Source organism: Aquila chrysaetos, chromosome 17 (assembly GCF_900496995.4).
Source record: "Aquila chrysaetos chrysaetos chromosome 17, bAquChr1.4, whole genome shotgun sequence".
Lineage (NCBI taxonomy): Eukaryota > Metazoa > Chordata > Aves > Accipitriformes > Accipitridae > Aquila > Aquila chrysaetos.
The window spans coordinates 11,441,814-11,728,857 of NC_044020.1; the positions used below are offsets into that span (position 1 = coordinate 11,441,814).

At 42.3% G+C, this 287,044-nt stretch overlaps 4 protein-coding genes and 2 long non-coding RNA genes across 22 annotated transcripts in view; all 6 read left to right on the forward strand.

The window, feature by feature from the left end:
- Positions 1-3,315: 3,315 nt before the first annotated feature.
- On the forward strand, positions 3,316-123,080 carry DENND5B (DENN domain containing 5B). 6 transcript variants are annotated; one of them, XM_030040812.1, is made up of 23 exons: positions 3,316-3,482; positions 52,709-52,774; positions 59,483-59,592; positions 64,803-65,469; positions 77,898-78,085; positions 81,508-82,044; positions 83,444-83,675; positions 85,803-85,953; positions 96,478-96,616; positions 97,578-97,688; positions 99,976-100,107; positions 101,000-101,152; positions 101,680-101,758; positions 103,578-103,659; positions 108,696-108,824; positions 110,181-110,302; positions 111,956-112,101; positions 113,743-113,861; positions 115,033-115,220; positions 116,875-116,957; positions 117,121-117,247; positions 118,056-118,230; positions 119,103-123,080. In XM_030040812.1, exons 1-23 carry the CDS (start codon positions 3,371-3,373, stop codon positions 119,284-119,286), a joined length of 4,032 nt encoding a protein of 1,343 aa, XP_029896672.1. In that variant the 5' UTR covers positions 3,316-3,370; the 3' UTR covers positions 119,287-123,080. The 6 variants fall into 6 exon arrangements, with proteins under 6 accessions (XP_029896672.1, XP_029896673.1, XP_029896676.1 ...); XM_030040813.1 differs by having other exon boundaries at positions 96,478-96,571; XM_030040816.1 differs by lacking the exon at positions 97,578-97,688 and having other exon boundaries at positions 96,478-96,571.
- Positions 123,081-138,848: 15,768 nt separating this feature from the next.
- LOC115352744 lies at positions 138,849-164,923 on the forward strand. Its single transcript, XR_003927249.1, has 4 exons — positions 138,849-138,947; positions 149,356-149,360; positions 159,891-159,898; positions 164,912-164,923. It is a non-coding gene; the product is annotated as an uncharacterized LOC115352744 (long non-coding RNA).
- On the forward strand, positions 140,338-159,339 carry SINHCAF (SIN3-HDAC complex associated factor). Its single transcript, XM_030041364.1, has 6 exons — positions 140,338-140,467; positions 151,022-151,169; positions 153,200-153,299; positions 154,261-154,387; positions 155,795-155,945; positions 156,872-159,339. The coding sequence occupies exons 2-6, from the start codon at positions 151,042-151,044 to the stop codon at positions 157,032-157,034; spliced, it is 669 nt and encodes a 222-aa protein (XP_029897224.1). The 5' UTR covers positions 140,338-140,467; positions 151,022-151,041; the 3' UTR covers positions 157,035-159,339.
- Positions 164,924-185,994: 21,071 nt separating the features above from the next.
- On the forward strand, positions 185,995-222,018 carry CAPRIN2 (caprin family member 2). Of its 9 annotated transcripts, none has more exons than XM_030041242.2 (20): positions 185,995-186,076; positions 187,369-187,608; positions 189,602-189,664; positions 193,363-193,449; positions 195,989-196,227; positions 197,598-197,680; positions 199,639-199,803; positions 200,326-200,369; positions 201,716-202,561; positions 207,860-207,991; positions 208,186-208,273; positions 208,999-209,054; positions 209,686-209,796; positions 211,524-211,634; positions 212,262-212,414; positions 215,415-215,598; positions 217,221-217,406; positions 218,680-218,780; positions 219,540-219,606; positions 221,101-222,018. In XM_030041242.2, exons 2-20 carry the CDS (start codon positions 187,438-187,440, stop codon positions 221,667-221,669), a joined length of 3,456 nt encoding a protein of 1,151 aa, XP_029897102.1. In that variant the 5' UTR covers positions 185,995-186,076; positions 187,369-187,437; the 3' UTR covers positions 221,670-222,018. The 9 variants fall into 9 exon arrangements, with proteins under 9 accessions (XP_029897102.1, XP_040974116.1, XP_029897099.1 ...); XM_041118182.1 differs by having other exon boundaries at positions 186,031-186,076; positions 187,346-187,608; positions 217,224-217,406; XM_030041239.2 differs by having other exon boundaries at positions 186,036-186,076; positions 187,346-187,608.
- Positions 222,019-230,426: 8,408 nt separating this feature from the next.
- IPO8 (importin 8) lies at positions 230,427-278,555 on the forward strand. Of its 4 annotated transcripts, none has more exons than XM_030041299.2 (25): positions 230,427-230,535; positions 239,131-239,212; positions 241,348-241,504; positions 243,742-243,900; positions 244,870-245,026; positions 246,081-246,170; positions 246,977-247,071; positions 247,637-247,721; positions 250,300-250,434; positions 251,289-251,388; positions 253,061-253,137; positions 254,421-254,537; positions 256,819-256,908; positions 257,594-257,759; positions 258,359-258,519; positions 258,966-259,091; positions 260,889-260,955; positions 261,658-261,783; positions 262,281-262,378; positions 263,399-263,494; positions 264,965-265,185; positions 272,229-272,434; positions 273,909-274,151; positions 274,831-274,947; positions 275,652-278,555. In XM_030041299.2, exons 1-25 carry the CDS (start codon positions 230,452-230,454, stop codon positions 275,747-275,749), a joined length of 3,153 nt encoding a protein of 1,050 aa, XP_029897159.1. In that variant the 5' UTR covers positions 230,427-230,451; the 3' UTR covers positions 275,750-278,555. The 4 variants fall into 4 exon arrangements, with proteins under 4 accessions (XP_029897159.1, XP_029897161.1, XP_029897160.1 ...); XM_030041300.2 differs by lacking the exon at positions 230,427-230,535 and adding an exon at positions 230,903-234,735; XM_030041301.2 differs by lacking the exons at positions 274,831-274,947; positions 275,652-278,555 and having other exon boundaries at positions 272,229-272,488; positions 273,909-274,059.
- A 7,340-nt stretch (positions 278,556-285,895) lies between these two features.
- Positions 285,896-287,044, forward strand: part of LOC115352720 — a 2,775-nt gene continuing 1,626 nt past the window's right edge. The window contains exons 1-2 of the long non-coding RNA XR_003927243.1: positions 285,896-286,137; positions 286,585-286,653. This is a non-coding gene — a long non-coding RNA (uncharacterized LOC115352720). The remainder of the gene's footprint in view (positions 286,138-286,584; positions 286,654-287,044) is intronic.

Consider the following 287,044-nt stretch of genomic DNA (forward strand, 5'->3'; position numbering starts at 1 on the left):
CGTGGCATTTGGCTGATTAGTGAGTGTGTGCAGCAGCTCATGATGCTTTGGGGTCTCATCTTCTTTATCCTCTCACTCTTGCAAGAAGCTCCACAGCCCCTTTGTGGACCTGCCTGTGACCACTGTGAAATTTAAGCAATTGATGTTGCAAGTAGAGCAGAAGCATTTGGCCTGTCTCTAAAGCAGGGAAGCCCCTCTAGAGAGGCACTGGTGACCAGTGCAGGGTGGGTTTGGATGGTGAAAAGACAACCAAAATGCCTAGATTCTGGAAAAAAGTAGTTCAGAAAATCTCAGTATGGAGAAAAGGCAATTTTGCACACTGAGGGAACACCTTGATGCTTTCCTGTGCTGTACATCATAAGATAGTGGGCATCAGGCAACAGCCTGTGATAGAGAGAGGTGCCATTGCACTTTACTCATACACCTGATGCGGGAAGACTTCATGGCACAACAAAGCATGGGGTGGGCACAAAGTGCTCCTGCGTGCTGCAAGCCAGCGCAACTCAGCCAACTCCGCTCTGCTGTGTAGGCTTGCTCCAGCCAAAGGCAAAGGCCTCTGCTGCCTTTTCCTGGGAGCAGTTGTTTATACCTGGATAGAAGAAGGAAGCAGCTTACAACGGACTTGATTGTGTTCCTGTGAGAGTGAAAGAAGGCAAGTGAAAAATTAGCTGTAAATGGGTATCCAGTCCACCTCCTCGAGCGGAGGAAAGTATTGCCACTAGGCAGGAACAAAAGGGTCTTGATATAACTAAAATCCTGCAGTCGGGCTCTGAAATTTTTTATTATAATCGATGTTGTTGTCCAGTGAGCTAACTTTCAAGCCTACTTGCACTGTTAAAATCTCCTAAAAGTTACTGATTCCTGGGGATTAAGAGCCAGGATGGAGGAAGAAAACATGAGTGAAGAAGAGCTACCCAACGGCACCATGCAGCGTCTAAAGCCAGACCAGCTTGGAGGGAAAGACTGGAACAACTTAGATGGAGAGGTTTAGATGAGAAAAATCCAGGCCCAGGGACATAACGTGACTCATCAGAGCCCAGACACACTTGGCACAGCCAGGTCTGCTGGCACTGCAAAGGAGCTGAGTGGCCTCATTGGGATGACGTTTGTGCCCCAGAAGATCAGTTGTCTTAGAAGAAGAAATCACTGCCCCCATGAAACTCCAACAAGTGTTTGTGGGAGCTGTATGTACAGGAGTGGGAGCTCAACCTCACAGCTGTTCCAGGAAGAGGAGTGAGTTTATTAGATTTTATACCTGCAATCTCACGTGTTGTGCTTTATCCCCTTGTTTAACGCTATATGTATTACTGATTTTATTGAGATTGAAGTGTCTGTACACTGAACTTTATTCAACCAAAAAAATGCTATCCTGTACAGAAAAGAGCTAAACCAAAACAATCTAGAATTGCCTGCTGCCCGAGGGGAAAAAAGGTCAGGACTGTTGTGCTAATTTTGGGGTTAATCTTAGAAGCAGTCCTAACTTGTACATCCTTTAGAGAGGCTGGTGAAGCCTCTATCTTGGACTGCCTGGAGCCACCCATGCCATTGGGCCTCCAAAAGAGAAACCTACAATATGAGAATAAGATGGTACTTCTCCACAGTAAGAGCAATTAGGTTTGAATGAGAGTCAGAGGCTGACTTAACTCTTATCATCTGACCTAGAGCTGAATAAGCAAATACATACAAGTTAATAAACAAACCAAACCAAACTAAATAAAATAACCTAGCTCTCAGTGCAAAGTCGAGAAAATAACTGGTGTCCTGGCAAATTCCTACGTGGATCTACCAAGGTTCACTTTGTTACAGCGAGTGCTGCAACCACCAGACTCAGTGATTGTGATAGAGGACTCAGCTGCTTCTTTCTTGGATATTGGGAAGTGAGGAAATTGGTTTAGCTCTTGTCTGCTTTCAGTAGAGCACTACAGGAAGCTGAGAAGTAAAAGGGCATAAAACTTATTAATTCAAAGGGAAGAAGAGAGAGAGAGATGCTGACCTAGGTTGCCTCCAGGTAGGAAGGCACAGTTGTTCCAGATACCTCCATAAAATGACCCATGCTGGATGAAATATCAGGTTCCTTGCAGGCATTTCCTTATCAAAGGCGCTTGTTGAATAAGAACAAATGTAAATCACAGAAAGAAAAAAATGTGGCTCATGCTGCAGAGAAGGAAGTGAGAGAGGTCATAAGAGTCCACAGAAAGCAAAGGATGAGACTAATTATCACAGACTGCATGGACCAAGACTAGTAAACAGATAAACACAAAAGGATGAAAGTGCAGATTGAATTCTGCAGACAGCCTCCTTAAAAATATACAGGCGGCAGAATTATCTGACGTAAGCGGGGATCTCATCAGTTTGGAGAAGAAAATCTCAGAACTTCAGAAGAATCATCTTTGCCCCTTTAAAAGTAGGTGCCGCTCCCGAGCGGATCTGCCAGTACTTTGGCATCGGGTAATAATAATGGGAGGGGTTTTAGCAACGGGGACTAAATAATACTGACTTCTTCCTGGACGTGGCAGAATGGTTAGTAAATCTGAAATAGACTGGGAACGAAGCAGCGTTTTAGATGTTTGCTTTGAAACAGAGCGCATGTAGCGAAGAAATAGTTGTCCCTCCTAGAAGTTAACGTGCTACCAGTGACAGCAGTCACGGCGCAGGGATGGAGACGACACAAAAGCCATCCGTCAGACTCTCCCTGGGGTGGGTGTGGTGATGTTGTTTCGATATTCGGGTCGGGAGACGAAAAAGCCGTTTCCCCCCCGGAGGATTCCCGCAGAAAACGCTCAGCGCTGCCCGGTGCTCGGCCCGTTCCGGTGGGGGCCCTTCGGGTGCTCCCTCCTGGCTGTGGAACGGACACATCCCCGGTAGGAAGTGGCACCGTCCCCTTTTCCATTTAAATAACCGCCACCCTGCCCTACTCACACCTCGGGGGTGATATCGGGGGGAGGAAACTTTGGGCGCCTATCGTGAGGAGGCCGCGTGCCAAAGCGGAGGCCCGGGGGGGGACGGACACACGCACAATCCCGCACCCCTCACACCCAAAACCCCGGTAAGGGCCGGAAACGTCCCGCTAAGGCGCCGGAGCGGGGCGGGGGGGAGGCGCCGCCGCGGCCGCCCGGGGTTTAAATGCCCCGCGGGGGCGGGCCGCCACCGCCCGCCCCGCCCCGCTCCCCCCCCCGCCCCGCTCAGCTGACAGCGGGGCCGCCGCTCGGTGCCCGCCCGCCCGCCGGAGCCGCCGCTCGGTGCCCGCCCGCCGCGCCTGCGCGCCCCCGCCGGGGATGGGGGGCGGCGCGCCGTTGACCGGGCCGCGGGCGCGCCCCCGCCGCCGCGCAGAGCCGCGCTGCCGCAGGGAGCCGCCGCCGCCGCCGGCGGGATGAGCGGGAGCGGCGCCCCCGGGCCCGGCGCGGCACCCTGCCGCTTCGCCCACTACTTCGTGCTGTGCGGCATCGACGCGGAGAGCGGGCTGGAGCCCGACGAGCTGGCAGGTGAGCGGCGCCGCCGGGAGCGGGAGCGGGAGCGGGTGGGGCGCGGAGGCCTCGCCCGCACCCGCGCCGCTGCGGCTCGCCGCGGCCCGGCGGGCGTTTGGGATCCGCTGCTTCAAAATGTCTGCTCCCCCCCGAGGAGGGGGCGAAGGGAGGAGGGGGGGGGCCGTCGCCGGGCCGGCAGAAGCCGCGGGGAGGGAGCAACTTTGAAGGACGAAGCGTCCGTCCCCCCGCCGGGGGGCTGGCGGAGCATCCCCCGGCGGGCAGCTCCCGCCTGGCGGCGGGGGGGGGGGGGGGGGGCGTTTTGTCTGCCGGCCGCCGGGATGCGCCCTCCCCCGCAGGCCGGGCCCCGCCGACCCGCCGTTGGCCCTGGTCCCTAATGGTGGAAGGGGAAAGGCAGCAGTCCTGGCCAGCCCTCGGCGGGTGGGTGCAGCGGCTCGGCCGCGGCCAGCGGGGTGCGACTGATGGGAGAGGGGTACGGAATTGAAGGGAGCCGAATGACTGAGCTTTCTGTCGGGGGAGATGCGTTTTCTTCCCTGTTTGCCCTGGAAAGGTGGCGGTGGTGGGGGATCTGGGGAGAACTGAATAAATTAATGGAATCGCATCTTTAATTATGCTGCTTTATTCACATCTTATGTCTATTCAGAAATAGCCTTCCTGCATCCTTCCTTTCCCCTCCACCCCCAAAAATGTTACGGAATTAAAGAACAAAATCATTAGTGTGGGATCTAACGCTTTCTCTAAAATGTTTATTTTTGGAGCGTTCATGACTGGATGTGAGCTGATTATGTTGGGAAAAGGCTAAATGTCACTTTTGTTTATTCAAAAGGAACTGTTTAAGTCAGGTTTTTACACATAAAATTAGATCGCCTGCAAGCTTAATAACGGGGCTTCATTGCATGGAAGCTAAACATTTCCTCACTGAGTTACGAGTTTGAAAGCACTGAAGTGCATACGTTTGACCGTTGTTCTATGCGTTCGCACTGCAGGCGACTGAGCTGTATGTGACTGAAGTTGAAGGCAGCTGTAGCTGTCACGGTGGGCACCTCTGCCTGGTGACGGGATCCTGGCGAGGTCTCCGCTGCTATTGCATCAGGAAGTACCTCTCCTTCTGGTTGTGCAGGAGAAAGACTTCATCTATATCACTGATCAATGTACCCTGGCTGAAGTTCATATTTTTGTCACCTGTAAAAGGGTTGGATACACGCACCTGACATTCCAAGGAGCTTCATCTTAACTCGGGGTACCTAAAGCTTTTCCTTCTGCAGTGAGCACACGCTGGAAGTAGCCCTAGGATCTTCAAGTTGAAGCATTAGCCACGTGTGCTTTAATCTCTGCTTTTTCACATGTACTAGTGACCGCAATTGTATGTTTTCAGTTTTGCTGCTTTTAGTAGAAAACTCCTGGCTCGTGAGCCATCTCCCAGCTGATGGCGTACAGGGTTTGATTTGCATAATATGACCTATTGGGGTTTCAGCTACTTAAACTTTGAGTCATCGCTAACTCTTCTATCTGCAAAAAACTATTTTTAAAGCAGTGTTGGCTGGCAGACTGTGCCTTCCCTGATGAGTACCCACAGACTTTAGAACTTGTCTTCTGCTGATTTCTGCTCCATTTCCCAGTGAGATGTGCAGGTGTGTTCTCGGGGAGCGCTGCTCAAGGACAGGCTGAAGGCGGTGGGTTCGTGCAGGGCAGCGGCTCGGCTACAGGGCTCATCCTTTATGGTCATTCAGTAGGTTTAGCTGAACTGCTCCAGCAACACTAAGCAGATTTAAAAGCTAAAGAAAGTCTCCCTCTTCATTTTTCAGTAAAAGACAGACATTTTGGCACATCTGGGATATGCCCATTTATAAAATACAATGCAACCATGAATGAATTCAAAGAGAAATTACCACAAGTAGTTGTTTTTAAAGCAAGTGGGGCTTTTTTTTTTTCCATTTTCTCCCTTCCCCCAATAGGAAATAACAAGTAGAAATGTCTTTGTAACTGGTTTAAACTAGGCAAGGTCTAACAGTATGGTTGGAGCATCCAAAAATTTTTGGTAATGCTAATTTGGGAGGCATTCTTAATACCTAGGAGGGTTGGGATATGTTAGAGGAAGAAGTGGAGTAACAGAAATATGATGGCACTTAATATTGCCACTGAGCAATGTTATATTTTTAGGGACTCGTGACAAGAGCTTTCTGCTATCAGCTGGGAGCGCAGCAGTTGGAAATGTTAGGGAGGAACAGGGAGTGCTGTGAGCCACAAATATAATGCAGCCATGGAAAAATTAACTCTGGTTTTAGATGTAGCTGAGAAAACATTTCTGCTAAAGCTTGGGGAGCATTAATGCCGCCATAGGCAGGCAGTAGTGAGATCCCATCTAGAAACCTGTTACAGGTTTCAAAGAGCGAGCTACTAGGATTGAATTGTTACTGGAATAGGTGGGGAGAAAGATGCTTGAGGGAACAGAAAGTCTGTTGTATCACAGGAAACCCACAAATGAAGACTATTTCTTTCTAAAAATGCTCTTACAACATTTTGTAGAAAGAAATGATCCTGTTCTTTCAGTATTGAATTATGTAGCTGTGATAGCTTTCCGTCTTGCTATCCTTGTGCTTAAAGAGCTTGTTGAGGTAAGTCACGGCGTCAATGAAAAGTTGCTGAGACTTAAGCCGCTGCACAGATCATCCCCAGTTTAGCAAAAAAAGTAATCAAGAACCTGCTTATCTCCAAACCTGTGAATCCCTTAGCAGCCAGCATACACCAAGTGCCTTGCTCAAGCCAGGTCTGGCTGACTGGAGCTGCGCTAGGGCTGGGCAAAGGAGGACGAGAGGAGGACGGGAGGAGCTCTTCTGCGGCCCCGGGGCCTCTCGTGTGAACAGAGAAGCAGAAGTTAGAAAATCCTCGAGGGATTCTCAGCTTCCAGATGGGCTTGCTGGTGATCAGCTGAGGCACAGACACCTCACGGGGGTATGTGGTGTGCTAAGGAGCTGCCGGTGAGCCAGTTCTGGCGTCATCTGGAGCCCCCTGACCTGCACCCTCCCTTCGCTGGGGACAGCCCCGGACCCAGCCCTGTGTGAAGGCTTTCCTTGCCTGATGGCTTAAGCCCAAAATCTCTTTCCACGCAAACCCTCTGCAGTAAAAAACAAACAAACAAACAAAAAAACCCCAAAACAAACAAACAAAAAAAACCCACACCAAAAAACCCTCATCTGCTGCATCAGGCGTGAAGTGAAATGTTTCAATGATGGTCTTGGAGGCAGGGTGAGGAACTCCCTTTTTAATTCTTATTGTAGGGTTGTTAGGTCTGTTCACAAAATGATATAAAATCAAGGTTTTAAAGTTGTATAAGGTCTTGACATGCTTTTAGGGAAGAGTGACTTGCTTTATAGTTCTTGATCCTGTGGATGCTCAGTGCTTAAAATAAATGTGGTACATGAGAATTTTCCACCATGCAAATGGTTCATTTTGCTTAGATTTTTTTTTTTTTCTTTTGCATTTATGCTATTTTCTGGTACAGATTTTCCTTTTTTTTTTCTTTCTTTTTTTAATAGGAAAATGCTCCACAGCTGGCTTTTGAAATGGATTAATTTTGTTTTTTTAAGTAAATTAATTTTGAAAAGTAAAAAGCTGTTGCACCTATTGCTCAGCTTGGTAGTGTATCCAGGCATGCAGCAAAGTAGTGTATGGATTATAATGCTGTCAAAACACTTGTGGCACTATCACCAAGCTCTCAGTCAAGGATGGAAGAAAAAAAAATCTTTCTAGGGACTTGAGGGAGGAAAGGAAACTATCTACTTAATAGTTGGAGAGGTCAGAAAAGAAAAGCAGGGTATTTGATGTGAAATATCTTGAAAAGCATGAAAATTTCAGTATTGGTTTCTGTGCCCTGTTGAACTCCACTAAAATAGGATGAAGGGAGCTTTTCTCTCATGTTCAGGGCTGATGGAAAATATGTTTCGGTTGACTTTCATCTTCATGCCTACTTCTTTCAGGTAAAGCTATTTTGAGACTATCAGCCTTGGAATTGCGTATGCTTGAATGAACTTGTTATAGTAAATATTTAACATTGCCTTAAACAAAAAGACCTAATTGTTCATTAAATTGTTTCTATTCCATATTTTGTTCATACTATATGAGCCTCATAAGCGTATGTGCAAGGCACGAGATTTTTCTGGCTGTAGCAGCTTTTACATTTTGCTTTGAGAGCTTATTAAATTTTGCAGTATCTTGTTACAGTGTCGCAAACTACAGTTTATAAAAATCCAGAATACATATGACTCAACTAAAAAGAACATGGAGTTTCTTTTATTAGGGGAAGTAATTTAGTGCTCTGGAGGAAATCAGAGAGAGAATTAGGGATGGGTGTTTTGTTCCAAAGTGGAAGGACTGGTCTGTGCTCCATGGAGGATGCTGTTGCCAGAGCAGTTTGGAGGGAGGAGGATGCGGTAAGCCAGCACGGGAACTGGGGCCTGAAGGACCGTGTTGGATGGTGCCTTCTGCATCTCGGAACGTGAATGTTGGTGGAGTTGTGGTAGCCCTCTTGCTGTGTGAAATGAAAAGTTTTATAGCTTTTTTCCACACTTAAACCGTAAAATATTACCTCAAGACTATGCTTATTAGTGAGGAGACATTCTAGTTATTGTATCTTGTCTAGCAACATATTTTGCACTGTCTAGTTTTGGCCATTGTGTAAAGATTCGCTATCTTATTGTCCTGGTTCAATGTATACTTTAAAGCTTTAGAGAGCTTCATTACTCTACTTTTAAGATAGATTTTTTTTTTTTTCCTTTCTTTATGATCAGCAAAGCTGAGAGTGCTTACTGGTCATGCTCATTGGAAATGTTCAGTATCTTGGGGAAAATGAACACTACTTCTACCTCATGCTGTTTCCCTACAAATATCCAGATACTGGTTATTAATTTCCCCCCAGTGAAATGTTACTTCAGTTCATAACGTTGAAAACCAAACAGAGCGTGTTGCAGTCTGGCTAACTGTGCTTCTTATCTAGTAGGCTCTTATTTTTAGAAAGCTAAAAGACTTTTTCATCCTTGTGTGGGCTTGGCACCTGCGTGCTCACGCCTTGCAGAGTCTCCCCGCAGCCTGCACAGTTCTCCATCGCACTTCCTTCATGCCAAGTCACCCTGCAGTGCCAGAAAACTTGGTGGCATTACTACAGTGATACAACTTCTCGTGTATACGGCTTTTCTGAAAATAAGTAATTGGGTTTTTTCCTAGTTTACTGGAAATAGACTGAGAAATTTCCCTTGACCAAGGAATATCTAAACAGTTGCGATTCCTGTTCGTGACTTACTCAGTTGCCACAAAGGAAAAGCGGGCTATGGGAGTTTTGCTTTTAATTTTTAGGTACAGTCCAGAGTTGCACAAAGCATTTTTGGAGGGATTGTCCAGGTTAAGTAACCTGGATGTGGATGAGAGTGGTGCGGGTAGAGGAGAAGATGGCTTATGCTGTACAACTTAACAAAACTTCACCTGCTCCTCAGAAGCAGTTGTAGTAGATTGCTTAGGATTTCTGATCGTTATAGGGCTTGTGAGAGGGATGGGACCCAAGTGTTTCTCCTGCCACCCTTAAGAAGCGATGCTGAAATGCAGCAATAAATCTTCTGACTTTATGGCTGGAATAAGCAAGTCTCATGGATGAGAGATTGGATGGAGTAGCTGGCTTATTGAACTAACTGTTGTTTTTTGTGAATTGTCATAATAAACAATGAAACACTGGGTATACATTTAGGAAAACTGTTTGATAAAAATCTAAGCTGGGTTAATATTTTGTTCATGTGAAAACAAATTTTTTGATCTTAGTCTGCATAAGTAAAGTGTTGTGTTTCTAGTTAGAGGGAGTATGGAGATAATCCCTGCTTCTGTGCAAACCTCGACTCGAAGCTGAAACAGAAATAATGTTTCTGCTCTCTTCTACACCTTCAAAGGTGGTGGCATGGATAGTTGCTGTAATGGTTTATTCTTAAACATGTTTTTGGTTGGTTTTTTTTTTTTTTTTGCTACTGGGGAAAAACAGAATTCAATTGTAACACTACAGAGATTTTTATTTTTTTTTAAAAATAGATTTCTGAATTATACATTGAAGACTTAGCTCCTGTAGCAGGATTTCTGCAGCCAAAGGAAACAGTGCTTTTTATAAAGAATTGTCAATATTATTGACAAGTATTATCTCCAGTTAGAATAACCTTTAATAAGGAGTAACTCTCTTGCATACTTGGATAACAGACCATTTGTGGAATTGCTAATGGCTGTGACATATTATTATGCTTTAGTAATAGTGCTTTCATTCTCTATCTTTATATATGCCAGACAGACACTGGATTTAAATGCTCCCCCAACCCTGGTGTGACTATTCTGTTATACATTTGCCTTCATCTAAGTTCTTTGTACTGTATTCCTTTGAAAATAAGGTATTGATTGAGTTGGAAAAACATCATTATTCCTATCAATAGCACTAACTCACTAATGCTAAACCAAAGAGAATTTCTTGTACTTTTTTTGCCAGATAAGCTGCTGTTTTAATTTCCACTTAGAAGGACTAAACCCCCTTGCACTCTGGGAGGCTGTTTTGCTGCCAGCGGCTCTTGCGGTAGCACAGGAGAAGAAGGTGTGGCATGTACGTGAGGGGTTTTTTTTAGTAAAAATCCTTGTAACTGGTACGTTAATATTGCAGTAGGTAGCCTTTTTCCTTCACATAGTGTAAACCACAGTAGTAATCAAAGTGCTGGCAGGCAGAATGGCTGAGCTGCTGTCCTTTATAAGAACGACCTAAATCCAACGCTAATCTTGTTCCTGCACATCAGCTTGAAGTCACCACTGGCCCCATCCTGGCGGCTTAGTGGTGCGGTGGCTGGGGAGAGCTGGGGTGCCTGGGACCGCAGCTGCCCGCTTCGAGCGAAGAGCGCTGAAAGGCAAACGTCCGCGCGTCCTGAAGAGCGTGGCAGTGCCGGATCAGGCCTCGTCGCGGCTGGGTGTTGGTGGGGAGCGTGAGGAGAGATGGTGGTTTTGAGCCTACGGTGAAGGTGAAGGTCCCCGCTGCCAGCGGAGAGGCTCCCGTGTCGATGTCCGCCTCCGCGGTGGTCCTCACGGCACTGGAGGGTGGCGGCATCTGGGGGAAGGCGATACCCCCCCCTCTGAAAAGGGGAGAGCAGAAACCGTAAATATGTCAGAACTGCTCCGGGCGGTGCGTGACTGTAGTATTGATTTCTCTGCTCAGCTGTTTGCCCATGAAGCCTTTCTGCCCTCTCCGGAGCAATGTCCCAGCGCTGCAGGAGCTGTGCCCGTGCCCTGACACCCTGCCCACAGCTCTCCTGTGCCAGTGCGGAGCTCACAGTAGCAATACCTCCAAAATGAGCTGCTTCAGGAGAGGCTGAGATGCATGCAAGCCAGCAGGACAAGAGTGTCAGGGCTCTCTCGCCTGCCTTCTTTCACCAGCTTGTCATGGACTAATCAAGTTGTCCTTAATGCCAGCTCGTCCCTGAAACGTGCTGGCAAGTGTACAGCCCGCAAAGCCTCTGCGTGGGCTGACGCTGGATACGTGGCTGGCACGCTGCTCCCTGCTGCAGTTGCTGATCTGTGGCAATGAAGGTTGGAGTCAATGAGAAATGTGAATGAAGGAAAAAAAAAAAAAAAAAGAAAAAACCAGCATGTGCACTTTGATCCAGTTAATGGTGGGTGTTTGGCTGGTGCTATTTGAAATCATGCAGGATCGCTTACATATATGGGAAGAAGATTACAAGTAGCTTGTTCAGCCATCTCTTCTGCATATGGAGAGGAACCTACATAAAGTTCGTGAGTGTAAATAACCTACAAATTTTATTTTTTTTTTCCCCTATTATCTACCTCTTGACCAGGAAATAGCAAAAAACATGTATGGTAGGAAAAGTTACATTGGGGAAAAACAAATTTGGTCAGGAAACAGCAGGCCTTCACTGTGGTATTTTGGTCGCATTAGCCATATTGATAATCTCAAAAGTAATTAGGGAAGAAACGGTGATGGGTCATCACAATAAAAAGACACATACTAGGGAGATGACTAATGTGTGACAGACTGCTGAGGTGTCAGATACTGGCATGGCTGGAAGAAGCTTCTGTTACATTACCAGTATGAAAATATAAACAACTCAATTTGTGCTCCTTGCTTGGAGTCAAAGATAGTTTTACTCAGCTGTCTGATCATTGTATCTTAGCAGAGAGCTTTCTCATTAGGGTGTCCTAGGCTTGATAAAGGTGCCTGGCTGGAGACGTGGAGCCATGCTCCTTCAAGGTGTGAGGTTTTTCTTCTTCCTCCTTCCTCCACTTACCAACCCAATCCATGAAAAATAACATCAAAACATCCAAACAGATGCTTAAAGAGTGAAACAGAAAGAGTATTCACTTGCTAATATATATTCCGTGTAGAGTTGCTTTGAAGGACTTTGCTAGATCTCAGTGACCTGCTTCGAGTTATAGTATAAAAATTAACTCTTAGTAGAATATAATATTGGGGGAAAGGGTCTGGTTTTGGTGGATCTGTAAAGAAAACTTGTTCCTTGTTGGAGAACAACCTTCACGATTTCATACAAAAATGTCAGCAGTTCTTGGTTTGTGTTCAGAGGCCATGTTTAAATATGTCAGTCTTGGAGAGTGAGTGTCATTGTCCCCTGCCTTGGAGCATGAACTTGGCTTTGCTTTACAGTAATATTATTCATCAAATTGCAATAATAATTCTGGGACCTAGTAGCAAGGTTTTTTTTAAAAACAAGCTTTATATCAAATGGAGTTAAATTGTGCTTTGAAGCTGTGTGAGTGTTAGGTTGCACAGCATGAAAGCTAGAAGAATCCTCTGTCCACCCCCGTCCTTCTTGGTATTCTCTTGTCATGTTAAAGACTAACATGTGGAAGGGTAAGGGGGCTTAATCTGAAACACCATTCTGTGTAAACAATGACAGGATTAAAAAAAAAAAAAAGCAAAGCTCAACTGTCATGGGTGTGCAGTGGCTGCTGCTTTTCATGGATGACTGAAATTATTTGTATAAATTTGCATTTTCCCCTTAGCATCTATATAAACCTATGCTCATTTCCATGCATAGCTATTTTCACGCACAAACTGACTGGCGTGTGGTGGCATGCGATGCAATGCAGTGTTACCTGTGCTAGCACTAACTATAGTTACAAGGAAAAAGCAAGTGTCAGCATGGATGCTCCTTACACGGGGCTGCCCAGGTGTAAGAGGTGCTTCGAGTCTCTTGTGATCGAAAGACAAGAGGGCTGAGCTCTTTGTAATGAAACGATGAAACCAAGCGCTCACTTAACGGGTAATTTCTCAATGAAATATTGATCAAACGGGCCAAGCAGTCTGCTTTGGACTGAGTGATGTTCGGGATGCAGCTGGAGCCTGCTGGGAGAGGATCCTGCTTTCAAGGTCCAAATAGGTATTGCTTACACTGACGTTAGATGTCTGACAGGTTCTGGAGCCCAGGTTCTTGCTGGCCTGGAGACTGTCTGGAGGGTGCAAACCCCTGATTTAGGAGCCACTTCTGCTATTTCACCAGGTTGCTGCTGAGATAAATCCAGTCAGATGGTGTAAATACCTTCTGCTGAGCCCTCTGGTCTCCCGTGAGATGCTCAGGAAAGAGAATCAAGATTTATTTTTTTTAATTCAAGCTATGAAGTATTTGAGCAAAGAATGCAATATACAATTGAGTAAATATTTGGCTTTTCATTGTTGAGGGAGGGGAGGATTTGCTGATTAGTTAGTTATTCACATAATACTATTTTCCATCAGTATTCCCACTTGGTATTCTTGTTTGTTCTATGCTGTGCAATACTCTGGCATGAATTTGAAATTAAGAATTTTTATGCTTAAAAACAAGACAACAGCTCTGTTAACACAGACTTTCTCTTGGCTGTGATACTGGCTGGTGTGGGAGAGATGAAGGGATGTTGCACAGTTTCTAGAATGGGGCTTTTTGTAATGTGGATGTTGTGCTTTCTCGCTTTATTCTTCTGGTATAACAACTTGAAAATACACCGCATCAACTATTTGGGGCAGAATTCTCCTATTTTATTTAAAAAAAAAAAAAAATCCAAACAAAACACCAAAAACACCCAACCCATAAAATTTTGTGTAATTGTATGAAGATGAAATGGCTGGTTGTGACTCACAATGCTTCAAAGCTGCCAGGTGCTTTGTAAAATGACTGATGGTGGATGTATGCTCTGTCACAGAGCTTTGAAGGGTGTATTCTGCTATACGTTTGGCCTTGTAAACACTTGAAGAACGTCAAGGCCAGGAAGAATGGCACTACCGTGTCTCTAATGCACCCCTTTTTGGGTTGTCAACCTTTGTCTCTAATGACTGTTGTTATAAATCTATTACGGGAGAATATTTATCTCTGGAAATCAGCATAGCAGCCATTCAGCACAGATGAATTAGGTGTCCAGCCTTTTCCCCGAGATGATACTATTCAAGATAGGTCTGTCTTACTAGCATTTGCAAATATGTTGACTCTTTCTGGCTTTAGCAAGTGTGATAGCAGATGTTGTTTGACTCTCTTAATTCAAGCAGGGATGTGTAGTCTAGTGTTTCTTTCTCAAACTGAGGAATGATTAAGAGCTAAAGAATCCCGGTGTAAGGAATGCTATTAAGTAATCATTTTTTCCTGTATAAATATGAACATCTGCATAGGGTGAGGCAGCTGCAGCAGTGGTCTGCTGTCATATCTAGCAAAAGGGGGAATGGTGATGGGAGATGTTAACTTTCACAATAGCAGTTCTGGTTAATAACTTACTGTTGTTTCTATGCCCATGTCTTTGTTTTCTTTCTTCTTGGAGCCGCCCACAGGGTGGTGAGTTGGGAGGGGAAAGAAAGAGCCTTGTTGAAAATTGCTCAGTCTAACACACTGTTAAAAAAAAAACCACCAACAACAAAAAAACCCCTCTAGCTTAATGGGGGCTGAACTTCCCATGAAAACTCTGCCTTAATGAGCTCAGACCCCTCAGCCCTGCTTTGTCCCTGTCAGCAGGTGAGAAAGAGCTGAGGTCCCTGGCGCGGGTGCCCTGGCTGTGACCCAGGGGCTCGGGGCCCTGATTAGTTCAGCTCTTGTGCTTTCGGCGGGAATAAGAATGAGAAAACATCTTGTCTTGGGGCCTGGATGTATTCATGCTCCTTGCCTGCAGGTCTGTGCTACCGCTGGAAGAGGCATTTGTCCAGGAGCGGGGGAGAAAAGGCACAGATTTAGATCTGTCCCGGAGCTGAGAATGAATGGCTCAGAGCAACTATCGGAGTGGAGTGTCCAAGATATCTCATATTTGATAGTGGTGAAGAACTGAAAACTATTTGCAGTTCAAAATCTGTCTTGGGTTTCAGTTAGTGGTTAATATTTTGTCAGCACTTCGTGGCAATGACTTCTGACTGTGTCCCAGCATTGCTCGTGGTGCACTGAATAGCTCAAAAGGGAAGCTGATGCTAAGCGGGAGACCATCTGTGTTGTTAATAGTGTAGTGTTGTCACACTGAAAACTCAGCTTGTGTGATTGATAACATGATCACACTAGACCCGTTTCCTTTTTTTTTTTTTTTTTAAAGTCAAAAAAACAACCCCCCAAAACCGTCTGTATCCTTATCTACCAACTTCTGAGCCCATAGGTCAATTTAATTTTGTCAGAGGTGAAATTGAAAAGATACGGGATTTTTTTTGGTGAAGTCCCTGCAGCTAGAGCAGAGATCCTAATTAACCTTCCAATAATACAAAGGCTGCAGGAAAAGCAACAGCACTCTATAAAGCAAGAGAGGCCCCTCCACGTGGGTATCCTGGCAGACTAATTGGCAGCCGCATAGCTGGGATCTGAGCAGAGTGTGCATTGCCTCCTGCCCATCTGATGGATAGGAAAATAAAGGGTAACTTGTGGTATTGAGGGGGAAAGAGGGAAGATCAGAGCTAACAGGCTTGTGTGAGCAAAAGGAGCTACAGATGAGAGGACCATGGTTTCTGACCTGGTGTCCTGTCGCGTAACTCCTAGTGCCCTTCACCCATACCTGTGAAACCATACAACTGTGTTAATGCCAGCTTTCTTAGTCTTTCCTTCTCAGTCTCAAATGAAGAGTATTTGTTAGGGGAGCAATTCTGCTACAGCTCCTACAATGTGATAACAGGTGGTGGGAGCAAAGCTACGTTTGGCAATAAATAGCAATGCAAGGATGGCTGTTTGCTGCATCCAAGTCCTTCCTCAAGCTCGATGAAAGGATGTAGGAACTTGGCTGTGTTGGTGCTATTGCATCCAAGACATGTGTCTATGGAAAAGCACTTTTTTTTTTTTAATGCACCGAATGGGAGGTACAGCAGCAGAATGTGTTGGGGAAGTGGGTTCTCTACTTTCTTATTCCTTCTTTATCTTCCCCCTTCCCACATTTAAAGACAAACCAGCTCATCCTCATGCTTTATTGTTTTAAAAAGCTATTCTGACCTTTCTGATAATATTGTGAAGAACCAAGAACTGCATTCTGATGTATTAAAATGCTAATGATGCATAAGGAGTCATAAAACTGTATTAAGTGCATTAAATTTTGAGTAACTCCAGTAAAAGGCACTGCAAGGGATGGCTAATCACTCTGCATTTATGAGTTGTCTTGGAGGTAAATGGCAGTATTTAGCTGAATCTGACCACGGAAACAGCATAGAAAGAGATGGCATTGCATTGCAGTGCAGTGGGAGCTTGGCAATCCACGCTTGATTAATCTGCTCATACCAAAGTGGCATCGCTTCATGCTTCCAGCAAGCTTGTAATAGATGAGTGCATTAATGAGCCCCTGGGTAACCGAGACTACATTCAGGGGCCAGGGGGGGAAATCAGAAAGGATAAACATTGCTGACTCAGTTTCTCTTTCTTACGTTACCTCTACATATTTTTTCCAAGCAGTGCTTAAGTGATTCCATGTTAAAGTGAGCATTTTAAAATGCCTCTCTGTGTCACTAACAGTAGCAGAGCTGTTTTGTGTGGGTTTGACCAGCTGGGTTATTTAAGCCTTTTTGTTTCCTTGGACTTTCTCTACCTGAAAAAAGTTGCAATCTTCAGATGTGAAAGACTGACTCCTGGTTAGTTGCTGCTAGACTATGCTGAGTCTTAGTACCTTAGAGACAGGTTGGGGCCAAACCTCCCTCGGGGCCGGCCAAGCGGTCCGCTGAGCCATCTTCTTTTGAGCAGATTCAATTAACTGGTTGGTAAAAGTGTGTAGAAGTCTCTGAGGACTGACAATAATTTGCAGTCCAGAAAGTTTGGAAATTATTCTAGCCTTACAAGATACCATTTCAGGAGGCTACTTAGCTTTTGCAGGGTTGATTGTCTTTTATTTTCACTTTCTGAATATGTTTAATAAAAAAGGGATTGCAGTGAAATTTAAGCAGACTCTTGCATTCAGGACTTAAATTTCTGTTTTCCTTCCTTGCAGTGGCTTACTGATAATTGTCTTGCTAATGCATTTAAATTCTACTTCTTAAAAATGTATTATCTGGTTTATTTTGTAGGAGGTCATCGGTTTCACAATATTGTATAAAACTGAAACCAAATCCTCCTGTCTGCAGCTGCAGTGTTAAATAGAGCATCATTGTCATGTGGTGAGCATGGCTGTCAAAACACTTCGGGCAAAGTGGGTAACATGAACAGTTCTTCTACGTTAAATATTTATAGAAGAAAATGCAAACTTAGAAGGCTGCCAGCAGACAGACGTACTGCTTAAATACATTGTTGTGTTGGTGAGGGCATGAATCTTCGCTGTGCAGCTTTAGGAAGAAGACAGCGAGTTGTTTCTCCTTGCGCACAGGCTCAACGATGTACTTTGCACATAAATATATATGAAAAGGAACTGGAAGTTTAAAACTTCAGAAGAAAAACAATAGCTCTATGTAAGTGATTTGCCTGCCAGCTGCCCCCAAAACGGTCCATTCTCTTTGCCCACTGGTCTTCTGCTACAACAGTTACAGCAAAAGCTCCACACAAGCCCTCTCTTGCATGCCTAGCCTCAAGGGCCGGCACGTCTTTATTTCAGGTCCTCTGGTGCAAACAGGTGGTGAACTACAAGCGGCGAGATACTGAGGAGAAAGCCATGTAATTAAATCTGGCACTGTAGTATAATAAATCTCCGTTGTATTCTTTAGCTTTCTAGACGCCTTTCGAGCAATACACAATGGCTGTGATTAATGACTATTGTATTGTCTTAAATAATAAGCTTGAGCCTTCAGATAGGTGACATAATTTAGCCGTAATGAGCATCAGCTTCATGTGTTTGATCTCAACGCTTTGAATTTCAGCGTCGTCGTTGCCATGTCCTTGAGAGATTGTTTTACGCCGAAGAAAACCAGTAAAGGGGGATGGGAGGCAATTTCTATGAGAGTGTGAAGAATCCAGTCAATCTGTTGCTCTGAGGAAATTTGACTTTTTTGTTGTATCTCATTTTTAAATATGCAAGATGAAAGCCGTTGGATCGTTCATAAACCTGACCCACTGTTATTGAGATTGATTTTCTCCTTGACAAAAGTATTCCTTGCTGGGAGGTGTCTGCTGACAGTACCAGTGATGGGTGTTTCCTTTTGTGTGTCAAGATGCACCAAATACCCATAGCAGGGGAAAGGCTTTTCGATCCCTTCCACACCATCGCCCCATCCGTCACCTCCTCAGCAGGCTTCTCTGTTGTTTCCTCCCTTGACTGAAGGCAGCAGCTCTTTGATATCAGCTTCTATTTCTTCACATTTCTCTTTCCATTGCCTGCGTTCAGCTGACACAGGAGAAAAAACATTATATTCTCTTCCCCTGCAGCTACCTGTGAAGAGCTTTCCCGTCTCTCTGCTGTGTATCTGCACAGCACTTTGGCAGAGCTGGGAAGGGAGGGCTGAGAAACTACAAAGCACATCAGACCTAATTATTCAGCTGGCATAAGGGCCTTTCTTTCCTGCTCGGGATATTCGCTCTTGACTGTGCAGGTAGTTTTACTAACATAGAGTGCCGTCTTCAAAGCCATTGCGCAGCGCCGCATAAATGCTTCAAACCCAAATCCATCCTCCTTCAGGCAGCCTGGCCCAAACGGGCAGCCCTAACGGCAGGGTTTGGCGGGGCTCGTAAGTGAAGGGTCAACGCAGACTCTCCCCCTTGTCATTATTTTTGTCAGGATGGGAGGGAAAGGGATTTGAAATCCCTCACCCTTTCCTATTAAGTCTGACTCATTTTGTCTGGTTTAGCATTGTGGTAGAAAGAAACATAATGGATTTGTTAGGGTCAGTGCTTCACAATGTGACGGTTGACTTTGATGGGCAATAGGGCCTAGTTTGCCACTCCAGACAAAGGATTTGTAGGTCTTGCAGGCTGCCATCTGTTTCTAAAAGCAAGTTTTTGTGGAGAAGGGATGCAGCTTGCATGCTGAAAAAGTTGGGGTTTTTTTCTTGAGAACTGCTGAGACTTTGTATTTGAGCTTTTAATTTCAAAACTAAGCACAGTTTATTAATAGGAGGACTCCCCTTTTTCCCTCCCGCAGGCAAGCTGGACATCCAGATATCATTAGTGATGGGCTGATGTCTTCTAAAATACAAGTATTTTAGAATACACTTACTCATCCCCCAAGTGTGTTCTATTCTTCTCTCCAGGCCCCACCCAAGCTTTCTGAAATGCAATGTCTGGCTGCATTCAGGTTGTTTGCATTTATTCTAATACATAAGCATATGAGGAGATTGGAGAAGAAATAATGTTCAGTCTTCATTTGATTTTTCACTTGTGCTGAAGTTTTGTCTTGTGCTCTCTTAAAAACATCTGAAAAAACTGTTGATCATACTCTGCCCCTATAATCCAGACTGGAAAGTCCTACTTTCCTGCAGTGACTGCAACTGCAGAGTCTCTTAAATAAAATGGCCAGCCAACCTGTAGGGCTTAGACGTGCTGACAAGTACGATCTATTTAAGTGCCATGTGTTAACTTGACTGTTAATGGATTGTTTCTATGTATAACTACTGGAGGTAGCACAGACCTGCACAATCCAGGTCTGGAGGGCAGGAAAACATCCTGCTGCAGGACTTAGCAAAAATAATGAGTAAAGCCTCTGCAGTTTTCTTCTTTCCAGCTGGAGGTGAACAGGACTGGCAGCACTGATAAAGAGGTCCTGGCTCACAATCCTGTCCTGCCCATTTATTTAGCCAGTTGCTCTCCTGATGCAATGTGTGGGGGGTTGATCCGGTCCTTTCTAACACTCTTGTGGTGCATTTTTTCTTTTTCATTAAGGGGTGGGACTGGTGTGGCTGCTGTAGCTGTGCAGGTACACATGTGCATCACTGAATATGGGGCTGGAAGTGCAATGCTCCCCTCGTCGTGGCAAGCGAGTTAATGCGCTGCCGATGAATGTCACATTAAGACTGTGGTGGCAGCCAAAAGAAACTGGCACCTTCCACTCGCCTCCAAACACAACAGCCCGTACACTGTGCCAGAAAGGCCTGCGTCTGTGGCCAACCCGACCATCTCGGCACCCTCCTGCAAACCAGCGTTTGCCACCGACACTTTTTCTTTGTTTCTGCCGGTTGCCAGCCACTAGCAGAAAGCTGGCAAGCGGCACGGGCACTCGCGCTCTCGTTGCCGGACTGCCGTATTTCTGGCCGTTCCCGGGATTAACCTTTTCTCCAAACTCGCTCCCAGCCCTGGTGAGCGGCGTGGTGCTGGGGGGGGGCTGCTGCCCTGCCTGCCCGCCCGCCGCCGGGCAGATGGGAACGCGGCCATCAGCTGGCGAGCAGCACGACCAGCTCTGGTTCTCTGCCCTGGCTCTCCCCGCAGCTCTGCGCCTCAGCCAGCACTGCTTCAGCAAGGAGGGCTTTTCTGCCATGCAGGCAGCTGGGAGGAGAGGAAGATTTTTTTTTTTTTTTTTTTTGAGGGAATTAAATGAGTAAAATGACAGCCTTTGATGTGGCGGCCTGTTTCTGTACCAAGCTTTCTGCCGCAGGAGGTGATAGCCTGTCCCTCTGCCAAATTTTCCTCCGAAGTCTGTTAATGGCTCCCGCAGAGCAGGCCCTGACTGCCTGTGGAAACCACGCCAGTGGTGTGTGGCGTTGCCTAGCTCAATTCCTCCACCTCTTCCCAGCCCCCATGCTTATTCCTCAAGGGTGGGACTCTTCAGGCTTCATCTTGAGAGGCGAAGACACCATCCATATTCCTTGGAGATCCCATCCTCAAACATGTCAGGCATGTTTTTGTCAGAGGTGGTTCTGCAGCTGGCGTGGAGCACCGGTGCTGGGAGAAGGCCGCTTGCAGCAGAAGTCCCTGTCTCGCTTCTGAGGAGCTGAGGTCTTCAAAGTCCAAAGGGCGGCACAACAAGCCTGGAAAACACTCCAGGTAAATACCTGAGGCCTGGAGAAGCGTCGTTCCTGGTCAATGGGGTTGACTTAAACGAGGGTGTACCCAGCTCTTGCATGAAGACCAGAGCTGTTACATAGTAGGCAGTCTGATCACAGGCTGCTTCTACTAATACAGGCTCCTAGGCGCTCCACATGGCCGTTTTGTGGAATTTAAATATTTTGCCAAGGAGCGGCTTGTCAGGTCCTGCCATGTAATCTAGCCATCTCAGGATAGCTGACGCTGGTGATTTTCTTTGGAGACACATGATGGTTCAGCCATCGAATGTATGCCTCAGGAGTGAGCCCATCCAGCTTCCTCTAACTCCTTTCAAGCAGCAGAAATACTTTGTGTCTCCTTTTAGGTGCAACAATGCCATGGTGTCCAGTCCTAACACCTGTATGGGACCCTTGGAAATATGCTTGAGGAAGCCCAACGTTTTCATGCAGTTAACTTTAAATTACCAAAGCTGAGAATCTCTTGGCTCTCTTCCACTAAAATACAGGGTGACACAACAAGCTTCACAGAAGTGTCTTCATTAGCTTAAGAGGAGCAGATTAAAATTTAAAAGGTTTAGTTTAAGAAGAATTTTTGTAATGGGATGCAGAAGTCGATGATGCATCAAGTACTTCTAGGTGGTTGTGTTATCACTATATTTAAAATGAGTGTTGAGTTTAAGAAGCCAACATGCTCTTTTGGTCCATTTGTGGTCTCCAGGCTTTTGGCAACGTGTGTATATACTGCTCCGTGGGAGCTATTGAACTTGCTCCAGTGGTAGCCGTATGATCCTCTGTATCGTCTATTTTTGTGTGGTCTTTGTATCTTCTAATCTTCTACACCTTAAAAAAAAAAAAAAAAAAAGAAAAGAAAAAAGGAGGGGGGGCAGGGGATGAAATACTTAAGAGTGAGGACAGAACTGGTGGAAACATCATTCGCAGAAACAACAGTTGATTTAGTCGGTTTAGCCAAAGAAGTTTTGGCTCTATCAGAGGAGAACTTTTCTGCTGTACTTAATTGAATTTGCCAAGCTGGAACAAGCCCTGGCATAGCAGTTTCAACCCCTGCCTTTGCTAGTCAGCAGCATTCAAAGCTGCAGAGAGGTGATGAAAAATGCTGAGCAAATGCTGTGTGAACCGGAGAGTCAGCACTGAAATGCCTTCTTGACCTGGTGGTGATGGTGGGTCATTTCCTTCTTCTGAGTCAGTTTGGGACATTTGGGCACGTGTCCAGTGCACAAAAATGAATTGCTTACTGCAGGCAGCACAGGTTGCCACCACAGGGATTTTCTTCCTTGCAGGGGACTGTGTGTGCGCTCAGCGCCATCCGGGCGGGTGTCTGCACAAGCTGTGCTCTGGACAATGCACCTGATCTGATCAAGCCTTTATGGAGAAGGAAAACTGAGATTACTTGGGAGCTGTGAGAGGAAACCAAGAGTTTTCGCATCCCATTACATAGGAGTGTTATTTGTGTCTGGAAGAATAAGGTATAGCAGAGGAGTCTAAATCCTAAATTTTAATCCTGATGTGGCATTGACTGTAGGTCCAGAGGAGCTTTATGTTCTGTCTTTCCTGCAGTCTTCTGTAAAAAACGTGTTATTTGTACAGGACAATGAAAGTGTTGGCTATGAAAGCTGCAATTATTTACAGGTACAGTTGGACGGTTCTGAACCAGTTCAGCACTGAGTGGTTTCAGCCTGCCTAGTGCGATGGCTGGGGACTAACATCCTACCAAATTAGTTTTTGCTTTAATTGGGAAGGGAAGGAGTGGTGTGCAAATGAATGCCTTCCATTTGAGTTCATTTGGAGCTGTGGATGTAGGAGCTGCTGGTTTTGTTTGATAAGCTTGATAAACCTCATCTGCTGTAACAGTGATTTCAATTGGAGGAAGATAAATTGAGGTGGAGAAGGAAATTGGAGGGCACAGGCTCAAGCCTGAGCAGGAAGGTTGTTTTAATAACCTTGTAAAATGCATGTTGCTTTGGTTCGGGATGAATGCCAACTCTTCAAAGCTTTTAAGGTAAAAAAGCAGGGACCTCAAGTTGTTCAGGTATATTTGACTATAAAATTTGAATATGTTTGAGATGCCTCTGAGAAGGAAGCCAAATTTCAGGCAACAGAGCAAGACAGAAGACTATGTAACTTTCTTGTGAAAACAGGCAGGCAGGCTCTCTGCTGGGTTTGTATTCTCAGTCCTAGAATGAGAGCTTTCTGTTTGTGCTGATTAGTAAGATGTTCGGACAAAAAGAAGGAATTTAATGCAGTCAGGGGAAGAGTGATGTAGTTTATCTGTGGGCACGGGTGTGCCTCCGTGGGTGTGAGATTCCTGTGCTGGATTAAGGGAGATGGTGTGTGCTTCTGTTGGACCCAGAGGAAATTACTTTAAGTGCAATGAATAGTGTTTGGGACAGGGGTTGAAGAATAAGAGGCAATGAACAGAAGTCTCATTCTAACTTAAGGTTACCTATTAGGTTTGTTTTTTGTTTGGTGCACCACATTAAAATAGCCCAGATACAAAGCTCAAGGTTAAAAAGCACACCAACACTGGAATACAGACTGCTGTTTGGAGCAGTGAACTTGCAGAAATTTGTAGAGGAGAAGCAGCCTGTAGCCTAAGAAATAGGCAAAACCAATAAGAGACCTGATAGTTTTTCCAGGTTATAAGGGAAAAAAGATTATCAAACAGAAGAGTGATGAGTTGATGATACTGAAAGTCATAGTTTTACAACACTGTCAAATGTCCTTAAAGCAAAGATGCACAATGCCTGGGAGGCTGAGGGTGGTGGTAGCTGTTCTTTCTCCGGATCCGTGGGGGAGTGTGTGTATACAGATGCATGTGCAGATCAAGTCCCTCTCTTCTATCACAGCTGAAGGGACCCCAAATAACCTGGGTTGTTAGAAAACAGAGTTTCTGCAGGCTCACAACTGTCTGTGACCCTTTTCCTGTCACTAGATGAGAATTCAGCAGAGTTTTCTGATAGTCCTAAATGAGAGACGATGACCTTGATGGCCAACAGGTACAGCTTCTAGAAGAATCAAGGAAACTTAATGGCTTCTTATGTGTGGTTTTTTTCTGCACCAGATCTGAGAATTAAATAACTATAATAATCTTTTGGATGGGGTGTCCAGCCAGTGATCTGAGCAAAGAAGCCTACTTCATTTGATGCCAGGACCCTTGCAGATGTAGAATGTGCAGTGGCATTTTTTGGTGGTACATGACAACTGATTCCAATGCTTGTTCAAGAGCCTCATTATTCCACAAGTCCTATTATTCCACTAGGAGTGATCCTTTAAATCTCTCCAAACTTTTCACTTACGTTAACGGTAGAAATTTTGACACCTGGTTCCCTCACTTTGTCCCTCAGTTCACTAGCAGAAAGTTGTGGAAACATGAAATAAGAAATCATTCTTTTGGGTTTTGGGGTGTTGTGTGTGTGTGTGTGTGTATGTGTGTGTGTTCATGATAAGTCAAGGTAATGTTCTTAACTTCCTTAGGATTCTGAATATAAAATCTGTATTTCAAAATCTGTGAGGTAAGAAGTAAAAAGACATAAATGGGAGTGCTTTTGATAAATGTTTCTAAGAGGATTTGTTGAGATAAGTGACGTATAGGGATTACCCCTTATATATATATATATTTGTACTACAAGATGAACTGATGTTAAACCTCTGACAGACCAAATCACAGTATTTCTTAAATGGGTACAACATTTACATTTTTCTTGTGATATGGCTGTGATATAGAGTCATTTACCACAAGCTTATCCAGAAGGCTTGGTTTGTGCTGTGAAGGCACAAGCTCAGTTACATCCACGTTCACCAAGATGTTCAGTGGTCTTGTGGTCTTAGAAGTGACTAATGCCTTACAGCTGTCTTCTTTTTTTTCCCTTTTGAAGCTAGCAGGCAGTGTGTCATCAGCCAAGGTGGTGCTTTTCAGTGCTGCATGGTCTTTGTCCCTACAGTGCAGGTACCACATAGTTCTGCAAGGTGATGGGTGGCTTCTGAAATAGGCTGCAAAAGTTGTCCTGCTATTGGAGCAGTGAGTGAGGACCAAGTTAGCCCTTTTCATGCGGTGGTGATGGTTACTGCAGCACTGGCAAAGCAGTGGCTGGAGGAAGAGGAGAGTTGCAACTGTTCATGACAAATTTTACGGAGATGTGTGACTTGATCGGGACTGGCCTGTCTGGTGACACTTAACTGCACAAAAAGACTTAGATGAACTACCATGCTAAAAAACACATGGATGGGAGCATGGTACAGATTTTGACAGTTTTCAGAGACTTAAGTCCATTCACTGATATCGGAAATTCTTTCCTTCAAAAACAATTTTCAAAACAAGTTTTCTTATTCTTCAATCTTTGACTCTTGGATTGGAGTATTAACAAAAAGGAGAGGGTTATCTGAGGGCCTGTAAGCTTTTATTTGCAAGTGGGAGTGTGGTGGAAGAGGCCTCAGGGGACTTGCTCTGTCAGCAGTAGATGCCCTTCAGAAGAGTCCTCTGCTCTGCAAGCTTCATCTTTCTCCATAATTCTTAACCTGTCTAGTTGGAAAAAGGTCTTACAACTCTCTTTGCCTTCTGTCTTACCTTGCTACATGTCCAAAGAAAAGTAGTTTCCTTTTTGAAACATGCCAGTTTAATGTAAGATGATTAATCGTAGTTGTTGCATTATGTTGCATTACTGGGTTAAATTTAGTTGGAAGGCTGAATTAAAACCTGGGTTGTCTCATTCAGGCAATCCCACGTGTTGATTAAGTAGCTTGAGCTGCAAATGCTGTTCTGTGCTGCATATCCGTGTCTGCCTAGATCACCAAAGGGTCAACCTAATGCCAAAGAGGATTCAGAGTGCTTCCTATCACCCAGTAATGGTGAATAACTCATATGGCAATTCCTGTCCTGGTCAGATATACTGTCCATCTTGTCTAATAGCTGGTATGTGCTGTTGCTATGGAGTATGGTTCCTCAACAATGTTATAAAATAACTCTCCCTAAGGGAGCACATCTTTATGGTTGCCCTTTGGAAAGGCTCATTTACGTACTGCAGTAGTAGGGAGCCTGTGTGTGTGCACGTGCATGCTTCTGCTGAGACCAATGTGCTGGGATGGGCGGACATGGGCAATGGCCAGTCAGCTTTTCATCCTCTACTGATATCAAAGGGAGTTTTTGTTTTGCTGTCTCCGATGTACCCAGAGTTCTTTTCTTCATGAGCATCCCCAGCCTGTGAAATAATTCAAGTGATGCCTGTGTAACTTTGTTCAGTTTGTTTGATGGATGGGATTTATCCCTGTCACTGTATTACATTTCTATTGCAACTTTTAACTTTATTTTGGAAAGTGGTTTAGTCAGTTGGTGCAGGGGGGAGTTTTAGCTTGTTGAGACATGATGGTATTTTTGGAAGTGAGAGAGAGGAGGATGTAGCTATTTGGATTGCTTCCTTGAGGCTGCCAGACTGACTTTCTGAAAACTGTACAGTGCAGGCAGATTTGGCATTTTTGAAGAATATGCTTACTGCTCTTTTATACAATATTAGGAAACTATTCCAGCTCAGGAAGATGCTGGGCCCCTCCAGTAGTCTAAGAAACTGCAATAGCAGTGCGTGCATTGCCCCTGAAAGGGGGCTGGTGCACCCTGCTGTTTGGGAAACCTGTCTCAAATGGTACAGCAGCCTCTTGGTGCATGGTTACTCATGCTCAACAAGCCATGGTCCTTCAAACAGAGGCAAGAATATGAAGAAATAAAATATTAAGCAGATTGAAGTTCAATGTAATCACTGCGTTAATCAAAACTGCCCTGCTTTTTAGCACAAAACCAGCTGAAACAAAGTAATGGACTCATCAATATGGATTTCATTATAATTTGCAAATGATTCCATCAATACTTTGCTCTTTGGTGTATTCATTTTATCCAGTTCATTTGTTATGTAGCTATTATTTCTCACCAGATGGTCTCAGCCCTCCATAGGAGGCAGCTATGGCAAGACTCAGTTTATCAGCGTATTTGCTCACTGCAGGTCTGCCAATGAAGTATACAGCTAGTTGTTTATAGGCCTCAAGTTTGGGCTTGCCTATAGAAAATTCCTGGGAGAGCCCCCAGAATCCTTGTAGGAAGAGCAAAAGAGAGCTTCTAGGTCCCATTTTAATTTGTGTTTTTATGTTGTGGTTGGCTGTTCAGCGGATCTGCACCTCCGAGCACCTGGGAAGCAGTGGCACAGGCTGATAGGAAAGGTTTGGGGGTACTCCCCTCCAGAGTCCTGTGCTCAGGCTGCACACTCTTCCCTGCCATTCCCTTCTCCCCCCTCCTTTCTAGACAGTATCCCTGAGGTGTCCCTCAAGAGGAGTAGTGATACTAAAAACTTGTCTTCTGATGAGAATTGGTACACAGCACCTGTGGGGTTGAGGAACATCCTCACAAAGTACTTTGACTATTTAAGGAAAATGTGGGAGGGGGGGAGTGTACTGCCACAAGGTCCCACCATTTATCGTGGTTGCCTACAACAAAACTCTCATGGAAGAAGAAAAGGGTGTGGGGGGGGAATCTCATTGAAAGTTGTGTGAGGCACCTGAAATGAGTAGGACTGAATGCTGTTTGACTTCTGATTAGCTGCTCCTGCACTAGTCATCGCTGATGAGAAGATTAAATACCCTTATGGTATAAAACATGAGATCTTTTCAATGTCATCGTGTAGTTCATATTCCAAGGTCCTACCACAGCTTTGGTTTACAAGGACAAAGCTTTAGGTTGTATTGCAAGGCTAGTAGCAGCTGTAAGGATTTGTGTGAAGGAGTGCATTCTCCTAGGGCAGAGCACAGGTCACTGCTTTGCTGTGTCTTGGAGAACTGCACTACCTGGCTGAATAAAAAGCTTTTGCACGTTGCATAAACTATTTGGTACGGCATCGCACAAGGTAATGCAGCACATTGTGAAATATTAATGTAGAACTTAAAATCTTGCTTGAAAAACTTTTTAAACTTTAATTACAACAAGCATGGTTTAGACACCTCATTAAAATGTTAGAACTTGGTGTTCAGTGTGTGAGTTCAAGCAGGAGAAGATTACCCTGAAATATGCATGCAAACAGGATTTCCCCTGCCCTTCTCCATCAGAATAGTAGGGAGGAAGCATCAGAAAGTAAAGCATGACATTAGCAGTGCCAGTTACAGGAATCTGCATGGATTTAAGTCACTAGGTTCGTATCCATAAAACAGCTTGCCCCAGGAAGTAAAAAGCAATTGTTCATCATCTTCTACTTAATGAGGCCCATAAATCTCTCTGACCTAATGAAAGCTGCAGAGCACAAGAGGAACTTTGATTCTGTAACGCAGTTACAAAGTTCAGCATAAGATTGAGGAAGTCCCTGTCCACACTCCCAGGATTTGTCCCTGTATTTTATCCAGCTGAGGATCAGTCAGGTATTTTACCTGACGACATTGAGCTCATCCCAGTCAGATGACTGATGTCACCAGGGAACTATGGAGTTAGTCACCTTATGGGTCTTGTCTGTGGTCATTTTAGAAGCTTCTTGGCTTAGCCAGGCATGACGTTTTCCTTTACTAAAGTGTTGTCAATGGCATGGCACCATTTGAAGTAATGCATAATCCTTAATGTGCGCTCTGAAGGATTGTATGTAGTGGTTGACTTGGCAATGCTTTGGAGCACCCCATTTGCAGCTAGGTGGTCTGTGTCTCCGATACGGAGATCTCAGGCGCTGTTGCATACATCTCTAAGAGGGCCTTTTGTTCTTGGTTTTAGCAGTTATGGGTCAGTGGTTCTGTAAAACTGGTAGTTCTCTTCATTTGATCCTTTATTTAAAAATAGCAAATACATTAAAAAAATAAAAAATATCCCTAGCTCATTGCAGGGATGACTATTCCAAAGCAGTGAACAGCCTCAGGCTCTTCAGGTGCAGGCTTCTCTCACTGCAGTAGTTGTCTTGGTGTAAATTATAAATGCAGTCATGTCGAATAGCAGCATATTATTGGACTGCCTTGCAGTAGCGTGTGTGTGGGAAAGAGTGGGAGGGAGGGCAGAAACGAGCAGTATCCTCCTAAGATGAAGTTGCTGGCTACACATTTGGAAAACCCTGCGATTACCCCTTCGTAAGCCACCTTTTGGTAAGGTAGCTATGGGAAACTTCTTTCAAAAAGAGGTAATTAAATATTTTTCATCATCCTACATTTCAGGTTGGTTTTCACGTATTGCGTTCTTCCCCTCCTTTCTTCTGTGTTGTAACAGTTTCCTTTTGCAAGTTTGGGGTCTCAAATGCTAGAGAGAATGTCTGTCTTCTATTGTCATGTTTTCAATCAGTGAACATTAAAATCTTTCTTCCTTTAAATAAAAATTTCCACTCTTCAGAAATTTAAAACTTCTTTTGCCTGTGAAACCAGAGGCGGTTTCCCTGAACTGCTGAAAGCTGCTGCTGCTAGCTTCCTTTTCCCCATATACTCCCCATCCTCCAGGTGTCTTTTTAACAGAAGAGACTGAAACCATCTCCGAGGCATCGCTAGCCTACCATGCAATGCACTGGAGCTTGTGAAGACTTTTATATCATAATAAACTTGCAGATGCTTAACATGAAAATTTTATGTGTGGATCTGAATGTAGCATCATTTACCATCTGTAAATAAAACAAGGACAGGGCTTTGCAATAATAATGAGACTTGTTAGTGAAAAGAAATGCGAAAATCTGAAACGGAGATGTCCAAGATCCTTTTGTGGCACTCGTAGCAGAGTAAATTGACTCAGCTGCACAGGTGCTTAGAACAACAAGGGCACAGGAAATAGAAAACTTTGATTTCTCTCTTAAAATAAAGCCAAAATTAACTACAAGCACAGTATTTCTGTCTATTTCTAGCCAGTACAAACCTTCTTGGTAGAGCACCTCTAGTTTCCTCCTGACAACAGTCCAGCAGTAAAGGCTGCTGGCTCTGGGTTAGATGTGAAGATCTTGAAGTGACACAAGCCTACTTTTCTTTGGTTTCTCTAACATTACAAAGATCATAATTCTGAAGCTCTGATGGCAGCTCTGAGGCAGTTAGAGGTGACCAACATTGTACAGAGCATTAAAGTACTGATGTTTTTCCACATTACTTACCACATCAGCTGTACTTTTGCAGGGACCTGTGGGGTCGCAAGCACTCCTGAAAATCTGATTACTACAGGCAAAGCAGATAGTGGCCTGTGGGGACAAAGCCTCAGTGTTAGTTAAAAGTGAATGTAAGACAGACCGGAGAGTGTCTTTGAGCAGTAGCAATAGACAGAAAATCATAAACGGGCCAGCCAAATGGTAATGATTAAAATTATAAGAAAAAGAATATGGATGTGTCTGATCCTTGCTAAATACTCGACAAGTGATGCTAATGCAGCTTGGAGAACAGAGTATTTATCTCTTCCTGCCTCCTCCTCAGCCGGAGCCTGCAGGGCAGGGACACAGAATGAGAAATTAAGCAGAAGATTGCAGCCACTTTAAGGACAGCAAATCCTGTTCCCTAAAATGTATGTAGATCGTTACTGAAGCTTTATTTTATATTCTGCTTCATCTTTGATGTCGGCTCGCAGAGATCCCGTAATTTTTTAACTGCTTGAAATATTTGAACACTCCTTCTGAATTAAGGCAGCAAGTTGTACAGATAAGTACTGAAACATTATTTACTTTCCCTTTAGATTGTGGACATAGTAATTGCTTAAAAGTTATTGTATTCGCTAATTTATAAAAAAAGGGACATTATGCTTTCTTATTATGTACAGGCCTGTCTCTTGTAATGAATGCAACGTGAACACGTTCCCATCTTTTTCTTGTCCAGTTGTTTATTGTAGTACAGTGTTTTAAATAGCTGTTACTGAATAATTGAACATGTCTCCAAATATGCTTTCAAATGAATCTTACTGCTAATGTGTGAAAAGTAACAGATGCTTTAGGGCAGCGGCTATCTTAATGTTCTTTAGGAGAAAGGTATAAGTCCATAGGTACAGGGCACCTAGGTACACCTTTTTGATCCATAATTTTTTATTTCACTTGCTCCTGAGTGCTTCCTTTAACATTCCAAGTCTATTTGGGCTATATATTTGGTTGGCTTTGTTCCTGTGACTGGATTTCTTTTAAGATAGCTGACTTGTGTTTGTTCATATTTCTTGAAAGAAAGATGATGAACCAGAACTAAGTCATTTTATACTTTGAAGGATTAAGTAAAATTTGGGATATTAAATTTACTGGTTTGGGTGAATGTTGCAGTGAAGTTGTCGTATTACTGAGGACCGTCACTGTTCATCCAGTCGTCCTGCTGCAGTCCGTTAAACAAAACCACAGCTACAGGAAACATATGGTTTCAGTTTTAGCGGCACAGTGTGTTAAGCAATTCATGATTTGTCTTCTTAACCTGTTTATTGAGCCCGATTTTTAGTAACCTCCGTCAGTAGAGTTTGTTTGTTCTAGGTGGCTTGTGTCAGGCTTCCCCTTGCCAATTTATTGGCAGGGCACTGCGTCTGTTCACAACACAGATGTCTGTCTCCTACAATACAGTTATACAGCTCCCATTCAAACTGAGTTTTTTTTAGAGCCATTTGAATGTTTTTAATATTCAAGCCCACTGCAGTCTCATAACTTAACCTACCAGCTGAAGTGAAGGCTTTTAAATGAGACTCTTCACTGCTGTTCCTATGGTTACACTGGAATAGAAACCAGCTAAGTAGGAGCCAGAAGGGCACAGAAAATCTAGTAGCAGTTACTATCATTATTGAAACTCTACAATTTCCAATTTATTTTTTCATTTTCTTTGCACTATTATTTCCTCTTTAAGTGGAAGTGTATCTTTCTGAGTTATTAGTGGCTGGTACTGTTGGAAAACAGTAGCTAGAAGATGATGGAGACAGACCCCCTGGAAACAGGTTTTTGTTCTGCTTGCAAGTGGATTTATTTTTTTTCCTCCCTTCTATCAGAGTTAACTTAAATTGCAAAGCGCTCTTTATGTGCAATTCTAAGAGATAGTTCCTGGGTCAGCTGTAGGTGACTTGCATGCAAACTACAAACCAGCATTAACGTACACCTTCCTATCAGATGGCGGGAGTAATAAGTGGTATGTTAACTGCTATCGTGGGGAAATAATACATATTTAAAGCAAACAACCAGCAGTTCCTTGAGCGCTGGAACAAATGGAGCCCAGGTCTCCTGTGGATTTGCCTTGTGCATGGTTGATCTTTACCGTCTGAGAACGAGCACAAGCCTTTCCTCACAGCTGGGGCATTTTGTGGTGTTTCCCTCACGTCGCGTCTCCAGGGGGAAAGCGCACACGGCAGTGCTGGTGGGAGCGATAGTGTCCTCCTCCCTCTCATCCCCACCCTATGCCCACCTTTAGGTGGGAGCAGAGAGGTCTCCCCACCTAGCCGGTGTCACCATCTACTTTTGCTAGGACAAGAGCGTATCGGGTCACCGCTGCAGTCTCTGGGTGCTCACCCTTTGGGCTCCCTGGCGAGGCGTGTGGGGAGGTTAGGGCAGCGGGCTGCTCTTGCCTGGAGGTTGGAGAGGACATGGCAGGGCCCGGGTGGCCACTGGAGGGGTGCAAGGGAGAGGACGCTTGGCGGTAAGCAGTGGGAGTGCCCCATGTTCCTCTTGAACCCTCCCCACGTTAGTAAGGAGCTGGGACAGCCCCTCTGCCTCCCTCCAGGGTGGTGCCAAGCAGGCGGCCGGCTGCTCCTGCGGTGTCTGCCGGGTTTGGGTCTGCCTTGAGCTGCCTCTCCCAGAGACCCCCTTCCTCTGCCTAACTTTCCTTGGGCAGCAGATTGAGATGTCGCTTCTGTTATCTCACTGAGGCTGGTGAACACAGAGTTTCCGCTGGAGAGCAGGGTGAACAGGAGCTGTGGGAAGGCATGTTATCTGATTGGGAACTGACCTCTTGGGGCTTGTTCTGGTTCCTGTTTTAAAAGCATTGCCCTTGCAAAAACATCCTCAAGCCCTGTGGCATGACAGCAGGCTGAAGTTAGCTTTTGTACTGCAAAAAGCCCAGGGTAATTAGACATCAATATAAATAACACCTGAGGACACATTAAAACAGAAGAATGTTTATTCTAGCTGCTCTGGATATGTGAGTTTGCCTTGCTTTTCAGATTATTGTAAAGGGTGGATAGACATCATTGTAAAAGAGGAGCAAAGAAAATGGGACCTTAATGACATAATATTAGAAGCTTTCCTTCTCTTATAATACTGTTTGCAACTCAAGTCAGGTGCAATTTCTAAGAGTTGTCAAACCAAAGAAAAAATTAGAGTAAAGACGTATGGAGTTGTAACAGAGATGGTTTGGGAGGGACTGAAGGGAAAGTGGCAGGACTACAAATTGTGAATTAGGGGTGTGCTTCCTGCTGTGAATAATTTCAAGCTGTGTTACATAGCATGGTGCCTACTGGAGCAATCCTTGCTGGTATGTCAGTGGTAAAGTGTCAAGAATACCTGGGGCCAGTGGGATTAGAAATAGCAATAAGCTGTTGGGCCACTGGGAAGGAAAGCAGCAAAGCAACAAACTGTAGCAATACCTACCTATTTTTCAATCACACTTTGTGATACATAAATTAATTGCTTTTAGTGCTGGACTGTGCCCTTTGAGTCAACAGCTTGGCTCTGGCCTGTGGATGTTACCTGCCACCGGGGTTGGGGCTCCCTGGGGGTTGGAGTGCTCTCACCCCCTGTCCTGCTGCTGCCAGGGAGCCAGCCTGGCTGTGTCCTGCCACGCACAGCCCGGGAACAGCCACCGCCTCAGCGCTGCGCTGTTTTCTCCAGAATATCCAGGGGATAGAGGGTTTGGCATAGTGATGGTGCTCTGGTGCCTTCATTTCTGGGATAGCCACCCTGAAGAAAGGGAGTATCTTGTGTCCATCACTTGGCCTGTGTCTCAAAATGGAGTGGTTTGGACTGCTTAAAGAATCACCTCCAATGGTATTGGTAAAAAAATTATTTAATAGGAATGTATATAAAAGCGCGACTTCACAGAATTTGATGGCAAGGTTCACTCTATTACTTAATACATGGATGAAATGCACAAAGGAAAATTAAGTTGGAATCAAACTAAAATTATGTATACAGACACCGAAGATGCAATAGGGTGAAAGAGAAACATACAAAGGAAAATCAAGTTAGAATTGATTTTTGGTGATTGGTACAGAGATCAGGTATGTAAAAAGGTAGGGGAGACCCTCCTGTTGAGTCATGAGGTTCAGAGAAGACCCCCTTGGTTTCTAAATTCCTGTCAGAGTCTAGGGGCAGCTGGATCAACTCCTAGTCTCAGACTTGGTCAACGGTTTATATCTAAAGAGATTAAGAGTATAATGGCAGCTTGAGATTCATTCACAGATGAATAAAGTTCATGACAGTAATTTAAGTATAGATTTGAAAAGCAATAACTTGTAATATACTTGCTATAGAATATTCAGGTTAGTACACGCACATGCATAAAGACACTAAAAGATACACGTAAGCGAGTAAAAGAGGTATACCTGTTAAAACTTCCACTCAAGTTCAGTGAAAATACTCACATCAAATGCTTCGGCATCTTTCTCAATGAGTGAAGGGTTGAGCCTCAAGGAGCGAAGAATATCAGCCCAAGTCTTGTTGGCTTTCGGCAATGGACCTCCGATCTTTGCAAACTGAAGATTTTGCGAGCTCTGAGAGGGAGGTGCTGATCGCAGCCCGCTGCGGTCCAGGATTGCTCAAAGGGTCTCACTTAGTACCACTGTTTATACGCTTGTGCGATGATTGGCTTTAGTCATCAGCAAATTACTGGGATGCCAGCTGCGCTGGTACCATTTCACATGAGTTACGATTCAGATAAGGAAGGCTCCAAGGCTGTCGGAGAATGAGTTAAAATTCAGATACGGGATGCTCCAAGGCTGTCAGGAGAGGACTGAGATATGTCCCAAGGTTGTCAGGAAATGACTATCCCTGCTCCCGTCCCCCGCTTCCACTGGGCAACAGGAGTCCTTGGTACAGTCAGTGCAGGTCCCTGTCTTAGCCATGCAAGAGTTCCTGGTGTGGTCAAGGGATGCTTAACTGTCCAACTCATTACACTCATGCTAAGGCCTAGCGAGACGTCCCAAGTTCATAGATCAGGCCCGAGAGGGGGAAGAAATGCACCACCACAGCCTGAAATCTTCTCTATTGTGAAGCAGCTTGAGGTAAACATAAGAGATTTTGGGGTTTTTTTATTATTATTAATTAAACCACAAGATTGAAATGCAGATAACTGTTGCAAAGTTGAGAAAAACAGGTGAACAGGGGTGAAAAGAAAACTAGAGCTATTGTTTCTTGGACTACCTCCTGCCACCCAAACAGCTGGCTGTCCTTTCCTGCTTTGGAGATCCTTGTATCCCTCTAACCCCCCTACCTTCCCAGGAACCAGCCAGATGCGTGCTGGTCTGGAACCTGGCTAAGCCTTATGTGCTAGAGGGCTGATGGCAAATCACTAGAGTTTTCCATATGAACCTTATAAAAGTATATGGGGTGTAACCATGATCAATGCACCTTTTATGCTATGAAGTTTCACTTGAGACCAGCGATGACAGTAGTCAGTCACTTGGGTTGAAGGTAACTTGTGCAACTTAGTCATAGGGAATAGTGTAGCAAAGTGATTAACAGAAACTCATTTGGGTGCCTGTTCTCTGAGGGATGATGGAACGACGAACACACTGCTTGTCCTGTGCTGGATCTGAGACTTCTGCTAAGCTTTATCTGTAATAATGTTTTAGTGGAGGTGAACTTCCAGCACTGGTGCTGTAAATAACTCTGCCATGGTAGATTTACTGAACCGTTTACTGAAGGTTGCTAACTGCTAAGAGACTGGCCTTTCTCCCCAGTCTGCTGTTTCCAGGGAAGTGAAATTTTTGTTCTAGAAGCTAGTGGTTTATTTGTGTTCATCTTGAGATACTTAAAATCTCCTTCAGTCTTTGATACGGTTACCTTTATGTAAACGCAGTAAGTCTTGGAGATAAAATGGGGAACTTCAGAAAAGCTGTTAACTGCATGAATAAATTCTGAATTTAAAATTAGTAACACTTCTGTCTTGTCAATATATAGACATATGAAAGTTCACTGTGTACTTCCCCCTCCCCTTCTGTGTCCATTTTTGTCTTTTAACAAAGTTTCTTTTTTTCGTCTTGGCATCATCAGTAAGACTGGCTTTTTCTTTTCCCTGTGGGTAAAAGCTGTCTATGGAATGGCTGATGAGGGAAGGGTGTTTAGATTGTGACCTGAGACTGGTTTCTGCATGGCCAGGTCCTTCTGCACTGAAGTTCCCCAAATGGCTTTAAATGTGAAGTTCCTTTGGTCTATATCTATGCACTGAGAACTACTGAGAAATACCAATTCCTTCTGTTTTCCTACTGGGCAAGATTTCAGTCTAAAACAGGCCAGCAAAGAGTTTAGTGAAATTCCTTCTTTTGGCAGGATTTTGATAGAAGTTGCTTGTGGGGATGATGAAGCAGCAGCTAGTAGCTCTGGGAACCTTATGATATTGAGAGCTCTACTCTGCCCTGAGAAGGGTGACATGCTGCCTTCTTCTGCGGGTACCCAGATAATTGGAAGATACTGTTTATTGCCAAAGATAGCTGCCAAAGTCCTTCAGGCATGTGCTTTGTTTGTTCTTAAAAAAGTAGAGAAAGGCGCTACCTTTTTAGTCAAGGTGCTACAGTTGTCCTAGAACTTGGGTGCCATGAGTAGGATGTAAGAAAATAGATTGATTAAGCTTTGTGGTTTTACTCACGGTTACTATATGTGAAGCAGAACTTCTGTAGCCACTAATAAACTTGTAAGAAAAGTTAATTGATGCATTTCGTTTTTACTCTTTCAAAGACACAATTTCCTTTCCCCTACCTCAGCCCTCCTTTTGGTGGTCTTGAACAAAATGAACTGAAGAGATGAATTTTTTCTTCCCTTGCTCTTTCTGCTGTTCAGGAACATATGGGACCCAAATCCTGTTAACAGGAAAAAAAGTTGTTGTTGGTTCTTTTTTTCCAAATGGACTTTATAATTAAGATGGCATATTGCTCTTTTGGAGTGTCGTAGGTGACATATGAAGTAAACCTAAAATAAGGAATGTCTTTCTTTAGATGCCTTTAGTTGCTGGGATCTCCTTTGTTAGCTAGACATCACCTGGGAGATACCACCAAGAGTCTTCTCCACAGCTGTCTGGGTGCCAGTCCCTGCTCTCGCAGTTATTTAAGGGTTGGTTAGGAGGATCCCCATGCACATAAAGCTGGGCAGGGAGCAGACCAGGAGTGTTCATGGCACTGACTGAAAATCCGGACCACTGGGTTACGTTCGAGATCCTTCTTGCATGTCTCCTTCCAACGTATTAATGGTGCCCTTCTTTTTTTGTGCAGTAAGCCATTTTTGGTTGATATCACCTCTTCTGGGAGGTGGGAGAGGGAAATTTAGACCCAGTCTCTCCCCACTCCAGCAAGCAAAAAAACCTCAAATTGAACAAATTTTTCATGCCTGAAGGCAAGTGTCCTACTTCTTCTGCCATGTTAAAGCAGACCCTTGCTATTCCCTTAGAAAGGTGCTATAGCTGCATTTTGTGAAGATCCTATGCTTGTAAAACACTTGAAGCTTGCTTGCTTGCTGGATCAGGCCATGCAGGGACTGGAAACCAGGCAAAGTGGTGCCTGAAGTGTAGCAGACATGGGCAGGAGCTTTGTCTCTGGTAGCTGAGGGAGGAAACGTGATGGGAAGCAGCATCTTGCAAAGCTGGAGGTGCCCAAGGAATTTTCAGGCCAAAGGAGGAGTTACTTAATGAATCCGTAAACCCCCATCGGTGAGCAACTAACCCTGCAAGTGCCAAAAGCCAGGCTTTTCATATATACAGAAGGAAAATCCTATGGTGCTGTATCCACTTTTGGATATGGGTTTAAAGTTTTTCAAAGACCAGAGAGTTCAGCAGTGTTACTTTTCCATTAAATCCATTTTGTAAGAGCCTGAGTAATATCAGCCTTGCTGACGATCAGTTTGTGAAAGCAGTTCACATGCAAGTATTGCCTCTGTGCAGGTGCTACCTCTGGGAAGGTGATGGATTCTGTAATTCATGTCAAGAGTGCATCATTCTGCAAACAGAGGTGATGCTTCAGATCAAATCAATAGATCACTCCTGAGCAGCAAACCTTCCAAACAGGATACCCGCTGTATTTTAAAAACAAGTATTGTAGCTAATACTGGTATACAAGTACTGTATGTATGACAGCATGCTGATAAGGGCATCTTATTTTAGAAACTTTCGTAGCTTTGTAGATGCTCTTTAAAGCATCTCTGAGGTTGGTATGTTTTACATGTGGAGAGCGAGGCCATAGTAGCCCAAGGTGCTCTCCAAGGAGGGGAACAAGGAAGTGTATGCTTAACTGATGATGGAGATTTCCCTTCAGACTACACCAACAAACAAAAAGCATTCCCTTAAGCTTTTGCTATTCAGGCAGCTTCCGCAGCTATGCATAATGCAGTTTTAGTCAAACTAGAGAACAGGTGAATGAGTAAGATATAAGCACCTTGTCAAAAAATAACTTGGTTGTTTCTCTTCAGATTGAATCTTTCTCGACTCTTCCTTCTTTCCCTATTTGCCTGTCACTAAACCAAGAGCAGCAATCATCTAAATGAGTACTTATACTGCTTTTCTCAATCTTGATGTGTCCTAATTTTAGTTATGTTCTGTGGTCTGAACAGTATATTGTCAGTATATTAATGGTTTTGCACCTGAAGACCATCTGTCCTTAAATATATATCAGAATTACTTTAGAAAGCATGTTGAGTTTTACTTTGGCAACAGTCTGGAGATGCCTGTGTGCCCGATAAGCTTTATAGTGCTGTCCAATACCATAATACAAGCATCTTAAGTTAGCTGGATAAATGCAGATTGATTCCAGTCTTTCAGCATACAAGAAAATCAGAACAGGAGGAAAAAGTAGTAGTGAGATTAGGGCCTGCCACTGCCTTAAGGGCAGTGGGGGCATGGAGAGCTTATGGAGGCTGGAGGCTTCTCTCTTCCTAGAGCTGGAGGGAAAAGAGATGGGTAAAAATATGCTCTAAGTAAAGTATGCACTGACTATCTCTCTGGTTCTGAAAAAAACCTGAGGGTATTCTGCTTGTAGTTCCCCCCCTGCCCAGAATACTTTCTTTTTAAAACTCTAGCTCTTACCTGGGATGGGGGGTTCACTTTACACAAAACTTACACTTCCCCCGTGGCTTATTTGAGCCCAGGCGACAGGGCCTGACCAAGTCGCATCTCACACCTTCAGAGCCAGGTTGGCATTGCTGGCTTTTAGGATTTGCTCTGTCCTTCTGTCTCATGCTGGGCTAATTTAGCCTCATCTTGGTAAACAAGAAAAGGGTCCTTATTCAACAGATTTGAGCTGGAGTGACTGCAGCTGTCGTCTGGTCTGTGCGCAAACCAATTTTGTTCATTCCCTTGCCTGGCAGGAAGCCTGCACCAGAATTGTGTCAGGACTAATCAGCATTGAACTGATGTCAGGAGGGCTGCGGCAGGCTGCCCTGTAGCCAGGCAAGAGCAACAAGGCTGTTCAGGAGGGATTAGCATAAGTCCTGCCCGGGATGCAGCTGTGCTAGGAAAGGCACCGAAACTGTACGGACTATTTTTCTTGGGCCTTGTTGTTGTGAAAGTCCTTAGCCAACTGCCAAAAAAAGTGGCTTCACAGTGAGAAAGCGGCATGATTTGCTGTACGTGACCATAAATATGAAAGCCAGGAGAAGGTGCAGTGTCCATGGAGCTGTAATATCCAGGAGATACAAGTGGTGCCTTTGAGCATGCTGGGCTTTCTTCTCCTGGAGAAGCAAGGTGGCGGGGAATGAGTAAGTTCAGTGTGTGGTCTCCCGCCAAAAGGTGATGTTAGTGATGCTGCTGCTGGTCTTATACTGTAATAGATGTGTTGGTACTAAACAACATGAAGGCTGGAAGGTGGAGATATTTCTGAGAGAAGACCTGAGGCTTGGCAAGGGTTGATTCATAGCTCTAATACCTCACAGTCTCTGTTTTCCTGCCTGGTATTTACACGGCAGGTTCAAGAGTGCCTCTTGGTTTGCACTGATAGCATTAAATCAGAGAGATCCCAACTTATGCTTTTTGCTCCAAAGGTACTGAAATGTTGACATCTTACTTTCCTCTCCTTTCCCTACAGCTATTGAATTGTCTTTGCTGTTTTTCATCTCAAAAATTATTTTTTTGTCTTGCTTCTGAGCACCATGATTTGGCTTTGAAGTCAGCTCTGCTTTGAATGGGGGCATGGACCAGATGACCTCCAGAGGTCCTTTCCAACCTGATTATTCTGATCCCCTCAATCCTGATCCCCCTGCTTTCACAGGTACATGTTTTGAATGATCCTACACCGAAAATTCTCCAGCTTCTTCTCTGAGTCTTAGGGGTCTGTCTGTTTGTGTATCTGCTCAGCATTAGTCATCCCTTCTCTGACTGTAGCTGTAACAGTTCATTGTATAACTACATAAAATGGGTATGCTCTTGCATTATTCACAGCAGGCACAGCCATGTGCTCTAAATGCCTTTTAGGCCTCCTAAACCTCTAGGTAAATCTGTGTCTGCCTAAATTTAATGTCAAAACTGTTTTCTAGTACAAAGCTAAGCCCAAATGAACTTTTGAACCGTGTCCCTGCCACATGTTGAGCGTGTTTTTGTTGTTTAGGAAGCTCATTTAGGGTGAGCAAGCAGACCTTCTGGTCTAAGATGCCCCAATTAATTATAAGCTATGCAATGTAAGAAACCCTCCTTACTAAAAAAAATCCTTAGCAACAAACCTGTTGGAGTCAACTGAGACCCAAGAACGGAGCAGCTTTCTGAGCGCTCTCATCACTAGAAAAATCCTTCAGGCCTCAGTGAAGAAGGGACCGAAGTCCCCAGCCTTGTGTTGTGCTTACTCATACATGAGACAGCACCGGTGGGGATCTTGGCAAGACTCTGGCTGCTTTGAGTGTGGGGCTGTGACAAGATACAGCACTGTGTTACTAAAGCTCATGTAAAGCCTGAACACCTCTCCGCCAAGGTCTTCTTGGGCAGTGTCTGACCGTGTGGAGCATTTAGTGGGTGTGAGGTTATTAATTAGGCAGAAGAGTATCGGCTACCAGCAGTACTTTCTGAAACACCGCTTTCCTAAAAGGAGATGAAATGGTTTGGGGGATAATCCTAAGTGGGAGTAAAAGGTTAAAAAAAACAACCAAACAAAAAAAACCCTAATTTTTTGAAAACTTGGTATCCAGCTAGGCACTAACAGAAATGGATGGGCTTTCAAAGGAGCCTCCAATACACATCCTTGAACAGTCACTGAAATAGTTGGTCCCCACATGTGCGTGTGGAAAATATATATGAACCTTTCCAACTCTGGTATGATTTTTTTTTTTTTTTTCTTTCCCCTGGTCCTTTGGTGAGAGAAACCTGGCTGGTGTGGGAGCTCTGCCCATGCTGCAGGTGGGCAGGGCAGATGGGGATGGCTGGGCAGGATCTGGTCCTTCATCGCTTTTACCTCCCACACTGCAGGGCAAACTGGACCATGCCATGCCAAGCATGCTTCCGCTCAGGTTTCTCCTTTTCCCTAGTCATCTTCCAGCAATATCTTACCTGCTGTGTTCATGCTAATGATATCTCTAATTCTTTCCCTGACAAAAGTGATTGAAAACAGCTGTTTAAAAGAGGGAGGGCCAGTAACAGAAACTAGATTTACTGTAACCCAAACCCCCTTTTATCTTCTATCCTTAAAGACTGGTATTTTTTCCTAAATAAGTTACTGCTTTTTCAGAGTCTCTCTGTTAGTCTCTGAATCTTCAAAAATTACTTTCCCCAATGCAGTTGTTACACTTGGGTTCTGGGGACCTATTTTTCACGCTTAATCACACGCAGTGTGCTCTGCTGACGGCCAGTGGCTTCAGGCTGTTACCCTGAAATTGCCACCTCTTGCCATTTCTAATGCAAGAGGTTGTTTTTTTAATTCAAGGCATTTGACAAGTTTGAGCCCCCTCCCTGTGGGAGCGCAGATGGCAGCTAAAGGGATGCTGGAACGGTTTCACTCCTACCTTGGTGATGACAAACAGGGTTTAGGAGAGAGCGGCTAGACTGTGTGTATCTGTTCAAACAGATCCCATGTCCCTGACAAACGTGGAAGGGATTTGATGCTCCCTGTGACAGCTAGCGCTGTGGTCTGAGGTCCTACCTGTTTACCTGTGCTCTCCTGCTTGATCATTATCAGTTTGTTGATTTCTAATGCTCTTATGGAGCTTGCACATGTAATGTTCTTAGTTTTGTGAGGTTTTGGTTTTCTCTCTTCCCACCCCCTTGTACAAAACTCCAAATGTCATGATTGTCTACTGAAAGGGGATTTTGGCATTTGGTGACCTTTTTGAAATTGTGAGAAGATGGGAGAAGAAACAACAGGTAGCATTTCTAAGACAGGAAAAGGTCTGCCTTATAGACCAGAAAGGCAGCTTGATATTCTAGAGTTGAGGCTGTAAAGACACCATTAACTAAAACAAGGCTGAAGTCCTGTTGAGCCTGTCTGCATGATGTCCTAGCTGGAAACTCCCTTTTTCACAGTGCAGGTTTACCCTGCAGCAAGTCCCAAGCTGGTCCTCGAGGAGCTGAAGCAGCCTGCAGTGCATCGCTGCCGCTTCTGCCTCAGGGCATCCTGTGAGAAGTGCAGAGCTGCTCTGGTTGTCAGGGAATTAGTTATTCATCTTCGAGGAGAAGAGCTCTTCAGCAAAATTCGACCTGGTGCAGGTCCTTTCTCCATCTTAAGGCCCACGTGTGGGTATCAAGTTTTGTATGTGTCCAGCTCGCATAGACCAGGGATTTGAAGGAAGGGACAGCTTGGACTTGAAATGTCTGGAGGTGCAGCAATTTCCAAGTTCATGATCTGACTTGGGAGTTTTGCTTTCTGAATAATGCTGGGAAAATAAGTCGCAGTCAAAAGCTTTTCTTCTGCTTAAAATTGCATAAATTGTATAATATATATAAAAAAAATACATACACATGCACATTTATGCTTCTTGCTGTAGTGCACTAATATTGTATTGCCTAGCTTTCCCTGTACTCTTTGTGAGCTAGATGGGCTGGTGCTTATAAGTTCATTTTGTAGATGTGCAGCTTGTTTTTTCAGTTTTTGAGGCATTGTGGTTTTTGTTAGACTTTGAATGTATTCTCTTGTTCTGGGTAGTAGTGCCAGCATGTGCAGTCCTCCTTCCTCTTGCTCTCCTTCACTTACTATTTCCCACCCTCCTACAGTTTTTGTGCAGATGTGATGAACTGGATGGAAAGACGAGTCCAGCTGGGGGGTGGAAAGCAGCACCTTCCCCTCTGTTCTTCATCCCTCCATCCCTCCCCCAGGTATCTTTCAGCTGGCTCAGGTCATCCGTGTGGTTCCCCAATGGAGATGCCCAAGCTGGTGAACCAAAAGCTTGGATGCAGGCCTGGGAATAAGAAGAGGTGAGAGGAGGAGCCGGGAGCTGCTTGCGGTTCCTGAAGCATCACTGCTGCTGCTGGGTGTCTGCGGCTTTGCAGAGCATCTGCCCCGCAGGCTGCCAGCCTGCGGCTCGCCAAAGGACATGCGGCAGATGAGTAGCAACAACCAAGTTACAGCCTGGGAACTGTGTGGGGCTGAGGTGACACAGGCTTGATTTTAAGAAATAATCCACTGCAGCTTTTCTCTGTTGTAGCCTCTGAGGTTTAAAGCTGCAGAGGAACTCAGGCAATTGTCTCCCTGCTTTTTCTGCTCGTTACAGGTGTAGATTGTTCTTAGAAGCCACTGCAGAAGTTTTCTGTTGGGGGCCTTTGCAAAGCTTTGTGTTATTTTGTGACTGGAATACGCTTCTGCTGTAGCTTGCTTACTGAACTACAATCGCATAGGATACGATCTTTCTCAAAAGAGCACAATTTCCCAAATTTCCAAAAAGTAAAAGAAAGGTTAGGGAAAGGGAAAAACTGACCTTCTGTGAGGACAGAACACATATTGAAATAAGTGCTTTTGCTTTTACAGGTTGACACAAGATTGTGATTAAATGCATTTTCAAAGCAGAAACTAAAAAGGCTTAGGAAACATAAGTTATTTTATTTTATATTGTCTAAATGTTGATTGTATGGCTTCTTCGACGTGCCCTGACAGTTCAGGGAGATGAAGCAATGTTGTCGCTTCCCTAAGAAAGTGCAAACCTCTGTCAGAGAGTCCATCTGGATGACTATTGCGGAGTCATGTGAGTCTGTGTGTGTTATCATTTGGGTAGGGCGACTGCACTTTGATCTAAACTGGAGAAGGAGCCGTACCAGTACAGGGCTTGGGTTTTGCTGCCGTTAAGTCAGCTGCTCAAGATCTACCCCTGTGGGCTGCATCAAAATCCATTGTCTCCTTAGACATGAAGGAAGCGATGGAGAGGTGGGAAGGTGATGCGGGACAGTGCTGTTGCAGGATTGTTAAAAGTGCATCCTCCACCCTCACTGCAAAGTGGAAATTGTTACTGACCTGAATGAAATGGGGCTCCGTGCTAACCTGCAGCCTAAACCAGCTTTGTTGGAAAACACCAGTATAAGAAAGGGAGCAGGAAAGGTGAGAGAGATACCTAGATAAACACACCAAAGAGTTCAGATCTTTGGGACAGGTACCAAAAGGATGTTCTTTGGGGAAAGATTAATTTGGGAAGGGGTTAACCAGAAGCACTACCAGAACAAACAGTTCCTCAGGCTGTTTATAAATTGGTACTCTGATGCCACAAAATACAGATTCAGGTTGAAGTTTCATATTTCTGTATTAAAATAAGTCACATTCAGGCTGTCATATTGGTATAAACAGAGAATAAACCTTGCTGAATTCAAAGCCTGGGGTGATAGTCCTACTTTAACAAGCAGCTTTTTTCAGAGGCAAAAGGAGTGTCTTTTGGAAGCTTTTTTTGTTTTGACTTATAAATAAGCTTAGCTAGAAGTTTGAATGTTTTGTAATTCTTTCATGACCCTTGAATTTGCAGCTGTAAGATGTGTGTGAGTGCTCAGACTCCTTTAATGTCATGTACATACAGGTTTTTTATCTCAAAGGGTAATTCTGTTCCCCACGTGCACCGCCTGTTCTTGTGACAACTCAGAGACCAGCCCTGTTGGACTGATTTGCTGTATATGTGTGAAGCCCTTGAAATATTCATTATAGTCTGTGGTAATCTAATACTAGTGAATCATCTTACAGTCTTTTACAAGAAGGTATTTTGTTCAGCCTGATAATAAAACTGCAGACTTTATTTAAGCAAATATCCAATAATACTTGTGCTCAGCTATCCTCTGCTTAAGTTTATTGCTAACAGCTGTGTAACTGCTGAGATCTGCATCATTTGTTGTCACAAATATTTATAGTTTGGGTTTTTCCTCTTGTGTGTGTAACAAACAAAAAAAATTGCTTCCTTAATGTAAATATTTAATCCAATGCACACAGACCTGTTAACGTTTGCATTGAGGAGGTATCCATCGGGGATGCTCTCAGTGCATTTGCATGTTGCAGAATAAATCACCAGAAACCTGTCAAACCCCAAAGAGATATGCAGATGCCTGCGTCTCTTTAATCTGGCATGTGTGTATCCTGTCTGATTTGAGATGGGAATTCTAATCCTGTGGGAGCAATGCAGGAACTCCTGATGCTACTGCAGTGCTGTGAGGAATTGTGAGCCAGCTGGTGTCCAGGTTTGAGGACTGTCTCTGTTGCCGCTCAGGCGATTTTGTGGAGCTGGGAAGAGCCCCAGATGCAGGGGGCAGCTTTTGAACCTGTAATGGAGCGTTCCTGCCAGTCCCCTTTCTTTGGGAGAGAGGGAGCGTGCACATGTACGTGGTTGTGAATACATTGTATGTGTGCTCTCTCTTACATAGATTAATGCTCTTTAGTTGGTAGGCTTGTTTTGTAGGGCATGTGAGTGAAACCCATCCTTACGCACCATAAACTACTCTCTCCTGTCTTGATTTGAAGGAATAACAACTTTCTCCAAGCAAAATGATTATGCTCTTGTTTTCTGTAATAGGGTGCTCAGATTTAGCTGTCCCACATTGTCATACCAAGATGCCATCGTTTTCAGAGTTGTGTTGTTATGCCAATATGTTTTGTTAATTCTGTTTCCTTTTGCATGCACTTCCCTGCATTTATTAGACCTTCCAAACCTTTGTACGCTCACAGACACCGTAGGTATTAAAGTGTGTTCAGCTATGGTGCGGTCTGTGCCTAATAGAGGCTTGATCTGCTCAGTATGAAATACTCCGTTTCTAATGTATGCTCAAACATGGTATGGCTTGCTCCATTACGTGAAGCATTCTATTTAACTCCATGAAATTCCCTTTTATGTGAAAGGAAAGTGTAAAATACTGTAACATATCTCATGCAGAAATAACAGGAGTTGTGTGCAATGGCCAGGAGGGCTCTTGTGTCTGTTTGGGGTGGCTCTAAATGCCTTGGTTTTGAAGTAGCCTCTCTGTAGTCGGTGACAACTCACGCTTATTTAAAAATTAGAGCAGCAATTACATGCCTTCTACCTATGTATTTTTAGTATGCCAATCAACCTGGTATCCAGGCATTAAAAGATTAGTGGATTAGTGGTAAAGAGGAAATATTTGCTTAAATGCCAAGTAATTTTAGGGTTATTTAGATCTCTGTTCTCTGCTGCTTCCATCTCTACCAGCAGGGCACTAACATAATAGGCAAAATATGCACTTTGGGTGAAAGTGGACTTCAGTTTCATACTCTCCTTTTTGTGCATCTCTCCAGCTCCTCTTTCAGAGTCCCACTGGCTCTTTTCAACCTTGTTTCAGGCCAGGAAATGTTTCCTGTTCCCTTTTGTGACTCTCCACAGTCTTGTTACCTTTAGGGTCTAAAAATATCTCTGAAACATGCACTGTTTTTACATGGCTATGTACTGCTCTACAGAGGGATTTTTACTGGAGTGGCAGTGGAAATTTGAGGGGAGGGGGGCAAGACACTGGTTTTCATTGCTGGGCTTTGGCAAAGGAGGGACTTCTAAGATACAGAAAAAGCCTTTGCGCTGACCCCTTTTGATTGTTTAGTGGGACCTTACCTGTGTTCTTTAAGAGATCTTGTTGATGACGGTGGAAGGTGTATCCTGGGGTTTAAGGTTGGGCTGTTCGGAGGGCAGGCAACCCCACAATACGCCAGAGGGGAAATTTGATAGAAGCCTTGAAGTGGTATTTTGGGAGCACGAAGGTTAGGACTGCACCTGCAGAATTGCCTCCATTTCCAGACATCTGTGGGACAAGGGAAGAAAGGGTCTGGGGTACAGGGGCATTTGTGAGCTGAACCCAGAGACAATTATTTTTCTGGCCTTCTCAATGGAGATCCACCTATTCAGAGTTGCTTTGGCACCTAATACCCCCCAAGGCGTTAAAGGAAGACGAAGGATTTCATTTCTCGGCTCCCCTTTGTAGGGATCTGAATTAAATCTAGAGGCGTGGTAGAAATGCTGCTGTTCTTTGAGTTTTCCATCTGCAGTCTAGTTTGGATCCAGAAATCAGTATTGGTCCATGCCTTTGGATTTGAATCCCGACACTTTACTGTGGCATGGTGATTGAGTCCTGGTTTCAGCTTTCTGCATTTTCAGTAGACTTGGAAACTGGCCACAAAATGGTCAGCAGTGATAAAGCATAAATCTGGTTGTTTATGCTTTGTCTGAAATATATAGAGCTCTGCTGCAATGAAAAACTAAAGCTGTATCTAACTAGTCATGGTTTACTTAACGTTTACTTAAGCATAGAGTATATTTTTCATGTGGTTTAGATGTGCAATTACTGTGCACTGATAGCTTCTTAATGATCCCTTGTGTAAACTCACTGGCAGCAGCCTGTTCTTCAAACAGTTTCTAAATGCAGGTGGTGTTGACCAATACATGTAGGTTCTTGCAAAGATGTTTGTGGCAGAAGAAGTATTTTAATTGAATAGTTATAAGAACTGATCTTTCTTTCAATATGATGATATTTTTGCCTCTTAACAATGTTCTAACACTTCTAGTTGACAAAACCCCACTGTTGTTTTTTCAAACCTAGTAAGAACTGCATCATCCAGCAGCATGTTGCATAAATGTCTTGTTCCTTTGGTAGCAGGTTTGTCCACATTTACAGCCATATAGTGATCTCCGATTATTGTAGTACAGCTGGGTTGAAGCAGCTGAGAGCAATCTCCAAATCGAAATGGTTTCTTGGGTAGCTTTTAAGTGGAAGTATCAGCTCTAAGGACCAATATGGCTGTGTGGGCAGCAGATCCTCATCTGCCCACATCTTCATTCCTGTTCACCACCCTTCGCCATCTGGGAGCTCTGGTAACTTCAAGCCTTGCCTGCGGGTTCTTATGACTTTTCAGCATGCAGAAAGTTTTTGTCTTTTCTTCTTGTAAAAGGATTCAGTTGTTGAAAACTGGCGGAAGACTGGCTCTTGGAGACTGTCATAAGGACAATTCTTTATTGGCAGCAGCTTAAACAGCAGTTTCTCAAAAACCCCTGAACAAAATCAGTTTGTGCTACACAAGGGAGTGTTTCTACTTCATGCTGATGAAAGAGCTTTCTTAACTACAAGAAGCAAAGTTCATTCTTTGCCAGACCCTTTTCCCATCAAAACCACATGTAACTAAGTTTTCATAAAGCTTATCAACTGCAGCCTTTGACAGGCAAGAATTGCCTTGCTGTAACCCTTTGCTTGTAAAGGGTATGCAAAAAACCTAACTCAGAACAGTGATGAGCTAATTCTGGGTCCGCCCTCTCTAAATCCACCTCTTGCCCCACTGATAAAACCAGTTGTCTAAACCTTGCAGGTTTGGGCTGGCTCTTCAAGGAGTGTTAAGAGGCTGTCCCCGCTCAGGGTGTTTTAAGTAGCCAGCTTGAGTGCCACTGTTGGGTTGTGGATTGTGCTGTTTGAAGAAGAAAAACCTTCAGAAACTGGGGATAGCTTCCTTCTGGTCACCACAGCCTGTGCTTCTGGAGAGTGCTGATTAAAAACCAGCCACAAGTCCTTTGGATCCTCTTTGTGGCTCAGCACACCAAAGGACAGCTCTTGGGGACATCAGAAAACAAGGGCTTCCTTTAAACTAGAGAAGTCTATTGCCCAGCTTAACAGTGCTAAGTCCAGGGAGCCGAGGCCTCATGCCTGTGTGAGACAGGTAAAAAAGCCGCTAAAAAGCAAAACCCCATATCGGGCATGGCTGACTATTCAAGCTGCAGTACGGGCATCTTCATGCTCTGTTTACGTCAAAGTTGATTAGTGCTGAAAATGGCCCAGGCCAAATTAAGCTTCTTTCTTTTCTTGTACTGATTTGCAAGCCGAGCTTAATTACAGTGGCAGAAGGTGTTATCAGTGAATTTATTCACACTCTGCTGTTGTATAAACACAGCTTTGGTGAAACTGCTTCTAATTTCAAGTATCAAAACACCTGAAATTTGCCATCCTGATGAGTCAAGGGAGACTAATATTGGTGCATGATATTATGTGCATTGGAGAGTGGTTTAAAAAAATCTATCTTAATACAGCCTGCTTTAAAAGATAACTGAATGCACTGTAATTGTAAAAATAAAGCTGCTTGTTCTTGTACTAAAAAAATCCCAAAGCAAAATTGACTGAAAAATTCCCCTTTCTTTCCTGCATTCTTGCACACAAACCTAAACACTAATAGTACAGGGATTTTTAGGGTGACAAATTCTGGTTGTTTGTGAGTTGGGTTTTGTTTTTCCCTTTTCTCATCTCCAGAAATGCCAACTGTAATAAAGCAGATCTTGAGACAAGACTGTTGTACTACCTCTGTCCCGGTGGACTAGAGGACAAAACTTGCTTTAAGATTCATTTGAATTGAAAATTATTTTTGTGAGTGCCTGTTTCGAAAACCAGTCTGAGAATGTGGCATCATGTTTTAACACAGACATCAGGTATATTTGAATGTGATCCTGCCCTTGTAAATGAGTAGAAAGCACAAGCGTGAAAGGGATCCTGTGCAAAAGGCACGACTGGATACCTCATTTTGCGTTAAGTCCACAGAGGGAGGTTGAACCTGTGAAATGCAGAGTGGGAAAGGGGTGTTGCAATGAGCAGGAAGCTCTCCAAACTTTGCAGAGGATGTGATGGCATCTAAAATGCCTTCACTTCCTCGGCAGTTCAGCCCAAGGCTGCAGTCAGGTGCCTGTTGCTCGGAAGCCAGGGATCCCCTTGCCAGACGGGCTTTGGCATCCTGCTGTGTTTAAGGACCTGAGCTGGTGTCTTGCTCTTGCTTGAATATTTTTTTTCTCTGCCATCGTTAAAGTTGTTCTGGAAACTGAGAGATGGATTTTAAACCCTTCAGTTTCATATGGTTATGTACATTGCTCATTTGCTATGTAACTAACCAAAAGGTTAGCAGGCGATTTAAGAATAATGATGTATGAAACTTAAATTTAAATGAACTTTTAATTATTGCTCAGATTGTTTTCTCTATTAGTAATTGAATGAAAGCTCATTTATTGCATATCAAGTATTCAAAATGAACAGCAGATTTGAATATAAAAATGCAATAAAAAAGAAAACATGCCACTTCCTGTATATAAACAGGATAGACCAAGGATTTCTGGGGGACACTTTCTGTATACCGCCTAGCAGTGGATTGGGAGCCCATGCTTGGAAAGGCAGTGTGGCAGCACAAACAGAATGAGTGAATTCCATACACCTTGATTTCTAGAGAAAATAAACGCTGAGGTGTAACTAATTCCCTATATTTGTAAGTACAGGTCCAGTTTTATACCTGCTCCACTGTTTCCTGCTAATACGTTCCAGCCTTTGGGGACAGACTCCAAGATAATAGTGTAGAAGCAGTGTGCCTTGCGTACCTGTTTATTAAACTCCCCCCACCCCACTGCAAAAAATCACCCAAACTGACATAATTTAAGTCATGACTTTTTGGATTTGTCAAGATTATGATGCAATTTTATGTGACAGGGATGGTGTAATTCATACTTGTTTGCTAGTGTAGTGGGATGTCTGTGGTTTTTTTGGCAGCTGGGACCTGGGGCTATTTTAAGAAGCTGACAGTGTTGGTGCTGTATAATGTTACTCTGTAGGCAGATAGTTAAGTATTTTAATCAAGGTCAAAAGGAAAGGATGATGGCAAACTAAACTGCTCATGTTAGAGCCTTTTTCTCTTTATTTATACTTGTACAATAACTCTTTTAGGTGAACAAATATCCTTTTTAAAAGGATTTTTGAAATACTGAGCCTTTTCTAAGTGTAATTAGTTTGTGGCAATAGTTGTATTCCATTACATTGTGTTTGTATAAAAAATTAGGCTGTACAATAGTGTTCATAGCTCTGTATTTATATCACTGTTGTCAATGATCTTCTGTCATTTGACTTCTCGTGCAGGAGTTTTTACGTAACTTCTGTGACTGTTTAGCCATATGATTGATGATGATAAATGGTCAATATACTGAAATAGGTAGTAAAACCAGAACCTGTCCCAGTGCATCTGGCTATGCATCCCTTCACGAGTTGTTACATCCTTCCTTTTCGCTCTTCCTATTGCAGAGGTGGTGGCTAAGTCCGTGGAAGCTTAGTGCCAAATTCCCTTTGAATGATAATATTGTAAAGGACTTTTGGAGAGAGCTGTGAGGACAGCCTGGCAGACAGTCTTGTAAAGGCAGCGTGGGTATGGGCCATTAGCAAGGGGAGTCTCCAGCTCTGGCAATTGTTTGTTTTGTTTCCTTGAATTTAAAGATTTGTGCAACTTTTTAGTTCAAACAGCTCAAAGGTAGAATGAAATAGCTTAAGACGCCTGGAGTGGAAAAACATCCTGCACATTTGAATGTGGGTTATCTTCAGGTGCCTCCTAAAGAAATGAGAACATTATCCTGAAATACAAATTCACATCTAAAAATCTTTATTGAAAGAACTCCTGTGCCCTCTGCCGAGGGCTGCCTTCCCAGAAAATATAGCCTTGGCAGAATTATCTGGGTCCTCTAACTGGTGCCTGGATTAACAGCTCAAGTAGGACGTCGGGGTGGAAATACTTTGAATTCACACCTAGAAACTGAATGACCAGAGAGGTCAATGGCATTGCAGCTTTAATATACGCTCTGGGTTTATAAAAATAGATTTAACTTGAGGAGGATTGCATAATGCCTTTGCATAGCTTACAAATGGGACTTCTTTGGCGAAGGAATGCCATGGTGTCTGTGAAAACATTTTTGTTTTTCTGCAGGAGATGAGCAAACCAGTTGGAACAAACCTCAGTCAGACATGCTAGCGGGAAGCTCTTCCATTAGAAGTGCCTACTGGGGTAGCTGTTACTGGAAGAGATTAAAATTGTTCATCCAAGTTCTAAACATAGCTTATTTATTCAAATTTTAGTCTAAAAACACCCTATTATGAGACAGAAATGATGAATAGAGCTATTAGGTAACTTCAGTAAGTCCTGAAAATGGCATGCAGTACAGTACTGAAGGTATAACAACATAGCAAACAGTATTATACTAAAGAAAACTTCTTGGGTTTAGTTCAACACCAGTTAAAGAACTGGTGTTTTTTCCCCCTGAGTTTCACAAGCTCTGGAATGGCTCAATATATGAACAAAGATGTCTTTCATAATAGGGAAGCTGTACAGCAGCATGGTGTTTGAAGTACTGAGAATTTAATCTCCTGTTACTAATTTTGACAAGTATTTCTACAATGTCTATCATTGCATTCAACACCTTTATAGTAATACAGTCGTGGCTGGTTGTATCATGTGGTTCTAACCTTTGCCAGTAGTGGGGGGAAGAGAGGTTGCAAGGGGGAGTGTTTAATGTCTGCTTCCCATGTTTTCCCTTCCCCAGTACATTTGTATATCTTTTCATTTTGTTCATACTTGCTTTTTTTTATCTCTGTTTGTTATGTTGTGTAGTCTTGTACAAATGGCTAGAAGCAGATCTCCATGGCAAGAGCTCAGATACTGCAGACAAAACCTCAGGTAAAGAGGGGCTAAGGACAAAACAAATCACCAGGCCCTCCCTCTCTCTCTCTCTATTTTCAGTCTTCCAACTCCCATTGAATCAAATTAAGGGTCAGAGTTCAAAAACAAACCAAGACCCCTGGACTTTTTCATTCTTTTACTTAATTTAAATCAATATCTGGTAAATTTTATTCTATTTCTTGAAGCTCTCTTGGCAGATGTGCTTCCCTTCTCCAATGGATGCCACTAGTGGTGTCAGGTATATTGGTGGATATACAATATGCTAGATCTTTGTGTGCTTGATAAAGACTGAACAGTATCTTGCATGAGGCCATATTAGAGGATACTTATCCAGAAATCCAACTAGGCTTAGTTCTGTGGATTTGTGAACAAAGGGTACTGGAAGGTCCAGTTCCACCAATTTCTGCTACAGAGACCCAAAGGTTCCTGACACCTCAAGGAACCATGTTTTGCAGTCTAGATTTAAATAGCAATGTTAGTGAGGTCCACACAGACACACACCCCCCCCGCCCCAAAGCCAAGTCATTTACATGTATCGGTAGGGTACACAACCCACTATGGCTTCCTGCTTAAATATGATCCCTCAATTCCTTTACATATTAACATGCAAGAGGTAGGTTAGACCCTGCTCCCTCTTCCCTGGCCCCCCCAAAAAGCCACTTCCTACAGACAACTCAGCTTTTAAAATTTTGGAATCAAAACTGTTTGGTCTGCCGTGTCCCAGTCTTCCCTTTCATAAAATTTCCCTTCTCCACTATAAGATTATGAGAATATGTGGTCAGAAATAATGCCTTTGAATTAATGTCCTTGAACTCCAACTAGCCTGCCACTGCCACCTTGGTGTCATGGTGAGGCACAGAAGAAAAGCAGCAGAGCACAGTTTCTGCACTACTTACACTAACCGGTTCCTGAACCCAACAATTAACAGCTTAGTTGCTCCCCAGCCAAGCACTATTATTCCTGTCCCCACGTTGTTTTCTCACTTGCATGTTGTATGTTACTTGCTTCTCATGCAGGGTCATCCAGTTATCCAATGCTTAACAAAGTTCAGTCTACAGGGAAACAACATAGCTGGATGTGTTGAACACTTTTAATTAGAAATAGATATCAAAGAGGTTGTCACTGCGCATAGTTGTGCTCCCAGTATGTTCCTCTAAGGGAATAAAAGGTATTTTTATTTCTGTGGTCACAAGCATTCTTGTCTACGTTCCAGAGCTTGGAAGGAGTGACAGATAGCTCGCATTCCCTGGACCAGAGGGAGTGGGTACAGGATGCCTCTGCCTATTTGGTACATATTTTTCTATGCCGTTATAGCTGTGATAATTAATTAAAACAGATCTGCTTAAACCTTAAGATCGCTAAATTTTTTAAATATGATCACTCATATGAAAGCCATCATGACTGACAACCTCACAAGTGTAGCTGCATTTCCCTAGTAATTATATCCTTCATCCAAAACACATATCAGGCTTATTTTCTAATTTTGAGAAATCTTTTCATTTTGAAATGAAATTAGCACAGTTTTTCTTGGTCTAGCATCCATCACTTCACCATTTGCTTTTAATTTGAAACTAAATGTCCTTTTAAAAGTAAATGTCTTAAAGGGAAGTCACAAGTTGTTTAAAAGTACTGTTATGTAGGATGTAGTATCCAACTGAAATAGAACTTGAGTCTGACATATTTTACACAATTTTGAAAAGTATGTGAATGATTTTTTTTTTAAATATCCTGAAAGCAAAAGGATTCCATTCAAAACCAAATTTTTAATTTGCCTCTGAGAGACAGCTTACCCTATGAGATTTGCTGTTTGCATGAATGGGTACCACACATCAAATACGATGTTTCTGTCTGTATTAATAGTACTGTTATCTGGCCATTAATATTTTAGAATATGGATTCAATTCGCATTTGATACTCGCTTCATTTTTAATGTGCCTTGCTAATCCTGTTTGGGAAGTTAGCAAGCAAGGACTTAAAAGCACATAGTAGATTTAATGAAAATTCACTGTTTGCCTAGAATAACAGCTAAATAAATTTATTTGCCGTGTGTGACTCAGCAGTTCAGAACTACCAAGGCTGAGAGCTGATACCAAGTACCCTTCGGTGCAGATCCCTTCTCTCACGTTTGCCAAGAAGGTTTTGCTCCCTGTGGTTCTCTTCCAGGTGCTTGTCAGTGTGGAGCTGGCTGTTGCGGTCCACGTCTCTCACTTTGGTGAGAGTCGGGGTGTTTCCTGCTGGTTTGGCCAAATGATGACATTTCACCCTGACATGCAGGCTGCTTTCTGTCGTATCCTTGTACTGTTTGTTTCCTAAATTATGTATCTTCTCTAAAAGCTTACTCTGCCTGGCTTCCTAGGAGGCAGCTTTGTATGGAGGGTGTGATGTCGTGTCCTTTTGAGCTAATGACAGATTGATTCACTCCAGTGTGGCTTCTTGGCTCTTCTCTTTTGTCTCGTGATCACTGATTGAGAAAATTGTCTTTTCTCTGTGTGTGTTTTACCTTTAATTTATATCTTTTTAAAACCACCGGAGTAGTAAAATGCAAACCCTGCAGAGACCCTGCAAAGGTAAGTTATTTGTGCCATTTACTTTTCTGGATAAAATGAATCCAGGTTGTCAGCCTACTAGGGCATTGTTACTGCTGGTTTTGGAAAGCTGGATTTCTTAAAGCAATGCTTGTGCTTCATAAACAAAACTTTTTAGACGTGTGTGTGTGTGTCTAAACAACTGCACGAGTATTTGTGGCAGCATACAAATCATTGGTCATTTCCAAAAGCTGATTGAAACCCTCAGTTTTTCATTATTACAGTGGTTTATTGGCAAATACGCCTTGTTCTTCTCCAGTGGTTCCAGATGCTGCCAGAGTATTGGCCATCAAAATGGGGGGGGGTGGTTTATAGGGAAAATGAGACGAAGGATATTCAATAACAAGACCAGCAAAAAAACAAGGCCTTCCCCACTCTTCTATGCCCAGTGATGTAATTTTTGGTCTAACTTGGAAATAAGTCAACTTTATCTGGGGGGTTAGTTAGTAATTGAGCCACCAAACTAGGAGAGGAGGATATTTTCCCATGGAGAAGCCTTCAAGGGCTGCTTTCCAAATCTCTCTGAGCAGTCTGACATGCTTCCAGAGTCTGCCAGTGCTGCTGTAAGGCCAGAGGACAGGTTAAAGGCAAGGCAGCACCTAGCACCATGCAGCAGCTGCCCTCTCTGCCCCACCACAAGCTTAGGCTGTGCTACCAGAACAGGTGGGTAAAGCTACTGGGTATGTAACCCTCCACCTCTGGGTGCACGTGGAAGTTATTGAGATGAAAGCTGGGCGGTTTGCTGTCCCATTCAATCTAAGCGCACAGAGCCACATCCCCTGAGATGACACATCTTAGGTGTGCTGGAAGCGGCGCTGTCCCGAGCACAGCCAACACACGGGGCAAAGCCTGCCCCAGTTTCTTTGGTGCCTCTAAGTGAGCACAGGTGTTAGAAGCAGTAAATGATGTGATTAATGTGCATTGCTACTGGAGTCCCATTTACAGTTGTGTGTTAATATCAGATGATTAATCAATTTAGTTGTTGACTGTCATCACTGGGAGCTATTTTTCAAGCAAAAGGTGTTTTTACAACACCTATACGATGCAGAGTGGAAAACTGGCCCCCAAAGAACCTGTGAAGGGCTCAACTGGTGAACTGCAGAGGTGATGAGTGCCTCTGAACCACACAAATTACCCAGTTAGCATCCATCACAGTAACTAGTTTTTCTCATGAAAAAGGAAACCTTTAAAGAAATTTGGACTCCAGCAATCACTTGCTGTTAGTAGTGGAGAACTTCATTAAGTCATCCAGATGCTCTTCAAACTTTTAGTAGAAGCAAGCAAACAAATTTAGCATCAAATATCTGCCTTTCTGCTAATTCACAGTTGTAAGGTAAACTGTGTCAGATGTGAGAAAAATTGAAGATCTAATTAGGAAATAACCTCATGCATATTTATTTGATTATGCAAGCACATTAATTACAGTTTGATACTCAGAATTAAAAATGTTGCCAATTATGTTTAAGTGCATACCTAGAGAGAATTTTTGCTGGCTTTGCTGTTGGGATTTTTATTTTGTGAAACTTCAGGAATCAGTGGATGACATTATATCTTTATCTCTAATGCCTCTGCAAAGAACTTCTGGTCCAAAATAAGACGTTATTCTACTGCCATGTTCTGTAATAGAGTAATGGTCTCTGTTTTTGTGTACTTCAGTCTGAGCTTTGTAACTGAGCATGGAGAGGTTCCTTCACTGAGCTTGTGCTCTGGACTGCCATAGCAGCTAGTGGCAAGTCTGGTCCAACTTGGCAGATGTGATGAGCTCATCAGCTAAACCCCAACATGTCTTTTAATTTGATCCAATTTAGCTGATACCTTCAGTTTTCTTTATTTCTATGATGCATACACTTTTGCTGGATTTCTGGTTTGCCTTGAGCAATTCCAGAAGCAGGCTGGATTCCCCTGCCAAAGCTCCTCACATCTTACCATATCCATTTATTCCTGCCCCGGGAAATATGGCTGCAGCGTTGCATCATCTCGGACTTTTTCTCCTCCCAAGCACAAAATAACCTTGCAGAAGCTTATTTGCTTTTCTCCCCCATGGTTACCCACCTAAATCAAGTGAGACAGACCTAGTGTTAGAGAAAAAAATAATGATGTTGCATGTGTTGAAATGCTGTGTTAAAAATAAGCCACTGAATAAAAATGCCCGTATCTTTAAAATCTCAGAGATGTCTTGGGAAGGAGAAGATTTTAAACCCTTTCTCTGAATGCATTTGAAAGCAAGTGCTGTTGGAAGAGCTGGTTAGCTCTCCTCCACCTGGCTCCCGAGCTCACTTGGTGCAGCGGCTCTTACAGCGGAGCGAGGTGCAGTCCCAGCACAGCCGAGTCACGCATCTCGAGGAATTTCCGCCTGCCTACATGTGTCCTTGTGGAGGGGAGCTCCGGCATAAGCTTCCACCTCCCCTTCCTGACCAAGCAGGCAGCTGGCATTGGTGTAAGAAAAGCCTGACCTTCGCCTCCTCTTCCTCCGCCTGCCTGTGTTGTGATGGCCCTGGCACTGCAGCCCCTGAGAGACAGTGCAGGTTCTGCCCTCTGCGTTGAAGATGTATTAAGGATTTCATACAAGAAATGGTTTTCAACCCTTCTAAAACTTTGCCTGGATAATTTTTACCTTGTGAACTGCCACTGTGTTTTTCTCTGTTATCTTGTGTTCCCTGCAATTATCTGCAGATTCTAAGCTCTGCCAGGCAAAGACTGAGAATCTCAGCTTTCAATTATCAGTTTGTAAAGAAATTGCCATGGATTAATTCACTCTGAGCCAAATGATTGTGTAGACTGTGCTTCGCAAGGAGCAAAGAGCGTGTGCCAAATGGCTGTGGCCTCAGAAACTTTTGGGTAACTGCTGAACTGTGAATTTTGCAACATCACGCAAAGGCTGCTAGCTGCGCAAAGGTTGAGTTGTCATATGTAACTCAGCAAGCATCAATTGTACTCCTGCAGTCCATGTTGCCTTCAGAGAGGGGTTAGTGAGGTTAGTGACTTGTAGTTTAACTGTTCTGCAGGAACAGTGAATGGCCTTTAGAGCTTGCCAAAAGATTGAGTATTTTTTCATCCAAAATAACCTCTCATTAAAAGCGTTAATGGAATATTGGTTCTGTCTTTAAGTATAAAGAGAAATAATGGTGGTTTTTTTAAATAAAAGAAATCCAGTTCTATTTCAGTAATGTATTTTTAAAAGTATCTAGGTAACACCAAGAAGTCCCAAAGGAAGCCTCTGAGTGCAAAGTAAGGTTTGGTGAACAACATTTCACATTGTGAACTTAAGGCTTTCATCCCATTCAGCTCTCTCAGGTGAGAAAGGAACTGAACAGGAAAGACCCACCTGTAGTCTTTAAAGCAAGAAGCCTGAAATTCTAACCTGATACCTGAGAAAAGTGTAGTAGATGGTAATATAATTAATAGATTTTAAGAACTTATTTTGATTAATGTGTTGCATACTGCAGACTGCCTAGTGGTGAAAACTCCATTAAGAATATCACTGTGAAATACGCTTTTTGTATGCTGATAACTGGATGCATTTCTGTTTGAAGTCTAATTTCAGTGTTGCTCTTTGCACTTGCTGGATTCTTTGTGTGGAAAAAGTCTGTCCTTGAAATTTGATGTAGAAAAAATAAATGTTTAATCTTCACACAGGACTTGTGGTATAAAAAAGATCTGTAATGAATCCTTGAATAATTTATAATAGCTGAGAGGTGCTCATACTTTTTATTGACCATAAGACAGTTTCTAACAAACTTGGGGGAAAGTGCTCTTTCAATGTCTAAGTAAAGCCATCTCTAGATATTCAAGCTGTAGGGGAGGGTGGAGAATTCAGCTGATTGCAGGGTCTTTTTCTATAAAACTCCAGCAGTAATTTTTCTCTTAAAAATAAATTTCCATGCCATAAGTACTAAGCTGGAAGCTGTGTTGCAACTGTAGTAAGATTTTGTCGGAAGGAGGGTAAGATCAGACTGAATGTGCATTTTTTCTGTTTCTCTTTTAGAAGTAATACATCTGCTGGGAGTGAAAATGCCCCTCAGATTTCAGAAAAAAAAAAAAAGTGAAAGAAAGCTGCCCAGGCCAGGTTTCTCTGAAGCCTCACTGCTGTGACAAGTCATTATTTCTTCATTTGTTGCAGGAGAGAATTTCGACCAGAGTCCCTTAAGGAGAACCTTCAAGTCCAAAGTTTTGGCTCATTATCCTCAGAACATAGAGTGGAACCCCTTTGACCAGGATGCCGTCAACATGGTAGGTAGAGAAACTCCCTCCCCAAACTGTTTTCTGACAACTTCAACTCTCAAGTGGTTCCTGAATTGTTTAGAACCGGCCCTTGTGATGTGATGAACAAGGTTGCACCCACTAGGCATGCTGGTTGAAAAGCTGTAGAGGAAGAGGTACCGTGAAAATACAGAATACTTTCAGGCACAACAAAAGTAAAATGCTGCGTTTCCCTCATTAGTTCTAGTTAAGTCTACTGCGTGATTAAACGAGTCTAACCACCATCTCAGTGGCTGGCTGAGAGGGGGTGTAGTCACCCAGGATACGTATCCACAGGTGGGAAGGAGGCAAACCAAGGAGTTTTTAAGATACTAATATCCACGTGAAATTTCTGAGTACAAAAAACCTTGATGCTGCATATAGCAAGGGAAAGAGGAATCTTTACGCAGAAGCTGGAACTTACCTAAACTACAGCTTTTGTTGGGCAGTCACTTTTAATGGCACCTGTGCACCAATGCATCGTCTGTACATCTCTTTCCTCTCAGCTAAATTTGATGTGAGTGTCTGTGTGGCTAAGTCCCATGAATAGGGGAGGGAGGAGAAAACAGTTTCTGGGGTGGGGGCAGTGACAACTGAAAGACCGATGATCCACTGGAAATTTTCCCAAAGAGTTGATATTCAAAGGATGTTTCCAAAATCACCAAAGCACTTGTTAAGAACATATCCTGACAAAGACAACAGATTACTGGTATTTGAGCTTCCCATTGCAGAAAATGCTATTCGTTTTATAACTTAAAAGTAACCAGTTGTTGTTATAATAACATTAAACAATATTACTGCTTCCAGCTGTTTCCAAAAATGTGTATTGGGTCTAACTCAAAATTGGAAAATTAGGGAACCCCTTCACCCCAGTCTAGTTGAGATGTGCTTCTTATTTGAGGAGGGTAGGACGACATGCTATCTACTTCAAAACAGAACGAACCTCATTGTATGGTGTAGGTATGAAGTCAAGAGAATCTCCTGGCCCTCGCCCAGAAGATGGAGAGATGGGGAACACATAAAACCCACAATAAAATGGCTTTTGCAAATGCAAAAAGGCATTTGGAACTTCTCTGCAATCGTGAAGATGTAGAAATCTGAAGTTCATCTCAATTTCCGCTGAATTTTATTTTTTAGCTCTGTGCCAAATATTTAACACGAAAACACAGGAGCTGGAAGTAGCAGTGACACAAAGAGCTGGTACTGTGGCACTGCACATGCATAGAAAGGCAGAGATGAGCCTGATCACTCCCTCTGCCTGCTGGCAGCTGGGGATTTCTGTCCTCTCCTTCCAAATGCGCACTGATGGAGATGGTGCGGTATTTGGGCAGGTCTCCACATAACTTTGCTAATACAGAAGGCATGAAGGACTCAGAATGATGCTTCGTCAGCACAGTTGAGATGGTAATAACTCAACTACCAAGGCCACTTATGCCTTTTAGTTCTGCCTTTGAATTGTGGGTGTTCAGAGGAGAAGGGATGGGGGATGTGCAGCAGGAATATGGCAGCAAAAGGTAATGGCTGGAATTGCTGCATTATTTGTCTCTCACATTACAGTTGAAAATGTCTAGTATTCATCAAGTGTGATCATATCATTGGACAAAAATGGAATACTAAAACCAGCAAGAGACCTATTAAAATAAAATAATCGAACTGAGCTGCATTCAGCTGAAATCAAATAGCTGAAGAACACATCTTTCATTTGCAATGTGTCTTGGAGGAAAAAAAAGCATTTACTAGCAGCAGCAGTATTTAATAGTCTTTTAAATCATCTTTTGGAAAACTTCTTTATTGTTTTGATCTGAAACATTACTTAAAGTAATATCCACCTCCACAGAATCCCTTGAGGCCATTATTGGCCTTTCTGATCTTGCCTTGCTGTATTAGTTCTGCCTATGTGTTTGCTTTATGTGAGCTTCCAGAAGCGACTTTCCTCAGAGAAGAAAATGCATAAATCCTTGAAGGTTAACTTGTGAGAACTCTGGCTTTGCTGGATGCCTAAGGAATTTCAATTGCCTTCTGAAACCATCCTATCGCTTTAAAAATAACCCCCTGAAGTCCCAAGCAATCACTCTGCCTACAAGTCATGTTTTCTCTCCCTTTCAAAGTATATATCAAAGTACAGGGTTCTCTTTAATAGGGAAGTATTTCTTTCCCCCCACTGCTTTTTGTGATTATCCCTGCCTAACGTCGCATACTATCTTCTGTGGCCATTCTGCAAGTAATATGTTGTACCAAACTGGAGTTCTCAGTAGAGAGGAAAATGAAATTTTTAGGAAATAAACCTCCTATTTTAGCCCTCTGGTTCGTCAAGGTATATAAATCTTTGCCTGTGTTTCTGAAGTTCAAGGCAGCATTGTCCGTTTAACATCTCATGTACTAAAATAAAAGCATTAAAGGTTCCCCAGTGTAATTTGAAGGAGCAGGCTTTAGGCTTTAATACAAACAAAAGCATCTTCCTCTCCATCCCCTCACCCACAGTGCAATTTGTGTATGGAGCTTCCTGCTGCAGCATGCTGTGGACATGAAAAATATGCAAGGGCTTAAAAAGTGAAATAGAGGATCTAATGCAGAAGAGGTGAACCAATGCTAATGAGCAGTGGTCCAGAGGGGACCTTTGGTTCAGAAATATCTGCAACTGATGATGGCTGGGAGGAAGGAGGGAGGGATTACAATGTGTGTGTGTGTGTATCTGTGTCCTGCCTCCGTGTTTAGGAAAAGGGTGTCTCCTACCCATCACTTCTAGAGATGGGGTACAGATTAGCTCGTATCTTTTTGTCTGTGTTTGTGCAGCTTCCTTTTGTTTTTCCAAACTGTGTTGATTATAAGCCTTATTGCAAGTATGATTTAATTCCACATTTTTCTGCTGATGGATATGTTTAAATATAAATAGTAAAGTGCTCTGAAAACCAAAATCCTGTCCTTTGATCAGTAATCTTGGATAGTTTTCTGTGTTTGTACAAAGATGCAATAAAGGTGACTGGCTGCCTTCTTGCCGTTAGTCAGCCAGCTTCACCAGCAGGCAAAGCTTTCAACCGCCTTAGCACGTCCCAAGCCGCTCTTCCCCAACACTCTCCTGTGGCACATGTGACAAACACAGACAAGATGGGAAGTGATTGATGTCTAAGGCGCTAAGATGAAAGTTTTCATGCATTAACTGCAAATTTGAAGCTTTCTGTATTGCTGGAAAATGAGCACAGGCCCTTCCTTTTGATCTTAGCTTCTTAAGTGACTCTTGGTCATTCTTCCCTGCCTCAATGCTTTCCCATCTTCTTTCTTTCTCTGCCTTTTTCTGTGTCCTCTTGTAGGTGTAACAGTGGCAGTCTCTGTGCCAGGGTTTGCAGCTAGGGTCTTAAAATGTCAATATTCTGCATATGCCGGGCCGTGGCTGAAGCTTAATAGATGGGTGTCCCTTTGTGTGTGTATACTCGGTATATAAAGGACGAGGGAATAATAATTAAGACTTGGAGGCAATTTATTTAAAAGAGCCTTCTGAAACTGTCTTAGCCAGTCTGAATTTCCCTGATGCTTATCTGTTCTTGATTGTACCAGTACATATAATTTGCTTATCCAGATATTCTTCTGTAAAGTGAGGAAAATATAATCTTTGATAGTGTTGAGATTAAAACCTATTATTTTGGCCTGATTGGATTTGATAAAGCTATAGCTGCTATTGAATGCCCACATTCTAGAAATAAATTTTTATTAAGCAAGCCTGCCAAAAAATGAGGATAAGAGATATTGTGCAGAATAAATTTAAATAAAGTGTGAAACAAGGATTTTTTTTACTACTACTTTATTGGAGAAGCCATAACCACGGCACTGCTGTTAATGCCTTGATAAAAACTATAAACCTTTTGAATGGAAATGTGGCTGCTGTTCAAAAATGGTTCAAGCTGCAATTTCATGGTTGATGTCAGCAAAGCCCATCAATTGAATTAAATTCTTCTACCAACTCCAGGCTACTTATTTCCCTGTACGTGACCTTTTAGAGCAATACAGAAGAGCTGCCCTAGATAACTTAGGGGCTTGCTAGCATGTTGTGAAGTGAATCTGGACCACTTGCCTAAATCCTAGCTGGGCTTGTAGCAGCTTTATCAGGCTGTCGAATGGTCTCCTGCAAGGTGCACTGGTGAAGTTCAGGGTAGGATGTGCCTGAAAATATACAATTATTTCTCTTGACCTCTTCCACCATCACAAGAATTTACTCCTGGTCAAGGCGAGACATTAGGGGATGCACTCAGTCACGTGCAGGCTCACATCCCTTGGGAAAGTTGGCTTCTTTGGAAGTTGCCTTTTGGAACAGGAGGAGCACTTTGAAGGCTCTCCCTTTCTTCTTTCCTTTTATTTCTTCAGATGGAAGGAAGGTACAATGGAAGCTTTAGTTCTTCGTTTATAAACATACTGATTTAGCTAGAACATAAGGAGTTTCATGCTGATGCACATTCAAAACAAGTTTTGCTGGATGTTTGTTATTTTGTATTAGATGGCTGATAGAATTCCTGAGGAATGCCTGGAAAAATGCCTCAAGTTATCACTAGGGCTGTGTTTCAGAGAAACACCCAGTGTAGTAGAATCACTGCAAAAGATTTTGCTGAGTGGTAAATAAAAAACAAGGCTTTCATAGATTTGGGGTGTTTCCCTCCCTCCCCTCCCACCCCCTTCTTCCAATCTAAGCTATTTTGTAGCATTTAAGGAAGAAAGTAAGTGTAATAGTTGTCAGTCAATTGTTTTGTTTTTTCTTTTAAGAAAATTAGGGAAGATCAAAGAATTTCAAGAAGTCTATGTAATTTGAATTCAGTGGTATAAGATGCTTCCTTGGCTCTGATTTGAGAGTACTGTGGGCACAATATATGCGAATGAGAACAGAACTGGGTGTTTTTACATGATGCTTAAGTAAATGAGACAAAGACTATTCAGTAGTGAAAATAATTTCACAAAGTAATGAAAATGAGTCGTAACCACTTAATAGATAGGTCATTTTGGAGGGTGTTTTCCTTTCTTCAGTCATGTCTACCTCTTTTTTTAAGTAGCATCAGTTTTAGGCTGTTTGTTCTTGGGCTTCTTTTCAGGGGCATTGTGTTTAATGATAAATGGCTTGTTATGATGCAGTGGATAAAAAGAATGTGCCTGTAAAGCAAAAGTAACAAAATAAAATTGTAGCGTAGATAACTAAATCTATTTGTTTTCTCTTTTCTTAGCTGTGTATGCCCAAAGGGCTGTCTTTCAGGACGCAGGCAGATAACAGAGATCCACAGCTCCATTCATTCATCATCACCAGAGAAGATGGCTCTCGTACGTATGGGTTTGTGCTCACGTTCTACGAGGAGGTCACGAGCAAGCAGATCTGCACGGCCATGCAAACGCTCTACCAGATGCACAATGCAGAGCAATACAGCAGCGTCTGCGCCTCCTCCTCGTGCAGCATGGACTCCCTGGCCAGCAGCATCGACGAGGGTGACGCCACGTCCCTTGCCAAGCTCCAGCGGTACAACTCCTACGACATCAGCAGAGACACGCTGTACGTCTCCAAATGCATATGCCTCATCACCCCTCTGCCCTTCATGCAAGCCTGCAAGAAGTTCCTGGTCCAGCTCTATAAGGCGGTGACCTCCCAGCAGCCGCCACCTCTGCCCCTGGAGAGCTACATCCACAACATCCTCTACGAGGTGCCCCTGCCGCCCCCCGGGAGGTCGCTGAAGTTTTACGGGGTTTACGAGCCCATCATTTGCCAGAGACCTGGGCCCAACGAGCTGCCGCTGTCTGACTACCCGCTGCGGGAGGTCTTCGAGCTGCTGGGCCTGGAGAACCTGGTCCAGGTGTTCACCTGCGTTCTTCTGGAGATGCAGATCCTTCTGTACTCACAAGGTGGGCACTTGTCCGGTGATGCACGTTGGGTCTGTTCCCAGCAGGCAGTTCCTGGGCAGCTGCAGCCACAGGAGCTAATACAAAGCTGATGATTTTCAGCGGATTTGTTAAATGTGAGAATGTAATGAAAAAATGTGAGAGAAACGAGTCTGTCCTAATGAAAGCACTAAATAATTGTTTCCTCCAGGCAGTCTAGGTGCTGCTTGTTTAATTATGCATTATATTTATCACTTGTGACAGCTAGCAATAGAACTCACTTAATTATTATCCTTACATTGCCCTTGATCATGCTGCAAGACAGCATGAAACTAATCCTATCTTCCACAAAAATACCAGCAGAAAGTAATACATCTTGCAGAAGACACTCTTGCTACTTTCTTTTTAAAATTTCAGCAGCATATTGAAGTTCGCTGAGATCCCCCCCCCCCCCCCCAATATGGATACATTCTGGTTAAAGCACTGAGAGTTTTTTAGCACTTAGAGGCTGAAGTTTTAATGCTGGGTTGGAACTGAGTGGAGTTACAGGGCATCCCTTTGTAGTCTTACTTGAGATATTTGGGAACTTTTCTGGCAAGGATGCTGGTGCTTCTTTTTGAGACACTTAAGATTGCAACTGGCAAAGGCTAGCTACATCGGCAGAAGCTGCTTGCGCAGAGCCTGTCCATGTTGAAGTCTGCCAGCAAGCTCTTGAACATCTGGTGTGTACCTTTTCTCTTTTGGTTGTGTCTTTCTGTAATAGTGCAATACTCCGCTACAAGTTTTGGGAATCTTGACTTAACGCTGGGCGTGCTCTGAGGTTTTACACCCCTGATACTCTTTCCCGTATGATGTTGGTTGCTGTGAGTCTGGCCCTGGTGATACTTTGTTACCAAAAGTTATGTGTTGCAACTGTTGCGATGCACCAGAGTGCTCGAACAAGTCGAGTTCAAGTTCCTGCTGACTTTAAAGGGGTTGTCCAGACCTTTTGGAGGTTCCTCGAAGGCTCACTGGATGCCTGTCTATATTATCTGGGTTCCCAAGTGGCCTCTGTGATGCTGACGCTAAATTAGGAAATTGTGCATCAGGGAAAAAGTTTGGGGGGGTTGTTTCATCAGACTAGAATGAACAACATGAAGCCAGAAGGTATGTGTACCTTTTAACGAAAAGAAGAAAAGATGCTGAATACCTAGACTTCTCAAGAGATGTGGTTCAAGCAACAGACAGCTGGAAGTGGAGAGGAGAGAGGGGATGGGAAATAGTCTAAAATGAGTACGGGTAACGAACTTCAGGCTCCAAAAGTGAATGCTTGGGTTTGTTATATAAAAGAAAAGGTCAGCAAGTGTGTAATAGTAATACTAATGACTAAATGACTGAGAATGGGGAAAAATGTTCAGGGAGGTGGAAGAAGGGTAGTTCTTCTGCAAATGACTGAATTCAAAGAATTGCTAGTTCTTTGCAGAGCACTTCTCCATATGGACTCCAGGGGTTTGCTTTCAGGAACTGAAAATGAAGGGCTTTATCTGCTCTCGGTTTGAAGTGTGAGCAGAAATCCTGCTGTTAGTTTTGATTAGGCTGCTTTTCCCCTCCCTTCTGCTTCTGTGTGTGTGTGCTTACTCCTTTCTTCCTCAGTTTGAATCATGCTGCCTTTGCCACTTGACACTGGGGTTTGACATTAAGCAGCAACACCACTGCAATGCCTCCCCATCCCTGCTCATCATTCCAACCCTCGTCCCTGCTTATGAACTGACTGAAAACTGAGATTTTTTTTTTTTTTTTACTGTACAGTAGTAGCATTAGGAAAAATCTGCTTCTCAGATTACATCTTAGTAATATATTGTGCAGATGGATAGCAACCTGCATATGCATTACTTTTGTAATAGTCCTTGAGACAGATACAAAATATCCACTAAATAATTTTGACTCGATTTTCAGTGCCACCAGAAGTTAGATAAATAAGTGTTTTTCTTCCAATTAATGGCTATAATTTAAGGGTTTGCACTGTGGGTTTTTTTTAAAGAAAAATGAGATAGTGAGAATTAATCCTTTCTACACTCCAAAATTCAGATATTTCCCCCCCGCCCTCCCACCCCCTGCCACTCTTCCGCTATTATTGGTGACTCTAGGGATGTCCTTGACGTGACCATTACTTCCCTATCTAATATAAACACAACTTGATGGTGCATGGGGAAAAGCATAGAATTGTATTAGGGAAATACTGTGATTATGTAAATAGCATCGTAATGCTGGTTCCCAGAGGTGAGGAATGTGGAGTGGAGGTCAAGTGCAAAGCCTCGCTTTTGGCATATCCTGATAGCTGGGTGCTTGGCTAATTGTGCACTGCGGCTTCTTTTAAATGTCAGTCTTGCAATTCCTGAAAGAGGAAAACAAAGCAGCTCTTCTCCTATTTGAGTTATAACTAGGCTAGATACCACTGAAGTCTCCTCTCTAAGCTTTGAGATCCATCAGGGGGAAACACTTTCTTAACTCCCAAGTTCTTTCAAGGCAAAAGATGAAGAGAAGTTTTTGGCTTATGTATCTGTTGTTCCAAAGTAACAAATGAAAGAGTGATTTTGCAAATTTGTCCTTCCTTCCCCTTCTGCTTTAAAGAGGGTGGACTCGCTGGACTGTGTTTCCAGTGGCCTGGCCTTCCTGCAACTTTCCCAAATTCAACGAGAGATTAGCAGAAGATGGTCTTGCATCCACAAGGTGCAATTTCAAGCAAGACAGCATTATGAACCCAAAGTCAGAATTCACTGAAATGCTACCATACTCAAGAAATCAGAGCACTAGACCAAAACCTACTTCAGTTCACCAAACTATTTCAGTGAGAGCGCTGCTAATAACACATGTGGGAAATGTAAGCTGACTTTTTTTGTGGTTCTCCTAGCCTTGTTGGAAGGAAGCTTTTAATTCAAGTTTGCCAAAATAATTGTTCCTCTTTTTAAAGAATAAAGACTTCTTTTGGAAAGTTGAGTGAAAAATACAAATTGTTGCACAACCCTGAACATACAATGAGCCTGCTGGCCGTCTGCAGAGAACCTGAAACTTCTCACTAAACATCTGTCCACTAAAGGCAGATTACTTTTCGCGGCCAAGAAAGAGCAGGACGGATATGAAGACTGCAAACACTGGGAACAACTGGCCGAACAGCTTTAGTTCTAAACTTTATAGGCAAGCGTGGGCAGTGGGCTGCCTGGTGAAAAGATTGTAGTCAGGTGGAGTTGCACCTAGCTGGTGGAAACAGCAGCGAAGGGCTGGCAGGGAGGTTGCACAGAGACTGTACTGGCTTTTCTGGAGTGGTTTTTCTCTAGTGAACTAGTAGTTGATGATGAAAAAGTTTATTTTTAACCCTGCAGCTGAGGCATAATGTTACCAGCAGCCTGAAGAAAGGCATCCAACTAAATGAAGAGGTGAGGGTGTCGGGTGACTTTACCCAGCTTGCCCTGGACACGTTCCCAGCATGACACAAGAGTGTCTGGCTCAGCTCTGCGGTGGAGACAGGACCAATTGGTAGCTGTTTGTGCCATGGCTGCTACTGTCAACTTTGGATATCTAGTTGCTCTGTTCATGGTGTTTTACGGGTGAGTGGTATCCCATCACTTTGGGAGAGTGAAGGGATTGCAGTGGACTGTAACTTCACTTTGCAGCTGTGGTGGTCAAGCACAGTGGTGGAGACACTGATGTAGAGGAATGATGAGCTCATTTTTTGAGCTCACTTTTTAAGCTTTTTTGTTTCCAAACGTTTTGGACTGCAGGCAACTACCTTGATCCTCAATTTGCCTCAAGTTTATGGTTTAAACTTTGAAGCAGCCGGGTGCTAAGGAGCTATTATCATGGCTTTACAAATCAGAGTTTGGGAACCACCGGTGTGGATAATTAATTATGTCCTTCTGGTGCAAAAGCATTTCAGTCTGGAGCTGTGAAACGTCTGTGGAGCTTGGGAGCAGCAAACGGTGCTGTGGCAGTGTTAGGGCAAAACGCGGAACAAGGCAAGGATAGCCTGGGAACTGGCAGAGACCTGTGCTTGCGTCCTAAATGGCAAGACTGAAAAGGCAAGTCCTTACTGTTAATGGAGACGGTGTGGACTTCCAGGGAGTTAATCAAAATCACTGTTGGTGGGTAGATGTAATAGACTGCTGTAAGTGCCGGCTTTGGCCTGCAAGGGTGATACAGAAAGCTGTACCTGAAAGTAGTAGAAGCAGAACTCCTGTGGCTTCAGGTTACATCTTCCTGCCTATAGAGAATACTTTTAACTTTAAATAGGGCCAAATTTTAACAATGGGGCTTTGAAAACCAAGGGAGGGGATTAGATATTTTTCCCCTGCAATTCTTCAGGGTGCAGTCTTTGGATTGCAGCCTTATAAACTTCATCCTCTAAAAATCAAAGCTTGGATTATGATGTGTTCCTGTGACTTTCAAAGGAAGGGCATGAGAACTACTAGACTCCCAATAAAGCAGAAAAAACTGATACAGAGTCATATTTGTTATCACTAAACAAGGCACACGGTGTAGCACACATCTAACGTTGTGTAAGCTTGGGGCTTACAGACTTTCATTTATGAAACAGACTTGCTGTTGTAGTTTTATTATCGTTTATTCAATCGTAGAAATTAATACTCTTGCAAGTGCCCTTTATTTTATTCAGAGCACAGGTCTCCCATGCAACCGTGGAGATGTAAGAGTATTGTGAATGTCCAGGTTCCCAGCAGTGTCCAAGCTAATAACACTCTGCAATAGCTGCTACAATTTCCCAAGGATCGGTAACAAAATGCCACTGGCATGAGATGTCTGCTGGAGAGAGATGAATTAAACTGTGGGCTCTGTGGAAACCTTGGCAATCCATTTTGTATGTCTGCCTTTCTAGGGATTTAAACATGAGAGAGAACGTGTGGAAGAGACAAAGATAAACTTCTTAGAGCTTAGGCTGTTTCTATTCATTATAATTTTGAGCTTTCCCCAAGTTGTTTTTCAAAGGGCTTGAGTAATTGCTCCTTAAAGATTGAAATATTATTTGCATTTTTTTTTCAATCTTAGAAATTATAATACAAATGACTATGCATATATATAGTCATCACCTAGAAAAAGGTGGTGTCTGAAAGATGTTTCTTACAAAGTCTGTTTTGGGGGAGATTTTTTAAAATGAATACACACATGATGTGTTTGCCTTTTAAAGCATTTTTACACCAAATAGTTATGTAGAAAGCCTGTGTTCTTCCACTCATTTAAATAGTTGCACTCCACACTGGTATTCATCAAAACTAATGGGAAGCTGTTGCAGAGAACAATTTACATAGGGACAAAATGTGTCTATGCTGTGAAAGAGACCTGGGTTTAGGGCTTCAGCAGCACCAGAGTCAGAGGAGACTGCAGTGCGTGTTCCCCTGGAAAGGAGACAAGTAATTGGATAGAATAATCAGAGAATCAAATATACTCTTCATTTTTAACTTAGGTGAAAAGACAAAACTGTTCTTTAATTAAAAGTTGCTCAGTTTTGTTGGCTGAAGTCAATATGGCCTGAAAAGTCAAGTTTTTAAAGCATCTGGAAACAAGGAGATAGTACAGGTCTGTACCACCACCCTACTCCTGTTTGTATTCAAAATCAGCTGCAGAGGAAGATGGGGCAACTGCTTTTAACACTATGCACACACCCACAAACACTCCACCACCTCTCCACTTTTTTTAATTGGGTCTTATTATTTTCCATTATAAAACATCTTTACCTTTTAAGAATGGGGCGGGTTGGAAGAAAGTTAAATTAGGCCTTTACATTCCAACTATGGCAAACGCTAGTTATAAATAACACGGCAGTCTTGAGCAAAGTTGTTACCTGCTGGGGTGTGTGCCCTCCCCACCACCCTGCTGCCCTGGCGCAGAGCTGCTGCCCGCCAGGGAGGCTGCTCTGCCCCAGCGGCCGCAGGGACAAGCAAGGGGCTCCCTGTGTCACCGGGAGCATCTTCACGTGTCCTGCTGTTGTCTTGTCAGCTTTGTCACAGACTTTTGCCCTGCTCTTGGAGGCTTAACCATGCCGGCAATGGGAGCCAATTCAAGTTTTCCTGTGAATTAATTCTTAAGGCGGCTCTTAATCATAAACTAATTTATGCTGAACCACCGATGGCAGGCTGTGACATGGATAAATCATATAAATGGAAATTTATTGAAGTGATTTTTTTTTCCATTAAGCATTTGCCAATGAGGGAAAATGGGAAGAATTGGCCTTGGTGAATATCAGCCTCGGGATGTTTCCCTTGGGGCAGAGCTGACCCCCAGTCTGAGAGGCCAATTCTTAGTTCAGGCAATTAGATGCAGACTCGTCTTGATCGTCCTGTTTAAGAAAATATGTATTTTCAGTTTTGCATAAATTGCCACTCTGCTTTTATTTTGTAACTCGTGCTGTATCACTCACTGGTAAATCCACTCTTCTGTTGGGCATAAAGGGCGTTGAGATGCTGTGGGTTATTTCCCCAGGACGGTCTGCTGGTTACAACCCCGTGTCACCGACCTGTCCGAGTTCCCTGAAGGCAGCATTGGTGCAAGGTGATTTCTATGGTGAATAAACATTTCCTGAAGTGTTTTTTGTGCGTTTTATCTGAACATCTCTTGAAAATCACCTGGTCTGGCTTGTCAGTCATCGCAGCTGCCGGTATACAAACCAGATGAAAGGTGGAAGCTTCCAAGGTGCTTTGAAGTCTGTGACACTTATATGCGTTGCTTCTGTGGAGCTATTGAGATCTGATTTGAAAACCTTTGCTTTCATAAACAATTTTTGTTTCAGATGTGAATTTCAGATTTTCTTTTTCATCTGCAGTATGCTATATATAAACATTACAGATCTGAAGGTACCAAGCCCCTAGACAGGTTTCATGACTGTTGTGCACCGTGCCTGACTCATGCTCAGACCTCAAAGCAAAATATTACTTTTTATTTTCCAGTTTTTCCAATATACCTCGTTCAGCTAATCCATCCCTTGTTACAGAAAGCAGTAGTTGAACAGCAATTGCTTATAATACTTTGACTGAAGAGGTAGCATGTGAAAAAACTATTAGTCAGGAGAATGTTTTAAAGCTGGTTCAGGTGTTTCCCTCTGAAGAATTAGCTCTTATTCATTAAGGTTCATTGATTTATTTTTTTGCCCTCTGTTGTTGGCTTTGTTTTGTGTAAAACTATTGCTTAGAATTGTTTTGTTCCTTTTGATAAGATGCTCTTTGAGAACATCATCTGATTATCATCTTCCAGGCCACATATTTAAATACGTGGCTTTGCAAAGCTGCAGTTATACTTTATGCATGTTCAAAAAGCAGTAGAGGAAAGCAAGTGGTGTCCAGGTAACCCATCTTTTCAAATGCTTCCAAGTGCTTTCAAATTGTATGTAAAGCGGGACTTAAAAAGGAAAAGAAAGAGAAAGCACAGTCTATTTTTAAAGCATCGTACTGGATTTAGAAGATCCAGGCTGAGACTCCAGCTCTGCTTTCTACCTTAGCTTTGGTAGGTTACTGGAACAGAGAGTTGGAAAACTGCCAAGCTGTTCTTTCATCAGGAAGGCTGGGTGTGTTGAAACTGGAATAACAGTGTACTGATCACAGCAAGAACGCTGTTTCTGGTTTGAGCGTGTGTATGCTCTTACACGTGTCTTATACTCAAAAATCCTGTGGTTGGGCATTTGCTGAGAAGGTTCCAGGTGAAATTCTCTTCTGTTTGATTACGACCAAAGATTCAGGTAGCACCTGAATGAGGGAGGCCTTAGCTGTTCTGGGCAGTGGTAACATTGGTGTCCCTCTCCCCTCTCAAAGGATCTTGGTTTTGCTTTGCTGCAGCATAGGAGGTTTTTGAGATATCAGACTCCTTTGTAGCAGGAAAAGTAATTTTTATGTTGAGGTTTGTGAATTGCTTAACATCTCAGAGCTTCTATACCCAATCTGTAAAATGAAAAGAGAAGGATTATTTTGTTTTGTTTTCTCAGTCACTGCCTGTGTTTGGACTTTAAGCTTTTTGGGATAGGTATTTCTGCGTGCACAGTATCTGTTGTAATACTGTGCGGATTGGTTGTTGTCCTGTTATTGTATTTTGGAGAATCAACATCAATACAAGTATTTGTCAAATTTTGTCCTCTTTTAGAAAAACATTTATAGTGAATTCATGTTCAAATGCTGAAACCATTTCCATCTCCAGCACAAAATAGTGATTTGTAATTATCTAGGAATCTCTCGGGGTTTGCATTTTAAGCATTACGTTGTATCTTGTGAGCCATGTGAACGTTACCAGACCTTTGCAAAGCATGGCTGAAACATGGCACTCGCATAGCAGAACTGCCGACCTGCGGCAGAGCGGGTCCCCGCTGCGGTTACTTGTCCTGCGCAGGGCAGTCAGATGCAGGGACTTGGCCAAGGGCCCCCGCAGATGCTGCCAGAAAAAGAGGTTGGATCCAGAGTCTTTGAACTTGACTCTGTTGCTCTCTTCTTCACTTAGGGAGAAGGTTAAGTGTGAGAGACAGACCTGTGCCAAATCCAGCTAAGCGGTTGTTAGGAGGCAGGAGTTGCAATAGAAGCCATAGGGGCCACTTTGTTCTGGGATTATGCTCCTTGAGCAGTTTCTCCTGGAAAATGTTGTGTGTACAAATTAGAGATTTAACTGCGAACACGAAGAACTTGCTGTAGGGGCTGTGCTTGGTGGTGTTCCCTGTGCTGGAGAACACAGGATAGTTCCCTGTCCCAAGAAGGCAGGCTGAGGGCTGCAGGTGTAGCTCCCAAGCAAAATAAATACTGTAGTACAAGCTGCCATCGCTTTGGGAGTGGGGAGAAATCAAAACGGAAAGTAAGAGAGTGATACGGCAATGCATGTAAGAGAGATGGAGCAATCAGATGGAAAGGAGATCCAGGGTAAGAGAAATTTAAAGCTAAAAGCCCATCTGCATGCTGCAGAGAAACACATCTGGTGTTTGGGACATTCAGTAAGTCTCCAGATCTTCTGGGTCCTTTCTCCACTGTCCCGGGCTGCACAGCAAAGAGAAGGGGAGGCAGCACCCTAGGCTTAGGTCTCCACTGTCTGCTACTAATTTCTGTACCTGGGGATGATTTTGCACAGGTCACATCTTTGCTCTGTTGGCACCAGCTGCTGCTGTGGGCCATCACCGTGGGCTGTGACCTTCTGCTCGTGCATTTAAAGCAGTCAGTAGTAGCCTTGTTGGCATCGCAGGACCTTTCACTGCTTTCAGCGTGGCATATGCCACATGAGGTGGGTGAGCCCTGAGAGGAGGAAGGGATTTATTTCACAGGTCTCAGGAAATTGCCTTGGTTTGAGGCATTCATCACTCTGAGTTTGTGACCTTCTGTGGATGTCACCCAGGCAGTGTTTTTACTTTTTGTATCTTTTTCCGGATGTTTCTTGATGTCAGATGGATTGGAAACAGGACTGTCGTGTCCTCGCTCTGCTCAACAGACAGGCCTTTCTCAAAAGACACTCCCTAAACTAGCAAATACTATCTAATCCCCTATTCTAGCTCTAAAGGTTAGAGTAGGATCAGAGAATAGTTTTCCTACCTGGGCCTGTCATTCATAAAATAACAGGCAAAACTTGGCTTGCAGTTGGAGGTTGTTATCTAAGTCTAGTAGTGATGGCGGGATAGGATCTGGAAATGCTCTCCCCCTTGATGCAAGCACACAGAATCTATACAAACCCTGTTTTTTCCATCCGCTTCCATTCTTTCCCTCCTTCCTTTTTTTCTGTTCTGCCTCCCCTTTTTCTCTCTCTGGTTTGGGGAAATGGAGGAATCCTTTGTTTCTAGGTTGTCCTCAGTAACCACTTAAGCTTCTGTCAGATGCTGATAGGTACAAGAATCTCTCCATCAAAAAAGACTTTGTGCCTTATAGGATAGGTGCCTAACCTTGTACAGGCTTGAAAGTAAATACAAAGTAACTAGAGTTTCTTACATCATTAAACAAATATCAGAAGAACTATTTCCAGGTTTTTTAGTATGATTTTGATGGAGGAACCTGGGAACTTCCTTCTCTTCAGCGAAAGATGCTGGGTACATAAATGTCTTTTATCTCTGCTAATTGCTAACAAGCATTGCTAGATGGTAACAATTAGCCTAATAATTTGGTCAGTGCTAGTTTTTTGTGTTTTTTTTTTTTTTAAAAACAGCTTTCCTTATAGCAAATTGCTTACAAAACTTGTGCTAGTGACCATGTTAAATATTATCAGTAGCATCAAAGAAAAGTGAGCATGCATTTCCAGAGTTGAATGCCCTTATCCAAAAAGATACTTGCAGCTTTGCTCTGAAGACCTGTTATTTCACATGGCTATGTAGATCAGAACAGACTTTGAAATCGTCTCATGCATACTAAGACATGCTACTTTCTGTATTTGATTTTTTTTTTTAACCTTACGAAATGTTATGAGATGCCTAAGCTTCACCAGTAGGTGTTGTAAGTTGAGTTTGTATAAGTGCTCCTCAACAAGACAGCCAATAGACATGTATAATTATAGACCATTGCATAGGGAGGGATTCATAAATGACTGATCTGTAGCTGGGAATGGTTTTGAGGTGTAACCTTGCAACTGACTTGCATGAGTGAAAATAATTTTGAAGATTGAGTGACTAGCTATTAGTAAGACAAGATGAAAAATGTTTTTGCCCTGCCAGCTGACCTTCTGCAGATCGAGGCTGGTTTTCCACAGAGAGGTGCTAGCAAGAAGGAGAATGGGTTATGTAATTTGTTGTTTCAATTTGCATATTTATTCAAGTGCATCTTCCCAGTGACCTCCTAATAGCTGAGTAGTGTCAGATGACAGTGCTTTTGCTGTTGCTGATGTCTGCCAGGGTATCAGGCTGGCTTGTTCAGGAAACAGCAAGGGCCAGGCTGGGTTCCTATCCAGGCAGAAGCAGTCAGTGGGGCTGTAGGAAAAAAGCCTTCTTACCCCACTCAAACCCAGAGTGTTCATACCTGTATCTTTAATTTCATGGAGTGGGGCAGAAGGGCTAGGAGAGATGGGCAACAACCCAAGTGTTTCCAAGGATCTGCGTCTGGCCTTGGTGAGAGTGAAGGTCTTTTGGTTGCTCAAGGCAAAGCTTGTGACGCTTGCCTGGCACTGATAACTGGTTTTGGATACAGCCATGGAAGAGATATCCCTTCTGCCACTTTTGCTGGTTTCTGACGATGTACCCATGCGGCGAAGCTGGGGGGAACAACTCCTTTTGCAAATAGTGAAGAGCAGCTTTCACATGTGGCGGAGGCCCAGGACAGGAATCGGAACTGACTCCCCCTCTTGTCTGTGCCATGCACCTCATCCAAGTTCAGAGTCACTTACAAACCTGCACTTTGGTGTTCCTGTCTTTAACCACTACTGTTAAATGAGATGTGCTGCTGCTTCATGATAAGTTAAGATTCCTAAGGAATTGTGGTTTAAGTACTTTCATTTCTTAGAAATTTGGGGGAAGTTGTAATTAATGCAGCAGCTGCTGTAATATGGAGTAGAGGCAATCATCTGGTTTCATATTCACCAGCAGCTTACAAGACCCAGGGGTCTTTACCTGTTTCCTGATGGATTGTCTGCAGTTTGAGGTTCTCTGTAAGGATGACCACCACTTTAATACCAACGTGTGGGTTTGGTTTGTTTTTTTTTTAAACTGTGTTCTCAAATTTAGATTCCCTCATTTATATTAATAAATAGGTTGTGGTATTGCATCATGCCAGCTGGATATTTGAGAAATAATGTGCTCTTATCCAAACTCTGAAATATTCTTGCAGCTCAGCTGGATCAAATTAAATTTTAATTTAAAAAATAATGCACCATGTGTTTACTTGAACCAAAACATTGCAAAGCAGTGAACTAGTGGATTAAATACAAATTTGGGAAAGTAATGCAATATAAATATGCTAGCTATACAGAATGTTTTTGAGAACTAAATTTCTGTTAGGCTTCTGTTTGGGCTTTACTTAAAAGCAGTGCTTTTAAATACGTAGGGAGTGTAAACTTCTGCTGGTATGTGGCCAAGGCAAGTCTTCTGGAAAGTACACTCAGCCTTAGAAGTAGTAGCAAGTGGAGCAGAAGCAGACAGGCAGGAGCAAGTGAGAAACCACAATGTTTCCTTGAAGTTCATTTCTTTCTCCTCCTTTTCCCTTGTAAAAAGGGAAAATTTTTGTAGAATTAGAGTATTATTATCTTGTACTATAGAGGGAACTTTTGGTATCCTTTTAATAAATGAATTTAATGATGGAATAGATCTAGATAAGATATGAATATTTATGCTCAGCAGTTTCTTCCTGGGGGTAATGAGTTTTGATGAATTAAACAATGTTTAAGGTTTTTAAGTACTGTCTTCTTTTCAAAAGAACATCTTACCACATAAACATGGTTTCTGTCTTGTTTTGTCGCTGATGTCCTTGCCAACCAGATTTCAAAAGTGAAACAGAAAGATAATTCAGTGTCTGTCTCTCTCTCTCCCTGTCTAGATTATCAGCGTTTGATGACAGTGGCAGAGGGGATCACAACGCTGCTGTTCCCGTTTCAGTGGCAGCACGTGTATGTCCCCATCCTTCCTGCCTCTCTCCTGCATTTTCTGGACGCTCCCGTTCCCTACCTGATGGGGCTGCAGTCCAAGGAGGGAACTGACCGCTCCAAGCTGGAGCTGCCTCAGGAGGTCAGTCTCCGCCTTTGGGGTTGCTACTCTGAAACGTGTTATTAATATTTGTGTGAATCCCTGTTGGAAAATGCCATGCCTGGTGTTAGGAGGCTTCTCTGGCACAGCAAAGACTGTTTGCGAGCAGGAGTGAGGTAGTGGGGGAAGTCTCCGCAGCCCTTCTTCGGTCCATTTCTGAGTTTAATGAGTGCTGCTAATTGCATTGACTTCTAAATGCTTCTCTTTCTGCTTCCTGCTGTGACACTGAAAGTTTCTCTGCTTTCCCCACATCACACACTTCACCAGGTTTTGTTACTCTTTGTCAGTGTCAACAGTCCTATTGACACGACAGAGGGCTAAAGAACATTTCATTTGGGGATGGTCCTTGTGAAACTGGGTCTTGGGTGTGGTTGCTGGATGGTATAAACCTGTCCCTGTCTCCCCACTGCTGAGGAGAAGCGTGCCCCGTCCTGCCAGCCTTGTTCCACCTACGGGTGAGCCCACGTCTTCTTGGCTGGGTTGAGGTCTGTTAACTAAACCAGTGTCCTGGCCTCAAACGAGCCAGGCTTGCATTAATACCGTGCCCGTGAACCACTTGGAGGCATACATACGTACTTTTAAAATATTGACTCACTCCAATGATGGTCTTTTGCGCTGAAGACCTTCTGTCCTGCTGTGCAATGGGAAGTGAAAACTTCGCCTGGTCTGTCACGTTTTCCCCAGAGAAAAAAAGGAAGGAAAGGTGTTCCTCTTAGTCTAGGTGTTAAAATCACTGGTGGTAGAGAGTGAAATGGACATTTTTCTACTCGGAATTTGACCAAGATAATTAAAACTTCTTCACATTTTAACCTGGCCACTGATCACTCTCCATATGTCTTTGGTGACGGGACCCATCTCTTGAGCATGCCATGCATTTTAACTTGGGTTTCTTCTTAAAATCAGTGGAACCCTAAGAATAACTGTTCATAAAGCTGTAACATCTCATGACAGTGGCACCGCTGTGCCCAGGTCCATGTGGGGACCTCTCCTGGGGGCAGAGGCCCTAAGGCTTGCAAATAGGTGCTCTTACCAAGAAGGCAGGTGGGAGCAGCAGCAGAGGAGAATATGCAGGAGGGGGAGTTTGTGTGTGGAAGTGGAGGAATAAACACAGGGCAAGAGTAATATGGTTTTCAATAAAGATTTATTTTAGGTATTAGGTGAAGGTGACTGATTCTTAGCCTAGGTGGCATGTAACAGTGCAAATCAAGTCTTACCTCGTGGGTACAATGGCTCAATCACATGAAATTTGCACTGGTGTGGAAATGAAGCTGGTATCTAGCTGTGCTTTTCAGTAAAACCATGCTAATATTGCATAATTACTGCGATTTTTAAAATTATTAGTCATATGGTTTTAGTTAGCAGATTAAGCTGTCATTTTCCTTAAATTAAAATTTTAATGTGATGGGCTTGCAGTATCGCTGGAATAACAAATTAAATATTGCCAGTGAGGGAAGAGTAATAGTGGAGTGGAACACCCCCCCCCCCCCCCCCCCCCCCCCCCACCGTTACAATGTTTAAGAAATGAGTGAAAAATATCAGCACAGCATTTATGAACACCACAGGTCCAGTAACTGTGGGAAAGGGAAAGAAAGAAAGGGTATTGAACAGGGAAGATCTTGAATCCCAAATTCCTCTAGACAATAAAAAGATAGAAAATCCTTCAACATGCAAGCAGTGATGAAGCGCTGTTCACTTTAGCATTCCTTTATTGTTCAGGCCAGGGGCTAGCTTTTCAAGCTTTTGCTCTAAATATAAACCATTTGTTTGTTAGAGATAAAAATTCTAACAACTGGCCATCATGCTGTCTTAAGGTTACTAATCTCTCTGCATTAACTTTAATCATCAGATGTTTTTGAAGAGAGAAGTGAGACCAATTCCCCAAGGGTTTTCTGAATCCAAATCTCATTTTTCAAATTTTGTAAATGATATGCAGAGCTGAAATTAAAAAGCCTTTGAAATGAAATATTGATAGATAAGAAGACAGTCCCTGAGCTAAAGAACTGTACCGATGCATACCACAACTCTTTAATAGCTGTATAGTTAAGTAAAGCAAATTGTTTTCTATGAAGAAATGCTTTTCTTTGTACAGTCCAAATTTATTATGAAGAAGTGAGCTGAAGTGACACTTCTGCTTTACCAAATGAATCCTAATACCCTTTAAAGTATCTATGTGGAAGGTGATTAATGTCAAACATGTCCCTGAAATATCCAATATATTACAGTCATGTCTGCTGTGGAATGTGTTGTCCTGCTGAAAAGTCGCCTTTTCAGGAAAGGAGGAAAATAAGTCCTTTCTGTCCACGTAATCTGAATATTAGTCTACTGTGTTTGGTGAGAAGTAAAGAACAGTAAAAGTGCCGTGGAGAAGGCGGAGGAGCTGTGCTAATGGCCAAGTCAGGCTAACAAAGACCTGCTGCTGCCCTGTGGGTTTCCGCATCTCCCGTTCTGCAGCTTTATGCCAGGGTAAAACCCATCAGAGCTCAGCACCTTGGGAATCTGACCTGGTTTAAGATATTATTCAGCACGGTGCACTTAGACAGAGAATTTCAGATGTAAGCCGCAGTTCAGAAGATCAATTACTGGTTTTCATTCTGCTGTTATTCCTGAGGGTGCATTTGCAATGTAATTAATTTTTACGTAGGGTTCTTCCATCCCCCCACTGACACTTTCCTAGTAAAAGTATCTGGTCTGCTAGATTCATGTCTTCACTTAGCTTTAATCTTATGGGCTGAGATCCATCTCCATGTGTAGCAAAGCTGTCGAAGAGCACTCTGTTTAAATCTCAGGCAGAGGAATTGCCAAGATTAAAAGCCTCCATGGAAACAGGGGGTGGGGGGGAGTGGGGAAATAGGGCTTGACCTCCAGTGTGGACAAGCTATGCTCAGACATGATCCTGAAGGATTTGCATGGGACTCTCTTTTGTAGCTTTGCTTATAGCAGCAGCATCTTTCTCACTGAACATCTCATTCCTTGGTAGCACAGCTACAGAGGCTTCCTGTGGTTGGCTCCTGGTAAAATAAATGTGCCCTTGAGATGTGGTAATTCACACAGATAGTATTTACATGGGCTGAGAAGTGGTGCTGTGCATCCTGTTTGCAGGTGTGTCCTTGGCTGGTCTGGGAGGGGATATCAAATCTGTGTAGTGAGAAGTTTGGGATTTGCAAGTCCCAGGAGAACAGGAGAGGGCAGGAAGCTTTATTTATTCATTAAATCATTGCCATTCAGTTGCCCCCTAACTTTACTGAAATGTGAAATGTCACAAGCTAGATGACACAGCTTAAGTCTCCTGCATATGTATGTTTCTTACCTTTTTGTCTGGAAGCACCCTGGGAAAATAGGGCTACTTAGCAGAGGAGCCAATTCAGCGCTGAGTGTCCATTTTGAAACTTTTCTTTGTATTTCAGGCAAACTTGTGCTTTGTAGACATCGATAACCATTTCATTGAACTGCCAGAGGAATTCCCTCAGTTCCCCAACAAGCTGGAGTTTATCCAGGAAATCTCGGAGGTTCTCCTGCAGTTTGGGATCCCGCCAGAGGGTAACCTGCACTGCAGTGACAGTGCCACCAAACTCAAGAACCTGGTTCTTAGTGACTTGGTGAATGATAAGAAGAACGGGAACATCCCCAGCAATGCCCTCAACATGTACGAGCTGCTGAAAGGCAACGAGACGATCGCCCGCCTGCAAGCCCTTGCCAAGAGAACAGGCGTGACGATGGAAAAAATGACCATCACAGCTCCCCTCGCAGAAAAGGAGAAGGATGGGAAATTGCCGTGTGAGGAGGTGGAGCTGAGGGACTACAAACTGAACGTGCAGCTTCGCGAGGTTTTTGCCAACCGCTTCACGCAGATGTTCGCGGACTACGAGGCTTTCGTCATTCAGGCTGCCCCCGACATGGAGTCGTGGTTGACGAACAGGGAACAAATGCAAAATTTTGACAAAGTAAAGATAGCTGTGTATTCATTTTTCCATCTGAAAGTGCTTTTGGGAGGTGGGGGAGAATAGCTATATTATGTATATATAGCCTAGGTACTCTTTAATCCGCCATTCTTCATCTGCCTGACTGAGAGATTTGTCCATTTTGATTACACAGGGCCAGATCGCCTGCCAAAGTAGATCCGTGCAGATCCACTGAGCCAGTCAGAGCTGTCCTGGCTTGTACAAACTGTGCTGGCAGGCGTCTGCCCAGCTGATGGGGCTTCTCCTGTGGGTTTGGTGGAAGGGTAGCAATGGAAAGTGACTTTTTCTTTCTTTCTTTCTTTTTTCTTTGCTGAGAGGAGAGGTGCACACATGAGACAAAACCCAAATCCAGTGTTTCTTGTTTCATAATCTCTCAGTAGGGCTTTTTGTTAATGAGTAGCGTTGTTCTGGAGAAGGTTATCACATCGTTATGGCAGAAGAGTACTGTTATGACTCCCTTGTAGTCTGTATACATGAGTGAAAAGGAAGCTGAAATTGGAAATGGGGAAATAAATAGACTGTAGGCCAGCAAAAGGAGTGAGAAGTGTTTGGAAGCTTGCACAGTTATTATTTCCAAGTGACTTTGCAAAGTATATAGCGCTCTTAGCCATCAGCTTTTTCAGATAGAAGTCCTTCTCCAAGGAGAATGTTACAGGGTTAAACAGTCAGGAACAGACTAAATATTGATTTGAGTCAGTTTATGATCAAAAAAAAATGCTGCCATGCCTTTTATTGGTCTTGTTTGTATTCAGGCATTGAACAGTGCAGCATTCAAAAGGAGGGGGTCGTTTGGGCAATCTCTGCTAGTACTTCTGCAGTAAAACAGGCTGTTAAGGTCAGTATTTTCAAAGCTCAGTTAGAGGCTTAGGCACACACTCAATTTTAATTGGAATTTCGTGATTTATTGTCCTGCTTAGCTTCACAAAAGAGCATTAGCTGAAGAGCATTGTACACCCCTTGATATGTATGACAGTAAGTGATTGGGTCCCAAGCAGGGATGTGCAGACCAGAGGTCCCGAGTGGGCACACACGGCAGCGGTCTGCTGCGGGTTGCACAGGGCTCATTCTTGTGGGTGGTAGCTGCTAGGCTCCTTTGAAAAAGCTGGCAGCACAGTCACTACTGCAGTAGCTCAACGCTCCTTTTACTCTAGCTGTCACGAAGCCTCCCTGACTGCTTATTTCTCACAGTCATGACCAAAGTGGTGACCCGTGAGCCAAACCCCTTCGTAGCTGGATCCTGTCCTCCGAGAGGTGTTTTTGTGGTGGGGAAGCCTTGTCCAAGCCTTCCCATTGACTGCTGCATCGGTTCTCTGCTGTGGGATGGCTCATTGTGTCAATGCTGGGCGGGAACATGGCACTAACAAGCTTTTCTGTATTTCAGGCTTCCTTCCTTTCGGACCAACCCGAGCCTTACCTCCCATTCCTTTCACACTTCATTGAAACACAGATGTTTGCAACCTTCATAGACAATAAGATAATCTCCCAGTGGGAAGAGAAGGACCCTTTTCTGCGAGTTTTTGACTCCCGAATTGAGAAAATAAGGCTATATAACGTAAGGGCCCCTGCACTGCGGACATCCAACTATCAGAAATGCGGCACTTTGAAAGAAGCAGGTATGTTCAGACAGGCTAGTAAAATATTCAAAAGTACAATGTCAGCCACAAAGAAATATAGGTCCTCGGTCATCTGAGTGTTGCAGCTGATGAGGAAGCCCTAGAGCTTCCTGAGGAGTACTCAGCGGTGTCCTTATTTTCCCTAGGCAAAAACTTCAGCATGCTTTTAAACACCAAAACCAGCAGGAGCCTTTACCTTCCTTTTGAGCTCTCCTAGGCTGGTGCCTTTAATAAACACAAACCAAACCACATTGCTGGGCTCGCTGTTTCTCATTTCAGGCAGTTCCTGTTCCATTGCCAGGAGAGCTTTCCTTCACCGTGGTGATAGGACCAGTGCCAGCCACACCGACAAGCTGAGCCCCGGTGTTTGCTCCACTGGCCTCCTCTCCCCCTTCCCAAAAAAACACCTTTTTTTACCTTACACCATTTGGTTAGAGCAGCAGGAGATGCCAGGGACATAATCCTGTGTGGCATATTTAGTAGCTCCAGCAATAGATGCTCAGTGTTAATGAACAATACGCTGTGTACTAAAGACTTGGATTTTTTGCCATTACAGTCAGAGGTTGCATTTTTGAGTTATACTTGAGTTTCTTACTGTGCAAGTATTTATTTCATTTCCAAGTAATACAGGAAAATTATACTCTTAAATTTGTTGGGACACATATTAATGAACTGGGGCAAACACATTTCTCATGTGGGGTTTTTTTGTCTGTTTAATTCCTTCAGAGTGTTTTACTTGTTACAAATGTGGCAGAAATAGAAATCCTGTGTCTGCTTAACTTCTTCTGTCTAAAACCAATTCTAATTTACAGGTCACCTGTCTATTCAGCGTCTAGTTTTGGTAGATATTGTAGCACCGGAACCTCATTTTCTGTCTTGTGAAAAGCAGCAAACTGATAGTAATACCAACTTTCCTTCATATCTTCATATTTACTATTCACAATATATGTGACTATGTGACCCTAGCACCGATCCAGCACCTGTTTGTTTAACCTACTATTTTTGGGACCCTTCAAACCCTCTGACCCCACACTACCCAGTCCTTTTCTCCAAAATAAAACTATATGAAGCAATTATTATTTTTTTTTTAGAGGGGAAAAAAAAAAGCTGCTGAGTTTCTAATGATAATGTATGTAAATCTTATGACAGTTTCTCTCCCATCACAGTTTTGTAAAATAGGAAACGAGTTCTGTGTTGTTCTTGACAAATGGAAAATGGATTTAGCTTCCACATTTTGCATATTTATTCACTAGTCGTGATATGCTGAAAAGAACGGGCCTGCCCGTTAATGGATGGGCTATGAAGAGTTGAATATTAAAGTTGCTAATTAAATGCTGATTTCCCCCATACACCTCCTTTCCCCTCTCCTTCACAGTGCATCTGACTCAATGTTGAGAGGGTGACAGATTTTATTTTCATCCTGCTCAAGATTTGAGATGAAATCCTCAAGTCCTTGAAGCAAACGACTGGACCGCATTAGTCTCAGCGGAGCCGAGATTCCCAGGGAGCCCTCTCTGGTCTTGCCGTAGCCTCCCTTGTTTCCAAGCATCTGTTCATCTTCTTGATGCTGCTTAGGCCTTGCTACAGTTAGCTATGCTTTTTGAAGGCCTGTTATCCAGTAATGGCATATCTGATTTCAGGAGGAGGATCATTATAGGTGCCAGATGTTTGCAAAACTTGGGTATCACCCCCGCCATGTGTCTGCCCAGGGAGACATGTTTGGGGCAAAGCAAGGTACCCAACCCTGCAGAGAGTTGCAGCTGGCCTCAGAGGTCTCCATCCTGTCGAAGGAGCATTAAAGCCAAACACCAAATTTTGGGGAAAGATTGCACTGCTCTTGCCAATTCATAACCCATCTTGTAGGCTCCCATAAATACCTGCTTGCTTAACAGCTAACTCGTTTGTGCCAATACTAGTTGTGTTGGGTGAAGAAACTAAAAGCAAAATAACAAAATAACAGCGCAGATGTTTCCTCACTTCTGTAAGTGGCAGATTTCTGGGTCTAAAGTCACTATTTAACTTTTTAGAGCGTTTTCAGGAATTGGAGCATGACCACTTCTGTTGTCGTAGCATGTGTCTTCAGGTGGTTTGCTGACGTGGTTGTTCACCTGTGACTGTAACTTGCAGCCCAATCCATTGAGCAGCGGCTGATGAAGATTGATCACACAGCTATCCACCCACACTTACTTGATATGAAGATCGGCCAAGGGAAATACGAACAAGGTTTTTTCCCGAAGTTGCAATCAGATGTCTTGGCAACAGGACCCACCAATAACAAGTAAGCACTGGTTTTATTTTCTGGATTTGAAAGCAGGTTTCTCATATAAAAGAATCACATCATTGGACAGAATTCCTGATTTTGGATGGCTTCTGACCGGTCTAATGAGCCCTAGCAACTCTTTCCATTTCTGGTTTGTATGGGCTGCGAGTTTTGAAGTTATAGCCATGGTTTGGGTTATGTTAGAAAGTGTTAGCTCTGGTTTTGGGAAGATTCCTCAATACTGTTTTATGTTGAGTAGTAAGTACTGTGTCTTCTTATACATATTTTTAGTTTTATCATCGCATAATAAATTTAAAATTCATTTCTTCGCTGTTTTGCACCAAATAGTATAATTTGGAAACCCAAACCAAAATTCAGATTCTGAAAGAAATTTTGGTATTGAAACCTCCACACCATCCTGCAGAATGAAATTAATGCCCACTCTGTTCCTCTCTTTTCTTAGCTGTTATTACATGACCCAAAGATTTTTATAGCTCGCTTTCAGTTTCTGTGTTGGAATAACCTAGAAGAATAACTTGGTGAGGGTGGCAAGTATGTGGTTCTGTACCTGGGTTTCTCTTCCAAGTCTGATAAGGTTCTGTACTGCACTTTGCTATGAAGGTTGGGGTGCCTATAGCTGTGGAATTGAGCGTGTCATTACATAATTAATTTACCTAATGTAAAATGAGAACCTGGAGTACTGATACCCTTTACATTTATACAGTTATAATATAAAGTAAGTGCTGTAAATTTGAGTGTTGGGTTTTTTTGTTGGGTTTTTGTTTTTTCCTTCCCTCAAACCCAAGGAACAAGGGGGAGTTTCTCCCCCTTCAAAAATGAAAGATTTGTGCATCAATGATTGCTACTTCATGAAATTATTTATTAGCTCAAGACCTCACTTCCAGTTTCTGTGGTAGGTCAAAATGTGGGAGCACCAATAAATCTGAGAGCTCCAAAAGCTACGACTGTCCAAATATTAAAGCTAGTTCTTGTTTTAGACATGTGCATGCACACACGCTGCTCTGAGCTCCTGTATGAGGTGCCCACTCAATTCTATTTATACACCTTTTGTGCACCCCAGTGCTAGCTGATCCCTTTTTAATAACCTACTAGGAATAAGACTTGCAAATGATAAAATAAGATACCCTTAAGCATTGAATATTTAAAGAATCGCAATTCTTTAAAACAAATAAAAATAATTTACAAAAAAAAAAAAAGGAGGAATGTGTATTTCAAAGTTCCTTTGTTTGCAGTCTTCTTGCAAACCGAGACAAAAGTTTACAGGTAATGCTCCCTTGAGGAATGGAGGACTTCTTCATCTTGTGAGTTGCTGTGTTTAGCAGTCTGCCTCTTATCCTTATGGTGGGTTTCAGTTTTACAGTGTCAGCAACAGTGTGAGCGTGCCCAGCTTGCTCAAAGTGGCTTATATCTCCTGGCTCTGTTGCAGAATCTTAGTGAATGTATGAATAAGCATCAATTAAAAATAGTTTTCCTTATGCCTTTTGAGATGCTTCTGTTACATTGGTACCTATTCTAAAATGTGACTTTAACTCCTTGAGTTTTGATTTAGATAGCTGGTTTTGGTCTTCAAATTGCAGCATGTTTCAGAATTTGTAAGTACCCAAATCCCATTACTTACCGCAAAGCGGTGTCAAAGTGACAAATGTTTGGAATTCCTCCAGTTGTATATTGCCAAAAAGGTTTGTAATTGGAAAATCTCAAGACCATCTGTTTATATCTTTCTGCTTCCTGGCTTTTTATGCGAGCAGCTGAGAGGACTCTCTCTCATTTAAGATGTGTAATTCTGCTGAATTTACACCCACGTATAAAACAGATAGCCTTTTCATGCTCTCTGCAAATACAGCATAATTCTATTGACCACAAAATCAGTTGAAGTATAGCCTTCTGTTAATCTGAATTTCCTAGTGTATGCTTCTTGGAAATAGGTTATACTTGCATACAGGACTGGGCCATTGCACATGGGGATGGGGGAACGGAATGTTTCAGCTACATTCCCAGGCACTTCAGATGTAGCTATTGTGTGTGTTCATAAAGTTAATGTAGATGAGAATAATTTTTGCAGACTTCAGTTCTACATAGCAAATTTTGTCCCGAATGTTGTAAGGAAGTGTATTTGCAGGGGAGAGAGGGGAATCATTCCCATGGTACAGTCAATTGTTGCTGGACAGTAGCAAATAAACCAATTCAAAGCTGTGTTACTGAAAACCCATCCTCACTGGCCAGCAATCAGATTTTTATTGCTTCCCTTTCTGGGCAGATAAACTAACAAATAAGTAACTAGAACTCATAATGTTATCTAGCTGTTCCCTTCCTGTAACCAGGCAGGGCACTGAAGATACCTCTGTCAGTTACTGGGCTGTTCTATGTATAATATATCTAAATGAGAAATATAATGCAAAGAACAAACACTTTTAGTTTTAGTTCTAGATCCTATATGTGATCCCTGAAAACCACATTGCCTAGACAGGCAGAAATTGTGTTTGGGAGAGGAGGTGTCTGGCTCTTGCTTGCTGGGCATGGAAAGCAGGGCTTGGGGACAGAGGGAGGGCTAACAGTCGTATTGGATCACTTCCACCTAAGCACAGCTGGAAACAAACATTGATCACATTACCATCTGTAAGTGTTAAAACACCAAAGTCTGTCATGCAAGTGCAGTCTAATAATATTTCATCTGTCAGCCCACGGCCATGCTCAGCAGCATGCTTTGCCCCACTTCTGTCACTCTGCTGCCTCCCGCTTCCCCTCAGGATGTCCTTTAAAAGAGTGGACAAGGGGGTGAACCTGCGCTCCTCCGGCTGCTTGCTGCTTTCTCTCAACCTGCTTGGTCATTTGTGGGTAGGGAGAGCAACTCCTCTTACATTTTCTCCTATTCTTACCAGCATTCAGACTGCAGGTGCATGCTTGGTGTCATTAGGGTGGTCTTCACCTCTTCCCCTGTGGTGGTCAGGAAATGTTGTCTTGCTCAGCTAAGCAATAACTTCACTGACAAGAACTCCAAACTTCAATTTACTGAAAAGAAATGAAAAGTTTAAAAACAAGCAAATAAAAAAAAAACCCAAAACCAAACACCAAAAATACCAACCAACCAAAAGACCGCACCCCAAACCCCCACCTCCATAAAATTGGATAATAGGGTCCCAGGTATACAGTTTCCCTAATCATCTTTTTGATCAAAACTGCCAGATCATGGAAAGACATTAAATACAGAATATGCAGATCTAAACTTAAACAAAAGATGATAACTGTATCCAAATTATTTCTGTAAGTTAAAAAAAAAAGATTATTTTTCTGTAAAGAAAAGAGCAATTCATCCCAGCTAATAGCAATTAAAAAAAAACCAAACCGAATAAAGTCCCACCCAGTTCTGTCCTCTTTCCCATCAGGCAGCAATGTTCCATTTGAGGGATTCCCTCTGCACTCATCACCTTTGATACATCCCCCAAGTCATGGGAAAACCTTCTGAATCTACAGACGGCAGCTGCAGCTTCCTCTGGGTTCAAATGTGGCCCATCCGTGCTGCTCTAACCTTGTAAAATAGTGGCTTCTGCAGAAGTCCTTGTAGAAAGCATCCCGGGGGAAACAGGCTGCAGTCCTTTAGGCAGTTTGTCTATTTATCTGGAAATGAGCAGCAGTTTCCAGAGCCCTCCTTTCCTTTTTCAAATCCCAGCACCGCTCTGTGGTTTCTACATGTTCCTCTCTGCCTTCCCTGCATGTGTTTTCTGCCAGGCTTTTAAAATTGTAGCTGGGACTCCACTGGCTGATGCATTTGCAATGATCCAGGAGAGGAATTTGAATGACAAAAAGCCAAGCTACATAAACACTTCATGGTTTTTGATTAGCTAATTGTTAAATTAGGGTGAATATGCTTACAGTGCAAAATTAAAACAATGAAACAAGCTGTGTTTTCAATCTAATTGATTACCTTGTAACTTAATTTGTACTAAGAAGCTTGATAAATGAGATTAAATATTGCAGAGGGAAACATTGATTGCACACCAAGCATGGGAATATATTTGCAGTCTGGCAATTTATAGTGAATGCCTGCAAAGAACAACTGAACTCATACTTTTTTCCATAATTTCTTTCGGTTTTCAAAGGAAGATTTTGCTTTGTTACACATTTACAAAATGGCTTAAATTATCCTTTTTTGCTTTTCTCTTTGTTTAGCCCTGCTTTTCCCACCTTCTTTACCTGAGTCACGCTTTCCTCCTTGCTTCCTTCCCTGACCAGCCTGTTTCCTCTTTCCTGCCCTGGCCGCTTCTCTCTCCCGAGCCCTCTCACTTGTATCCCAGCTTCCTGTGAGCTTCGTGCTTTTGTCTGTCCTCTGTGTCCTACCTGACCTGCAGTGATCCCCAAAGGAGGGTGCAGTCCAAGTCTTCAAGCACAGATCCCGCTATACTCGGCCTCCTAACCTCAGGCTTTAGCTAAGTGATGTGTTGCTTTTACCCATGAAGCAGATTTCAAAAGTATTTGTTTGCTTTCTCCAGGCATTTGTTCCTGTGCTGTGTTTTGCTGACCTCACCACTGTGTCAGTATTTATTTGTAAAATTCATGCATTAGGAGCGTATGAAATTGGTTCATTTTTGTGTTCCAGTTTATGGCACGACTTGCGTGGGCACTGTCCTGTGGCCTCCATCACCGGCCCCCACTTCCAGTTGTGAACTGCCCAGGGTTTATCTGCCTGGTGTTCTGGTTCTCCTAATTTTTAAATAGAACTACTGTTTTCTGATTCACTAACATTAACATCGGTTAATGTTTTTAAAGAAAATATGTTATATATAATGCAAAGTGGTTGCTGAATCTCTATATGATGATAGAATTCATACTGGTTTTAACTAAATTGTTTTTTGTATGGGAAGTGGTCTGTCTCTTGTACTGAGTGCTTCATATTATATGGGCTTTTTCTACCTTCCTATTTGTTGGGTACTGTTTTAAGGCTGTCTGTCTTCAAAGAAGCTTTCTTTTCTTTTTCTTTTTTTTTTTTTTTAATCAAGCCAAACAATTGCATTTTCAAGTAGTATAGAGTAACATCTCTGCAGCGCATCTAAATGAGCAAGAAATGAGTCAGCAATGAGCCATCCACACACAACACTGATGTTATTTAAACTCTGCAAGTAGTAAAAGCTCACCTTTTACTTACGACAATCTGAAACAAGCAGTTACAATACATTAGGTAACCTAATATAGCAAACCACTGACAGGTGCAATGAACATATTAACCACTTGTGTTCAAATACATTCATTTTCAAGAGTAAAGTGTAACTGAAAATCTGCTTAAAAATGTTTTCTGAAATAGGAGCTATGTGCTATGGGGTCTTGGAACCTGATGGGCAATCCTCTGCTCAACTGGTGCGAAGTGGTAAAAGGGCAATTAACTTCTTTCAGTTAATTCTGCACAGCTATTTTAAAATGATATATTAAAGTTCACAGGGAAGAATGTGTGTCGAATTCTTGCACCATCTTTGCTGTTAACTCTCCCCTGAACAGTGTTACTGTCTCAAGGGAGTTTGCAAATTAAATACCACTTAGGACAGTGGTTTGTCAGGGCTTAAGGGGTGATGCTAGCAAATAGCTACTGCCGTTCCTTGCAGAGGATGGCGGTTGTGGGTACCACCCTTTTAAATCACTTGTTTTTATGTAATCTGATGAGACAGCCTGTCAGTGCAAGATCATTCTCTGCAAGGCATTTTGCTCATTTTTGTCCACCCAATCAGCAGTTTAAAAGCTTTCCTGTTCAGCCCTACAGCAGAGATGGAAAAGGTGCATTAGTCTCTAACTGAGCCTTCATCCTCCTTACCACAGAGCAGTGTGTGCAGAGCAGATTCACAGTGCAGAACCCTTCCCCTGGCAGCCCATCCATGATCAGGTGGAGCTTGGTTTCAACCTTCCTTTTAATTTGTTTGGTCCGACGTGTATTTGACTTGGAATCTCTGTGTAGTCCCATGCAAACTACTCCTGAACCCAGGCAGATTACATGTGCAGTCTGTGTGTATTTAATGTGTGCAGGCTGCATGCATGCTTTAGGGGGATTTGGTGGAGGGTGTAGTGCAGCTATGTGCTAATTTGTGAATACAGAAACGCAGTCAGATAACTCCTTTGATGGAATTATATAGGTAAAAGGGATATTGTCATGATTTGCAGACCTAAATAGCAGTCTGCCTCAGGAGATGGTCTATGTGAGGAGATTTAGGTTCTGTCCTATAGGCAAGTGCATTTGTCTCCTTCCTTCTCTGTGTTATCACTGTAAATAGACTGTAAATTATGACAGTGATTTTCGTGGTGATGGCAATATTGGTTAAATCCCTCTGTGAATGAAGTTCTCTAGCAGTGTGTTGCATTTATTGCAGTATATATCCTGCCTGTTACACCCATGTCTGGTTTGGGTAGACATCATTTCTTCATTTCTCTATGGAGCTTTTAAAAGGGGGGCAGGGGCTAAAGGTAGGGAGAGAGAGAGAGAGATGTACACATGGTTGCAGTACCGCATGGCCAGTCCCTGGTGTGAGGCTGCTGTTTTGCTAGATTGGTTTCTGACAGTTCGGCTTTGATACTGACTACCTCACCATTTTTATTACAGAAATTAAGCATCACAGGTTAGGTATGATCTTTTCCAAGTGTCACCTTTACATTTCCTCCAACCTCTGCAAACCTAATTTGATACTAAACAATACTGACTTCACCGTCTTCAGTTGGAGGTGCCTTCATTTCATTTCTCTGTACTGAACAAAGCACAGTCTTCCCTGGTCCCTCCTCTGAAATATCACTGCTTTTTCGCAGTCCCTGGGGGTGAAGAGCATTCATCTTTAGACATGGGAGTTAGAACGGGCAGACTACCGAAATGAGCCTTTTCTCACTTCTCCACGCAGGCAGCTTGTCCCTGGGCTCTCTGCAACACAGTGCCCGAGCTGCGGCTGCTTCGTCCCCAGAGACTTGGTGCTTGTAGCAATGCGTCCGCTGTGAGGAATAAATGAAACATGCCAGTAGTCCATGCTCATGGCTCTACAGGCAAAAAATAAAGGGGATAAGGCACTTTGGGGGTCAGGGAGTACTCGGGCAGCATCTAGGCTGGGCAGCAGTGCTGTGTGCCCTCCCAGGTGCCGGGCAGCTCGGGGCTCATCCCCCAAGGCAGGGACCAGCCAGGAGGGCTTTGTCTCCTCTGGCATCCTCTCCACAGGGACACGGGCAGTAGTGGTTTAGCTGAAAAGCCCAAGACTAAGGGCTGACAGCAAGCAGGCATCTGCTGCGTGAGTACAGCTTTCCTCGCTGCTTCAGCAGCGCCAGGGCTGAGGCGCAAATAAGGCAGCAGCTGACGGCAGGTCCAGGAGAGGCACCTGCGTGGGATTTTGGCAACCCAAGGGAGGTGGTGTGGCCACCGGAGAGGGCTTTTACCCTTATTAAAATCACTTCAAGTGACTGAAGGGAGAGGAGGAGTAATTTAAAATGCAATCTCGGCTGATGAGAGGGGAGGGAATGGTTACTGTAATATTGAAGCATTATTTTGGGAAAATTCTATGTGGCCCAGTAAAGAAAAGGCTTTAAAAGATTTAGCTGCTTAATCCCGCTTATCTGCTGTTAGATCTTCGCAAAATCTCCCGGAGAGATTCAGAGTGGCATCTGAATGCACAGACCTCACCCAGCGCCCCAGCAGCTCCTCTTCCTCAGCTTAGAGGTTGGGGAAGAGGGAGTGCGCAGCTCGCTGCATGTGTAATTGCTCCAGCTAATGAGGAGCAATCTTTTTTTCATAAATGCCCAATGATCTTTATGTTTGCATGCTTCAAGTGTTCAAATAGTTCTGATTAATAATCTGGAGAATGGTCTGTGCCTTCTCCCAGATGGAGTACAAGGCTGGAATTAACTGAAAATGCTTTAATGATGGTGTATTACTTGTAATTATTCTGTGGCTTTCATTCTGCTTTCACCTTCAGTGAGACGTGCTCCCTCAAAGGACACTTCTAGCAATTCTTATGTCTTCCAGTAACTGCAGAAATGCAGGTGGAGAGGGATCCAAACTTTGTCTAAATTCAGAAAATACCATATAAATTGGCCAGAAAAATATGATATAGGTAATATTTGATCTATAACTTAACTTTCCAATGTATCATTGGCATTCTATGGTGTGAAGTGTAAGCATGGTACTAATTTGCAATAAATGGAAGGTCTCCAGAGCTGGGTAGCTAAATTCACTTATATGTCTGCTATCCTCTGTTCGAGGGGGTGTTTTTTCTGCTGCATTTCTACTTGTTGAGATTATTAAAATGTAGGGTTTTATTTCCCCCCTCTTAGTCATCTAATGAGGCGTTGGTTGTTGCTTCTGGAAAAAAAAAAAAGAAGTGGTGACTTACTAAACTCACAGGCTGTATATTTTTAAGACTTCTGAGAAGGTGCAAAGACACTTATGTCAGTAACGTACTCCTCTGAGAAGGTATCAGCATTTTCTGTGCAGACGCCTATTGTCCTGTTCTGTTTAGTTACCAGAGACTTGAGGCTATATTGCTTTAAAAATAAATTTCTTGTCATATGGGATGGTGAGGTCCTGAACCATAATTACATGCAGACCCAGATGTTTATTTCTTTGTACTTGTTTTCTTGACATTATTTGGGAGGTAGGAAGGGACTTCGACTATAAAAACTATAGTTCCTGTGACTCTTTTCCCTTTTTATCTGTGTGGCTAGCCAAAATTTGGTCTTCGGTTGACCCACTGGAGGAATTGGTGGAGATAGTTAGTTAGGTACATCTATGCAAAGTCCTCCATAGAAACAGGAGGGTTTACCAGAGGTCACATCCCTGCACCTCTCTTGGGTCAAGTTCTCCTCCCTACGCATCCCCAACAGCTTGCTGGACATGTCAGGACCCACGTCCAGCTCCCTGCAAAGGTTCCCTTCTCCAGGCATGCAGCTGCTTACATGTAGCCAGCTGAAACTCCTTGCCCAAATAATTCAGATCCCAGATCCTATTTGTATATGCTCCTGTTTGGGGTGCACGCAGAAATAGATGGGTTTGGAATCTGGAGACTGTTGTCCTCGCCAATACCACCTGTGTGGAGAAGCTCACCAAGCACACACTTCTGTCTTTGACATGGGCTTCTCTAGGTTTCCTTCTGTATAGATCTATCAAAGTCAGAGAACCCAAATCTCTCAGTTTGGGGCTCTGCCTGTTGATCACACCTCCTATAGAAGAAGCCATCTCAGAGCAGTCGTTCTGGCATGGTGCCCAGTATAGACAATTCAGCCCGGAGTAGAGGGGCCAGGATGGCCACAGGTTTTGAAGGGTCCCTTTGATTCAAGTACTGAGGTTGGGGAGTGTGGGGTGTTGTTTTCTTGGTGGTTTTTTTCTTTTTCTTTCTTTTTTTTTCTTCCAGATTTAGTTTATCCCTTCAAATTCTTCCAGGCAGTTTCCTCCCAAGCCTTATTCATACATCCCGCCAGGCACCGGAGCTGGAGTGCTGCCCTGGGCAGGCTTTATGTTCTGCTTCGCCTTGGTTTTGCTCTTTAACTTCTGAGTGCAGGGGAGAGGCAGAACAGATGACTTCATGAAGCGACTGAAAAGCTAGGCACTTAAAGGCTTTTTTTTTTTTTTTTTTTTTACTGTATTTGAAAGATATTTTTAATTTTAATAAACACAACCACAGTAATTAAGTAATATTCTGAAGATATAGACTTCATGTGCATTAAGATACTTATTTTTAATGCTTGATAGGTTGCTTTATACAGTGTTATTTCAACTTTCTTTTATAAATAATGTATTAACTTCTTTATTCTCTGCACCAGTTGAGCATTTTTGTTTTCAAGGATTTGACAGAAGGCTATGGTATTATTAGAAACCCTACAATCAGACTAGAAATTCCTTGGGACAGAATTATCTTGTTTTGTGGGTTTTTATAGTATCCGGCATAAAGGAGTTTGGACACTTGGGAGCTTTAAGGTTGCTCGGTTTCAAACCCGGTTTCCAAGTGGCTGCTTTCAGGCAACAGCTTCAGATGAGGAAAAAATTCAACTGGACATATATGAACATGTAGAAAAAATACAGGCTTTCTGTGGTATTTAGAAACCTGATGCAAAAAAAGATATGATGAAAATAGCAACATGATTAATCCCAGGAACATCAATATTGTTTATAGCCTTTAGACTTAGGTGCAGCCCATATCACAGTAGTTACTATTGCAATGGGAAGTTTCTCTGAAGTAATTCCTGGAAGTACCACAGAAAGTGGAGAAAGGAGAAGTACCACCTCTCACAAAAGAGGAAGGTCTTAGAAGTTGCTTCTCAAAATACATCATTGTATTTTGTTTGTTCCTACAGACACCATTTTTATCAAACTTCAGCAAACACAGCAAACTAGTGGTGGTGTTGGGTAACTAAGTACGATTTACATAGTGGTGGCATCAATGTTGTGGCATGAGCTGCATTTTGGGTAACACAGGAGCTCCCACTGGAGACCCTGGCAGGCAGTGGGCACATTTCCATCAGGAAACATGATTTTTTTTCCACTCACTTGTGCCTCCTCTCTCTCTGATTTCCCAGCCGCTGGGCCAGTCGCAGCACCACCACACAGCGGAGGAAAGACCGCCTGCGGCAGCACTCGGAGCACATTGGGCTGGACAACGATTTGAGGGAGGTAGGTGGCATCATCTGCGGGCGGCACGAGCTTGTGATCCAGGAGGTGAGGTTTAGACAAATGATGTGTTATTACTTGGGGCAGTTTTGTGGCTACCGTAAGGTTTGTGTGGGTCTTTGTAGCCATTTAGACGCTGCTTGTCGCAGATGCTTATATATGTTATAAAACTTCAAAGCACATAATGTAAATAAAATGCTTTTATTATTTTGGAATAAGACAGCCCCTTTGTTGTCAGGAAAATGGCTTATTTGCTGATTTAGACCCTGGTCGCGTTACTGCATGCAGAGAGCAGAGCCCTGGTGCCTGCCTGGGTGCAGCTGCCGAGCTCTGGCCAGGGTGAAGGTCTCTGAAAAAGTCAAGTCCTTGAATAAATGTCAGCACTGTAGAGGCAAATGAGGCAAGGTTCTTTCTTTTTTAAAAGGAATTTTTTTTTCTCTCTCTCTTATGTTGATTCCTGACATGAGTAAGCTTATTTGAAAGGTTAAGACTTTGGGGCCTTTTTATGCCTAAAGCTTGGAAACTCCCGTGCATCTTGTAAATGTCAGTCACGTACACACATTTCTTTCCCATCTTTTCAGTTTCTTGTCCTTCATTAAATATTTTCTGCCATGTTTTTCCATTGATGTCCATGTGCTTCTTTTGTGTGTCACTAGCAAAAATAAAACACTCATGCTGTTTTGTGGTAAATCTTGCTGAATAATGTTGGCATTTGCCTTCTGAAAGAACCAGAATGGATGAGTGGACTCTTGAACTACAGCTTCAAATGATGTTTCATGGAAACACAGCAAAACAGCACTTGTACGTGTTTGTTGCTATTTTTGCTAACATGGCTTTGCAAGTATATTTTAAACATTGCCGCGTGTGTATATCTTAGCAGAGCCTTTTCAATACTTTGTCATGTATTTACTTTCTTCTTTTTTTGGCTGTGGATCATATGCATGCTTCTTTTGCTTTGTCTCCTCTTTCCTCTGGCTATTCTGCCATTGGGGCATCTGCCTCCTCTTAGCCATCGGAGGAGCTTTTGCTTCGTCAGAACTCAATGGCCTTCTGGGAGTGGGATCAGGGACCACCCCCTCCTGCACGGCCTCCTAAAAAATCCTTCTCTGAATGCTGCCTGGTATGTTTTAGTTTTTCTTGTTGAAAGCTGCTTTTGAGATGTTGTTAGCGTGAGGAACTGCTGTCTTCACTGCGTCTCGAACCTCTCCCTTTCTCGTGGAGTATGAGCACGTCCCTGTAGCGCTTGGAAGTGTGGTTATAATCAGAAAAGTAGCTGGAAATCGGCTCTAGGCTTCCACGCCAGCTCCCTGGCAAACATGATGGCTCCAAGGCTGAAAGACAAGAATTTTGTTTTGCTTCATTTTTTCCCATGTTGCTCGCCTGGCAATTCAGCTTAGAGTGTCATATCCCAAAACCATTGTTTTCTGACGGCTGGATTGTCACATCCCAGTGTGGAAGAGGGTTGTGGTGTGTGGATGCTGATGAACAGGCAAAGGGCAATCAATTGGTTCTCTCATCCCACCCTTACTTTTCTCTTGAACTTACAAGTGTTAATATTTTTTTCTTTTTTCTTTTAATATAATAACAAGACATACAATGAATAAAGTAAGGTTATCCATGTTTGTACTCTTCAGAATATAACCGCACTTTGCATTTTATTTATCCCTTTACATTTAAAAAGAAATACTAGATTTCCTAATTATATATTCCCTGTATTACTCTTTCACTGTTTTCATTGCTAATTTTTGCACTGAGTTAGATGGAAGTCACTTGTGAGATTGCTTGCTGAACAACACGCTTTCATCATCTGTGGGTTTTTTTTTTTGCTTCTTATTCCCACATGTAGTTTTTCAACTATTTTTAAGTCCTTACAGTATTGGTGAACCTGTAATTACCTAGCGGAGCACTTCTGTTGAATATAGCTTTTCATGGCAGAACACTACATTCTTGTCTGACCTGTTGGACTAATGTTAAGTGGTTCTTGTCCAAATTTTGAATTGAAAAAATCCGATTGTGTCAGAAAAACTGTACTCCCCCATAAAAAAAAAAAGGAGCTATTTCAATTAACTTCAATGTGTTTGGATTTTGCTTTTGCTTTTCCTGGTCTAGTGGAATGTGTCCCTGCCCATGGCAGGGGGGTTGGAACTAGATGATCTTTAAGGTCCCTTCTAAACCAAACCATTCTATGATTCTGTGAAATAAATTATTTTCTCCCCAGACAAAAAGGTCTAAGGATGCAGCAGCCGTAATGACCTCTCAGTCCCCCAGAAAACTCAGCCAGCAGCAGCACTAAGTCACTGGAGGGATCTGATCCGCTCCTTTTGCAGGAAGAGCGGTCACTGTCACATACCGTCCCCCAAAGAGGCAGCATTAACTGGATAAAAACACGCTATGGAAATGGAGCATTCCCTCACCAGGCTATGAGCGCTATGCTTCAAGGCTGTTTTATTTGGCAACATTCTATTATTTTACTCTTTTTAACAAAAACTTTATGAATAATGCTTGGGCAACTTTTTGATAGGCCTCATATTTGCACACCTAAATGTGTTCAACATCTTAGCTTTGCTCAGCATGTAGCCCTCTCACTGATGTTGGGGGCAGAGGATGCTTTGTTGATTGGTTTGGGTTTTTTTGCTTAACAAAAAAACCAAACAATAAAAAAACCCTGAACAATAAGGCAATGGAGCAGGAAGGTTTAAAAGTCCTTTATTATAGCTTGGATCCTTTTTTTAAAGAGCACGCCATTTTTTTCCATACTTCTCAATTACCACCCCACAGTAAAAACATGAATGATCCTAAACGTCAGTTTCGTTTAAAATGAGCTTTGCTTGTAATTAAGAAGGTAATTGCGAATAAAATCAAGTCTGCTTTTCCACCCTCCCCACCCCCCACATAAACTGTCCAGATAAAAAGTAGTGGGTGAAGTCTTTCTCCTTCACTAGGTGTATTTTTTTTTCTTGTGATTTCTTTTCAGAGGATTTCTTCCATTCATGTACAGTCTGCAACAAATTAGACAAATGGCTTTGAATTTTTTTTCATTTTCTTTTTAAGTGAAAACCGAGTAACAATGGAAGGAAACTTTACTTGGTATTTTGATTTTACTGCTGAATTAAGGTATTGCACTTTTATGCACTTGCTGTGGCTGACTTTGTGCTAGTGGTTAACAGCACAGTTCACTAGCTAATGTTGACTGTTTCAGTTCCACGCAGGAAAATACCTTGTTTTTTCTGTTGTCAAAAGGGAGCATTCCACTTCTCCAGCCCAACACCTAAGCATCAGACAAATCATGGTGGTGTTCCTAGATTAACACTAGCTTATTCCTTTTCACCAGCATTTGCTTGCCTAGGATTAGGGTGAAGAGAGTCCCTCTGATTTGCAATATCTAAAATTATTCTGTTTATTTTTAGAAATACATGCAGGAGGCAAGGAGTTTAGGAAAAAATTTAAGGCAGCCCAAACTCTCAGACCTCTCTCCAGCTGTGATTGCACAGACCAACTGGAAATTTGTGGAAGGGTTACTGAAGGAATGTCGCATGAAGGTAGGTCCTCCCCTTCCCACCGCCTGCTCTCCCTTGCTTAAACTGAGCCTAAACACCATCTGCAGATGATGTGCTGGAAGTCCTTCACAGCTGGAATGCCGTTGGTCTGTTGGTGTACCAGGCTATTGCAGGGTGGATGTCCCTTTAGTGTTATATTTTTCAACTGCTAGGAAATAAAGGAACGTCTTATCACTTTTCTCTTTATGCAGTGAAAGTTGGTGAAATGAGTAAAAAGGACAGGAATGAGAACCAGCATGATCAGACATCTTAGGGAGTTTTTCCTTTAATTGTTCACATGTAAATGTAGCCTAAACATAATGGGCTCGAGACCCACGGTCAAGAAAGGAAGTGTTCAGTACATGCGACTGTTGTGCATATTGTTTATGCAGAGCAAATGAAGTATAGTAATTTCTAATATTGAAGAATATGTATATTTATATAAATATATTTTATATATATATATATATATATATTTATAGCCATGGAAATATAATTTCTTTGTGTCTTTGTCTCAGTTGCAGCTGGTGGTATACTGTATTACCTGAGTTTTAAACTTTAGTAGCTGTAACAAGAAGAAAAACAGATACTGAGTAAGACCAAAAATGTATCTAGCTCTGTACTCTTGTTTTTGATACTGGTTGGTAATAGATCAACAGTGTAGGAATAGGACAATAGATAAAGGGTATGGAAATAGGACAGTATGGAGTAATTGTGTAAATTTTTTTAATTATTCTTTTTAATTTACAATCTCTGTAAAGAGATTTGAAGTTTCTCTGGTCAGGCCATTAGTGATGGTCTCTAGATTAAGCATATTTAAGTAAACTCATCTATAAATTCCGTCCCTTGTTGGATAACATTCTTAGAAACCTTTGGGGATTTTTTTTTTTTATAGACTAAACGCATGTTGGTAGAGAAGATGGGCCATGAAGCAGTTGAGCTGGGACATGGAGAAGCCAACATAACAGGTCTGGAGGAAAATACTTTGATTGCTAGTCTCTGTGATCTGCTAGAAAGAATCTGGAGCCATGGTCTGCAGGTCAAGCAGGTTGGTAACTGGAAACTCAGGACTTTGTGCATACAGTACTCTAGCAAATACTGAATGTCATCTGTACCTTTTAAGCTGCTACTCAGTGGTGTCATTCCAACTTAAAGTGGGAGGTATCTTTGGGCTCAGAGTCCCTGGTTCATATCTTGTGAGGGCTTGGGGAGTTTGGGGGGATTGATTTTTGGGGGGGGGGGGGGGGGTTTGTTGGGCTTGGGGTTTTTTTATTTGAGAGGTACCTCTGGAAATTGCAATGATGTTGTCAAATAGGTGTTCGGTTTCTTGTCTTTCAACCTTCAGAAGGGAAACCCAGGGAGAGGACAAAGAAGCAAGGCGGGTGGTGTGACTGCTAGGTCAGTGAGATGGTCCTCTCCTCTTCCTGATGCTTCATGGCCCAAGAGAGAAGGATTGATTCTCACTTCTGAACATTTGGCCCACTGAAATGCCATCCCATAATTTTGCCATGTTCACTGGCCTCTTTTCTTTTGCCTGATTTATTTAAAGCTATGTACTACATATTCAATTTTCAGGGGAAGTCTGCTTTGTGGTCCCATTTACTTCAGTACCAGGAGAGAGAGGAGAAGCAAGAGCATAGTGCAGAGTCCCCAGGTGAGTACTTGGCAGTTGACTCCATGCAGGGTCCATCACAGTGAATGAACTTGGGCCTGGGAGGAACAGTGCAGCCACATGAAACCACACAGGATTTTTGGTGTATTTGCTTGCTAGTATCACATTTATGTTTTGAGACCTTTCATAATCATTATGAGGATGCCTTGGTGTCTGGACAAAATAGATTGACATCGTTAGAGGCAAATGAACATGCTTATCCCTTGTGCTGGGTTTTGGCTGGGATAGAGTTAATTTTCTTCATAGTTGCTAGTATGGAGCTATGTTTTGGATTTGAGCTGCAAACAGTGTTGATAACACAGGGATGTTTTTGTAACTGCTGAGCAGTGCTTACACCGAGCCAAGGCCTTTTCTGCTCCTCACCCCACCCCACCAGCGAGGAGGCTGGGGGGGCACAAGGAGTTGGGAGGGGACACAGCCGGGACAGCTGACCCCAACTGACCCAAGGGATATTCCAGACCATAGGACATCATGCCCAGCATATAAAGCTGGGGAAGAAGGAGGAAGCGGGGGGACGTTCGGAGCGATGGCGTTTGTCTTCCCAAGTAACCATGCTGGAGCCCTGCTCTCCTGGAGATGGCTGAACACCTGCCTGCCCATGGGAAGTGGGGAATGAATTCCTTGGTTTGCTTTGTTTGTGTGCGCAGCTTTTGCTTTCCTTGTTAAACTGTCTTTATCTCAACCCACGAGTTCTCTCACTTTTACTCTTCCAATTCTCTCCCCCATCCCACCAGGGGGGAGTGAGCAAGCGGCTGTGTGGGGCTTAGTTGCCAGCTGGGCTTAAACCATGACATCCCTGTCTGGAAGATCACTCAATGTATATTCACTGCCTTCGTTCCTTTTTAACCAGCATTGAGTGAGGTGTGAGAAGCAGTGCTTCTGCAAGAGGTGATTTCTGAAGGAGCTGAAGGTGTGGAGCTGTGGCTAAGACAGCTGACATTTTTCTTTCAATCCGTCTCTCAAATCCCAATGTGAATAACTCCATGTTCAATAAATCTTTATACTGGTGGACAGTACAGTTCAGAAGTTGTGTAATTAATCTCTATCCATCAGTCTAGGTGCTCAGTTTATGCTTTGGCTTGGCCCTTTACAATCACTAAATCACTTCTGTGTTGTGAGAGACGTTGGTTTTCTGATGACCTTGAGATCTCCCTGCCTACAGGCTTCTGCTGGGTATTGTAGTAAAAATCTCTGAACTTTAGTGGGTCATCTTCCAAAGACTCTCCAGTCCTCCAGATCATGCAGATGATAACTTGTATGATCAGTCCTCAAAGACACATCTATGGGCAAACTAGTCTTGCTCATGAAAAGATATTTTAATAATCTTCAATGAGTAATGCACTAAGCAATCTGGCTGGCAGGCACAAATTCCTGAGAGCAAAATGTGTCACCACAAAGCAGTTTGATCAGGGTAGCAGAGCACAGAAATGCTTGGCATTCTTAGCATCGAATATGCTACTGTAGCTTAATTTTATCTCGTCCTTCTCAGTTGTGAGCTTTCCATAAAAACATATTACTAATAAAGCTCATCACCATACAGATTTATGTTAATGCATTTCACATACGTAAAAGGAAGTTTTTAAATCTCCAAGTTCAGTGCTGGATTAAGGAAGGAATAGGTAATGTATTAAGCATTTTTCATTTTGTCTGCTTCTACATTTCCAGGATAGAGTTAATGGTAATGCACAGAAACATTGCAGTTACCAGCCACTTAAGATTGTTTTCAGCTATATGTAAAACAAATGCATTGCAGACCATTACTGTAATTTTGTATTAACTTCGTATATTTTCTCCATTGTAGTTGCTGTTGGAACAGAAAGACGGAAGTCTGATACAGGAATTACTCTGCCTAGTCTGAGGGTTTCCCTGATACAAGATATGAGGTACACAGTTTCCTAAAGGTTTAATTGTGGTTTTAATTGTGTAGCATAAGGTAAAGATCCTTACTAGCTTTGGGTTTACAAAGGCTAAGGAGAATTAAACCTTCCCCTTAGACCACATTCAAATCTACAAAGTCTTGCCTTTTTATTTTACAAAACTTTTTTTCATGTTTACTACATTTATTTTAGCTAATAGACAATGAAAAACACACAAGTTTTACTGGGGTTTTTGTTTTCCCCGGGGAGTTCTTCTAGCAATAAAACCAACTTCTACAATTAACAGCAGATATGTTTAATTCCTTGGTACTTCAAGTTTGTTTCTTTTTGCTTGTTTTAAATTACTGACACAGCAAATACAGTTGATACACAAAGCAAAGGGATATAAAAACACGCTTGCAATGCCTGAGCAATATTCTTTCTTTTCAATTAACATTTTATGACAAATAGTAATAAATGTATGAATTCAGAAATTTAGTCAAACCTAGCATTTGGGTGAGTTTAAAGTTGGAATGTGAAGTAAGGGCAGGTGCTCTGTAGGAGATCATAGCCTGGCTCTGGAGTGCTTTTTTAGAAAGTGCTGGTTGGAAATTGGAAGGATGAGAGAGTAAGAAGAGGTGGAGGCTGATGTGACAGCACCAGGCATCTCTTCAGGGCATCTCTTCCACCAAGCCACTGCCAGGTCAAGCCACTGTTTTGACACTTCACTTGCTATGGCTAAGCGTTGCAGTGGGGTAAAAGTGCCATGAAAAGAGTGGAGGAATAATGCCATAATGCTCATCTGTAGAGAACTGCTAGCAATTGCTAGCAATTTAATGTGTGAGGCAACATGAGTATTGTTTCTTGTAATACCATGTCCTTCTTCCACGTAAAAATATGGCAAAAAAATCTAATAGTAGAAATAAGATTAATTGTAGTTAATTCACAAAAACATGATTACAGTGATGTGATTTTTACCATGTGTGTTTTTACAGATTTTTTTTTTTCTGATGTGAGATCCTACAGATTAGTCAGGCTTTTCCGAAAGAAAATGACTGTGCTTCCCACCTGCAGTGTGCAACCTTTTTGTCTGATGCTATGTAGTTTAAGTCTTGTGCTCTGATTTCGAAGAATATGACATGCCACATAAGGCTAAAACAACACACGAAAGAGGGAGGGAGAATATATACAGCGTAATTAGGAGTATAATGCCAAGAGGTCATTTTGAACATGTGTCTGTCATTTTAGCATCCCTCTCATGGGATGTGGCAGCTATTTACTTAATTCAGTCCTGTGAGGCTGACAGGCATGTAGAGGGTCAGTCTGAGGAAGGGACGAACGAGGATCTAGAGCGGAAACTCGTGTGCGGGAAGGGGATTGCTGACAGAGGAGGCTGCGTGCGCTCACTGCTGCGTGCATGGGTTTCATCTTCCGTCTATTTCCACTTGAGCCATGAAAGCCCAGCATGGATCTGAGCTGTCTTGCTTGAATCACAAGAGTGTTTCAGCTGCTTTTCAGAGAAAAAGTACAGAAGCAGAACATTGCCATTTGTAGTATCTTGGGTATTCGTGATTGTCCACTAACATGTCTGGTCATAGACAATGCTGGGCAGATGGTGAGTTGAATTTGTCATCCGTAATCTCATGGCATACTTTATCCTGCTTGGAAGGAATGCTGCTTAATATTTGTTTGCACACACAGATTTATGCTGAAGTTAGAAGGATGGGTAATTGTTAAATTGCCGGGGTTGCGGTGCTAACTGAACTAATGGCTAGAGGATTAAGCATTGCCTTAAGCACAGCTTGTTTTTGATGGCTCATGCAAGGTTATGTAAACAACTTCAAAAGCAGGGCTGAATCACAGTCACGCTCTGAATGTGCGATGAGCCTGTGCTACAGGTAACGTGGTGTGTCCTCTGCCTCCCTCGCAAAGCCAGGCATCTTAGATGTGGTAAGGAAGATGCTCAAGATGTTTATTTTGGTTCTTTGCATGGAGACTCTCTGCATAAGTGTGTTTGGGGGTATGCCCTTCAGCCTTTCCCCCTGGGGTGAGGATCTGCAGTATCTCTCCCACTCCTCTTCCAGCTCCCTGGCAGACTCCTGCTGCAGCCTGCCTCCAGCATGGCCTCACCCCTTGGGCACATCGCTGCACGTCCAGCCAGACCAGTCAGTGCCAAGGCAACTCCCCGAAACCTTTGGTCCAGCTGGGTTCAAGTTTCGGGTCCTTCCCCTTCAGGCAAGCTCTTCCTTGCTACCAGCACTTGCTTTCATGCCCACGTCATGCCTCCCCTCCCGTGGGGAGCTTGCAGCGGAGGATGCAAGCCCCAGGCGCTGGGCCCACGGCAATGATGCTTAAGCTGCTGCAGTCGAAAGAAGCTGGGTTAGCAAAGACCTGCTACCTACATGGGACGAGCTAGTACAGCTCATTTCTGACTGCGCTGGGATGGGGAGCACGCACACCATCCTCGGGGGCATGGCGATACTGAGCAGCTGTAACCTCTTCTGTCAGCACAGCTATTTGCAGAGGGTATGTTTCACCATACCCCAGGCTTACATTTGACAGGGTAAATAGATTTTTCTTTATTACTAATGGGATTAAAAGCAAGTCCCAACCTAGGGAGTTGCATTGAAATTGCTGTTCAGTGCTCTGACAAGAAGTTTGCTGTGCGATGGTGAGCATACAGTGCTTATGCTTAGGTCACCGATAAAAAAAGAGCTGTTCTGACTCCCACAACTGAGAGTGAAATAAATTTGAGTTCCCGAATGCTCTGTTCTGTTACAGTCCGCTGTTGCTGACACCAAGACTGATTACTGAATCTTTTTAATGTCTCTGGCAAGCCGCGTGGTGGCAGATCCTTATTTTTCCCAAATGCACAATTAATGCCAGTCTGGTCTGAACCAGAAACAGGTAATGAAGAAGTACAGAGCATGCATGGAATAAGGTTGAGTCCATCTGTTCTTGAATCTTCTCACAGGAAAATAACATATTCTACTCAGTGTTTCATATTAGATGTAATCCAAGCCAAGCACTGGGGGGAAAGCGGAGGGAGGGAGATGATAGTCTGTGCTTTGATCTTCCCATCTCAAAAGACTTGAAATGTCTGAGGAAAGTGTCTCAACACAATGTAGTCGAGTGTAGTGCGCATCCTGTTTCTCGAGGACTCCGGATCACGCGCGCAGCTGTCTGGGCTGGAAGGTCTAACGCTGGCTGCCACGCTCTGAGCCAGGAAGGGCTTTCCAGTGCCAGGAGCAAGGCTCTCGGCACTGATTCAGCTGGTAGGCATCGCTGCTGACGGGGGGAGGCTGCTGAGTTTGCTCAGAAAGGGCAAGGACTTGTGAGCGTAATGTGCCCTCCTGGGTCTGTTTTACAGCTCACTAAGAGTTAGTACTTCTCACCTGGTCCATCAGAGAACTAACCATGTGTCACATTAGGAAACAGGAGGAAACTTCCTTTTTGGAAAAAAAAAATTCTTTTTTTCCTTTTTTTTTTTTTCTTTTTTTTTTTAAGTAACCTAGGTTTTTCCACTGGCAAGCTACTGTTACTCCTATTGATTGTTTCTTCCTGATGGTGCTTCATAGATGTACAGCACAGAGCCGTGTGATACAGACACCTCAGCTTGGATTGCAAAAGTAGACCTGTATTTTGAGAATTAGGGTAGGTCAGCGTGGCAGAGAATGGTGCTGCTGAGCTATGTCTGGTATCCACTTCATTTGTGCAGAGCGAACACGTATTTCTGGACAGCGCTAAGTTGTACTTTGCAAATTTGCCCCTAAGGTCTTAGTCCTGTTATGTTAGAAGCTCTATAAACAAGAGAGTATTTTCCTCAAATAATGCAGGATCTAAATATAACGCAAAGCACGCGCTTGGGTATAACAGATGGGGGAAAGCACAAGACAGTGAGACTGTACTAGTCAATGTAAAAAGCATCAGTCACAGCATGACTTTGTTAGATTTTCTTTGGAGTAAATATTGCTACATTCCCTAACACTCAGCAATGCGCGGAGGGCCTGCAAGGAAGATGCAGGAGCTGGAAAGTAAATCGTGAGAGAGATCAGTTCAGACTCAGCTGATGGTACTTGGAACCTGCCATGGAGGTTTGGAGGGCTGAATTGCCTGTGCACTTAACATGTAAACTGCATGAAAATTAAGAAATTGCAGCCTTTTCTTTCCCCTGCTGGAAACTGTTACTCATTTTTCTTGCTGTTTACTTAACCAAGTGGGGGGTTTTTGGAAGTGGCTTCGCCCTGCCATGGCAGTTCTCTTCCTCTTCTAAAGCTCCCTGCGCTCTAAAACTAGGGTTTCTGGCATTCTCCAAACTGAAATATGGGAAGTTTGAAAAAAAACAAAAGCAAAATCATAAAAGAAAGCTCCTATGGAACAGTTCTGCTTTCCTACAGACCAAGCATGTGGAGGGCTGTTCAGCTTATCACTTAGACGAGGGCTTCTTATATCCCTGAAAATGTGATTCTGCTTGTGATTGCCTGTCACTGGTTTTGCCCCAACAATGCTCTTTTTCTCAGGTATCACATTGCTACTGCCATCAAGGGGTTTGTTAGAGCCTTCAGAGTAGATCGTGGTTTGGAGAAACTCTTAAGATATGTATTTGTCCTCTGCCCTCCCAGACATACCCATTTGTGTCAGCAGCTTGAGGGAGTGACTGTGATATAACTGGGTCTCACAAGGTCACTGGGTTTTTTAAGTGTGTTAGCAGTGTCCATGAGGACATCTACCTCAGGCAACACAGGGATGAGCAGACCTACCCCTGCTCACCTTGGCCAAGCAAAGAGCATCAGAGCAGCTGATACGGGCTGTAGTGCGTCTAGTTTGCAACCCGCTGTGCCCGGGAAGGGCTGCCCCATGTGCCTGGGCCAGCCTAGGGCTGCTGAGGGTCTCAGTGCCACAGTGCAGGGCTCTGTGGGGCACTGCTGGGGGTATCTTTCTCTAGAAATGATGTCAGGAGACGTTTTCCAGTTCAGCTGCTGCATGACACTGGATGTTGCCATTTGAAGCATGTAGGATTTTTATGATTCATCTATTATTATTTTTTTTCCCACCCATTTCAGGCATGTTCAGAACATGAGTGAGATAAAGACTGATGTGGGGCGAGCCCGAGCCTGGATAAGACTTTCTCTGGAGAAGAAGCTTTTGTCTCAGCACCTGAAGCAGCTGCTTTCCAACCAGGCACTTGCCAAGTAAGCTGGCTCTTTTTCTCAAAGCTTCACTTTCACATCTCCCTCAGTGGTGTGTCAAGGTGCTGTGCAGGCTTGGGGTGCAGCCAGGCGCCCCATTTGGGTACTGTGGTTTCCAGCTAGAAGTGACTGAAGGGCAGAGGGTAGCTGGGGGAGGAGGTACTGCCCACCCAGCAGGGCTGAAGTCTGCTCACCTGCATGGAAAACGAATCAAAATTTTCAGGAAGGAGGCGTTAGGTTTTGGTCAGATCAGTGCATTGATCCAAGCCACTTCGAGGCCCCACAATCACTATATCTTGTGCAAATGAAGCAGCAGGGGCAAGAATGCCCCTTTTCTCACAGCAGCCCTGCATTACCTTGACTCGAGTCAAATGCAGGCCCCCATCCTGACTGCCAATAAGCTGGGTTAGAGGCCGGCCCTCCCAGCCGGTTAGCAGCTCCCCCAGCTTTGCCTCCTTTTGCAAGCGCAGGCACTTAAAGGATCTGCCCATGTAGATGTTCCCTGACTTCATTTTCCCAAAGCAATGCATTTAGGAAACAAACCCAAACCTTATGAAAAGTCCTAGTTATTGCATGCAGTTCTGGCTCTGTGATGAGTTACACACATGATTTATGCCAGAAGCTACCAAATCCTCAAATCTGCTAACAGGAAGAAAGAGGAATAGCTGGAGACAGTCACCTCTTGGGTGATCAGCTAAAGGCATGGTGGCAGACCTGTCTTTTCCTGAAGTTTCATCTACATCTGTCTACCTCAGCAGCTTTTTGGGAGTCTGATGCCTTCAGGCTACAGGCAGTGTCACAAGCTCTGTGCTTTCTCATAGCAGGGGCCAGATTAACTCCTGGTGTGCCTTTGCACTGCCTTGGGCAACTGGTGATGTACACTCGGTTCACTGAACTGAAAGAGTGGTGGGAGGATGCCTGCTGCTGCTTGGTGCCTTCCCTGGTTGGTGCCGCCTTAGTTTTGTCTGTCACAGAATGGAGCAGAAGGAAGATTAGGTTATTAGGCAAGGCTATTCCACAGTGGGAAGATACGGGGAAGAAATGAGGTTGCTGTATGTTGGTTCAGGTCTGCTGTTGTGAGTGGTGTTAGTTTATATCTGTGCTTTGCAGCAAAACCAAAACTGATCCTGTAACGAAATCAACTCCGTAGCCTTGCTATGATAGCGTGGAGCTGAGAGTGATCTGTAAAACACGTGTAGCGTAGGGGGTAAATGCTGCCTGTGGGTTTCTAGCAGCTTATGTTAGCTGGGGAATCTCCCATTAAGATCAACTCTTCATTTGGTGTTTTGAGATTCAAACACCTTTTCAGATGCATGGTGCTTTTTCAACAAAAAAAAGCAATGTATTTGTTTCTACCAGGAAACTTTACAAGCGTTACGCTTTCCTGCGCTGTGAAGAAGAACGGGAACAGTTTCTGTATCACCTGCTCTCGCTCAACGCCGTGGATTACTTCTGCTTCACAAGCGTCTTCACCACAATCAGTGAGTTGGAGAATCAATTTTTTTTGCCCCTGAATAAAAATCAGTTGCCGTCATGATTTGTAAGAGACGATGTTGCTGTTGCTGGTGCCTGAGTAGCTGAGCCCTTATCTGGAAACCTTGGTTGTTGCTGGCGGGCTCGTGGGTGCTGGGTGTTGCTCTGGGAAACCAGCTGAAGAGCCAAGGTTGTGTGGGAGTGCTCCGGGTAAGAGCGTTGCACAAAGGAGAGTAATCAGCAGAGAGTGCCACTGTAGCACTTGATTTTCCTCACCGGGTTGTATAGTCTCTTTCATCTTTCCTCCCAGATAAGTCCTCTACATCCTAATGCTTCTTTCTGGCCTTCGCTAAGTGTGCATCCTAACAGCCTGCTTTCCGCAGACTGAGGAGGAGAGGGAGGTCTTGGAGGATGAAATACAAGGCACTTTGCTGTATATTTTAAATCTCTTTTTGTCCCTCCTTAAATGCCAAAAAGATTCCCTCTCCCTTTGTCTCTTGTAAGAAGGAGAGCAGAGACTGGATCGAAATCTGAAAATGATTCTTTGTCTCTCCAGCACTGGGCAATGCGGAGAAGGCAGGACCCTGTGAGATGACCTAATTATTTGGATTCACCTTGGCAGCCCTTAGTCTTCATTATTTCCCTGCCTGTTTAGAGTGAGGCGAAGCAGGTTTTACGTGGCTGTCAAAACAGGCACTCATTCTACCTTTTCTCCTCTTAAAGCAATAAATCCCCTCCGAACTAGCACAGCGCAAAGAGATTTATTCATCCTCGATTCCCTTATTTCTGCGGGGCATCCAGCCTGACAGCTTTTCCCTGCGGGACAAGCGCTTGGAATTTCTTGAGTGCACTATATTGTATGGCCCACAAAACCAAAAAAAGGCTGGCTCATCTTACCCGGTCAAAAAGGCAGCTTGTAAAACGTTAAGGAGAGAGTCTTGCAGTGTCGGAGTCAAATCCAAATCGGGGCGGCCGGCGGGCATTCTCTTTAAGCACGTACGGGTGGTGCAGAGTTAAAACCAAAATATAAAAGAATAATAATTTTTAAGGGCGGGGGGGGGATGTCTACAGAGACACATCCATGCCAGCCTTGCTGCCCCGGCGGCGGCGGCGGCGGGCAGCGCGCGGCGGCGGCGCCGCACGGTGGTGCTGCAGCACCACCGTGCGGCGCCGCCGCCGCGCGCTGCCCGCCGCCGCCGCCGCGCGCTCCCCGCCGCCGCCGCGCGCTCCCCGCCGCCGCCGCCGCGCGCTCCCCGCCGCCGCCGCGCGCTGCCCGCCGCCGCCGCCGCGCGCTGCCCGCCGCCGCCGCGTGCCTGCCCGCCGCCGCCCCTCCGGTCGAGGTGGAGGCGCTGCAGAAGGGCTGCTGGCGCTCATGAATGGCGGCGGCAGGCTTCCCCCGCTCCCCGCCAAAAAAAAAAAAAAAAAAAAAGCCGGGCTGCGGAGCCGTTGCTTCTGGTTGGAACCGGCAAGGCGCTCCGCGGGTTTATGGTGGTGTTTTGAGGGAGAAGGGAGGAGGAGTTTTCCCTGTTCGGCTGCTGAGAGGTGGGATGAGAGCTTGTCTTCGAGGGGGAGGCGTGGTTTGCTGCAGAAAGTGCTGGGGCGGGGGGGGGGGGGGGGGGGGAGAAGTCAAGGCTAACTTACTGTTCCTTGTCTGTTCTTAGTGATCCCTTATAGGTCAGTGATAATTCCCATCAAAAAACTAAGCAATGCAATAACCACATCAAACCCCTGGATTTGTGTATCAGGAGAACTAGGAGATACAGGCGTAATGCAGATTCCTAAAAACCACCTAGAAATGACATTTGAGGTGAGTACATGCTCTTTACGTTTTGCTTTTCAGTTTGAAACGTGGTTCCAAACTAACACAAATTGGGTGAAGGTTTATTGTCTTAAGATCACAGCATTTCAGATTCTGTCCAGGTTTTCAAGGTTGCTGTACATTCAGATATGTACAGGAAAAGAGTGCTGCCTGCCCCTCCTGTGCTTGATGAAAGTTTCCTGTGAGCACATACCACTTTTCATCACAGGCTTCACTGCTTAGCAGCCCAGGGCTCCTCTTCTCACCTAGCCAATCTATTTCCACGTCTCATTCCCTTCCAAGTCTCCTTGCCTAACTTTCCCTTTCAGGGCTCATTTCTGACTCCTCATTTCCCTTCCAAGTTTCTTTTCCCTTCTTTCAATCTGTCTTCCCACTTACCACCACCCAGGCCCCTTTCAACCTCTGGCCAGTCCCAAATTTCTTCTCTTCCCACTCCAGCTCCTTGTCCAGCATTGCTGCTTTCCTTCCAACCAGCCAGTGTAACCCCTGAGCCCTTCAACTTCCTAGCTTTGGGTGCTGCTCCCGGGAAACCCTAAAGCCACCGTCCCCATCACGCTCTCTTCTCCGTGCTTGCTGTGGTTTTCTCTTTGTGTTTGACTACCTGGCTTTGCCCTCTGCTTTCCCACCCATCAATTACTGGTTGGCTTCCTGCCACCCCAAAGCAGCTGGTAGCGGGAATTGCTGGTAGCGGGAACACTGATCTTCAACAGCAATAGTAAAAAAAAAAAACCAACCAAAACCCGAAAACTCTTGCCAAATACAGGTGGATTTTGACAGAGGTAGACAGGATATTTCCATGATACAATGGCTGCCTCATTCAGATATTAGTATTTTGTAGAAAAGATCTCCAGGCTTCTAACAAGCAAAAGAACATATTTAGACATTTCTAACGACCATACTAACACTGTTCTGGATTATTCCTTTGGCTGAATCTTTTCTAAAATATCAACTTGGGTAGCCACCCACTATGGAAAATGTCAGCCCAAGCCGCTTGTTTGGCAGTATTAGAAGCAATGAAAACCAAGGTCTTGCAAGGGAAGTGTTTAGGTGACGTTAATAGATGTTGCTGCCAGCCCCACCTACAATTAACATATTGCACTGGAATTCACAGTCCCTTGTTTTCCTTGTTCTCTCTCTTTGTGGTGTTAAGAGTCTCATGTTAGTGATTTTTGTCTTGCCCAACAATAAGAAAGTCGATCTTTGAAAATAATAAAGGATCTAGGGACTGTTTCATAGTGTAGAGTAAGTCAACTGGAGGTCAGTTTGCTCAAAATGCATTTTGAAAAACTGTTTGTACTGAAGATCTATTTCTTCTACAAAAGTACACCTTTTTATCACCTTAGCTCAGAAATTTGTAATTAATACTTCTCAGAAATATTCAGAGTGAATGCTCAAAACAAAGAATGTAATCTCTTCACAAGCTTTTAATAGTTTTATTTCAAGGTCTTTATTTTCTCCTGTCTTAAAATAATTATTCTGTTTTTCAAAACACTCTGCATGTTTGGTTGAAAATACTTGTTGTATAAATCAAAGGAAAATGAATAAAAACATACATTTGAGACCATAGGTGTGCATGGGGGGGGGTGTCTATTGTTTTTTAAATTAAGTGAAAACTGTTATTCATTTCAGTGCCAGAATTTAGGGAAGCTGACGACCGTTCAGATTGGTCATGACAACTCAGGGCTACTAGCCAAGTGGCTGGTTGATTGTGTCATGGTCAGAAATGAAATAACAGGACACACGTACAAGTAAGCAACAAGTTTTAATTTTCTTTGTCTGAAATTCTTGTTAAATCTAGAGAAAGCAAGGCAGCATTCATCTTCTCCTCAGTTGATGGAGCACTGTGGGCTGATTTGGGTACCTGATAGGCTTGGGCTGGTCTCCCTCATCCCCAGTTCTCTCATTTCAGAAGCGCTAGTTGAAGTCAGATAATGTGATAAATATTAAATGAGACTTGAATGTAGGATTTTCTTTGCATCTCTGAGACATGACAGACAGTATGGATACTTTTGAAGTGATTCATATGTTTGTCTTGACTTAAAGTAGTGTGGTAAAATTGTGCACAAATGAACTCTTTAAACCCCCAAGAGCTGGAATGATAGTTCAGGGCAAATCTTTGGTTTCTTTTTCTTTTAAAAAATATTCAGATGTCTAAGTACTATAAAAAATGTACAGAAACTTGGATTACAAGAAAATAAAAGGTTCTGATGATTTCTTAATCTTCTATTGAGTACCTACCTCGCGTCAAAATTATCTCCTAACTTATCATTGGTTTTACAAAACATCTGGCTGAGCAGACTTCATTTTTTTTTTTGAATGTTGATTTGGAAAACTGTAATTCAGAGAGGTGAGCTCCAGAGCTCAGGGTTGGCCACAGTGTATGGTGGAAATAGGAGGAAATGGAGTACAAGCACCGGGGGTATGGGCATGTCCATGGATTTCGTTAGGACTGTGGATGGGGTCAAAAAGCACAGCAATAAAATCTGAGGTGAGCTTTGAGTATGAGGAGATGTCACAGCTTCAGTTGGGTGGGAACTCTGTGTGGGGATTTAATTGTTAATCACAATATTTGTAAAGACTGAATATTAGTGGTGGTTGCAAGTGAAAAATAAGCTGGCAGAAATCAAGATGTGGCCCGTGAAATATGTGTATAATACTTTCTGTTGTCCCGTGCTTTCATGCAAGCTTTGCATATTTCCCTTTTCCTAAGGATGGAGGTGAATGTAGTTTTCCAGTTTGGTCCTATCAGTTGTGGTGCAGGGGATGCTGCCTGCTGAGTTCTGGTTTGTGAAAAGTTTCTGGCTACAGAGCATTCCCTGCCCGTTAGCAGTGTTTATGGGTGCTAGCTGTCCCTCTAACTTTGAGACCAAGCTGGACTACCTGTGTGGCTGACCTGTGCTTGTGCTGGCTGCATGGCAGGTTTCCCTGCGGGCGATGGCTGGGAAAGGGTGTTGACGATGGCAGTTTGGAGCGAATACTCATTGGAGAGCTGGTGTCCTCCACGCCTGACGAAGAGCTGGGAAAGCAGTGTCGTACCCCACCCCAGCAGAAATCTCCTACCACGGCTCGACGACTGAGCATCACTTCCCTCACAGGGAAGAACACCAGTAAGTCCTTTCCTTTCTCCCCAGGGCCCTAGAGAAGGGGACAGCAACTGCTGTGAAATAAAGCTCCTGTGAACAGGAGAGCTCCTACCGAAGCAAGGCCTGGTACAGAGGAACAGCTGCGAGCTGATGAGTTTTTCCTGCCTGGTTTGTGTGTCTGCGGCTTGCTCTGTGACTATACACATTGCCTCTTTCAATGTCCCCATTTGACAGTTAAGAGATAATAATCTCTTTCCTTGGAGCGTGGAGATAGGATATGAGGGAGGAGGAGGCAGCAGAATTTGCAGTAGCTGATGCCGCTCAGCTTCCCAGCTCACTTTGTGATCAGTGGGAAGACAGTCCTCTCTGAAGGGCAGTTCAGAGCCTGATGCAGATGCTGTGAACTGCCTTCTGGAGCAGCACATCTTCAAAGGGACCCTAGGGGACATCAACTTCACGTCCCTAAAATTAGCTTTTATGAGTAACTGCACCTGGCTACAACGGGGCATGGGACTGTAAGGGCCACATGAGGCATTCTCCGCTAAAGCACACAGATGAGTACAGCATAGATACTGTTCATAAATCTGTCCAGCTCCTGTAAAATTAGAGGACATGACTGCTGAAATGTCAAGCAAGGAAAGATTAGCTTCCAGGAGTAATGCAGCAGTTAAAAACCACCACGGGACCACTGTAGCTCTTCACACGTGTGAATCCATATTACCTGGAGGAGTGGGCACCAGAACATTTCCTTAGGTCTGAGAATGCTAAGGCCCAATAATTCATTTGTCTTGTGAGCTACATGAGGCTATGTGTTAGACCTGCCAAAGAGTGTGGAGGTCATCATGTACTAATACGATACTGAATTACTCTGTGCTTCCAAAATAACAACTGTAGGACAAGCTAATAGCAACCTACATACGTCTGAAAAACTAGAAAAGACTCATAGAAAATTATGAAAGTGATTGAAGTCTGGAACATCTGCTTAAAATGAAATTTTTAAAGTTCAGTCTGTTTTAATCAGAAAGTGAATGAGGGACTAGATAATTTTCTGCAGGTACCTGCATAGGAAGATGAAATGGTAGCAGGTGGAGGCATAGCATGATTCAGTAGCAGAGGCAGCTAAACAGATTCAGAGCAGAAACATGGCATACATTTTAACACAGAAGATTCCTTACTAATGGTTCCAAGAGTAAGTTATATTCTCTGCCTGTGGCCCCTCACACTGGTACAATGACTAGACATGTGCCTAAAATAGATACTTGTTTTGACTCAACAAAACATTGTGGGTTCAAGTCAGGAATTAATGAGTGCTGGGTTTTCTGGCCTCTGTCATGTAGAAGTGAGTCAAATGACTGGGCTACAACCTTTCAGCCCATGCCTCTTCGCGTGAGGGTTGCTGTACTCTATGTGATGAGCAAGATGTGATTAACTCAAATAAAATATTTGTCAAGCCAGATCCTTGGGTTGTGCATTTTTAAGTAGGGAGATTTATTTGACTATTCCAGGGTTGCTCATCAGTTGCTTGTAATTAAGGCTCAGGTTTACCCAAACAAACCATTGCCTGAACTCTGTTAAAGATACAGAATAATTCCTGCAGTTCAAGCTATGTCATCATGAGAACTTGATGAATGTTTTGAAGTTGGTATCTTCAGCTAGTATGCTCTCCATGCTTTCACAGAGCCTAATGCGGGACAGATCCAGGAGGGAATCGGGGAAGCTGTGAACAATATTGTGAAACACTTTCACAAGCCAGAGAAAGAGGTACTTCCTACTTTTCATTACTTGTCTGGTATCTACAATGCATGTAAATATTTTTGTAAACAAATGGAACTGAAGTATCAGTAGAGACTGTTAACCTTTAGATTTGAAGCTTCTGGCCTACAAACGAGGCAAGCTGTACTTACAGACTCTCCCTTTCCCACAGAGAGGGAGCCTCACCATTCTGTTGTGTGGAGAAAACGGTCTGGTTGCAGCACTGGAGCAGGTCTTCCACCATGGATTCAAATCGTCTCGCATTTTTCATAAGAATGTCTTCATCTGGGATTTCATAGGTAAGATGGTGTGTGATTTGGAGGCAGAAGAAGCAAGATTAGGGCAAAATGACTACTCATGCACAGATCTTGGATTCTCGTCAGCTAGGGTGCCATTTGTTCCTGCCTACCACCTGCTCCAGGTTGCTTAAAGTCAATGAGAAACAAGATGGAAGATGACAAATATTAAACTCTATATAAGGGATGAGTGTGAATCTGTGTAAAAATTTAAAAGCACTTCAAATTCTAGTCATTTATTCATAGATAAATGTTCAAACAGCTGCTTTTCTACCCAGAAGGAAGGTAGGCTGGAGGTTGGGGTTGAGTAGCAATCCATGTTAAGGGGAGAGCTGGGAAAGGGCGGGGAGTGAAAGGTTTACATTGCTAGTTGCTTAGGAGAATTCTCCTAATGACTGCACTTGTCTACTGGTGCTGCTCATCTGTAGGCCTGTGTTGTGGTAATTTAAGACGTACTTACTCCTTTAAAACGTGCTCACAAGTTGAGATACTTAGCCTGAGGATAAGTGCTTACTCAGAAAAGGTGAAAAATCAAAGCTGATGGTATCACTTACAATGAAGCCATTGACAGGTACTCTGGTGAGGCTCCTTGATGTTACCGAACTGTATTAGACATCAGCCAGTCTGCTGACCACTGCTGTGTAGCAAAGGTGGAGATCACCACCTGCCTGTGGTATTCAGAGTGAGGAATCCATATATAAACTGTGCAATAGCTCTCAGCAGGTTGGGTTTTTTAAGGATTCCCTTGTGTAGTTCTATGTCACAATGAAGTACTTCTGCTCACTGGGTTCTGATTTTCTCCCTACCACAGAGAAAGCTGTTGCTTATTTTGAAACCAGTGACCAGATTGGAGACAATGAGGAGGCCCTTTTGCTTCAGAGATCTTCATGCAAAACCTTCTGTCATTATGTGAATGCCATCAATACAGCTCCAAGAAACATTGGAAAGGACGGCAAATTCCAAATTCTGGTTTGCCTGGGGACAAGGTACCTAACTGCTCTTTGTTACATGTGTCCTCTTGCATTAGACTAGAAGAATATCTTTACACTATTATTGCCTTTAGTTTTCCATTTTAAGACATCCCATACCTATCACCTATCTATTATCCAGTACCTATTTTAGGCAGCTTTAATGCTACATGAAAAATTGGAGCAAAGAAGCAGTAATGACGCATGGCTAGTGTCTAAACTGCTAAAAATGTTTTGAGCTCTTTTATAAGTGTTAGCTTGACAGTCATATGTACAAAATCTGTCTTAAAATTGTATTTTTGATGAACTGCTGGCTTTGGGAATGCAGAGTTCCTTTGCAAGAGCTGATGCATTTCTAAACCCTCTTTGAATCACTTTGCCTATGAAAATGGGATGTCTGTCATAATTTTGAGAAAACTGTTCTAGATTAATCTTTCTTTCCTAATAGGATGCTTTCTGTCTTGCGCTTGGGGGGGGGGGGGGGGGGCCTTAGTTGTATTTTGGAGGGTAAAAGTTGGTATGTCTAGAACTAAGTACCATTTTTGTCTTGTCTGTCTGGATACATGAAAAAACAGTTGGAAAACAGTCTATTGTTTTTTCCTGAGTTTTACTTTCCTTGTTCCTGATCTGAAAATGTTGCTGAATTCTTCCAAAGTCAGTTGTCCAATTCTGCTGATAGCTTTCCATCTTCCTTCCTACAGTATGTTCAGTTACCTGCATTTTACTAACAAAATCAAGGGTTGTGATTACACAGGAAACTTTTATTTGCAAACAACATGCATCACCTGCAAAAAGAGACTACACGTTTTGGGTTGTGTTCTTGGCGAAGAATTTCAGTTTGAGATCCGTTGTACTTGGTGCTAAAATAATTCCTTTCATCCCCTTTGCAGGGACCACTTGCTCTCTCAGTGGATCCCATTGCTGGCAGAGTGCCCGCCCATTACAAGGATGTATGAGGAGAATGCTCTCCTACGGGACCGCATGACTGTCAACTCCCTTATCCGAGTCCTACAGACATTGCAAGATTTCAACATCGTCCTAGAAGGATCGCTCATTAAAGGAGTGGATGTTTAGCATGGCTTTGCTGAGAACTTCATTATTCCTTTCCCAAGCAAGCAAACCACAACTGGAGACCTGTCAGGACTTGAACGCGATGGTAGTGCACCACTGTAAGGCAAAGCTGCTGGTTGAATTGGGAGTGGGAAGCCCAGTTTGTGCCCGATGGGGACTGTCCTCTAAAGCTGCAGAAAGCTAAGATGCAGTATTGTAGTTTATTTGAAACAGAAATTTAGTATAAAATAGAGTATTTTCATGTGTTAGATGTGTGTAAATATGCTATCTTCTTTAAGAAATTATATTACTCTAAGAAATTTTTCTTAGACTGAATGTTCTTGTTCTGACTATGAGTAGCTTAAACCCAGGGGAAGGACTGGGGGGAGGGAAGGACCGAGGTGGGAAGGGATGCCGCTACTTGCTTGCAAGGAAGAAGCCAATCAGTGTGTAAATACAGCGCAAACTCAGCAGGGCTTTTTTCAGGTATTGCAAATGAATACAGCAAATATCCTAATGTAGCCATTGTGATTGTCTCACTCTTGGAAATGTTGTAAGCATATGCTGTTTTACCCTACTGTACATGGTCTCTCTTAGTTTTTTGTTTGAAGACTCAACCCTTTCCATGCAAGGAAGTTGTGAGTTGTCTTTTTTCTTCTGTAAGGTCTTTTGTGTCACTTCTTTTGATCTCCAAAAGAGGAGACAAGTGTTGAAATGCTTAAACACTGGAGAGAGGGACTGCTGTCAGCCTCGGAGCCTGAGAGTATGAGACCTGTTTAAGTGGTGCTGCTGCAGCCTGAGATGGGGAACGATGGCTTGCTTGACTCACTCAGTGTGTCCCTTGCCTGTCTAGATGTTCTGATGATTCCCCCTCACCCTCAGCCAGTTTGTGTTGTGGATGACTTTTATTTTTCTCCATGTTGAGGAATTTGGTTCATACCAAATTCTTGCTATACTTGAGAAGAATCGTTGCTGTAGAGCCACAAACACCGATGTTGCTGTGCTACTGAACTGTATCAGCTGGTTTTGAAATGCTGACAGGTTATGAGTCTTCCTTTATCCCGCAGAATGAGTACTCCTGGGAAGTACAGGATCTTTGATTACTTTTTTTTTTAAATTATCCACAAAACAAATCTAAACAAAACAAAAAAGGAATGAAGCAAAAGGAGAAAAAAAAAAAAAAGAATCTACTTTGGTATTTTGAGGCTCCTCTCCTACACTCTTTCCAGTTAATGTGTTAGTAATACAGCGTGTGTATATAGGTACAGCTCTTGAAGAGGAACTGGGAGCAACTAAAATCCTGTACGCTAAAAATTTAACAAGAGATTACCTTAAAATCATCTTGTGGATACCATGCAGCAAATACAGAGTGTATTTTCCATTTTTGTGGATGGGAGTTGGAAGGATCTGAGGGCATAATTAGCTTCATATGGTTTTAGTTTTTGGAGGTTAGTTTAAATATAGGTGTTTGTTTTCACTTGTTTATTCCCTATGATCTTGGCCATGTCGTCAATGGATTTCTGTGGATGTCTCACTGTCAGCTGTGGCTTGGGAAAGGCCCCTAACTGGTACTGTAAGTGTATTGCCTTGCACTGTGCTCTCAAGTGGCATTAGGAGGGACTTGGGAATGGTGGGCAGTAGCAGGTCTAGTATAGTGTGCGTGTGGTGGAGAGAGGGATGAGAGCTAAGGAAAAGGAAAGAGGATGAAAATTAGGGTTTGCTTTCTCACCTGCCTTTTGTCAAGCTTCTCTACTTTCCTGTGGTTCCTCTGCTGTCCAGTTCTTATACCAGCACTCACTTTAGTGTCAAAGTTTCATGTCATATTCCATATTCCCAGCCAGAAGAAAACTCTTCATGTGACTTTGTTTCATTAGAAGGAAGAGTTTTATGTTATAGAAGAATTTTGGTTTTAAGAAGTAAAATAAAACTGTCAGGGAGTCATTGACTTTAATGAGGGTTCCAGCTTTTAATAACCGTTCTTTCCTCCTGGGCTTGTACTTCCTTAAACTGATGAAACTCATCCCAAATACTGTAGGCAGCGCTGCCATGTCACTGCTGTGAGTAACTAACATAAAGGCTGTGAATGGTGGCATGAGTTAGTAGCCAGAGCCCACAGCTGTGTGACATCTCCCTTATGTTTCCAGAAATTTGAAATTTGGGGTGTTAGGGTTTTCTGTGTGACCAGGCAACTCTGCTTAAAGTCAGCAGAAGATGCATGACAACCCTTCAGCAGCAATTGAAAATGTGTCCCTAGTACTTAACTCTATCAAGAAATTATACATTTAGCAAAAGAAACCATGTGGCAGCATTATTTGGTAATGACTGCTTAGGATGTTTTGATTTCTATTACAACTCAGGCCTTTTATGTCTAATGACTGCTATACATGATTTTTTCACGCCCAGCCCAGTCTAAGTGACTTTCATTTTACTGAAATAATAACCTCTTTAGTCCTTGGATTTCTTTGCAGCATCATCTGCATTTGCTAGCTGGATATTTCTCAAAAGTATACTGCTACATACTTCTCCAAAGACTATTTATGACTTAAGCGGTTGTAACATTCACCCAACATGACACAGGTTAAGTGCAAGCAAGATAAAGTAGAAATGTGGGCACCTCTAAAGGTCAAGCATAGATGAATAAACCACACACAGAGAAAAGGGCAATAACTACATAAAGTCTTTCATAAGTTAAAGTAAGTCAAAACCTAAGTAATTTTAAAATTCAAAACAGGGCTTTCCCCATTTCAAACTCCATTAAGGAACCTTTAGCACTTAACTTTAACACAACTTCACGTCACCTTTTTCAGCAAGCGTTGACTCGTTTGGTTTTGTCAGGTTTCACATCATATTAGTAATAATACAGTAAAAATTGTGTATGTCTAATATTTCCTTGTAGGCAATAAAACACCCTAAGATATGTTGAAAGGGGCACACCTGAGTGCCTCAGATTCCTAGAAGACTAGTTATTTGACAACCTTGGGAGTACGGTTCTTTGTAGTGAATTTTTATTCTACCATATATGAATATTTTTTTTTAGTAGACTACTTTTGTTTATTGGAAACTGTGAGGTTTTTTTCTGTAAGGTTTACAGAAATCATTCTACCCACTAGAATGGTGAGAAACCCATCAGGATTCTTCTAAGCTAACACAGTTTTTACTTCAGTGTTAAAGCACCTTCTTTGGTTGAGAAAGGGAATCTTGCAAAAGACCAAAGCTCTCTGGTATCTGCTTTTAAACAACAACAAAAAATCCTATCTAGTACCCGTCTGCAGATGTCTGAGTTTGCATAGTCCTGTTATACTAACATCCAGCATGGTAACTTGAGGGAGTCAGAGAATCAAATGCCTCGCTATGTACAAAATATGTATTTATAATTCTCTGAAACAAGTTAAATTCTACTGTTTAGTGAAAAACCTACTCATGTTTATTCCAAGTTGGTTTGTGTAATTAGATATCATTGTTCAAAAATGTCTTTTTAGAATAGTTGCGCAACGGCATATTTCAGAAAATTCCTTCTTTCAATCAAATGAAGGTGCGCATCTTAAGGGGAAATACTGTATGTTACACTTGAAATGTACAAATGTGCCCTGTATAGCTTAAGATGATCCTTAAATGTCTCCATTAAGTATATTTTGTCTTTACATTATTACTAACTGAATAAGAACTGGATTATTTTCAAGACGACATTAGTAAAAGTATTGTTATATCAAGCACTTTAACATACATACCACAAACTGACATGGGTTTTTCAGGTTTTGAAGTACATTGAAATACAGCTTTTCATGCTATGTCCTTTACAAATAAAACTGTGAGAATAATGGTTGGTGTCGCTTTCTCCTTGCAGAGGAACCGAGAGATTCGTGTCTCAAGCCAAAGAGCCGATCTGAACCTGGAGGGCATGTTTCGTAAAGGGAACAGTCAAACAAAATGATTCAGCTGATAGTGACTCCTGGTACTGGGAACTTGCTGAAGCAAAGAGGGGGAGAGAGGGTGTGAGGGTCCGCTCTCAAAACCTGCCCTTCTGCCTCCCCAACACAAAAGTCTTGACTGTGCCGAGCCCGACCAGTGCTTCATTTTCAAGGCTTAGGGAGAAAGCATGGCTGATTGAAGGGAAGAAATGGGATTGCAGTGAAGTTTAGCTCTTACCAGGGTGGTGTTTGCTAGGCAGCCTGGGTTGCTCTCCCTTAGTATCTGGAGTGCATGAGGAGGAGTCGGAAGAAGCCGGGGGGATCCTGTTGGCAGCAAAATGGGAAGCGTGGGATTAACTGCAGCTGAGGGTCTCTCTCCTCTCTTGACATGGTTGCTCTGATATTTGAACTCAGGGTTAAAAAGCTGGAATGAAACTCATGCCCTCCAGTCTGTCAGTTCGAATGTCCCGTAAGAAGAGAGGTTGATAGAGAAGAGAGAGATGGGTGCCTGCAACAAAAAAAGGTGCAAAAGAATGATAGTGAAATGCCCTGCTTAATAATTAAAGGCCTTTCTAATTTGGACTGGATTTTCAGAAATTCCCCCCACCCTGTCCCTCCCAGCTCTAGTTCTGCTGGAATTGGCAAAAATAGAATTTTTGAAAACTGCGTAGTTGAAATGCTGTTCCTTGCATGTGTGTGTGAGGTGGGGCGTGTCTGTTCATTCATTTTAACTCTTGATTTTGAAAAGGCAGAGAGTCTCAGGAGAGGACTGAAAGTCTCCAAACCTGGGACCATATATGTGGGAATCCTGAAATACATCGTTTGATGATACTGATGTTTATCAATAGTGTAGCAGCAAAATTTTAGAATCCCATAAATGTGAATAAAATCCATAGAGCTGCTTGTGGTCAAATTTCACTAGGAGGAGTGGTCATACTTAATGCACCTCCTTACTAAATGTGTTGGGCTTAAGTATGTAAATTAGAGATAGTGGGATCTGACATCTTAAAGGCAGTAAGTACTTGAAGTAAAGCAGGACTAAACTTGTCCAGATGAGGAAGTGCAAATAACTTCCTCTCCACTGCACTGTCATTGATGCAGTCTGGGAACACTAGAATGTTTTCTGCAAAGGGTAAGTAGAAGAAAACTGTCTGAGAAAACTTGCATGGGTACGAGTTGAAATAACTCACTGATCTAGTTTGTTCCTTTCCAGCATTTCAGGTAAGCTTGTTGGAACAAATTGTGCTCAAGTTAAGAGCGAAGCTGCTTCCCCGTCTGTCACACCATCACCTCAGAGGTTGAGGCGCCTGTCACTGCAGTCAGGGAGCATTTCATTGCTGACATTCCTGTTTTCTCTCCTGCTCTTCCATCAGACATGTATAAGCTGGTTTGAGCTCAGCACAGGATGTGAAGGGAATGGGAAAATTTCTGTACGGGTCTGCTATTCGGTGGTTGGTTAAGGTAAACGGTCTGCTGAAGCCACTGTGGAGCTGATTTGTCAGTGGAAAGCTGTAGTTCTGCAGGAAGGCTTGACGCTTTAATGGGCCCCTGCAGAGCTCGCAGGGCATCTCAGCTCCTCTGAAGGAACTTATTCTGTCAGAAGAGTATGCGACCAGACAAATTATTTTCTCCTTTAACCAAGCCCACCTTTGTCTCAAAGAGGGGAAGGGAGAAAGGGAAAAAAAAAACCCACAGTCAAAACCCCCCTGATCCTTACCCGCATCATATTTTTCAAAAGATGTTGCTGTAAAAGACCTCATTGTTGTGTGATCTAGTGACCACCTTGTTATCATTCAATAATTAATTCAGTGGGATCCATAAATGTAAAATAATTGTGGTTTATATCAGAGAGGCTCAAGTATTCATACCAGTTACTCAATATGAGTAATAATCTGTAAAATATTGTTCCTCCTGCTTGTATCCAAGAGTTGTGCAAGTCTACTTGTCTTGCACAAGGGGTAAACATAGAAGATAGACTTCACTTATAATTCTTTCTCTTTGTGGAAAATAACTTTCCTTTGCCCAGTACAGACCCTTTAGTTTTATATGACCCTTTCCCTGAATGATCCATTTACTTTTAGACCTGGCCAGAGCAGCAAGTTAAAATGGGTGAATCGTGGAGTGGTCTGTTCACGCAGCCTTGGGTGTTCCAGCCCTGCTGTAGGGTGAAGTGCTAAACAAGTGAACAACTGAGTTTTATTTGCAGAGTGCTTTTGGCGGGACTGTGCAGCAGATGTAATTCCTGAGGAACTCAAACGCTTATCACAGGGCCTCTATTCTCCCAGCAAGAGGCAGGCATGGAGAATGCAAGAGACATCCCAGCCTTCGCACAGCACGTTCAGTGCCAGATTCTCTCCTGCTCCCATGGCCAGCTGATACAAGCCTAAACTAAAATAAAATTAAACTCCTCCCTCAATAGCAGCCAGATGTTGGGTTTGGTGTTCTGCAATCCTTGCATTCTCCTGCTTTCAACGAGAGGTTTTCACAAAGGCTGGTGTTAGCCTAGGGAAGCCATTTTCCTTACCCTGCCTCTGCAGCCAGAGGGAAGAGATGGGCTCCTTCAGTAGGCCTTGCGACGAAAAACTTCACTTGGCTGCTTTTAATTATGCCTAGAGAAGTCCAGCAGAGGCAGCTTGTGGAGGCTAAGCTAGCATTAATCTTCATGAATATTCCCCTCAGCACTGTCCTCCCATACTGAGTACATTTCTTCAAAGGCATCCAAGTGATATATTAGCACGTTCTTTACACATCAAAAAATAGTTTACAAGAGGGAAATCTAAGGGTGATGGACTGAGGTAGTTGTATTTTTTACAATAGATTAATAATTCAGATACGAAGACAAATTCCTTATTTGTCTTACAGAGGCACAGGTTAGAGACCAGAAAATGTGGCTTCAATTTCTAGGTCTCACTGACTTCCATCGAGACCTTTAAGCAATTTGCTTACGGCGTATCCCATTTTGCAGCTAGGGAGCTGAGGTACGGAGTGGTGGGACTTCGCTTCAGCCAGTCTCTGCCTTGCCAATCTAGGCTGTTCAGCCTTGGGATTAGCAACTGCTCATCCAGTGTCCATCAGTGTGTGACTGAGAGCAGCTTTTTGATGCTACTGTGACAGAAGTACCCTGCCTGAGGTCTCATCTGTGGTTAATTCCATTTTAAAGGCATGGGTAAAACCTGTTGATTTGTGGTGTTGTGGGCATGTGCAAGTCTGTCTAGTTGTGTATGGTTAGAGAGTTTTGTAATCGTTAGGACAGAAGAACAGGCTTTCTTCATACTTAACTACAATACAGTGATTATGGTTAATAGCTGCAATGTGATTAAGCACTACAGAAATGCATATAAATACTTGCTTGGCTGTTGTGTGAGGATGGCAACCGATTCCCCATCAAAAGGGAGGAAAAGATGCTTTGCAACAGATGCTTTGCAAGAGCAAGTCTCCCTAGCTTTCCATCCTGAGTCCAAAGCTCTTCTAGGAGATACAGCCATCCATTAACATGAAGTTAATCTAGTCCCCTGTCTGCCCCACAACCTGCCCCTGCTCATTGCAAGCCCAAATAGATCATCACCTGTACCAGAAAATGCATGGTACAAGACACATGAAGTGCTAGCAAGAGATTTCCAATAGTAGTCAGAAATGGTCAGTACAACCGAGAATCATCTTTGTTATTGTTTGTTTTAAAAAGGCATAGAATTAATTTCAAATGAACTGGGAAGTCAGCCCAAAGACTGTGCTCCTGTACTTGAGATAGCTGTGAGCTCTTCCTTAAGTCTCCTTAGCCTGTTTCTTCTGCTCAGTGCTCTCACCTGAATTAAGTTTACCTGCTTGCACACATGCAGCTTTTGAACTGTCATTACCCCATGAGATAAATAGGATGTGCTCTAAATCCAACTGTGTAATATGAACCCACTGGCTTGGAATTTGTGTGGCTATTGGCTTGCCTGAGATCTAAACCTCTTGCAGATGGTCTGTGGTTCCTGACTGTAGAAATGGTATGAAGCTGGCTGAAAGTGGGTGTGGTGCACAGGACATTTCCCACCCCCCCCCAAAATGACTTTCAGAAAAACTGCCTTCAGGGAACGTAAGTGGAAACAGCACCCCATGGCTCTACCCAGGTTTCATGTTCTTAAACCTGTGGAAAAGGTTTCCATTCGTAGTAATAGGAACACAGGAGAACTATGAAAAACTTGCAGACCAGAGAAGCTATTTAATTTATCCTCTGCATGGACTTTGTTAGAAGAGAATTTCAGATGTCAGCAGGAATTTGTGCTAGACAGGGGTAGTGTGGGTAGCTGTGATCAGTGAGAAATAGGATAGCTGTTCTGGGCTTAGTCATTTGTGTTTAACTGGCACAATGCTGAGAAGTGAGGAATGAACTAGCTGATCTTCAATTCAAATGTGTGTCCTAGGAAGTGCAAATACAACTTGATCCACCATGGCTTGCTGAAGTCAGTGGAAGTTCCTAAAACAGATGAGTTCAGACAGGCATTCACGAGCACTGTAGTCTGCTAACCTATTAGTTTGTGCACAGAAGAGAAGCAACTCTCTTTTGGAAAATAATAAAGTGACTATTGTTGCTGCTTTCAACACACAGTATTTATTAAGCCAGTCCCACTCTCACACATAAGAGTTTTATTCTAGGTGATCTCAGCATTTTAAGTACACATGTTTATCTCTGTGAAGGGCCAGGCTTGTGCTAATGAAGATATCCAAAAGCCTTGTGTTCATCTCTTTGGTTAAGGTACCCTGGAAGAGAGTAGTGGCAATACACAGTGTCTGAGAAGCAGGAGATTGACCATGAAGACTGCCACTGTTGACTCTGGGTAGAGTTGTGAACAGCACAGTTTGTCTTATCGCTAAGTGCAGGATGTCCTGGATAGATCCCACCCAGCCCAGTAGCACCGATTATGTTTGTGGGCAAATCTGAGACCCCATTCTCCATGGTAGAGCAGGACCCAGCAGTACAAGGCAACAGTATAGGCACGTATAGCACTCCAGGCTGTAGTTACTAGAAGCACTTTGCCAGCTAAAGCCTGCATCCATCAGTCTTTTACTCGCACTTGGCCTGTAGCCGAATGAAGCTTTCCTTTGACATTGGCAGTTAAATCTGTTTGCAATGGGACCAGCTCCTGCAAGTGTCCAAAGTGTTGGGAAGTTTTCAACCAAAAAATGATGCAGGGCTACTAGCAAGTTTTCTCAAGCACTGCAAGCCTAATGCCTTGTTTGGTTCTATTGCCATCCAAGCTGGCCACGTTCCTGGCGACGTCCTAGGCTGAGCTACTGAGTGAGGTCCCTCCTCGAAGAGCTTCCTGGGCTGCCCTTCTGTCCCTTGGACCTTGATCCTTTCAGGTTTCGTAAGCAGGGGGATTCTCAGCGACTTTTACTTTTGTGCTGAGAATAAGGGTTAGGAAGGGAAGGAGATGGAAGCAGCAGCAAGATAGGGGAGGAAGGAGCCCGTAGTTCATTGAAATGGTTCTCAGCAGGCAGCATTTCCATAGAAGAACCTCCCAAAGTGTTGCTTGGAGGAGGATGGCAGGAGGGCTCGCACTCCCTTTGGTCCTCCCGAATCTAAAAGACACTTTCTGCCTCTGGCTTAGGCAATTAATCAGGTAAGGAAAAACTATTGAGGACTTCAGGCACGATACACACTGTAACATCTTCATTGATTTCCCCCTCCCTGTCTTTCAAAAAATATTTGCCTGCAAGGGCCTGTACTATTTTTTCCTTGTTTTAGCTATGTTGGCACAGTAGCCATGGGTATGGAGCTGGGAGATGATGGTAGCAGCTCTGTTTGTGTCTGTATAATCACTCATGGCTCTCTTACTCAGCTAATTAAAACCAAAACCCCTCTAGCTACCCTGAAATATGTAAATAACATTTATTAAAACATTATTCTGTGGTATAACCAGCACCCAAGTTACAGAAGGGCTGTTATGAAACAGGATTTTGCTTGCGAAGAAGTGGATGGCTGCAAATCAAGCAAATGCCAGGCTTTCTTCATGAAAGCATTGAGCTGGGGACAAACAGAAGTGTGTACGATTAAAAATGCATGAAATGTGCAAAGACAAACAGCTGGCAGGGGCCAAAGCTGTCTGAACACCTTTGCATTGTGCTTTGCCTGTCTCTAGAGTTAGCACAGATACAAAGGGTGTGGTATATGCAGCGAAACAAGATTTTTCCAAGGGCATTGTGTCCTTAGCACAGGTAGCAAGGAAATAGACAAAACACATTAAAACAGGAGAAAAAACTTGGATGAGAAAGGAGAGTATTTTTCTCGAACTTCTGGCTAAATGCATAATGCGTGTTCAAGAGCAGATTTGCCATAACGTGAAATAAAGGGACAAAATGTGAATATGAAGCCAAGAACAAAGTTGAGTCCAATATAAGGACATACAGCTCTTGTGTATTTACTTATGTCAAAACCCAAGCATGTTTTGTGCAAGCACAAGATGAACCCTTGGGCTAAAACCAAGCAAGTGAAACTTCTTGGTTACTCCCTGCACCTGATAAAGATGCTACAGAACAGGCCTGATTTAATTCTTCTCCAGTTGTGGCAATGCCAGACTGGCTCAAAAGGATTCGATCCAACTTCTGAGCCCTCTGATCTGAGTCAATAAAACCTTTAGAAGTGACTTTAAAGATGACTAAATGAAGAACTGTGTGGAACTACATGAGTGTGTAAAGCCAAGTGCATGCTTTAGCTTTGCTGAGCTGAACAGCACGGACTGGAGCGTGGCAATCCTAAACACCTCATTCCTTAAACAGAAATCACATTTAGAGAGAGGCATTTAGAGAGGTGGTTCTGCTTTTATGCAAACCTCTACAGATAAGCATGGCTCACCAACAAGATTATGAGGAAGGGCTGCAAAAGAGGCGACGTGGCCAAGCAGTTGTCAAAGCTATAAAATAAAAAATAAATTGGAAAAAAAGTGGGAAGGCAGCACAGGATCAAAATATACCATAAGAGAAGGAGAGCTGAGGACGGCACGGCTAGAGAGGACCACGCAGGCTCAGGGGGCAGCAGCTCTGGGGCCTGAGCAAAGCAGCAAATGGAGCACGAAGAATTCGCCTCCTCGTCCTCGGCTGCCGCCCTGTATACTCTGCTTCAGCCAGCCCCCAGGAGCCCGGCAGACGCCCGCGGCGGTTCCAGGGGGCCGTGACAGGGACCATGCGAACACCTGAGGGAGAGCAGAGCCGTAACCTCTTCGGGGTAGCGAGGGGGCCACGGCCTTGGTAACCCGTGGTCCCTGGGTGGAGGAGCGTGGCGTCTCCAGCCCCTGCGCCGGCCTGAAGAAACCACTGGCTGAGGCTGCAGTGAACCGCCCTGTCAAGCAGAAACAAAACCTTTCCCATCCGATACAAGGCCTTGCTATCTCATGTTACTGAGGGATATAAGAGCTATGCTGCGAACCTCACGGGGCACGGGCTGGAGACCAACACGGCCACCAGCCCCGGCGTGGACGCACGGAGGAGGCTGGGGCTTGTGGAGGGCCAGGGCTCGCAGGTGGGCGGCCACTGCTCTCCCGCAGCGTTTTTAAGGTCAAAAAGGCAAGGGGCAACGAAGCGGTGCCTGGAGAGCAGGCAAAACGCTGGTGCTCGCGCCCTGCTGCTGCGCTGGAGCGCAAGCAAAAGACTTCGATGAAGGCAGGTGCAGCTGGAGGAGAAGGCAAAGGCCTGGCCGCGGGGAAGAAGGGTCTGTATAATCAGCAGCACCAGCCCCGGTGCTGCTCGCTGCGCAGCAGTACCACCGAGAGCTGCAACGGTGCGGCACAGACCACGGCCGCGTATCGACAGAGGTGGCGGTGGCCCGGAGGAGGAGGAGAGAGCTGGCGCGAGGACGTACCTTTATATTTCTTTCCTAATGGCTGAGCAGTGGAACGGCATGTCAGTGAAACCTTTGAAATGCAAAGATAAAACCAGACTTAAAAATCCGCCAAGATGATAGGCGACCAAGCAGGAATCTCATGCGCTTTGGCTCGTTGGGAGTCTGGGTGTGTAATTCAACCTTACAGACCAGCCATGAGCTCAGCCCAGAGCAAACACATCTGCAGTCTTAGCCAGGAAGGTTATTCTATCCCCCCAAAGTCAGAGCCATACACGCCACCCTACGTTTGGACTACCTAAGCCTGCACTAGAGCTACCATCATTTCACAACTCAGCTGACCCAAGAGCACAGGAAGAAGAGGAGCCTCTAATGGAAGGAACCTCCTGGTCCTATTACCCATTTGTTTTCATTCTTCCCACCGCAATGTGACATGGTCCGTCATGATGGGCAATCAATAACATAGTCCAGATGTGTTCTCTGCTGAAAGGCCAGTGTCAAAACCCTTCAGTACAGACAGGTCACACAGGTCCTTTCTTTTACATGGTAGTCACATTATCAGTGAGGTAGGTGCTGCTCTGACACCTGCTACCAGTTGGGAAGTGAGAGAAGATGGGCAGCCCTCCAGCTGTGGGCTTCTTGAGTTAGGCTGCTGTTATTTTCCTCATAGGTTGATTCAACTTCATATAATTTATTTTGAATAGGAAGCATTTATCCACCCAAAGCACTGGAGTCTCCAAACCAGTAGCAGACAGCTAGCATCAGCCTCTGGCATTAACAAACATAAGCCTACGTGCTTATTTAAGAGGCAATTTCTGCTCTCTATGTTTTTGAACAGTCTTGCAGGATTTGGGCAGGAAGGTAAATGTGAGCCTATATACTCCTATGCTTGGTAGACTTTTAGAAACAAATAATTCATAAAGGATTTGGAAAAGCTAAACATGAGAACAGATGTTTTAAAACTCATTTTCCTTGAATCATCTAGGAGTTCATCTCATCCTATGACCTCAGTTTAGGAAGTCACTTGTCCCAAAGTATCAGATCCACAGGCACAAATATCTTACTGAGTCAATATCTTTTCCATCTTGCAATCGACCAGGGCCAAAGATATCATTGTACTCCTTTGTCAAATCAAGAATCACAGTTTCTGTCTTGTTTTAATGTTGGAAGAAGATTTTATCTCTGTGTCTAGTGAAAAACTTTGGTCCAAGATATTGCTTTTTAGTCTGAATGGAAAAATGAATAACTACTATTCTAAAAGCTCCCCTATAAAGGGACCTGGATCATTCAGAGTGGGGCTTGCCTGAAACATGACTGCATGTACCTGTTAGAGGGGAGTCTGTCTTTCTCTGTGCATTTAAAGCATTAAAAACACATGGAGCAGGAATCAGAGATAATGGTGGATTACATAAACCTAGCAGGGAGGTGTACCGTGGCAGAGCAAAAGCTGGCCGGCGTGAAAACACACCAAAATCTTTGGAAGGCAAAAAGTTGTGGAGGCATCATGGAGCCCTGCTGCCCACAGGAGGTGGGGATGGGGGTAAAAGGCAGCACAGGAGCATCACGGCCTTGAGGCAAGGGCAGTGAGAGCGTGGGACCATGAGCATGGGAGGGCACTGTCATGGCACAGAGATTACAGAGCAATACAGTATTTACCAGAGCTAAATAGTCTGCTTTTAAGGACAGGGGGACCTATGCAGCAGGCTTGAAGGAAAGTGGACTATGGCACTGACCTATTTCAGAGTCCGTCCCCAAGAAGCTGAGTCTCTGGTATGCTGTGCCTGCACAAGGTTCACACCTGACACTGTGGTCTGTCTAGGGCTAGATAGAAAGGTGCCACCAATTTGAAGGGGAGTCTTGAGTTTAGCAATTGATAGCTATCTGTCCCCCAGGCCTCCCAGCACCCTCAAAATGTTGTTTCCAGTGCTTCAATCACTGTCTACATGCTGACTCAGAGTAAGGAGCATGCTGGGAGCCCATTTGCCACAGCTTATAAAAGAGGTTTAAAGGGCTGCTGCTGCCTTAAAGAATGGCATATACAAAACCCCTTCTGTTTTGCAGGCCTCCTATGAATGGCTACTTATTCTAATTTACAGCAGGATGTGTTTTATAAGAGGGTAAACTTGGCCTGACTATTCAAGTGAGAAGCATCTGAATGCTTATACGCACACACAACTTGGAAAGACGGCCTTCACAGCACACGTGCATGTCTGCTTGATGGGCACCAACATCCTTGCACCTGAGGGTTACATTTGAGCCACTCCTCCTGCCTTTGTGCGTCTAAATGTGTTGGGCCTCTCTGTTCTGAAATAGCTTGAGGATCTAGAAGTAGGGGAAACACCAGGCTGGTCAGACCTGCAGTCTCAGGTCTGTCTGGGACCATGGCTGGTACTAGATGTCACAGAGGAAAGTGCCTGAAACCTTGAACTGTTTTGCTTACCATCAAGCAGTTAGCAATTGACCTAAGCGGGAGGGATTTAGCCCTTGCTCAAACTTTTCTTTTTTTTTTTTATTACGTGGTGTGAATTAGATGTTAATGATTCCCCAATCAACTCTGAGTGCAAGTACTCAGCCCTGGCATTCGCAGGGCAAAGCAGGATCAGCTCAAGAGGTCACCTTCATAGCTATCCAGTTTTCCCACTTCCCTCCTACAGATAACGCAAATCAACCAGTAAATATTGCTCTTGTTTTTGAAACCTTGCATTAGAACTGGTTCAGCCACTGCTAAGGGTAGTTGTCCTGACAAGAAGAGTCAGTCAGTTCAGCTATGGATAGAGATTTGTTTTGACAGCATGCTGAAAATAGCATCTCAGAAACCACACTGCTAGCTGATTTTAGAAAGGCCAGTTTTTGAAGTGTCTCTGACCGGCCAGCTCATTACTCTGTAAATGGCAATCACTTTGTTTAGCTGTTTTTCAAAAATTACCCATGCCTGAAGGACAATGCCATTCCAGGGCACCGCCTCACGGCCTGGCCATCCCTGCAGGCTGCTCTTCTTCAGCTTCCCCGGGAGCCCCTGAAGCTCCTAAGAGGAGCAGGAACTCACTTGGGAATGCCGTCACTCAAGGAGCCACCCTACACATGCTCACCTGCCTGCCTGCAGGGCGCCGGGCTCCCCCCACATTCCATACGCTTCAGGGCACTGCTGTTCAGCCGAGCCCCCAACCTGCTCAGGTGAGCTCAGTCCCAGCTGGAGGATCTCCCCTCCCACGGCACCTAATCAGCCTTAACCCCTCCCAGATAAGCCCAGTCACCCTCAGTGGGCAAGAGAAAAGCCTAACTGTGGCTCTAACCAAAGGCATTTCTTTGGAAGCTGAAAAGTATGTGGTACGAAAGCCCTAAACCCTCCTGCTTCAAAAACCGTCCCCTCCTTGCTGAGAGGCTTCATCATCCTTCCTGGAGATGGAGATAAGTTTCAGAATCCCTCCTCTGGCCCTGCAGGGCCAGTACCCGCTTGCATCCCTTCTCTCCCATACCCACACGGCACTGGTGCTAGCTTCCTTGGTGGTCTCTGCGTCACAGGGCCATTGAAGACAGAGGAACCCCGAGATGTCTATCAGATCGCTCTGTGCTTGTGTAGCACACGGCTCCCGCGGCACACTCGCTCTGTGGCTCAGGCTCTGCTGCTTCTGCCCTGGAGGCAGCATCTGGGTCCCTTGACTTCTCTGTATGCTGTAATTTGCAATATGAACAGGCAGTCCGACCTGAGGGAAGTCGCTAAGGTCAGATGTGTGTCCTGGTTTGCGTTTATTTAAGTCTCTTTCATCACCCTGTAGAGCTAATTCCTGACCATGAACATCCATTATGGGACCCGACTTGCTTTGGGGGATCCCTGTCAACGACATCTGCTCAAATTTTGCCTGAAGCTTGCCCATCCTGCTTCTGTCTTCCCCTTAATCTACATGGTTTTGTGAGTGAAGACTTCCTCCTGGAAAGTCTTTCACCTTTCCTTATCTTCTTTTCACTTTCAGAATAGGATGCCTCTGCGGTGAGGAAGGGGGACGTATCCTGCAACCTCCCCACTGCCTCTTCCCTGTGTGCTGCTTTCTCCCTGTCTGCCCTGTTCCTCTAGCTGCCCTTGGCTTGTTTTTTAGAGGATGTTAAGTGTCAAATTTAGTTGATTTGTTGCAGTCCAATTAGCTGATTCAATCCAATTAAGCTATCTGAAGTTATCTGTGTAATGTGGTGGCTTTGTTAGCGAGCTCCATTCCCTCTTACCCTTGCAAAAATTTTTGCCTCCAGCTCCTCCCTCCAGATCTTGGTGGAAGATTTCCACTTGGTTCTTGGCTGCTTGTTCAAAGCTTGTGATCAGGACTCCTTCAGGTTCTGAAGATTTCCTTCAGGGATCATCTCCACCCACCGCCTCCTTCCCCTGGTTAGCCAAGTCTGCCCACAGCTCTTCTTCCTCGCCAGAAGACCTGTAAGTACTGTGTCTGTCTTTGGCAGCTTGGCAATAAGGTCAGCGAGATGCTATCCCCTCATGAGACTAGTCACTTGTACTTGAGCTTGGTGAGGTTTGTATCACTATCCTCTGCCTTGCTTTGGCTGAGTAAAAACTCTGCCCACAGAGAGACGTGTTTTCTCCATAGTTTCTTTGGCTCCCTGCAGTCAAAGTCTTAAATCTGAAACTCCGTCACCTCCTCAAAGTGCCTTTTTCCTTTGCTAGGGCTAACTCCGTGTTAGGTTGATCTCATTCTTCAGCTGGCTCATCCTTGATCTGGGAACATCTTTTTTTTTTTTTTTTTTTTTTTTTTTCCCTTTTCTTTTCTTTTTGTCCTGAAAAGTGAACCTATGGACCTTTGTTCTGTCTGCTGGTACTGTAGATTAAAAAGCAGTGTCACTGAGAACAGACCCGTAGGCTAGAAAATCTCCAAAGAAAGAATGGTGATGGGTGAAGCTTTAATCTGGAAAGATACTGCCTCAGATGGCTTGTTTTAATTTAGCAGAGTTCTGGGTATGAGCCTAGAGCACCTACACCTGTAAGAAAATCCCTCCTGGCAGCTCCCCTTAGGAGTCCTGTTGCCCCCCATGCTGGCTGCTCCCTACCAGAGCAAGCACATCTATGGATGCTCTCCCAACTACGTACCCTTGCTTTTCATACTTGCCCAGCCAGCTATGTCTGTGTTCAGGGCCATGCAGTGCAAATGGGGTTAAGGAGATGGATGTGCTTGGTGGTCAGGAGTCTTAGGTTCAGTAAGAAGCTTCAAAGAGCAAATTCTGTCCCCTAAATGATCCCACGTGAGACCAGGCCTACACAACATTCTCCGAAGCAGTTCATAACTTTCCCTTCCCTAAAGATTACTCTGAAATCATCAGTATAAAATCTGGAACTTCTCCCCACGATGTTGGGAAAGATGGGGGTCTTGGTTCAGAGGTGAGCTCTCTTTTGGGTTTCCAAATACTTGGTCTCCATTTCCAGAACTGCCCCAAATGACAGGATAAGAGGGATAACTTTCTTGACAGGAAACAGCCTGGCAGGCAGAGAGGGCTGATCTTCTTAATAGCGTCTTCAAATCACCTTAATATAAATCCTCATAGAATAGTCTTATTGGCTTTAACAGGGATGAAAGCAATAGTGCTGCAAAGAAATGAGTAGCACTTGAGATGGTGCATTAAAGGTGTTTAAGCAGTAATAGAAAATGATCATTTTGCTATAGAATTTCAGCAATCCTTAAGAATTTAAGAGAATTATCTTCCTCTTAAGGAATTTGAAATATCAATTAAAAACTCTTCAGAAAGGTGGTTATTCTCTGTTAAGCCCTGATGGATTTCTTACTTAGGCTGGGCTATAAATGATCTGCCTTGTTCCTAGGAGTAAACCAGTTCGGGGTCCTGTCTCTCTGAGCCACATAACTTGAGTACTTCATTCTGGAAGCATGAATATCATAATATCTATTTTTACCATCATCAAACTTTGCTGTCACTGTTTATTTGTAGCCATCTGTCATTTGGCGTAAAACATAAAACAGAAGGAAAAATCACATTTATTTATTAACCTGTTTGCTTTAAACTACCAGTTGTGTAAGCATTTGAACCTTCAAAAAATTCATATGCTGTTACTCGTATGGACAAGTGGTGCAAGCAGGAGCTAAAGAACTGATCTCGTGATGATACCTTCCTCTGAAATTGTACTCCTTGGCAAAAGTCTTATTTACAACTGTAAGTCAATCAACACTTTTTTTTCCCTGAAAGAACTCCTGGTAATTTTTTCAAAATCTTTTGGCCAGGCATTTAGCCAATAAAGCAAACTTTCAAATTACTCAAGTTGTAAAAAACATTTTACAGTGAAATCTCAAAGCAGGAACAGATGCCTGGGTTTGGTTTTGACAGCTGCTCTTCACCTACCAACATGTAGCCTATTTGTGTTTACTTATTCATTAATATTGAAAAATAACACAATAGGATCAGATGTCTCAGCTGGCAAATGCCCTACTTTTCCTCTGTGTTAGCACCTCTGCCTCAGCATTCATGATACACGTATGGTTTATATTTAAAAACTCCTTGTGGTTAGCTTTATTATTGCACCATTGACATAGTTTAACTTAACTGCCCAGATAAAATAATCAAGATCCCACTCAGGAAAGGTATCAGTTTAACTGGAATGCAGCAACGGTCCCATTAGTTTTCCAGAGACCATGTTCATTCTTAAAGTAAATGTTTTTTAGAACTGACCTGGATAAGAACAAATCCTCTGGTCTAAAGCTCGTATTCTAGGTCACCTGCGATCTCCATGAAAACCCATATTCCTCCTTTATACCAAGCTCTGGGTGGAAAGGAAGATGCTTAATTTTTTAAAACAGAGCCTTGTCAAATGAGGCTTTAGCTGTAGCGTAAAGGCGTGTGCATTGTTTCAAATGTCTGCATTTTCCAAATTAAACTCCTTAGGTTTGTTCGAAGTTTGGGGCTATTTGTCATTACCCTCTTTCCACACAGTGAGGTCAGACAAGGTGCCCCTCTCATGGTGTGTGGGGAGCACGAGTGGCTTGCTCAAGTGGAAGGGGCTAGAGGAACCTTGATGAAAGCTCGTTAGCTATTTAAGTGCCTTTTATTTACCTGCAAGCTGGCTATCAGCCAAAAATTAAAACTCAAACCACTGTCAAGTTACAGGGTAGCCCTGAAACGTCGTTAGAAAACGCTTCAAGGCAACCAGAGACATTTCAGAAATGAAGGTTTTGGCCATGTTTTTAATTCATACATTGCCACTAGAACTTTGTGGATAGAAGTTGTTTTCCTCTGAGAGGGCAGGAACGGTGGAGCTGGTCGCAGGCCAGAGCAGTACAGTGTTTGGAGACCCAAATCTTCCCCGGGTTACAGCATCAACTGTTTGCATTATTGCAAGTTAGAAGCCTGTGTTCTCCACCGAGCTTTGGGGCTTGCAAGAGATTTGGAGCGTAGGGACACAAAGTTGTGAAATAAATACCCAAGCAGTTACCCTGACCCTGGTTTGTAGGCAATCAAAGTCTATCCTGAGCCGTTCTGTTGATGTTCAGCATGGTGGTGAGGGAGGGCAGCTATCGACAGGCACTAGGAGATCGGTTTTGTTCAACTGGGCACTGAGCGTCAGCACGTTGCTTGATACCTAGGAGGATTCTCCTTGAAAATGCCGTTTCATTCTCATCTGGTGATTTAAATACTATACTAGATAGCACTGGACTAAAAGGAATGTCACTGAGGGGCCTTGAGAAGTGTGGAGAAGAAAAAATGGGTAAACAATGGGGGAATATCTGGGAGAATCACTCCCTCAAACCAGAAAGAAAGAGGCAGATAAAAGCAGACACGCTATATGCAAATGAAAGTTCCCCAAAAAGCTGGTAGAGTTCCCTAGACTAGTCAAAACCAGTAAAATTATATAGGTATTTTGAGAAATTATTCAGCAATAGCTACGCTCCTGTCTCACAAGTTGAATGTGATTGGGTTTAGCTGTGTCTGGAAGGAAGCACCGGTAACAAAGGCAGCATGTTGTGATCATTTCAAAAAAACCCCAAACCACCACCTCACAGACAAACCTGGAGACTTCCTTGTGAGGAATCTGCCTGCGCTTTGTGCCCAAACTGACTGGTTTTGCATCACTGAGGAAGGAAATGGTGTAGAATTACGGAGGATTTACAAGCAAGTAGAGCTGACGTGAGGTGCTCAGGCTAACGTGGAGGAAAGCAGACTGTCCTGCTCTCCTGTGAATCCCCCAAGGTCAGCCTGTGCTGCTGCTGGAAGAAAAAGCATCATTTCAGCAGGAGTTCTCGGCGAGTTGCTGAATCTGTGCCTAAATCAGGATTAGACCGAAAAGGCCGCTATCAGGATAAAAGAATTTGTTACAGAAATACTCAAGAGCCGCTGCACACTGTGCCTGAGCTGCTGTCGATTCTGCAGGGAAGTTTTTATCTTTTCAGTAGTTGGAACGAAGGCCTTCACTCGGCATTCGGGGGCTTGGTTTGAGCACAAGTCCGGGAGGGAGCGGCGAGTTTCGCCGTAGTTGCAGGCTGCGGCGGTGCTACGTCAGAACTGCCCGAGCGTTACCTTGTGTGTCACATGTGCATCCTTCTGACATCGTTAGTTTTTAAAGGGGAGCTATTTCAACGTAACCCGCCAGCTGTTTCGTGAAGTGGCTCTTCCTAAATTGCCCAAAGCGCGTGAACCAGAGGTTGCGATGACGTGAGTTTTTAAGTCACTCATCCTGACGCAGCAGGAAAAATGACATGAGCCACCGATGATCTTCAAAGCACGCTAAAATGAACTCGACAGGGGGAAAAACCCTCCAGGACCAGCAAAAACCTGCCCCCCGTCCTCCCGCAGGCCGCGACCCGGAGCCCGCGAGCGCGCCGAGGTTCCGCGCCGGTGCCTCCGGTGCAAGCCCAGCCGCGCTCTGCACGGAGAGCCGCCGCTTGCTGCTGCCGGGCGACGAACGGCGGCCGCGCCGTTAACAGCGGCGGGGACGCGTTGCGCCACGCTCAGAGGAGCAGCACCGCCTCCCCGGCGCTGATGTTGGTTCGGTTCGGTATGGGTCGGTTCGGCTCGGTTCCGCGGGCTGTGGCGCGCCCGACGCCGCGGGGAGGCGGGGGGCGCTGGCCCCGCCCCCGCGCCGCGCGGCGCCGCCGCCGGGCAGGCAGGTGCCCGGGACGGGCGCGCGGGGAGCGGAGCTGGGGCCGGGGCCCGCCCACCGCGGGGCGGGGGAGCGGGCCGCGTGCGTGAAGTCATCTCCGTCGTCACAATGGGTAACTCCTCCCTCCTCCCAGGCTTCCCGCGCGGCCTTTCTCCTTAAAAGGACAATGGGGCGCGCAAAGCGAGAGGGCTCGATTGAGGAGAATGGAGCCGTGGGAACGGCGCACGCGCAGAGCGGCGGGCGCGGAGGGGAGGGGAGAGGAGGGGGTGCGGGCTCGCGCGCCCGCGCGGGCTGGCAGGCAGAGCGCGGAGGGACGGGGAGGGCGCGCAGCGGCGGGGCTTCGCCGCGCACCGCACGTTTGTTGGTGGGCGCAGTAGAGCGGTGAGTGATTTATTTTTCTTTCTGCTTGGGGGGGAGAGGAAAGAAAAGTACACCCGAGAGGGAACGGGAGGTTTAAACCGTGGTGGGTGGGTTTTTTTCGTTTGTTGTTTGTGTGTGTGTGTGTGTGTGTTGTTGGGGTGGGTTGGTTTTTTTTTTTTTTTTTGCAGCGGTCGGTGGTTTGTGTTAAACACAAGTTAATCCCGGAGCCTGTCTTCTCTTCTGCCGCGGCGAAAAGACTTTGCCGCCTGAAACAGTTTGACACGCATGGTTCCTGTGCGCGGCGTTTTCCCCCTTTTCTTCAATTAGCGGAGTTTAAAGGAGGTGCTGGCGGGGAGAAACGCCTCCCGCATTGTTGTAGACCCATCCCGAGAACTCTGACTTCCCCCCCCACACACACCCCAAAGTACGATTTAAAACCCCAAATCTCAAGGAGGAAGCGCAGCCGGGTTCCCGACCATTTAACTCCAGAAGTGGTCCCCAGCTGCGGGGCGGCTTAGGGAAACCGGGCTGTCTGGCGGTGACGGGCTGCCCAGCCTCGCCACGCGGGCAGCGAGGGACCGCCGGTCCCGCCGGGAAGGGCGGCGCGGCCCCGCCGGCCGTGCCTCAGCGGAGCGGAGCGGGTAGCGCAGGTGCGGCCCCCGGCGCGCCCCGCACCGCACACCTGTAGCACCGGCGCCCGCAGGTGGGTGCCGGGGGGGGGGGCACGGTGGTGCCCGCGATCCCTCTGCCCCCCCCCCCCCCCCCACTACCACCCCGTGTTTCACGGCGGGGAGAGAGGTCAGTTGTTTTGATTTTTTTTAAGGATCGTTACTATGTGCGGGAGGGGTCGGGGTCTGCACGCGCCGAGGCGGGGGAAACGCGCGGCTGTGGGCCGGCGTGACACGTGCTGCCGGTCGCACGGGTCGCGGCGTGGGGCCTTCCCCCTCCTCGGCGGGCGCCCCGCCACCGGCCCGGTGCGCGGCGTTGCCGGCGTGGGGGCACGGTGCGGCGGGCGGCGATGGCGTCCTGCCGCTCTCGCAGCACGGCGCGAGTTGCGAGTCGCTCCCCGTCAGCGTGTGCCCGCGCCCGGCGCCAACAAGTTTTAACTCCCGGTTTCCGCGGGGTTTACGCGGCGGGGTTTGCGCGGAGCGGGCGGCGTGCCCCCGGCGCCGCACGTAGGCAGCGCCCGGCTGCAAGGGAAAACAAAGGGCTCGCATGTGCTGCGGGCGCCGGGGGAAAGCGCTCGTCCGCACGGGGCGGGGGGGGGGGGGGGGGCGGAGGTGTCGGTGGGGTAAAACTTGTCCCGCGGGGGGGATGGTGTTTTTTTTTAGGGGCTGGCTGCCGGTTTTGGAGGACTTTGGAGGGGTGGTGAAACTTTGGATGCACACGCGCTCCCCGAGGTACCGCGCTGCGCGCTCGGCGTTGGTGTGCGCGGGCGGGCGGGCGAGCCCCGCCGGCCGCCCCGGGGCTGCCGCAGGGTCGGGGGTCCGGAGTGGGGGGGGAAGGAGGTCCGTCTCGCCCCCGCCGCGGCGTGCCCGCGTTGCTGGGAGGTCTGCGACGGCCCTTTGAAGTGCAACTGTTGCCATGTTTGAATTACGTCAGGGCCGAGCCATGAGGAACCAGCGCGGGGCGGGGGGACGGGACCGGGACCGGGGAGGGGGGGGGGGGGCGGGAGGAAGGCGGCCGTCAGCCTGCCGGGGCGGGGGTCGGGGTGCCCGGCGGGGCTGCAGCGGCTCGACCCCCGCTCCCCCCCCCCCCTCCGCCGGATGGGGCGGCTGCACCGCGACCGCGTGGTGGGGCGGTGTTTGCAGCGCGGGGGCCGCCTCGCAGCGCCCACCTCCGCGCTCGGGGCTTTCCTCCCCGGCGCGCCGCCTTCCCCTTCCTGTGTTTTTTTTTCATTTATTTTTAATTTTACTCGTCTTTCGGCAAGTTAAACGCTTGGCAGCCCCGGGGAAGGGGGGGGGGGCCGGGGCCGCCGGCGTGTGTGCTCCCGCGGCTCCACCTGACCGGCGGGGCCGCCCGCGAAAGTAGGTCGTCCGCCCCGGGTGGGGGGGGGTCTTTGTTCCCGGCGCTGCCGCGCCTCCGCCCGCCGCGGCCCCCAGCCGCCGAGCGAGCCCGCCGCCCCGCCGGCGGTAACGGGCGGGAGCGGGGCGCCCCGCCGGGCCCGGGGCCGGCCCCCGCGCCACGCGGTGCTCGGCGGAAAGCGGCCGCCCGCCCTGCGCCTGTCCCGGGGGCTGCGGGAGCGGCGCCACCGGACTCTTGCTTTTTGGGGCATCTTCCATCGCTTTTTTTTTTTTTTTCTTTTTTGTTAACTTGCAGTTTTGCGCCGGGGAAACGCTCCCAGTCGCGCTCTCCCTTGCACGAGATAGATAAAAGTTGCCGTCTCCTCTCGTACGCCCATCTCCGGGTGCGTGTGGCTAAAGGGATTTAAAGGGACCTGCCAAACCTGTTGTTTACTCGGCTGTGCCTCAGCGCAGCGGGCAGGGCTGAATCCTGCCTGCCCCGGGGCTCCCCCAGCTGCGCCGGCAGCTCTCTCCTGGCGGGAACGGCCCCGGCTCGTCCTACAAAGAGCCTCGTCCCCGGCAGTCTGCTGACGGGCAGTCCTTTGGACCCAAATTATTCAATGATCGTTACAATTGCAAAAAAGTTCGGAGCTGTGCCCCGACGCTGTAGTTCCCTAGGCACCCCGCGCAGGATGATGCCCCTCAACCTGCTGCCCTGCGCCTCCGGCACGTGTCTCTTGGCTGGGCTGAATGGAAGCAGGGCCCCTGCCACTGTCCCCTCACGGCTGGGGAGAGGAGAAGGCCCCGTGTCCTGAGCGGAGCCCAGAACTTCAGCAGCATTGCATTTGTGGTGGAGGCTGAGTAACAGACTTGAGCACAACCGGACTGTGTAATGCTCTCTTTTTCATTTTGAATTTTAATTCGGCGCTGGTGGAAGGTGGTAGGTTGACAGCCATGGAGACATCCGTTTAGCCCTTTTGCAAGGCGAGCCAGGAGGGTGACGGTTCCTCAGCAAAACCCTGTACTGCTGTGTGCTTGCTTCCAGAGGTGAGGTTGGTTTTGTCAGCCATGTGCAGGGTGTGTGCTGTAGAAACCCCCTTCTCCCCAGTCTGCACATATAGCCAGATTCACTGTGTTGTTTACAACCTCTTTAAATGAAGAGAGAAAGATTGCACGAACTCTGCCATGTAGGGGGCAGACGGTGAACTGGAGGCCGTTCTGCTGACACCAGTGGACGCTGAACTCCTTTGGCATCCAGGTAAATTCCAGGTTTCTTGGGATCTGTGGTCCGTGGTAGAGAGTCGGCAAGTAACAAGTCGTGGGATTTTTCAAACACACCCACAGGCATGCAGCATCCAGCTCCCGCTGAAAGTAGGTGGGATTGAGTGCCAGAGCCTCTGGGAAAAATTCCTCCTCCCCTCTCCCAGCCAGGAGATTCTCAAAGAGGAGCTAATTGCCTATGTTTGCAGTCTTTCCTTTAAAAAGAAAACATCACAGACTTCTTAGTAGAAGAAGATGTTAAAAGAGCTGATAAATTCACACAGGTTAAAAATAAACAATATTAAAACTGTGACGGTTTGTTGTCTTACTCATGCCGAACAGCTCTTTCTGTGTCACCAAACTCTCTGCTTTGCATTGATTCTTAACACCTGATGCTCTGTACCTCTTTCATAATGAGATGAATGACATGCATGGTCCTACTTGACAACCAACTTCAGACTTGCACCCCTTGTAGCACTTGCTTTTTAACAGAAAGAAGAAGCTGGTGAGCTGGGGCTTGAAAACGGAGTGGTTCAGCAGAATACATGGGCGGGACTCCATTTCATGACTCAAGCCTTTGCGTTTCTGTAGAATGTGCTCAGTCTAAAGTCCAAGTGAAATGACCAGTAATATTACTTACGGACATGAAAATGTATCCTTTTTAATGAAGTCACTGCAGCTTTTCTGCTAAACAATTGCTACTACTTCTGTTCAGATCCCCATCAGGTGTGTTACCCTCTTTAAAAAAAAAAAAACCAACCAAAAACAACCCAAAACTGTTCAGTGTCTCATGATCTCAAGTGTCTGTGATGCTTTTTCAGTAGCAGGTGGTTGCACACAGCATCGTAACAGCTGCAGTGACTGTACTCGGATAAGCATTCCAGACTGAACTCCAGCACTTGCTTGAGAACATCCCAGGTTTTCCTTGCAGGGCTCGTGATGAGGCTGAGGTGGTGTTAGTTATGCAGTAGGAGTTTCGGGGTGGGGGGGAGTCCTCTTTCAAGATGGAATGTCTGCAGGTGGGACAGGTTTGGGATTTTTTTTTTTTTTTCCCCCTATGCAAATGTTACTGATTACTGTTTTCATGCTTTGGCCTATCCCTTCTGGAGCACTAACCGCATGGCAGTTTAGAGGAACACCCAAGTGGCTTAGCCTTTCACTTCTCTTGTCTAAATGGGTTAGGTACTTAGTTCCAACTGAAGATCAGCAGGTAAGCAGGCTCCTTTGGGACTTAACTGCTTCTGAAAACTTCACTGGGAACAGCTTGTGACCTAGCCAGGATGCTGTGGAGGCTCAAACATGGGAAAGAAATGTCCAGTTTAATTTTTAATACGTGCTTGGTAGTTGCTGCCAGTTGCATCTGGTGTGCTAAGATTTCCCTGCAGCACTGAGTGCACAACGGTAGCTGTGGGTGACTACCAGCAAAAGTTACTTATTTTGGCAGAGGAAAGATTCCTGAAGATGTAGTTTTGACCTTTTACTGGTTTTGCTGAGCTCATCAAGTGCAAACTCCACGGGATGCTGTTTTGTTCAGATGCGCCTGGGCTGTAGTGGCCAAATACAGCTTTGCTCCAAGTAAAGTTGTTTTGGGTGGAGAGATGAAGGGAAGTGGAAGGAAAATCTGAGGCTATAGGGGATCAGAAGGGTGTACAGTACACACAATTCTAAGTTGATGGTTGTTGGGAGTCACTCTGAGCTGTAAGGACAGATATCGGTGTAAAAATGGTTTTGCAAATATTGAAGTTGCATTTTCAGATGACTGCAATTAGCTTGGTCTCTTACTTCCTTGGAGCATTCTGGCTTTGGACGTGTTGAAATACGGTTTTCTGGGGTCCAATTTTAACTGCTATTCCAAAGTTTCTTTTTGGAGCATGTAAACTTAGGGGGAGGTATGTTTACATTGAGTCTCTGATATAGATCAGCTCCTCTGCTGATACAGAATTCTCTATCCTACAGTTGATTTTCAGTAGAGGTATTGCAGTTTATTTCAGCAGAGGGACAGGCCCAAGAATTTATTAGCGAGACAAGCAACTCTGCTTCTGGCGCCGTAGACAGCTCTGGAAGCATTTTTCATGTGTGTGCATGTGCCTGGGTGTATGCACTTGCAGATGTAAAAGCCAGAGCACTTATATTCTTTCTATATTAAGGCATCTGTTTCTTTTCCTTTAAAAGAAAAAAAAAAAGTACCATTTTGGCTATGTTTCTTAGTTCCAATGAAATGCTGTAGAGATGAGCATTGTGACATTTTTACTGACAGGAACCGGCTGCCATCAACATATGCAAGCTAGATTGTATTTTTCTGTAGCCCAATTTCAGGGAGGCTGTGCCAAGGCTGTTTTGTACACAAGGGGAAATCAAATTATTTGCAAGGGTTCTCCTCCTGTGACAATGTACTGGCAGTTTTGGCTTGCGCAAAGGGTGCATGATCCAGAGTCAGAGTGAGGAGATGGGAAAAGAGGAAGGTATTGAGTAGTTGGACTGGCATCCCTCTGCTCTCGCATAACCCCAGGGAATGTTTCTTTCTCAGCTTTGCAAGAAGCAGGTGAGCATGTTCTTTCTGACTGGCCTGATAATTGTGTTACAAAGGGAGACATGCCTGCCTTCTAGGAATTCCTTCCTTTCTATTATAAAGGGTTTTCATTCTTCTTGGGTGATCAGAAAGAATGCAGAAGGAATCTTGAAAAGCAAATGAAAGTGGCTCAGCTTTTCTTATTTTAAAATCTGAAAGAGTTCAGAAGTTCCTCCCTAACTTGAAAACTTAATGAGCATCTGAAGCAATACCTCCTTCTAATTTAGATCATCAAATTAAATTTTGTGAAGAAAACTAAGCACCGAATTCTAGTCCTGACAGGTAATGAAAGCTCGAAACCATTTTCGCATATGTATGATGCATCCTGCTTTGTACCAGCCTTTCACAAATGTAATAAGCAGGGTGTGGGTTTTTTTATTCCCCACCTACTTTACTGTTCTCTGCTTGACTCCAAATTTTTTTTGCAAGACAAATCTCTATTTTTGATGTTTTCCAAAAGTGAGAGAGCAGAGGGATGGAGAGAACTTTTTCCTGCAGTCTTTTCTGAGTCCTTTCAAGTTGCTAAAGCAGTTGTTTAAAGCAGAACTTGGGGGAATAGCAACTTCTCCTTTTGCAGGGAGACCAGGGAGGAGGAGGACTACTTCTCCCCTGATTTGGGTGAATACTGCTCCCCTACTAGTGTAGGTAAATCTCCCTTTCTGCAGAGTGACAAATATGCTCCACTAGGATTTCTGATTCTTTGCTGGTGAGCTGTCCCTTTCACTTCTGTGCAACTGCTGATTTAAAAGATGTCCTATATTTTAATAACATGCTTAAATTTGGCAAATAATAACATGCTTAAATAACAATAACATGATTAAATTTGGCAAAATTATATTGTGTAATGCTTTTTAACTTCTATGGAAGTTACTTCGTTCCTACTTGCCATCTTATTATCTGTCCCAGATTTCACATGGTTAAACTTCTACAGCTTAGATTCAGGTGTTATGGTAGCTGGCAGTGTAACTCCCTGGTTCTAATTTGAGATCTAAATTGCAAAGCTTTCAAGTTAAACCTTTTAAAGGGCACAGTCATATGTACTTCTAAGTACACGTTAGCTATTCAGCTCTCCAGCTGACAGAATATTTAGTGTATAATGGTCAAATGGCAACTGTTTAGGATTAAATGTGTAACTGGACTGACGCCTTCCATTTATAACTGCACTTCGATGCAGTTGTCAGAGAAATCTGTTTTACTTGTGGTTTTGCTACTAGCTCTCCCCCATTCAGGCATGATATATGGTAATACCGTTGCTGACCATTCATCAAGTGGGAAACAGATGGCACTAGTTTCCCTTCTATTGAAAGATGGTGTTGAAAGGCTGCTCCTGGGAGAATGGCAGCAACGATGCAAAACAAAATATTTTCAGAGTATGTGTATGCCAGTCTTTGCCAGAACATTAATTGTAAAACACATATCTTGTTCTACTGTGGTATAAATACCAGCTAGTGACAGAGATCATCTCATCAGCATCTGGATTTCTGGAAGAAACCAGGTTAGAAAGTAAATCACATTGTTGATGCCAGTTCTGTGTCTTGCCCTGTAACAGTCAAGATGTTCTTGCTGCTTAAGTTTTGCAGCACTGATGAACCTTGTGTCTGCAGTTAGTCTTTGACTTTCTGAAGAAAAGCACCAGACCATGGACTTAACATTGGGGCAGTCAGTCAAAATCTAAAATTGCTGTTTGGTACTTGAAAATTCCCAGGTGAACATGCTGTTGGATCTCCAGAGGCTTGTTAAACAGTGTCCTCAAGAGACCATCTCTTGAAGAAGTACATCGGATGCTAAGAAACAAAATACATACTCTGAGCGTTTGCCTAGACACTCTGTTATTTGTCTTGGCAGTCGAGGGATACTAACCTGATTCTAACCTGATTCGGCCGCACATTCTTTTGCTACATGTCCCTGAAAACATCCAAGCAGAAGCAGAGAGTAGTTCTGAGTCTAACCATCCCTCAACAAGCCTATTCAGCAGGTCACTAGCTGGATACCTTCTTTTACTTACTACAGCTGCTCCTGGCCTCCAGGGCAGTGCTGTGCTAACAGAAGGAGCAGTGAATCTCCTAAGAAGCCTGGCAGTATTTGGGGTGACTTTGCTGGATATTTGCACAAGTTATCCTTGGGAGAACCTAGACCTAGGTGAGCTCCTTGTGCTGCAAATGTGCACAAAGAAGAAAGGAATACAGTGCTTCAAGCCTGTGGCAAACAGCATGAGTTGGGACAGGAGGGAAGGAAAGACCTATCCCCCTCCATCTCCCTCCTAAGCCTGGAGGATCTCCTTGGCATTCAGCTTGCTCGAGTCCCTTGCCGTCAATAGGCTCTGCAAGGGGTTTGGTCAAGACAAGCTTTTTGGAGAGTTGACTTGTGTCTTTCTACATGTTTGTGCAGTAGTAATTGCAAGGAGACACAACCTCAGAGGGCACCGAGTGGTCTTGTATTATAATATGCTAGGCTGACATGGAAACATGTACGCTTTCAGCTGGGTATGGGTTCCTTAATGGATTTTGTGGAAGACTATTAACCAACAATATTAGATAAAATTTTTGCTTCTCCTGAGGGAGCCTTGGAACCTTGTGTGTTTATTTTGCAGTGCTGCCGTGCTCTGATCTTCCCCTCTGGGTTGGGGGGATGTGTTTTTACCTCCAGGTGGAGGACTGTAACTAGGCCTGGGTGGTTCCCTAGCTTTTGCTGTGGTCCTGCAAAAATGCGCAGGATCTTTTTCCCTCGCACACAGTCTCTCTCTGTCAGTAAGGTAAGCACGATGCTAGGTACAGTCGTTTTGTGGAAGCATATTTTTGACCTCACCTGAACCTGCTTTTCAAATTATTTTATTGCTGTAACGATGTGGCAAGTCTTGACACTGTAGACTGAAGATTTCAGGTTAATTTTCTCTGTCCCTCTGAAGGATATTAGAATTGCATCCCTTACCTTCCTGCAGGTGGAAGATTTGGGGACAGATTCCTATGCCACATACATTCACCAGTAACCCAAGTTGGGTTGCTGGGACTTGGCAGTCCCTGGGACTGAGAAAGTGACTGGGAGTTCCCTCTCACCAGACTTGCCCACAAGTGATGGAGATGCTGTTCTCCCAAAAGTCCTGCCTGAGCTACTGGGTCTTTCAGTAGTATTTGTGGGGAGGAGGGGTAGTTTTCTGTTAGCTTCTGCAAGAATATAACGACTTGGCCTTTTGTTAAGGGAAGAGGGGGAAATCTTGTGTTACTTGTGTGGCTCAATCTAATTTTAATTTTTTAAAAGCAGAAGTTCTCAGCAGTGGGAACCTATTCTCAGGGAGCTTCCTGCAGCTGGTGACTTGTCCCCTCTCTGAACAGTTAGTGTGTGATAAGCAGCAGAGGTGGCCGCTGGCTCCCTGCAGCAGGTGGTTGAGGCGAACCTCGCACCGTGGTCTGTTTAAAAGAGAACGTCTTGGAACGGTCCCTGCCTGTGTTATGAGACAGATGCTGTGTGGCCTGTGAGGACTTGCTGTGTGTTCAGGCCCAGCGCCAGGAAAGCACCAGCTTTGCTCGGTTGTTGGTTTGTTTTTTTGGAGCGTTGTGGGAGCTCTGTTTGCTCTGACAGCTTCTCATGCCATGTCAGACTGTGCCTAACAGGAGTCTGCACTGGGGAGTACCTGGTGCCTGGGGAGAACTGATTTGGTGGTGGGGATGTGATGTGTTGAAGGGGTCTTTGGCATGGTGACTGCAGTAAATCCACTTGTAACTAACTTTAAAATTTTCTGCCTGGAAAACAGCTCCGCTGTATGTTACCTGCTCTGATAGCAAATCCCAGCCCAGGTGTACTGAAAAGAATAGGCAGACCTCTAGGAGCAGCGCGGCTTTTGGCTTTCTGAGCCGAGTTTGCAGAGCTGGTGGTTAAGAAGCGACTTCCATGTAAATGGAGTACCTTTTGCTCCGGCGTCGTTGGCCGGGATGTGTGGTAGACGCATGCTGAAACGCGCCCCAGGGTCCTGCTCCCCGGCCCTTTTCTAGCTAGGCTTCCTTCCCATGGAAAGCAGGGCGGGGAAGGTGGAGGGTGAGAACCGAGCCTGTGCGGACACGGAGCTGGGATGTGGCTGGGATGCTCACCCAGGCCTGAGAATCGAGAAGTGCTCCGGGGTCCCGCAGAGCAGACATGGCCATTGAGGGCTGGGTGGGACTCCACCCTGCTGTTTTTAGAGCGGCTTTTCAGGTATGTCTGCCCTACAGCCTAGAGGTATGACTGCAGCTCATTTAAGATGACTCCTACTCACTTTCAGCAGAGTTTGGCAGGGATGTTTCCAACAAACACCAGTGATGATGACGAGGTAGTTCCAGTGACCCAGGGTTCAGCTGCCAACTACTTATCCAGGGGCTCGGGCAGGTTCGCGCAGCCTGTCCTGCAGCCTGTTTTGCCACATACGTAGGGCTTTCGTTAGCCAAGTCAGCCGCATCCACACCTCTGGGTTGTGCTGTTACACATGTGCCCTTAGAGTAGAACTGTGCAGTAAATGAGCTTGTCAGGAGTCCTGCTGGGTATTGCTTAATATTCCAGCTGTTGTTAATTATAATTATTTTTTTTCTTCTAATAAGAAAGTGCATTCTAGGTGCATCTGCTGTTCTGAGCCAATGCAGGATAAAGCTATGGCCTGATCTAGCAGTTATCCATCCTGAATTATCATTTACTTTTGGTTTGCCCAGTGAACTGCCCAGGTTTTTCTTACAGTATCTAGCAGTGATAAGTAACACCAGTTCCTGTTTGTTTTCACAGGCTACAGCTGGGAGGAAAAGATGTTTGGCTTTCACAAACCGAAGATGTATCGGAGTATAGAGGGCTGCTGTATTTGCAGAGCTAAGTCTTCCAGTTCTCGTTTCACTGACAGCAAACGTTATGAAAAGGATTTCCAGAATTGTTTTGGGTAAGATTCTTTCCTTCATCAACATTGTGTGGTCAGTCGTGGTGTTGATCTCCAAGCCACGGACCTGATGTGCTGGCTGTCTTGCTCTGAAAAAGTGAAAGATGAGGTTAGCAGAGGTGGGTGGTGGGGGAAGGCTGGCTTCAGCTTCCTCACAACTTTCCTGGCCAGGCCAGGAGGGGCTGGATCCTCTGCTGCTGTGTACGGCACCATTTGGTTGTCGATCTGCTGTTGCTGCCGGTGGAGAGCTGCTGTAGTTCGTAACGGTGACGGCTCAGGCTCGTGCCTCTCCCACCTCACAGTACGTGCAGGGTTTTAGACCCCTCTCAGACTGTCCGTTTTGCACTTGTTCCTTAGACGTGTAAATTCCCACACAAGATGGTAAACAGCACGGGTCCATGGAGGTTTTCTGTGGCTCTGAAGATTCAAGAATGTTAGACAAAACTTGACGAGTAAATATTTAGCAGTTCCAGCAGCGTTTATGCAGAGTACCCTCTTTCAGGTATTGGTGCCTTTGTTCAAATAGGGTATATCAACATGTTATTAAAACTTCTCATTGGAAGCCCATTCTGATGGAAAGTGAGCATCAATTTCAATTAGGTAATGTTGCATGTTACGTGAAAGTATTGGTAAGCAAAACTATAAATATCCGTGATTTCTTGTACCAGCTGCTGTGACCTTTTAATGTTTTTGAAATACTTTCCAAGAACTCTGAAATTCTCTATAGATTTGTGTCCCTGAATTGTCAGCAAAGCAAATTCTTCTGTGATAGCTTGTAATTATTTTTTACTTTATTTAGAAATTTTTTTCTGAGGCCATAAGAATTTCTCCTGTTTATGCTGTAGTTTTCCATAAAATTATTTCCCCTGGAAAAAGTTTGTATTGTCAGTAGGTATTTTCTGCTTTTTCTTTCCAGTATTGTTGGATTACCTCTCATCAAAATCTTAAGTCCAAGTGGAACTTTCATGCATCGTATTAAAAACTATATATACGTATCAGTATTGCTACTCTTGTCTCAAGTGCTTAACTTTATGTGTGTAAATCTTTGCAATCTTTAGAAATATTTCCCTCTTCCTCCCTTTTCTAGAAACACTCCTTTCATGATACAGCTGTATATTGCTTTGTATTTACCATGGATTTTTGTACATAAATCTGGTGCTGACAATTTTCCTTATCATATTTCTTGGCTGCTGTTGTTGGCAGTGGAAAGGCTGTGTGAAGACCCATTGCTTTTTTGTTAACTGCAGTAAAGCAGCTTGCAGAATACCAGGACCTTTGGTCTTGTGCTATCTGAAATATGTTTGTCAAGGTGAAAATGCAGTCTTAACACTGAGCAAATTATGGCTTATCTGAGCCTGCCCCATTCATCTATAAATGCTTCAAAGTCTTCCCATTTAAATAGCTGAAAAATTCTACTGTGTATCCCCTTTATATTTCTTTTAGCATGGATTAGCAGTAGAGATGATTTCTGAAGAAAGCTCATTAAAGGGAGCGAGTATTGCTGTCATTCCAGTGACTGCTGTTTCTGAAACCTTATCCTACGCTTATGTGGGAGCGTGTTAGGTGGTATTTGTTACTCATCCTTGAAGCTCTGTGAGAAAGTTAAGAGCTGAATAAGCTTTTGTCAGATCTCTGAGGTCTGTTCCCAAATGTACATTCGAGGAATATGGTTATTCCTCCTCCATTCTTCTCCAATCAAACCAACTAACACACTGGAACTCGCGTTGGTTTGTTGTTTTGTTTTGTTTTTGGAAAAAAAAAAACCAAACAACTGAAGGTGACGGGACTTGTTTTTAGTGCCCCTCTGGAGGCAGCTTACAACACCTTTTATTTCTATATTGAAGAGTGCTTTCTGAAAGTGAGACGTGGTCTTTAGACAGCAATGTTTGAACACCCCAGATGAATTGTAATGCCTTAAAAACAGAACCTGAGAACCCTTCTTTTCCATCAATTTTTATGCTTCTTGCTGTTATCAAGTGGGGGGGTGTTTTTATTAACTGTTGTCAAGTGATTTTTGCTTTTGTTTTTACCAGGCTTCATGAGGCCCGCTCAGGAGATATTTGCAATGCCTGTGTCCTTTTGGTGAAAAGATGGAAAAAATTGCCAGCAGGATCCAAAAAAAACTGGAATCATGTTAGTCATTTATTTTTCCTCTACCCCAAAACTAACTCATCTCTGCCGTAGTCCATCCTGCTAGAGAGGGGAGGTGCTGGCAAGGATTTGGGGTTTGCTGTTCCCCCCCCTCTCTGTTCCCACCTTCAGCATCTCTAAATCCTTCTTGGAGTATTTCCTGTTACATGGCTCTTATCTGTCTTTGTTTGGCTTACATGCGAGTGGTGATTATGCAAGCCCAGGATGGAGTCACAGACTAACTTACCTTGTAATTCCTTGTTTTCACAAGCTCATAGCTTTGTCCAAAAGTCTCTTATTACACTCAAAACATTTCAGATTTGGACTCTATCCAAAATTGGTCGTGCTTTTTTTTTTTAATAGTTTGAACAAGCAAGGTGACTTGCTAAAGCAACACATAAATCAATGTCGTTTAGTCAGATAATTACAATGACTAATATCTCACAACTTTTCCCACTCACATATTCTGTTTTGATACATCTAATTTAGTTTGGGCCTAGGGCTGGGAAGATGATCAGGATTCTTTGTGTATGTTATAAGCTTTATTCAGGAAGCCTTGATGGTAATGGGAGCCAGAACTATGGTTATTACTACCACTAGCTTATTCAGAAGTTAAATTGATGATTTTTTTAAAAAACTTGAGGGCAAATGCTTGGCAGACACTCTTAACTGAACCTGTATTGGCCTAAATAACTGTTGCCTGCTAAACTGAATTTGTCAAAAATAGGAAGAAGGCAAAAGTTGAACTGAATGTGCTTTTTAAACTAGTTTGCTGCATTTTCCTATAGACTCAGCCTCTTACAAAACAGATTTATATGAAACATAAGAGTGTTGGTGCACAGAACTGCCTTGGTTTGACTAAATTGGTTTTGAACACCTTCAGCTAAGTCAGTACAGGTACCTTGACTAGGGCAGTATCTGGACATGACGCAGAAGTATTATGCATGCATTTTCTGTGTTCTAGGTGGTAGATGCCAGGGCTGGACCCAGTCTTAAAACAACATTGAAACCAAAGAAAATGAAAACTCTGTCTGGAAGCAGAATAAAGAGCAATCAAATCAGCAAACTACAAAAGGAATTCAAGCGGCACAGTAAGTGGATCCAAAGAGATTTTGGCAATAAACTTTGGCCTCCCCTAACACGGCGTACTGTTAACTGGCCAAGCTGAATTACCATCTAGATTCAATTGTACGCTCACACATCTGGGTGCTCCCTGTTTTCACAACCTCTCATCCTCTGAGGGCTTGGGGAGGGGGTGGAATGAGGAGGAAGAGCTCGTGTGCAGGGTGGGCTGTGAGACAGAGGAGGGGGAGTGGGGACCCTGGCTTGAAAGTGTAAGCAATTGTAGCTTATGTCCCACGCTTAAGTGACATGTCTATAGAAAGAGCTTCTTGGGCAAGACCCTCATTGAAACTGAAGTTGGAAGGGGTTTTCCCCTGCTCTCAGTAATGCACTATGGCCTTTTTCAGCTCTTTTTTTCCCAAGCACTGTTCTGTTGATACCACTATCAGTCTCTTTCTTCCATACATGTTTTCCACCCAGGCTTTCTATTTGGCCTAGATTTCCCCCCGCCTCCTTCAAATTCCTACCATGTTGCCTCTGTGTAGTTTCTTTACACCTTCCTCTGCCGGTCTCAGTGATTTCTTTCCACTAGCACTTAGACTCTTCAAATAGATGTGGATTCATAGCTTTCCAACAAAGCCATCTGCCAGCTATGCTCTAAATATATGTCAGTACTTTAGGCTTTCCCTTTAAAGCAAACCTTCCAGCTTCTTAACTGTTGCTGACTTGGTCTTCTTTCCCTTTCAATTATCCTACCTGGCCTGAAGGAAGAGCTCTCCAAAGAATCAGTAAAGGCCCTCACCCAAAGAGCTTGTCTCTCCTCATTCAACGTGCTCTAGTTAATCTCATTGTGTTTCTGTAGGTGCTAGAGATAACTAAAAGGTAGGCTAAGTAGACCCTCTGTTAAGGTGTGCATCTGCTCCGAGTCCATAGTTCATAGTCTCCATCCAGCAAAAGCTCAATACTACCTAACCCATTGCACTAATGAGAAGAGCTTTGCAAGACTTTAACTGAATGGGTAAGAAAGGAGATTTACAGTGAGAGAAAAAGTACTAGGTCTGAAGCACAGATCCCCATTGTCTTCAAGGATCTTCCAGTGATTCCAGAGCGGGAGTAGGATCTTGTCCAAAGCGTGGCCTGCACAGGCTATGTTTGAGAGCCAGGAACTGATGCCTGATCCTCAACCTCTTCCCAGTCCCCCATCTACAAGGACTCCTTCCAGTTCCGAGGTCTCTCTCCCAAATGCTGACAGATAGTCTCTCTATTGAAATCAACAGGGGCAAGTGAAAAATGGATTGTTGTTGTTAGGTTTTTCTTGTTAATTAAAAAAAGTCTGTCTCTCTGTTCCCAGTCCGCATGCAACCTTTTACAAGTCAGGAAGAGGATAAGTCATTTCATGCATGTCCTGATTCTTGCATTTATTCTTTTCCCTACAGACTCCGATGCCCACAGCACCACTTCGAGTGCTTCCCCAGCTCAGTCGCCCTGTTACAGTAACCAGTCTGACGATGGCTCTGACACGGAGATGAGCGCTGGGTCCAGCAGAACACCAGTTTTCTCCTTTTTAGATCTCACTTACTGGAAAAGGTAAAAAGCAACAGAACGTGTGCTCTGTGCGGATAGCAATTCACTTCACATACACAGTGCTTGATTCTGCTTCTTCAGGAATTTGCTGCTGACGAACTTAATTTGTTTTAAGGATGTAATTTAAGTCACAGAGTATTATACAATCTCTGTCTGTCTTTGGAAAGAAATGCCAGATGTTTAAGACATTCTCCCCTATCTCCCTCCAGTTCCCTAAATACTAATACAGTTGCTGGAAAATATTTTTACGTTTTTGGGAGTAACAGATAATATTCCTGACTGTCATTATCTTGTCTTAAAACTGTGCCCTGTAGACGTGATGTGTTACCAAGTGCTCTCAGCTTGCCAGCAAAACATAGCATTTGATTTGGTTGACCTGTGGTGGTAGTAATTTAAAAAAAAAAAAAAAAAAAAAAAAAAAAAAAAAAACCAGACAAACAAAAAAAACCCAAATAACACCCAACCAAAAAATCTGGAGTGGGAGGAAAACCACAAGATGTCTTAGGAGCTGATGAGCTTGTTATCTTTTATTGCCTGTTGTGACGCAGTAATCACTTGTTTAGCTAATTGCTCTGTTGAAATTGTTGTGACTTTGCTGCCTCCTCTCACATAGTGTTTGCAAGTATATTGTAGTCAATGTTAGTTCAGCCCAGATACTTGTGTATCTGAAACTTCTCTGGGAAGCAAAATGGGAGACTTTAGTTTTGTTTTCTTCTTTTTCTTTTTTTTTTTTTTTTTTCCCCCAAAGCAGTGTTGCAGAATTAGAGAGACACTTGTTTTCTATTTCTGAGCAGCCTTTTCCCTCCTACCCTCTGAGCTGCAGGCTCAGGAAAGTAATGTCTCTTGGGTCAAACTGATTTTTTGCATTTCTGTAAATTCTGTGTATTCTAAACCAAACTGTCTGTCTCTCTCCCTGACATTTCTTCCAGGCAAAAGGTCTGCTGTGGAATTATTTACAAAGGGCGTTTTGGGGAAGTCCTCATAGACACTCATCTCTTCAAACCTTGCTGTAGCAATAAAAAGTCTGCCACTGAAAAGCCAGAACAAGAAGGACCACAATCTCCAGCAATCTCCACCCAAGAGGAGTGGTGACTTCCTTGGATAGCTGCAGAAGGTTATACAGATCCTCTTATTCTCTGGAAAAATACTAGAAAAGTGATTGTTCACTTTGGACACCTGCTATGCTGCCAAAAGACTATTCCCTAGAACTGTTTTGGGTTTTACTGCTACAATTCCACAAACTCTTGAAGCCAGTTTGTATCCTTTCAGAAAGACTGTACATAATATTTAAGATGCTATGGAACACTTGGCAAAGCTGTATGCTGCTGCAAGGTTGTCTAATCTTCTCTCCCTTTGCCCCTACCACCACTTGCTTCACAAGTGAATATGAGGATGGGGTTTTGTATATTAAAGTATATGTAGTTCATGTTTCTGTATTGAAAGAAGCAGTGGTTGTAAGGCATTTTTTTTTAAAGTTGGTTGGTAACTTCCCTTGAATCCCCAAGAAAATATTTCATTCTTAGACATGTATGAGTCAATAAGATGAACTAATACATAGAAATGTTATAAGTCACCTCTCTAGTTATTATATAAAAATATATATTTTTTAAAGGTGTGGAGATCTCACCCTATACTACTGACGTAACAAAGACAAATATTTCATCCCTCCTATGTGACACAGACTGGTAAACTGCAGACATCTCTACTACGAGTGGTAGTTATCCAAGGCGGCCCCCAACATAAAGTGCCCTTCAGAAGGGGTGGGAGAGCTCTCCTCCTTAGTTAAGGAGGAAGATTTACCTAAGAATTGAACACAGTGAAACGGGAGGCTACTTTGTTTTAACTCAGCAGCAGACACCCTGGGCTTTATGTGGTAACTGACTGGTCATTAGAGATGGACCAAGAAAACATCTTGATGCTCAAGTTGGTGTAGGTGATGGCCAAAACTGAGTAACTGCTATCTGTTTGCCCAGTGCAGCTGAAATGTGACCACAGAGCAGAATTCCTGCTGGTTTTGGACCTGACATAGAACCAAACCCCTCGCTAAGCAAATCAGGCTCTGGTCCAGGGACGTAATCCGACTGCAGCCTGGGGTCTGGATTCGTGGTTGCTGTTTTGGAACCCTTCCCCTGCAGTGCTTCTCTCTGTTTGGTTTTGGGGTTTTTGTTTGTTTAAACAATCACCGGATCAATGCTTCTGTGAATACTGAATATGAAAAGTTCTGTTAAGAATGGTGCTGTACTGAATCGAGGCAGCTCTGTTTGCATACACGATCAAAAGATAGTATTTCTTACATGGATTCCCAGACAAACTCATGTGCAAACCATTGTGACACTCCTTCAAACTCCACTTTGCCTGTAGGGTGGAAGCAGCTTCCTGGAAGAGTGTGTTGCAGTTTTAGCTCCCAATGTTTCATGTTCCTTTTATGAAGGTTTAACTTGTGTAAGTTGGGAATTCTGCTTTTTTTGTTTGTTTCTGTTTTCGGGGGGGAGGGGGGATTTTTCTTGCTATTACTCTTTTGGGATATTCTACAATCAATTGCTACAAGCTTTCCTTTTTGTGAGAGTCATTGGCATAATACTGTGGTGGGTAGGGCTTAGGACTGGATTTCCATGTAATCCCACTTCCTGAAATGCGAATGCTTAGCAAATGAAAATACAGGTAGGGAAAGATATGCAGGTTTTAAGAGGAGCCTCTACCCTCAAAGCTTTTTTTTGTCTTTTTTTTTTTTTTTTTTCCTCTCCTTCTGCTGCATAAGCCAACCTCTGGAGAGAAGGAACATCACGGGAAACAGGGCTTTGACTTAACACAGCCTTACAGCTTAGAGCTTTCATTTGTCTTATTTTGCTTTTCCTAAACTCTCTGAGATTCTGAAAGGGAGGACAAAGCTGCCTACCTTGCTTTCATCTGCAACCAAATAGAATCAGAATCATTTAGGTTGGAAAAGACCTTTGAGATCGAGTCCAACTGTAGATACAATGGATGCTTGCTTGTATAACGGCTTAACTAGGTTGGTCATGTCTAATAAGAGCTTGAGCAAGAGTCCTAGCTGTTTTTGCAGACACCTACTTTTATCCGAAGTTTTGTTTTCAGCATCAGTAATTCTGTACACCTAAGGGTGCAGTATTGGTGGTAGGATGTGCTCTGATACGGATCATCTCTTCTGTATTTATTTATTTATTGCTAGATTTCAACCGCCAACTGCTTCCCCTACTCCCTCCCACCTCTTCCATTCCCGGTAGTAATGCAAAATGAACTGTATGTAGTCATGCACTTTGTATTAATGTATTAGAAATCTATGGAACCTGTTTTGTACTTTTATACTGTTCAGACACTTGTAATCCAAACTTTTTTTTACTAGGGTAATGAATAAATTTAGACTTATTTAGAAAATAAACAACTTCTCTGTTTATTTCAGCTCTGTTCTGTCAATTAGATGGTGTTTGAACCAGCCCTGGCAACCCATGTTTCTATTTGAACAAGACTTCAGGACTTTTTTTGGGGGGTGAGATAATTCTCTTCCTATTTAATTTGGAAAGAAGAGCAGAGCAAGGGAAGGAGATGGTGTTTATTATGATAGACAGCTGTCTCGGGGCAGAATCACAGAGCTTTCCCTTGGCACTGTGTGTGTGTCAGGCATTCCTTTACTGGGAATGGGTGGTGCTGACATTTGGTGTTCCCGGGGGGCTTGCTCTCTGTCTAGCTCACCGGCATTCAGCGAAGGCCAGCTGAAGCAACAGCGTTAAAGGGTTTGTGCTGACAGCATGTGGAAACATCCCTTTCCAGATCCAGCAGAGTCAGTGGAAGAGACTTGTGCTCCTCTACTGAAGCTGGAGCCTGGAGTGTTTCTTCCCACGACAGGCGTAGTCAGCTGGATAAGCTCCAGCAGACTGGTGGGAGCAAGGTCTCTGGCAGGAGATGGCAGTGAGTAACTGAGTTGAGAAGAAGATGAGGCTGTTCCCTAATAATGGGGAAAACATTGCAACCTTAAGCATGATGCCTTGTTGCAAGAGACTTATTTTGGACTTCAGTGGAGACACGGATTTATTCCTGCTGATATGCTGGCTATTTTCTTATAAATGGAGCATGATGATATCCAGAGATTCATGTAGAAATCATTTCAGTGAAAGCTCTGCATAGACTGGAAGACCACATGATTTTAGTACAATAGCGTCTATTTTGGACATATTTGTGTTCTCTGCTGTAGGTGCCTACATGTACCTTGGGCATGATTCGGTTCACCTAAAATGAAAAGCTCTATGTAAAGTCACTGAGGAGTAACAGGTGCACCAAAAGGTGGTTTAAGGCAGGTAACCTTGTGTCTGTCCTGCTCTTTGCAACTTCCACCTTTTTTTCAAATAAAGAATTCCTTTTCCTTATCTCTTCTACACTGGTGACTACAGGTACTGTCTGGGTAAGCTCTGGGTGCTGAGAACAACAGTGTTGATGGACAGAGGGCTTTTTTTCATGGGGCAGATAACCTAACAGAGGGCTACAGCTGCAGAGGAGAAAGCTCCTATGGGAACATTGGGGAAGCAGGGCTTGCCATCTTCACAGCAATGTGAAATGAAATCAGGAGGCAAAATCCTGGGTAAAGCCCTCCTGTGCTTCACCTGAATCAGCTGTCACAATGACAAGTGAAACATCTGCTGAAATACCTTACAGTGTAGGCATTATAAAGATGCTTTACAGAGGCTCATATTGTACTCAAAAGATGAGAAGAACAAGGCATGTGACAAGAAGGTATTTTTCTGGAGGTTACCAATGGACGGTGAGCAGATCCACAATTTCCAAAGCCTGAGCTGAGTGCCCAGTGCTGCTGCTGAAGCACGGAATGGCAGATTCTGTTTGCTTTTGTATGGTGCTGCATGAAGAGTAATTTTATTCTGATTTGTACAATGTGGAAGTTTCTTTCTCTGTGACTTCTACAACACTGAGCCTATAACCTGCTTTCTGAGCAGGTGGCTGGGTGCCATCCAGCCCCAGTGACTAAACAGTTAAAACTCTTCTGAAGTTGTATAAAAGTTTAGTTTCAATATGATGTAAGAAAAAGGGAAGCTCTTTCTAAATGGTTCTTGGAGCAGATAATGTCATTCTTAGGTTGTCCAGATGAGGGGTAAGAGCAGTCTGCTGTGCATTCTGCAGACCTGGTCCTGTGATCGCAAACATCAGAGACGCAGCTCCCTTTTGGCTCTTGTTTTCTGTTTCCTTCCCATGGGAATCTGGCCACAAGGGGGAAAGGGAGCACACGTCCAGGTCCTCCTTTTCAGACAGTGGAAGTGGCACCAGGGAGATGCTGCTGGCTTCCTCCATATAAACAGTCTACAGTAAACGAACACAAAACCTGTGCTCCCTTGCAGGATAATTATATATAGGGTTTGTAAAGCTGTTGAGGTATCTGTTCGGTTGTGATGGGCATCACGTAGCAAATCTAGCCTTTTCAGCAAACCCCGTTTTGCTGTTTGGAGGAGAGGTTGCAGCTGGTATTTCTATTGCAAAGTCCACGTTTGTGTTGACCTGCAACGGCTTTGAATTCTGTTGGTGCAGAACAGGTAAGTTACACGGTTACGGGCCTACAGAGGAGAAGCGGCATATTCTGGGAGAAAAAAATGGTATGCAAAATACTCGTGTACTTCTAAATCCTGAATATATTTGAAGGGAATGTGACACTAACTTTTCCTGCCATTTATCATAATGAGTTTAGGGTTTGTTTTTCTTTCGTATTTGTTAGTGAGAGTTATTTGGAGGATATTTTCTAACGTACCAGAGAGAGAGGTTATTGCTAAGGGAGGCCGTGACATCTGCTTTGCCCTGGCCTCCTGCCCAGTGGAAGATTGACTGGGAAGGGACAGGCTGCCCAGGTGTCCTACGCCTTCAGTGCTGGGCACGGGGAAGGACTGTTCATCACCCCGCTCGGCCCTCGCCCTCACTACTACTGGCTGTAGACTTCTCTTTACCCCAGGCTCGGCGAGAACCTGGCCCCGGCTCTCTGTGAGGCCAAGCACGGTACTGGGAGAGCTGGAAACGGACTGGGAAACGTGTGTCGTGGGTGAGACTTCCGAGAAAGAGATGTGGGAATCGGGCACGGTGGGGGCTGCAAAGAGGCGGGGTGCGGGTGGCTTTTATTGCTGAGCTCTACCACGGGTCCTGACGATACCACGGCCAACGTGGAGGTCTGCGAGGAGGTCTGGAAGCCTCCGTCCCCAAGGGCGCTGCGGGAGGCATCGGAGCACGCACCGCCGCTAACGGCTGGCCCCGCAGGAGAACGGCGCTCGCGGCTTGCCAGCGCGGCTAGGTCCTGTTCGTGCCACCGGCGATCTTCCCCTGGCAAAGCCGCCAGCGCCGCTAGCTTTCACGGCCGAGGCCGTCCACGCCGGTGCCGGCAGCCGCCTCACCCGGTGCCGGCAGCGCCAGGGACCCGGCCGCCGGCAGCTCTGACCAGACCGGGCGAGTCGCAGGTGCGCCGGCCCCGCTGCGAAAATGAGGAGGCCTGGCTGCCGGGGGGTAGAGCGGAGCGGCGCCCGAGGGGGCAGCGGGGTCCCGCAGCCGCCGGGCGCTTCGCTCGTTCGGGACGGCGGCGGGGGCGCGGGCCGCTTCTGCCTCCGCCGGCGGCCGCCGCGGCGGCGGGGCGACTCCGCGGCCTCCCCGGCGGGCCCGGCCCTCCCGGCGGCCGCGAGGTGGCGCCGGCCCCGCCCGGCGGTGGGGTGGTCCGTGAGAAGCGGGAAGCGGCGGCGCCCCGGGGCTCGGCCCCTTCGCTCTGCGGGCGCTGGCAAAGGCGGAGTCGGGCGGTGCTGCCCGGCTCTCCGCGCCGCGCCGACGCGGGCTGCCGGCTCTGCCCCGGGGCCAGAGAAAATGAGCGGGCGGATCGGCCCAGGTGGCAGGCGGGGTGGAATTGCAGAGAGCTGAGCCTGGCTGGGCCGAGCTCTTCCTTGCTGACCAGGTTAAGAAAAGCATGGGAGAGCGCATCCCGGAAAGGCCGTGTGCCAAACCCTGGCGAAGAGAAGTGGGGAAACCGAGGCAGAGCATCATGTAGGTACAAGCAGCTCTTTGCTTGGAGCGGCGTGCCTCAGCAAAGCGTTAAATCTGCCTCAGGAATTGCTTGCCTGTGAAGAATAGCTGCTTGGTGTGCCTAAAGGGAGGGCAGTTTGGGGGAGTACTGGATGTGGGGCCCCTTCCTGAGGAGGGGCGGCCAGACAGAGCTCTGGGCACACGAGGAGCGAGGGCGAGAGGCCGAGGAAGAGGCAGCACCTGAGCCTGTCTGGTTACAGGGCGTTTCGGAGCGCTTGTGTAGCCAAGAGTACCAGCCCTGCTCAGAAAGGCTCTGCTGTGGCCGTGGGTAATATTGCCAGAGTTACACGTACACCTGTGGTGGCCCTTGAGAAGGTCCGACAGCAGCTTCAAGGCTATGGGAGATGCTGCTTGCTTGCCTCCGAGAGTTTACCTGACATCGGCAGAATAAAGCAACTGTTCAGGTTCTAGTTAATTATTTGTTCGTTTGTATTCTGTTTTAATGATGGTCAGTTGTCCTTATGTGGGTTTTATTGTGAGCATCATCATGGCTCCCAGGCTCTTGAGGTAAAGAGGGAGCAGAAAGCACTATGAGCCTAGATAGTGCTCAGCACAGATCAAGGGCTGATCGCAGTTAGCCAGCATTATTTTGGACACCACAAGATGCTGACTGTTCAGTCGGGCTCAGTGCTGTATGCTCTGACTAATCGACGTGCAGGTGTTTGGAGTAGCCGTAAGCAGGTCAGAGAGCCACCATGCCTTCTCGAGCGTGCTCCTGCCGGACTGGTCTTGTCTCTGTCCTTCATCCCGCTCCTACAGCTTAAGGTCTAGAACATGGTGAGGGGGTAAGGAAAGGAGAAGTGCTTCCAGTCCGTTGGAAAAGATTGTGAAAAGCTTGTGTGGTAGGGAAGGAAGTGGCTGGATATTTTCTCTGGATAACTTCAGCTGGCCTGTGTGGTAGATATGGAGCAGCTTCTCCTCACCCCCTCTCTATCTCTCCCCACCACCTTCCCAGGGTTGCCTCCCACTTCTAGAGGGCAGCTTGAGGCAGAACGAGACAGGCTTAAAAAGACTTTAAGGTGAGGGGGTGAGTGTTTTTTTGTGGAAATGGAGATGCCTGTCATTAAATGCCTTCCTGAAGGAAGGGCTGTTAAATGATAGGTTGTTTCTCTGCTACAGAGAGCGAGAGTAAAATTCCAGACTTCACACCTTCACAGACCCTTGCTTTGCTTGGGTATCGCTTGTTGTCTTCTAAATGACCACTTAGGAACCAAGAAAAGCAAAACAGGTGAAACTCTCCCAGCACCATTTCCTGTGCCCTCCCCACCCTGCTAGGCTACCTCTCCTTCGGATATAAATTCTCCTTCTGTTTTTGTTCCCCGGACATCTGCCTGATTGCTCTTGGGTTGGCACCCTTGCCAGGCTGTTACCCTTTACAGGGCGCAAGTTGGGCAGCCTCTTCCTTCCCCTGGACACAGTTTCCTGATTGTCACCTGCCCAGAGGTAAGCTGTTGAAGAGGCTGGTGCCACCGTAGCACTCTGCCCCTAGCTACAATCTAGCTTTTGATGTGTATAAGATGATAGATAAAAGACAGAAATACACAGATTTTTATTTTTATATTTAAATTGGAGGGACCAGAGGCACTATTACAAAATAATAAAAACTCCATTATTTTTGAGAGTCATCATCCAAAATTCCTGTGCTGTACCAAACCTTCTCCCTTGGCACCTTTACATCTAACTAGGAGGGAGGTCAAAAGTAAGAACACAGAAGCATTACTATTATTATAGCAGTGCCTGGTAACACCACTTCCGTTAAGGACCTCTCACATATTTTCACATAAACTCTTACTTTCAGATTGTAAAACTCAGCCATAAAGTTCACCTCCTTCCTGACACCAGGCGCTTAAGGTTTAAGACTATCAGCACTTCAGTCAATGAAATTTCTGGTTAAAGCAAAGTCCTAAAGATCCTCCTACGTATTCTAATTCAAATTAGCTTTTTTTATAGTCTCTGCACTTTAAAGTACAGAGTGGTTGAGTGAAATTATTTATAATGTCCACACACTATAGGTTTCCAAATTAAATGCAAATGAACAACTAGCATATTTGATTTGGTACCTTTATTTTTTTCTGCCTTAAAGCAGGTCTAATCCTGATGGGTGCTGAGGACCCATCAGAAGCCCAGCCTCTTGTTTTCAAGATGATAGGAAAGCCTTTTTAGTAGGGGAAGGGGACAGAGATGGGACAGACAGCTGTACAGGGCTAGCACAAAAAAGTCATTGAGCAGCCATGAGACAAAAAGGTCACTAACAAAAAATGTTTGCAGCTAGATGAAAATCCATTGCCAAGCAGGGGTTTGCACGCTTGTTCACAGTTAGAGATAAACCTTTCCTGGCAAATTTTACTGTTTGCCTCCCTCAAAAGCTCATATAGTGAAGTATTTGCAGTATCCCAAGAGAACAAGGATTATGATGAGCATGTTTAGTTGTGCTGTAAAGAAACTGAGGATAAAATTTATTTGTTTAAAGGCAGACCTCTGCAACATGCATGTTTCCTTGTAATGCTAGACTGCATTTGCTAGCCATCTCAGTTTAGGCACTGTTATCGGAAGGAGGCACTTCTAGGAAATACACCAAAATCCCATCTTAGGAACAATTTAAGGGTGTCCAGAAATCCAGCCCTCAGTACATTTTGGAAAACCTCTGTATGGCATCAATCAGGGCCATCCTGAAAACACCCCATGCCTGCTCCCTCAGCGTAAAATACTTTGAAAGTGCCTAAATTGGTGGAGTTGTCTAGAGGACCCCGTCTGTGTTCATTTCAGTATGCTTTCAGGGTCTCACCTTGTGGAGAAATAGGCAATGCCCAGTCTGAGGACCAGTAAGGGAATGCCCAGGCCGTGGGGAGTCCAGTTTGATAACTACAAAGGGAACATTGCCTTGGAAAGCTCTAGCAAGTCCCTGCAAAAATCCCGCATATAATTTTTAACTGACTGAGCAGCACCAGAGTAGGATTCCTTTGGATGTGCACAAGGTCCCCAAACAGAGGCCACCCTGATGTCCCTCTCCAGCGTGAGATCTCTTTCAAAATCATTTCAGTGGTCTGATGGATAGACATTTACATACATTTTTTTAATTCTTTCTGTGGTATTTTGAAAATGTTTGTCCAAAAATGAAGCTGTATTGAAAACAGTCAAGAAATAACTCTGCTTTCTAAACGCCCCTTGGATCTAGCCACAAAACTGGCTTGAATGACAAGATACAAACCCTGCAACCTTCCTTCCTGACTCACAGTCACTTGTGAGAAACTGAAAACCTCCCAATGATGTGCATTTCTGAAACAGCCTCTTCAAACAGAAAGGAATAATTTTTGATTGGAAATGGCACTCTTATTAAGCCGGATAGCGTTTCCCATTTTGTTATGACAAATGAAATAAAAGTTGGATGTAGAGTAATTTGAAAACCTATAAATTGGAAGAGGACATAAAAAGCCATAATTGCAGTTTTCACTGCTCCCGGGTGTATTCCTCAGGCACCACACGGGTTTGAGAAATAGCACAGAGGACAGGTTTAAAATAGAAGCTGCTATGCTGGGAGGGACTTGAAAAGATGGTCATGGGATGTTGTCTAAATAAAAAAAGGGTCCTCTCAAAAAAATTACCAGCAGCGCTGATCGCACGTCCCAGCCCCTTCTTTGCCATCTTTTCTCACTTGGTCTGTCCCCTGGTCCCGAGGAACTGAGCTCTGAGCTGGTTTCCTCTGGGCCGGGCTGGTGCCCGCCGGCGCACACCCTGAGGCTGGCGGGGCAGCCGTCACGGGCAGCCCTGCCCGGAGGAGCACACAGCACCTCTGCCTTTCCTCACAAGGGTCTCTGTGTGGGTACTCAAATGCCGTGTGCCCTTCTGAACCCCCCCATACAAGAAAAACAGGAATAAATTGGAGCAAATTCAGCAGAGGGATAACAAGATGGTTGCTTTCCTTGTGAGGGAAGACTGAGGAAACTAGACTTGGTTAGCCTGGAGAAGACAAAGGTTAGGGGAGACCTAGCAACTGACTTCCTAAGGTTAGCAAGAAGATGGAGCCAGGCTTTTCCCAGTGGTGTGTGACAAGAGGATAAGAAACAAGAAGCATAAACTGAAGCAAGCTGGGAATAGGAAGAAACTGTTGCACCTTAAGGTCAGCTAGGCAGTCAAACAGGTTGCCCAGAGAGGCTGCGCAGTCTCCATCTCTGGAGATTTTCAAGACAAGACTGGACAAAACTTTGAATAACCTGGTCTGACCTCATATCTGACCCTGGACTAGAGATAACCTGAGATCTCTTCCAACCTGAATTATCCTGTGATCTAAAACCAGTCAGAGGAATCACATCCCAAATGTGCTTCTGCGGAACTGAAAAGGTAGTATGGGTAATTGTTAAGGTGTAGAGGTTTATATTGCCAGTATTTAAAATTATGGGTTTACTTCAGCCTGATGGACAAAATCAGCCAGGTTTTAGTCCTAGGAGTTTACTAGCATATGATGAAAAGGAAGAGAGAGAAAAAAGACAGACTCTGGTTAAGTAACTCTACGGAGGTACCTGAACTTTCAGCTGTTCTAGGCTAGTTTACAGAATTTAGGGTGTACGTTACCTGTACATTGATCTTGAGGAACCTTACACTGCCAAAGCAATACAAAGCACCCTTACTATTCTCAGGGGTAGATTCTTTATTGCTAGAAAATAATCATTACAGAAAAACTCAAACCAGTAATTCACCCTGAAGCAGAGCATGGTTTGACACACTCTAATGCTTCCAGAGTGCAGAGATGGAAGCACCACAGGGGCTGCACTCCTCCCAAATGGTACACATGCTAGTAAATGTGCTGCCCCAGCAGGCAACTAGCAAACCATCAACCCCCCAAATATGATACAGATTCAAAATACGGAAGTGATGGGCTTGGTTGTCAGCCAGAGTAAATTAGCGTCGTTGTCTCATCTAAGCCAGGTGGCACCAGTTGAAGATCTGGCTCACTAAAAGTAGTTAGAGACTATAAGAGGTGCAGAGGAATTACTGCTGGTAGGATCATTTAGCCAGGAAAGAAGCTCAGCGGGTGATGTTCACGTCTGTCTTTTCTCATCGCTGCCAGAGCGCTGTGTTGTGATGTGAGAGCCGTAGCTATGCTCACGATAATACTGGCCCCTGGTGCTATTGTTCTCAGTATGTGGCAGCCCTGCAAGGTTGTGAGAGCAGCACTCCGCTTGGCTGTCCTCCACAGCAAAATAGGCCACGGTCCCAGCGCCACTGCAAGCTGGAACATGCAGCGGGCAGTTTTCTTAGAAGCTGGGATAGAGATGCTAGACATGCTTTCCTGCTGCCAGGTCTGTTCCCAAGTATTTAAACTGTGAAACAGCATGATGCCCTAGTGATCGGCAATGCTGCATCTCATGAGCGTTTCACCTTCTGACACCTAGGAAGTAACGGCTCCCTGATGACTCTGCCTGATCTGGCATAGTTTGACCCTTGGTATTTGTCTCCAAGAGTTGATCTTTGGGCTCCCCTTCTGCGTGAAAGGGAGCTCACCAGGGACCTTGACCTCTTCCCCATCTTCTGTAACAGTGAGAGAAGCAGATCTTATACCCATCCACAGTCTTTTTTCAACTCTGCTTTAGGGAGAGTACAGATCGTGTCATAAATCAGTAGGTGGGCTTTGCTGCTAAATCAAGAGGCTCTGGCGTTCTTCATTGCCCCTAAGCTGCTGGTATACCTTCTGTGATTTTTATCTTCAAGAAGTGAAGGTGTAGGGCATGCAGGAGGCACGCATGGCATCTATTGCTTGCAGAGTCCACTAAGTATCAAGGGCCAAATCCTGCTCAAGGATGCAGGCCATTTCAGTTGAGTCAAAAAACACGGTTCTTTCATCTGAGAACAGATGCAAATTAAATGGCTGTGAGTTTTACAGCTGATTCTCAGACACCACATAACTAGGATCAACAACTTTTGTTCCACTCCAATGAGATTTCACAGCCATGTGCTGCTGCTGCTGCTTGTTAACGTTGCCTTAATTAGGCCATGGGATTCCACAGCAGTTTGGTACTGAAGCGGTTTTGATCTAGTGTGAGGACGTCTTCCACCTGCTTGAGAAACCTTTACTAAGTAATTGGAAAAACACAGTGGGTCGAATCCAGGTGAAGCATCACAGATCAGTCATTAATGTCTCCTTACAAGGATTGCTTTCATGGCAAGGTCACCTTGTGAGGAATCGGAGAGGAAACCACGGCCAGAATCCCTTACAGAAAGGCTACCACCTTGTAACAGTGGCACAGGGTGAGTTCACAAGGAGCTAATTAGAGCTATGTAAATAATTAACAATGAATGCAGCATCCTTTTTATGTCTGATTTATCAAAATCCCCACGGTCCGATCCCTTTACACTCCTGGGGGTTAGAAGACTCTGTGCCAAAGCACTACACTGGGGGACTTGGCAGGGGTTTGCAATGCGGTGCTGGACAGGATGGCTGCTGTGTGGGTGGCGGGTGTATCAGTGTGACAAGGTATACCCGTGGGAGTGTGCTATATGTGTGCACGCTTCGGGCGGGGTGCAGCAGTGCCATATGTGCCCCAAGTACCACGCAGCCAGTCCACGGGCTCCTGCTGAAGCAGCCATAGGGACAGAAATGCCAGGGGAGGAAACAAGACGGCGGAAACAATTGTTCCTGAAGCTGCTGTAGCGTAGAGGCTACTGGAGTTAACATGCTACTTTATGTCCTGAAGGGGCAGCAGATTTATTGTCCTCCTTTATGCTGGATTGAAATAAAACAGGACTATAAACCCCTTTGCTCCTTTTTCTGTTATTTTTAGTCTTCAAAAGTTACAGAGCTTCTAGAAATTTTAAAATAGTCATGAACAGAGGTCAAGGTATACTAGAAAGAAAAAACTGAGTAAAATCTAATCAAGTTACGTACTGGCTCCCCTAAGTAACATCACCTTCTTAGACTGATCACTCCCCCTTTTTCTCTTTCTCACTCAACTTTGTCTCTTTTAATGTTTCTGTCATTTCTGTCTCGCCTGTTGGACACGCTTTTGAAGTCTGAGTGATAGCTAATCATACTGGTTTTGTTGCTGACTCTGTACCTCTGGGGGTAGATGGGAGTCCGGATAGGTGTTGAATGTTGAAGACAAAGATCAAATGGAAAATGGGAACAGACAGTATCCAAGTGGATTTAAATACAGGAAGACTGAGGAAACGTGGCTTTTAAGGAAGAAACAGAAAAGAGTAAGTTTTCTAAGTGAAGAAAAAGATGAGTTTTCTAAATGTAACCTGCAGTGTTAGTATAATGCAGGTTCCTATTGCAGGTGAGGGATGTGCCTTTTAGGAAAGGTCTGAGAGAGTGTGGCAATACGTGAGAGTGTGGAATAAAAGGAATGCTGAGAAATATCGGGACCTGAACAGATTTTTGGTGGTGTTAGCATACAGTAACCATCTGTTGTCTCTTTTGCTTCTGGAAGGCCTCTGTCAGCAGACAGGAAGCAGGAGCTTCGCCTCATCTGTATTACCAGCTTTCCATGTGAGACAGGCTGTTTGCTAGGCAGGCACTTTCTCCCCTTTTGAAGGCGGGTGAGTGAAGAGCCCATCCCCTCTGCATCACCTCTCATCGTTTATACAAGCTAACCCTCAGCTATTGTTTGTGCCTATGTGAATAGTGCTCTGTGCAACACGATGTACGGCTCTGAGGCTTAGATGGGAAGCTTGTGAGCTGCAGAAGGCTGCCGGCGAAGGCATGCAGCCAGGCAGAGATCCGCTGGAGTAACAGCACAGAGATAGCTGGCTTCCCACACGTCCTCCCTTGAGCAAAATCTTCATCGATAGTGACCTGTGTAGATTCCTCAGACCCATTTTTACCTGCAAGGAAAACAGAAAAGAAACTAAAATTAAATAGGAATGATTTCGTATCCATGCAGGAAAGCGTAATTCAGACTTTTGCAGGCTTTGAGGGGCAAGGGAGAAGTTATGGAGGTAAAATTTCTGCCATGGAGTTTGGAAGATGATTCTGGCGCTCCAATATGTAGTTAGATTAGATTTGATTTCCTAATACAAAAATCTCAGGGAAGTCAAGTCTCTCCCTTTCATGTTATTTCTTTATTGTTTCCTACATCGCTTGAATTTCAGGTTAAAAGCAGCAATGTCTGCAAGCTGTGAACCATGAGGTAGATTTCTCTTTATTTTCTAACCTGGAGATTATGTACCTATGAGTTGGCCAAAATAAAAGGGCAGTGTTTATATGAGGGATTATGCTTTCTGGCTGCCTGTGGCTGCAGGGGAACCCACTCCATGACCCAGGACGGGTCCCCTCCCAGCTCTATCTTCTGTAATGAGTATGGACATGGTATTTTAAACTGTGTAAATTATTGCCTGCCTCCTTGCTTAGAGTGGTTTGGCCAGGTACTGCCAAGTTATTGGCCAAACCTAGTGAGAAGAGAGTTCAAAAATTATGCTGTCACCTCTGCTCTTGTCTCAACTGGAACAAAGTGAAAATTGTTTCTTTCTGTTTCACATTCTTCTCTCATTTTATAGTCTTTGAAGAAGAGTAGCTATTTCAAAAGTTAAGAAAGGCCAAGAATCTGATTTCTGTTTGCACCCAGGTCACAATACTCTGTATTGACAACATAAATGGCCTTTAAAGTGGCTGTAAATGTACATGTAAAATTTACAGATAGTAAATCAGTGTTTATGTGCGCAGGGCCCACTGTTGCAATGCAGCAATAGTGTAAGTTTTATGCATATGTGAACAGGATGGGGAGTTTACGCAGGGCCCTTGCTAACTTTAAAGCTGCCCCCCAACTTCAAACTTTCTCTTCTCTTTCCTCATTAGTTCCTTTGCCCTTGATTGCATCTATGTCAGAGAGCATGAGTTATTCAAGGATTAGGATAATATATCTAAAATTACAATAGAGTTATAACAATATCACATTTCCCACTGAAAGGGCATTCTTGCTGTGTTACAAGAATGAGTTATTTCAGTTTGTCTTAAACTACTTAACCATAAACAACATCCATGCAAACAAAGCCCACCATAACACAGAAAGCAGGTACTTGGTGGGTTGTCCACTATAACTCTGTCTTTTTTACTTTTACAACTTTGTTAGGGCTTAGGTGCATGTGCATTGGTGAACAGATTAATTGTTTGAGACGTTACTGTCTAGGAAGTCATTACAAGCTTATTACAAGCTATTTGTCATGGTTTATCTGCTGGAGGTGAGGCTACTGAGGCAGAAGGCTGTGGGAGAGGAAACCTGGTGATGGCAGCACACGCAGAAGGTCCCATCCTAGTTCTGACTTGGTAATCACAGGACTGACTGATGCTGTACTGTCATTTCTGCTCTGTCTTTTCCAGTGTTTTGCTTGTTACAAGAAGTACCTTCAAAGCTACCAAATTTAGAACTTGAATCTGGAAACACATCACAGACTCCATGTGTAACCATTTGGGGGATGGATCAGGCCACATACCCAGTTCTAAATATCTGCAGAATTAGAGCTGCCTAGCACGGAGCTTTAAAATATTTATGGAAATGTCTTAAAATTGACATAAGTAAAATGGTTTGTCAGTAAGGGCTATTGGCAGTAGTGTGAGATTAAATAGTAAAGGATTATCCAGTACTTGAGATCCTCTGGCACCCTTGGCACTTCCACCTAATTTCAAAATTTGTTTTTTATTTAAGGTTTTCTAAAAGCTTGGGGGTTTTTAAATTAAAAAAACCCAACCCACAACAAAACAAACATACAAATTAATTGTGGGTATTAGCTGACCACTACCACATACTTTCAGCCATAGCCCTTTTAAATACATTGGTTGTTGTGAGCAACCCAACACAAGGCAAAATGAGATTTCTGTTTTTAGGACTGTCTTTCTGTCATCTGTTGTAAGCTCTAAGTTCATCTAAATTTTCAAATTAGTTGAAAACTTATGCCCAACAGAATAAATAAAATGTTTGGCTTTAAAAAACCCCACACATTCATCATCACTTCTACCTGCCTTAGTATGTAGATAGTAATAAAAATAAAAAATGATTCAGTCTTCAGTACATTATTTTAATAATTGTAATCATTCACTGGGCTAAAAGTATTCAAAGGAAATTAAATGTGCAAGTAACAGGCCTCATGACTATGCAACAAAGTGGGAAATTTTCAAATCACGGTTTTAAAGCATGTGTGTTAGTTCACTGTTCTCTATTATCTATTTAGAAATCACTGTCACAACTCTCTTATTAAGGTATGAGGTAGAAAATAAATGTATAATAATTTCAATCAACTTCATAATTTTTTAAGACATTGCTTTTAAACTCTCCATTATCATATGCAAAATGGCAAAGTCAGTTCCACTTAATTTATTTCATATGTTATTCCAACAGCATCACAAACAGTTGTTACATATCTCTCCACATAATGAGTTCAAGACATCCTTTCCTTCGCAACACTTCAGCTGCATGCTGCACACTTCATATTGTGTAATTGTCTGATGAAGAAAGGAAGCAGGTAGCCTGAGGCTATTAGAAAGAAGAAGCGTCAATGAAAAAATGTTGGACACAGGTGTTACCCCCTAAGGACAATGGAATATTTGGAGGATGAATAGAAAAGGAAACATGATGAAACTAATCAACAGATGATTAAAAAAAAAAAAGTTTAACTTCCCTCCCTCATCAGGATGCTATCCGTCACCACAAGCGTTCTCTCCCAGGGTGGGAAACTTCCGGACAGCCATGAGATTCCCATAAAAGGTGCTGGATAAAATTAACTGAGCTCTGTCTGAATGCTGCACTTACAGGATTTGCTGGAACGATTAACATGAGCCTAACAAACCACTTATTAGATAACCAGTATACTTTAACAAACTCTAAAGAAACTAAAAATTCACAAAAAAGGTGTTTAAAATTAAATTGGAGTTATTGAATTTCTTGTGCACTTACTTAATTCCATGCTTTGCTGGACTGGCAACATAGTAATCACATAAAATGCATCTACTCAGAAATACTCCCATTTCTTCTCAATGTACCAAATGTGAATAGCTGCCCCCCTCCACACACACAGTGAAGCCCATGTTCCTCTTCTGATGATTGCAATGTAAAAGAATAGCAACTTCTTCCTCTGTATATTTGGAGGGGCAGGCTGTTTGAAAGGCTGAGAAGGCATCTGGTCAATTTGCTAAAATTCAGTCTGCTACTTTACATAATTTTTTATCCTTGATGCCAATTTTCAAGGGAAGTTCCCATGTAAAGTTCTGTTCAGCTGCACCTGCAGGCTTGAATGGTGTTCCTAATTGTAACAGTAATATCAGCTAAACATGAGGGAAAAAAAAGGTTAGAAATGTTTTGTAGCCCACTAAACTGCTATAATTTTTCTACTTGAAGATGAAGTCTGTATATAGAATTTCAGAGTAAATAATCATATCTTGATTAGCTGTGAGAAAGGTGACTTGCTGTAAGGCTGGGGCTGGGCGGGGGGGAAGTTTTGTAAAAAGATTTTCCCTAAGTTGCATTGGAAATTTAGACAACTAATTTAGTTTCCACTCTGAGGGTCATTCATAATTGTCAGGGTTTGGCATGTTGGGTTTTCTCTGCTACACCCCACCATGTAAAGCAAAGAGTAGAAGAGGAGCTGAGCAGTACTGTATTGCCCTGTGTGGAGCCCTTTTATACTTGGGGACGTGCCAGGTCTGTGGATCCCCTGTGACATTTGAGAAAAACCCCACAGCTATTAAGCAAGAGAGACTGAGACTCAGCCTGTGAGCCACTGAAGTAAGACGAATAAATAAATAAAAAAAAAGAACAGTTATAAATTATACTGGCATTTCATATGGCCATCATATCTGAGTATCTTCTTTATAAAATCCAGGTGAGTAATGCAGTTTCTAATGGATTTTTAAGATCCTCTGCGTTTTTACTGTATGTGTGTCTCTTCTGTTTCTCTGCAGAGAGCAGAAATTTCCACCTAACTGCAGTCAGACACCGTTTTAGGGACCCTTCTGTAATGGTACACGTACTTGAACTACACAGCAAAATAAACTTTTGGCAGGAGCAAACTAAAATGCAAAGCTGAAACTAGTAAACGTTTGGCAGTGTGAAACTAACAGCAGCATCATGGGTAGTGTCGTGGTTTAACCCCAGCCGGCAGCTAAGCACCACGCAGCCGCTCACTCACTCCCTGCCCCACCCCCAGTGGGATGGGGGAGAAAATCGGGAAAAGAAGTAAAACTTGTGGGTTGAGATAAGAACAGTTTAATAGAACAGAAAAGAAGAAACTAATAATGATAACACTAATAAAATGACAACAGCAATAATGAAAGGATTGGAATGTACAAATGATGCGCAGTGCAATTGCTCACCACTCGCCGATCGACGCCCAGTTAGTCCCCGAGCGGTGATTCCCCCACCCCCACTCCCCCCAGTTTATATACTGGACGTGATGTCACCTGGTATGGAATACCCTTTTGGCCAGTTTGGGCCAGCTGTCCTGGCTCTGTCCCCTCCCAACTTCTTGTGCCCCTCCAGCCTTCTTGCTGGCTGGGCATGAGAAGCTGAAAAATCCTTGACATTAGTCTAAACACTACTAGCAACAACTGAAAACATCGGTGTGTTATCAACATTCTTCTCATACGGAACCCAAAAACATAGCACTGTACCAGCTACTAGGAAGACAATTAACTCTATCCCAGCTGAAACCAGGACAGGTAGGCATTAAGGCAAGGTAAGGGGGAATGTGGAGGTTTTTAATTTAAAATCTGCCTCATAAAATTTATCCAAATATTCAGTTGGGTTTTTTTGTGAGCACATAAGTCAAATTTAGGCCTGCGCTCAATACACGAGAAGCCTAGTGGAGGTGAGGGGCAAAATACTGACGTCTAGGAAACCCATGGCAATGTTTCCAATGGCTTCAATGAAGGCTGGATGCTGTCTTGCAGGTTTACTTATGTAGTTAAAGATACACCTGTGAGCAAATATTTACAGACCATGGGGCTTTTGGTTTTACTTTCAGAGTGGTGGAGCATTTCTGGTTACCACGGACGTCAGAGGGAGCTGTAGGTGGCTCAGCATTTCTGGAAGTGGAGGCCTTTAGCTACGGAGTTGTCTGCTCGGTCTAGGGCTACCAGGAGGCCTGCCTACCCCTGGGGACTTGAAGGGTCTTAAGCCGGACTGGCCCCTGGTTCTGCGTCTGAGATCCGATCCGCTCACCAGTCACACAGCCTGTGCCGGGGTGCAGCCAGCCTCTCCCCTGGGGTGCAACTGCCTACCTCAGGCAGGACGCTCAAGCGCAAAACAGGCTAGCGTTCATCGGCTCACGTCCCTACATATAACACTGAATAATGCAAGTGCTTCCAAAGGACTCTGAGGATCCAGGCATCCAGCGTGGCCCAGGATTTTCTGCTCTCATTGACATGCTGGCGGCAAGGACATTGTGGCCATAACCTAAGCCTGTAAGACAGGGCAGCATTCAAAAGGGAAATTTTTTTTTCAATTTATGTTAACAATCCTGTGTATCATGCTATTGACTCTTGAGTCAATCTAGGTCATTTTAGTCTGTGAAATGAATGCATATTTATTTATCACTGTGTACTGGCCTTGTGTGGCGGGGTTTTGTTAGCAGGGGAAGGGCCGCAGGGGTGTCTCCTGTGAGAAGGTGCTGGAAGCTTCCCCGGCTCCAAGCCGGACCCGCCGCTGGCCCAGGCCGAGCCCCTCAGCGACGGCGGTAGCGGCTCCGGGAGAGCAGATTTCGGAAGGGGAACCTGCAGCGGAGAGGGGAGCGGGATGTGAGAGGAACCCCTCTGCAGACACCGAGGCCAGTGAGGAAGGAGGGGAGGAGGTGTGCCAGAGGAGGTTTTGATGCCCCCGCAGCCCGCGGTGAGGCGGCAGGCTGTCCCCCCAGCCCACGGAGGGGAGCGGGGGAGCAGATGCCCACCTGCAGCCCGGGGAGAGAGGAGCCCACGCTGAGCAGGGCTCAAGATGGCCCCCAAGACGGCTGTGACTCTTGGGAAAGCCCGCGCTGGAGCAGGCTGTGACTGAAGATCAGCCCGTGGAAAGGACCCGTGCCCAAGAAGTTTGTGAAGAACTGCAGCCCGTGGGAAGAACTCACGTTGGAGAAGTTCGTGGAGGACTGTCTCCCGTTGGGGGACCCCACGGTGGAGCAGGGTAAGAGTGAGGAGTCCTGCCCCTGAGGAGGAAGGAGCGGCAGAGACAGCGTGTGATGAACTGACCCTAGCTCCCATTCCCCGTCCCCCTGCGCTGCTGCAGGGGGAGGAGGTAGAGAATTTGCGAGTGAAGTTAAGCCTGGGAAGAAGAGAGGGGTGGAGGGAGCATGTTTTAAGATTTGGTTTTACTTCCCATTATCCTTGTTTTGATTTGATTGGTAGTAAATTAAATTGATTTTCTTTTTTCCCCAAGTTCAGTCTGTCTTTTGCCCACGACCATAAGTGGTGAGTGACCCCTCCCTGTCCTTGTCTCGACCCATAATTGTTTCTTTATATTTTCTCCTCATCCCACCAAGGGGGAGGAGTGAGCGAGCAGCTTCCTGGTGCTTTGTTGCCGGCTGGGCTTAAACCACAACAGACCAAAACGTGAAGATAACCACATCTGTTCATGCTGCCTTTCAGCCTTACTGTAAGAGAAGATTGCAAGATTGTGCTTTGTTGTCGTTTTTATAGTTTTCCTTCCAAGCTGTAGCATGGTCACTAAATCTCTGTCTCTCTCCCATCCTCACCCCTGGCTCTTTGTTTTCTTATCAGCAGTGGTAGTGGTGCAGGAGTATAATACTGGTCTGCTTTTCTGAGGATCTGAAAACACTCTGCTGCCATTAACTTGACTGGAGGCTGAAGGCTCTTGATTACTTCACAGGTTTTCTTCTTCAGTTGTGCTAGTGTACAGTTGGTTGAAAACCAGGAAAATTGTAAACAATTTAGAGAAACTATTCTCCTATATTCTGGCAAGCTTCAGAGCTGGTTCTGTTTTTTCTTACCAGAAAACATCCCTCATATTCCATTGGATCTAGGAGGTATAACAGTGGTATGCTTTTAACAACATTATTAATTGCTTTTTTGTAACTACATTTCTGCATGTTCAAAGTGCTGCAGAAACACTTGGGTTTTGTTTTCCTTTTTTTTCAAACAGGACCTCTGAATTGAGCAGTATTCCTAACTTTTAAAACATAATAATACATATGTATTTGAATTATATGAATAATACAGAGTAAACAATTATTCATAAACACTTTAAGTAAAGTTCTTTCATGTCACTTTTTCATTAACATACAAATACTGTACTGGAAAGCTGTCAAGATCTTTATCTCGAGGAAGCACTAACTGCTCCTCTTTAAGAAGGTGAACCCTCCCGTTAAGATCACAATTCTTGTGAGCAGGAACAACAGCAAATGCAAAAAAACCCCATGTTTTTCAATATGAATTTTTAATAAAAATGAAATTTGTAGAGTATATTGTCTGAGTATGAAGTCAGTGGGATTAGTCAAATGCTCAAAGTTAAGCATGGGCTTATGCACATGTTTAATTAGGGTCCTGAACAAAAAATAATTTGCAGGCTCAACTGCAGCTTATACTCCCTGTGGCTCCGGGCTGCCATGTTCTGACACTTGTGTGAATGGTTGCACTCATATCAACATGGCCCATATAAAAATGCAAAGTACTTAATCAAATTGTTCCAAGTGAAAACTTGCTTCTTGTGGCAAAATCTAATAAGGTAAGAGAAAAACAGATTAGTTTCTATGCAGACATTTTAAGAGCGAGTGTCTGAACTACTGTTCCTAACAAATATTGAGAGTAAATGAAAATGGGAGTTAGGTGAGGCAGATGATTAAAACAATGTCCAATATTTAATTCATTTCAATAGCATAAAAAATATTAAGACCCAAGTTGTCAGGATCCCTGGATAAATGCACCCTGTTAGCTAAGAGTTTTATGAAATTGTTGGGGTGGTTTCAGCCCTGTTTTAAATTGTCAACAATATCTCTATTTCTGATAAAAATCAATTTCTATTTTTTAAAAGATATTGATAGATTTATGAGCAATTTATTTGCTGGTGAGTCTAAGAAAATCATGGTTAAAATAGAAAAATGTAAGATCTTTTTAGAATACAAATTAATAAACAGCCTGGATTTTATTAAAAGGTAGGAAGATGAAGGACTACAATCAAAATTGGTTTTAATACTTTGAATTCTACAAGGCGTGATTGGAGGTCTTCAAGAAACAGAGGCCCTACTACCCTATAAATACTTAAACTTGTGTTTATTTGCATTCATGTGATCAGTATTGTTTTATTTTGTAAGACAATGGGCAACATAAAATTAAGCATACTCATTCATGTATGTTTTTAGAAAACACCTCTCCACTTTTTTAAAGCTATCAGAAGGCTGTTTTGGGTCTCTGCTTTGTTTTTATTTTTTTCCTATAATTTCTATTTACTGTGTATTTTAAACTTCTGTTAACATCTTCCCCACATAAATATCATATTTCATGTAAATTTTAAATTTTTACAGGAACACAGATTAATTAAATACACTAACTGATAATAAAAATCTCTACAGTCTTCAAGCTTTGTTCCCTAATCATTTTGGGTGTTTTTTTTTCTCCTGACTGAATCTCATAATAGCACTTTGTGAAGTTGCCAAATTCTGCCCTTCTTTTTATTCAATTACATACAGGTGCATAACATTTTGCATATGAAATTGCTCAGAACTTGCAGAAGAAAAAAAAATGAAGCTATACAAATTGAGTCCTGAGTTCAGGTCACAGACAGAGTTCAGGAATGCCAATTTGTCTGCCACCCATCCTTTCCTTCTAATGAGAAAAAGTCAGAAAGTGGGACCTATTTTTTTCTTTCCTCACAACATATTGGGTAATGATGCAGAGAAAGGTACCAGATTGGAGAGATAGTCTGCCGTGGTCTGAAATCAGACTTTAAAATTAATTAGTCCTAGAATGCAGCTGTGACATAGTAAGATTCAAAGGGAAACCCAAGTGAAAGTATTTTCTACAGGTCCACCTGAAAGCTTGAGATCAAAGTTGTTTAGGTGGCAATAAGACAGAATTAAATTTGTCATTGGTATTTCCCTGCGAATAATAAAAATCCATTAGCTTCTCTGGAGGAGTTAGGGTTATTGGTCATAGATGAAAGGCATGAAAGCTTCTAAGCTGTCCAAATCATTACTATCTAATACATTCCTAAGATGACCAACTGGATAAAGAAAACAACCAAGTCAGGCTGTTACCTTTTTAAGACCTATTTGACACCATGGTCATAATAGTACACCCAGCCAGAGATTCATGCTTGTGAGATTCCAGGAGATCCTCTGCTACACGGAGACTGGAGCCATTAGTGATTAAGGATCCTGCAGCTGAGTCAGTGGACAAGCAAGCAAATCAAATTCTGTGAGAAGAAAATGTGTTTGCATAAGAACTCAGAAGTCTGAAAAAGAAGGACCCCAGCTGTTTGAGAAAGGTTTTAAAAAAAATTGGGAAGCTACTTTAATGGAGATGAAAACCATAGCACAAAAGTGCTCTAACAGAGAAATACAACATAACAGAATAATATTTTAATGGACGTCTGCAGCATCGAAGGGCTCTTCAGGGCTGTGATGGAAGGACAGAGTGACTGAGCAACTTATAGATACTTCTTGGGAAGCAAAGAAGCACTGGACTACCTGGGCTCTGCCAGAGGAGCAGATGAGGGCAGCATACCTGACTCACAGTATCATGGAATTAATCCCTGTGCAGAATGGTGAGCACGTGCAGTTCTACGGTTCCTATTCGTAATAAAATCTTCCTACGACAGAACGCTCCTTTACCTTTAGGAAAAAGAAAGCATTTTTCCACAGACTACAAAAACTAAATAATAAAGGTCAGTTTTGGAAACAGCTTTGGTTTTGAATGGGGAAATACACTGGGCAGATTTTTATCAGCATTCCTGTGGATGGTGGAGGTGGGATTATCCCCCTTTTCTACAGCCAAAAGTCACAGCCGCTACTAACTTTGAGTCTGTAATTTGAGACATATAATGCCTCATTCTCCAGAATACTTCGTATGCAAAAGACTATATTATGCTCAAAGCATCTCCCCTGTTTATGCCAGTTGCAGCTGTGAATGCTCTGTATCTACAGCCAGATCCTAAGCCATCTAGAAAATGAAGATCATATCCATGTAAAGTTCTTCAGAAGTTTGTAGCAGAGATAGGGATAAATTTAGCTTAAAGGTCAGTGTTCACTTGCATTATCCATGAGAAATTTTTTTCCTGCGGCTATTTTGCTCATTCACTGTAAGTCTTCTAAATCCTACAAAAACTAGGTATGAGTCCCAGACTCATCAACTGTTTCAATGCACAATTGAGTTTTGTTCTAAGGCCACATCCATGCCAGGCACAGAACAAAAGAGGGGGAAGGGAGGGGTTTCATGGAGAAAATAACACTCTAAATGTGTTAATATATCAATTTATCAAAATGCCAACAGACACATAAAATGAACTGAATTAATATTGGTTTCAAAGGAGAATTTTCTTCTACTATTTTCTAACTTTTCAGCGCCTAATTTTACAAACTTACTAATATTTTAACATCAAATTTCCAAGGTTTCCCCAATAGTCTATCACTCAGACTACTCTTCTGTCCCATATATTATCTTTCTCCCTTTTATCTCCTCTGCATCCAAGTAAAGCATCTTCTCAGCCATGTGCTCAGTAGCAGAAACACAAAAAACGTAGAAGTATGATTCCTGTCCTGAAAATGAGGGCGGTCCTCACAGCAGAGTGCAGTGGCCATTCAAAGCCTTACAGTCTGCATGTTCTCTGCACGTAAACTCTGGAGAGAGTTTAGCTGCCAAAAAACCTAACCAGCACAGGTGTGAGTTGCAACTTCCAAGACTTATGAGTAGGCAAACTTTTTTCATAGCGTCAATGAAAGAAATGCTTCTGACATAACAAAACCACTTTCACGTGCCAGTCCCTATTAAAAAGTATTTATGGGCAAACATTCCCTTTAATCTCACCCTTGGAAATCAGTTAATTTCTTTTGAAATTTTCACTCACGCACACACACACAAAAAAAGAAATCCCATATGAAGGCCTGCTCTGCAATGTTTCCCCTTTTGCAGCTGAGGTTTGATGAGGTCCTAAGCAAGGACAGAGAAACTAACAGAAGCAGGTGCTGCTGCTTGCGCTGCTGGGACCGCAACATCTTTCTCCTCAGCTGGCCAGCCCCTCTTATTACTAAAGTTGCCCAACACTTCCCAATGCATTTTTTTAATTTGCTTTTGCTTTAACAGCTTTTTCAGTTCCAGATGAACTCTTTCATTCTAGGTGTCTGCCTCAAACTGAGTTGAGACCCACTGGGTTAGACATTTTCAAGAATGGGACTGAAAAAACAAGCAGTTCACGGGGTCCTTTCTGCATTTTCACTGAAATTCCAGAAACCTGCAGCCTGGGAACAGGAATTTCAGCTTCGCTGTCAAGGAGTGGCTTTTGTGCAGTATGCGCATACACAGGCAGTCGCACATATTCCACAGAGAACTCTTTCAGCTGAACTTGTAAATTCTCCAAAGATGCTTCTGCCAGCGAGCATAACTCTGTTCCCGCACAGATCTTATAGGTGTTAACACGCGCTTTAATTAAACATACGCTGTTTGGCCCGGAGCTACATAGGTGAAATTTGACTAAGCTTGTACTGGCTGCTCCCAGGCACAGTAACTATTTCTGCTTACTTTCATGGCTCCCTTTCCCTTGAACATTATAGAAGAATAAAATGTCTGATGAAAATGCAGAAAGGGGAGGGGGGGGGCAAAATTAGGGGAATGGAAAGGAGTCGATAGAATCAAGAATTCTGGTGAGGTGAGGACTGAGTGAGGAGATTAAAACTGGCTGGGAATTGGAAAGGGTGCCTGGCACTGGTTGCACAAGAAGAGCAGGAATGTGAGCCAGTTTGCTAGGCAGGATTGAACATGGAGGTAAAAAGGAAGGAGAAAAAGTTTCTATACAAGGAAAATGAAAGTAGGATCCTGTGAAGGAAACACAGAAGACAAGGAGCTGGAGTGTAAAGGGAGAACTATGTCTTTAAGAAGCATTTGCAAAAGTTAGTTAGAAATCATTGTGGTGTGCAGCAGCTTATGCAAGGCAATGCTGGACACTGAGTGAAGCACCCGTTCACCAGACTCCTTGGCTTTCAGTTCTGAACAGCAGACAGGTAGCCACAGGGTATGTACGTGAAAAAACTCCTTGCAGCATAGCATAGCCTTGCAGCGGTGTATTTCCTATGATCCTCCAGGTTCTTCCAATAAATTGGGTGTAATTCTGACTAATATTCCTCTTTGTGAGATCTAATGTATTCATCCCTTGTTGGTTCCAGAATTTCTCAGCCTTCCTTTCCAAGAGATGTTCCATGACTGAAGCAGGCTTCTCTAGTCCATCACTGTATAATCTTTGCAACATGTTCACTGTATGTTTTTCTCTCCTGAAGTTAACAAGCAGCTGATCTTACTCTACACATCCATTTACTTTCTGGAGTTTTACAATACAATAATAAAAGGGATGGCAGGGAATGAAAGCGGGAACCTGGTCTCAGTCTTCACCATAGCTGGCTGAGGGTTGGCCCACTGTAGCTGGAGGGAGGCAGGCTGACGCTGGATGCCACTGGGATTAGGAAGGGGTTTGGTAGGCTGGATGACGAGTCAGGTGTGGAAAACTGGAATTGGTTGGGTGAAAGGTTGGAATTGTGTGCAAAGGAGATACTGCTTCTCAGAGGAGCCTGTGACTCGGGCAACATGCAGACCTGGGTAGAAAGACTGAGCCTGGGCTTCAGGAGTGGAAATAGGAATGCAGGAAAAATGAGAGTGGGATAAACTGCTGGGACTGGGAAAAATCAGGGCAGTCCCAGTTGGAGGGGATAAGCAGAATCAGTGAAACATGAAAAAATGAACAGTGTGTTCTTCTTCAGCCATTAGAGTGCAATCCCCTTCTGATCCTGGAGTAAAAGGCACAGATCCTCAGGTTGGGAATGCTGAACATCTAGGACTCCGTGGCTATGACTGATGTGTGGCTAGACTATGATAACCTATGATCATCTACATAAAGACAATCTCACAACGGATCTGCAAAATGGCAATAAACTAATTAATTTAGGCTGCACTTAATCCCGGCATTTCCTAACTTTGGTGTGCTTGACCTTGGCACATTAATAACATTCTTTAAAGTACTCGAGACCACACATATACTATAAATGTATATAGCACCAGTCTCAAATAGTTATTATGTATTTGTTTTAAAATGAAGTTCAAACATCCTTTGATTTTAAACATGGATTTGGCTTGTATGAATCTTTTTTCAACTTCTTCCTCTTCTATACAATTTCCTAATTCTAAAAGTGCACTTTAAAGTAGTTTGTGAGCTGTAATTATGATTTATAGAATAGTCCCAGGTGTCTGCACATTAATTATGACTTATTATTAATATATGCATTAATTGATCATTTATTTTATGATTACTTTGCAAGGATCTAGCCCATCAGTGCTAGCTCTGAACAAAACCACACAAAGAACAGAAATCTACTGGAAGGACTTTCAGTGTACGTTGCTGCTCCTAGACACAAGCTGTGTCTTACTCATTAGCATTTCTTCTCAGTCATGAAAACTAGCCTCACAAAGTGACCTCATTCTAGGAGCTAGGGCTTTAAGAAAAATAAAGTATTTTGAGACTTCTGATTAAACCAGAAGTGGCAAGATCGTGGATGCTACAGGTGGTTCCATATGGCTGAATCTCTCCTTATTGTTTGAATCACTTATCGTTTGCTTGTTTTTACTTTTAAATGCAATCTTTCTTTTGTACGAGCCCTTCCTCTCCAGTTCTCACATCCATCCTGTGTACTACATAAGCACCTTTTGTGTTCCGTAAAACCTCTCTTCGCAGTCCTCCCTTACTGACTCATTTTTGTCTCTTTCAAAATGTCTCTATTTTCACAACTTTCAGAATCTCTCCGAACTTGCTGTATTATTTATTGCTTTTTGAGGTAATGGCCACAAAAAGAGAAACACAGGAAACGTAATTCCCGCTTAGTCCTCTGGTCTTTGGAAGGTCTGTATTCTCTAGTCTTCCAACCATTGATACCTTGCATAGCACTGATATCATTGTTGGAGGTTAACAGAAGTTTTTTGTTATTATTATGTATGTTCAGTGGGCTTAAGTGCTTTTACTAGCTACCAAGTGTTTACATGATTGGGTTGCATTTCTAGAGGACGTACACATCTTCTGTTACATAAGATGACCCACAGTCCTTGAAGTCTCCTCAAGGGGCTCCGTACTGGCCCAGAGGAACCCTTCTGCTGGTTTAAGCAGGCGCAGACCCACATTTCTTACTGTCCCACGGCCACCCAACCCACGCGAGTGAAAGGGTGCGACTGGGCCCCGTGTTGTGAAGAGGTGGAGGCCGGGATCCCCTCGCCCTGGGGTGACGAGACCCGTTCCTCAGGGCTGCCTGGAGAGAGAGAAGCCAGCCTGTCCCGGGCCGACCGTTCTGAGGCTGCTGTGACACCAGACAGCAGATGTGCGACTAGACAGCGGATCACGGCTTCACCGGGGACCTGCGCGAAGCCCTCCCTCACGGACAGAGCGAGGCACGGGGTGCCGTCGCGCCACTCGTCCCTTCCCCGCGAAGCCGATGGCAGGCTGCGCTCTGCCAGGACGCCCTGTTCCCCACCTCCCGCCAGGGCCGTCACTCAGGTCTCTCGCCCACGCAAGGCTCTGGAGGAGCACCAGCTCTCGCCCGGGAGCTTGACGCCTCAGCCCCCGCACCCAGGGATCCCCCAGCCCGGAGGGCGACCCCCGGGTGGGGCACCCTGACCTTCACAGGGAGACGTCCCGCCCCGCCCCGCCCCTCCGCACCCGCTGACGGGGACGGCTCCCCGCCCCGAGTAACGCTCCCCACCCCTCCCCGCGTCACGTGAGGCGCGGCGGCGCAGAGCGGGAAGGCAGACGGGCAGGTGAGGCGGCGCCGGCGATTGGGAGGCGGGCGGTGACCTCCGCGGCGGGCCCCGCCCCGCCCCGCCCCGCCCTTCCGCGGCCGCTATATTAAGCGGGGGGCGGGCGGCGGGGCGGGCCTGAGCGTGTGCGGGCACCGAGGTGAGCGGGGAGGCGGGAGCGAGGCGGTGCGGGGCCGGGCCGGCCGCGGTCCCCCGCAGCCCGGCGGCCGGAGCGGCAGCGGGAGCAGGCGCAGGAAGCGGCGGAGGTGGAGGTGAATGCCCGGGACGGTGACGCCGGCAGGAAGGAGCCCGCCGCCGCTCTCTTCTCCCTCCTCCGCCGCCGTGCTCAGGGCGAGGCGTGCGGGGTGGGGGGCCGGCGGCGGCCGTGCCCTCCCCGGGAGGTGCTTCCTCCGTGTCCCCGGCAAGGGCGTGACGAAGGGCTGACCCCGGGCTCTCCCCTCGGCGGGCCTCGGAGCCGGCGGGGTGGGCTGCGGGGGCACCTCCCTGCCCGCTGGCGGGGGCCGCGGCAGGGGCTGAGCGGGCGTCCCGGGGAAATGCGGGTTTTCTCCTCCTCGGCCCCTCGCCGTGGGCGGCCGGTGCCCGCGGGGGTCGTGTGCTGCAGGCCTCCGTGGCGGGCAGGGAGGCAGAAATGTGGTGTCATTGCTTCCCGGGAGCAGGTGTAAGTAAGTAGCTGAAGATGAGGGTGGCGGAGCATCTCTTGGAGAAATTCTCTGTTCAAGGTTAAAGCCCAGCCCCTCCCATCAAAGCTGGTGTCTTGCCGTGGCACAGGCACGGCTTTTGGATGGGTGTAGGCAGAGACCAGTTCCTCATGAAGAATGATGCTGTTGTAACTGAGTGTGCTGCTTGCTTTATTAAGCAATTTTTTTCGGTCTTTGCTTTTTCAATTGAAATCTTTTCGGTTTTAAATTCTCAGTTGGATTGCTGCAAAGGTCGTGAAGAGGTAAAACTGATTTAATGGGGCTAAGAAGAGGGGCTATACCTTCAGGCATGCCACTTCCAAATTTTCATTCAGGCTGCAGCCTGGATGCGAGGCTGGCGGCGTGATTTGCAATTGCTTGCTTGCAGTTTTTTCCCCTGTGGGTGATGTGTGCAGGAAACCTGCCTAGTTTTATATGGACGCTATATTGGGTTTCTGGAATCATCCCCTGTGCTGTCTAATTCTGCCTATGTAAAGGATTTCTGGTGTCTGGATGGGTGGGGAGACTTGAACAATACAAAGTTTGCCTTGCTTTGAAATTCCTGCTACAGATATTTTGAAAGGGCAGGGAGAAGAGTGAAAGATTGTGATAAATTCTAACCAAGGCTCGGCTTTGTGGCTACATGTTCTGAATGTGTGAGAAGAAAAGATGTAACTTTAAAAAGGGGAAGGGGGGAGAGATGGAGCTAAATAAAAGGAGTTTCTTTGCAGCTCCATCCATTTCAATGGTGCAGCTTTCCCAAGCCCCTTTCCGTTGCCCATCATCACCTTCAGGCCGGTCAGAGGAGGGTGAGGATAAGAGCATGAAGGCGGCCAAGCAGCAGGTGAACCCGTCTGGGGAGACCCAGCCTCCCTCCAGCCCCCTGCAGTCTGCGCTGAACTCGGCAGCCTCTCCTTCCCAGGCGTATGAGACTTACATCGATAATGGGCTTATCTGCCTGAAACACAAGATCAGGAACATTGAGAAAAAGAAGGTAACTTGTTTTTCTTTGGTATGGCACGGCACATACTTAAGCTGCTAATTGTAAAACTCGGTGCCTATTTTATAATATCTGGAATAAGGTTGTGTGCATATATAGGGAGTAATCATGGATTTTTTTAAAATAACCCATGGAGGGACCTAGATGTGGATTTGCTAGTGGGTTTTTGTTATCATTTATAACCCCTCTGTAGTAAAGAATGGTGTTCTTTACTCTTACTGTTCTGAAATAGGCTACTTGCATTTGATGTTGTATAAGCATAACATTATTGTTTCAGAGAATCAGGAATGCAGCTAACTAGAAGCCTGCTCTCAGCTGCTGGCTTTACTGTGCATGCCCAATAGTTAGCAAAAGTAACTGAATGTTGATCAAAACTGGGGATTGCTTCTCTAATGGACTGAATCAGTTCAGAACTAACTTGGAACTGACTTGGAGATGGTTTATAGTCTTGCAGAAATCTGCATATTTCTTCTGTTGATTACATGCATCTAATATTAGGATGTAGAAATGTATGTAAAACTGGAAATTAGAACAGTGTTTCCTCTGACTCATTGAAACTTCAAATTATATTTAATAATGAAATGCCCTTCACTTTAAAATACAGAAGTCAGATTTATGCAAATATAGACAAATGTTACTTGCTAGAAAGCTTTTATACAGAAAGTCTCCAAAGTGTGCTCTCTTGCTTTGAACTGTGCTTTTCTGGGGTGGGGGGGGGACACAGAACAGTCTTAAGAATAGCTGAGGTAATGATATACCTAAAATATTGTGGCTATAGCTAGTCAGGCTTTTTCATTCTAAGACTTTCAGTTGATTGGCAGGTGACTGAAGGCTGTGTGCATGATTTTTAACTGGGAAAATGCTATTTTCTGTAAGATAAAAGAAATAATGGTGCTGTTTGCTTTCAGTACTGGATCAGGATTACAAGTAAAGCAATTGTATGAATATGTTCTGCTTCTCTAAGTAAAAGCTTTGTGTCATGTCTTAGGGTGAGGAGAGGGAATAGATCAGACTTCTGGCCATGTGGCTAGGGGACTTAATCCTCCTGCAGGAGATGCAGTATTACTGCTGTCTCATGTCATGCATCATGCTGTAATTTTGAATAATGTCAGATAAGCATGTTTTCTTTGTGTGATTAACCAACTTCATGTTGTATTCTAATTCTGTCCAAGGAAGCTTATTGTTGTGAATTTCTCTGTATCTTTAATTTTCACATGAATGATGATATGGCCTCACCAGCAAATGAAAGTGTGACTTACTAAAATGAGTAAAAGTGTTCCTAGTTCTAGGCTCCTATACGTACTGTGCCAGAAACTCTATGTGGGTAGATACACAAATGAAATAGTACTCAACTTCATGGCAGTGAACTCCCCTTTCTTTTCCCTGTGTGCATAAGTAAGCTTGTAATACCAAATAGCTTAGTTTTGTATAGTTTACATCAGCTTTTAAAGACTGTTTCAGTATATTAGAAATAAATCTTATTTCTCCCCTAAAGACATTAGTCCACTTTCTTAGGAAATAGTGCTATAAAATCTTGATGACATAACTGAAGCCAGTTTTTTGAAAGACATGGTCTGGGAAATTAAGTAGGATTATTCAAGGATAAAATAACTAAATTGCAGCATTGGCTTGGAAAAGCTAAAAAAGCCTAATTTAAAGTAAGGACACTGGATGTATTTGGAGCCACTTAAAGATCTAGCGTCAATGCATTAGTATTTCTTCAACGAAACAAAAGTAGCAACTAAGAACTGAAAGATCAAACATAGGAAAGGGAAGTAGTCCTGGAGACTGAGATTGCCAAATCAAAGGCATAGCAAAAGTTTCTGTGTTCCCCTCTCCTGAAAATGAGAGGAAGTAGTAAAATTCCTATTCTGTTGCAGTATGTGGATGACTTAAAATACAGAAAGAATATGTAACTTCACTTGTACCCCATACTCCATGTTAGATAGAAATCAATATAAAAAGTGTACTTTGTATTTTGCTGCAGCTCAAACTAGAAGACTACAAAGATCGCCTGAAGAAGGGAGAAGCCCTCAATCAAGACCAGTTGGTAAGTTTGCTTTATGCAGGAGTGGATGGCCTCAGAACCTTCAAACATGTCAGAAGGGATAGGTTGCTGAAGAAAGTGGTGGTGTAGTTTTAAAGAAGTAATGCTTGCAGGCTTGCAATGGCATTTTTTCACAAAACCAAATGGACAAATTATTGGTAATTAAGCTGAATGGTGAGCCCACAAGCTTTGTCTCCTACTCTAACCTTCACATTGTGTACTGAAGTAATAGAAGGTCCTTGTTTATGTTTGCTCTGTAGGCTTTCAGCTTCAGTGCTCCTGCACCTTTATGTCTTGATGAGGTGTACGTATGCAGCTGACATATATGGTATTGCAGTGTTGGAACCCGAACATCAAGACTTTTGGTGTAGCTAATTAATCCTCATGATATCTTCATTAACAGGTGTTACTTGAAATTGCCTGTTTGCTGCACAGTGCTGTTGGTTACAGGTGGTATAGTATAACTGATGAACAGTCCCTGTTGGTAGAAAGGAAGATGCTGGTTTAACTTGCATGGGATCTAAAGGCTTTCCTAACACAAGAACCTAGCTATGAGTTACTTAGTTGGGAATGTTTTCTTGTCCTAGTGCTGCCGTTAGAAGGCTGAGAGTTGCCAGCACTCTCAAGTGCTGTTAGAACAATGTGGCTGTTTTGTACCTCAGGTTGCTAGAACTTGGAATGCCAGAATGCAAGATCACTAATCAACAAATGTGATCCGCTTTGTGGAGCTAGCTTAAGCTTGCCTGATGTTAAAACAGTGGTTCTGGCTTTTTTCTGTCTTGGACTAGAATGGATTCTAGAACTGAAACCAAGTTTCTGTAACATGAAAGCTATTGCTTCTTAAGCATGTCTGAGTAGCAGTGTCACATAATCCAAAGATGACTACTATTGCTGTAGTCATCTAGGAGTCACATTTTTAAAATGTACTTCACACATGCTAAAGACAGTTGTGTGACAAAGGGAGCTGACACTTCAGTGGTAGTGCTGATCCTGCTAATGAACCAGTTGGAAAAATACTTCATTGACTGTTAGGTTTATCACAGTGCAGCAGTAGGAGAATGCAAATACTATTTCCTTACTCTGAATCATTTGTAAATGAGAACTAGACATAAATGGGATAAGAGGGGAAATAACTTGCTACTTGAAAGTAGAGTAGATCTATTGGAGTGAATGATCGTTTAGCACTTAACTACAAAATCTGATGTAGTGTCTTGCCATCTCAAGAGCAGAAGTAAATGAACTAAATCTGATGGTATGAAGTAGGATGATGACCTTTTGGTTTCTCTAAACAGTCTGGAATCAGGCAGGCAAGAGTCTTTTGTGTTTAGATCATAGGTGTTACATACAGTCTATTTTCTTCTGTCACTAACAGACTATTGAACAGTATTCTGTGTTTGATTAGTCTTGAACGTGTTTTAAAGCTGTTTCTAAATTTGACTATTTATCTTTGGCATACACCCTGGACTGTGAAAAGCTGTTAGGTGGAAGTGAAATTAAGATGTGGGGAACTAAAGAGGTAAAGGATTCTGTAGGTGGTTTTTTTGCAAATGCATCTAGCAGCACTAACTTTGGAAAATGGCAATTAACTTGGTTACTGGCTTTCAGTATCCCCAGCTGAGCTTAACTTTTTAAGTATTAGTATATTTATCCCAGTTTCTGGGATATCTTGGGTTTCTAAAATGGGGAATTAAAATTCAGTCTTGCTAGTGAACTGACCAGTGGTAGTCAAACTGTTCAGATGACTGTTGCAGAAGCATGTATCAACTCATTATTTAACTAATAATCTAGTCAAGACCCTTGTTTCAGTGGTTAAGATAGAAATACTGCATTTGTGCATTTCAGATGCAAATTCCCAATGTATATACAAATACTAGGACCTGTGATTGGTGATTGAAGCTAGTGCAGAGCTTAATAGTTTGGACACTTGCCTGAAGAAACCTAACTGCCTATAATACAGTGGAGCTCTAATATAACTTGATATCATCTATATTTTTCATTTTCTCATACAGAGGAAGAAGTGCACATCTGATGATAAACTTGTTTTGCAAGCAGTTTGGATTAAACTGTAATTACTTGTGGTGCATGCCTGCTAGAGCTACTGTATATGCTAGCCTTACTTTAGGAAACATTCGTTTAAAAAATTAGGAGCTTCCAGCAAGTTAAATGGTCTCACTGGCAATATTGTGCTGCTTTGCAAGCTGAGTAGATTTTCCTCAGTACTGTTCCTCCAGCATGCTGTTAATGAATGTTAATAACAGGTGTGACAAAGGAAAGCTATTGCTTCCCTGCAGGCTGAGTTATAGCTTGTCATCAGAGCAGTGGTAACTGTTCTTGATGTTTTCAGGTAGGGAGTTTTACTCTGGGATTTGCATTGTTAAAAGCACAATTAGCACAATCTGTATAGGAAGTTGTTGGTGTTAAATTGTGAGTCTTCCACAAATGTGTGGGCATTAGAGCCTTAGAAGTCATTCTCCCAAGTGCTAAGTGAACTGGCTAATTAATTCTTAAAAGTTGCTTGATAAATTGTGTGAGGACAACTTAAACTACCAGATGAGTGCATTACAGTAAATCCTGCACTTTGTTGTGTTGAGTAGTATTTAGGCCTAGTAATGTCTAGTATACTACAAATAAGTGAATACAAGTAACTGAACAATCAAACTGATTGAACACAAGAACATGTAACTTGTTTTCCAGTTGCTTAGGAACACATACAGAATTTGCATGTCCCAGATCTTATTGGGGCAGATTAAGCTTTTGTCACTGCACTGATGAAATGCTTATCAACACTAACACTACTTTGAAAAAGCTTTATATTAGACTGATGGGCCCATTCTAGAAAAACTTCTGATATGTCATAAGCATAAACCAAACTGAGTGTAAAGCGCATGTGAACAACTGAAATTTAACTTGTTACTTCCCAAGCATGCCTTATGGTATGAAGACGTGGGCAGCATGTCTGTACTACAGCATTTTGCTATCTTCAGAGCTGTGGAGACTTAGAAAAATGAACTTACTCCTTAGTGGGGAAGAACTTGTTAAAAATAGGGTATATCAAAATGCAATTAATAATCTACTTTAGTCTTTTGAAGACTGGCTAGTAAAATATCAAAGCCATTAGTGAAGATAAGAACACTGCTTTATTTGTGGAAACTAAATTTGAAAGACTCTTTTCTGAAAGTATGACTTGCCTTCCATATTGTTTTCTTTCTAAAGTTTGTACACATTATCTGTAAAGGCATTCCACCAAGCATGAGGGTAAAAGATCTGTGCTGGGCTTGTTTGTCTCCTGTATTCCTTCCAGCTTTCATATCAGTGTCAGATTTTAAGTAGCTGCTTACCTCTGATTGTTAAGACCTATGGGAACAAAAGGAAAAATGAAATAACTGGTATCCAGGCTTTTCTGTTTCAGCAATCAAGTGCTGCACAAGATGTTGCCTGGAAAGTCTAATACAGACAAACTTGTAGGATATCTGTGTGGTGGTGTAAGTTTGCTTTGTACTGCATCTCAGACAGTCATGGGTCAATGATATTCATGACTAGATTTAAAGTACCAGTTACAGACATAGTATCTTTAAAAATTACAATTTCAGAGAATTACACACTAAATGACTAGTTCTCTTTGAGAATTTAAGCACAAGGGGATTGAGATGCAACCAGTAGTCTTAAGCATGAAAAATACATTTTTATCTATTCCTTTGTAGGAGGCAGTAGAGAAATATGATGAAGTAGTACACAACTTGGAATTTGCCAAGGAGCTTCAGAAGACTTTTTCAGGACTTAGCCAAGATGTAAGTATAAAATGCTCTTCCCTGTATTGTCAGGAGGTAACTGCAAAATTTGTGCTACTCTTCTAATGGCTACTTTTATATGCCAATATGCAGAATATTAGGAAGTTTCTGTCTTGGAACTTGGGGGAACAATGTGCTTAAACTGTCTGGACTAGTGAGTAGAGCAGAGTAAATGTTGACAATTTCATGTACCACTGACCTCCACAATATGGTTACTCACTGTGTACCCCTGTAAGAACTTGTGCTTAAGTAAATTGAATCATTGGAACTCATCTGTGTTTGAAATGACTTTGGTTTACTTAAGTTTGAAACTGTTAACCGTCTTGCTGGTAGCTTGTGCCTGAGCTGGACCCATCCCCTGCATAGGTGCAGACTGGTGGGGGAGCAGCTCCACTGGAAAGGACATGCAGGTCCTTGTGGGCAGCAGGCAAAGTAAATTAAGTGTACCCCTGGAGCAGTGAAGGCTAGATTTAGGGTGAGGACCAGTAGATTAAGGATGACTGATTATTTGGTACTTGTTAACCAGTTGTGTCTATTTCTGGTCACTTGGTACACAAAAGCTATAGCTAAACTTCAGTGAGTCCTGTGGTGGGCCTCTGAAGGGCTGGGGCCTGGAAAATGAGACCTGTGAGGAGACCCTGGACGAACTGGGCTTGTTGGCCTGGTGAAGTGAAGGCTTGGCAGGAGATGCAATATTAGCTTTCAAATACCAAAGAGATTACTGAAAGGATGGAGCCAGACTTTTTTGCTGAGAGATGTGGTAGGAGAGGGAACAATCAAAAATTGAAATAGTAGGTTCCAACTAGATAGGAGGAAAACAGTCACTCAGAATAATTGAGCACTAGAGCAGGCTGTTTAGAGAAGTAGTAAAATCTGTCTTTGGACCTTTTCAAGACCTGACTGCACAAAGCTCTAAGCAATCTGGTCTTGATTCAGTGTAGCCTTTGTTCTGGAGGCTGGGATAGGTGACATCCCAAGATCCTTTCCAAACAATGTTTTGATGTTTCCAGTGAGGGAAAGTGCTGGGGTTAAATCATTTTGGTTTCAGTGAGAAGTACAGCTCTCAGTAAAATTTTACTGAAGCTTGTGGAGTTTGCCACTTATTCTGCTGTAGTTGTCTCTAATTATGGCAAGTCACAGATTTAGTTCTTTATTTAGGCCTTTATTCAGGGTTTAAAGCACTACATAATTATTTCTATGTAAGCAAGTGTTTTATCTTTGGAGAAACTGGTCTCTTGGCTCAAGCAAATACTATCTTCATGAAAAGATCTGATCCAAGGTAGTGCTGGGGATGCTAAACATGATTAGTCACTGCTCTGGCATTATTTCTCTGCCTCTTAGAGAATGCTGAAGGACTGGTAAAATGGCTTGTCTTGGTATTGACTGAGACCCAAACAATTTTGCTAGAGAGGCTTTTCTTGTATATGTAGTAATTCCAGGTAGTGCAGTAAATCTCTCAAAGCACTGTGAGCAGAGATTGAAGAGCCTTTTCACAGTCTTGCTGCTTTGGGTTACCTCAGTAATTGTATGTTGAACATAGAAACTACTGTGCTGAATGTCAAAACTTGGATTGCTTCCTATTGCTTTTCTCTGTAGCTCCCCATAAAATACTGGAAATGAAGGTTTGTGACCCAGTGTACCTTTCTGTAGATGTTTTTAGTAATCCAGCATTAAATTCTACCAGTTCATGTTTGTTCTTGAACTTATGCTATATTTAAAGGCTAACCCACTTTATTTTTTTCCTTGGCTCTACTTCTACCTGTACGGATTCTACAGCCAATACCCATTAGTGGAACACTAGGGGCCATTCTGGCAACAACATCCTTATATCCTTTACAGTGTGTTCTAGAAAACTAAATTTTCATAGATCTTGAAAAGAAACTTAAGATACCCCATACTGAGGCATTTTAAATTCTGCAGTTACTTGGATGGCTTCTGCTGCATAAGATGACAGTTCTCAAATGCATGAGGGCTGTGTATGTTCTGTGACTTGTGTTGTTGCTTATTTAGTGAGTGCTTCAGTCTTCTGCCAACAAATAAGAGTAACTGTAGGGTTCTGCTGTATCATTTAAATTGGAGTATTCAAAAGTGAAGAGGCAGTTGTCTCACTAGGAGAAATTTGAGATAACTTCTGCATCACTACCTTCATGTGATAAATGTTAAAGGTCAGCTAGGCTTGGATTTGTGCATTGGTATCAATTCTGTATACTCAGTTGTGAATGCTGTTACAGTAAAGCAAATAGCAGGCATAATCAGGATCTAAATATCATTAAGGCATATCACATATCATTGGAGCTACCAGTATCCAGTTTGACTAAAAGCTGTATGTGTAGAGAATTAGTAGGTAAATGGGGAGCTCTTCCAGAGGAGGAGCTTGAAAGATCTTGGGTATCTAAAGAGTTAGGAGCTTGTGTTATCTAACCAAAATTAGTTATTTTGATCAATGTAGGATGGTTAATTCTAGAACTTGATGTGTTTTATCCTAGAATCCTGTTACTAAACCATTGTATTTAACTGTTGAATTCATGTATTGAAATAGCTGCTGAAAGCACAGAAGAAGGCTCAGCGAAGAGAAAGTCTATTGAAGCTTGAAGCAGAGAAGAAAAAACTGCGTACAATACTTCAAGTCCAGTATGTACTGCAGAACTTCACTCAAGAGCATGTTCAGAAAGATTTCAAAGGTGGTGTGAATGGTGCAATATACTTGCCTTCTAAAGAACTAGACTACCTCATAAGATTTGCGAAACTGACATGTCCAGAAAGAAATGAGAACTTGAGGTAAGTTCAAGATTTTTGTCTAATTGGTATGCTTCATTCATTACAGTAAATGTCCTCTTTGACACTGCCACCTCTTGAAATATTATGTTTTGGGACACTAAAATTCTATTCAGTACACTTGCTTTAATCTGAGACTAGGAATGTAGCAGATTTACCTTGCTCTGAGTGTTAAAGGAAAGCTACAGTAATTACAGCCTTGGTTGTGCAAGTTACATACAAGCCCTGCCATCTTATGTCTCCCTGTGGCATTGAGGGGTGATAGTCCAATACCATTGTAAGCAGGGAGGCTGGTGGTGTGCTGCTTCCCTGAGTTCTCACTGTTCATGAAGTAAAAAAAGTGTGGTAAACACAGGAGAACTGTTTTGTATTCCATTCGCATGATCAGATGTGCTCCTTTATTCCAAAGGAGTGTAAGGTGGTAGTCCTGAGGCTCTTGCTACTAGCTTCAAAGTAGTTTTAAAAACTTGAAGTTTTTGATACCTCTGCACTAAATGTCATACATTTTAAGGTAACAGGTTGCCAACAGATGTAATGTATGTCAGTACTAACTTGGCACCATGGTTGTACTATGATGGCTTATGCTTAGCATGACAGCCTGTCTTTAAGATAGTGTGGTAAGAATTGTATTTAAATATGGAAAAAGTAGTTATTAGGTGGTAAGTTGAAACACTTTATGGATAAGAGTTGTTTCCATATTCAAACAAGTTCCGAAAACTTCTAATCACTTGTCATATGCTAAACTTGCCTAATCTTTACTCTTAAGTTAACTTCCAAGAAACAGCTGCTTATAAAAAGCTACACAATAGGAGCCTCTCATCCCAGTGGAATAACTTTATTTCTAGCTTATTCTCATTGTATTACACTCCCACAAGAAACATAATCCTTTCCTTTGGGATACTAAATTTCATCATGGTGGACTTCAAAATCCATTGTCTGGAGGGGAGTGGGTAGATCATGGACCTATGTCAAAGTTTCTCAATAACTAGCAGAGTGGCAGGAGCTGTTGATGGTTGCCCCTGCACATGTGTATCCAATAAACAAGGTGAGCAGCTGATCAAACAGCAATTGTTTCCCTGTCTGGGAATCCTGGCTTGGAATGAAGTCCAGCCGTATGGTCTTGCGGGATAGTGCTAGGCTCTCTAATCTGTCTTAATTACCAACAAAAGAATTTGCATTTGGTAGATTCAATCAGGTACAAACAGATACAGATGAATCACTCAGTAGTGGATAATGGGCTTAGGATTCACTGTATGTATATAGCCTTTATTTGGTAGGCTAAAATTTCTCAGTGTTAAAATGAGGGGTATTGGGATACTGCAACTCTTCATCTTGGCTATGATTCTACATGGTAAAACTGTCATTTGTTTTAGTGTTGAAGACCAGATGGAACAATCATCTCTCTACTTCTGGGACCTTCTAGAAGGAAGTGAGAAACCTGTGGTTGGAACAACATGTGAGTGTCTTGTCTAGAGAAATAACTTAGAGATCTGAAATTTGTGTGCTATTGAAACATCTTAAAACCAGTGAATATACATGGAAGTCTACTAAATTAAGCACTTTCAAGTGTTGTGTGTAACTCAGTTATCCAAGGATGAACTGCTGTTTGTTCTAAGTTCTGTTGAAGTACAGATCAGTAACGATACAGCATGCTTTCTTTTTCCAGGTAAAGACTTACTCTTCGGCCAATGTACTAGCACCTTTTTGAGGAAAAATGTTAGTAATTTAAATGCTGATGCATGAATACCTTACAGAACCAGCAGTGGGAAGCGCTTTGGGTAGTTATGTGCAAATGGGTTAAGATTGGAACACTGTTTCCAGCCATGAAATTGAGTGTAGTTGAGCATACTGATGTGTTTTACAAAGCTTCATTGGCCCCAGGCTGAATGTCCTACAGCACTGAAGATTTTCTTCTTATAAGAATTCTAGGCTCGTACCTGTTGTCTGACTACAATGTAGGATACCATACTAAGGAAGGATAGTCATTAGTGGACCTTGCTGTGACCTCTAATCATGCACAGTGCAGTCATAGACCTGTTGCAAGTGTCCTCACTTTTCAAGCACACCAAAATCTGTGGGACTCTACATATTTTCTTCCATCTGTGGCTTAGTTTCAAAAACCCCTGGTTGTAAGCCAACATACACATTCTGTGTTCTTATTTAGAACTTGCTTGTGAGGAAACTGTCCTTACTTGAGTTGTAGTGTCTTTCCTACTGCAAACAGACCTCACTTGTCCTGTTTACTCCAATCTTGTAATGGCTGTGTGGCAGTAATCTTTCATTTGTCATCAAGAATGTTGTTGAAACTGTTAGACCAGAGCACTAATGTACTCTATCTAATTTCCACATACAGACAGTTGAACTGTGAACTAAGTGTTAACTCTTGTCATACAGTTCTGGACAAAGTGCAAGCTGGCCCTGTATCTGTTGGCATGAATTGATAGTTGCCTAGTTATCTTGGACTCCAAACTTTTGTAGCTTTTTGGCTATCATACAAACTTTTGTGACTATTTTGTCAGTATGTCTATCCCTTTAGTGTCAGTCTTCCATCCTTTTGTGTGCAAGCTACACTTCAGATAAAGCTGTTACAACTTATTAGCATTCGCTGCCTTGGAAGACAATTTTTTATATCTGTATGCTAGCTACTAATTCTTGTTCATATGGTTGTCACTGGTAGGGGTGATCTTTCACTGAGTATTCTTCCTGTTTTCAAGGCTGCCCTGTCTTTCTCCTCTAAAACAATTTCTAGTATCACTGCTACTTCTGAGGTCTTTCTCTCTAAGCTACTGTCTCTTTTTTTTTGCATAAAGGAGGAAACTGGACAGTGTGTCTCAGTACACAGTTAAGCTTTTCTTCAACCATATCAGCATTGACTCTTTTCCAAAACTTCAGATGATTAAGTTCAGTCTGGAACAGTATCTTGCTTTCTCCCTCCCGGCTTGTTTTTGCAGTTCGTAACTTTTTCTTCTGAGGAGGACTGAGACTTACTATCCTATCACTGGGAAGAGGGTCTTGTAGGGCAGTTCCATAGTGACTTTGTTTAGCTTTACCTATGCTACAGTCTGCACAACATGCTTTTAGTATCATTGCTGGCTAGCTTATAGATGGTAAACAAATCCCTTTCTAAGCATGTGGGAGACCAGGTGGCTTGGTGTTTAGCTTGTGTGCATTTAAACAAAAGCTGCAGTCTTACCTCTGGATTGCAAAGATGTTTTTAGCTGTAACAGATAAAGCAGTTTAACAAATACTTCCCTTTTAGTAAAACATTTTATTGCTGTAACTCAGTAAGATGTGTGAACTTGGAGAAGTTGCAATTTATATAAAGTGGAGGAAGTAAGGAGTCTTGATCTGTAACCTGAATACCCCTTACTTTCAAATTTTCATATCTTAACTTCATGGACTTTTACTCTTCAGATAAACACATGAAGGACCTGTTATCCAAACTTCTAGACTCTGGCTACTTTGAAAGTATTCCGACTCCTCGCACCACTGTGCCAGTAAAAGAATTGGAAGAAGAAGTAAATAGAAAATCTGAGAGAACAAGACAGATGTCAAAAGGAGAGTCTGTCAAAGAACCAGGTGGAATATTACAGCGTTCAATTTCTGTATCATAATGTTGGAATAAGCTTGAACTGAGCATTGATTTTTTTTTTGCATAGCTTGATGCTAAATCTGATCCTATGCTGTAGCTTATTTACAATATGGTAACTAAAATGGAACATGCAAGGCTTGCAGCCCTGTTCTGCCTAATATTGTAGAAAAAAATCTAATTCATAGTAATACAATGTTTTTGCCTTCTGAGCAAGTCTCCATGTGGAAAATATGAGAATTGTCTGGTGTAGGGAATGTTACATATTAAAATAACCAAATTATGGATACTACAAAATGTTTCTTGCTTAACTCTAAACTTCTGCAAATGTAAAACCAAACCAGAAAATAAAAGCTTGTCTAAAAAAATAGTATGTTGAATGACAAGCTGAGCTTTCAGAATATCTGGTTTAGCAATTGACACTACTATTTAAATAGAATTAAAGACTTGCTACTGTTTGGTCTGCATTTCTGCATTTGATCAGTTGAAACAAATTAACATCCTTTCTCTAGAATCCATTATGGAGCTTATGAAGTCTGAAATACAGCCACAGGAGGTAAGATACTCCACTGCTAATTGCTTTCCTTTAGTATTGTGATTTATCAGAAACATAACTGTACTTCTGCAGCCCTTTTTTTAAACTTAAAAAGGGAGTCTGAACAGCAGCTTAGGTGTTGATTTATGTAGGAAGCATTAAAGACTTGGTTGCATTTCTATTTCTAACCCCAAATTTATGGCTTCTCTGGGGTATTCTGGGATAAATGGGGCAGGATTACATGAAGCAGTATAGTACTTTAAGGCTCTGGCACTTTCTTGAATAAACCAAAGCATCAGCCTTTAGAGTGGAAACACTGATCTTTTGTGTACTATGGGATAGAGAAAACACATCTGCTAAAGCTGTCTCTAAAAGCTAAGCTTACTGCAGTAGGCTTGATAGTGGTGTGGTTGAGAATGATGTAGGTCTTGCTCTGATTTGTCAGAAGAATAGGGATCCCAAGACAGACTTGTGTGCACAGGGGTGTGTAGACCTGTTTCAACAGCCCTTCAGACTCCTGAGTTAAGTACTCAAGCTTCAGCTGGCAATAGTGTAGAAACCATTAGACTTGGTTCAAAAGGTGGGGAGGGGTATCCTTTAGTAAGTGGAAATACTGGTTCTTGAAATACTGAATCCCTGTTTCCCAGGTATCCCACTAGAGGGTGTGCTCTAGAACAAGTTTTTGTAACCTACTGGTAACACTGTTACCTGACTCTAAAGCTTTTCTGGTGACTTGTCAGAAAAAAATCTGAGCTAGTGAGCCTTGTACATTCTTCACTTCACATATTTACTTCCTGTTTATGACAAAGTGGTAACTCAGGAAAACTTCAGAGCTCATCTTCATTGAGCTCTCAGACTTACTGACAGTAAACACAGTCTGGAGTTGCAGAAGTCCAGTGGTATTAAATCTGAGAATCTGAGGGTTATACGTGGCTACTAGGTCACAGATTTTGGGTGAAATGGTGCTGCTATGCTTAGCAGAATGTCTACTAATATAGTACCACAGCATTTCAGATGCCTAGGAGAGCTACCTTTGTAAAAATCACAGTTGAACTTGATACTGTCCCTGCCTAGGAACATCAGTTAACATTTAGAGTAAGGGTAATAGATTCACTCAGCTCAAGTATGTTTCACTTGTGCTGTTCAGGACTGTTTCATGCTTGTGTGGCATGCCAAGCAAAGCTAGTCTGCAGTGTTGTAGGATAAAGCCACGGCTGTCCACATAGTTTCTATGGCTAGTGCTTAAACTGTCTAGGCTCTGCTTTTAGTCAGAAATTTTCAGTATCTGGGTGACTTAACTTAACTGACCTGAACTGTAGTAGCAAAATGTTTTCTTGGGAGCCATTAAGTTTCTCTGGTCTATATAGTTTCTCAACAGGCGTTATTTGCCTGAAGCAGAATACTCTGTCAAGAAGAAGCCAGAAGAGCCCAAATCTTGGGAAGCTGAATGTGCTAGAAGGCAAGAACCTCCAAAGTCCTGGGAAATGCTTGTTGATATTGAAGAGCAGGAACAGAAGCAGAAACAAGAGACCTTAAAGCCTTGGGAAGCTCGTGTTAGGCAGCAAGAACCAAAAAGATCAGATTCTCCAAAGCCTTGGGAAACTCATGTTAAAGAGGAGGAACAGAAGCGTGAGTCTACAAAGCCCTGGGAGACCCGTGTTGAGGAGGAAGAACAGAAGAAGCAAGAAGCTCCAAAGGCCTGGGTAGCACGTGTCCGAGAGGAGCAGGAGTCCCCCAAACCTTGGGTAGCAAAGGTTAGGGAAGAACAGGAGCAGAAGAAACAGGAATCACCTAAGCCATGGATAGCAAAAGTTAGGGAAGAGCAGGAACAGAAAAAGCAGGAGTCCCAAAAATCTTGGGTAACTAAAGTTAAGGAAGAACCAGAACAAAAGCAGGAATCTCCAAAGCCTTGGGTAACCCAAACTAGGGAGCAACCAGAACAAAAGAAGCCAGAGCCTGTGAAATCATGGGAAATGCCTGTTAGGGAAGAGCCAGAGCAAAAGAAGCAGGAGCCTGTGAAGGCTTGGGCTGCACATGTTAGGGAGGAGCCAGAACAAAAGAAGCAGGAGACTCGAGAGGCTTGGGAAAAAGCTGACAGGCAGCAGCAAGTATCATCACAGCAGTTACAGAACCCTCCGAAGTCCTGGGGAGCTGCAAATGTTGGGCCAAAGGAGCAGATGGGGCCAAAGAAGTTTGATATGGAACCCAAAGAAGTGAGTTGGCATATGTAGTATTACCTGTCATAAGCTTTTGACACTAGTATGTTGGACTAAAGCTACCTATTAGCAGAGGCTTTATAAGGTGCATTTTGTAGGCCTATATTTAGATTCCTATTTCATTCTTTCTTGGGGGAAATGATTCTGGCAGTTAAACTTTATATTTGAATAGCAAGATGGTCTGCTTTGCTTTTTACATCAACACAGTATTGCTGTGTTTGAGCCTGGAATAACTGCTTTATGCATAAGACAGAAGAATTAACTTAGTTCATCCCTAGCTATTGGCTCTGTCCACTGTTATCAGTACAAAGCAGGTATGACTCATCCAGGGATCAAATACTTTGTCTGTGGCTGCATGCAAATAGCACTTCAGTAATTTTTTAGGCTTTTGATTAAAATAGCTGCTGATTCAAGAGAGATCTAACATCTAGATCAAGCAATACAAACTGTACAGGGGCTTAAATATGTATTTCCAGATGAATGCATAAACCATACTGCTATCCTGGAGAGTCTAACAATAGCATAGTTTGTTTTAGAAATGTAAAATGAAAGCTATTGCAGGGCTTACAGCTGAGCAGGCTGCTAGCCTCTGGTTACATTACCTTCTTTCTCACCTGTGCTTGGGTAGCAACAATTCTGATAACTCTAAAAATAAATAACTGAACTCTGCTTTGTCTACCATCTTATGTCATTAAGAGCAGTGTTTAATCTAGAGTTAGACTTCAGGAAGAAAATATGGGGAATTGAGCAATTATCTTACACACAATGTCAGCACTACTATCTTGTTTCTGCAAAAAAGCAGAAATCAATTCATTCCATATTACTCATACCAAATGATTAAGCTTAAATCTTGTCAGTAAACTTGGCATAACTGAAAAATGGATGTTCTTGTGCCTAGAGGCGGGAGCGCAAACAGAAGGTTGAACACGAAATTAAAAGAGTATGTAACATGCAGCACTGGGTTACAAAATGGGATTAAGGTGTTTCAGCTTGATTCATCTTTACACTTAAGCTGAATAGAATCTTGTGTCCACTGGTGGTGGTGGTACAGGTGCAAAACCTGGTTGCCTCACTAAGTAACTCTGAGCACAAGTAGGTGTTGTGCACCCAACTATGCGTAGTATTGCTGAAACTATCTAAGTATTGGAATAGTCTCAAGCACTTTAAGATGCCTTGGAATTTCTGGTGTCAGATTACCTTAAAGCTTAAATGCAAGATGCTTCCTAATGAGATGGGGCTCTTATTTTTATATAGGACAGACAGATGGATAGCTTAAGTGGTGGACAAAACTTTGATGCAGTAAGGAAAAAGGAGGGTCTCCAGTCAGTTGGAGAAACTTGCAAACTGCCTAGGAATCTTCATAGTAATGTATAGGTGTGCATGTCAGCAAAATTAAATGTTGGAATGTGAGGTTGCTTAAGCTGGATTGCTGAATTAAGTAAACAAAGCATATTTTTAAAGTATTCAAACTTTGATTTATGTAGACTGTAGTGAAACATCAGCTGGCTTATTTTTACTTAGTAGCTATTGACAAATGCTAATATCAAAAGTATATTGAATGAGTAGAAAATAGTGTGCTGTCAACCTAGCTAGTTTCTGTAATCATTTTTTTAAAAGATATCTTTGACTTGTAAGGTGCGTGTAAAGAACAATTAAAATTAATATTAAACTTTTTGGATAATGAAATTTCTCTTGCCTTTGCTTATGTGAAGAAAGAAGAGTCAGTGCAGTGCTATAGCTGGATCCATTTCACTCACAGGGAGAATCTATAAATGACCTTGTGTGGGATCTAGGCATGGTAGATAAAAGGCCTATGTCACTGCTGCTGCTTTCTGGAGCTGAAATTAACCTTTGTTTACTCCCTGAAATAACTGTTAGAGCTCTGAGATCTTTTAATAAACTGCTAGGTTTTGAGATCTTGAAATATGCTTATTTAACTTAAGGTACCATAAGATACAATACTGAGGAAGTTGAGCCTAAGACAGCAGAGTGAGCTGATGTGCAGGCCTGTTAAACTGTTATTCTATTTAAATGTTTGTGCAATGTGTGGACCAGCAAACTTGGTTAGAGCTGGATTTGTGGCCTGCTATGTGAAAGCAAACCAGTTTGGCTTGTGCTTTCATCCAGTGCCATTTAATTCATACATGCTGTGAATGCTGCTCTGAGTAGAAAGCGAATGTTAATGGTGTATCTATATGGCGCAGTTGGAGATCACTGTTGTGATTACAGCTTAGGTATCACCATTCCAGCTCATTTAGTACTCCACAGCTAACAAACCTGAAGAGGAATTGAGGTCCTGTATTGTAGAATGGAGTTTTACTAGTATATGAGGTGGTTGAAAGTGTGTAAGATTAGTGTTAATGTGTAAGTAGACCTTCGGTCTCTATAACAATTCAAGCTTTAACAGGAGTACCTGGTATATTGGCACTCTGACTAGTAAAATTCCAAAGTGGTCAGTGTGCCTTTATGCTGGTTTATTTGCAATGGTTTAACAGGTTGTAAAACAAATTCTAGGTATTTCAACTCCATTTTTAGTCAGTTCTCTGGAGATATGTCAAAACAGTTTTTGCTGAATGTATACATAGTGTTGAAGTTAGGTTTCAGAAACATTGTTATGACAAATTAGACCCTAAAGTTATCAGTGCTGTGTAAATAAACTTATCAGTGCTGTGTAAAACTCTAACCTGAATGTTGCTTGAACCACCAATGTGAAGTGATCTCAGCATGTATAAGTTTTGATGGGAGCTGGACTAACAGGTTACTAAACTCAGAACCTGCTACCAGCTTGTAATGACTTCCAGAAATAGTATCTAGCTGTGGGCTAGAAAGAAAACTTGGCTTAAAACCATCTTAAGGATGTCAAGTACCTGCTCTTTTTCAAAACATCATTTTATAAAGGCATAAAACTGAAAATACTCTAACTTCCTGATACTTTTTTGTGTATGCTCTCTATTGCACTTGAATATTCTAGTTTTGAACACCTAAGTACCAGCAAAACAGCAAATCAATATGATGTAACTTCACTATAGCTACTTCTGGCTGGTGTATTTTAAAATATGCAGGAGCTAGAAAATAACTTCTACAGAATGGAGAGTCTCAATATTTTAATCCTGGCTTAAAGCTCTAATATCGTTTATGTAACCCTGTATGCTTGCTTTTCTAGTTGAAGTAAAGAATGCTACCAGCATAGTGCACAGAGTGTGAGCTGGGGAAGGAGATGAAGACTAACAAATTGTAAAAGCATACAGAAGATTGTATCATCTTTACAACCACAAGTGAAACACTGCAATCTCTTCTGCTTCCATGCTCTTGAGGCTGCTTTGACTTGTTTGTGTTTAATGTACAAGTCTAACTTAGGTAGCTAGTGGACAATCTTAGCTTCACACACTGCCAGACTTGACCTGGTTATGTTACTTTAAAGGTGAAAAGCTTCTGTTATCTGTTTACAAACATACAGAACCAGTTTGGTAGTGTACTTGTGTCTTAGTAAACTGTAGTGAGGGGGAAGAGGGTAACAGAAGCATTAATCAGTTTGACCCATAAAGGATTTACTGTGACAGCAAGTGTTTTAAGATTAAGTCTGCTTGTCAGTGCGGGCTAAAAGTGTACAGGAAGATTCAGATTCCTAGTAACCTAATCTATAACTTGCTGAGACTTAACTTTATTCAACTGTATCTTTTGTCCTGCACTTAGATCCTTAATAGCTTTAGTTCCTGTTCATTATTGGAAACTATACAGCAATATAAACTTGCATGGTCAGTAGTTAAAGGTAGTGCTTGTGGATCAGAAATTCTAATTAAGATAGAAGAGTGCATCTTTGTACTATGCTAGCTCTGGAATAAAGTAAAACTTCTTGGAACTCAACAAGTAGCTATTGTGTGAGCCACATAGATATTAGAAATGAAGTCCTCCAGAGTTACTGATGTGCTGCATGTACATGGATTATGCTTTGTGAAGCTCACTAAACCCTGCAAGCTTCGTCCCTGTGCATGCTATTGGAATTCCTCCAAATGCTAGTGATTAGTTTCAGATAACCATTGAAGAGGAAATGCAAGAATGTTTGGGGGCTTGTTGTCCTAAAACTGGACAAAGAGCATTTCATCAGTTTGTTTTGAATTTAGTGTGACAATTAAATGTTGACACATATACCCTTCTGCCATATAGTATCCTAATGACTTTATACAAATACTCAACTCTACTGCTATACAGTATATTTAAGTAGTAACCTCATACTAGAAAGACAAATGTTTGCACTGTAGGAAAGTAAAGACTTTCACATGTCCCTGTGTCCCAACATTTGGGCCAGTTGAAATAATGCAATTACTTTATGTCTTCAGATTTGCTTCCCTCTAGCTCTACAGACAAACATAAGAGCAGCAAAGCTTTAGAGAATCACTAAAAAATGTTTTAAAAATACTTATAACAAGCCTACCTCTTCCACAAGCTGCTTTCAAAAGACATGTTAGACTATCTAGACAGTAATATTATTGTCACTCTAAATAACAGGGCTTCTGCTATTTAAGGAGGTTACTATCATGATTTTTGATACCTTAGACTTGGCTGTTCTCTGATGAAATGTTTCCCTCTTAAAGTGAAGTGAGAACCTGTTGGGATGCGCTGTTAAGGGACCATCTGAAACAATCACGGAGTAATAAGGCCCTGCAGAAGCCCTTATTTAGCTACAAAGTTAGGCTCCCATGTGGGAGCACAGGTGTATTTTTCATGCCAAACTTTGAAAAGTTTAATGTAATACTTTCTGCAGGAGCTGGTGCATTGAGAGTATCTGGCTCGTTAGTGGAAGAACTTTGGTCTAATCCCAAGTAACCTGCTTGCAATGTATCTCTTGGGGGCAGTTTCTTCAGAATGTCTGGAAATGCCATCCTAATAAAAGATACGTACTTACTGGTATGGGCTCTACTGGGAAGAAGTATGTTTTAAACCTTGAGTGATGCAGCTTTGATTTTTAAGTTTGTTTGGGCCTTCAACTTAAATATGTGGGTTTCCTTAGATGGAGGTGCCTAATTTTGCACTAAATGCAGGCAACTTGCTGTCTTCTGTACATTTGACTGTAAGAAACTGAAGTGAATTGAGTCTGTGGCTTAAATGGTTGTGGCAACAGTAAGCTGACTTTTTTTTTTTTTAACCAAGTGAAAGCTCGATTCAGGAAATATCAATAACAGCACAGAATTCCTTGGCCCATGGTGTCTGACGCCTCTAGGTTGCTCTGGGAGTATATTGGATAAGGCAGCTTGTCTTGCTTCCAATATTAGATTTAATATCTTTTCTCCTTATTAGGTGCCTAAACCTGTACATCAGCCAGCTGCAGAATTTTGCTCTACTTCAACTCTTCCAAAAGATCCAGTATTGAGAAGGGAAAAACTTCAGGATCTGATGACTCAGATACAAGGGACTTACAACTTCATGCAAGTATGTTTTTCTCTGCTGTTGTAGAACAAAGCTCCAATTCCTACTGGTTTAGGGAAAACAGTGTTAACAATGCATGTTTGCACTGAATGAATGAATCTAGCTGTAATTAGCTAACAGCAACTTGTCAAATGAGTGTTTCATGTGTATCTAGAGTTTAATTTTTTTTCTCCCAACTGATGATCTTTTTTCAAAAGGAGTCCATTCTGGATTTTGATAAAGCTTCACCAAGTGCCATTGGTTCATCCCAACCACCTTCAGTTACTCCAGCAAGTAGTCCTGTAGGTAGGTAATACTATAAGTGTAAATTGTATGTAAGATTTTGCGAACACTGACAGGGTTTGCTTGGGCTGTAGATCAGTAGGCCTGATGAAGACAGCTTGTCAAATTATAAAGAATACCAATGATGGAAAAAAAAAAAGGCAGTCTGAGCTACTTAACTGCTTATTTGTTGCTGGAGGTGGCTTAAGTTGGTGCATCTGCCTGGAAATTGAATGCTTATATAATCACTGACTGGCATGTGCATCTGAACCCAGCTGCAGAATTGACATGCTTTATCTGTGTAACAAGCTTGTCTAGATGTGGTGTATATAGACAAAAGCTGTGAATAAGCTCAGGATAAAGAGCAGTTACCTAGCTACACTTAGAAAACTGGAACTTTCTACAATGGGCCTTCTTAAGAAACTGTTTGGGTGGCTCTTGGGCTATAAAACACAATTACCCAGTTATTAAATACTTAATTGCTTTTTTTATCTGGAAAGTGGGTATCTCTTTTGTGGTAGAAATATTTTTATCATTAAATACCTGTCCTCTTTTACAAAAAAGAAACTGAAGTTTTCAGTTGGGGTAGTTTACTGATGCTAAGTCTCAATATTTGCAGTGCATACACTAAAAAACAGTATGTGTCTTCATACACCAAATGTTTTCAAAAAGTCGAACTGCAGACTGAAACTATATGTAGTGTTTGAATTTAAAAGTAAATGTTGCTTAGTGCATTCTTTTTTTTACAGCTTCAAAAGAACAGAAACTGCCAAGTCAGAGTGATTTTCTTCAACAGCCCCTTCAAGTAAGTTGCTTAGGGATGCCCTGAAGAGGCAGAGCTGTAGCCAAGGAATGATATATAGATTATTCACTAGGATAGACTTAGTACTTTTCATTGTTCTTATTGTCAGTAGTTTTGTAACAAATTTCCTGTAACTTAGTAGCTTGCAGGTCGAAGATCACTCCAATGCTGACAAAGTTGGATGCTCTTCTGCTTGAAAAGCAGCAACAAATGTTTGAAATTTCTTGAAGTAAAAAGTATGTTGAAGACATGCTGAGATAGTTTGAATATTTAACCCATAGATTCAAATCATAGCTAATAACTGTGTGCAGAGGAATGTGCTGCTTTTTTCTTAGTGCATGTCTTCGTCTGAGATTCTGGCTTATGCCAAAGATACAGTGTCTCAAGCTTTGGCAGCCATGGTTAAGCGAACCTTAAATTCACTTACTGTGCTTGCATGTCTTGCTACTTTGGCTTTTAAATAGGTTTCCTTGCCACTAATGAGAATTCCTAAGAAACTTAAGCTAACTGTTCAAAGCACTTCAGCTCCTGCCTCATTCTGAGGCTTACTTGGAAATGCCCACAGTGTGAGTTTCAGTGAAACCAAACACTTAAGAGAAAACTGAGATAAGGTTTTGAAATCTCTTTTTGCAAGGCTGCTGCTTCATCCATGACACTGCATGGTTCAAATACTTCCCTAGCATCTGCTGATCAGACTCTTTCTGGCTCTGAAGCTGAAGACTTGGTGACACCACAGACACAACAGGTAATATACCCTGGACTTCATTGGCATTCAAAGATCTGTGTGATAACTAGCCCTAACAGAAAGCTGTGGTGGGGCCTCTCCTTAATAACTATACTTGAACAACATACAGGGACAGAATGCAAGTGACAGCAATAGTATAGCCTACATTCTTGAATATACAAAGGTGGTTGGAAGAGTCTTCCTAATACAAAGTGCAAAGTGGCCAGTCTGCCTCTTGAAATGGGAAGGGTGTGGGGTGAAGAATGCAGGCTAGAAAGTGTGGTGCATATTCTTGTGGGAACATATAAGCAGCATAAATATTTGCTTTGGTTACAGTGTAGAATACTCCCTCTAATGACAACATAGAGGATGCATAAATTGGGATGGATATTGTCATGAAATAGCAAACTTCTATGTAAGCTGAAGACTGAGATGTGTTCTCTCAAGCACTGACTGAAGAAGTACTAGGGAACTGTCTTTCTGATGTTCAGCCAAGACATCAAACTTTGCTTTCTTAACTGTGTTTATGTGCAGTTAAATCTTCAACTAGCATTCAAATATTGTTTAGAGCTGAAAATAGTGTTTCAACTTATGCAGATCATGGTCTTAGACTTCTTGCAGAGTATATTGCTGTGTTCAGAAACACAGCTGGCTCTTTCCTGTTGGAGTCTCTAATACAGTGTATGTAGCTTATAATGGGGAAATGTTCATGCTTTTTAAATGTGTTTTGCTGATGTACATGCTATTATCAGTATACTGTGCATGTAGCATTTACTCTATTCCTTAATATACTATAGAGTTGAATATAACAGCCTTGACAGGGATATTCTAGTCTTGCTGCCTCTTGAATCAGCAGTTTTGGCCTGGTTCTTGACACCTTCTCTCACTTCTGCAGTGTCATAAGACTTCTTGTGCTGACAAGGATTCAATACTTTTGCTGTTTAATATGCATCCAGAAGACTTGTGCTGTGCTATAACATAGAACATCTGATTTAGTAGAGTGTTCTGAGTTTTTTGCTAACTTATTGTTTGGAATTAGGGTTGCTCATGCCCTGCATATCTCTAGTCCCTTAGGCTTGAAGTGTGGTGTCTTTCTTTTCCAGTCCTGCTTCTCATGGAAACCAGTAGATAAGCTTTGTTTGGTCCCAGCACAGCCAGGGAATACACTCCATGGTGACAGTGCACTCTCCTGGTATGCAAGTGCATACCAGTTCTGTCTGATGCACCTGGGATGGTATACATGGCGAGAATGGGACTGGTAGTCTTTAGCCCTAGGGTATGTATCCAAGTATAAGCAATTCTTAAACTTAGCATTACAAGTGTGAGCTAACTATAGAATATGCAAGTTTTGCAAAAGCAAACCAAAGTTTGGCTCTTGTTTGACACAGCTTACCAGAAGCTTAGCATCAGACATGCTTTTGCATTTAATTCAATGAGACAGGTGTGTCAGACTTCACTGTGAATAACTGCTTGAAGCAATATACAGTTCTTAAAATTATCTGACTTTGCAGGGCTAGTTGTACAACCTGTTGTGTAAGAAGGGTAATCTAAGTCTGAATCTCTAAAGCTAATTACTTGAAGCTTTTGGTTAAGATGATTTAGTACATTTACTTTGGACTTAATGTTTGTCATGGTCTTTCAAAATCTACTTGTTTCAACTTTTGCACTGGTATTTCATAGCTCTATCAGAACTTTGTGCTTTCTGCAATACTTCTTGTAATAGCAGGTACATGTATGCCTTCTTCTAGGCATCAGCATCACTTTCTCAAGAGACTGAAAAATATACTTCCCAGCCACTGTATCAGACAAGTTCACGTATTTCTGAGCCACTGATACCTAAAAAGATTGAAATTGCCCAGGTGAGCTATCACAATACAGGTAAGGTAAATTGGTTGCTGAAATGTGTCTAGAGCCTTACATTCCTTTTTTACTTCTGATTCCTATAAATATTGGTATTCTAAATCAACACTTCATTTTGCCATCTGCACAGATGAGACTTAATGCTGGTTAATACTTTGTCTGGACAACTCAGCATTGTTTCTAATCTGAAACAATTGACTGGGAGGGGAAAAAATAAAATCCCCTAAACTTTCTGAGTTCCTTTGGAAAAGAGAAGTCCCTTTTTAATATCAGCTAAAGAATCATCTTGCAATAAATGGAACAGAAGGCATTCTGTTTCCTTAGTGGTAGGAAAAAATACCTAATGTCTCTTTATTGTCAAATTATTACAATGAGTGGTATGTATAGTAGCTCATAGGCACATTTCACTTAATCAGCAGAGACTGCAATAGAAGTACTGTTTGCTGAGGATGCACAGCAAGATTTGAAATTGTAAGCAAAAGCTATTTTGTAGCTCTACTATGTCCAAATGTCATCCTGTAGAAACTGCTGACTTCTGTCAGTCTAGGCTTTAGAACAAATTAACTGCTTCTGTTACTGCCTGATAACTATCAAGTGACCTTTCATTACATTTGTTCTTCCCTCAGGCAACTATTCCCCTCCCAAGTGAGCCACAGTCACCATTGCCTACTTCAAGCACCTCCATGTCGCCAGTACCACCAGCGCAAAGCTTTCAGTCTCCTCCAGCAAGCAGCAGTTCTGTCACAATAACAGCAGCTCCCTTTCAGGCTATGCAGACTGTAAGTATGCAACTTGAGGCCACAGAAGAATAATTGACAATTATGCTAATAACTTAGTCCTGATACTGGGGAACTGGCTCCTTTTGATATAGTACAGAACTTGATAGGTCATTTGATGTTTTAATGTTAAAAACCTAGATTGGAACTCTGCTTCTCCAATGCCTTCAGAACTTAAACCAGGTCATCTAAGAACAGAGATCCTGGTTTTGCTCTGTATGGTCCCAAAATCTAATACTGGGATATCTTAGTAGCCTCAAGGAACTAAGAGGGAGAAGTCAGACCTGAAACAAACAGGTTTATAGCTTTGCCCCCAAGGCAAAGTTGGCTGTACTTAAACTGTTTTTATGCATAGGTCTCAAATAATAAAGGCTGCAGAGAAGAGAGGGAATCCTGAAGTACATAGTTGTTAGGACTAAAAGCTTTCTGAGGCCTGAACCTGTCTTGCTACTTTTTAAACTGTTTGCTTTAGTTGGGTAAAACTCATTCCATTGGAATTGTGGAAAATGTGTCCTTGATAAAGACTGGTGTAGCTCATTATCCTGTCTTGCTAACAAGTAGTCAAAATAGATGTCTAGGGAGTAGTCCACACAGACTATGAGCGGTGTTTCTTGCAAATAGATACTATTTTTTTCAGGCCATACATCATTAGTAATGTTGGAGAACATTAGTGAACACTGCTACTGTGTGGTAATCTGCAGTGCAAGCCTAGAGGGACTCAGAGAAAGGGTATCCATTTAGTTGTTAAATGTTCCCTTCCTTGTACTTGGTCTTATTTAGTCCTCTACCTTCTTCAGCAGATGCTAGAAACCTTCATTTAATGTTCTTGCTCAAAAGCAAGCTTAGAAAGATGTCACTGAGATTCTCCAAAGGCATTCTCCATCTCAACAAATGTACCAGTGCAGTTCCAGAACTTGCTGGACAATCTGCATCTTGCAGTATTGAGACATATGTAGTAGGATTTAGTGGAAGAAGGTAGCTAATAACCTTTCAAAGCACAGGAATTAATGAGTAAAACAACTATGACATCCTGGTGTGGTCTGCAGTAAATCACTACCATGACTTTTTCTCCTTGGTTTTCTGTATTTGTAGAAGATGTTCAAGTAGAACCTTCTGCAGAGGTACAGAATTTTGATATAGATTATAAATAGGGTTAGTGGTGGTAGGGAGGTGATTCTTTCTAAGCTGGATCTATTTAAATTATGCTAAGCGGCTAGGTGGTGATTTTTCATGACAGTGGAGAAATAGTAGCATGCTATGATCAAGGAATTGAGAGTCTGGGGATCCAGTCTGTAAGATAAGCATCTGTTATGATATAATATGGAGTCTTGGTCTGTCATTCTGATTATATCTGAACCTAGTGTCTGTGTTCAGAGTGCTTTTGATCATAATGGTACTACTGAAAGTTCACTTGAATTAATGCTGTGGTGTTTTCAGAGATGTTAAATGTTCAAGATTTCTCTTGAGATTTTTGGGTTAAATTGGCAAACATCTGTCACTAAATCGCTAGGATGTTAATACCTCGTATAGTGGTAGCAGTCTAACTTTGCAGTGCAGGGTTTTCTTCTTCCCTACATTGCTTAGATTCTCATTGCTGCCAGGAAAACATAGCCATTGGATTTCAGTAGGTAGCCAGAGGTCAGATGGTTCCTTGCCAAATAGTGGTAGTACAGTGACAGTAATGGAAGCATCTGATTACATGTCCTCAGATGTCTGAACATCCTATTGCTGCCATTGTGCTTATGGAAGCTTAAAGGCAGATCCTACCTGTAGCCCTAGTCCTTTATTAGAATTCCACCTGTAGCCCTCACTGTAGGAAAAAGTAGACCACTTGCTACAAATAATTCCAGGATGAGTTGTGCCTGACTGCACAGCATCCTCAAATTTCTTAGAGGATTACTTTGATCACTTCATCTGGTAAAGTAAAAAAAAAAAACCACAAACAAACTCCCCCTCCAATAAACAAACCCAGAATTTGTGTTATTTTATAATGGTTCAAAATTTATATTCAACACTTCAGTATCATGAGGGGTTTCTGTGCTGGCTCCCTTTTAGAGGCAGTATTTGGTTTCTTGACCCTGGAAGAAGTGTTCATTTCCTATTTTAATTATAGAGGCTTCTGCAAATGACAAGAATTGTCAAGCTGTGAAGCTGTTCCTTGCATCCAGCTGTAGTTTTGCCCTGGACTGCCTTCAGACAGTTTATAGTCTTGGAAAATGGTTAGATACACCTCTAGACTCACTACCAGTACTGCTGACAGCTCTTTATGTGAAATTTAGATCCTTTTACTCAAAATAGACTTCTTTCCTATTTGATCTTGACAGCATCAATTCTGGTAATTTTGGGTTATTGGCTATAAAGCAATACAGTCACTGAGTGACTGAACTCTCGTTGATTAGATTTAACTAACAGTATTATCTGCATGCCACTCTAGTGCTGGGGCTATAACATTAAAATTTGAATTACAAGATTTACTTAGGCTACATGTTTACTCTGAGGTAACTTAAAACAGGTAGGAAAGTTGAGGTTCAATTTACCAAAGGGGTGAAGGCTGCTTAATATGGTATTTGAATGGATAGTAGCATTGCTTCAGGTTCCAAGACCCAAATTCTTCCCACATGTGAATATCTCATCTCAGTATAGGCTGTCTCAGCTTCAGGTCAAAAGCTGTAGGACAGGTAGTCAGTGAATTTAACAGTGGATTTCCCATAGAAGGAAAATAGCTTATTGTATGGTATCTGTTCTGTTGATCAAATATGGTAGCTATGGTCAATCAAGCTATGTTTCTTGGGTAGTAGCTACACAAACAGGAGTAAGTTCTGTAAGCTTACTGAGAGGGAAAAGGATGGGTTGAAGTACAGTGCTTTTGATTATTTCTAAGAAACAGTTGGTGTTCTAGAAACTGATGTAGGTGTATGGATTTAAGCCATGGCATAGCAGGGTGGTGGCATTAGGCAGAGACTTAAGCTGGTAGTGTTAAGCACTTGTTTTGAAATGTTGTAGGTATTTAAAGTGAATGCACCACTGCCTCCACGTAAAGACCAGGAAACTAAAGAGGATTCTTCATATTCAGCAGGATATAACCAGAGTTTCTCTACAGCAAGTACACAGACTCCTCCTCAATGCCAGTTGCAATCTTCTCATGTTGCAGAACAAACCTCTATTTCACAAGAATCTCTGTCTTCGGGTGAGAACTGTACTTCTATCTGTATTTCAAGTAGTCTTTAAAGATCTTCAGGTTATAGTAGTGTTTTAATTCATTACCATGTGCTGTGAGTTAGGTAAAATTCATAAACACTGTTATTTAGCACCTGTTAACATTAGGGCTACATCAACCCTAACCTAGTTGATGGTATGGTATGTAAACAATTTCAAAACTGCTAGCAGGATGAAAGGCTGCTTCAAATTAGTTTCTGTACTAGTTGCATGGACAGTGTCACATGCCTGAATTTCCCAGTAGGTGGGAAATTCAAGTATGCAGTGATACTTGCTGGTCAAACAATTGTTTCCTTGGAATTGAAGCAATGATGAAATACTCTAATTTCGAACCATTCACTTGGTCTCTGGTAGTAAGCACTAGTGCTGGGAGTTGCTGAATGCTAAATAAGAAAGCTGGGATAAGTTTTCAGTCTGACCTGAGGAATACTAAACCTCTGGTAAGTGGGGTCTTGAGCTGCCTTAACACAAAACTGACCTGCTTGATATTCAGATTCTGTACCAGGTGAATTTATATAGCTGACACTAAATATGAAATGAAACTAGCCCCTAAATATGCCTGAAACTGGTTCCAGGATGAAAGGAAGCTGACAACTAGGGATCTGGACTTATAACACTATCTAATCAAGTGACTCAAGGTCATTTAAAACTACTGTTTTTCTGCCAGAGGAATCTTCCTAGGAATTACACTATAAATAAACTGATACTCTGTAAAGTCAGTGAGACATATGAAGATTAAAATCCCCAAAGAACAATATAAGTATAGCTGTCAGGCAAGCATGTTTAGCCTGAATGCTCCTCATCACTGAGACTACAGGTGATCAGCCTTCTATACAGTTTTTTGATGGAACATCATGATTTTTTGATTAATTTTGTGCAGTGGCCCTGCACAGACTTCAGAAAGGGGTTTAGACTCACTCTGGATCAGTTTTAAGCTTTTTGGATGGATACAAAGCATGGTCCTGTGGAAACACATTCATGGTTGCAAGGTCTGTATTTAAAGCTAACTATTCAATGACCCTGTGAGTGAAAAGCATTCTTGAACACCTGTTGCTTGGGGTTGAACTGCCTAATAACATGTAGTAGGAATGTCTGTTGAAGAGACTGAACCCAAAGATCTAGCTTTCCACAGTTGTCTTATTGCTATCTAAATAAGACTGAGTTTGTCTCATTTTGAAGGATGTCAACACTGAGGTGACTTAGTTTATCAGATAGACCACTGAGGTCTGGCTAGTAGAACAGTGTTGGTTCTAAGTGAAAATTCTTAGTTGGGTGTTACTTGATTTTTATTCTGGCTTGGTTATTTTCATGATGCTGCTAGCAAGCTTGTTCTGACCTATGCAACTGAATCTTGTTGAATGCGTTAGAGGCTTACACTGGCAGCCTGGGCTGTCTACAGTGTACTTTAACAAGCATTACACTCTACAGAACAAAGGGGAGGATCCCCACTTGAAGTAATGAAGGGGCAGAAGAACAGGATATTTGGAGCAGCTTAATCAGTCTCTGAACTTCCTAATGCTGCCCTTGCTTCTAGGTGTGGTAACTTATTACACTTATAAAAGCTTTGAATTCATTTGTGCCTTCTGTTTTAAGCAGTGAATTATCAACCTGATGGAGCTGTTCCTGTTAGCAATGGTAGCCTTGCCTTTTATCCAGCACAGACTAATGTTATTCCCAGACCCCCTCAGCCTTACCTTAACAGTCGTGGGTCTGTCAGAGGATCTGCTAGAGGTGGAAGGTCACTGGCTAATTCATATCGTTCCCCTGGTGGATACAAAGGTATGTCTGTATTTACTACCACCTTAAAAAAACAAGTCTAATGTAGTAACACTACAACATGATTTAACACAACATGGTATTAAGCTTGGGTTCTATATGTGAAACTTCTTAAAACAGGACTTTAAGAGCAATGTGCAGAGAATGGGGGTCCTCCATAGAATTTAAACAAGTTCATTCTGACTTTTATTTGTAGTCCTTGTACTTTGGGTATCAGGTGAACTGGCAGAGCAATTTTGTAGCCTTTTGAATTGTGAAAGTAGAAACTTACACTAATAGGTTATTAAATTATTTAATTGTATAGACTTTTCTGCTTGCTATTTCATTTACCATTCTGAACTTTTTACCCCCTTTATTTCTCTTGGCATCTGTCTTGCTAATGTTCTGGGCAGGTATTTTCTCTTCAGATGCCACTTGCAGTATTTGCCCAAAACAAGATACTCTTTGCTTAGCACTGCTGGCTTTAGTATTACCAGCAGAAATGGGGGTGGGGGTGGAGTTCCTGGTAGGAGAGCCCTTCTGGATTAACAAACTGAAGAGTTCTAAGAGGGGGATTGTTTGGTCTCTGCAAATCAGTTGCTATCCTGCTGCTAGCTGAAGTACTATAGAAAGTTTCAGCTGACTTTAAGCAGATACCAACTTAAGGTTGTTGGAAACTGTGATCTATTCCATTTTGAAGTGAAAGGGCACTTAGTCTGTGATATTTGTTTCGGTTATTGGGCTGAGATGGCTCAATGCCTTGTAGGAACACATACCAGACAGTGAATTATATAGTTCTAACTTAACAGCAGTTAAGGGTTTGGTAGTGTCTGGTACTAAATTGCTTGCAGCTCCTCTTTGGTAGTTAGTCTAATAGCTAAAGAGGCTAAATATTATAGTAACATCTAAATGTGTAACAGTAATAGCTAAGCATTTGTAATAGCAAAAGAAAGTATTTATTAATTCTATGTTAAATCCTGTCTCTGGAACCAGCAAGTTTTTCAGCTGTTCTGTGAAGTCCCATTAGTATCAAACAGGCAATTGTTAAGGTCTGATGTTAATAGTTTTAAACATGTAGTTTTGACACATCCATAGTGAGTAGTTCTGAGTAGCTAATAAAATGCATTCTTTATAGGAGTAGTGAGAGTCTGCTCCAAATTCTGAATGAAAGAATAGATGTGTAATTGTGTAACTTAATACATGTGATAAGTGCCAAAAGGGAGGTCTACTTGTATTCTGGACTTGTACTGTAAACCAAACAATGAATGATATTGAATAATGAACTTTATTTGAACAGGTTTTGATGCTTACAGAGGCTCACCTTCAATAACTAATGGCAACTATGGCCAGCTGCAGTTCCCTGGTAGAGATTATGCTGGAATGCCATATTCTCAGAGGGTAAGTATTGACTTTTACTTCCAGTAGCCTTTTGAGCACTGTACAGGAGCCAAGTCTTCTACTACTGTAGCTTTTCATTATCTTAACGGGTGAACTATTTCTTACAAGCTAGAGGCTAGTTTTGTTTCCTAGACAGAACTTTTTTTGGAACAGTAGACAGCAGGTTGAAATAGGAAGTCAGTTCAGACAGATAACATCTCTGGATGACAGGTTGATTTTAGTCTGAAGGGAATCTCTGAAATGCAAACAGATGGCCAATAAGGTGTGGTATAATGAGTCTATTTTACTATGGATTTTAAAGTTGGTACTCAATGCCTCTCTAGTATGAAATAATTAACTCCTAAATGGGCTGACTGAGGATGCAGTTAGCCAAAAAAAAAAAAAAAAATCAAAAAACCAGTGTGTAAGAAAGCAAAGGTTCCTGCTGGGATGAGGGTCTTCAGCTTTGAAATGAAATACATTCTTCTGTACAGACTTGTGGACTTCTAACAGAACTGAGATTTAAGATATTGCTCAATGGACTGAACTGAGTGTATAGTTCAGAAGCTAACTTGCTAGAACCAGCATTGAAATAGCTCTTTAATTTCATACAAGCTATTGTAAATTTTCCATAAATAAGGCTGTTTATCCTAATTCTGAACTCCACCATTGTCTATTCTAGAGCTTGAATTAATTGTGCAATGAAAAATTACTATTTGTTAGCCCCACTTGTTTTCAGATTTTATAGCCATCTTCCTAATACTTCTGTTGTCTTTTTAGGATGTTAATTACCAGCAGTGCTATAAACGAGGTGGGATAACTAGTGGTCCTCGAGCAAATTCAAGAGGTAAGGCTAACATCAGGTTCCCAGTGGCACATATATGGGCTTGGCTGTAGCAGATGAAGTGGAGTGTTATTGTGAATAGTGAGAAAAACAGTGTACTATCACTGATTAAACAGATCAAGCCTAGTATAAATTAACCAAGCTAGATGGAAGCTTAAGTACTGTTCTTAGCATTGTGTAGCAGCAGATTTAATTTCACTATTCTCAATTTGATGTCTTAATGTGTCAAAGTTCTGACCCAATGGTACCTTACTGAACTTTCTTCACAAATAAACTGACTAGGAAAACACACACAGGGTGGTTCCAATGTTGCATGTGGCTTCTCCCCTTAATTGTGTGGTCTCCCCCGATTCTGGGTAAGCTATCAGATTCCAGAAACTTTGTATGATAAACTATTTCTCATAGAAAGAGTTGGTTGGAAATACAGCTTTACTCTGTACTTCTATGCTGGAGTACAAAACCTAAAGAAATACATAAGACTAGCTGTTTGAATCTAAGCATGAATAGCATATATTTTGAGAAGTTGTGAACAAGATGATTTAATCCTACTGTATGTGCTGGAAAAAGCTGTACTTAGTGCTATAGGTGAAAAGTGAGATAATTAGTAACTGTAGATGGCTACTTTGAAGAATAAAGTGAAATTATGGCATATCATGGGAACTTTTAGGATAAAGCAGGCCCTCTCTGTCTGAGGGAGGACTCATAGAATATACTTCAGAATAGAATTAAAAGAAATATGAGATTGTGGTGAGTTAACAGTTGAGAGATGTAATCATTAGCATTAAGACATCATAGTAACTTTACTTAGTTTATTGAATATCTCAAGGTGTTCCTTTCCAGTGGAAATAACAATGGTTTGCAACTTGAGTGTGACTGCTTTAAATTTCTTGGATCTATCTATTAATGTTTTCTAGACCCTTTTAACTTGGATACTTGAAAAGATAAAAGCTTCATTTTGGGGAGTGGGGTGCAGAACATTTAAAAGCAATTCTAGTTCTTCAGACTTAAAGTATTCTAGCCTCATAAGTTGATATGACCTACTAAGGATGCAACCCTAGAAGAATAGTATTGAGGTAACTTGAAGTGCAAATTCAGATCTTGAAGGTGACTAAATGACTACTTGGCTTTTGGTAATTTTGTCAATTTCTTTCAGAAATTACATTTTTATCTCCACTTGGAAGTTACCATATGCTTTTTTCCGCTGTTACATGTATGTGGCAAATACTAAAGCAAAACTATTACAAGCTACTACCCTCTCCTACTTAAAAGTATGAAAAGTAATTGTTCATAGTTAAATTATGGCCCATCTTGCTGAATGCAAGTGTGATGAATGTAAGCCAGCTTTAAAATTCTGTTCTCACTGGGGTCTTTTGACAACTTGCTGTAGCTGAAAGACAAATCTTTTTGCAAAGCCCATACACTTGCTGCTTAAGATTATGCCTGCAGGCATAATCTTATCCTTCTGTTATACTTATCGTTGCTAATGATCTTTAACAGCAGGGTGGAGTGATTCCTCTCAGGTGAGCAGTCCAGAACGAGACAATGAAACCTTTAACAGTGGGGACTCTGGGCAGGGAGACTCCCGCAGCATCACCCCTGTTGATATGCCAGTGACGAGCCAAGCTGCTACCATACTACCAGTGCACGTCTACCCCCTCCCGCAGCAGATGAGAGTTGCCTTCTCTGCCGCTAGAACATCTAACTTGGCCCCTGGAACTCTAGACCAGCCAATTGTGTTTGATCTGTTGCTGAACAACCTTGGAGAAACTTTTGATATCCAGCTTGGTAGGTTCAACTGTCCAGTGAATGGTACATATGTCTTCATCTTCCACATGCTGAAACTAGCTGTAAATGTTCCCCTGTATGTGAATCTCATGAAGAATGAAGAGGTCCTAGTGTCAGCCTATGCAAATGATGGGGCTCCTGATCATGAAACAGCTAGTAATCATGCAGTCCTGCAGCTGTTCCAGGGAGATCAGATCTGGTTGCGTCTGCATCGGGGAGCCATCTATGGAAGTAGCTGGAAATACTCCACCTTTTCGGGATACCTCCTTTATCAGGACTAAAATCCAGTGCGATGTTTACAAAAGATCTGCTCCAAACACCTTGGTGGAGGGGGGTGGGACTAGCTTTGCACTTACTACTGACTTTATAGAAGATATATGGTTCCATTATTGGGGGAAATGATGGTCCTGTTGTGCAAGGTGAAATCATGGAGTTGGGGTACTGAATCAGCACTAATTTGGCACTTTATCAGTTGTGATGTAGCCTTGCTAGTAAAGCTGTGAATGTATATTGTTTGCACTTACCCTAAACTGTATTAATGTCCAGCTTACTACACTATTGATTGCCTCAAGTATGGGCTATTCACAATGCCTTGTTGTGCCTCAATAAAACAAGTTAATATGCATTTTAGTATTAATCTTGCCAGTGGTCTTTATTTTTAAAATATATCAAACAGCTTATTCCTGATGTGGGGTGTACATGCATATTATTACATAGAACTGATCTTCCAAGTTTCAATAATTCAGGATAAACTGTATAGTTTAAATGGGATTACTTGTTTATTTAGTTCTTGCTTGATGCCATTCTCAAAAGTGTTCCCTTGATCAAAATGATTTCAAGATCTAGTTACATACCTGCTTCCTTTTTAACCAAAAGGTCTAGAAATTGGAAGTGAAATGCTACATACTTCATTAGGACTACTTACTTTAAATGCATATCCTGTCAAAGTCTAGCTTTGTCACATCACCTGTCCTTCAGTAGTGATGTAGTTGAAATTCTTAAATCTCAAAACAGTCAGTGAAGGGCTGGCTCACACTGTTACTCAGCTGCAATATATTTTAAAGTTAAAATTGCTTCACAAGGGTCACAAATGTGTATGGCTTCCCTCCCCTGTGAGACTTGATTCAGATTGTACTGCAAGTTATCTCCTTTCAGACAACTGCTGAGGAACTTGGTATTTGTAGTTGAAGCCTGCTGCTTGCCTTTTAAATCAAACCTTGAATACAAATGCTAGGAAGCATTTATGAAATTCCTTTCTTACAGCTAATAGGCTGTGTGACTGGTCTTCAGAAATCTCTTGTGGCCTGAGAACTGAAAAGCCATGATGTATGTCTTTGTCTAAGCTGCAGCATGTCAAATACTATAAAGCATTTCAATGTTTAAAATAAAATTATGAACTAGTAAGAAGACTGTAGGTCACTGGCTCTTTATATTTTTAAAAGCTTCAATAGTTTGTTTTAGCAGTAGGAAGTATTTTATCTGAGTGTATTAAGGTAGCTACTGCAAAAGCCTGCCTGGTATATCTAAGGGTGGACTAGAACTATGCAATGTAAAAGCAGTTCAGCTATCTGCTTATTAAAATAAAAGCAAAAATCTAAATGGAATAAACTTTGGACCTGATATAAAGCTGCTGTTTCTTGGTAACTGGTAAACAATTCTCCCCTGCTACCATGCAGATGCCAAAACAAGTTGTCTGGCATGACTTCACAATGGTTTTATTCCAAACTTAGACTTCTTCATACAGATTTTTACAGGGTGATCATACTTCATGTCTTGGTTTAATTCCTTTGGCAAGTTCTGAGATGAGAAGTTTAGGTGGGACAAAGCTTTAGAGAACCTAGTTTACCACTACAGACAAAAATATCGAGCCTTAACTATTGAATACTAAGCCTGTATTTTGTTTTTTTAAACATACTAATTCTGACTTTAGCCAATAAAGAGGCTTGTTTCTAGAACACTCTCAACAGGATAAGTGGCAGGAGTTTAACTAGCACTCTTTTCTTAGACTGTTAACTCTCCTTGTATATTAATATGGGAATATGGTAGATAGGCTTAAGTGCTAAGATAATTTTCAGCTTGCAATAGCTTTGCAGCTGTGGACAAACAGACTTCATTGCTCTTCTAACAGACCTGCAACTCTAGATTTTTTTTTTTTCACATGTAGAGCACTGACCCAGTTACCCCTCTCCCAGTCTGTCTATTTAGGGACTAGTAAGTAAGTGTGCCCTATTGTGCATGTAGCAGGGTATCCCCTTGCACTTCAGACTGCCTTAGTGCATGCCACTTCATTTAGCATGTAGCTTATCCTACTTGGTTTTATTATATGTACTTGTTCTTAAAACATACAAAATCCATCAGACAAGTTATCAGTACTAAGAATTGCTAATAAGCTCAGCCTTTGGCAACCTCAGATATGATTACTGTGAATACATGAAGCACATGTTGCTTTCTAATGCTCTAGTTCAGTCAAGTCTGGACAACTGCTTAGTGGACCCATGTTACTGCTTCTTTGAGACTAACCTTATTTCTTACTGGCATATCTAGCAAAGCTTTTATGTATCCCTAGCTTGCATATATTTAAGATATTTGAGGTAAACATCTCAATTCCAGAGCTGTTTGTCCATCAGTGTAAGATGGAGTACACACTGTCACAGCCAGAAGTGTACGGATATCATGAAATGTGAAATCTAATAGTTATATGGTTCCTTGATAGTAAACTTGGCGATAAATCATATAATGGATGGCTTTAAAAAACTTCATATTTTTATAGGCTTTATCAGCCTGAATTAAAATAATCTTTATAGTACCAGCTACTTTAAAATAAAATGTCTGGGGTTTCCCTGATACTTGTTATAAAAAAAAAAAAGTACAACTTGGACAATTCTCTTCCCATAGAATAACTGAAAATATGATGAATTTTATCTTATAGGTTTCTTGCATAGTACCTTCTTACCTAGAACTATTGGTTTTCACTGTTTCTAGTCAGAGCTGTGAACGAATCTCTAGCTTACCTCTGTTACAAAAAGGAATATAAGTACATTTGAACAGGTACTGTCATGAAGTTTCAGACTAGATGTGACTCAAAAGGCTAGTATTGAACTTAAATGCTAAGCCTGTGTTTAAAAAAATATTGCAAAAGACCAAGCAAAGCACCTTTTTTCCATACCAATAGCTGGCCAAAATTCACTGCTAGAAAATTGCTATTCTAATCTTCAAAAGACCTGAAAACATGACTTCATATGATTTGCCATAATGAGAAACACTAGGATATTGGTACCTTGTACCTCATTCTTTATGCTTCTAGATTAATACTTGTTTTTGAAAGCTTCTCAAAGCACTTCAGAGTATTTCAGTGCATTATTTACTGACAGTTTTAGTCTACCTCAGTATGTCCAGACTAAAGACCTAGATCCATATTCTACTTCTGGGCAAAGCATTTAACAGGTGAGTTTCACAACTTGAAAGTATTTGAGGTAACACTGGTATAGACTTCACGTAAATAGTGTCTGCCAATACTTTTTTCCCCCAGAAGTCGTTAAATGAAGTTGCTTGAATTGTTGCACTAGGTAACATACCTTAACTATGTAAGGATGACAATCAGGTCTAATTAAAACATATAAAGGGTCATCATAGTTCTGCTAACTTCCTATTGCTGTCTTTGCTATGGAAATTGGATACCACCTAAATTCTTTCCAGTTTAGTTATCTTGTGCAGCCTGCTGAAGATAAACTATAAGGGTAAGGAACTAATGCTAGGTTTTGATTTGGAATGAGTGAATTTCCATGTTTCCTTCTCTGAGTTCAGTGAAATACTGGAACTACCTTGAAATGGGAGGGTGTACTGGTTTTGGCTGGGATAGAGAATTTCTATCAGAGTAGCTGGTATGCTGCTGTGTTTTGGATTTGTGACCAAAGCAGTGTTGGTAACACAGGGATGCTTTAGTTATTACCGAGCAGTGCTTACGCAGTCTCGAGGCCTTCTCTGTTTCTCATGCTGCCCCGCCAGCGAGGAGGCTGGGGGGGCACAAGGAGCTGGGAGGGGGCACAGCCAGGACAGCTGACCCGAGGGATACCCCAGCCCACATGAAGTGCTCAACAATACAAGCTGGGGGAGGAAGGGGGAACACTCGAGTTACGGCCTCTGACATCCCAAGTAACTGTTACGCGTGGTGGAGCCCTGCTTTCCTGGAAACAGCTAAACACCTGCCTGCTGGTGGGAAGTAGTGAATGAATTCTTTATTTTGCTTTGCTTGCACGCACAGCTTTTGCTTTACTTATTAAACTGTCTTTATCTCAACCCACGAGTTTTCTCACTTTTGCCCTTCTGATTCTCTTCCCTATCCCACTGGGGGGGAATGAGCGAGCGGCTATGTGGTGCTGAGCTGCCTACTCATGGGGTTTAACCATGACAAAGGTTTCTTAAAATTTTCAATATACTAATGGGCTTGTGACGTTTGTGTTTTTGCCAGGCTATAGAAGTGAGAGGAGACCATGAATGATCTACCAGAATTGTCATGACTTCCTGCAGCTAAGGAAACCTCCATCCTGCAGGCTACAGTAGTGGCACAGAGAATATCACTGTTTTGTTGTACTGGTTCAGTTTACATACCTTTTCCTCCCTGACTGCTGTGAGTTATCTACAACTGCTCCGACAAAACAGTCAGCGGGGGGAGACGGTTTCAGAATTTTAACTGATCAAAGTCTTGTATCTGGAGGCCTGGCATACGTTTATCTGCTGCAGATCATCCTTGCTAGCTCTTTATCAAATCTGTACATATCTTTTGAGAAAATTAAGTTTGAGAGGCTTGTGGAGGATATGAAAAGTCTGTTTTGTGTTCTAATTGTACTGTACCATAACCAGATAAAAATAAGTTAACTCTAGTTACGCACTTGTTCACAAGTCTCTGATCAACTTAATTTTGTGTCTTGCTCCGAACTATAAACAATTCTATTAAGAATGAAAAAGCTTATAATTTTTTATCTGCTGACTGAACATTTCTAGGTGCTGTTGTACTTGGAAAAAAAAATATTGTGACATACTAATTTGGCTGGAGAGTACTAATTCATACAGCTTTTGGACTGTTTGGGTCTTAGATGAGTAAGGGCTGTGGTTGATATGGAATGAAGGCTTTATGCTAAGTACTGATCCAGTCACTTTGTCCTTAGTTTACTACAATGAAGTAAACCCTATATTGAAAACAGTGGATTACTTTTAGCTTGTAGCACATCACACAAAGGATCATTGCCTTTTCTCATAATTTCCATGAGCATCTCATTAACTACAACTTAAAACTAGCTGCTGTCCTAAAGGAACTTTGTTGGCATGATAATGAAGCAGGCGTTCTATGCCAGCAGAAAGTATGTTACACATAGCATTCAGCTAAAACACTACCTGCATTTCAAAACAACCAAGTCAAAGGACTAATTCTAAGTAACCTGCAATATGTAAGGCTTTTCTGTTTTTTCTCCACCTCCCAAAGTTCTTGAACTTAATCAAGTTATCTTGATAGCAACTCTGTCAGGAACTTGGTCTGATTTTTGTTGAGGACAAACTTGCATTGCTTTAAAAATCCTTGGTTTCAGAAACTGAGTTTCAAAATATGACTGCTGGTTCTAACTACTTCATAAAACTGTTGTTATAGTGCACTTGAAGAGTTTTGGAGTTAAAACAAATAATTAATCTTTGCTTTCTCTTATCTCCCCTCCTCCCTTCTATCCTCATCCTTTTTTTTTTTCTGTATTTGCATGCTGGTGCAACTTGGGATTTCATGTACTTGGCTTTAGTTTCTTTGTATATCACTTGTCCCTTTCACACTGGGTCTTCTCTCACCAGCAGTGTTAGATAGCTGACAAGAAAATCTCAGAATTTTACCTCAGAATCTTTATTTTGCAGAGTAGCAAAACATTAAAAAAACCCAACACGTTCTAATTCAGTTCCAGATCCATTATTTTGAAATAGATGAAGCCCAGAATATTAACAGAATCTTTGCTCTAACAAAAAGGCATACAAGTTCTTGCTTATAAGTAGTTACTTTCATCCTGAAGTTTTTGAGGTTACATAAAAATATTTAAATTAATGACTAAACTTATTTTTAGAATAACATAGCCACTGGTATCTATAGAGGTTCATGTTTTACAGAATGAAGTATCAGGCATACATCAAACCCAGCACATAGGTAGATTAAAATGCTAGCAACAATAGTTCCACAACTAAATCACTGCTGACATATTACAAAGGAAACAAGCATTGTTGAACTGGATGTTACTTGATTTAGAGACTTGATGGCATTGCCTCGTTGATGGCTGTGTGCACAAAAAGTGCGTCTTAAAAGCAAAATCTTAGGTGTAAAATCTTTTCCACTTTTTTTGTAGTGAATGTTGTGTGTTAAAAGTGACATTTTAAATACAAATGGTACCTGCAATAAAATTATGAAAAGCATTTTAGGAAGATGTTAAAATAGCTTTTAAGCATATTTTGTTCTTTATTGATATGTTTCACATCACCAGCTCCACAAGACTAAAGTTCTTCCATGAATAAATTTCCTAACTTTTAAGTTCACCTACCACAGATGAATACACAGAAATGGAATAAAACAGAACTGCTTTTAAACTGTCCATAACATACTAATTTGGGAGAAGGAAGTAGAGACATAACACTACAAATCCTTTTAATTTGGTTTTAGTATGATATATGATCCAAGATCTTTAAAATGGGCTTTTCACTGGACTACTCTTATTTACTATCTTAACCAAAATGGGAAAATGACAAAGAATTACCATAGTTAACAATATATACCTTTTACACTCACAGTGGGGGTTTTTTGTATTTTATCATTACTGAACATACTCTCGCCTGCTTCTAAGAAGTGAGAAGGTCAATGAAAGTGCCTGTAATTTCTTGCTAGATGCTGTAGAGCTGCATTACTGGAGAACAGAAAATACAGTTCTTGAGTGATAATGATCAGGTGTTCTACACCAAAAAGTGATGAAAACCACAAGAGAGTGCACGATCTCCAAATGCTAGGTAGGTGTAATTCATTTTTACAGCTGGATTATTTTTTAATTATAGGCAAACTTATTAAGGGACATTTTTTTTTGTATGAAATCATTACAGCGTTAGCTGCTTTAACGTTTTCCTTGTAAACAATTTAGGAACTGAAGTTATTTAGGGGCAGTAAAGATGTTGTGGCAAGCATTACTATATAGTCCCCTTGGTTAGAGAAGGGCATCCCTACCATAAATGGCACTCCTGTGCATTCAGCATTGTTAAGAAGAGTATATTCTTTGGTATAGATCAGGTAACATATAAGTTGAGGGAAGTACTGGTGTTTTCTTAATTGAGGAGCAGTAATGAGAAATGACGTTTTGTACTGTAATTACAATGAACAAATGACATATTGTCCAATTGTATTCTTAAGGCATCTATATAATGGGATGATCTTGTAATTGCCCTTCTGTTTGACTCTTCCAAAACACAGCAGACAGTCTTTCTGTTCTTTCGACCAGTTAATAACACATCTCTGGTTTGTAAATGTCATGTAAAATATCACCTGCAGAAGTAACTGAAGGATTTGGCTCACTAGGATCATTTTAATCATGAGTTTTTTCTGGCATGCTGTCCATCTGTGAACTGCACCTTTGACAGTCATCTTACACCTGCACAGATGTTTAAATCTTCCTTTGGTTTGCCTGCACGTTCCAGGATTTACGGGGAAAAATAGGAGGACACAGGTGGAGAATCAAAATGGGGCAGCAATCGCTTGCAGTTAGAAGGGGTGTTTGTATATTCCTGACAACTTGAGTGGTAAGCACCTTCCAGCCACTTGCACACACGAACACCATTAAGGTAAGCAAACCATTTTCAGGGTGTACTAATCTACGTAATGATGAAGACAAGTATCATGAAGAAACATGCTCAGAAGCATAGTAGGAATTATGCTGTGTGTCCCAACTGCACATTTTAGGAAGCTCCTTGCGGCAACTTTATGTCTTCCTGCATGTTGCGAGTCTTTCTTGCCCAGATGCACATACCTTAGGTACCTGGCTAACTGTATGAATAATGTCGGTTCTCCACCACGCAACTGACCTCACCACCATTCGGTCTTGGTGTTCTCACTTTAATTCTCACGCAAACAACTCGCATGGTAGCAAATACAGAACAATCAAGCCTGCTGCGCAAGCTGGAAAACTACTGGAAAAAGGAGTAAACTATTAAGAAAGAAAAACTAGGAGGGTTTTAAAGTGCAGTGAAAGTATGCGCTGGCAAAGCCGGCGGGCGCAGAGGGTCTGGAAGCATCCCGTGGGTCGGGCAACCAGATGTCTGCGGGACCGGTGTGCCCTAGCCAGCGCTGTCGCTCAGTGCAAGCTCGACACAACGGCGCCGGCGGCTGCTGTACGCTGCCAACAGTGCCGGGCCCCAGCCTCCCCTGGCCGCCGCGGCTGCCCGGGCCTGCTCCCCGCCGGCGTCCCGTGCCGCAGGGCCCGGCTTCCCCTCCATCGCCACGACAGCGACGGCTCGCTGCCGGCCGAGTCTCCTGCCGCTGTCTGCAGGGATGGGGCGCGGGGCGGGCGGCCCTGGATGCGGAGGCTGCGGAACAGCTGCCGCACACGCTCCGTCAGGACAGCGGCCTCCCCGCCCCCGGCCGCCCTCTCCCTCACGGAGAGGGGCCCGGCGGCCCACCGCAGCCGGCGTTCCGTTCCGTTCCGTACCGCGACATGGCCGCCGCCACCGGGCGGCCACGGCCTCGGAAACCGCTCCCTAACCCCGCCCGCTGCGAGCCATCCCCGCCGACTGTTATCCGTACAACAAGATGGCGGCCACCTCTCGCCGACCTCTGCGCCAAGCCAGAAGGCGGCGCTGCGGCCGTAAAGCGGCGCCCGTTTCCCGATACCCAGCTGTCGCAAACCGGTGAATGGCTCTGGAGAGGGACCGGGGGGGGTGGGGGACACGAGCCTGGGATTGTGGCACGGGGGGGGCGGCGGCGGCGCTAGCGGCGGGGGCGGCTCCTCCTCCTCCTCCTCCTGCCCCCGGGGAAGCGCTGCCCGCCGGCGAGGGAAGGGGAAGATGGATCCCAACAGGATCATCCAGGCTCTGAAGGGCACCATAGACCCCAAGCTGCGCATCGCCGCCGAGAACGAGCTCAATCAGGTGAGGGGAGCGGACGGACCCGGCCGGGACCCGCCGGCGGCCTGCCCCGCCCCCGCCCCGCCGCGCCTCGCCTCACCTCGGCCGCCGCGCGGCACGGGGCCGTCCGGCCCCGCCGGCAGGGGCGCGGGGGGCGGGCGAGGCGGGGGGGGGGGTGTCGGGGCGCGCCCCCTCCTCCGCGCCGGGAGCGCTCGCTCCGCTCCCTCCGCAGCGAGGGGCTGTGGGACGGGGGTCCCCGCGCCGCTGCCCTCCCCCTGCGCGGGATGCAGCGGAAAGCGGGGCCGGGCCGGGGGGCGGCGGCGGCATCCCTCCTCTCCCCCCCCGCCGCCGGAGCGGGCCCTTCCGCGCCGGCTGTCAGCGGCCGCCCCGCCGCGCCGCCGGCCCGGGCGCTCGGCCGCGGGACCGGGCGAGGGCGGCCTGGCAGCGCGGGAGGCAGGGCCGTCCCGGTCCGGCTGCCGGGACCCCCGCGGCGGGGTCTGCCGCTGCGAGACCTGCCGGCAGCCGGAGCCGCCGGGCGGGCGTACGGGTGGGGAGCGCGGCCCCCGGTCCGCGCCGCAGGTGCCGGGCGGCTGGGCGGGATCGCTGCCCTCAGGCGATTTTGTCCTGAATTTTGTGACCCTGCGAGCAGGGCGTACCGAAGCGAAGCGCGGCGACCTGATCCTCGGCGTGGCCTGAGCGCTGCCGCTCGGTGTGTGGCGCTGGAAGGCGTGACATTGGGCTCGGCTCTGCTCAGATCTCTCTCTCGCTCTTACAGGTGATAGGCAGCAGTGACTCTCGGGCATTCATTTTGTCCCGTTCAGCAGAATGCCAAGTAAAACTTGGAGAAAGGCGTTAGATTTTTATGGGTAGTATTTATCACAGCATCCCACAGTTAACGTAGTGGCAGCGTGCGCCGTGACCACAATCTAAAATTGGACATTTGAAAAAAGAGAAGGTTCCCTTGCATGGCACTAATGAAGCTTTAACCTTTATACTTCGATGGGACATTTGATCAGTTCTGTTGGAGGACTTGGATTTTTTTACTGTGACGGTGTGTTAACAAAACAGTCGATGAGAATTGGCTGTCAGGAATTACTGCTACTTCAGGGTTGCTCGTCCGGCTTAATTTTCTATTTAGGCAACTTAAAACTCCTTCTGAATTAGATATAGCTAATCCTTGCTTTAGCAGTTGGCAAGTTCCTTTAGTAAATCAGCGGATTAAGCGCTGCATGTTGAGAATGCTCTTGGGGGACAGTTAGATAAAAGTGCAAAACTTTTTTTCTTTATTTGGCATAGTTACTTTAAAAATCCATCAGTACCTATTTTTATCCCCACTATTAAGGAGTGAGAGGGAAATTATAAATATTTGTCAGCAGCCTGTTGCACAGGAGTCAAAACTACAGTAATAAACTGCTGCATGTTTGGCAGGCTCAGAACAAAGAGGCAGCTGTCTGGATTCCTGGGTCCTGCTCCTAGCACTGTCGTTTTAACATCACCGATAAGTACTGTGAAGCTCAGGAAAAATTTTGAAAGTGTTTTGAGATCTGTAAAATGTTTTTAAGTTCAAGTGATGGATAATGTAATTCTCATGGAGGACACAGGTTTTAGATTCAAGAGTGCAAGTATATTTCTTGAGAACAGGTTGAGATAGAGAATTTTATTTAAAATAGCTGACACATTTTCTCTTTTCTGACTTACAAAGAATGAATCTTGAAATTAAGACATACCTATTATTGTGTAGGCTTCCTGTTACTAAATGAAGCACGATGTATCTGACTGACATAATGTACTGATGCAGTGCTGGGTTTGACATGACTCTGGATGAGTGGAACAAAAGTGCTCCTGAGGAATGTCACTTAACGTGGGCCTTTGACATCTTGAAGCCTTTCAGTGCTTTTGAACCAAGACTTCAAAGCGACATGTCAGACTCCCATGTATCTAATGATAGTGTTGACATGTCACTGTGTTCCTGCAAATACTGGAATCCAGATGTTGTTCTAGCATTTATCGTGTTTTAACAAAGGAATGAATCCACCAACCAAACAGAAAACCCTCCAACAATAAGTACTTGAAGTGGTAATACAACACTTGGCCAAACAGAACAGGGGTTACCTTTATTCTGTGCAACAGTTAAAGTGATGCTGCTCCTGATACACGCTAATGGGTGCTGAGGTAAAACTTCTCGTGTTAGCTCATCTGCCGTGTACATTTGCTTTCCAGTTTAATCCAGGTGGAGACAGGAGCTTCCCAGAGAGTATAAATCCTACTAGTCTACCAATATAGCACCTCTCTGTAGGCACCTCATTGCTGGTACCAATACAGAGTCCTTTAGAACAATATCATAATAGTCCCAACTCCATAATTTGCTTACAGTGTAGAGCGTGGGGAATGGAGTTCAAATGAATGAAAGCTTGCCTGCCTGTAAAAAGTCCCAGCATGTTTGAAAATGTCTCTTTCTCTTCTGTATGTTCCTGCACCTGTGTAAAGATAGAGCTAAATCAATGAAGTTGCTGTCTGCCTTCTGGATTATCTTCTAACTGCATTCAGAAATGAAAGCAAGTTTCCTTTATTTTTTGCCCTTATTATATCTACTGGAAGGCTGTTTGTGAATTTTCTTCCTCCCGCAGCTATAAACAAGTGTTGGTTTTCAGCCAAAATTAATTTATGGTCCATTTGTCCATTTATATCCATTTGTGCCAATCTTACTTCTTAACTAGAATAGGTTTCTTGGTACCCTCTCTGACGTATTTGTCAAAGGCTGATCCCTACTGGCCTGTTTTCCTAGCCTCAACAGGCTGTATTTCCTTTCTCTTACCATAAAACTGAATTTATGAGATCATAGGAGAGCACAGCTCTTCTCCGCACTTGTTTCCCCTTTGAATTAATCTTCCTTGTGCAATCTAGTCATTTGTGTTTGCAGCATTCCAGAAAGACTCACGCTCAATGCCACTAATACCTCATTTGATACATCCTAAAACTACAATTATCTTCTTCGTGTCCAATGTCTACATATTTCTTATCACTTAATATACCAAGGTCCTTTTATCGTATGGTTGTTCCTCATTAAGAAACCTCAAGCTTTTAGTAGAAATTCCTATTATCCTTGAGTGCACGACCAGGTACTTTGTCCTATTACCCTGCTCCATTTTTGTTGGTGCAGTTCTAAAGATCATTCAGTTCTTTGTAGGATTTTTCTGATCTTTCTCCTTGGATGATGCATGCTTCTTCTGAGTCATGAACAAATTTCACTTCTGTCGGTGACCTAAACACAAATTACGTGTGGGATTTATCTGAAATGTGATTCTTGATAAGCTAGAGCAGTAATTTCCTCCCAGGTCAGTAATCTCTATCATGTAACTGCTGTCATTTCCCTTTTAGCCTGTTGATTTTCTAAGTGTACACATCTTTCCATCCCCCTCTTTTTCTTTTGTGCCCCCCCCATTTTTTGTCAGCTGTCACATCATAATCGGTGTGCATTTTATGATCATATCTATCAATCACACTGTACTTATTAGAACAGTCAATTATCATACCAAAAAAGATATGCAATTTCTATGCACCTTTGATATCTGTTCTAGGCTTTTGCTCATTAGGTTTGTCTCATGGACTTCAGGGACTTCTGTTGGTTTTGGGGTTTGTTTGTTTTTTTCTTAAGTAGCTAAATACTGCTTTCATGTGCCAGTTCTTGGAGTGTTGTGGAATGTACTGTCTGATTATGTGAACATACAAAGTCATTCTGATTCCAATTCAGATAAGATTACCAGACAGTTTTTATGCATTAATCTTCATTGGCTCAACCTGCTGTAATACATTTCTTTGGCCTGTAACAAAGGGGAAAATAACACAGTTGCAGAAATACAGCTGTTTGTTTAAATATTGAGAAGGAGTTTCAGAATTTGGCTTTGATGGGCACTAAGCAGCAGTGCTGGAAGAAGAGAAAGAAGAGTGAGAAGATTGCCCGAAAGCAGAAGAGTCCGGAATAAAGTTGGTCTTCCTTCCATATCCCCACATCTTTGAGCTGGCTGCCATAGTAGGCAGGGATCTTAAGGCCACTCTGAAAATGACAATGAGCATGTGTTGTTAACTAGCGGAATGAATCTCAGGTATTTGTTTTGAAGACCAATTTGATGAGGAGGTTGACTTGCACAATTAGAAGTTCTGTGGAAAGTGGAGTTTGAGACTGGATGAATTTGGCAGCAGAACCCACAGAGGAAAGAAGCTCAGGTAGGTTCTTACATATGCTTATTTTCACTGTGTATGAAAACACTGTGTGTTTTCCCCTCCCCAAACAATACCTTTGCATGTAGACAGGGAAAGAAGAAAGTGTCTTTTGAAGTTCTAGCTTGTTTTAACAACTGTCTGTGACTGACAGTGTAAAAAAACAGGAGAGAAAATACTATTAACAACTGCAAAAATATTCCTGAGTGTGACAAATACTGATGGAATTTCTAAGTAACACATTTTCAGTGCACAGCAAACAGAAAATAAACCTTAGTAAACTGGGTAGTTGAGCATCCAGGTCAAATGTACGTAAGCCTTAAAATAATCTTTGTCAACAGTTAATTACATATGTATTCAAGGTACAAATTTCTTCTGTATGTTTGTCTTTGCAAACAAAGATGTAGTGCCTTGATTTTTCAGCAATTTTTACGTGCGGTACTTGGATTCAGAGGTACAGAGAAAGAGATGTTTACTGCTGGTGGAGAAGGATGGTCTTGGCTTCGCTTGCAGAACCTGAGGGAAGGCTCCAGTTTTCCATATCCATTGTCCTAGATTGTCCTGTTGTTCTGCAGGGGAAGAAGCACCTTCCAGTGCCGTTCTGCACTCAGCCACTGTGGTTGCCATCAGTGTAGTGAGAAGGTTACTGACAGATGTGATTATGGAGCAGTCGCTTGCTGTGGGCTTTAAATGCGACAGCAAGCAAGACACAAGAATAATGCTTATTGAAATGAATTTAGTAGTATATAATGCATGATAACCTGGGACCCAAATCTGAATGTCAGATGTGAAAAGTATTTGCTTCAGTAGGATCCATTTGGGAAAATTTTTATATATTTTTCCTGCTTACATCTCCTTGCGTTCTAGTCCTTTACATGTGACGGTGTTCATCTTCCTGTTTTTCAGTGGCCTATCTGAGGCTTTCTTGGGTGTCATTGGTTTTATACCTAATCGAATGGAAGAGGAAATAGGCAAAAAGTGATGTATTCTCTGATCTTTTGAAGGCTGGAGCTGTGATGCTGAGGCAGGGAAGAATACATGTTAGGCCAAAGGTGAAAGGACAGAGTGCAGAAAGCTGTACAAGTGCAGTGCACAGATCCTGAGACAGTGGACAGAGATGGAGCAAGATGCATGGGGACATATGCATCTCTTCTCCATTGCTGTAAATTTACCCAATTGTATCTTACCAGTGCTGTATGCTTCTCCCAGTTTAGCTGCTAGCCTTGCACATTGCTGTATCCCGTCCTCTTAATCCTAATGGAAATTAAATGAGGGGTTATTTTTAAGCATAAACGCTCTGATCTGTGATCCATGCCAGAGCAGTCAGTATGTGTTTTACACAGCTTTAAAATAATCGTTCTTTGTAAGTACTCAGTGAAAGTTTATTTTTCAAAAACCTTTACTTTCTCCTTCAATACAAACATACACTCACATTGATCAGCACCTTCATAGAAAGTTTTACCAAATCACAACAATGTGAATTCAAGGCAATGTAATTATTCACCAACTGCACAAAGCAGTGTGCTGTGTTACGGGAGCTGCGCCGAAGGTCTTTTTCAGCCATCTGGTGCCTCCCTGCGGCTCCTGGGCACGACTCTTCAAAATCAGCAGATAGCTTTCCATTCCTTCTGTGAGACTGAGGATATTCCTGCTCTCCCTTTGTAAAAGTTTGGGTGCAGCTGTAAAAAGAAAAATAACTGTCTTACTGACCTCATCCAGCTCTGAGGTCTCTTTCTTGTCTCTTTCCATTTACACAGGGCACACCTGACAATTGCTCTGCACCTGCTGGCATGATATGTACAGCTTTACTTGGTGGTGTTCAGGAGCCTGTTGTATGGTTTCCTGAGCAAGGCAGGGAAAGGATACATCCCAAGATCACAATTAGCATGACAGCTAAACCAATGAGAATGTGCTGGTATAGGAAAAAATGTTGCTGCGTGCAGCTTTTTAAAAAGTCCTCTGTTCTAAAAACTGCAAGCGGCATGTAGTTTTCCTGAGCGGGTTTGTTGCTGCACAAGTGAACAGGATAGTATTTGAGCCTCACAAATACAACAAAATTGGGTGTCTTGTTTCTAAAACAGGCACACAATCTCTGTTGATCTCTACAGCGTTCATGTTTCTGATAATGAGTGGAAAACAAACAAAGCTATGTAAAAATGTGAATTATGGTAATGACAATAGTATGGAGTAGAAGGATTTAGTGGGAGCTCGATACTGTGTCCCTGAGATCTGTTTAGAGGTGTCATTATGTAAAGTGTAAAGAAACCCTCATAGCAGTGTGCTGGTGGGGATGGGGCCCCCTCTGAGACACTGCACGTACCTTCTGCGTAACACGTCTTTTGTCACTCCAGGCGCTTGCTGAGAGGATTTGCTGTGCAGGCCAAATAACCGTATTTGTATGTATCCTGGCAAAACTTCAGGGATAGCAGTTGTATGCCAGCACAAGTGGTACCAATAAAGCTTCCTGGAGTAGCAGTGACTTTCATGTAGATTCAGTAAAAGCTGTTTGCACAGAGAAAGGGAAATAATTTATACTGTTATCACTGTGTCCACCCTAAATGTGATACTGGTAGGATTACTGCAGGAAAACAACAACAACAAAACAAGCCCCCAAAAGGTTGCATTCTTAATCAGTGTGTTTATAGTAGTAAAAGCTGTGTGTAGATTGGGTCTGAGAACAGCATATTGACACTGTTTAGAAGAAAGAAGACAATTAGAGTTCGCACGCATTTTTGGTTTTCCGTGCTGCTGGGATTCCTTATGCTTTCCCTGTCTCCCTCGGAGTTGGGTGCTGAGTGCTGGCGGATGCTGCAGCCTACTGCAGCCCCCATAAGAACCCACCAACACTGTACAGATTCTGTCCAATAGTGGCTGAAGGGCAAGCTTTGGACTCCAGGATACTTGATTAAAAGGTGATCTTTGGAATCCAGTATGCTTCAACCAGTTGATATTGAAAGCTGGTATTTCAGCATGTCTGTAGATAAATGGAGTTCCTGTGCTGTCTGTTACAGCTTTTACTCTATTTGGAGCATTACTTATGGGTAATTAAAGTTTATAGAGAAGGGAATTGCAGGAGAGTATGCTTTTGATTTGCCATTACTGCTTTTATCTGAGATCTCAGATTACTCTGTAAACATCAAATGAGTCTCTGAGCACAGAATAGGTTAGAAATACACTATCATTATAATGAGTAAAATGAGGGCCAGAAAGTTAAGTGATTTGGTAAAATTATTGAATGATAGTGTTGTGATGCAGCTGTTACACTTAGGCATCATGAAAGCAATGTAGTTTTACCTCATTACGGAAATGTTAGCTCAAGGAACTGGGTACATGAAGAGCAGAATGTACCGCTTATTTCACAGCTTTAGAATGAGGTAAAGTTTATGGGACTATGTAGTATACTTGTACTTGAAGCACAGCTCTGAACACAACCACAGAACTGCCAGGCATAATCTGGTTGGAAAGAAATACTATAAAAGGTGAAATAAAGAAAACTTCTGCCATCTAGCCCCAAGAAACATCTCTCTTTGAACATAAAGCACATGTATCTAAGTGATGAAAGATCTGACCTACTAGTAACTACTGATGCTGCCAAGGCTTAGCGGTAACTGCACCATGCTGAGTCAACGATTCTTCACATTGGAGGACCCCTGTTGAATGACAGCAGCATAATGCTATCAGATTTTCACATCTTTTAAATCTGGCGTGCTTTGCTCAGAAGTTCAGTGAGCATTGTTTTCTCTTTGAAATTCTTCAGCTGCATGGCTCATGTAGTGTTTGAAAAGTTCCGAGGAAGGCTGTGGGTTTTGAAATGTTATTTGTCTACACTTGATTTTAATTAAAAATGGTTATTCCACTGTGTTTCCCTGGTTTTTATTTTTCTGTTAAGATGCACTATACATGTAGTTTGTTAAAAGGTAGCTGTATAAATATATGGCTAAGGCAGATGCTGTTTACACTTGAAAATAAATTTAAATGGTTCTCTTAATCTCTTAAAAATTCAGTATTGCTGTTATACCACAATCTAGTTTGCAAATAAATGGTATGTATTGATGAAGCATGTCAATATTCATTTGACTTATGAGGCTAGTTAAATAATTCAAAGACAGATCTGTAGTGCTTCTCATTATGCATTCTCAGAATTATTTAAATATTCATTATCACTAATCTCTAATAGAGAGCCTTGTCACATTACTTATTCCACCCATGTGCTGTTATACACTCAGCTTTTACAAGTAATTATTTGGATTGCTGCAGATCTGGGTAAATCCAAGTGCTAAAACCTTTCATACTTCATAAGAACACTGCAAAGTCCTTAGTTTGAATTTCTTATTCAGCTTTTGGTAATACAGTCTTCTTTAAACATAGTGATTTGCTAACTGTGTTTTATATGTATTTCAGTCATATAAGATCATCAATTTTGCTCCAAGTCTACTGCAAATCATAGTATCAGATCAAGTTGAATTTCCAGTGCGTCAAGCAGGTGAGATAAATTCCTTGTTTCGTTTTCTTTCAGTAGAAAGTCAGTCTGTTAGTTATTTCAACACAGTATTGAGCTGTTGCAGTGTAAGTAAGTTCAAGTTTGTCCTGAATGTGGAAATGAAGAGGATCTATCTTTGCTGTTTCTTTCTGCATGAGGGTCAGATAAAACCATGGGTATAAGGTAGAGTCCTGCTTTGGCTTTCCTGTGTTTGTAGTGATCCCTACTGGATTGCTGTGATACTGATATGAAAAGAGAATGATTTCTCCTCAAAACTGAGTACCCAGGGAGCCTTAGGTATTCTTTCTCCTGGTGGTGAAGAAGTAGTGATGCCAGGACAAATGGGAATTTAGAAAAAAGTGGATCTCATTTGAATACATATTTCTGTATTTGAATCCCTTTTCCTGGAAAAAATGAAAGTTTCTGAAAAATGAAAAAAAATCCCATATTTCCCTAGGTCAAGGGTAGTCACATATGCTTAGTCAGTATCTATGGTGTCTGCTCACAAAAGTAGATATGAAGGAGGGTCACATCATTGATAAGTTATAAATTTATAGTCTGAGCATGTCTAGAAAGATTGCCCAACTGTGTGTGTGAGTTCAGGTGTGGTGATACAGTTAACTTTTGAGTGTATGTTTCTGTAAGATCAGATTCTAAATTCTCATAATCTATTTTAACTGCTCCTATACAATATTTTTGACAGAAACAGAAAATATTCAGCTTTTTCAAGAAATTGATGAATACTGTTTCATCCACAGCTCTGTTTTTATCCTATGGACTAGCATTTCCCGTAGAAGCACTGTTGTTTTTTTTATACAGATCCTATTAATCCCCTGAGTGCGTTGGGGCATGCTGACATATGCTGTTTGTCATGCTGGCGTTTATTTTTTCAAAGATAATCCAACTTTGAATGCATTGTTAAACCATTCTGTAGTGAAGTTTGATGCTTAATCTGGACTCCATAACGTCATTTGTATAAATTAATCTCTCATTTCAGTATCATTCAGGGAAAAAACCAAGTATGTAGAGCATAATTTTTAAAATTTTTGTTTAATTTTTAAATTTTTTTACAGAGTAGGGGTATAAAATAGAAAAGCACATTTAAATTACATTTGTAAGTCAACATATTTCCCTGGGAATTTTTTAAAAGCCAAGAATTTGAATAACAACAAGATCTGTGGACAAAGTAAATTAAAGTCTTGGGCTGGTCTTTCTGGACCTGTTTCTTGTCTGAATATTCTGGCACGTCATAGACAATAAACTGTTTTTCCTCTTGCTCCTATAAAATATTTTACAAACTACATGTTTTCATACTTCATAATTTGTCATCACCAAGAAAAATGATTGTACCCAAGGATATCTTATTTACGCTTTAAAACTTTATCTAGTAATCAACCGAAATAGTACGGGGATAAGAGTTTATTAAGAACATTCCTTTAATGTCTTACACCATATTTCCTATGTTTCCTAAAGAATGCCTACAGGCATTTCAATACTGAGGCATAAATGCTGCTTTGTTTTCAGTTGAAGATTAACTTTATTTTTCATGGTTTTTCATGTGAGACAGAAGGGAACAATTCTAAGGGATTATGGGAAATCCTAATAGTGAGATAAAGCTTAGGGAATTCACAACAAACATTTCTGTCTGAATAGAAAGTAGGCCCCGTGCCAGTTTCATACTGGCCATTTCCCCAAGCAGAGTGTCCCAAGCATTGTGGGTGCAATGATTTGTTTACATGAGCCTTCCAAAAGTTCACTTACTGAGTTTGAGTAGTTGTTCTAGGGATCAGTAAAAGTGCAGATTAGTAGATTTTTGTTTGCTTGTTTACAACGATGGAATATTATGTCCATATGGAAGACTGCTGTAATAAAGAATGTGCCCCAACAGAAGCTGACTGAAGTACTATCCTATTCTGTTTAGGACCAGGCAGTTGAGCCTGATTTTGTGTGGAATCATTAAAAAAATGGTTTTCTGACTCAGCTATGCTTAGTGCCTATAATTGTTAAGAACTCATGCAGTGGTTTTCAGTTGTCTTTTCAACTCTTTGTTCTACTTTCAACTATACTACATGTTGAGGACAGAGTAATGTGGAGATGTGTTAGCATTAAATTATTATTTCCCCAATGTTTATACTTAGCTGCCATTTACCTGAAGAACATGGTGACACAGTACTGGCCGGACCGTGAACCACCTCCTGGAGAAGCAGTATTTCCATTCAACATTCATGAAAATGATCGTCAGCAGATTCGTGATAACATTGTAGAAGGAATAATTCGTTCTCCTGACTTAGTGAGGTACCTTACATTGTGTAGAGGTATTTCTGTAGCTCAAGTTTTCAGACCTACCAGTCCCGATGTAGTTAGTGTGAGAATCTCAGTTTCTTGGGAGATGAAGCAAGTGCTTGTTTTGAAAATGTAATAATAATAAATTTTAACATATTTATGTGCACTTGTTTTTCAGAAATGTAGTAACCTGGCTAAGAGCCCTGTGGTGTTTAAAGTGTCTTATAACACTCACTGTAGTGACAGCCTGTCTATTTGGCTGATTCAGGGCAGATAGTGTAGAGGGCCCTCTGCAATACAGAATTAACCATTCAGAGAAATACTGCCCAAGATCTGTTTTCTTTTTCCTAGTAGCCCTTTTCTCAGTTACTTTTGCAATTTTTATATGTAAGCCTAGTATTTAAATGCGTATTGGCATTCTTGGTTTTAAGATGTTAAGAGAGTGAAGAAACGCTATATTCTTTTTGCTGGAAGAATAGTTAAGATTCACAGATGTACTACAATGTATGGTTGTTCACCACTCTAATTAAAGTGAGGATGGTAGGATCCTGATAGGATGGTATTAGGCTGTAGTGTATAGATGTTAATCTTTGAAAACCAGAGGAAAATCTTCCTCTTCTCTCCTCCTCCTCTCCACCAGCTAGGTGCCCAAAGATGTCTTTTTGTCAGTAGTCATATCCAGAAGAGGAGTGATTGACTACAGATTGAAATTGGGATTAGAGAAAACACTTTTAAAAAACAATGAAACACCAGAATGCATTAGACTGCTATGGCATTGCTGTCACTGGAGGTCTTTATGAATAGATTAGACAAACACCTGCCAGAAATGCTTAGGGTATAAATGGTCCTGTACTGAGACAAAAAAAAAGAACTAAGTCATCGTTTCCAGTTCAGCTTTTCTAACACGCTCTGATGCAGATGATTAGTATCTCCACTGAAAGAGATAGGTTCTCCTTGCCAAGGTTGTGCTACAAGGTAAGGAAGCCTGTGTTGTTTCTGTGATAATTTAATAAAGGCATGTAGTTTCCCCTGCCATCCTGTCATAAATACCAAGGCTAAGTTTATACAAAAGAGCACGAAGTAATGGAATTTTGAAGAGTGTTTTGCAAACTAGTTCAGGCATCGTTTCATAACTTGATATTCAAAATTACAATGACAATCTACATCTAAAAGGATTGTTGAAAACCCAGGACAATCACTTGGAATAAAGTGCAGGGTTTCTAAATACTGGCTAAACTTGTAGATTTGTCAGAGGTTAGAAAAGTCAAAGAAGCTTTACTGGAACTAGTCTGATGTTGTAATACTGATATTTTGCACTGTTCGCTTGTGAGAACAAAGCGGGAGGAGGAACCAACTCAGCAACAAGCACAAACTCCAAAGCTTGAGGGGGACGGCAGGTTTGTACAAAGCTAAAAGGATCAGTAGGTGGAGGGCCCCTTACTGAACTACTTTGTAATAGTGTCTCCTTATGTAATGGACTGCAAGAGGGTACCCAAGGAAAACTAAATATAGAAGAACTAATATTTTGTGCAGACATTTTTTTTTTTTTTTTTTTTAATTATTCCTTAGCGGAGCCAAGAGTATTTTTTTACAGCTTCTAGTTCAGTGCTGCTCAGCTTTTTTAATCACACCTCACTTTAGTCAACTAACAATCCTGTCTTGCCTCACTGTTGTGAGTGGCATCTAAAAGTGTGTGGAGGGAGAGGAATGATAAGATGTTTTTACCTAATTGGCTCTGCCATATGCTTCGGAGGTTGAGAAAGTGCTGTTCTAGAAGATTGCAGGAAAATTGTAATTTCATGAGGAACCTCTGGCTTGGATCATAACACAGGCCAATATTGTTTAATAAAAATGTACAAATTTGTGTTTTTGTGGTTGCTTTCAGCTTCTTAAGTGCATAGAAGTATAAACATTCATCTTCAAAGTACAAAGCTAGCTGGTTTCATGAGCAATTAATTGTTTTCAGATATTGCCTGATGGGTGTGGAGAGGGAGGAGGAAGAAAGAAAAGTAGCTAAAATGTTCTGAAATTATTTTCTTCCTTAAAGTTAAATGCCCTGGGATTTTTTTCTTGCTTTTCCTCTGCCACTTCCCAGAACTCTTTCGGTGCTGTTGTAATATGTATGATACTTATGATGTAATATATATATTGTGGCCATAAACCAAGATTTGGGATCTATCATTCGATATTAAACACTATGCCATGATCTTATTTACTTATAATGTATTTCTTTTTCCCTCCTGCCTTAGAGCCCAGCTGACAATGTGCCTCCGTGCTATCATTAAACATGACTTTCCTGGCCATTGGACAGCCGTGGTGGACAAGATAGGCTACTACTTGCAGTCTCAGAACAGTGGGAGTTGGCTTGGGAGCCTCCTGTGCCTCTATCAGCTGGTGAAGACTTATGAGTAAGTTGATGTCCATCAGTAGATGAGGAATCAGTTCTTTCAGTCTCAGCTGATTACTGAGAATGACATTCTTAAGAGCACTGGCAGTTCTACAGGGAATTCAGATAGAAAATGGGAATTAATAATTGTCATATGCTTCCTTTCCTGCAAATAAATGAAAACTATTCATCATCTTTATATCAGCAGGGAATTGAAAGCAGAGATGCCAGCAATAATCTGTATGAATTTACTGACATTTTTTTCTTGAGGCTTTATACTTTTGATCTGATTTAACCCATCTGTGAAAAATTTCTTGAATGTTTATAACTTCTTTTATTTGAAGATTCCCCAAATGCTGGATATATGAATGCAAATTATTTTCTACTCTTATGTCATGAATACACTACTGTCATTGTCATATACTGCTATTGCATATTGTTACCTGTACCATCCTCCTGATAGTCTAAATCCACAAAGCGTAAATTAGGAGAGGTGTAGTGAGCAATCTCACTAATTTGTTAAAAAAAATTCTCTGTTGTTAGAAACATTTGTATAAACCACACAAAAGAAATGTAAATGGAAAAAGAGAGAATCTTTTCCAAACTAAGGAATTGTCTTTCCCTTTCAATGGCTGTTCACTCCTATTTGTTCAGCACCCAACTTGGGTTTGGCATTGGTACGAACGTCAGAGAAATTCAAGTCCTTGCTCCTGTGAGCTGACAGTTCAGTAGTAAAGAACGTTAGTTCTTCCTCCCAATAGCTGCATTTATATAAGGTAACGTTGTTGTTTTTCATTTCTCTGTTTATAGGTTAGCGAATTTACACAAATTGTTGAGATGGGGGCTAGAGGAGGGGAGAGTGAATGAGTGAGTGCTGGATATTAATTTTTTTTTTTTTTTTTAGGGTACAGAAATTAAACTGTTGGTGGGGAATAGGCATTAGAATCTCCAGTGTGTAGATCCTGGACCAACATTTTTGTTTCCTTTGCAGATACAAAAAAGCAGAGGAACGAGATCCTCTCATAGCAGCAATGCAAATATTTTTGCCTCGGATTCAGCAGCAGATGATCCAGCTTCTGCCTGATAACTCCCATTACTCTGTACTGCTTCAGAAACAAATCTTAAAAATCTTCTATGCTCTTGTTCAGGTTGGCATCTGTGTAGAGGAAAACCAAAACTTTTACTTTGCTGGGCACAACAACCCCCTTCAGTACACTCATGGGTGTGATTGAATAAGAATACCAATTTGGATAGGAAAAGTCATGTACAATAAGCAGCTTTTACAAAAATATGATCTTTATAGGTTTTTCTACTTAAAAACTGGTCGTATGATCCCCCAGATTAAATTTTTAATGAACCTAGGTACTTTTGCACATCCTATCTGTAAGCTTACTGGAGAAATGTTCCTGTTTTTATAAAGTCACACATAACTTGATATAAACTCTATGGGTATCTAGATTGTGCTAGTTGGCCTCTGAAAGTGTCAGTAGTGGGTATGGTAGTATAATTGTCAAATAGTGCACTTCAGTAGGTGGCATTTATCATTATTTTCTGAAGATCTGGCAGAAATTACTTATTGAGGCACATTAATTTTACAGAGATGACTTTGGCTTTTACAGGGATGAGTTTGGTGAGGAAGTACTTTTAGAGAATGAGAAACAAGATCCTACATAAGGAGCAGCCTGAAAATTCTTACTGGGGGTTAAAAAGCTAAAATAGTTTGTTATTAGATGGGGGGAGGATTAAAAAGATCCCAAGATCCTATATTACTTTTCAATAGGTTACCTGAATATTGTCACTTTGCTTTGGATTTTGTAGAGAAGTAAGATTTACTAGATAATAGCTAGGTAGTAATTAGGAGTACATTTCACTTACTAAAATGTTATTGGTTTACCCAAACCCTGTAATATAGACATTACTGTGGTCCCTAAAAGTTAGCTGGGCTATTGTGAAGAAGAGGAAGAAACAAAGAGAGTTAGCAACTTCTCAGATCAAGGAATGTTCCTCAAATAGTGTCTGCTCAGAAATTCCTCTGTAAATTGTACCAAGAAGGATGCAATTAGAGTAGTATAGACATCTAACCTAATTAGTTTTAATTTTACTTACATTCTGAGGAGGATGAGGTTTTAACTGCTGTAGAAACATTTACTGCTTTCAGAGAAAATTACTATTTCATGACTATGGGTTTTTTTCTTATTTCAGTATGCATTGCCGCTCCAGTTGGTGAATAACCAGACTATGACTCAGTGGATGGAGATCTTCCGTACTATCATTGATAGAAATGTACCTCCGGTAAGTTTTAGTTTTGTAAAGACCTCTGTTATTTGTGTGTTGGCATTTGAGGAAAAGTCAGTGTGAAATTTTCTAAGTGTTCTTTTTTTAAGATGTCATCTAATTAAGATTCTTATCCTTGGAATAAGTGGTGTTTCTGACAGAAACGCAGGAAGATCATGTAGGCTGTCAGAATTTCATTGTCTGAGGTAGTTGCACCATGTAAACTCCAATCTGGATATTTTGGAAGTTTCCAAATATTTTAGCCAATTTCTCTTGAACAAGAATCCAGAACTCATCACAAACCCATTATTTGTCTCCATTCCTCTTTTTCTTTCATCCATCCTTCATATTTCTTGAAGAACAAATTAAAAATAGTGATTAAATTCTTGTTTATGTGTACAACATTAACTGGCATTTCCTAAGTTTTTTAGAAATTTATTTCACAACCTTAACATTCTTTTAATAGCTTTTGCATTAGTATATGGTTAGGGTGTGTATATTTGGAAGAGCTAGTGTCATGCTTAATTTTTAAGCCAGAGTGCACACCACTGTGTAGTATTCAAGTATATGTGAGAGTTTCTGTTTTTTAAATATGCATAATTTTTCAAATTAAAGTACAGGCATTGTACAGGTATTGCACACGTACAGTTATATTGACTTATTAAAATATTTGGAAGTTCCTGAATGTTATGTAACTGTTAAGAAAACCAAAGCTTTAGTCGATGTTGTGCTTTTGTATTAGTTTACTCAGCAAGGAATGTTTAAAGCATCATTTCTTTCAACAGTACACACAGCCAATTTAAAATAAATGTATTTATTTATAGGAGACTTTGCAAATTGATGAAGATGATAGACCCGAGCTGGTGTGGTGGAAATGCAAGAAGTGGGCATTGCATATTGTAGCTCGTCTTTTTGAACGGTAACAAACTAACAAACAGATTAAAAACTAAATTTGGGGTACAAATCTGTAGCGTTACTTGAGGTGCAATTACACAAGTCGATTGAACAGCTCATGGTCACCAAAGAGGTTTTCCTGCTGTTGCCCTCTGCCTTGCACTGGCACAGTCACTGGTCTGAGCTCTTAGTGAGATGATTTGATTCTCTAAGATGGCAAGAAACGAGCCCCACAGGAAAAATACTTATTTATTTATTTATTACTACATCCAGCTACAAGTGCTTATATTCTCACATATAAAGGCAGGGGAAGATTTGAAAAGAAATCCATAAACATGGAAGTTACAGTGCTTGTGACAAAATGGCGGCTATATTTACTTGACTGTAGTACTGCACCTTATGATAATCTAAGAAAAGAAAAGGGCAGTGGGGCATTATATGGGGAATAATGGCTTGGAAGGAAACTGTGGGAAAAGATTCCTTTGGGGATGGAAGACTACTCAGGGTCCTTGTGTTTTAGAAAGTACTACGTTTTCCTGACACAGTCGATTTCTTACAATGTAAATATCTGTGTCCTCTTCTTTTTAAAGGTATGGAAGTCCTGGAAATGTAACTAAAGAATACTTTGAATTCTCAGACTTTTTTTTAAAAACCTATGCTGTGGGCATACAACAGGCAAGTACAGTTCATTTGTTTCTGAATTAGATCATTTTGGCTGAAAAAATGTATTGCTTCATATCGAAGTTCATTCATTAAACAAAAATGAACAGAGTCAGGCAGGTTTTCCTTTTAGTGATTGTGAAGTTCTTTAGAACTCAGTGGCATATAACTGAGGTATAATAACACAAATTTTCAGCAATTCAAAAAATCCTGCAGGAAAATTTCCAGAAAAGGTTAGTGCTGATAAAACAGTATTACCATCATGTATAAACATTCTAGATATAGCTGAGAGAAAAAACTATTGATGCAGAGGCCTCATGTCATAGAAGGGTGTATTTTCAGGCCAGTTTTTAGTAAGTGCTTTTGCTGCAAACAACTTAAGCACAGTAAGCCAACGATAGTGTTTTATTTCAGGAAGATACAAGCGGATTAGAAGGTATCTAGAGAACAGCAGTAAAAGTTATTTTATACCTGGAAAGCATATTTTATGAAAATATAGCATAAATTCACAGTTTGCAAGGAAATTATTTTTGTTGTGGAATGCTATTTATTTGTGATTAACATGGTGTTGTGGAGACAGTTCAGTTCTGATAAAGTTGCATAGAAGAGAGGCAATTCCTGTCAGAGTTTTCTGTGTTTTTCTGCAAGCTCAACTGTGTGCCCCTGGGAATGTGGGCTTCCAGACTTCCAGCATCTCCCTGGTTTGGTGGAATGGCTATAGCAATTGGGTGCCTGAAAGCCCTGAGAGTGCTGGCTCCCAGGCTTGGATGTTTTTGGCACAGCTGCTCCTGTTTCTCATTCAGCCTGCCATATACTAGATGACTAGGAGTGGTAGTTCCCAGGGTTTTGGCTCAGCTAAAGCTCTTGGGTGTCCAGGCTTTTGGGTTACATTCCAAACAGGCTCCTAAGAAGCCAGGAGAATGCAGTACACTGTGCTGCTCATGATCCTGGGCTCTTCATTCCTTTTGGCCTGTAAACCTTGAAAAACACCTGGGAATGCTGTTTTTCAAGTGACAAGCATTTGTATAATATGTATATCCAGAATATGTGGCTCCTCAGCATGCTGCCGGATGAAATATCCCATCCCTGACATGGCATCTGCAGGCTTCTCACAGTTTAAATTTCCACTGTCTTTGATGAATGATGCCAGGCTGTTGTTGTCACTTCAAGTCAAATCTGAACTAGATTTCAAAATGCCAGGATTGTCTGCAAAACAAAATTACTTTTCTCCATCCAGTGACTTTCCTCCATGTGACAGCAGAATAGTTTATCCATCAGCTTATTAATTCTGTGTAAGTATGTAAATGTTATGAACTAAGGAGAGGAATGGTTGTGGTAAGGCTGTAAGCATTAAATCAAAAGGGAAACAGTCTAATATCTATTCTAAATTCCTTGCAATGTTTAACTCCTGAGTGGAAAAATAGACTCCCATGGGCAGTTGTCATTTAAAATACTTGAAGTTTGTCTGTTAAGAGATTAGGGTATGTAGCAGAGGGAACAGTTTAGCTTTCAAGATAAATGGACTGGACAATCTTCACATTTCTTCCATTTCTGGTTCTTAAATGCTGATTTGTCACATCTCCTTGCAGAGTTAGTAAGAATTCTATTGTGAATATTACATTACTAAGCCTTCATCACTTATTCATCAGTTGTTAAGTGCTGACATTGTGCTAGAGTCTATATGAGATACAGACAGTTCTTACCCAAGGAGCGTATTGTATTAAAGACTTAAGATCAGACTTAGTACTCCTAATTAAGGAGTTATGTTTAAAATAAGATTTATTATAATGTTGTGAAGAATTATGAAGCAGAATTGTCCTTCTGAAAATACATGACTCAATATTTTGTTATGCATTGCCCTTGATTCTTATTGTTATTCATGTGCATGCCAATTCTTTACACTTATTAACAGCTAAAGTTCATCTGCCATTAGTGCAGATTAGTGGCTTTCTACTGTAGGTTTTTCTTCGTAGAGCAAGCCTTTATATTAAGGAAGCTTTGTGCGATAGAGTTTGTGATAGCATGCTAGGTGATACTATCTGATGCTTAAAACAGGTAATGGAAGTTAAGGGTTTTGCACCTCTTCTGATTCACAGATTTAGGTGGTAACCTATTTTTCTTTTCTAGTTTAGCATTTCTATTCTTATCACTGTTCTTCCAAAGCAATTTGTCTTCTTTAGGGGCCTGTCCTTAAAAAATGAACACAGACACCACTAACAGATTTAGAAGCCAACCAGTTGGAAAATCTGACTGTGCCTTTTCCTTATCTGTTCCAAGTTTTGCTGAGGCCTGTGTAAACTGTGAGCCTGTGAATATTGAAATATATCTATGCTTTACAATCACAAGTGATCACATGGTGGGGCTAGTAGTAAAGGTAGACATGTACATGAATGCTGCAGGATTAGATTCTTGATATTTAAATGATTTCTGATTTTTGGATCAAAGGCATTACAGTGATTACTAACAGTAGAACGTCTGCTGTAAAACTAATTAATCTGTCCATATATATTCACTAAAGAGGTGCACTGCATGTCTATGCATGTGGGAGAATTTTCAGTCTTCATTTAAAAATGTCAATTTGTCATTTCTTTAGGTTCTCTTAAGAATCTTAGACCAATACAGGCAAAAAGACTATGTTGCGCCACGTGTTCTTCAGCAAACATTAAATTATCTGAACCAAGGGGTTATTCACTCTGTAACATGGAAACAAATGAAGCCACACATACAGGTCAGTGCATAAAACCCAGTCATAAACACTGCATGTCATCAGAGGGATTAAAAAAACCACCCCAAACCCCATCAGTTTTGCTGTTTTTAAAGAAGGTTTCATGAATCTTTCATGCAGCAATTGATCTGGGCAAAAAATAGCATTTCTACACGAATGTGGTTGGTTTTTTTCAGTATTATGACTACCTTTTATTGCAGATATTGTTAACTCAATTAAAGATTCTGTTCCATAAGTTCTTGATTTTTATTTTTGAAGTCTGCCAGACAGTCATAATGTTCTGGCTTTTATTAGTTGCTAGTGTTCAGAATTGTCTATAGATTTGCAAATTCATAATTGATTGTAGTGCAAAGATAGTGGGCAAAGAGAACATAAACTATGAGGAGCTGAACTCTGTTTTAAGGACGTGTTTTATAAGTCAACTAAGAACAAGTGAAAAGTGATTTTCATGCTTTTTTTTTTTTTGTATCATAAGCTCCCCTGTTGTAGTTAGTTAATCCCATGACTGTTAAGAGCAAGGACTCTGAAATCCATTCTCATGTTAAGTGTTGCATTAGTGAGATCCTTCTGCAGAATGTGGTGTTCTGCTGTTTATAGACTATGCCCTGAAGTATATTTTGTGTATGGTAATGTATTGCTATAAAGATAGATTATATAGTTACTGCTGTCTGGGACTGTTGCAAAAGGAAAGTATGTATATTGTAATTTATTTCTGTTAGCCAAAATAAAAGAGCACTGGTTAAAAGAGTCTTACTCTTCAGAAAAGTAGGTCTAGTATATTAGTGCATAGTGGAGGGAAGGAGTACTGGAATTTGATTTTATGTGCACTTATGTTTATTTGACTTGTCTAATATTAGAGTATAACAGAAGAAGTGATATTCTCTCTAATGTGCTACAAAGATGAGGATGAAGAGCTCTGGCAAGAGGACCCATATGAATATATCCGCATGAAATTTGGTAAATATTTGTATTTAGCATTTATTTTTTGCTTTCATCATAACTGTACACTATAGTCCCAGTTAACAGTATGGCCACTGTAATGTCTCTGTCTTCACCAGTGTCCTGAACAATAGGAAGAGGAAAACTTGTTTCTTAAGTCTCACCAATTTGTAGTTAAAAGAAGGTAGATCAAGTGAGTTTTGGCCATTTGTCTGATAGCTTTAAACTAAATGATTCTCTTAACATTTTTTTTTCTACTTCACATGCTCAGTGCAGCCCAAATAGACTGGCTTGCTTACTTTTTAATGCCAATTTCAGAATCCTGAACTGCAGATGTGCCAGCTGTCTGCAAGTTCTTGCAGCTCTCACTTTGACCAGAAGAGGCCTGACTTGCTCTTTCCCAATTGAAAATTGTTAATGTCTTCAGCATTTTTTTGCCAATTATTGTTGCTAAATTGTGAGATAATTAGATACATGTATTCTTTCAAAAGACACAGTGCAGAATCTTGGGAATATCACATAGGACCATATTATGAATAATTACATTTATTAAAAGAGTCATGTCATTGAAAAAGAGAAGGGTACTTAAAAAATATAGCAATTTTAGCTGGAAAGCTCCTGTAAGCCAGGTGTCACAGTCGTATGTAGTGTTTGGGAATTTTTAAGTAGTTGATTTGGGAGTAGCATATGTGAAAACAGAATGTAAACGTTCATGGAATAATTAAAGAAACTTGGAGAGTTGTTATCCAAAAAATTAATCACAATATAGTGTGGATCACTGGGGTACAAATACATTGCTGATTTTTGGTATATGAATTCAGTTCTTTCTGTGTAAGTAGTGAATCCTATTTTTATATATAGCTGAGACAGTTAAATACAGATTTAAATTTTATTGTGGAAGGTCAAAAAAAACAAGCATGAAAGTACATTAAATTGAAGTTTAGTGAGACATATTTGGGTTTGGAACAAGAATTCCAGTAGTCTGGTAGTATTTCTTAATCATGTTTAATCTTCAAGTTCTGAGGAAAAGTTAGTGTGAAATTTTAACCACATTTTAAGATTACCTTTTTTGATCTTTTTATTTAATTCAATTTGTGTAGGGATGTTTGGATTAGAACATGTTTGGCAGCACAGATTTTTTTTTTTTTTTTTCCAAGATATAAATTATATTTTCAATATGATTAAAGGTTTACTTTTAATGAATGAAGCTAAAAAGCTTCAACTTTCAGCAGATTTAAAACTACCCCAGATCCAAGTAGTTTTTACATACAAAAAGTTTCCCATGAGGTTTTAATAAAACCAAACCAAAAATGTGTACATATGGTTTACAGATGGTACTGGAATGTATTGTTGTTCTTCCTGTAGTGCTTTTAATTAAAAAAAAAAGCCAGGGTTTTTCATCCCTTAAATACTTGGTCTCAAAAGAATTAATGAATAAATAACGCATTCCTAATAAAGGGAATGATAAGCGGTCAGTAGATTTGGAAGGCAAGTAGTAAATGCTTTCATAAGCTATTTGACATAAGCTTGGGTCTGACTCTTTAGCCATGTGTCAATAGTTTTGAAGTTACATATTCACCCTGATTTTGTGATATCCCACAAACAAGATGGATTATAAAAATCTTATTATGTCATTCTGAAAAGGAAATTTGGTGGTTTTTTTCTTTTTTTTTTTTTTTTAATTTGTTAGATGTATTTGAGGATTATGCATCCACTACAACAGCAGCACAGAATCTCCTTTATACTGCTGCGAAGAAGAGAAAAGAGGTATGGAACTAGTGGGTTTTAATTTTTAATTATTTGAGGTTTCCTTAATAATGTATTTTCCCTTAAATTTGAAGATGCTACAGGAAGCTAGTCTTGAAAAATCTACTTGCTAATACATAGTCAAACACTTTCCTGGCTGAGTGCTCTCAATTTTGGGAGAATTAAAATATGTGTGTATGTATAAATAAGTAAATGAGTGGATTCCTCTTCCAGCTTCAAAATTAACCTGCCGGATATGAACTGAGTTGGAATAGATGTACTAGTATTTTCTCAAGTTTACAAACAGCCTCTGTCACAGCTGTTCCGAGCTTCCCAAACTGTAGCAGGGGGAAAAGTGAACCTGATCCTTACTAATTTTCACTGATTTTATTTAAAATTCTGTTGACAGCAATGAAATTAGCAAGAATGAAACCAATTTCATACAGCTGCTCTTTAAATGAGGACATAACTTTTCTGTAGATCTTTCTATACTTACAGTGATCTGTGCAAAAGTACCTGGTCAAGCCTGGAAAGCATAAGTCAGTTTGCTAAAACTGTGGACTTTTCTGGGTACCGTTTTAACATCCAGTAAACATGGAGCTCTGTTTCCAGATGGATTTTCAGAGAAGAGCATGGTCTTTATGTCAGGTGGCATAGCCTATGACCTTTTTACTTCTTTATTGTTGAAACAGTGCTTGCCCACTGACCTCATTTTCATAGTTTGTAGTGAGACCATCAAAATGTCATAATATCTGAAAAGCACATAGTGGGTGTGGAAATGACATTAAACAATTAGTTTTGCCAAGAAACCTTTCTAAGTCTAGTCAACTTTAGAAGTTACTGCCAAGATCAATAGATTAAAATAAGTTTATGAGGTTTTAGTCCAAGCTGTTCTTGAATATGTATATGTTCATACATATATGTACACACAGGTATGTATTTATATATTTGTGAGACAAGCCAGCAGAGAAGTTAAGGGAAAAAATGGATGAGATACTTTTTGAGCCTCTTGCCTTTTCATCACCTTTTTTGATTTGCCTCAAGACAACAACAGAAATACCTTATTTACTATTGCTAATGTGAAATTTCAAGGAGATTAATTTAATTTTGACAAGTTTGGCTGAAAAGTTGAAAAAGGAACCTTTTGAATTTTAACTATGGAAAGATGCTACACATAGTAACTCACAGTTGCTTTTGCCAAGATAAAGTTTCTACTTAAAAATGTCATTATGAAGTTTTTAACTTAAACAATGATATTAAAATAATTTGACAAAAGGAGATTATGTGTTTTCTGTCTTGCATAGGTGTTACCAAAAATGATGGCATATTGCTACCAGATTCTGACAGAGCCAAACATTGATCCAAGGAAAAAAGATGGAGCTTTGCATGTTATAGGATCCCTAGCAGATATTTTATTGAAGGTAAGTGGGTAAAGAAGTGAAAAAGGTTTGTAATTCTTATTATCAACTGCCATTTCCAATAAAAAAGTCTTAGCTTATAAAGTATGGCTAGCCCTTAGCCATATTTATAAAGTTTGTAGAGAGATTGCACTCTGCAATAAGAATCAGGGTTTGTTTCTTTAAAAATATTAACATTCGTTCCTGGTTTTTATATTCCCATTTTATATGCAGATTTTTCCTCTCAAGTTTTTCCAAAGCTCTGTTTGTTTGCTACAGAACAGTTCCTTGGTCCTCTCCTGCTTTACTAGTAAAATGGAAGGGTGTTAAAAAAGCAAACATGCATTCCGTCAATAACATCACCTATGATTCTTTAGCAAACTCACTAACAGCCTGCACTATTGTGGGCTGCTTCTGCTTCCAGAAAAACGTTTACTTAACATGTTGCAGGAGTGCTTTGTCTAGCTTTCCAGCTTTCTTGTCCTGCAATGTGTGGCTTTAAGTCTTATTTCATCAGCCAGTTGGGAGTTTTGAAAATAACTGGAAAGAGCACAGAGTTTCTATCCTTCCTCCATTTTTTTATAGACAGTATCTTCAGAATTTTGAGTATTTTCCTGGAATTTGAATACACATTTAACCCGCACTGTTGCTTTCTAATGTAATATTGATTACAGTTTCCCTTATGCTTATAGACCGTGGAGTCCAAAATACGCCCTCTCTCCATGTCAAAAGTAATTGCCAAAAAGTTATCACTTTTTAGCATGAGAATGGCAGCCTTGTGCTGGAGGCTTCCTTTTAAAAGTAATTTATTTTATTTTATGTGAGTTGTCTCTCCATGCAGGATGTGTCTTCATGTTACAGGCAACATCTTACCAACATTTACCATCTATTTTTTACCGATGTACCAATCCATGATCTGATCTGAAATCCTGAAACATCAGTAACTTTTGCAGAATTTTTGTAGATTATGTCGGATTGTAAATGCTCTATCTCATGCCGGAGTATAACAGTGAAAGAGGAAGACGTTGTTCATGTTGTGAGGTGCCTTGCATATTAACTGGGGGTTTCTAAACCCATTTATCTCTGTCCTGATGAAGAAAAAGGGATTTATTCCAGTATACTGCTCCTATTTGAAATTTTCTGTCTTGAAACATGAGGTTACACTTTAATAATCCCCAAACACTGCAGACACCCCTCAACTCTGAATTTCTTGTGTTTGGGATTTGGCAGATTGAAAAATTCCAAGAACTTTTTTCTGCATAAAATACTCGATTTGTAAGTGCTTTCTGGCTGGTGAGCTGACTGAGGTATAGATTGTAAGGAGCTCATAGACACAATGACCTTGCTTTAGTCACCTGGCTGTCCACAGCAGCTCCAGTTTAATGCATGCAAACCTCTGACCTATGTGCACAAGGGAAAATTCTTTTCCCTTCTCTGTGTTTTTTCTCTGCTCGGTGCTTCATCTGCCTCTCTGAAGGTTGGGGAGTCAATGTGGGAAAAAATGGTGTGTGCATTGGTGAAGTAGAAGTGTGATCACCCAAGATACATTTTGTATTGAATGTCCCCTTTCACCCTCTTCCTATCTTATCCAGTGAATCATTCCTTTAGGTGGTAACACAGTCCTCAGCATATATCTTTTCTAGTATCCTGGGGCCATAGGTGTTAGGAAAGTCCCAAGTATCAATGCTGGTGGTCCTGGCTTCCTGTGAATATCTTGGGATTTGCCAAGGTTGGAATAATGAAGGATAACTTTCATTGAATATCCTTCTCCAGCCAAGGAGATTTCCGTCGCAAGGGAATTATCTTAGGCCATTAATAAACACGAAAAAGGATGTTATTGTTGTAGTGTGTAAAATAATTAATTTTGATGCTTATAATAACAGTAGGTCATTTGAAACTCAGATCTGTTTCATACTAAGCTTATATTTGTCTTCAGGTATGTATGTACTCCTTTGTAGGAAGAATGGAGGTACTAGGTTATTGATCTTAATTAATTTTTAAGAAAAATCCGCTGGAATCAATTGCCTTAAAGAAAATAAAAATTCCAGTTCATGGTATTGTAATGAGTAACATAGAGTTGAGTATTATACGTACAGTTCTTTCACTTATCTGGCTTTGAACTTGCTATGCTTCTGAGGTTTGTTCAGTTCAAGGTACGAAATCCAGATGTCTTCATGAGAGAATACCGTTATTACATAGATAAGTCATTGTATTTCCCATGGTTGATAGTTGAAATGGATTACTGGCTAGAATGAAGTATGTAAAATGAATGGTCTCCAAAATTAATTTTTATTTACACCAACAGAAGAGTGTCTTCAAGGATCAAATGGAGCTGATGTTACAGAATCACGTATTTCCATTGTTCATGTCTAACCTGGGGTACCTCAGAGCTAGAGTAAGTTCACCAGTTATATCAATTTCAGTATTTGCCATGATTCTTTCCTTTGCAGTTTGACTTTATTCTGAATGTTAATGAAAGAAATAAAGCAAATACATAGTAAAATTTCAAATAACGACCTTGTACAGTAATTTTTCAGCATTTTGATTTAAAAAATTATTTGTCAGTTAAATGAATTGATGAAAAGTCTGTGTCATATTATTGTTTACCTCTTACTATCAGACTGGAGAATTTGAGCAGTGGTTGTGGCCCTTTTGTGACCATTTTTTGTTAGCAGAACTCAGTAACTAGAGTGGTTGGATGGCTGTGAAGAATAGGTAGGATTTCCACAGAGTAGATAATGTCAGTTTGAGTGTAGTTTGAAGAAAATCCCCGAGTGCCCATATCAGTCATAAACAAATAATTACTTTTCTTTAATTTCTGTTCTGATTCTTTTCCCCAAGAAGGACCAAAACTATGAGTGCCAGTTATGTGCATACTGAATTTATTGGAATTTGGGAAAGAAAAATAAAGAACTGCTTGAGTGCAAAAACTGTGTTATATTTACTGTATGAATACACTATAATTAAGAAAAAAAAAGCAATACATGCAAACAGAGAGATTGTTAGCATTGTTTTTGAATCAGTTAAAAAATTCTACAAATTGCCATAGTCCCTAACTTGCTTCTCTTTTTGTCATGCAGTCCTGTTGGGTACTTCATTCATTCAGTGCTTTGAAATTTCACAATGAGCTAAACTTGAGAAATGCAGTAGAGTTGGCAAAGAAGAGCCTGATCGATGATAAGGAAATGCCTGTCAAAGTAGAAGCAGCCATAGCTCTTCAGACATTAATAAGCAACCAAGAGCAAGGTATGCTACAGTGATTCATCAGTTGTATACACTGATGTTTTTTTTTTTTTGTAGAGATGAGGAGGTTGGTGCAGATTTATCTAAACATTTCTGCCATTTAAAGACATAGATTTCAGAACATTTCATCATGTTTAGACAGCTTTACTTGCTCGTTAGTTAGTGTATACATCCCAGAATTCTGAATTCAAGTTTTTACGGCAGGTCTCTGCACAAAAGAAGTTACAATCAAGGTATTTCTTTTAATAAAGTAAATAACACCTGTCTTTGTTTTTCTTTAGTGAAGTGAAATAGTGTGTATGTTTAAGAACGAATGCTGCCTATGTATGAGGGCGTGTATTCCCCCCAAACAGTGGATTTTTGTTGTAGATGGCGTTTCAGTATTGAGTGTGGTAAATCTACAATTGATTTACTTTGTTAGTTTACTAGTTATGGGCTGTAAAAGTGCCTTGGGTAGGTTTTTTGGCTTTTTTTTTTTTGTTAGTAAATTAAACTTAAAAAAATTATTTTGTTCAAGAGTATCAGTTACCTAGTAGTTTTGAGATACTGTATATTTGTGTTTATGGATAGTTGATTTCACCTAGTTTCAATTGTTTTTTTAGCCAAGGAATATGTGAAGCCTTATGTAAGGCCAGTTATGCAAGAGCTCTTGCACATTGTTAGAGAGACGGAAAATGATGATCTTACTAATGTAATCCAGAAGATGATCTGTGAGTACAGTCAGGAAGTAGCTACTATCGCCGTTGACATGACGCAACACCTGGTAAGAGAAAATACTAAAATAACAGTCCAGTCAGAAGCACATGCCTAGTTTGGTAAACATTTAATGAACTTTGTTTGAAGTGCACATTGTTTAAAGTAATCTTTATAAAGGTCTGCCTATAGTATTCACAATAATTTTTTTTCCTGTGTGAAGCATCTTTAAAACCTATAGGTTTTTCAAAGTTACTGAATTTTGTCACTGGTTTTAATGAGCCAAGCTCTAACTGTTTAACATTTCAAATGACTTAACATAGCCAGACTTCTCAAAAAAAGAGAAGTTCTTAATTTTCTATATTTCCCTTTCAAAAGTAAGGAGCATATTTTTCAACGCTGACAGCTCTTACAGATAAGTCATTGCTGCTGTTGCATTAGCTGTCTTGGTTTTGCATGAGAAATTAGAAATGTGAGTTTGCTCTTGAATGTCAAGTTGGTTGGTTTTTTTCATAGGCTGAAATATTTGGTAAAGTACTTCAGAGTGAAGAATATGAGGAAGTAGAGGACAAAACGGTTATGGCCATGGGCATCTTGCACACAATTGACACTATCCTGACAGTTGTGGAAGATCACAAAGAGGTGAGATTTTCTTTTATACATCTTTTCTCCTGCTCTTCTGTCATGCCTTTCATTCATGACAACAAGCACTTCTGTATGTTGCATTACTTGAGTTGACACGCATGTGCATTTACTATAGCAGGATGGTGGATTAGTACCAAGTGATTTCTGACAAATTTGAATTTAAAGCCCAGTTTACTTTTGTGATTTCTTAATTGTTTAGCCCTCAACTTTGAGGGGAATTTATATCCTGAGGGTAAAATCCTTAGCCTTTATTCTGGTAAACACTTCATTGGATAATTGTATTACAGACTGTTGAAATAGATTTTAGGGAGAAATATTTTGTGTAAGGCTGATTTTTTACAACGATGACTCATATTTTGTTGTTTACCCAGCAATTTCTTGGATAGAATTCCTAGGAATTGGTCTCCCAGTTGTGGTGTGATGCAAGTCTGCATTTCACATAATCAGGGGAGAGATTCTTTCTGCTTATACCACCTGGGCTGACTGAGGTAGGAAGCAATTCAGTGACTGACCAGAGAGGCAAAGTCAGTCAGTAACTTTAAGCTCATTTGGCATAAAAGTGCTTTGTCCTAGATTGTTTTGCTTCCTTGATGTACAGTGAGAATGTTTCATTGCAAGTGTGAAATCTTTTTATGAAGCTTCTAATTTTAAAAATACATTCATTAAAATACTAATTATTTTCCTGTAAGACCACTGTGTTCCTTTGGGTTTCAAAACATCTTTCATTCCTTTACAAGAACGTCTTGCATCTTTTGAGAGCTAAAATGAAATCTGGTAGCTAAGCTGAGCATCAGGAACGATAGTCTGAAGTGGATCTTCAGGTTTTAGCCTAGGAAAACCTTTGGGGTTGGGGTATTTTTGGTATAAACTTAGCAGCTTGTTTTTCTGTTGTGTGAAGCACAAACTAAAATACTGTGCAGAGTGCTCTTCATCTCAGGATCTTTAATAATTTTACAAGTGATATAAGTGATATAGAAATGATGTATGAGGCTGAAAACTCCTTAGAAATTCTTTTCCTTTTCACCATTAAGTATGGAGAGAGTTTAGGGGATAACTTTTGAGTCAAGTGTCTGAAGGTAAGTGGATGAATCTGTGGTCACATACTTAAACTCTTTGCTAGAACAAGCCCAGAAAGCCTGACATCCTGCAAGATCATGTCTGTAATGAATGACCTATGGTAAAAACATGAAATGTCTGTATTTGATGGTTTTAATTAGGTTTATATTGTGGCCATATAGTTCTCCTTGTAATTTCGTGTAATTCATAAATGTAGTCTCACTGTCCAACATGGCAAGGCTGAATCCTGACTTCAGCATAGTTGTATGCTCCCAATTTCTGCATGGGTTCCTCTTGCTGAACCTACTCTGGGCAGCTCTCCATAGACCTTAGGCAAAAGCATCTCTTCCTTTCTTCCTTTTAACCCATTCTACTTCAAAGATTTTGGACAGAGGCTTTATCTCAAACACTTTGAGTACAGTGTTACTTTATATCCAGACAGGACAACTGATACAGGTTTTTATAGGATCTATAGAATAACCATAAAATAAGATTTTTTTTAAAATAAGGAAAAATGCTGTAAGTGACAAGTTTTAAAGCAATACTGTTTATTGAAAATTTCAGTACTTACATCAGTGAGACGTTATTCCATAATATTGTGATCGTTATTGCAGCATTTAAAAAGTGATAAAAACCTTTTTTCTTTGAAGAACTTCTCAAACTGAATTAGTCAAATACATTGATTAAATTACTGTATTTCTGAGTTTTTAAATAAACTGCTTTATGTTTTTATTTCAGATAACTCAACAGCTGGAGAGCATTTGCTTACAGATCATTGGCCTCGTTTTGCAGAAACATGTTATAGGTATGTTTCAGAGATAATTTTTAGAAAAACATTACAAGTTTCTGCCTAAAAAATTAAGAAATTGATTATTGCAAACAATACTATCTTCCTGAACAGAACTTCATCTTTTTTTGTGTATGTGCTTCTTTAAAGAAAAGAAGACATTAATTTTCAGTTATGATTTGTTTCCCCTGATCTCCTTTTGTACATTAGTCAGGCTGACTACTGTGTTTTGGAGGTGAGACTCAAAAGCAGAAGATGCAGTTCTGGTTATAGTTCTAGCTAGCTGTGTTAAAGGACAACATCTACAACTACATTAGTATTTTATGGACATGGTCTGCAATTAAATGACTGCTTTATCAGTACCCTGCAGTAAAGAGCTACACAGTTTTGTGATAAGGTGTTCAAGAAAAAGCAAATGTTGAGAAAATAAAAATGTTTTTCAGTAAATCATTTAGAAGCAATGTCTCTGATGTGCTGGTAAGATATTTTTCTGGTGTGTATTTATAATGAAAAACTATGCATATTGTTGTAACTGTAGCCAACATAAGGCCCATCTAAGAGTCTTTTCCAATTTGTATTATTTTTCTACGTGTTGATTTAGTTACTAATTGCAGTCTTCTAGTTGTTATACGACTTGGGGCTTGGTTTCAGATTTCAAGGTATTTGAAAGCTAAACTTATTTTTTAAAGCACCCTACTTCAGATTGTTTCTCCTTTCCAGAGTTTTATGAAGAAATTCTTTCCTTGGCCTACAGCTTGACATGCCAGATGATTTCACCTCAAATGTGGCAGCTTTTAGGTGTTCTATATGAGGTTTTCCAGCAGGATTGCTTTGAGTACTTTGCAGGTATGTTCACTTCTATTCTATTGATGTTTCCACTGTTTAGGGATTCATCTCTAAAACCCACCTTAATAAAGGTCGGTTCCATTTAGTGTCTTGGTTTAAAATGATCCTGTATTTGAGTCATGCCCTGACTGTCTGTTTAGTGTGGGAGTGTAACAGGAGCATATTTAAGTAGGAGAAACATGTTCAAATCTGTCAGTGTGATCAGTTATTGTAGGAGGTCCTGAACTCAAAGAAAGCTGAAATACACAAAGTTAATGTGAAACTGCAAATTAATTAATTAAAATGTAGTCCTATTCTATTTCCCCTTCTGAGAATGCACCCTGCATGGTGCACTTTATGAAGAATTCTGCTAGAATAGACTTTTGCAGAGTTTGGATTTCCAACCATATCCAAGAATCTGTGCTAATGAATTCCATTATAGGTCTACAAGCTCACTGGTTAGCACTTGCATGGATTAGTTTGTAATTTTTTTCCTTTTTGCTCTCCCTGTTCTGCAGATATGATGCCTCTATTGCATAATTATGTGACCATTGACACTGATACTTTACTGTCTAACCCAAAGCATTTAGAAATCATTTATGCTATGTGTAAAAAGGTAAGGCTTCTGATTCTTACTGTTGCTTTTATCACTGGTACTTAACAATCAGATTAGCAGAGTGACCTGAACATGCCAGGTGGTGGCCGGTCATTTCAGAACAAAATGAAATTTGGTGTCATCTCAGTTCTGAGTACACATAGCACCTTCACACTTTTTAAGTGACATGCTTTTTAAACAGTTACATGCACAAATCTGTGTGGGAGAAAGTTGCTGTTTGTCTTGACTCTCTTCGATGAACAGCTATTTTGGTAAGTAGAGGAATTAATGAAGCCTGATTTTCGTGTGTTGTGTACCTAGCGATTGGATTCTTTAGTTGTCAGCTAAGGTGCAAACTCATTTGAAGTTCTTCCTACATTTACAATGTTTCTCTTTTATGCTGATTCTCTCATGTATAATAAAGTGTGAGACCACACTGCAGCCTTTCTCTGATTTTGGGCATTATAGAGTGTTACGCATCTAGCTACCTGCTTATTTTTAAGAAACTTATAGAAATTGAATGTGTTTGAGAATTCTGCTTCTTTGTCAGGTTTGATTGACACTGAATGTAGGGTTGAAATGTACTGAGAAGAAGCAGTCAGTTTCACATGTATATGCATATATATAGAGTGATTACGTACATACAACTAGCCTAGAGATAGGACTTCACTTTGTCAGACTGTTAATCTGCCAGTGTCTATTAGAATTGAAGTAAAAAACCAGGAACAGAATGTGGAAAACATCAATGATTCATACAAGTAACATTTCCTTTAAAAAAGGGAAAGCGATGACATATAAAGAATACTAACATTCATAAAGAACTATACCAATTTCTTCTAAATTCTTAAATTAATCTTTAGCCACTTATTGTTGTTTATGTCCTGTAGAGATGATTTTTATGTGTCTTAATTCCTCACAAAATACAGCATGAACAGATATGTATATGGCATGTAGAGGCTTTTTGATGTGTGCAGGTACAGGAGCACTTGCTTTCAGAGTTGTCAGTGATTAATACTGATAAATTGTCATTCTGGTTGTTAGGTATTAACAGGAGATGCAGGAGAAGATGCAGAGTGCCATGCAGCCAAACTCCTAGAAGTAATTGTTCTTCAATGCAAAGGACGGGGTATTGACCAGGTGATATATATTGAACAAGTTTTCTCTTTTATTGGTTTCCAGTGATACGTGTATGATTCCTGAGAAAAGCAGTTGGAATTAGAGAATTTGAGGAAAACGTAAAGTGTAGGAGTGGGGAGAAATACAGAAAGAAGTAAATGAGCTCCGGAGAGTTTGTAATGTTGGGGTTTTTTCTTTTTTTTTTTTTTTTTTTTTTTTTTGAGATTAGAGGGCATGACTGGAAAATGAATATAGGCTGAATAAGAAGGATATAGTATGATATGCAGGATTGTCTTTTTTTGCTTTCTCCTAATAGAATTTCCCTTTTGATGCAAAACACACATTGTTAAAACTATTGTGGCTGAGAGGTTAAGCTGTACATATCCAACTACTGAAGTTGTTTCAAACAATGTGAACTTGGTCCTTTTTAATATTTCTAATTACTCAGTGCATTTGGAAATGAAGAATTTTTAGTGTGGCTGGATTGTGATTGCTGGGAAAAACATAAACACAATTTTCCTGAGTTTCTTAGAGCATGGTCTTAGATAGTAGTCTTTTTCCTATGAAGGGCTAAATTCTGTTCTCATGTTTTACATAACGCTCCAGCCTAAATTACTTTAACATATCATATTTGATGTTGCCACAGTACAATGCATGGACTTCAGTGATAAATTTTCAGTTAATTTCACTGAAACCAATATAACTTTACTAATGTGAATCTGAAGTCATTGAAGATAAAAATGTTCCCTGAAAGATTTTATTTTTAAAAGAAATCTGGAAGGGATTAAAGTGAATTGTATGCATTTGCATTGATGTAAGTATGTGGTGGAAGGCTTAATTGCACTCCACAACTCTGTGAATTAAAATGTTTGCACACTGAACTGAAACTCATAAACTAAAACATTCGTAATGCTTCACAGATTATTATAAAGCATAAACCTGCCCACTGAAATATTTGTAGATGTTTATTTAATTGTGTAGAAATTTGTGCATACTTACTTTTATCTGAATAAACTCACCCATTTCAAACTTTTAGAGGAAATTTAACATCACTTTACATTTATTAGGCAAAACTTCTTTTTCTTGCAGGTTTAGGTAATTTCATTTTTAATGCCTGTTAGTTTTGAAATTGCTGGATATCTTTATGCAAAGATAAGAATGTCTTTGAGTTCTTTTCTAAACCTTTTATACACACTAGAACAAATTCCACCAAATGGCCCCAAATATTCTTGTCTGTGCTGAGAATAACATTGGCAATTTTTAGCTCAGAGAATAGCTGTTTTGGGGAAGATTTATAAGCATGTAATCAGAGGCTTAAAATGCTTTTATACTAGGAATTGAATAGAATGCTTTCCCAGGTTGTACCTGGACTTCAGTTAACTCTGGAGATCAATTCTGATAAAAGTTTTTTAAACTTTCATATAATCTGGCAACATGTATAATGCCGGTTTGTTGTTTTTTTTTTCCTCTTCTTCTCCTTTATATGCCCAGTGTATTCCACTCTTTGTGGAGGCTGTTCTGGAGCGATTAACTAGAGGAGTTAAAACAAGCGAGCTTCGTACCATGTGTCTTCAGGTTGCCATAGCTGCACTCTACTACAATCCTGACCTACTTCTGCACACTTTAGAGAACATCAGATTTCCACACAATCCTGAGCCCATTACTGCGCAGTTCATAAACCAGTGGATGAATGACACAGACTGTTTTCTTGGGCAAGTATTGTCTTTTTTTCTTTTAAAAGTCCATGGTTTTGATTTTTTTGTTCACTTCTGTTTGTATCCCTAGTCATGTTGATGAAAGAGTTCTCATTCCTTGGTTAGTCTAAATAACAGTAATCCACACCAGGTCTAATTGCTGCGATGCCAGTAAAGGTGACCTATGTCCATGTAACTTTTCCAGGTCTGTTGAGCTACGTGCTGAATTTTCTGTGTTGTGAGGATACAATGGTACAATGCATATCATATTTCAGAATTCTTTTAAGTTCCTTAATCACAAACTGTCTGCTTCTCCGAGATGGTCCAGCATGCATTAAGGGTAATATTCAGAGCTGATCAACAGGATTTCAGTGAGATGTTAACTTTTTTTCTGAAACACTGTATACATATTTTCTGTTCTGTATTTTATAAAGTATTTTGAACTGCTCCATTTAATGTTAAAAAACCATTATTGTGTCCAATGAATCCCACACTCTGATTTTAATCCCTGCAAATTGTTCGTGATCAACTTGCATATTTATCGTTATGCCATTGATGTACTGACTGTTTAGCATACTCCTGAATTTAAACTTCATCCCGACCTCCCTTGAACATGTGTGTACACTGCAGGAGCATGCACTTGGGCAGGAGCTGAACATTTGTAAAGTAAATGAAGGTGGACAAAGCCTGTCATCACATAGCTAAGCATGCACCTGATACTGGGTGGATGTGAAGTCCAGTGCTTGACAGTTAGTGCTTCAGCCACTCCGCTGAGATGTGGTGTCTGACTGTGAGATTCAAATCCACTTAAGGGCAAAGCAGACAGTCAGATGTAGTTAACAGCTACCTCTCACCTTCCTGCTTTGAGTTATGTTTTGTCATTGGGGGCTTACTTCTGACTACCTGTGTATGGATAGGCTTAGAACATGTCTTCTCTGTGCATAGTCTATGCCAACAGACTAAGTGAAGTGCCAGCGTGTTAGGAGTCATGCCGTGAATGAGCATGGGCCGAGACAGGCAGCACCTGACCCATGGATGCATACCTTATTTTAGGCTGTCATTCTTTTCCTACCTGTTTTTTACTGGTAGAGTCTTGTCTTTCCAGTTCTAAATAAGTCTCTATGGGGCTTCTTACAAGATGGTTTCTCCACTCCCCAGTCATCCAAATAGCTTTTCTCCATACCAATTCTTATTTGAGTTAACCTTCCCTGAACAGAATTATATGCTATCTTGGTATAGCTGCATTATTGCCTCAGTGTCCATCTTTAATTTAGAACTGTGTGGTGCATTACAGCACTGCATTACCTTTTTCATAACTGTAATAAAATAGTGACTTCCAATCAATCAATGAACAACTCGTATATTTTGCTCTCAGCATGTCCTTTGTAGTATTTTTAAAACCCATACCAAATGTACATCGTAAAAATTGTTTTCCTCCCTCCTCTGTCCTAAGTACACAGTTTAGTGGGATGAGGCTGAAAGTGCAGTAGTTTGTAGAATTGCAGCATAGACTACCTTATTTCAGGTCTGCACATTAATTCTGTCTGTTTTACTAGAATGAAAGCCACTTGGAGATACAAGAGAAATTGACTGCTTTGGTGTTTACAGTGCAGATTCCTCATTCGTGTCTGTATTTGAAGGTATTACTATAGCAGCCTCTCCTTGAAGAAAAAAAAAAATTAAAAATACTAAATTAAACAGTTAAAAAGTGGGGAAAAAAATCTCTTACCATTATAACAAAACCAGACCGTTCATAGGATCACAAGGATTCTGACTTCTACCTGCTGTGTATACAAACTGTCTACAGTACATCCTGTATCTTAACACAAATGCACATCTTAGCAATTAGAGGGGTTACTTGACAAAGAAGGCATAAAGGACCCAATGTCCCTCATTTCTTTTGGAGTGCCAGTGACTGAAAAATGGCATCTCTAAGTGTACCTCTCCAATGCCTTGTGGTAATATTATTGTTAATTACTAAATTATTTTTATATCTACTGACTTTAGAAAAGAGCAAGGCATTTTAGGATTTCTGTGTACCGATTTTTTTTTTTTTTTTATGGCTGGACCAAATTTCCTGAGATTCAGCTCTTTGTGCTGTCATTTTTTCTACTGTGTATCAAATGCTGAACGCATACAGAGACAGTAGGAAAGAAGGTACTCCCTGCAGGTGGTAAACTTGTAATTCCTTTTTTAAGAGAAATAAAAAATGAAAGAGATTTATAGCCTTAAAAAGTTCATCCTGGAGCATTCAGTGAGAAACTAGTCAGATCCAGAGGGGAAAAATGCTGTAGATCTGACTAGACTCCAACCTCAGGTACTCTTGTGAGCTACAACTTAACTTTCAGTTCTTTTGTGTTGCTTTTCAAAAAGCATCAGCTACTGCAACTACTGTTCAACTAAATTCTTCTTCAGAGCTAAGACAAAAGTTGACAAAGTCTATGAAAATGAAACACGGGGATCATGATGCTAGATTCTGCTCAGACTGCACTTGAATGGCAGCAGAAGATTAAAATATATCTCTTTGACCTGCTGCTACCAGCAGTGAAATAAATACCTGTAATATTGCTTAAATCTAAAAATGACTCTTCCTTCAGTGCTGCCTCCTCAGTATGTGGCTTCCAGGTGTAGGGCTTTTGCTATAGTACTCCTTGTCAGGTGATGTGATGTGATGTGATATAAGGGACTTCCTCCCTTTCCCTCAGGACAGCACTGCTTCTAGAAGACAATTTGTTTTAGTAAAGGTACTAAGGGTCATCATCGGAACAGCAGCCAGATATTCAGAGGCCTAACTGAACAACAAAAGGCAGAAATGCAAACAAAATCTGTCTGTCTTGAAACCCTTCCTTGGGTCCACCCCTGCAGACTTCATGTCTTCGTCAGTGAAGGCAGCAGTGGGCACCCTGATTTCTATAGTCCTTTTTCTCACCAGCCATCATTCACTGCTGCTTTGGTTTACACTTTGATTGCTTTCCAGCAAGAGGCAGTTTTAGGCTTAAATTCAAATCAGTTGGAACACTCACAGATCCTAGACAAACTGGAGAAGATCAAAATAGATCCACCTCCAGGTGTGAAGGACCAGGTGAATCTTACTGCCATTTCTTTGTCAGCCATGAAGGAAATCTGTGACTTACTGGTAACAGTAGCTCTTCAAGATGCTTTGTGCACATAAATATCTGTCATTCTGCTCCTGTGAAGTCTTAGTACTCATAGATCCTGCTCTACCAGTAGTAGGGTTATGCATGTCTGCATGGTCTCAGGCTGGAGCCAATGGTTTTTGCCAAAAGAATGCAGTATTTCTTCAGCAGCACTTGTGAACACATGAGATGGAATCCATGGGAACAATACATCTTGGAGGGGAAAAGCAGTTACGGTAAGATAAGTAACTGTTCTTCCATGTTATTAAAAATATGGAAACTATTTAAAACTGATTAGAAATTTGAAATATTAAAGATGATCCAGGCAAGGAGAGCTCAGAACTCATTGTAAGACTGTGCATAAATCCAGCATGTCATTGTGGATATTACACATTTGTGGATGTGTGCCCGTAATGCCCATGTTCCACAGTATATTACATTTATTTATTTCTAAATGTTTTCTACAATAACTTCAAACCAAAACGCCATTTGTAGAAACATTTGTTCCTTATTGTTTTCCACCTTTTCCCTGGCAGCTGAAATTTGGGTGAGACTTCTGCATGACTTAGGCTTACTCTCATCTAAAAATTCTTCTGTGGAAATTAGGGTGAAAGGAAAATCTAACTTGCTTCAAAAAAACCTCAATAAGTGGTTTTATTTTTTTAGAAGCTGAATAGGGGGATTTATTTGATAGGAGTTTAAATAGTCAGAAATCCTAGTTTTCTCAGAGGTGTATATAAAATCCTCTATAGGAAAACAGGGTTAGTTCCAACTTTGCAACTAGAAGGAAATGGCTAATTATTTGCAGTTTGTCCAGGAACTGGATTGATTTAATAGAAAGCAACTTGATCCTCACACAAAGGAGCACAGCAGACCAGTAAAGGAAAGGCTTAGTGATTTCCTTTTGAAATGCTTTCAGCTTGGTTTAAAATACAAAAGATTCTTAGATCTTTTTGTCCTTTATTGGAAAGAAGTGTATTAGCAAGAAAAGGTCCTGCAGATTATAAAGACCACACGCAGCTTGTTAAAAATAGACTTACCTAGGAGTTGTGCATTGCACTGCCATGTGTTGTATGTTTAGCACTTCAGGCTTCATATACCAGTGAGGGAGCAAGCAGAGTTCGTGATTGTTAGGGAGGACTATTGTGTGTTGCTGAGCAAATAAGTATGGATCGCGAAGCACAAATCACTGAGGAGAATCGTATCCAGGTTCCCTCGTGCAGATGGAAGAGTGCTGAAATACTGAGCCTTTTGCTAGCAAAGGAATAGTCCTGAAACCATCCTTTGCCATTACAAAAATATGTAAATGACATAAAACTCTGTTTTGCTTGTCCAGTCCTGTGGGTACTTGATACAGCTGTGGCATAGTAGAATGCTGAACTTCAGGCAAGGCAGATGCTTATCCTGCTGTTTGTCTCTGCTGGCAGGTGGAAGAAACAAGTCTCCTTCTGGCTCAGGTTCACTAAAGATGGCTTAATGCCTGGATTTCTGCTGTCCTGCTGGGCCTTCTAATAACACACATATTCTGAAGACATGTGTTCATTCTTACAACTTCTCTGGTTAGAAGCTTGAAAATGGAGCATGACAAATATGCTGTATTTTTTGGCCATTTGGGCTGCTTCCTAATGATGACTCCCTTTTAAACAGCAATGCTTGATTCTTGCACTTTTGTTTGCTATCCAGAAAACATAATTTAGTCTGAAGCTAAGCCACTAATTACTAAGATTTTTTTACATTTTACTGTGTTTCGTTTTGCAGTTGGCATTGTGTAATGGTAGCTTTTTCAAATGTATTATAAAAGGTAGTGCCAAGTGTCATTTACTACTCTGGCGCATGTACACTGAAATTGCTTCATTATACATTTGGGGCTTGAAGAAACTTCATGTCTTCCCAGTGTCAAGATGCAGGATAGAAATCTTTTGCATAGATTACAGAGCTTTGGTCAAACTTGGATGACGGTGCTGGCAGAGAGAGGAGGTAGAGAAAGTTGTTTCCTTTTGCACTTGCAGTAAGGGCAACTCTCCCAAAAAAGCTATGCTTCATTCATTGGTAGCATCATCTTTAGCTTGGATTTTGGTCTTCACAATGTTGGCATGAGAGCAAATGGCGATGAGCTTGTTTTCAACATGGATAAACTGACAGGTGTAAGGGGTTTAATTTTTTTTTGTGAAAGTAGACCCCGTTCCCCTGACTCAGTTTCCTTGGTTGATTTATGTGGCCTCTTTTGTGCCCCATTCCTTCTGAAGAGAAAGTATTGCCATTACCAGTGATGAAGGACGCTCTTCACCTACTTGCATTTTGGAACATTTTTCAACATGTAAATGGAACAGCCAAACCCAACATGACAAAGTATGTCATTTGATATGCTAGTTGACTTTGTTTTTCTTGGAAGGTCTTTTGTGATCATAATGTTAGCCATGGTCATATATAATTTATTGTTGTTGTCAACTACTCTGAGAATGGAATCGCCTCACTAAGCCCTAACAGGACTAACAACGTGGGAGGTGTAATGAAATCCCTCCAGATCCCCAGCCTTGTTTAAGCACATGTAAAGTTCAGAAAGCTGTAATAGATGATCACTTGTATTACTTAAAGAATATTATAGTTCAGTAGCATGTTATATGGGATCTTTGGTAATGAAATTGTAAGCACTTTTAAAATTGTATTTCTACAGCAATTTTTGAAGTGGTGGATTGAGCTGGCTCTTCCCCTGTAAGCTTTATTGCAGTCTGTGCACATCTTATTGGTTTCTTCTCTCTCAACTTGTATCCTCTTCATTCCAAAGTAAAACTGATTCAGTATTGGAAGTATCTACTGAGGGTCTGGAGGATGGCCATTTTCTGCCAGCTCTGGAAGTTTGCTTGGTTTCTGTAGGTCTTGCTGAAACTTCTTGCTGGAACTACTTGTCCTGCAGAAGGCTTGCACAGAAGCTGTCAGCATCAAATTGAATAGTTTGAACAAAACAAGCGCCTCTCAAACCCTTAATAGCAAAATACCATAATGATAGAGAAGAGTTGAATTCTACCAATGTTTCCAATAAAGGAGAACCAAAGAGTATCTGCAGAGGCAGTTAGAGATTTTTTCCCTGTTTTGTTTGCAAATAACTTCTATTTCTGGAAGAGAAAATCAATTCTTACTTTTAAGAGCATAGGCTCTTACCTAGTTTCCTGGCTATGGTCATATAAAAAGCTTTCTGCTACTAATTTCATTATTTTCTTTCCCTTCAATTATCTATAGTTTGTTTGTTTTACTGGAGGTCTATTTATTTGGAGGTTCCCTGTTTGAGTGTACTGCCAGTTATTCTTGATATGGTGGAATTATTTCCCTGCTTTCACTGGAGTTAGCAATGTGTCTCAAGTTAGTGTCGGAAATTGAATGTATAATACAGCCATTCTGATGGACTCTTAATAAACATGTTTAAATACAGCTAGCCCTGTAGCATTGCATAAATGCACCCTGCAATTCAGTGCATTCCTGCTTATGATTACTCTTCACTGATAGTCGTTTTGCTTATTTTAGTCCCTGCTACAGTACTGCTATCGAAGCCAAGGCAAATTCATTTTCCATCATATTTAATGATGATAATCTGTATCAAATGCTTTATTAAAGACAAGATATTCTACACAGTTATTAAATAGTATTTATTTAGCATTACAAACTTTGTATTTGGTAATCAGAAACAGTTGTTCCAGGAATTTGACCAGTGCTTGAAAGGTATTTAATTGTTATTGGAGAAGGACTTTCCAGTGGGGAACTTGCATTCAGAACAAAGGAAATAATGTGTTTAGGAGCTTTGAACATAGACTTTGAACATAGTCTCTGTGACATTGGCTTCTGTCATGTCAAGCACCAGGACTTTAATGCTGTCTACATATCCTTACAGTGAAAATCTGTTTTTTGTCTAATAAGTGTGTGTTGTTTCAGACTCCATGACAGAAAGATGTGTATAATAGGACTGAGCATCCTAATGGAATTGCAGAACCGACCGCCTGCAGTGGATGCTGTGGCTGCCCAGATTGTCCCTTCAATCCTCCTCCTCTTCCTGGGCTTAAAACAAGTTTGTGCTTCAAGAGAACTCACAGAACATGAGGATCATGCTAAAGATGAAAAACACGTTGCAGAAGATAATGGTAAAATCTCCCCTTTTCACATTGTGGATTTTGTCTGGATTTAATTTAAAGGGGGTAAGAAATTGCAGTTCATTTTTAAGACTCATTAGTCGGCTGAAAATAGCTCGGCTTACTGGGTGCTTGAAAGATCATCTTAGGAATTGATTTTTCCTCCCAAAATGTCGTCAAAATGTTTCAATGTATAACAGCTAACACTTTGTGAAAGGGTAGTATTGGTTTAAGAGTAACAATAAAACTTGCAAGTCTGCTCTTCTGGATTGCGAATGTGCTCTGTCTTCTCACATAGGCAGGAGGAGTTTGCCAGGACTGCACTGGTTATATTCTTGATTCCTGGAAAGAAGCTGTTCCTAGTACCCAACTATTTGAAAGACCTGTTTGGTTGAACTTTTAAGGAAATCCTAGCAAGTCTTCTTTGTCCAAATGGAAAGTGATTTGCAAAGTGGGGTTTGAGACAGCTGAGGTTCCTGGAGTAGACAGACCTCTTACAGCTGTGTCTGCCAGACGAGAAAAAACATCAAAGAATACCTTGTGGAGGGAATAGTGGGGAGTGAATTTTACACAGCGTTGCAGGCAGATATGTGTGGCTGTATTTGACTTGGAACAGGAGATAGATGGTTTGAGGTCTGAAAATTAGATTGGATGTAAGCAGATTATGTAATCCACTCAAATTTCACACATGATTGTTCTGTAATGGAATTACAGAATTCTTCTCAATGCATAGGAATATAGTATAGAAGCAGCACAGTAATTTTCAAATCTCTGTCCTGTGATTCAGACCCCGCTTGTTGCAGATATAGTCATCTTTATTCTTTCTAAACCATTAACACAGGAAAAGCAGGTTTGGAATTGGAGGGGGATTTTTTTTTTTATCTTGATCATAAGCCAGAAATATTTTTCCTTAAGTAAGAAATAGCAGTGTTTAGAATTGCATGTTGAAGTTGCATTTAATTCAGGATGTAACAGTTGTTTCATAAGCAGAATGAAAGGTAAAGCTAAGTGAAAGATGCTATTTTAAGTTTGTTCAAATAAAGGAGCACTCTGAAGAATAGCAGGCAGACATTTGGTCTACATCTGGTTTTCTCTTTGTTTTGTGTCAACATGTGAAGTCTATGCAAGTCTCTATTTGTTCGTAATTTAAAAAGCACACTGATGGAACACTTTGTCAAAGACACATTTCTTCAAAATTTTTGGATCCTATAATTGCACAATGACTGCATAAATGAAAGAAGAAAAAAGGTGGCAGTTTCACATTCCCCAGGTGTGCTTAGAAACAAAAGTTTAACTGATCTTTAATGTAGGAAACATTTTAACAGCTTCATTTTTCCAATTCTTCTAAGATTTTGGGGGAAGGGTGTTAACAGAGGGTCCCCTTTCCAGCCAAAACCTAAATTTATTAATTGTTCTTCTTTCATAAGTCATTGTTTCCTTATACTTTTTAAACTTTGTTTTACAAAACACATCAATGCTATTGCAGAAGAGATACCGAGTGATGAGGAGGAGACAAATGAAGTGAGCCAGGCGATGCAAGAGAACCATGGTGGAGGAGGAGGAGGAGGAGGCGGTGGTGGAGGAGGTGGAGAGGAGGAGGATGAAGACGATGATGATGATGACTGGGATGAAGATGCATTGGAAGAGACTGCTCTTGAAGGGTTCAGCACACCTCTTGACCTTGAAAATGGTGTTGATGAATACCAGTTTTTTACACAAGCACTTTTAGGTATATGCTGGCTATTTGGCAGAATGACATAACATGATGAAATAGTTCAGAGATGTTTATGATCATCACCAGGTGAAAACCTTGTCTTTGTTAGAAGTAATAATTTAGATTACTGAAACTAGAAAATGTGATCTTGCTTTCTAATGTTAGTCCTAAGAATTTTTGGCTTATAAGTACTGCAAAAAACAATTGGTAGCAAATACAGCCTGAGATTAATTTTCTTCGTGTTCTCTTTCAGAACTTTTCGATCACAGCCTAAATAGGTGGTACTCGGTCACTAGAGGGACTTTTATATATAGAAGTATTTGTCACTTTTTAGATTTTAAAATCATAATGGGGAAATTATTTTCTCCCTTTCCTATTTGACTAATCCTGTTGCTTTTAGTTTTGATATGAGTTTTAAATTAGAAGATTCACTTCATCATTGTCCATGAATAACGCCACACGGTTAACTTTCTGTTTCAGAAAACAGAGGATGTAATTAAGTTCCCCAAAACGGATTGCCTCTCTTACAGTGGCGATTCTGTACTAAGAAAACTGACAGGAATACTGACCCTGTTTTGCAGTGCAAATTATGTTTTAAAACCAACCAGGGATTTCGTGTGTTTCATTTTGTTCTTCTGAAATTAACTTGCAGTGTAACCTGATAGTCACTTTTCATCCATTCCTGTTCTGACAGCGGTGCAGAGCCGAGATGCAGCCTGGTACCATTCACTGACAGCACCGTTGAGTGAGGATCAGAAGAAACAGCTGCAGGAAATTTATACATTAGCAGAGCACCGGCGAAATGCTGCAGGTGGGTCACTTCTCTGGGGCCATTTTATGTGTTGCAGGGATGTTGGAACTGCATCTAATGTGTAACAGCAGAGGGACTAAATCTCCATGCTAATTAAGATTTCCTAAGAAGCATGAGTAGGATATTGCACTTACATTATCCCTTGCCTGGAAGTGTGTGTTATTTAGAGAGATTACTGTTGCTTCTAATTAATTGCCTTCTCATTGACATGTGCTGCTGTTTGAACAGGGTACGAACTAGTTTTGCACAATCTGACATTTGAAATGAAGAGCAAATTAAGGCAATATCTAGCTGTCAGCCAGGCATTTGATGAAGGTTACTATAGATTATTATGTGTTTAACAGTTTTGTAATAACTTTTTAACTGCTAATATTGTCTTCACAGTCAGTGTAAGGTTTTAGATGTTTAGGATGCTTGCGTTGTGGAAAATAAATTCAGATTTAATGAAAAAGCACACAGAATAGTGTAACAGACCGATTCTGTAAAAGATTAATTTCTCAGCTCTGTTGTAGAGGTGTGTGCGTTTATGCATTTAGAGAAAATCTGAGTGTAATTTATTACTGTCACTGCACATAGGGAATGAAATTTTGACTCAACCGAGAGTTTTTTCCACAACTTTGCATTCTTAGCTGAGCTGTATTGTCTCTGGCAAAGACGTTCTCTATAGACTATTTTTCATATCCTTTCCCTTCTTTGAATTCTAGAGACTAAGTCAATAGAACAACAAAGTGGCTACACATTTGACAACAAAGGACTGATCACAGCATTTAACTTTGTTGGAAGTACTCCTGGTGGCAACTGAAGGATCAACTACAAAGGTCAATGGGAAGGGTCTCATCATTACATTTTCTTGAAATCATCGTGACTTCTGAGTGATAGGGGAGGGTGATTTAATGCTGCTGAAGGTTTTCTGGAAAATAGCAGTGTGCTTCCCCCACCAGAATGCTCTTTCTAACCAGCTACTGTAATGTACAAATTCTTGTGGTGTTTTTATAATTTGATGGACTGAAAGGAAACATTTGTCCTCAAGGAACCTGAATGACTGGGAGGGGCCAGGCTGCATCTAATTGAGTTGCACTTCTCAGGTTTTTGCTGTGCAGAATTGATAGATTCATATGGATAACAGTGCCTTCTGTTGTACATGGATTGCCTGAACAAATGGATTTTGGAGTGCATTATAATTTTTTAAGTGTAAGGACATTTCTTGATACACTGTAAGCCTTGGTTCCATGTTTTCCAGTCACCTGCTTTTTACTACTCGGTTTAATTGTTCGTTGGTTACGTACACATTGCTGGATTCAGAATATTATCTCATCTTCCCTATTTGGTGCAGACCAAATGTGTAGAGGGAGGTGTCTGTTGGAGTTGTAAAGCATACACTGGTTACGTCAAAGGGTCTTAACAAAATTGCAGATTTTCCCTTGATGCAGTAGTCTTAAATTATTTCTCCTAGCCATGAAATCAACTCGCTTGAGTTATGATGGCACGCATGGCAGGTGGCTACCTTAAATCCACATTGATATTACCTCTTGCCTGGACAAGTGGTGTGGCCCTCGCAAGTAGATGTTCTACATGACAACTTTTTATTTCCACTATTTTTGATGAATATTGGATTTTACTTGGGATTCTATAAACGTCTTTTCTGGTTTTATTCATTCATTACCATTCCAGTGGTAGTACTGAATAATGTGGTACAAAATATTTACAATATTTTATTTATCTTAATAGAAAAAAACAGCTCCAAACTTATTTCTTCTTACTCCTACACTTTTGTGATTGAATTTCTGGTCTGCATTCCATTTGGCTGTTCTTGTCCCATGCTGAAATTTCATTATCTGCCAGATTTTTTCCTAAATTTCGAAGACTGGTTTCTCATAAACTGAAACACATATAACAAGGTGTCTGTAAATATGTTTATTTAGTGATAAACTGATAGCAGTACTAATTTGAATAGGTGCCCCTCCTTTAGATCTATTTGGATCGCAGTGGTGTGGCCAAAATAAGTAGGGGTGCTTTACAATGTGAAGTTTGGATTGGAGATAAAATGTTTAGACCAGATTTTGTCTCTATGTGTTAATTTCTTTATGACTTAAAAAATATTTACGAAGCAGTTTTAAGCACATACTGATAATGTATTTCTTTAGAGCAGTGCCCCAACTGAAAAGTCGAAGCCTTTCCCATCCGCCATCAAATTTTCAATGACTGTAGCGAATTATGGATTGCTGGCCCTACACTGTGCTGAAGCTTTCATTTTTTATATGTCAGAGTAATTATAATTCAGTCTGATATATCTGAAGCGCTCTACGCCTTGGCTTCTGGAAAAGGCCAAAGTGTCTTTGCCTGTTCCTTGCCCCATCCCCTGGAATTGTCTCAGCCTGGCAGCTGTGGGGCAGAAGGTTCCCTGCTGCTTTCCTTTTTCCTGCACTCTTGTGTCAGACTCTCTCCGGTGCTGTTCTCTGATGCTGCTTCTTCCCCCCCCTCCCCACGCCCCCCCCCCCCCCCCCCCCCCCCCCAGCAGCTGCAGAGTAAAGTTGGGCTGGTTCATGTAGGTTTTACACTGCTGCTACTCACTTAATTGCAACAGTGAAAATTTCTCACTTTTAGGTCTGTTGTACATATGGAAAACTGAGAATTCCAGGGTCTGTATTTCCAAAAGGGTACAATACATTGAGCTGCATTGGACAGGCTCTTTAAGCTCAAGCAGCAGAGGGCCGGGGCATCCTTTATTTTGAACATCAGGCCATGAAAATTTTACGTCACTTTTGCTAATTTAGGCCTGGAAGTGTATTGACTGAGACAGTAGGAAGGCATTACATCCAGTTTGTTAGTGAGTTTCTCAGAAACCATGGAAGTTTTGAAATCCTTCACAAATTTAAGAAATGGTTTTTTTAAGTTAAGGACATGGACGGCTTCTCTCTTACCTGACAAGTGAAGTATTAGGCACGCAAACCGTTTAAGCCCTTTATTATTTTATTTTAAAAAATGAGATTGTTGAGTTGGGTTTCTTTAAAAGCCCATTTGCCTTCTCTGCACTGGCATGCAGAGTAGAAGAAGGATTATTTTTTTTTCTGATAATGAGGTTGCTAGCACAGTCACAAGCTAATATTTAGGAGTTAATGTGTTCAAGGAAAAATCTGCTTTTGCATAGCATCATCTTTGTGTCACTCAGCTGAACTATGGCTGCTCCCTAGTTCTGCTTGTTGTATTCTTTTCAAATCATCTGCCAAGAAAATTTCATCCAGATGTTTCTTACAAGGGGTTTAATCAGCAGTGTGGAGTCAGGAATCTTTGTTGTCTATTTTGCAGTGGGGGTCAGAGATGTCTGAGGGGATGGCATGTAAAAAGGTTAAATGCCCTTCCCTTCCCAGGAGATTCATGAGCAAATGTTTCTATTGGCAAAAGCAAATGTTAATTATTTTATTCCTTTTTTTGAAAAGGGTTTGCATCCAAAAAGATTTATTGGGCTCTAGCCTCCACTTTAACATATGGTTCTCTTTTAACATGATCAATATCCGTTTGTACATGATCATAAATAGGTAATGGATTTTAGGGATTTCTTTCTGAGCTGTGTCCAGCTTTGTACTACATTAAAGGGAGAGTAACACAAATGTGCATTACTGTCTCACTTTGAAGCCAAGGTAATGATAGAATATCAGAGACTAGCATCGGCCAACGAAGCATGATGTATTTGCCATTGGAAGTAGAGAGAATCATGAATGTATTGTAAAGTAAAACAAAGGCTGATAACCAGTGACCTATGTTGCCCCGTGCCCGTGTTCCTAAAGTGTGAAGGTGACTTGTGTGGGCACTATGGGGGCTTTACACAGGAAATAAGCATTATGTAGGTTATAATCATAGCAAATGTTAACTTACATGATAAGCTTCTTTTTCAGATAAAATTAACTGATCCTGGGTATTGAATTGAACATGCTGTTTTGTCACTCTTTAAAGGAAAATAAGACTCACCACATGTTTTGACTGCTTCTTTTTGCTCTCTCTTTCAAAGTTGAAGTACTTGGTTTGCTTTCATTACAAAGCAAAATCTTGAATCAAAATGGCTAGCTCCAGGAAGACTGCAGAATATCAAGCTAAGGAAAAAGCTAAAAAAACCCCAACAATCCCCCCAAACCCACATATGCACAGTCTGATTGAAATAAATGTGCTTTGGGAGTGTAAGTCAAAATATGTAAAGAATGTTACACAAAATGATATTGTGAGGTTCTTTGCTTTAGGGGGAAAGGCTGCCTGTGGGGTGTCAGGGTGGCATGAAATGAACTGCTTTAGGACATGCCCTTTGCCTGTGAAGTCCAGGCAGTTTGTGACTCTGGATTCCATCGTACATTGTAGAGGAGAGAAGGTAGGACAGTAGAGGAATTTTTTTTTTTTTTTTTTTTTTAACTGTGAAGCAAGAGTATGTCTTGAGACTTTTGTGAGCCAAAGGAATTGTAGACAACATGAATGATTAACTGTCTTTTGTTTCCAGAATACTTTTCAGCCTTTTTTCTTCCCTCCTTTCCTTCCATTTGCCAACCACTATGTTATCAGATATTTCAGGTGATATTCAAAATGCCTGAAAAGGTAAAGCTTGAAGAATTTTTTTTAAAATCCTGTTGTTCTTGAAGCAATGCAACCTATCCATTGCATTTCTACCTATAGAACAACATCTCTCATTTGACGTATGCAGAACTACAAAAACCCCTTACTTGTGCCTGCAGTTTGATGAGCCTTTCTGTGATTTACTTCTTGATATGGGTACTTTGAAATCCCCACGCCTTGAACTGAAATTTGCTCAAAGGATAGGCAAAAATGGACTATGTAATGGAGTATCCAGTCCTAGTTCTGAGATATGCCCTAGTCAATCTTTTGATAATGTTTGACAGTCTGGTGGTCACTTCCTCAAGGATCTCTGTCTCCGATTGAGGACATTCTTCAAGTCCAAGAGACTCTGTATCTTTGCAAGTGGACAGAGAATCATATTTCCTTCATCGCAGCAAAGCATACAGCAGGCATGGCTATCAACTTCTTGATCTTATGAGTGAAAATAGCACTCTTTTCTCTCGGATGTCAAATCTTACCCCAAACGGATGGGATACAGTAGAGATGGATGTTCCCACTGTGTTAAAGAAAGCCAGACACTATGCCAGATACCAGAAAGACTTAGCATAAAGCCATATCGTAAAGAGGATATATGAACAGGTCAAGTTGCTTGCTTCTGACAGCTCTTCCACTGCTACTACTTCTGTAAAACCAACCAAACCAAACCAGTGTAAAATGAAAGAGAACTAAGGCAGTGCTTTTGTGCACTAGACTGGTAGAAACTTCCCTGGCCTGTGGATCTAATCCCAATACTCACTGCAAATGCACTCAGATACTTTTCAAATAGAATATGCAACATCTGTATGGATATCAGTACCCTGAATCTGACAGCCATTAATGAGAGGTAAAGACTTAGTGTGATTTTTCTCTGGCAGAAAACAGATGCATCCCTTTAACAAGTCTGGGAGCCCCTTGTCCTGGCTGACGTGCAATCACCAATGGGAGACACTCGGTGGGATTACAGCCTTTCTTAAAGATTGCCAGCATACATCCTACTAAAGGGCTACCTAAAGTGCTCCATGTCTAGGGAGCTAACTGATGAACCACTCGCTGACTAAAGAGTTTTGGGGAAGAGCAGTTCAGAGAGAATCTGCAGGCATATGTAATTGTGATGAATTGGGAAAGCATCCATTTAAATGATGAGGTAATGCATATGATAGGATCTCAGATCTGGAGTGTTCCCAGTGTTGCCCGGATCTTCCAGAGGTGCATCCAAGAACTTTGTCCCATGCATTTCTCCAGGAGGCCCAAATTTGGTGCGATGCTTTGAACTTGGGATCAGAAAGCAATTTTGATCACAAGCTGGTAGTTGTCCATATCAGAACAATGTGGTGAAAGCCGTATATTAATGCACGGATTCTGTCTTTATAGGCTGTATAGTGGTTGACAATTTTAAGAGCTTGGCTATGTGCATGGTGGGGTAGGAGATGATTCGTTGATTTCTCCAGTGCGAATACAACAGTGTCAGCTGCAGGATTCACCTGAGGTGAATGGAGAGTGGTGGTCAAGGGCTCCCTGCTGGACCATCCAGGTTTATGTTAGATGAAGTGAAATGCAAAAACTAAAAAATTACTTGACAGTTGAAGCTGTTGAGCAACAAAAATGAATGTTTTCTTGAACTGAGATTTTAATATTATGTTCAGATATGTTTTAATTTTTAGGTTTCCTGCCCTTACGCAAAATACAAAATTACTACATGGCGTGGAGGCCTGTTGATTTTTCACAGGACTGTTTACCATTGAAGGTGTTTATCCAAGAATTGTTCCTCATTTTTAGATATTTTTAACGTGTTTGTTAGTAAAGTTGCACATATCCCTCTTTCACTAATTTCCATGCACAGAGATCTTGGAAATTAACTTAACGAAAGGAAGAAGAACAGTGCTTTGAAAAGAGAAGGCTATGCATAAGCAGGTTATTTTTAGAAAACAGAAGAACTATGGCCTCTGAAGAAAATATGAAACAATAAATATTTATACAAAAGTGCATGAGGTAAAGAAGTGAACATAAGAGAGACTCCATTCTTTAATCACAGCTGTAATGTTTTTTTTCATTGCCAAACAATGTGTGAAAATTGCTTTTGATTGCATGTGCTGTTGGTAGTACGCTTAATGTAAATCACCTGGAGTGTTTTGGGGCTCAGAAAGAGACCAAAGAAGCCATGCAGATTTCTTTCGGTACTAAAAGCAAAGATATGAGCCCATGCCTGCAGTGACTAGAGGGAGACCACGATGTGCTTCGTTAGGAGATTGAATTGCAGGATCATCACCTTTGTAAGAAGCCTAAAATACTAAACTGTGGATTGTCTTTGAGGGCAGAATTGACAAATGCAAAACATGCATCGATGACCGGAAGAACTTCTTCCTAGCTTAAAGAATTCTGTACAGTGTTCTCTTAAGCTGTGCTGAATTTGCTTTAAAAATAGTAATAAATCTTACTGCTTAGGTTGAATGTTACATCTGTTGTGCATTTATATGGGAGGAATAATATTTCTTAAAAAAATGTAACATGCCACCTACCAAGGAGCCCAATCTCATTTTATAGCCTTTCTTCATACAGCCATAAAACTTATTTGCAAGAACACCCCAGAATTAATTTTAAACAAATGTGTGTTATCCAGAGTTAATATGTGCATTTGTGTAACAGTGTGTGTTTGTTAATCTCAGACTTGTGAAGGCAACTATTCACATGCACGCTTTGCCTGCAAAAGAACATAACTGACGTTTGATGTAGATAAGATTGTTATGGATCATCCAAATACAATTCTCAAAATACCAGACTAGTGAGGATAGTCATCTTGCAGTCCTGAGAGAGGGGATTGCACCAGAGCTTGGGCCAGTCTTCTGTGCATGGTATTCATAAAGAAGATAGTTTTACTAAGCCTCCACAGGACCAGAGATTAATCCTGCTGGAACTGCAAGCCTGGTATTTGCATCAGTGTGGTATTTCCCTGACGGTGAGTTGCTGAAGTAGCCTGTTTGCTAAATTGCACTGATTGACAATGCTTGCTCTTTTCTGTACGGGGCACTTCTGTGAATCCTCCACGGTATCTCCAAGAGCAGTGGTTAGTGGCCCATTTTTATAACTGGGGAGGTTGAGTTAATGTAGTTTTCCCAAAGCTGTAGCACTGTGTTGCAGCTGGCATGAGAAATTAAAATTCTGGCTCTGTAGAAGTGCCTGGGAGTTTTGCCACTGGCTCTAATGGAGCCAGGATTTTGCCCAAGAAATTTGCTAGGTCCTAGTGTTTGGATCACTGCTAATAGCTTCCAGAGAAGCTCTGCCAGAACATACTTAATTTATGAAATTGCTTAGTAACAGTGAGTTCCTCTATTGAAGTGCAATTTTAATCTGTCTAGCAGTGACATTGTTTAATTGTATCTTGTGTGGGTTGCTTGGTATGACGAGCTCTCCTGTAGAAAAATGGTTCTTGGCTAGGTGATGAATGACATCCCGATTGCTAATTCCTCTTCAGGCTTTGAAGTGAACCTGATGACGTGGGAGCAGAACTCCAGGTGACCCACAGTATCATCTATACTATGTATCAGGGTGTTGGGAAGTGTATAGCCTCTCCGCAGGTATTAACAAACATGCTGGATCGGTTGTGAAGTTGTAGGTTGTGATTGCCACTTTTAACAGACTCTAAAACGTATATTTTTTACCAAAGTAAATATATGGCTCCTATGCCGCCTTCTGCCCTCTGACAGAGCATTGATCTTCTTTTAGCTAGAATCACATTCTTAAGCTGAATTCTAACTCCAAATCTCTTAAAAGGGTAATTTCTTTTGGTCGGTCCCCATCAGGGGTGAAAGATGATCAGTGTGTGCTTTCTCTTGTTATCAGGTATGTTAAATGAATAATTTAAATAATTTAATTACCTGTTTGATTAAATCACTGGGACTTCAACCAATCCCATGCAGTTTCCTACTGAGTTTATGGTTTTTCTGGCAGAGCTCACGCTACTTGGATTTGTGTGCACATCCAGAACACTCTCCATAGTCATATAAATGAGATTCAGAGTAAAATACATCGAGAGAGTCTGGAAAGTTCATATCAGTATATGAATAATGGATGTTTTATTTTTTATTCAAGATATTGGCCTTCTATCTCTCAGCACCTTGTAGAGCAAAGTATGCAACTGCAACAAGTAAGGGTGCCTTAAGCAGCTTCAAAGTCTCCCTACTCTATTAAATATAAATAATCTGTATCGTTCTTTTTAGCATAACATACCTTGCCTTGCACCTGACTGCCTCAACAGGTTGTGCAAAGTGTGATAATGGAGCCAAATGGCTGCACCTTTTTGTAGGGATTTGCCTACAGCTGTGGGGCTGACCCTCAGACCTCAGAAGCAGTTGTGGCTGTGCTCTGGAAGAGCTATGTCTGTATGAAGAAAGCATATCCTGTGTTGTGTTTTCCTCCTGCCATAAGTATCTTTCTGGAGGATGCAGGGGGTTAAACAAAACCACAACAAGAGTAATTGGAGAATACTGCAATGCATCGGAATGTGCACTGAACAGAACCAGCTATCACCATCCATTTCTATGTATAGACCACTCAGAAATGTGTTGGCATGAAGCGAGATTAAACAGATACATGGAGTCTAGTTCCTCAGTACAACAAGGATCATAGTTCTTAAATTCTGCCAAACAGGAATCAACTCGGTTAGGGTGAACAGCATGATTAGCGCAATTTGTATTATTGTTTTGAAGAAAGACTGACGGGATCTGTGTGCATCATTGTGGGGGAAAAAAAAACCAACCTGGCCAAGGGAGAGTCCATGCACAAGAAATCCCCCGAGCATTGATTTCACCGGAAGAGCAAGCATGGAAATTGCTCCAAGGAAGAGTTACTACTCCTCATGTTCAGTTACAGAATATTTATGCCATTGTATTGTTAATCAGAAGGTTTACTATCTCATGAAGGTAGGACTAAGGTAAGGAGGTTGCTAATACTTTCCCATTGTGCTCCTCTGATCTGTAAGTACGGCTGATTTCAGAACCCAGGGCTGCCTGAGCCACCAGGCTGGAGGATCTGAAGGACTTTCCTGGCTGCCAAAGGTCATTCTGTCAAGGAGGGAGACTTCTGCACAGTCTCAGGCTGCCTTAGTTCTTGTGGTTGCTTCCCAACTGCTGCGAATGCGCATTTGATTGTTTAATGGGATTTTTCTATTACTTAGTGATTGATACTCTTCTAAAAAAATACACATACTGAAAAACCACTGCCACTGCGTGGCTGAAGTAGCAGCTATTTGTGGTTGCAAATCATGCCTGGCTGCCTGTCACAGAAGGGTGAGGCAGAGTGCTTTTGTGTTCGTCTCCCGCCTGCTCTGATTAGGCTTTGTTACCCTCTCGCTTTGCTGTCTGTTCTATAGCTTTCGGATGCAGTGGTCTTCCAGGGCATCAGGATCTTGCCTTAGATCTTCAGCTTCTGCTTTTTATAAACAAAGAAATCTCAATTAATTGTGATTCTGGATTCCTCTGTTGTCCTCTCACATATGCACCTCTTGGGGGTTTGTGGCTGTGATCTGGTGAACTAGGAAGAACTGTGGAATGACGCCGGATTTTTCTGTCCATCGATATTCCCACAAAGCATGAATTATTAATCATGAGATTCTCTTACTATTCTGTTTCCTTCTTTAGATACAGTATTGTCTAAAATGTTTTCAAATAGATTTTGAGCAGGTTTTTTTCAGCATTTGAGGGCCCAGTTACTGAGTCAGGGCCCAAATCCTGACTGAATGGAATTCTGTAACTATACAGCAGGTTGGGGAAGGTACAGAAAACATAAGGCAGACAAATCCAAGGTTAACTATGACAAGAAAAAGAGAGTATTGCTTTGTTTATAAACTGCAAACCCTCAGTTTATAGCTTCATATTCTTGCTCTGTTTCTGATTTTAGGGGGGGTGGGGAGGGAAAGATTTAATTTTCTTTTACTTTTCATTTGGGTATGGAGTTGTAGTTGACTGAACTCCAGATTTTACTTCATGACGGTACTGCTGCAGGAAAAAAAAGCACCAGCTACTTAATGTCATAGGGCATGCGCTAGTTTATTTTGTTGCCATCTTTGTGGCTTTCATTCAAGGTCACTTGTTTTATGGGACGCCTGAGTCCAAGATTTATTCTGCTGCAGGAGATTGCCTAACAGGACACTAACAGTTCATAACCTAATGAATTTCCAAAGCCGTATTAAAGCACTGGGAAGCATTTCATCCTTTCCTGAATGGTTTCTGTTTCACAATATAATTTTGTACAGTAACATTTTCTTACTGTTTTTTATAATATCCCCCTTCTGGTTGAAGAAAAATAGGGGGAAAAATCACCAACTGTGGATATGACCTTTAAAGACACACAGGTGAGCCCTAGTATGTGCAGTGCTAATGGGGAGATAAAGAAAAAATAAGCACACCACCTGATTTTAAGCACCTAATTTAGGTTAGGAGGCTTATCTTGTTAGGCTTTTGTAGGGGACTGGGGGATAGCCAGAGTTGTGTTCCTAAGCCATCGGATGCTCTAAATCACCCTCTGGCAAAGCCTGCTTCCTTCTTATAAAGCAAGCTCAGGGAAATGAACCATCCAGGTTGGGTGGGTAATTCTGCTCATGTGAGTACGCCCCCGGTGGGTTTATTTGGAGGGGAAAGAGAAACACTCAGGAGGATTATAAACAACAGTAATTGGCGACAAAAAGTCGGTCTCCACGTCATGTTTGCTGATTGTGTGCAAGTGTATAGTCAGTTTTGCTGATGCTTGTACATAAGAGAGATTCTGAAACATGAGTAATTTGATGCATGCTCTTTGTCTTGCTACAGTAATTACAATCTTTTATTGCCCAGGAGCTGAGCTGTAGCTCTTCTTCTGTTTTACAGTGTGTTATGTTGCCTTAATTGCACCATCTATCGTGACATTTTTTGTGCTTTTTATTTTTGCCTTTTACTGTGGATGCTCTAAGCCAAGTAAATGATACTACAGCATCTGGGAAACTTGTCAGGCTGCATTCAGGTCAGCAGTTCATCAGTGAGTGCTATGAAAGATAATCTATGAACGTCAAAGTTGTAGGACCTTGAAAAAAGGCAATCAGCAGGAACAGCTTGGAAATCTGCTGAACAGAAGGACCTAAAGGTAGGTAAGGTGGTGATTATGAGTTACTGAAAGTGGCGAACCCCTGGGGGTGTGTGTCCAGATCCTGGGCTTTGTGGTGACCATTAGCCTATCCTTTAGAATTAGGGGAAAACACTAAAGAAGGGAAACATGTAACCCATAGGGTGAGTATGTTACAGAGCTGGATTTTCTGTCCATTTCTATCACTGTGCCTGCTTTAGAACTTCAGAACCACCGAATAGTTCAGGTTAGAAGGGAGCTTAGGAGTTTTTGGTCAACCTGCTGCCCAAAGTAGGGTCAGCTCGGAGATCAGGGGAGATTGCTCAGGATTTTTTCCTGCCAGTCTTGCTGGTCTTTCTATAGGATGGGCGGGGGAATTTGGGATTAGCAGTGGCAGAATAGCTTGGCTAGG

Excerpts from the sequence above, each read along its gene's own strand:
- DENND5B (XM_030040812.1), top strand. The coding sequence starts at position 3,371 with ATGAGCGGGAGCGGCGCCCCCGGGCCCGGCGCGGCACCCTGCCGCTTC. Across the intron at positions 97,689-99,975 it reads CCTTCTCTGAATGCTGCCTG|AAATACATGCAGGAGGCAAG; the intron begins GTATGTTTTAGT and ends GTTTATTTTTAG. Across the intron at positions 113,862-115,032 it reads ATAACAGGACACACGTACAA|GTTTCCCTGCGGGCGATGGC; the intron begins GTAAGCAACAAG and ends GCTGCATGGCAG.
- SINHCAF (XM_030041364.1), top strand. The coding sequence starts at position 151,042 with ATGTTTGGCTTTCACAAACCGAAGATGTATCGGAGTATAGAGGGCTGC. Across the intron at positions 151,170-153,199 it reads GATTTCCAGAATTGTTTTGG|GCTTCATGAGGCCCGCTCAG; the intron begins GTAAGATTCTTT and ends TGTTTTTACCAG. Across the intron at positions 153,300-154,260 it reads CCAAAAAAAACTGGAATCAT|GTGGTAGATGCCAGGGCTGG; the intron begins GTTAGTCATTTA and ends TCTGTGTTCTAG.
- CAPRIN2 (XM_030041237.2), top strand. The coding sequence starts at position 187,267 with ATGTGTGAGAAGAAAAGATGTAACTTTAAAAAGGGGAAGGGGGGAGAG. Across the intron at positions 217,407-218,679 it reads TTCCCCTGGTGGATACAAAG|GTTTTGATGCTTACAGAGGC; the intron begins GTATGTCTGTAT and ends TTATTTGAACAG. Across the intron at positions 219,607-221,100 it reads TCCTCGAGCAAATTCAAGAG|CAGGGTGGAGTGATTCCTCT; the intron begins GTAAGGCTAACA and ends GATCTTTAACAG.
- IPO8 (XM_030041299.2), top strand. The coding sequence starts at position 230,452 with ATGGATCCCAACAGGATCATCCAGGCTCTGAAGGGCACCATAGACCCC. Across the intron at positions 257,760-258,358 it reads AATAAGCAACCAAGAGCAAG|CCAAGGAATATGTGAAGCCT; the intron begins GTATGCTACAGT and ends TTGTTTTTTTAG. Across the intron at positions 261,784-262,280 it reads TTGCTTTGAGTACTTTGCAG|ATATGATGCCTCTATTGCAT; the intron begins GTATGTTCACTT and ends CCTGTTCTGCAG.